General features: G+C 44.4%; 2 protein-coding genes across 2 annotated transcripts; one reads left to right on the forward strand and one right to left on the reverse strand.

The window, feature by feature from the left end:
* Positions 1–4614: 4614 nt before the first annotated feature.
* Positions 4615–68648, forward strand: ARK2C (arkadia (RNF111) C-terminal like ring finger ubiquitin ligase 2C). Its single transcript, XM_021538904.2, has 8 exons — positions 4615–4734; positions 52956–53265; positions 55237–55362; positions 59578–59707; positions 60741–60845; positions 61366–61461; positions 62647–62753; positions 63883–68648. Exons 1-8 carry the CDS (start codon positions 4674–4676, stop codon positions 63998–64000), a joined length of 1053 nt encoding a protein of 350 aa, XP_021394579.1. The 5' UTR covers positions 4615–4673; the 3' UTR covers positions 64001–68648.
* A 4688-nt stretch (positions 68649–73336) lies between these two features.
* On the reverse strand, positions 73337–238311 carry LOXHD1 (lipoxygenase homology PLAT domains 1). Its single transcript, XM_077790176.1, has 41 exons — positions 238162–238311; positions 207367–207481; positions 197542–197622; positions 196585–196769; positions 182168–182266; positions 180331–180479; positions 178013–178136; positions 176015–176265; positions 173999–174134; positions 169831–169991; positions 169429–169515; positions 165937–166072; positions 163954–164108; positions 160497–160657; positions 153515–153591; positions 152495–152691; positions 151974–152166; positions 150993–151153; positions 147995–148292; positions 147312–147466; positions 145806–145939; positions 144748–144896; positions 143529–143633; positions 142678–142806; positions 141775–141939; positions 137262–137443; positions 132797–132913; positions 128290–128452; positions 125466–125620; positions 123858–124067; positions 121693–121816; positions 118381–118589; positions 113553–113738; positions 110046–110173; positions 106035–106152; positions 97723–97900; positions 92221–92406; positions 80713–80883; positions 79392–79530; positions 76844–77005; positions 73337–73879 (listed from the first exon to the last, which is right to left on the reverse strand). The coding sequence occupies exons 1-41, from the start codon at positions 238190–238192 to the stop codon at positions 73399–73401; spliced, it is 6543 nt and encodes a 2180-aa protein (XP_077646302.1). The 5' UTR covers positions 238193–238311; the 3' UTR covers positions 73337–73398.
* Between the last annotated feature and the right edge of the window lie 7195 nt (positions 238312–245506).

Genomic DNA, 245506 nt, shown 5'->3' on the forward strand with positions numbered 1-245506 from the left:
AATAATTAATTTTTGGAAAAAATATTCAGACACAAACAGGGCATCACAGACTCATTGAATTGCTTTAGTTAGAAAAGCCCTCTAAGACCATCGAGTCCGACCATTCTCCCAGCACAGCCAAGTCCACCACTGACCCCTCTCCCCATGGGCCACATCCATGTGGCTTTTAAATCCCAACAGGAATAGGGGCTCCAACACTGCCCTCTGGACAGCCTGTTTTGATGCCTGACCACCTTTTTTTGTCAAAATCTTTTTTCCTAATATCCACTCTCTCCTCCCCTGGCCCAGCCTGAGGCCATTCCCTCTCCTCCTGTCCCTGTTCCCTGGGAGCAGAGCCCGACTCCCCCAGCTGTCCCCTCCTGGCAGGGGGATGTGCAGAGCCACAAGGTCCCCCTGAGCCTCCTTTTCTCCAGGCTGAGCCCCTTTCCAGCTCCCTCAGCCCCCCCCTGGGGCTCCAGCCCCTTCCCCAGCTCCGTTCCCTGCCCTGGACTCATGACACTCGTCCCCTTTGCCACCATAAATTGTGCTCCCTCATAAAATGAACTGGGGATGGCTCTGGATATCTGCTGGTTTCCTTTGAGTATTGTGAGCTCCCAAAAATCCTCATTTCAGGGAAAACAGAAAAACCACCTCCTGGGTCACATATCTGAAATGGGCCATGGCAAAATAATTGCAAAGTATTTTCTTTCTCTCCCTTTCTCTCCTCCCAAATGGCTGCGCTTTGGAGCTGGGGTTTTCACCCATCTTATTTTATCTCTTTCTTTATAAAACTGGAAAATTGAAATGCTGAAATATTACACTTAATCAAATGCATAATGATTTCCTCTAGATTGCCTCTCCACCTTTTTTTTTTTTTTTTTTTTTTTTTTAAGTAAAGAAACAAGTTAAGAAGCAGAAGAGAAAAAATTCCAGGGAGGCAGAAAATAAAGCAGCAAAATAACCCAAGATAAAATGCCAGTGTAAAAAAATCTCAAATAAAGCCCTCCCAGTTTCTGGGTCCCCACTTGGGTTTGGGCTGGTGTTGCTCCCAGGCATGGAACAATGATATTTGTTGTAGAGATTTCCCCTCCTTTTTTGCCCTTTCTCTATCCAATTTGCATTAAGGGTTTTCACCACCACTTTTCCCCGGAGGTTCTCCAGTGTTGTTCCCCCAAGCCCAGCAGGCTTTGTGCTTCCCCCACCTGAGACTTGAGACCCTCAGAGTCACAGCCCAAATCATTCTGGGGTTTCATAAAAAGGCCTCTGGGGAGTGTGAGATGTCCCTCTGGAGCAAACCACAGGCTTCAAAACTGCTGGAAAAAGCCTTTCACTGAGGGCTGTTCCACTGTCCTGCCTGAGACCAGCCAAAAAAAATCCCCAAAATTTGAAAAAACTGTCTCATAATTTTTTGAGCCAGTTGAGACCATCCTGACTTCCCAAAGGGTTTCACCCAGCTTGGTTTTGCAGAGGTGGTGAAAAATTCTGTATCAGGCTGAAATTACTGAGGGCTTTAGGGTGGGCAAAGGGTGGGGGGCAGATCTTGCAGATCTGGGAATTATGGTCACCCTCAGACCTACCCCAGCATGGTGCTGATGTGCCACGTGTGGCCCAGGGTTCCCAGCTGCTCTGTGCCACAATTTAATTTCTGGATATCCTCCTGGATAAGGGGAGAATCCTTCCCCATGGTACCAAGGGGTGAGACATCCCCCTGTGCCTGCAGCATCCCCAAAACACCCACCCACGGGGACACCTGTGGGTGTCCTTTTTAAGGAGCGCTTGGGGCAAAGGCAGGAGGATGCCCCAAACAGGGGGTGCTGGACCCCAAAAGGTGCTCTGGGGCTCGCCAGCAGGCACCCCGCAGGCAGGAGGGAACCAGGGGCTAATTTTAACAGCAACCTGTGCCTGCGGCATCTGCGGAGGATCGGGTGTCCCGGGAAGGGCGGGAATGTGTGTGCGGATGCAAAGGAACAGCCACGAGGGCTGAGCCCCGTGAAATGCCCGGGACAACTGCGGCGGGGCCGGGGCCGCCGGAGCAGCTGCCGGAGGCAGCTGGGGCTGCTGGGCGGCTGCAGCCCCGGCCCGGGGCCCGCAGCTGTCTCCGGGCGCCAGCGTGATTCATAAGCTCCCGGGACCCTTCCTGCAGCGTCAGGAAGCAGGGGAGGCACGGTGGGCATCCCTCCTTGCCTGATTCACGCGTGGGTTTGCCTGCGCTGCACCCTGCGGGCTTTTCATCGCTTAAAGAAGTGTCCCTTTGTCGGGCGTGTGTGACACCGCCAGCTCGACATCACACCTCGGTGCTGGGGGTGATTTCTTGCTGCTGACAGTGACGGGTGAGAAGTGGTTGTTTTTCCACACAAACGGGGCTCAGGAAGCATTTCATTATGACATAAACATGGAAAATTAGATTAGATTGTATGTAAGGAAGAAGTTTTTGATGGTGAGAGTGGGGAGGCCCTAGCACAGGTGTCCAGAGAAGCTGCGACTGCTCCTGGAAGTGTCCAAGACCAGGTTGGATGAGGCTTGGAGGAACCTGGGATAGTGGAAAGTGACCCTGCCCATGGTTTTAGATAAGCTTTGAGGTCCCTTCAAGCCCAAAGCATTCTAGGATTCTAGGGGAAAAAAAATGAAACAACACTTTTTGCTCTTTTCTTGGAAATACAGTGCTGTTGGGACATCATGTGCTGCCTGCCAGGGCTGTCTGAGCCCTGGGGCGAGCAAGGCTCACAGCAGCACAGTGCCGGGGCGGGGAAGACAAAGTCCAGCCTTCCGTGCCAGGAGCCCCCCACGAGCCAGTGCAGCCTCCTGAGGGCACCGAGGGGGTGAGGCAGGAGGGGAAACCCGAGCTGAGATGCAATGGGATGGGCACCGGGAGGCAGTGTGCACCTGGAACTTGTCCTGCTCCCGTTTGAGCGGAGCTCAGAGAAGCAGCTGTGAGAACGTGCCCAGAAGGGCCCTCTGGGGTGGAGGCTGGAGGTCTGGAGAAGGCTCGAGGGCGAGCTGGCAGCTCTCCTGCGGATCAAGTTAATCCTTCCCAGGCATATGCCCTGGGGCTGTGCAACAGGCAGGGAAGGGGTTACACAGATTCGGGTTACCAAACTCACGCTTTTATTCAGATCAGGAGGAAAAAAAAAACTACAAAAAAACCAAACCAACCCTTCCCTCCCCGCCCCCCGGGGCGCCCGCAAACAACAAACCCACAAACTCAACCCAACGACAGACCCAATGCCATAATCCAGGCGGACAAATCCATCGCATATCCGCATCCGGAGGCTGCCGGGCGCTTAAACCTGCCAGATGCACGGGATGGATAAGGCTAAACGGGGATTAAGGGAGCTCCCCACGGCTGGGCGGAGGCTGCAGTGGGCGGGGGGACGGGAGCGAAAGAAAAAAAAAAACAAACGAAAAAAACCCCACAGGCTGGGCAGGGTGGGAAAGCCATAGAAAAGTCGCTTTGCAGCGGGGTGAAATGATTCCCTGGCACTTTACCAGAAATCCCTCCTGCACAACATAATACACACAACCCTCCCTCTTGCAGAACGGGGGCTTCTGACTCCATTAAAACAGTTTTAAATCGAGATCAGCGTCTGTTTGGTTTTTTTTGCGGGAGATGAATCGCCCTTCCTTAGGCTGGGGGTGTTTGTTGCACCAGCAGGTGGGTGGCTCCGAGCTCCCAGAGGTTTCCAGGTGCTCTCCGCACCCCTTCGGGCTTGGCCAGAACCATTTGAGGTCAGGGATGCCCCGGCGGACAAATTCTGTCAGTAACTGGGGCGTCAACATAATAGGCCACTGTGTCACCCGTGGGGACGTGGGATGGGGACAGGGATGTACACGGGGATGGGGACTGAGATGGGGACAGGGGCAAGCCCTCAGTGGCCCTGCTTCTGGCTCAGGGGGCGAGTGCCAGGGCGAGGGATGTGCTCAGGGAGTGCTCCAGACTTGTGACCCGTGCTTGTGTGATGTGGGAGAGCACGGGGGCTGTGGCCGGGGGGACAGCAGGAGCGCGTGTGCCTGGTTGTGTGAGTGGGTGTGGGGGTGACCGTGTCCAGGTGTGGCGGTGTCCGTGTGTACTCTGAACATGTTTCTGCCATGTGTCTGTGCATGTGAGGGGTGTGTGCGTGTCTGTGCACACCTGTGCTGCTGCAAGAGCCACAGGGATGTTGCCCTGCCTGTGTGTGCATTTCTGCATGTGTGTGCACGTGTGTGAGGCTGACAGAGGTGTGCTTGTGTGGGAGCATGGATGGATGGATAGATGGATGGATGAGGGATGGCTGGAAGGATGGAGGATGGATGGATGGATGGATGGCTGGATGGCTGGAAGGATGGATGGATGGATGGATGGATGGGTGGGTGGATGGGTGGACGGACGGACGGACGGACGGAAGGAAGGACAGGCAGACACGCAAGTGGAAGGACGGCCGGCCGGCCGGAAGGACAGACAGACACACAGGTGGAAGGACGGACGGACCGACGGACCAGTCGGCGGATGCGCGCGCACGCGACCCCGCCACAGCGCGCGTGCGCGCCTCCCTCGAGCGCGCGCCGCCCCGCCCTCGGCGCCCATTGGCCGCCGGCGGGCGGGGGGCGTGTCCCGGCGGCGGCCCCCGCGCTGCCATTGGCCGCGCGCCCCTTTGTGTGCCGGCCGAGCGCGGCCGCCGCCAGTCGCCGGCGCGTCCGGGGGGCACAAAGGCCGCAGCATGGTCCTGGTGCACGTCGGATACCTGGTGCTGCCCGTCTTCGGCTCCGTGCGCAACAGAGGTACCGCTCCCGGCAACGCGGGTTCGCGTCCCGGGGCCGCTAGCGGCGGCGAGGGGGGGCGGCGCGTCCCGGGTCCCCGGCAGCAGGCGGGGGGTCTGCCCCTCAGCGTCCCCTCAGCCCGCCTCTCCCCGCCGGGCGGCATCCCCTTCCTGGGGATGCGCACACCGCGTTTTGGGAGCCCCCCGCCCGCCCGCACCTCCCGTCTCCGCTGCGGTAGATCTGTTTCCCCTTCCTCCCCCCCCCACCACTCCCGTTCTTTTACGGATTTCATTTTGTTTTTTTATTTACCCTCTCCCCCACCCCCACCCCTCACCGTAGCCACCAGGCCATCCCAGCGTAGCTGTAGCTGATAACAGCCATTTTTGTACCTTCATCCTGTGTAGTAGCTGAGTTACATTTGCACTGTAAATTCCTGTTAAGTGGATTCGTTTTGCTGTGATCGTCGTCGCAGAGTCTCTTTGGGGTGGGGTGGGGGCAGGCGCCCCCAAATTGCGGCCAAGCCCTCAATCGCGGGGCGGCTGAGGCTGGAGGGGACCACGCTGGGGTCCCACCTCCCTGCTGAAAACCTTCCGAAAACCATTAAATCTGTGGGGGGAAGCGCAGCGATTGGCCGCGGTTGCGAACATGGGATCGGGGAAGGGGATGTGCGTGGTCAGGCAGCGGCTGAGGTGCCGCTGGCGGGAGTGCAGCATCCCTGTCCCCGCGGTGACACCGCTGTCCCCGCGGGCATCGCCCCCAGCCCCCTCCTCCCCGCAGCCACAAGTGTCCCGTCCCGCCGGCGCACCCCAACCCGCCCAGCATCCTACCCCCACAAAAAAACACAAACAAACAAAAAACAAAACCAAAAAAAACCCAAACCCAAAAAACCGAAAAAAAACCCAAACCAGGGCTGCCGAAAGAGACGACTGGCAAAATGGTTTTCCATTAAACAGGGATAACATTTTTTTCTGCTGTGCTAAATTACTTCCTGTTCTTATTTTGTGGGTAATTTTTTCTGTACCGAATATCCTTTGGTTGTGTATCTCCACCTTTTTTCTTGTACTAAAACTAAAGCATGGTCTGTATTTTTTTACATTACCTAGTTTCTGATGTAAATCTCTCTGTAGAGACATACCCTGCTGAAATGTAATGTGCTGTAGCCTATACATCTGCTCAGTGTACGCTGCTTTTGTTCTGTTGCCCTTCCATAGCATGGTGGGCCTTGCCTTTTTGTATTGTGTGCATGATGGCATTGTTACACACGATTCCACTAATACTAATATACGATCTCTCAATAAAGAATCTAGTTTTCCTATATTAACCTAGTGTGCTTTTTCTATTGCTGTTTTCCCATTTATTGTCGTATCCTGCTGTTTAGATTTTTTTCCTTGCTTTCCCCTCATCATGAAGTTTGAGTGAGTGGATTTTTTCTCCCTCGTAGAACAGATATGGGGGGGCTTTTAAATACATTTCCCCCCCCGCCACTTTCTATCCCATATCTACCCTCAGCATTAGTCTGTGTGTACATACTTCCCAGCGCACAGTCCGTATTGCTGTTGTGCCGATGCAGAATTCTGGTTTTACTGCAGAACAGCCAAAAAAGAAAAAAGTGTACAAATCCAATCCCTCATTATGAATCAAAAAAAAAAAAAAATCTGATGAAGGGTCTGCTGCTTATTCATTCTAGTTACAACATTACACTTTCCTTTACCAGACTGATCCCTCTGTATGGATGGGGGGGGAAGAACTGTTTATTTTCCTAAACTCCTGCTTAACAAGAGATAAACCAACTTGTACTTAAAAAAAAAAAAAATCCCCCCTCTACTCTTTAAGCTGTATATTTTAAACATATACATCTCTGCGAGTGCCCTGCCCACCATCTGCCAGGCGAGAAGTTGCCCTGCCTGTGTCCCAGGGCGACTGGCATGCTATAAATATCTCCACTAGACCCCTGCAAGGCAGGGCTCGTAAAAACATCCCAGCTGCTAATGTTGTAACTACATTTTTCCTGCTCAAAGCCTCCAGGCCCACCATCTTCTGAATAAAAACTCGATTTGGTAAAATAAAAATAAAGGCAAACTCTATGGGGTTGGGAGAAGAAGTCATGGGGAGCCTTAAAATATTGGAAGCCTGGAGGAATGGATGAATTGTCGTCAGCAAGCAGTTTGCTGCGGCTGCAAAGCAATGACAATAGTAGTGGTCACCTCTCCTTGTGCCTGCAGCAGACCTCCTCTCCTAGGTCTGCAAAATGGTCCTGTAAAACCTCCCCATTTTGGCTTGGATGCCACGAGGAACTGAAGGAAGTCAGGGCTCCCAAAGCCAGGAGATGTGGCTGGGAGGGGAGGCGGGGGGAGCATCTTTTCTTTAATTACATTTCCACAGGAGCGAGGGGGAGACGCAGGATTGGTCTTTAATGAGAGGAAGACAAATTCAGCAGGTCTTGGGTTCCCACCCGCTAAAATTTCACGAGGAGCTGCTGGCAAGCAAAACAAAAGCCTTTGGCTCCTGCAGCCCGCCCTGCCTTTACCCCAGCATCCCTCCCAGAGATGCATCATTTCGCAAGGCTGTGCCTTTCCACCTCTCTCCTACCTCTATCCTGAGTTTGGTTGGTTTTCTCTATAAACATTTATTTATGATTTCCTTCTCCATATTTCCTTTTCCGTGTACCTCGGTGACTGTTTGGCCATCCTGTCCCCCTCTGTATGAGCACCGGTGGGGTGCCCCTCTGCTCCCCCCTGGATGTAGTGTATGCCGTGGCCCTTTGTTCTCGCTCCATCCTTGCCCCGGGCCAGCGCTGAGCTCCTCCGTGCCTGACACGTCCCCATACACGTCCCGAGGAGGGAGGCTGTGCTTCTCGCTTGCATGAAGGGAGACATGCATGCCTGTTGGGGCTGATCATTTTCCAATGTGATTTTTTTTTATTATTTTCTCCCTCCTCTCCCACCCTCCACCCTCTCCCTCCCCTCCCCCCCCTTTTTTTTTTTGTTTTGTTTTGTTTTGTTTCCTTTTTATTTTTAAATTCAACCCCTCTTCCCCCTACCAACTCCATGCCATGTGAGACAATGAGATTTGGGTTATGGTGTGGGGAGAAGAAAAAAAAAATCCCCCTCTCCTCTCCCCCACCCCAACCCCAACACGGATAAACCCATTCCCTTCGTGGACACCTGCCCACAGCTGCCCCTTTGTTGGGAGTGGGGATTCACTGCAGTGAGCGTAATACCCCCCCTCAGGTCTCACTCTGCAAATTAGCCCTGCTACAGAGCAGGGCTGCGTGGCCAATCCACTCCGAGGATGCCTTGGTAATCTAATAATGCATAAAACTGCTGGGTTAATGGCAAGTATTAAAGCAATTTATCATCCACATCATATTTTTGACCTGTCTTGTTAGAAACACATCCTTACAAGAGGAAGCATCCCCCCCTCCTCCACCTCCCAGCCTTATTAGTCAGTAACTACCAGTCTTTCATAACTGAAATCCATCAAACTCATCCACATTTTAATGACTTAATTCCTTTGACACTCTGGAAAAGCCATGTTTGAGTCCTGAAAAAAACACCCAGTACAAAGAAAATGATTTTTTGGGGCTGTTTTTTGTTGTTGTTGTTGTTTTTGTTTGTTTGTTTGTTTTCTTTATGTTTTTTGTTTTAGCATCATGGGCTGAGGAAATCCAGGGTGGGTCACATGGTGGTGGTGCTGCTGTGGGTGTGGAGGCACATGCAGTGATTTCTGTAAAGCCTAGACCTCTCTCCAGCACCAACTTGTATCCCTGGGCTCCCTTAAATAACTCCTTTCAGTAACAGGGAGAAGGATGATCCCAAACACGGACAAAATGGGCTCTGAGGTTCGTCTATATAAGGGCTGTGTAAAGGTCTCACACCCATCCGTGTTCGTTTAATGATGTCAAAGGGGAGCTGGGCTGATGGGTCTCTCACACGGGGTTTGGCGCAGCTTCCATTATTTTAAGAGAAGGAGAAACAAGTAGTGGTTACGTTTTGCTCATGCTGGGAATTATCAGCAAAGCCTAAAGAGAGCTGATCTGGATTTACCATGCTGAGTGTGGATCTGGCCCCATGGAAGTGTGTTATTTAAAAACTGGTGAGTTGGTGCGCGAGGGAGGCAGCAGCAGAAGCTGTGAAGCTTGGGGGTGGTCGAGGGGGTGTGTCTGCCACAAAATCCCAGAGCTGCTCTGGTGGAGGGAGGGGCACGGAGTGTTGAGGACACTGTGGGGACACAGCCCAGCTTTGCTCGGGGTGCCCTGGGCGGAGCGTGGGTGTCCTCGCAGAGCTGCCCTGAGTCCTCCTCCGTGACCTTTCTGGAAGGGCTTTCCTAGAGTAAGTCTTGAGTTTCATTTTTGTTGTTCCTTCAAACCCTGAGCAGCTCCTTGTTAGCTGAAAGGGGAGGATGGAGCATGGCTGGAGCAGGCACTGCCCCAAAAGCTGTCCGAGAAACATCCCCCAGATGCCTTAGGGAGCACATGGGACATCCAAGATTGGCTCATGCATCTCCCCTGACCAGAGGGACCATGGTGGCAACCTCTGTGGGTGTAGAGGTGGAAGGACAGGGGAATACAGCTCTTTTGGGGGTAGCAAGGACATGGGCATCCCCTCCCACCTCTTTACATGCTGGTTTAACCCCAAACCGTGCACTGGGGTGCCTCATGTCTAAGCTGGAAGATTCTTATCTCCAGAGGTGTTCAGAAGGGGACAGGCACTCGAGCAGGTCAGCAGAGAAAAGCCTTTCCCACCCTTAACCTGGGAGTGCTTGTTTTGGGAGGCTTTAAATTAATGACTAAGAAATCCAAGGAGATTTCCAAAAGGTCGTCTCCAACATTTAAGTGTCTTCAATATTTGTAACCCCTAGGAAGAGAGTTGGTTTGGCAATTGGAAGAGGTGTGATGGCATTGCCAAATGCTGTGACTCTCAGGCATCTCATGGAATTTGGGTGTTCCTGCATAACCCTGCAGCTCCTGGAGCTGGGTGATAGCATGAGCTATCTCTTAAGGGGTTTCACACAATGCAGAGCTTCAAGGTGCTGCTTATGGTAAACTTGGTCCTCAAAACTCAAAAGTTGGCACTCAGCAGGTATTTCAGCTGATGTGGGGGTTTGGGAAAAAAAAGGGGAAAGTAGACCTGCAGTGGGGGCAGGGCAGGGACCTGCAGGGAGACAGTGAGGGGGTAGGAAAACACCCAGTGGGGAAAATGGTAATTTTCTCTCTTTTTTTGGTTGATTTTGGGTAGATGGAGTGGGTTGGTCTGCAGTTGGGTTTGGCAAAGTGGTTTCCCAAGCAACTCTGCACAGGATCCCATGGGAGATCCACAAGTTAAATCCTTGTGTGGTCTTGTCTTATTCCTAAACCTTCTTAGTGAGAAAACTGTCTTTTGAGAAAGGTTAAATTCTCCCCCCAAAAAATAAAAAAAAAGAAAAAAAAAAAAAAAGAAAAAAAAAAAAGGCAATTACTCCTTAGCCTCTTGCAACAGGTCCTGGTGGTGGCAAGGACTGGGCTCCTGTACTGAAGAGAGCTCAGCAGCAGCCAGGATGGAGGGAAAGCAAACCCTACTCCATGTCTCCTCTCCACCTTTTCTTAACCCTTTCTGCTCCTCCTCTGCTCAGTTTTGCAGTCTCCCAGGACCTTTTCTCACACATTTTCCTGCCTGATGGTCCTTTGCATTTCCCAGCCCCAGCTGGATTGGGCTGGTTGGCCCATGCTGTCGTGGATCCCTCTTGGTAAGTGTCCTTAACCTCTGTTGTTTTCTCTCCCACTCTTTAAAGGCTACAAAATGTGCCTGCAGGAAAGTTGTGTGTGTGTGGCTTGTGGCTCTTTAATGAACATAACTCCTTCATTGACTTGAGGGACTACACCCAGTGGGGTCAGCAGCAAAGAAGTGCTGGAAGCAGCAAAGGTGCAGGTTGTGGGGAGAGAGTGAGGGGCAGCCCTGTGGGCTGGGAGCCTGTGAAGTGGGGGCAAACCTGTAGGGAAATGTTTAGGTGAGGATTTTGGTACTTGAGGGAAGGATCCAGGTGTCTATGTGTCTCTCACCGCATCCCTGTGGTCCCAGCTGCTCCCAGTGGCTGCCCTGTGTGGAGGTGACACCCCAAGGTATGGGTGACCCTGAACTCAGTCAGAGCCATTGGCTGGTGCTGGTTTTCCTCTTTTTTCCACCCTCTGGAAGGCTTGAGTGGTGCTGTGGAGCTGTTATCATGCGCCACCCCTCCATGTCCTTTTCCAAATGGTCCAAAGAGCAGGTGTGTCCCTAAACAAGAAGAGCACCAGGCATGGGCATCTTCTGGGACTTCTTTGAGCAGGACTGATGTAACTGGACAGCCTACTGAACTGTATGTCCAGCTCTGGAGATAAGAATGGCTGTGGAAACATTTTCTTGTCCTTTTTTCCAGACTGGAAGGGGTCTCTAAAAGGCATTCAGGAAAACCATCTCTGGGACATCTGTCTTGCTGCAGCTGCTCCCCACCCTGGGTTCCTCCAGTGAAGGAATGGATTGGGAAACATCCCTGTAGCAAATGTGCCCTCCCCAGCTGTGCTTCCTGTGTGTCTCTGAGATTCCTCATGCTCCTGGTGGCATCTGACTCTTCTTTCAATCTCGCTGCTAGATGGAGGCACTGATACTTCCCACAGGATCTTGGAATTTTTGGAGGCTGTGGGTGCATGAGGAGTCACCACTCATGACCACTTGCCCAGCTAGCTAGCTGGTTTCGATGCTGTCTCTGCTGAAAACGGGGCATCTACAGAAAGAAGCTTTCTTCTCTCTTCTTCTTTTTTTTTTTTTTTTTTTTTTTTTTTTTTTGTTTTGTTTTGTTTTGTTTTGTTTTATAATATCAGAGGAGGTGCCTGTGTTTGCCTGTGTGCTGTGGGACAATGCAGGACATTTGTCTGGTCAATTCAGGGATGACCATCACCAGCTGGTGGGAGCTGGTACTTAATTAGTCTCTCCTGAGAGCCCCAAACCTCAGTGAGGAGCAGCTGGAGTCTGAAAGGAGCTGTGGGTTCAATGGTGAAGCTGTCTGGACGTGGGGTTTGATTCCCATCTGGCAAGGTCTGAATTTGTTTGTATGTGCATAACCCCTGCCCCCCCCAAAAAAAAAACAAACCCAAAAACAAGTCCTCAGCTTTTAAAGGAGTTGCTTGGCATTTATAGTGGGGTGAATAAGATGAGAATCTAGTCTGAGGTGTGGTTTTATCTTAGAAGAGAGGGAAAAAAAATGTTGGCTGCAAACGAGCCACAGAGTAAAGGTATTTTATTTACAAGAGGGTTTGGTGGTGCAGTTATCTTTGCAAAGACTATTGGGGTGCACTAATCCCTGGTTTGGCATTTGCAGTTAAACTTGAGCAGGAGCTTTTTAAATCTCAGTCAGCGTCTGAAGGTAATGGGGGTGGTGATGCTTCAGGAGAAGTGTCCATCAAGCCTGGCAGCTTCCACAACCTCCAGGCAGAAAATACCACTTGTTTGCCTGTCAGGATAGGAGCTGTAAATCTCATGCAGATTACTACACTTCTTGTTGTGGTTTGCTAAATCCATAGGCTTGTAGCCTGGCCTTTAATATTAATATCTTTAATTTCATTTATAAATTCACTTATCAGCTTTCATTAGTCATCCTGTTAATGATCCCAGGCAAGAAATTTGTCATTTGACGTCAGAAAGCAGATTAAGGGACTTCTAAAGCCTTGGGAAATGGCTTCATGCTGCACCAGAATTATAGCAGTTGGCATACGAGGCTAATACTAGGTGTAATTTGCATCTGCTGCTCAGGGAATGAGTGATTATTTTATATATTTAGCAGAAAACAAGAGAATTTCTTAACCATGAATGGTGCTACATTTCCTGCAAACTGCAGTATTATGAATCACTGGGCTATAAACATCTTGTTTGCTGGTTTTGTGTTAGCACGGGGGGACCCTGACAGCTCTCCTCCTCCTTGGCAGGGTTTTCCTAATTGAAATTATGAGATTCCCTTGCATGCTAGGAGCTGGAAGGGACAGGGAGTGGATTAAGTTTTGCTTTGCCAAAACTGAGCACCTTTGGTCACTGAGCTCCCCTGATGGTAGGTGAGGGTGTTTTGGGAGGGTTTGGAGTTGGGTGTCTAAGGCATGAAAGTGCAAGGAAAGAGCCCTCACAATATTTGCCCAAAATGTCCAGAAAAGAGCAGGGTTGGACTGAAAACAGATGAGATGTAACAGCTCCAGGCACTGGTCCATTCAGGTTATTTGTGATATCCCACAAATCTTCTGGGGCTGAGATAAGGAATGAGGAGGCTTCCTGCACAGAGATAGTGTGACATTGGTGGCTTGGGGTTGTTACAAAGTTGTTGCTTTTTTTATGATGAATGCCTGGTTGCATGCAACCTTATACAAAAGGTCCTCTTCCCTGCTGGCCACCTGCAAAGCCCCTTGGCAGCCCCAAACGCTCTCCTGCTCCTCTGTGCAAGTCCTCCTTCGAGATCAAAAGGCTACAGGCAGATCTCCACAAGCCTGAATGGAGAAAATGTTATCCACTGTGCACCAAAAACATTTGTGGAACTGGTTTTGCTCAGCCCTCCTTGGTCTGAGTGAGAAACTCCTGTGCAGACTGCAGTGGGTGACCCTACCTGGACAGCAGCTGATCCATCACTCCCCTCCTCAGGAGGGCAGAGGGGGAGAAAATGAAATGGAAAAGAAGTTGTTAAGATAAAGTCAAGTAAAAGCAAAGGAAAACAGAAATGTTACACTCTATTTCCCATCACTAGGTTATGTCTGGCTACTTCCTGGGAAGTAGGGATTCATATTTGTAGCATATGGTCTCTGGGAGCTAACCAGGGTGTGACACAGCCCCAGGGCAGTGCCCGTCCCTGTGCTGGCACTGCTGGGGCACCTCCAGTGCTGGGGACAGCTCTGGGCGTCAGGCCAAGGGAGACACGGAGGGGCTGGAGCGTGTCCAGGGCAGGGAACGGAGCTGGGGAAGGGGCTGGAGCCCCAGGAGGGGCTGAGGGAGCTGGAAAGGGGCTCAGCCTGGAGAAAAGGAGGCTCAGGGGGGACCTTGTGGCTCTGCACATCCCCCTGCCAGGAGGGGACAGCTGGGGGAGTCGGGCTCTGCTCCCAGGGAACAGGGACAGGAGGAGAGGGAACAGCCTCCAGCTATGCCAGGGGAGGTTTAGATTGGATATTTGGGAATTAATGGGAAGGGTCATTAAGCTTAGGAACAGGCTGCCCAGGGCAGTGCTGAGTCTCCATCCTCAGAGTGTTTTAAAAGCCATGTGGATGTGGCAGCTGGAGTCACGGGGCAGTAGTGGCCTGGACAGTGCTGGGGAGTGTTTGGACATAATCTTAGAGGTATTTTCAGTCTAAATGATTTGCTGATTCTGTACTTTTCCCAAGTTTACCAAAGCAGCAGCAAAACCCATCTCTATCCTTAATCTGCTGCTCAGCTCTGCCTGACTCCCTCCTGAAGTATATTGACCAGTGGTGGCCACAATCTTGCCTCCAAGGTTTTTCCTTCAAATTGTGAGCTGAAAATTAGAATATGGCATGGATATTGGGCCCCAAGGCAAGGAATGTCCTGTACCCATAGCAGGGGAGTGCATGGTTGAGCAGTGGGTGGTAGGCCAGCATCTCAGCTGGTGGCAGTTCTATTGAACTGATTTGCCAGGGACTAGAAAACAAGAATATCTGGTTTTGATAATGATGATTATTTTCCAGTTCACTGGCTGAAAATTTATTTTCCTGGGTTTATATTGTCCTTGAGTTTTTCAACAAAATGAGAGGGTGGGGAGAGGCTTTTAAATGGCTCATTTGAAGGGAGATGAAATAGGCCACAACCCCAGAAGTGAAATGCTATCTTATGACAAAATATGAAACCACATCAACTGGATGGATGGAATATAACCAATTAATCATGATTTTTAAGTTGGGTTTTTCATACACAAATGTTTGACTTTGACATAATTTTTAAAATATCTTAGAGGTGGGTTAGGTGTTTTGGGAAGCCTGTAATGGTCAGGAATTGACTGCCTTTGTGTTCTTGTACTGTGAAACCTTCAAATTTATTTAATCAACAGAAAATGGTTTAATAATGCCTGAGATGAGTCTTGGAAAGGTGTGGGAGGTCACAAAATGAGGAAGGTCATGTCAGCCTCTGCCCTTCCCTCCTCTTCCCCACCTTCATTGGCATCAAGGATTTGTTTCCAGGCTCAGGAAGGGCCAGAGGTCATTTCTAAAATGACAATGAGAGTGGAAATCCTGACCAGGGTTTGCCACCACTGCTCTGCTCCTCACTGGTCTCACCCAGTTCAGTCACTGCTGCTCTGCTCTGGGCTGGAACAGCCTCACTTTGAGTGCTGAGGGGACTTTTGGGTGTCACAGCATAAGAAAAGACATTAAACTATTAGGGAGTATCCAAACAAAGCCATGGGGATGGTGATGGGCCTTGAGGTGAAGCTGTCTGAGGAGCAGCTGAGGGCACTGGGTCTGCTCAGCTGGAGAAGAGGAGACTGAGGGGAGACTTATTGTGGTCTTCAACATCCTTGTAAAGTGAAGCAGAGGGACAGGTACTGGTATTTATTCTTTGGTGACAGTGACAGGACACAGGGAATGGCTGGAGTTGTGTCAGGGGAGGTTTAGGCTGGATATCAGGGAAAGGTTCTTCACCCAGAGGGTGCTGGACACTGCCCAGACTCCCCAGGAAATGGTCACAGCCCTGAGGCTGCCAGAATTCCACGAAGGTTTGGACAGTGCTGCCAGGGATGCCCAGGGTGGGATTGCTAGGGTGTCTGTGCAGGGGCATGGACACCATATCCCTGTGAGTTCCCATCCCACTCAGGATATTCTGTGATTCTCCTCCAGCCTGCAGATGCAAACAGCACTTTCTCCATGGCTTTGTTTGCTCTGGGAAGGAAAAACTGTCTGACACATGTGATTACAAACTTGCCAGTGGATATCCTGTGTGTTTTGCCACAGGAGACCACAGAGGCACCTTAGAGGTCAGGATGTGTCATCTTGCCCTGGGTCATCTGCAGGGAGAGTCCTGCACTGCTAGGTCCAGATAGCTGTGGTGCTGTCCAGGTGCTCCTTCTGGATGGTGCAGGGGTGTCCTGGGAAAGCAAAATATTGCCAGGAGGTAGTTACAGGATTAGAAAAATAGGATGTGTGTCAGGGGGAATGATGGCATGTTCCCTTGGATAGAAAGCAGTTTCTCCTGAGAGGGTTTGGGATGCTGTTAGGGAAGCCAGGTATGTTTGCTTGTTGTTCTCTCTGTTCTTCTTGCAACAAGTGATTTTTAGTCCATTTAGCAAAATCAAGGACCAAAGCTCAATATCTAGGAAGCTCACAGCAGTTTTTGGGGTATGTTGCAGTGGTTCATTGTGGTTTAACCCCATTCAGCTCCTTACAGTCCCTCACTCAGTCCCCCACCAGTGAGATCAGGGAGAGAATCAGAATGGTAAAAGTTGGAAAACTTTTGAGAGGATCAAAATAAAGGCAGTTTTATAGGCACAGCAAAAAACATGCATATGAGGAAAGCAAAACCAAGGAATTAATTCAGTGCTTCCCATGGTCAGGCAGGTGTTCAGCCATCTCCAGAGAGCAGGGCCTCCTCCCACATAACAGTGGCTTGGGAATACAAACACCATTAGCCCAAACATCCCTTCCTTCCTTCTTCTTCCCCTCACTTTATATTATCTTTGCCACTGTGACCACACAAAATGCAGCAAAGGCCTTGGCTCTGTGCAAGCCCTGCTCAGCAATAACAAAAACATCTCTGTGATATTAACCCTGTGTTCAGCACAAACCCCAAACACAGCCCTGTACCAGCTACTGTGTAGGAAATCAACACTACCCCAGCCCAAACAAGCACACTCAAGCATCATGCAGACCTTGTGGTACCCCTGTCCTTATCCTGGGATTCCTTGTCCACAGCCCAGCATCTCTCACTGGAACTTTTCCTATTAGAAACTGAGCCATGAGGAGGGTCTTTTCCCCCTGGGCACTGTAAATCTCAGGCTCATCCTCTGTCTCTCTGAAGAGACTCAGCTTCTGCTTCTCTTCAGCAAATGTCTTCTGAGCCTGGTTGAGTGATGGATGAATAGTCTTAACATCAAGGAGTCATCTGAGCTGGAAGGGACCCATAAATCAAATGGGATCAATAAATCCACACCCTGGCTCTGCACAGACACCCCAACAATCCCATCCTGAGCATCTTTGGTAGCGTTGTCCAAACGTTTCTGGAGCTCTGCAGCCTCGGGGCCATGCCAATTCCCCGGGGAGCCTGGGCAGTGCCCAGCACCCTCTGGGGGAAGAGCCTTTCTGTGATAACCAAACTAGCCCTCCTCCTAGCCAGCACCACTCTTGGTATCACCTTCACTAGAATTCTCCACCTTTACCTATCTCATTTGCCACTACATCTTAGAATACTTGCTGTGCTTTCCCTTGTGGATGCAAGGGGTTTTTTGGAGCTGCTCTTTCCTCACATTCCTCCTCCAAGCACCAACATCACCCTCGTGGCTGGTGCTGGCTCTGGGACCCAAACCTGCTGAAAACACTTGAGATGCTTTAGCACTGGCCTGGTGTGTTTTGGTGTAGGGGAGGGTAAGGTACTGCTCTCTGTGTGTCCAGAGCTCCCTGGGAGCTCCATGTGGGCTGAAGGGAGGAGGAGGCTGAAGAACAAGCCCTGTCCTCTGGCCGCTGCCCTGGGGGATGTCTGTGATGGATGGTGTAATAAGTGGTGTTGGGAACTGAGATGGGAATGGAGATGGGCAGATGTCTCTCATAAATAGCTTTAAAGAGCAGCCGCGTTCATTATTTGGCCAGGAGAAAGGAACATCATGGTGTGGTGCCAAGTGGGCTCTTGGTGCACATCCCTCTTCCAGTTTCACTTCCAGAAAACACTGCTTTTGGTGGGGGTGGTGGTTTTGATAGATGCTCTGCAGAAAGTATCTCTGCTAAAGGGCTGCTGCTCTTTCACAGAACAGGGAGCACTGGTGCCTCTCCTCTCCCCCACCTCCTCTTTTTGCTGCAATGGCACAACTGGTCACAGCTTTCTGGCCCCATGATGGTAGTGGGGCAGCAGCAGGGGCCCCTTTCCAATGCCCTGCAATTTAAATGGGAAACAGGGATGGACATGCTCTGCAGAAACCCGACTGGCTGGCAGAATTCCCTGCAGGGGGAGGTGACATCCAGGCCAGCACAAGGGTCAAAGGATCAGAGGGGTGCCAGGGCCTGGCAGCAGGGTGGTGCAGGGCAGGATAGATGCACCAGGGCACCCAACAACAACCCCTGACTGGAGCTGCCACCACTGCAGAGGCCCTGGTGAGTCCTCTTTGAATGCAGCCTGTTGGAGGTAAGTTTAATGGAGCAGGTGGGTATGCAGGGTGGGCACCCTGCCCCCTGAGCCAAAGTGCTCCTCTCCAGTCCATGAATAGTCCCAGATCCTGCTTGCTATTGGGGTTTTTCACCCCCAAAAGAGAACAAGCCTTTTTCTAGTGGTGCCATGATATGCACACTTTGCATCACACCAGGGAGCTGGAGCTTTGTGAAAGCAAACAAATATAATGAGACTTCAAGATTAAAAGGAAAAGAAAGAAAAGAAAGAAAGGAAAGAAAGGAAGAAAAGAAAGAGAGATGAAAACCCAGAGCACAAGAGCATTGTGGAATGTGTAGTCTTTGTCAAGGTTCAGGCACCAAAAAGCCAGTGAAAAGTGATTTGTTGCTATCAACTCCCATGGTGAGTGATCTGCTCCCCACATCTGAGTTTGGGGTTGGGTGGGGTGCAGCCCATCAGCTGTAGGAGTTGCTTTTTCTGTCTGTTAGGGCACAGCACCTATCTGGGGGAGAAAGGTATCTCCCTGCAAAGAGCAGGGCTTAAAATTCCTGGGAAGTTTTCATCTGTGGGAGAGATTTTAGTTGATCTCTGTTGTGGAAGTGCTGGGTGATAGGGTGAGAGGGAGGATAACAGAGAGAGACTCAGAAAGTTCTTAGGGCAGCAGGTGATGGACCAGAAGGTCAAAGAAAAAACAGCAACAGATAAAAATCCCACACTGGTCTGGACTGCTTGATGAGACAGTTTGGTGATGGTCAGGAGAACAGTGGGTCTTCACCTCCAGGCTGGGGGTGGAGGAGGTTGTTGGCTGGTTCCTGCAATATTGAGAGGAAAGGAGATCTTTGTCCAGCCTGCTGAGCTGCTCTGCAGGGCTGGGCACCTTTCTGAATGAGCCACCCCTTGTCTTTGAGAAAATGGGGCATGCAGGGGTCCCAGAGGAAGTTTGCCATCCAGACAGCTTTTGTTGTTGCTGTAGAAGGTAGGGGTGATCCCACTGCAAAATCATAGAATAGTAGAATCCTTAAAGTTGGGAAAAATCCTCCAGGATCATGGAGTCCAACCATGCCCCCAGCACCGCTAAGGCCACCACTGACCCATGTCCCCAGGTGCCATACCCACATGGCTTTCAAACCCCTGCAGGAGTGGGGACTCCATCACTGCCCTTGGCATCCCATTCTAAAGTCTGACCTAAAAATTTCTTTCAATGAAGAGATATTTTCTTAATATCCAATTTAAACCTCTGCTGCCACAACCTGAAGCTGTTTGCTCCCATCCTGAACGTACAAAAAGGTCAGAAACTGTGATTTTGCCCACCAGCTTCCTGGCTATTCAGGGTTTGGGGACAGCCAGCAGACACCTCTTCAGGGTTTGATGTTTGCAGACCTGCCAAATGTTGGGCAGTTTTTGAACCAGACCAGACCTGCTACCTGGGGGCTCAGATTGATTTGCTTGGTCAAAATGCTTTGTCTGAATGGAGGAGAAGGGTTAGATGCTTTGTAGTCCATTGCTCTCAAAAGCACCAGAAAGATTTTAGAAATTCATTGTGTGGCTTATCTGAAATTCTAGAGGCACCAGCCTTTAATTAACATCACTGAGAGGTTCAGATACGAAATTTAATTCCTTTTTGTATATAACTGGGAGTTCTGACGTGTCAACAGGTTTTGTGTCTTGAACAGGTGTTACTTTTTTCCCCTTGGAGCTGGGTTTAGTCTGAAATACTGCTTTGTAATTTCTGCTTCTACTCTCCTTTACTTGATATCTGCCAGAACCCCCATCCAGTGGCTATTACATGGGTTAGTGTTATTTGTGCTCTATTATTTCCATCCAGGCATAAGTCTTCTCCTGAGTTCAGCAGTTAGCACTGGGAAAAAAAACCCCTTGTAATCTTTTTCTGCTCTTTCTAAAGGTCCAGTTACATTGCGAACTGACAGTATAAGTGGAAAATCTAGGATTATTTTCATCATGGGTTTTGATCTGTCCCAGCTGTCCTATAAGGAGCTGAGTAGGAAGAATATTTTCAGGAAGAATTTTTTTTATGCTGAGGCAGGAGGGGCGATACTGGTGCAGGCTTTCCAGAGGAGCTGTGGCTGCCTCTGGATCCCTGGAAGTGCCCAAGGCCAGGCTGGGCAGGGAAGGAGCTGGATGAGCTTTAAATGTCCCTTCCAAACCAAAGCCTTTTGGGATTCTATGACCCAAATCACTATGGGTGTGGTCCAAGACCAAATATCTGTGCCCAGCTCTTCCCAAAGTACTGGATGTGCTCCTAGTTACCCAAGCATCCGCATGTGGGTTCAGGTGGGTTTGTGCACAACATGCTGACCCCCGGCTGTGCAGATCCCCATCAGAATCTCTGGTCTTTCCTAAGGCTGAGCAAGAGCTGTGGATCTCCCACCTTAATTTTTCCACCTGTACAATGCACCAGTGACTGTCTCGCAGGCCACCGGCTGTAAAATTCAGGGAACAGGAAAAATGCAAATGATTCTGCTCCTTTGCATGTAAAATTCATGGGTAAATGTAAATGTGGGTGAGAAAAGCAGATTTCTGTTTCATACCCTCCTTTCTGTGGTCAGTCTTGAGGAAATGTGTTACAAGAGATGTCATAAGGATTGTATTTAGCCATAAAAACTTGATCAGATGTCTCTGCTTTCTTCAGGAAACAGATTTGGAAATTAAACAAAAAGCTGACAAAACTGAGACTTTTGAATGAAAAATGAAAACCTCAATTCTTTCCCAATGTCAAAGACACAACTAAATGTTATTTTTTAAACAATAGCTTTAAGATTATTTGGTTAAAATCCAAGGGGAGGCACTTTTCCAAGGTCACCCACTACAGCAGTGGGAAGAGAGACTCACGCTCCTTCTCCTTTAATGAAATCTGCTTGAAAATACTGATCTGGGGGGAAACCCATCTGCTGGCTTTCCCTGTACAACTTCCTCATCTGACTGCTATGATCAATAGGTTTTCTTTCCCTGACAGACTTGACAAAATTTTAGAGTCCAACAGCAACTCTTTTCCAATGCCACCTGATACAGGGCTGTGGGGATTTGTCAAAGTGAATCAGATCTGGAGCCACTGGGAGGGAATTAATATGAAATGCCTTGATGTTGGTTTTGCAGTCGCCTTAATAGGCATAACTGTGCTGTTAAACTGATCGGCCTCTGTTTAGCTGTTATTTGTATTTGAGTGGAATAAATGTTTTTCTTTAGGAAGGGTAAATTCTACAGAGTATAAGAGCTATTACAAACCTCCCAAATGCCTCAGCAATAACAATGTGACAACTCACAGCCTGAAACCCAGACTCCTCATGCTGTGGTAGTGCCTCAAAGCCCTGTTTTACCCCTTCCCCATGTCCTTTTCTTCACCCCTAGAGCATTTTCAAAGTATCTCTGAAACAATGGAGTTGCTCACACTCCTTCCACTCTCCCAGGTTGCTCCAAGGCCCATCCAGCCTGGCCTTGGACATTTCCAGGGATGGGGCAGACACAGCTTGTATGGGCACCCTGTGCCAGGGTCTCAGCACCCTCTGAGATGTGGATCTAGAGGAAGTTGCAGCCTGGACTACTCTGGTATAGACATGAGCTGGCTGCACCCTTGGGTTGGAGTTTGTTGTGCTAAAGGGTGTAGGAAAAAACATTTTCTGATAATTTTGTAGGTCTCCTTTGCCTGTACAAGCTGGAGCTGCATGTGTGTTTGGCCATGATCCTGTGCTGCAGTGGGTCAGGAAGGTGTCAGGATGGTGATGGGCAGGACACCTCTGTTGCTCGTGACTTCTCCAGTGCCGTGAGTCCAGCAACAGGGAGGCTCTTGTATCATTCTTGGATCCTCTGAGTCTTCTTTATGGCACACAGTGGCTTAAAAAGCCTTTAACCTTGCTCACAGAGTGAGTGCAGAATGCATACCTGGGGGAGAGGGCTCGAAGCTGAGGCAGAGCAACCCAGCTGAAATTCATTTCATGCGCTTGGGAATTTTTTTAGGGCTTTTTGTACAATTTTTTCTCCCTTTTCTCTTGGCTCTATCTTTCAAATTGCAGCTCATGAAGATTTGTCACAGGTCAGGAAGACTTAAGCCATGATTTTCAGAAGATGAATGGGATTTTAAAATCAATTTAGTGGTCCCCAGTGTCAGTGGGGTGCCAATCACCACAAGCTGGCACTGCCCAGTTCCTCTGCTGCTATCATTAGGAGGCAAGAGCAGCATTCATTACAGAGAGGCTGAGCCTGGCTGCCTGCTAATGGAATTGAGCTGCCTGACCTTAATGTGTGCCTGATATTTAATTTGAAATTTCTGCAGACACCAGCAGGCTGCAACAGAAACAATACAGGCCCAGCAATGCAAAGCCTTAGCACTGCGAAGACAGCAAAATAAATTAAATTTGGTAATTAATAAAAATCCTTGGGGCTTAGAGGTCACATGTGGAAGAGAAAAAAAAGTGTACTTTTCTTTACACTTGGCAGCTGGACAGGTTCCAGGCAGGATCTTGTGTACTGCAGGGAGGAGTGTGGTGCAGTTCATTTGTCTTGCACTGGTGGGAAATTTTGGGATGCTCCTGATCCCACTCAGATGGGCCCCTCATAATAAGAAAGGGATTGAGGGGCTGGAGCGTGTCCAGGGCAGGGAACGGAGCTGGGGAAGGGGCTGGAGCCCCAGGAGGGGCTGAGGGAGCTGGAAAGGGGCTCAGCCTGGAGAAAAGGAGGCTCAGGGGGACCTTGTGGCCCTGTACAACTCCCTACCAGGAGAGGACAGCCAGGGGGATCGGGCTCTGGAACAGGGACAGGAGGAGAGGGAACGGCCTCAGGCTGGGCCAGAGGAGGCTCAGGTTAGACATCAGGGAAAATTCCTCCCTGGAAAAGTTTGTCCAGCCCTGGCACAGCTGCCCAGGGCAATAGTGGAGTCCTGCTCCCTGGAGGGATTTAGAAACCACGTGGCATCTGGGGACTTGGGACTGTGGTGGTCTTGGCAGTGCTGGGGAATGGTTGGACTCAGTAACCTTAGAGGGCTTTTCCAACCATCACCATCCCCATCCTGGTGTATCTGCTTCATTGAGATGCACAGGGTCGGTCACCCCAAGGCCCTCACTGCTGAGGATCTCTCCTGATGCATCCATCACCTCATGGCACCCTTCCTGGCAGCAGTTTAGCTCCCTGTGGTCCCCATCTGGCCTCAGGGCTGTCACCTGCTGAAAATCCATGGTTGCCCAGAGTGGATGTGGTCACCCCTCATCCTTGGTGACAGGTTGCAGGCATTGCTCCGCAGGGCCTGCAGGCAGCAGGTACATTGGATGTGATGCACCAGGAACTGCTTTGGGATGCTTCCTTGGTGAGCTGGTCAACAGCTGGGAACATCTGTGCACTAGGTCACAAGCTAGGCTGGCTGGAGGATGTTTTCTTCTCCTTCTGTGGGATTTTCAAGACACACAAACCTCTCCCTTTTTCTCCGGGCTTTGGGCTTCACCTGGGACCTGCAAGTGCCAAAGACAATAGGTATGAGTAGATCTGCAGTGACCACAGCCAGGTTTGTTGTCTGTTCCCTTCTCTCCATGAGCCTCTCTTCCCCTGCCCCCTTGGAGCAGCAGGACAGGCAGGGTTCTCAGCATAAGGTCCTTGCCAGAACAAAATGAAGCTGAAGCATGAGCCATTCCAGCTGTTTGGCTCCTCAGTCTGGAGCAGATGAAGGTGTCTCTGTGGGGAAAGGAGGAAGGAAGCTCTGGGCTGGCACAGGGCCAGATAAAATATTCCTGGTATTCTATTTGGATGTTAGAGAGAAAATTCTTCTCTGATAGGGCTGCTCAGGGAAGAGGGGGAGTCACCATCCCTGAAATTGTCAAAAAAAATGTGTGGCTGTGGCACTTGGGGACATGGTTTAGTGGTGGGCTTGGCAGTGCTGGGGAAATGGTTGGACTCAATGATCTTAGGGGTCTTTTCCAACATAACCAATTCCGTGACTCTACAAAAGATCAGATTACTATTTCCTAAATGGCTCCAGAAATCTAGGGCCATGACACTGTAATAGGTCCTATGGGAAGGAAATGTCTCCATAAGAAGCAGGAGTGAGATACTTGGATAAAAGCTGAGCTATCTTATAGTCTGTAAATGTGTTGCCCACATGGGGCTGACCCAGTGCCCTCTAGATGCGTCTTCCCACTCGTGGAAGTGTGTGTCCATGGTTTTCAGGGCAAAAAATTGTGTGCTGCTGGGAAAAAAGAGTGCATGTAAGGCAAAAATAGGGTATCTAGGCTGCTACTGGTAGAAACTCAGCCCTGTTCATGTTTGGGTCACCTTACTAGCAGTGGTAACACATTTGGGAGCCCTCATGGGAGCCCTGGGAGAGTGATATCTGAAAATTGTGGGATCATAGAATGGTTTTGGAAGGGAACTTAAAGCTTATCTAGTTCCAGCTCGTGTCATGGGCAGTGACACCTTCCACCAAACCAGCTTACTCAAAACCTCATCCAACCTGGCCTTGGACATGAGGGGATGAACAGAAAATGCTCTGCAAGCCTGTGGGAGGCCTTGGCTGGTCAAAGGGGGAGAAGTGGCTTTGATCCTCAAAGCATCAGCTAGAGGGAATGGGAAGGGAACAACATGACAGCAGCCTGCCCTTGTACAGACATCATTCCATGGGATACATGCAGAGCGGGGAATCTGGCCCTGGATCCACTACCCACTGGTTCTGCTGGCCAGGAAAGCTCTGCCCTCTGCCCCATCCTGTCCCCTGTAAAACGGGGTGTAGTCACCAGCCTAGTTCTCACTGCTCTTTGCCACCCTCCCTCTGTGCCATTTAAGCAGAGAAACAGCTAATTTGCGTGTGCTGTGGTTTGCCATGGCACGAAAAGCCTGCTTGAAGGCCCTGCAGAGGAATCGAAATCAAACAAATTTCAGATGGTCTCGCAAATGAAGCCGAAAGGTCACAACAGCATCAAGCTGGAGGTTGTGTGTGGTGCTGCAAGCCTCTGCTAAATACCAGCCAAAGATTAGTCCATCCTCTCCAAAAGGCCAAGAGCTACACAGGCTCTGAGTTCCTCCTGCCACACATCCAGCTCACAGCATCTAAAAATGGCACACACCCCTGTGAAAGAGACACAACTTCAGGCACAGAAAATTCAAGGGATAGCATCAGGCTGCTGTGGTGTGTGAAACTGAATTTGGAAAATCCTTAGATTTCTTTTTTTTCCCTTCAAGCCAAAAGGGACTTGTAGATCATGTGGCTAGTGCTAATTAATCTGGCCGTGTGCCGAGCATTGTCATGGCAGTTTAATCAGCGGCTGTGAAACAGAGCGTTGTCCGTCTGCCAGCCTCCAGCCCCGGCTCCTGGGGACAGCAAGAGACATCTCTCTGCTAGGTACATCAATGCATCCTGCATTTGCTTGAAAATCTTTTGAAGGTCTTTTAGAGGCTTCACCTGACATCAAAGTTGTCAGTACAGGAGCTGTGCAAGCCAGGAATTTCATCCAGGAAAAGCAGTGTCAAAGCATCAGTTTAAATGGGGGTCAGGCGCTCATGGAAAGAGCTCAAGAGGGCTGCAGGCTTCTCCCCAAGGCCACCAACTTTCTCCAAATAGCATTGTTCTAATTAAATGACAAATCCCTTGGTTCTGTCATGGATGGATGGTCTCACTTCATTCATTCCCCCACCATGCAGTTTCTGATGCCTTATACTTGTAGTCTCCCACAAAACTCCAGAGAGCCAGGACCAGGAGTTTGAGGAGCAGCTGAACCTCACACCTATTAAACCCACTAAAAGCCCATATGAGGAACCCTGCTAATATGAAATAACCCGCTGGCATGAGAGGAATATCCTCTGATATGTGGGAGGTAGTGATTAGTCCTGAAAACTTGTAGATGGATGCATCAGTTGAATTAAAAAGTGCCTGGTGCCCAGGGTGCAGAAATGCCACAGCATCCTGCTTTCCTTCCCACAGTGTGACAGCTCATGGGCTCCAGTCATTGCCACTCTTTGTATTTATGGGGCACTTAACCAGCCCCTTAAACAACAATTTGTCGGGTTTTTTTCACCCTTTAACAAAAAACTTCTTATTTTGTTGTCTCTGTTAACAGTACTGCCTGCAGCCCTGAGAGTCAAATTCTTTCTAAATGTCAATTTCATTTCTCAACAGCAAGGCTGGCTTTGGAAAACAAGATAATGGTGGCAACCTGGTGCTGTTAATGGAGTATAGCAAGGGGGTTTGCTGGTCCAGCAGGGCAGAGGGCTGTGTAGCCCCCCTGTACCTGCTGTGCTTTCTGGTTATGCTGAATGTCAGCATATGGGTTTCCAAGGTAATAAAAACAACTTCCACGTGAGAGAGGAAAAATGTTTCTGTCTGAGCACGATCAGCTAAACCTCTGTCAGGAATGCTAAAAATCATAGTGGGAGGTCAGCTCAGGTCCTGGAAGGGCATGCAGTGGGAGGATGCAGTTCTTTGGAAGGAAATGGTAGAGGGAGATACACTCATCTGCCATTACATTTGCAACCCTGCCTCAAGGTGAGTTGAGATGACCTGCTTTGGCTTGCCTTCTGGTGAGAAGCATGTTTTTCTCCTAGCAGCTTCCCCTGCTCTCCAGTGCTCCCCATCCCACGAGGTGTCCATCGTGTCCAGCTGTGGGGTTGGTGCAGTGTGAGGATGTTGGACCCAGACCAGTTTCCCACCCCTGTGATGCTCAGTTTAGCTCTGCCTGATCTGATTTTATGGAGAGCAGACTGCTGGAAGGCATGTTTAGCTCAAAGGAGGGAGTAGACTTAGCTGACAGGGTCCCTTTCCTCCTCACCTGCTCATTCCTCATGAAACCAGGGGTTGCTGGTTTGTGTCTGGGTCTCCCTTGTCACCCATCTTGGTTTATTATGGATTTGTTGGTAGTTCCTGTGTCTTTAATGTGTGCATGAATAGGTCTTTTGGCTCTGCAACAGCTTTTCTGTTTGAGGTGGCTGGGTCTGCTTCCTCAGACTAGTCCAGTTACTTGATTTACTTTAATTTTAAAATAAAAAATTAAAAGGTATTCATTGATGGCAAGCACAGGGAGCACAGACCCACTGCTGTGTCTTTCCTGCAGAGAGACTGAAGCAGCTTGCATGGATTTGCAAAGACATTCCTGGCATGAGCCTGATGTTAAGCAAATGCTTCCCAACCATTGAGCTTGCCTGGTGTTTCCTCCAAAGACCCAGCTGTGGGATCTCAGTTATGTCTCATGTGAATGAAGGGTGGGCAGGCTGTGCTGTGGCTGGAGATAGCTTTGGATCATGGAATCACAGAATGGTTAGGGTTGGAAGGGAACTTAAAGCTCAGCCAGTTCTAACCCCCTGCCCTGGGCAGGGACACCTTCCACTATCCCAGGGTACTCCAAGCCCTGTCCAACCTGGCCTTGGACACTGCCAGGGATCCAGGGACAGCCACATCTTCTCTGGGCAGCCTGTGCCAGGGCCTGCCCACCCTCACAGCCAGCAATTCCTTGCTAATATCTACCCTACATCTACCTTTTTTCAGCTTAATCCATTACCCCGTGTCCTGTCCCTCCATCCCTTGTCCAAAATCCCTCTCCAGCACTCCTGGAGTCCCTTTAGGCTCTGGAAAAAAAGGGTTTCTAGTCTGCTGTAAGGATGCAGGGCTGCATTTTGTCCACCGAAAACTTCCCCCAAAAAATGCAGCAGTTCGATGCTTCTTCCTTGGGTCTGATTGCTGTGTCCTGTCAGAGTCATTTCACATGAGTGACCTCTACGTGCTTTGTAATGTGGCTTATGGCTGGTATTCCTGAGGACAGGTGGCCCAAAACGTACCTGTGTATTTGGGGGTTTTTCTTTTGACCCACCATCCGGTGAATCAGCTTGATCCTCTGTGAATCCGTACCATATGTGAGCCATCCTGCTCCTCTTGGAGACCATGTGTACACAGGGCTGACAGCAGGCTGGTCCTGATGGGACAAGGGGTGAGCTCTGCAGCAGGAGCTGCCTGTCTCGTTTCCAGTCACAAAATTCCCCGTGCCTCTCTTGGAGGCAAGACTTCACTGGATCTGGTGGGATCTGGGGAGGCTGAGCCACAGGATCAGTGCATGGGGATGCTCTGTCCATGCTGTTGGGTTGCAAGCTAGGCATTGAGATGGAGAATTTGGCAGGAAGCTGTTTGGGGAGAATCTTTCCAATTGTGCAATGTTGTCTTCAGCCCTCTGTTATTGGTAAAAATGTATCCAGCCGAATTAAAAATAAAAATAACAATTTTATTATAGTGATCAAATTCTATTTGAGCCAGCCACAAGGAAAAGGACAGTGCCAAGCCTGGGATCAGTGCTGGGTGGGACAGAGGTTTGACTGCTCCAGCAGAGGGTCCCCTATGCCACACACAACCCTCCCCATACAATTGGTTCTTATAGGGAATATTTTGCTTAAGGCTGGGATTCCAGTGATCAGCCTTTCCTTTCCATTCAAAGTCCCACCTATTCATAAAGCCTCTTTTTCTGTGGTGAGCTGAACAATCTGGTGTCAGGGAGGCAATGAATCCCCCTGATGCAGTTACAGGAATACTGCATTCACATGTATCACCCTGGAGGGCTCCAGTGATTCCAGTCTCAACTTGTTGCTGGGATGATCATTGGAGAGCTCCTGGATCACCTTGAGAAATGACCCATCTCCGGACAGGCTACATATGTTAACTTGTAAATGAGGTTTTATAGGGACCAGTTTCCACATAGTGAGACAACTCCCAGTGCCAACTTGTGCATTTTCTTAATAATATCAAATATTGCATACATTACTCTCCATTGGCGTGAATTATCTTTGTTACATATAACAATCCCACCCCTTCTACATTAACTCATTAATTCGCACCCAAGATTCTATATCTACTGTTTTCGTCCCTTATTCAACTACTTTAATCTTGGCTAAAAGAAAAGAACTTTAATTCCCTCTTAATTCCCATCACCCCATTCCTCACTTGGAGTTTCTTGGTAAAACCTGTAGGTATTTCCTTCTTCCTTTACTTGTCCTTTGATCTTGGCCAAGGCCTCTGCTGCTCTGCTGTGCGGGTTTTCCTCACCTAATTTCATTATTTTAGATACCTGATTTATTTTTCCAGTTGCACACTCCAGGTCTGGTGGCATGGCTGCTACCTGCATCCCTTGTACTAGTGAATGTATTAACCTTATGAAGCAAGGTATGAGGCAGGGCAGGAATATCACCCCAGCTACAGAGCATAAGATAAAGAATATTATTTTCTTCCACCATGCCCCATCAAACAGATGCTCTTACTAGGATGCCTGGAGTATGGAATTCCATTTTTGCACTGGGACATGTGCCACCCATTTAATTTCTATGGCTAAGTTCCTAAAAGTCTCTCCATAATTATTAATTTCTATACAACACTCTGATTCATTAAATTTCACGCCCCCCCCCCCTCTTTGGCTAACAAGTAATCTGGGGCTATACCCCCAGGTCCCATCGTGGGCCCATGTGGCAGGACCATAGTATTCTATTATCCTTTCTGCAGGCCATTCTTCTTCAGCCCAAGTCTGTCCTTTGCCAAAGAAAATTATTTTTTTCTTTAAACTCCTCATTTCCCAAATTAAAGTTTCATATAAGGGGGTCCCTAATGAGCTACACTCTAAGCGGGGCAGGGTAAAGAAGACAGACCTTATTAATCCTACCGTGCAGGATCCTTTCCAGCGTTGGGGCAGTTCACTGTAAACCTTCTTTCCACAAATCCAATATAAGCCATTAGGGGCTTTCCACCTAACCTTTATGCTCTTGGCTCTTCCCAGTATTTACTTAACTCACTCAGGGATCAGTGTGGGTCAGCTCCAGGGCTTTTGTTCCAGCAAAGTCCGATCTTATCACTCCATTCACACTAACTCATTTTCTCCTAGCTCCAGTACCCAGCCGGGTTCTCTGGTTGCCAGATCCTGCTTTTATTGGAAGAGTTTATTGTTAAAGTGGACACACACGGAGTATGTCTGACCACTTAAGTGTATTCCCTTCCCTCTCTGCTGAGACAAAAAGTTCCAATCACCCATTTGTCTTAAGGCCCATCCCTCAGGCCTCTGAGTAATTCTCGAGGTCTTAGCATCTTTCCATTTTAGCAATTGCTCTAGAAGTAGACCCTCATCTTTCTAAGGACACTTCTCAGCAGACTTGAGCCTTCTGCAGATCTAGCACTTGGATAGACCCAGTTCTATTGCGATTTCCTGCGTTAGGTCCACAAACAAGGTTTGATCTGATGTAGGCAAACCTAGTTGGTGTATTGTTTTTCCAGTTGATCATACTGCTCGTTTAAAGTTTTTAACCTTTCCTGTTTCATTCTTCTTTTTCTCATTTCTGCTTCTTGTCTTTTTACCTCTTGTGTCACCTGTTTTATTTTATTCTCTGGGTCTTCCCCTTCTTTATCCCTTGAAAAACAGAATGTCCTGTCATATTGCAAACAAACTCTGTCATCCTGGTCCTCTAAAAGGTCAAGGATGATTAGTTCATTCTTGAGGGGTATTTTGTTCTCATACTTTAAATTATTTCCAACCCAATATGTTTTACTTCCCCTCAGACACATCCCTAATTGATTGATATCATAACACAGTGGGTTTGCCTGCAAATAAGCTACAAACACTGACTCCTTTTTTCCTCCAATCCACACTGTGCGGTTGCACTTATCACATGCTGAGATGGATACTACTTCAGCATTCCTTCTATGTATCTTGTACACTGACTGCCTGTCTTTCGGGGTCACCCTTAGTAAATAATCCTTTGTTTCCTTCCCCAATTTGTATGCCCCCTTTTGAGTGCTATTCATGGGGCAATGCTTGTTTGTTTTACCCTTGCTACAGTCCCTTGGGGCTGGGAATATCGGACGCTCCGATTTCCCTTGTCCTATCCAGACAGTTTGCACACTTTGTCCGTACCCACTGCCAGGGCCCCACCCTTTGGGGTCAGGTGTATTATTGAGGCATGTTGCTAGACTCAGGTACATGAGGATTACTCCCACCACTAATATTTCTCTGCCTGTCCTGACGCCCACTGGGTTGCTACCAGCGGCGGGGTAAACCATCTTCTTGGCAGCAGGAATAGTCTTCCGTAGTTTCATGCCAGAACCAAGCTGCATACCTCCGTTTGAAAATGCCCCACTGGTATAGTTTAACAGGATCTGCGCTGCAGGGTACCTTGTTTAATTTCTGGCACTCAACAGTAATAATTTGAGCTTTTGCCCATAATTTTCCCCTCAGCCCGTCCTGATACAGACAAAACCAAATTACAGAGTCTAGTTCAATTATTCCCAGCCTTGTGGCGAGTCCCAGAAAACGGCTAGTCAGGCACTGTTCTTGTTCCAAACACGACCCAATCCTTTAGGCCAAACCCCCTTATACAGTGTGTAACCCAAACCTCGTTACAATATTCACAAATGAAATGCACAAATGGGCAACATTCACAATCTGGTACAGAGCACCTGATCAAGTCACTGTTGGTCATTTACTTGGCCAATGCAGGGTTAACTCCAGGTCTTAGGTTGGGGGGAGGTGATTTCCCATTCTGGTGTCCTTTCTCATAGCTCAAAGTTCTTTACTCATGATGCATTTGTCCACCTCTTTTCTGCAATCTGTATTGCTGTGTCTGTATTACTGTGTCTGTGGTCAAAAGGACAAGATGGGGGGGGCCCTCCCAATGAGGCAATAATGTGGCCTCCCTTGTCTTCAGGCTGTATTATATGTATGGAGAAACCTAGAGGGATATTCTGCATGATTATTCTCTGTTTCCACAGTTCCTGGAGATTCTTGCTTATGGCTATAAGGTAAGGCTGTATCTGCCTATTTTCTATTTTTGGGTGTCCTACAGGAATGCTATGTAGATAAGCCATCCTGTACAACATTTCAAAGGGTGAGAGCCCAGTCTTGGAATAGGGCATAGTCCAGATGTCTGACAGGGCCAAGGCGAGGCTTTTCACCCATGGCATTTTGGTTTTCAGAATCAATTTTGCTAATTGAGCTTTTAATGTTTGGTTCATTCTTTCAACCTGTCTGGAGCTCTGGGGGTGCCACAGGGTTTGGTATTCCCATCAAATTCCTAGAGTGCCAGCTAATTGTTTAATAACTTTTGAGGTAAAATGTGTTCCTTGATCTGAATCTATACAGCTCACTAACCCATATCTAGGTATAATTTCATCCAGTAGGAACCTCAATACTGTTTGGGCTGTAGCCCAGGAGCTTGGAAAAACTTCCACCCAATGAGTTAGTTTGTTACCATAACTAATAAAAATTCATATCTCCCCATTTTAGGTAGCTCTGTGAAATCCACCTGAATTCTTTCAAAAGACCAGTATGCCACTGGGCGACTTCCCAGTACTATCTGCTGGGTGTTTGCCTGATTTACTTTTTGGCAAATACCTGTTTTGCCAGTTTATAGATGCCTTTACACCCAAAGAATCTCAGGAATTGCTCTGCAAGTGCCTGGGTTCCCCAGTGTGTCTGTTGCTTCAACCTCCCCAGAATTTTTCTGGTGTAATCTTTGGACAATAATTCCCTCCCATCTGGTAATCTCCATTTACCTTCTTCCAGTTGACCTCCAAGTTTCTGGTAAACTTCAATCTCCCTTTGAGAAGGAAGGGAGGGGTATTCCTGGACTTCCCCTTCCTCAGTCTCTGGGGTACTTATCTTCAATAAAATAGCACTTTTATCCTCTTTGTCTGCTAAGTTGTTCCCTTGGGTCCTGAACTGCATTCTGGTTTGGTGCCCTTTTATGTGGATTATGGCAATTGCCTCTGGTCCTCTGATTGCCTTTAGAATTTGTCTGATTATCTCTTCATGCACCAGTCCTTTCTCCTGAGTGTTAAGCAATCCCCTCTATTCCCATATTTTCCCAAAAGCATGTACCACCCCAAATGCATATTTTGAATCGGTGAAGATTGTTCCCTTTTTCCCTTTTAGTTTCTGTAAAGCTTTGCATATTGCATATAAGTAACAAGCTTGTGCTGGCCAACCAGCATTTAGGGGTCCCGACTCCACCACCTCCCCTGTTCTTCCATCCACCACTGCATATTCTGACTTTCTTTTCCCATCCACAGCCCTTGCTGACCCATCTATAAACCACTTTTCTCCTTCCACGAGTTCTTCTTCCTCCAAATCGGGTCTTATTTTGGTTTATAATTCCACCACCTCAGCACAATTGTGAGAAGGAACCCTTTTAGCCTCCCCAAAAAAAAACTGAGCAGGATTTTGTGCCAAAGTTGTTCTTAATTCTAAATCATGGGAATGGATAGCCTCATACTTCAGGAGCCTAGCATCTGTCAGCCACTTATCTGCCTTCTGCTGTAGAATGCTCCTTACACTGTGGGGGGAGTGAACTATCAATGAGGCCCCAAAGGTTACTTTCTTGGCCTCTTATACTAATATTGCTACTGCCATGATTGCTTGTAAGCAAGTGAGCCAGCCCCGCTTAGAGGGTCCAGGAGTTTTGATACATATCCAACTGGTTTTTTGGTCCCTGCCCAGTCCTGAGTTAGGACTCTGTGGGCAGTGTGGTTACTGACACCCACAAATAACTGGAAATGTCTTTTTACATCTGGAAGGCTCAACATCAGAGCTGCCATAAGGGTCTCTTTTAGCTTCTTGAAACCCACCTCATCCTGGTTTGTCCACTTGAGCCTCTCTGTGGTAAGCTTTTCACAAAGAAAACTTAACTTCTCACTGTAACCCTCGACCCTTTGCCTGCAGTAGCCCAGGAGCCCCAGCATCTGTCTGACTTCTCTTTTTGTTTGTTGGGGGGGGGGGGGGGGGGGCAGGGATGCAGTGTAAGGTGATGATCTCTCCTACTTTGTCAGGATCAAATTTCTTCTTACCCTTTGTCAGCCAGTGTCCTAAGTATTTCACCTCAGGTTCTGTGAACTGTAATTTGGATTTTGAGACTTTCAACCCATTTTTTCCCAGAAAATTTAACAAGGCTATAGTACCAGTCCTTACATCATCTTCCTTGGGACCAGCTACTGGTAGGTCATCCACATATTGTAGCAATTTGGTCCCTTGTACTGGCACAAATTGACTCAATACTTTCTCAAGGGCCTGGCCAAAGAGATTTGGTGAATCTACAAAACCCTGAGGCAGGGAGATCCACCTTAGTTGCTATTTTCTCTTTGTCTCTGGGTCTTCCCACTGGAAAGCAAAGTAATCTCAACTCTTCTCAGCTTGAGGACAAGTCCAAAAGGCATCCTTTAAATCCATTACACTGTACCAGGTGTACTCCGGAGATATGTTATTTAATAAAGTATAGGGGTTTGAGGCCGTAGGAAACAGAGTTTTAGTTCTTTGATTTACAGCACTTAAATCCTGGACCAATCGGTAACTTCCATCTGATTTTTGTAGAGCCAGGATAGGTGTGTTGTGCCTTGACATACAAGGTTCCAACTAACATGCCTTTCTTTATTAAATCCTCTATTACCAGTTTCAACCCCCTTCTACCCTCCAAAGGGATGGAGAATTGTTTGATCTTTATGGGATCCTCTGGTCTCTCAATTTTGATATGTATTTGTTCTATATCCAACCTCTCTGCCTCCCCTGGAGTGTGCCAGACCCTGGGATCAATCTTTTTCTCATCCACAGTAGTTAGTTTATAAAGACTTATCATGGGCTGTGAGTCTTTTGCGATCAGGCTTATTCCCAGTGTCACCATCAAATTCCTCCCCAGCAAGTTGTAATCTGCTTCTTCTACTAGCAAGATATTTCCAAGACAAATTTTATTATCAGAGTCTATTTCTACATCCTTTAAAACTGGTACCTTAAAAGGTTCCCCTTTTGTCCCAATTGCCACCATTGAATCTTTACTTTTTGAGCACCCCAGGAGGCAGCTGCTGAACTGAATCTGCTCCTGAATCAACTAAGAAAACCAGTTCCTGTTTTTGAGGTCTGACTTTTAATTTTATCAAGGGCTCTCCAGGTGTTCTGGACCTCACATTATAGAGGCCCTGACACCTCTATTCCTCTTGAAAGATCATTTAATGTTTTTGCACTCCCTCTTGAAGTGCCCTCTCTGTTTGCAGTCAAAACACTCAGGAATACTTACCTGTTTGTTTTTCTTCTGTGAAGGTCCCGTCCTGGCTTTCCCTGGAGCCTCCAAGCTTGTGTTGATTTTCCAGTGGTTTTGAGTTGTTCCTGTTTCTGAGCTTCCCTAACTGTTGCCACCAGTACCCTTGCTTGTGTCTTTTGTTTTTCTTCATCCCTTCTCATGTATACCTTTTTTGCTTCCCTTAACAGCTCCTGCAGGCTTTTCTCTTGCCAATTCTCTATTTTTTCCAGTTTTTTCCATATGTCCTTCCATGACTTTGCAACAAATTGTGTTTCTAGCAAAATCCCCCCCACAGCAGAGCCTTTCCAACCATTCAGTGGGGGTCTGATCCCTCCCCTGGCATCCTCCCAGTGCTTTACTAGTATTTGGTCCCTTTGGCACCGCCTCCCAAATACCCTGTATTACTATATTCCTCAGTCCAATCATCTTTAGCCAATCCACCTCTGCCTTATCATTCCATGACGGTCTTTGTTCAGGCCATTTCTCAGCCCCACTCCCTCCCTGGGGGTTCCTGAATTCCCAGTCCTTTATAGCAGCCTGCCTTATCATATCCTGTTCTTCGGCATTAAACAGTGATCTTAATATAGCCGTGATGTCGTCATATGAATAAATGCTGTTTTCCAAAAATTTGTCCAACCTTTCCGCCACCCACAAAGGGTCATCCAATACTTTTCACATTGCCCTCTTAAAGGCTCTCACATCCCCTGTGTTGATAGGAACATTTACAAACACAATGACTCCTGGAGCAGTAAGTACTTCCCTTAAGGGGTAAAGGTTGGGTCTGTCCCTTTCATCGTCAATATCATCAGTGTTTTCCCTCCTTGTTTTAGGCTTCGTTCTCCTGGCAGGAGGAGATGTGGTTTCCCCAGTGGGAAGTGTGTAGCTGTGGGTGTCTATCTGCTGTGTGAGGGGAAGGGATTGGGAATGTACTGGTGTGTCTGGCACTGCTGGAGCTGAGGCTGTGTGTTAAGTGGTGGTGCCCATGTCCATGTGGGTTGAGATGGGGGAGCTGCTGGTGCAGGTGCAGGGGCTTGTGCTTGGGGAGGAGGGACCTGAAATGGTGATGGAAGATTTTCCAGAGGTTCCCAGGCTTTTTTTGGACTTACCTTACTGCTAGAAGTTTTGACTGGGAACAGCCTTACACTGGCATATTCCCACAGTCTAGCATAGTCCATTTCCTTGCTGTCCAGCCCACCTTCCTCATATAAAAAATCCAATATGGCTTGGCATGTTTTAGTCTCAAATGTACCAAATATGGGCCAGAACATGTGTTTCCCGATTTCTATGTCCCCCTATACCTCCACATAATAATGTATCATTTTTTCCTTGGATTTTCTCTGCCTGGTGGAGCAGCCCTCCCAATGGTTTAACATCCATCCTAAGGGGCTGTCCCTCGGGATTTCAGGCAACTCGCCCCTTCCCCGCTTCTCTGGTTTCACAGATTTCCCTTGGATTTTTTCCTGAACCTTGCTTTTCTTTTGTCCCATTTTTAAGGTCTCCTTACCGTGTCTCCCAGTTGATTCCCACAAGCAGTTCCAAAAACCAGTCGGCCGATTGCTGAGTGTGTGAACTGGTCAATTCCTGATGGAGTATTACCAACCTATTAGTCTTACAGTGAACTGATCTGTGGAGTTTTGGCTGGAAGAAATGAGCTCTCTTACCTTTTTCCCAGACTCCCAAGTCCTGGACTGGAGAGGTTTACCAGTTCTCGAGCATCCGAAAATGTACTTCCCCCTCCAGTCCTCCCATGATTGAACCCCTGAACTGCCCAAGTTGCAGGCTTTGTGTGTGATGTGAGTTAACCCGGTTTCATTCACCTCCCCAGTGACTGACCACTTCCCTCACAGGATAGTGGAACTGTGACCTTGGGGTCCACTGTCGCCCTGTGACAGCATCATGTCTCACACACACACTCAATCACATCCACTCAACCACACGATACTTACGGTTCCTTTCCCACGTGGATTTTTCATGCACATAGATTTTTATGAGTGAAAAAAATTGGTGCTGCAACTTCGGAGGTTCTGGCTCCAAATACCCCAGAAGTCTGGGCCCATTTTTATCCCTTCCTGATTGAGGCTTTCAGCTTTTTGTTTCAAAATCTGATTGTTTCCTTGGGGCTTCCCTGATCCTGTCTGGCCACTGAAATAAGCAGGGCACCACCGGGACCAAGGGCAGGGAGCCCTTTGATGTCCCAAGACAGATCACATCAGGCTCACCAAGATTGTTATTGGTAAAAATTGATCCAGCCAAATTAAAAATAAAAATAACAATTTTATTATAGTGATCAAATTCTATCTGAGCCAGCCACAAGGAAAAGGACAGTGCCAAGCCTGGGATCAGCGCTGGGTGCATCACAGGTGGACTGCCCTAGCAGAGGGTCCCCTATGCCACACACGACCCTCCCCATACAATTGGTTCTTATAGGGAATATTTTGCTTAAGGCTGGGATTTCAGTGATCAGCCTTTCCTTTCCATTCAAAGTCCCACCTATTCATAAAGCCTCTTTTTCTGTGGTGAGCTGAACAATCTGGTGTCAGGGAGGCAATGAATCCCCCTGATGCAGTTACAGGAATACTGCATTCACATGTATCACCCTGGAGGGCTCCAGTGATTCCAGTCTCAACTTGTTGCTGGGATGATCATTGGAGAGCTCCTGGATCACCTTGAGAAATGACCCATCTCCGGACAGGCTACATATGTTAACTTGTAAATGAGGTTTTATGGGGACCAGTTTCCACATAGTGAGACAACTCCCAGTGCCAACTTGTGCATTTTCTTAATAATATCAAATATTGCATACATTACTCTCTATTGGCGTGAATTATCTTTATTACACATAAAACCTCCTTCCCAGGAAAGGAGGATGTGGTTCTGAGGGGATAATGGGACCTGCATGCATAGAAATGGGTTATCCAGCTTGGAGAAGAAAAGGCTCTGGGGACACCTCATTGAAGCCTCTCAGTACCTAAAAGGGTGCTGATATTAAAGAGGGAGGACTTTTTACATGGGCAGATGCCTTTTTACAGGGCAAGGGGAAATGTTGTAAACTAAAAGAAGAGAGACTTACATTAAATATTAGGAAGAAATTCTTCCCTGTGAGAGTGGGGAGGCCCTGGCAAAAGTTTCCCAGAGCAGCTGTGGCTGTCCTTGTATCCCTGGCAGGTTGGTCAGGGCTTGGAGCAACCTGGGATAGTGGAAGGTGTCCATCGCAGTGGGGTTGGAACAAGATGTCACTTTAAATGTCCCTTCCAACCTAAACCATTCTGGGATTTCCATGAAATCTACAGAATCCTCCTTGGACTATGTTGCATGTCTCTGACCCGCTAGCAGCCCAGCTCCCCATAGCAGTACATTGTTCTCATTCCCTGAATCCCCTCTCTGCCTTCAGTGAAAAAAATCCCAGCCCCACAGATAACAAATCACTCGGCAGTGGCACCATCTGGACAGTAGCCCAGTGTCCCACTGGGGAACCTCCTCCAACTGGAGCTGACTGTATGAGCAAAATCACTATTTCTCTCTGCTCCAGCTGAGGTGGACTTTTGAAGGGCAGCCAAGTCCTCAGGCTGGGGTTTTGGGGTGTTTCCTTGGCTTTTGGCCACTGGGAAGTAGCTGGAGTAGGTAGAGCACAGTCTGAGTTTGGAGTAAACCCAAAGGTGCTGAAATCCTGGCGAGTTGCTGATGAAAACCAGCGCTCACCGAAGGACTGGTCAGAGAGTGCTGAGATGCAATAATTGCTGAACTCCAGAGAAATGTGAGGTCACAGAGGCACAGTTAAAACAGCAATGCATCCTCAAAATATTACTGTCATTGGTTATAGGGCTTGTGGAATTTTGCTATGTTTTAACTCTCACAGAACTTCAGGCTTAATGTGCCAAAAATAGAAGAATCCAAAACACCTCCAGAACACTGGGGCTGCAATGATGGCACTGCTATCAATCCTATTAAAAAGTGGATGAAAAAAAAGGCAAAAGATTTGAGACAAGGCATTATTGGCTGTCTGCATCTGAAAAAAAAAAAAGGCTGCCATTACTCAATATAATCTGCTTTTCCAAAATTATTGGAAGGTAGGAAAAAAAAATCCCACACATTTTTCTTTTCCCATTTTACACATTTAAGCCAAAATGAAAAATAGCTTGTGAGATTTAAGCTATTTATTACCAAATAAAGCTGCATTTCGGCCATGTGTTTCTGCACCAAGTTTTGGCACTGTGAGAGCACAAATGTTGAGAGTTATGAGCCCCTCAAAAGTGAGGTGGATGGTGGAAACATTGACTTAGTCCTAACTCTCTCAGGGAGGACAGATCCAAAGCTGATTGTAGGGAAATGAGATACTGCCTGTAACATGGAGCGGTATCTGCAGCATCCTATGGGGTTATGTGCAGCCCAGTGGGATGTTCTTGATGGAATAAATAGAAACCAATTTGTGACAGCACCTGAGGGAACAGCTGGAGCTGTGTCAGGGGAGGTTTAGGCTGGGCATCAGGGAAATGTTCTTCCCCCAGAGGTTGCTGGGCACTGCCCAGGCTCCCCAGGGCATGGGCACAGCCCCAAGGCTGCCAGAGCTCCAGGAGCATTTGGGCAGCACTGCCAGGGATGAAGAGGATGGGATTGTTGCAGGGTCTGTGCAGGGCAGAAGCTGGACTGATGATCCTTGTGGGTTCCTTCCAGCTCAGGGTGTTCTATGATTGTATGATGGAATAAGCAGGAACATGATTTCCTCTTCCCATTGTGTTGGAAAAGTGAATCCCTTGCATTCAGTCTCCTCTGGCTTCAAAGGGAGCAGAAAATACCACAGTGGGTGGATTTCCATGCCAGAAGGGACAGCTGTTGTCACCTTCTCCATCCCACATCCCAAAATTCATTCCTGTGCATGTGGGGGGATGTCCTTTAGGAAACCAGCCCTGGTGCTGAGGAAGGGGTTTTGGCTGTGGGCATGTGATGCCCCATGTTTTCAGGCTGTGCCTGCTGCAAGCCACACCTGGCCTCTGGGTTTTGTCAGGCTCATTGCCTGCCTGATGAGGATAAACCTCATCCTGCCCAACTCATGGGTGGCAGCATTTTAGGCTCTGCTGAACCATGGTTTTATCTTGGCTTGTTCTCTCGTGGAATCACAGGTCTTCTGCAGTGCCTCCCTCCACGGTGGACGCTTGGGCTCCTCTCCAAGCCTTCTTCCCAGCTTTGGCATCAATCTGATGTGCTTATTGCTCCCAAGGAATCCCACCTCCTGCTTTTTATATGGCAAACATTTGTGCCTTCAGATGCTGCTGGCAGCATCTGGGAGCTCGTGGTTTGCTGGTTACCAAAATTCCCCTTTCCCTCTGATAGCCTGACACCTGCAAATAGCAAATAGCACCTGTATGGATATTTGTATATGGGTGACTTTATATTTGGCTGTACCTTTTTTTTTTTTTTTTTTTTTCTGTTTGGTTAGTTTTCCTTTATATGTTTTTACAGCAGGACTTGGCAGCACTAACTCATGCCAGGACTTCATGCAGAAATGTAAAGTAAGAGCTATTTCCACATCAAGGAACTGATGTTTCCCTTGTACTTTAAACACAGATCTGTCTCTCCTGGAGTAACATGTACCTATAAAGTTCAGGATATTAAATTTAATAGGGAACAGGCTTCCAGGATCTTTGATTTTTAGCCACAGACTTCTTATTTATGGAGCATAAAATGGGAATTGCCAGGACACAGTGTGGCATGACTCACAGTAGCTGGGATTTTCCCAAACCTGAGTTCAAGATAGTTCAGTGTAAAGAGCAGCTGAGCTGCCCTGGTGTGTGCCAGCTCGCTGTCAGCATTCACTGCACCTCACACAGCTCCACGCCAGTCTTGGTCCTCGGCAGGGACCCTGAGCCCAGATGCTGCCCTGGTACTGGAGATGCAAGCAGGTGCCTCAAACCAGTGCATACTGATGGTCTGAACTCCAAAATCCTTTAGGCTGACTAAATGAAGAGGTCCAGAGGGGACAGGGAACTTGCAGGAGCTCCAAGGGTGCAATCATTTCCCCACTCTGAGGGCTCCACTTTGAATGTGGGGCTGAGCTCTTGCGCTCAGGATGGGGACTTAAGAGTGCTTTACAGGGAATATTTGCTAGCATTGTTCTCACCCTGCATCCAACACACCCACCTGCTGGAGCAGTCTGCTCTCTCTTAAGAGATAATCCTCATTCTTTGTACTTTAGCAGCTGTAAGATGCTCTTGTATTCTGTGTAATGTCACTTGAAAGAGGAACCAGCTGCTGAGCTTTTACTGCCTTCTGGGGTGAGCAGGGATATTTTGTGGTGTGGCTTCTGAACCATCTGTAAAAACTGAAAAGGGACTATACAATATACTGTCTTCCCTGAGTGTCAGGTACTGCATAAATTGCCCTCCTGGCACTCTGAGGGTTTCAAGCAGGCTGGTAAATCCTTTGCACCCTACCTGATATGGGATTACAGGATTTAAGATAAAGCCCAGAGGGTGACCTGCAACATGCCATCATCAACCAATCCCTTTGCAAGGGGATGTCCTATGTCCTGATTCCCTGCCAAAATGTTCTGGCTTAGGGGCTGATTTGCCAGAGAACAAGGAAAGAAGAAAGGCTGGTCTGCCAAACATCCCCCATCCAAACTGATGTGCTGTTCCTAGAAATGGTGAAACATTCCACCCATTTCCCAAACCTGCCCCCATCCTCACAAACCACTGCCACTCATTCTGCACTCTGTGGACATGATGTATGGGAATCTCCCACCCCTGGGCTTGAGATGCAGATAAATAAATCCTTCAGGAAAACCCAGCTGGTTATTACAGTCCCATTTAAAACAATGGGTGTGTGGGTGGGGAATTAATGCATGCAAAATAGAGGCGGATGGGGATTGATGCAGGATAACCCACCCAAAACAGCCTTCTCTGTGTTTTCAGGGTAAGTTTCAAAGTCTGTTCCAATCTGTTCCTAGATGGGAGATTTAAAGAAGGTCAGGCAAACAACGCCTTCGAAAAAAAGGCATCTTTACCCTCTTTGCTGATAGGGAGAAGAGGATGAAAAGCCTTCAAGGGGTTTCACTGGAAACCCCTTTGGGGGAATATTACATGTGTGGGAGAGGAAAGGGCCAAGACCATCACCACAGGTCCTCACCAAAAAGCTGCTGCAGAGGGAGGGAGTGTCAAGGCTGGCACAGGGTTGGGATGCTGTGGCTGCCAGGGCTGTGGATAATCCCTGGATCCTGAATGCCTGTGGGGCATGGCCACACCACAAGACTCTGCTCGTTCCTGAGCCCTTCCTGTGTGTGCTGGGCTGGTGCTTGGCACCTGCAGTAGTGAGACCAGGGACAATCACAAAACCTTTTGCTTAAACATGGATCAGAGTCAGCTGAGGGCATTGGCTCTTCCCATTGACTCCCTCTCCAGGATAAAGGTCCACATGGAGCTCAGACCCCTAGGTCTTGGCAGCATTTAGGTGAAGGTTTTTGGATGGGGCTGTCACAGAATTAAGAGGCTCCGTGAACAATGCAGTGCAACGCCCAAGACCCTGCCAGGCCCTTGCAATGTCTACCTGGATTTTTTTTTTTTTTCCCATGTTTTTGGCTTTTTCCCTGTTTCTGGATGTCCTGAATGTCATTACTGGAAGGAGGGAGCTGCTGCAAACCTCCCTGGCCAGTCATTAGGAGCAGTTAAGAGTGTTTTTAAGGCATGTGTTTAGCACTTCCAAATGCCTGGAGAGGGTTTTGGACACTGTGAAAGCAAGGAAACATTGGAAACACAAGTATTGAATTTCCTTTTCCAAACAACTGGCTGCAGCCTATCGCTGCCTATCAAAGTTGAAGGCACAAGTCAGCATGTTTTTACATTCCCAAGGGTAGAGATGGGGATTGCTCCAAGTGCTCCCCCATTGCAAAGAGAACCAAATAATAGGCTGCTGTCATGCCAGGATTTTTTTATTTCTTATTTTTAAATAGGGAATTAATTCCTTCCCCTGGTTAATTAAAACATTTCCAGGCTGGGGATTCATTCACATGGATGTATCACCTTGCTAGTAATATAAAACCACAAAAGTTGAGATTTATTGGCTCTCTTGACCAAAGGGCACCCAGACCCACTCACTCCACTTCCTTTTCAACATTTTAATTTTTTAATTTGAGATAACTGGCCAGACCCTGGAGAAGAGCCTTCGAGCCCAGATATCATCCCACTAAATGGGACTATTCAAACCTTTTTTTTTGCATTTTCCAGTATAGAACAGTGCAGAACAGGCTTGGGTTGCACAGAGGAGCTGGATGGAATGGTGGTGAGGGAGAAGGGGTGGCTGAGCACGTAGAGTTGGGCTGATGGGCAAAGCTTCAGGAGTTACCTTAAAGTTTAGGTACCAGCCAAAGCTTCTCTGCATTTGGAATTCCTGGAATTTTGCTTGGGTATAAGCCCTGCAGCCCAGAAAAGACTATAATACCTGCAGTGTGGTTCCTGCTTTTAGCATGGGAGTTGTGGTCAAGTGATTCCTGTCAGCTGTTCTTTCTCCAACACCTTCAGACAAAACAGAAAGGAGAAACATTATTTTAAAATCTATTCTCAGAGGGGCTTTTCAACATCACCAAAGCCACATTTCCTCCTGGGCTTGCTCCTGGCAGATGAACAGGGCTGAACCTAAACCCAGGAGAAACAGGGCAATCTGGGCAGAATGAACTGAGCTGGGTGAGAAACATCATGCCAGGCTGTTCGTACCACCCATCCCTCCAGACATGCCAGAGCCTGAGAGGGCAGGGATGAAACTGGAACCACTAAATCCCAGCAAATATTTTCTTTCAGCACAATTTGGCTTTTTTTTTTTTTTTTTTTTTTTAATGTGATGGTGCAAAAATCTCAAATACACCCTCAAATTCAACACTGAGAATAAGGTGATAATTAAAACACGGTGAGAAGTACAAAAGCAAAATGACAGCTTTAAGTGTAGCAATGCTGCTGAAGCTTTTCTCCTTCCTCCTTGAAAAATATTGCTGAATTCAACATGTTGCTGTGAAACATCATCTTCAACAAAACATTTTTTCCCCCTGAAACTAGTGGGAAAGAGTTGCAGGAAAAAACTCTCATGCAGTACTGTATAAACAGCTGTCTCCTTCCTGTGGCAGGTCCAGGCTGCCTGGCTGTATCCCATCCCTCATTCTTGCTGGTTCCCATCCCCAGCACTCAAGACCTCTTCAGTCTTGATGTAAATAGAGGTGGGGGGTTGGAACTAGATGATCTTTAAGTCCCTTCCAACCCTTAACTATCTATGATTTTCTGTAAATATGCTCATTAACACTGGTCACTGCCAATTGTAGATCACAAAATCACTGATTATCCTGAGTTGGAAGGGACCCACATGGATCATTGAGTCCAACCCTGAGCCCTGTGCTGAACAACCCTAAGAATCACACCATGTGTTGGCTTTTGATTTTGTTGAATGCTGAGCTTAGGCCCTGATAGAGGTCCCATCTCTTTTTTTTTTTTTTTTTTTTTTTTTTTTTTTTTTTTTTTTTCTTGGTGTATTAATGCTGCACATGGTTTCCTTGCATGGTGTTCAGGAAAGGAGATGCTGTGCTGTGCACTGTGTTAGGGACTCTGCAGCCACGCCAGCTCATGTCACTCAGCAATTAGTGGGAGGCTTCATTAGTGCGGGAGGATGTTGACTGGGGATTGTACAAGCAGGCAGGGGCACTGTGCAGGCTTTGAGATCTGTGTTTATGAGGATTTTTGGGAAGAGCTCAGCTGTGCTGTACCTGCACAGAGGCACAGTGCAAAGAGGGCTGTGACCACCAAAGAATTAATCAGCAGTGGGGAGGCCATCTGAGCCTCTTTCCCCTGAATTCCTTTGAAACACTTTTCCATCAGGTGTGAAAGACCTCTGAGTGGGAGATGATAAACCTCCAGAACCTCATGTTGCCACCCAGGACACAAATATGCTCCACCAGCCACTACAGAGCAGCCCTTGTTCCTGACTCGTCACTGGCACAGCATAACCTGAATAAGTAAATAAGGCGAATTTAAATAGTCTTTATCCATTTATTGCGTCTCCCAACCACAGATCTCGGGTCCCTTACCATCTCCCTGGCACTAGAGAATGAGACAGATTCCTTCCTGCCTGATAGATTTCACTTAAATTCTTTTCTCTTCCTTCATCCTCCCTGTCCCAGTCTCCTCACCCTGCTGTCCTGTAACAGCAGTGAGACAGCACAGGATCTCTCTCTGCCAGACCACTCAACCTTTATGCAGCTGAATACCATGAATTTGGTCTGGGGGGGTCACTTATTTCATGTTTTATTTTCCATGGCAGGGGGGGTTGTAATTAGGTGATCTTTAGGGTCCCTTCCAACCCAAGCCATTCAATTGTTCTGTGATTGTCACACCTCACTTCCTATTAGTAAGTGAATTTTCTCTCATTTCATAAGGGTATATTCATGAACAATTTGAAGGCATTAACACATGTCTGATGACATCAGGCAATTAGGAGCTTGTTTGTAGACGCAGTGTGAATCCCCCGTGGTGGCCTTCTCCATGTGCCACATGAAGCTGGAGCTGCTCCCATGATTTTGGCTTTTACCCACTGCATGCTGTCAGGACCAATGCAAACTTCCCACCACATTGCTGGCTCTGAGGGGAATTTTAATGCACATCCAGGGAAGCAAGCTGCAGGCTATTGGGCTGTTAAAAGCCTGGCAGGCTCTCCTGGTGCTCGGAGAGGCTCCTGTTGTGGGGGCTTGTCTGCCTCCCCAGGCAGGAGGAGGGGTCTCAGGGGGGTCTAATCAGGACAAAGTGGCTGAGACAACCAGACTCCATCCCCCAGCTTGGCCGATTACAACAGGCAGACCATCCTCAGCTGTAAAACCTGTCAGTGAATGAAGCCAGGGCTCTCCAGGAGCTGCCATCTCCCTCTGCCATGATGGGACCTTGGTGTGAACCAGCCCCAGCCTCCCTGACACCCCCAGCCCCCACATGTGGAGGCCTCGACAAGCAGTCCAGGCTGCCTTACCCAGAGGAGATATTCCCATGCTTTGCAGGCAGCTTAACAGCATGAGACAGATTTTGTTTTTCTGTCGAAGGTGGCTGGGCTTCCTGGGCTGCAGCTGTCTGCTTGAGACACCTATCCCACCACCAGCTCCAGGCCTGGTCTGGATCCTGTGTCCCTGACCAGTAGCCTGGTTGCATCAAGAGTGCTATTTCCTGAGGAAAAGAGGTGGAAATAAATAGTTCTTCTTTCTGGGCTTTTTCTTTTCGTAAAGCCTGTAGCATCCCCTGTCTCGCTGCAGGGATTACCCAGAGACTTTGCATCTGAGAGATGGGTCAGTGTTGAACAAGCACACAGATCCCTTGAGCATTTCTGGCTGAAATACTGCTGGGTGGATAAATATGCATGTGCCTAGATGTAGTCAAACCCTGACTGATGCTATAGGAGAATCCCTAGTGGCAGTAGCACATAGGAGCAGACCAGTATTTCTGTGATTCAATGTCACTTACCAACCTGACAAAATTTATAATTCTCAGGGTTCACCCGGGGGTGCAAAGGAAACAGGAGCACTTTTGTTAGTGAAAAAATGTCCATGCTGCTTTGGATTATGTATGGAAACAATAAATATAACTGTAGAGCAGAGGGAGAAAAGGAAAAAAAAATTAACAGCAGCCACGGAAGTGAAAAAGAGGTGGTGAGGAGGATGTGCTGAGTTTTCCTGAGGATTTTCACAGGCGTTCTGCTTGAGGCCTGCAAGAGTGAAGGGTGGAAATGGCATGGCAGCGAGCAGCCGAGCAGGTTCAGCTGTCCACAGGCCTGCATTGTCTTCCGGCTTTCTAAAAATGAATTTGTGCCTTCCTCAGACTGAGGCTGAAGGCTGTATTTCCAGGTTCCAGCTAAATGTTTTGGGAGCTTCGTAAGTTGTTGTTCAGCAGCCTTCCCCACGGGCTTGTGGAGGATTTTCTTCACAGTGCAGGTGGGGGATGTGGTTTAGCAGTGGGATTGGCAGTGCTGGGTTGGACTTGATCTGAGAGGGCTTTTCCAACCCAAATGATTCTATTATTGTATTCTATGGTGCTAAATGATTCTGTGAGGCTGCGGCATCAAGGAGGTGATTGTGCCTCTCTGCCACACTCAGGCGGGAGCTGCCTCCAGCTCTGGGGTCCCCAGCACAGGAAGGACAGCGACTTGTTGGAGCCAGTCCAGAGAAGGCCACCAAGATTATCAGAGGGATGGTCCACTTCTGCTATGAGTAGAGGCTGAGAGAATTGGGACTGTTCAGCCTGGAAATAAGAAGGCGTCAGAATGACCTCACTGTGACCTCATTCCCTTTCTGTACCTAAGGGAACCTACAGGAAAGACGGGGCAAGAGCCTGGTGTGACAGGACAAGAGAGAATGGTTTCAAATTGGAAAAAGTAGGTTTAGATTAGATATAAGGAAAAAATTATTTCCAGTGAGGGTGGTGAGGCCCTGGCACAGGTTGCAGAGAGAATCTGTGGGGGCCACATCCCTGGCAGTCTCCAAGGTCAGGTTGGACAGGGTTTGGAACAGCTTGGGATACTGGAAGATGTTGCTGTCCATGGCAGAGTATTAGAACAAGACAACCTTCAAAACTTCTTCCAGCCCAAACCATTCTATGATCGTGTGAGTGTGTGATTGCAGAACCGAGTATCTGTGGGGCATACTGCAGGCTGTAGAGGCCCAAGGCAGTGGGATGTCTCACAGACCAGCTCCATAGCAGGTTTTCAGCATCACAGTGTGAAGCTGCAGCTTCACAGCAGCAGAGGAGGGCCAGGCCAGCTGGAGCAGCCACAGAGCCACACAAATGTTCTGTCAGTGGCAGGAATCAGTACTGATTCTCCACCCGTCGATCCCTGGTGCTGAACTTGGCTTTAGGATGTGATCAAAGAAGCTGAGGGGGACTGGAAACAGCAACCAGCAGAGCATTATGCAAGACAGGGAAGTGTTGTGGGTGGTCACCCAAAGGCATCCCTGGCCATATGGTCCTATACCATCACAAAATGCCACAGGTTCTTTTGGGTCAGACTTGTCCCTAGTTATGCCAAAAAACCACCTAGGTGTCTTTCCCACGCCACAGATAGCCTGGCTTCCCCAAGACGTGATTAATTTCTCCATCAGATCCTCTCTTGGTCTCCATGTGTTATCACAAATTTTGAGGCTTGCAAAGCACCTTTTAGACCTGGATTAGGTAGATTCAGGCATTAGCTATCTCCATGGCTTAGCTGAGCATAAGGCAACAAGGGTTGTCCAAGCTGGGAGCTTAGGTTGGCATGTGAGCATCTAGGGGCCATTTTGAGGACATTCGGCCTCAACCTGTGAAAGGAAAACTACCCAAAACTGGAACAAATCACCTGCTTTGCTGACACAGATGCGATGCATCGCTCATCTCAGAGCTTCTGATCTGATGTTGCTCTGAGCTGTCATCATCTGCTACAGCAACAGCATTTAAATGAAAGGAAGTACCATCAGGACAACAAAATGGTTTTTGGCTGGTGGGCAGCCTGACAGTGATCCCAGGTAAATCAGTTGTTCATAGCTCCAGACAGGAGCAACTGGAATTACTCAAGGCAGCAGGAACACGCTGATGAGCCTCACACAGGGGGCTGGCCCTCTCATCCCAACCAGCAGGCTGGGCACAGCAAAAGGTGTTTCCAGGCTGGCCTTGGGTCAAAAGTCTCTCTAGGGCTGGTAAGGACTGCATTGCCTCTGTAGACTTCCCTGAAAATCTTCCCTGGAGATATGAAAAAGCCAGACAAAATCCTTAGCAACATGTTCTAGGGACCCTGCCTGTGCAGGAGGATTCGACTAGATGATCTCTAGTGGTCCGTCCAACCTTAATTCTGGGATTTTGTGATTGTTTCCTGGGCTGAAGAAGGCAAGTGTTTGGACACGAAGGGTAAGCCATAAAAACATACAAGATCTGGTTAATTTCTCTTCCTGCAAAATCAAAGTATCTCAGTGGAGGAGGAGAATCCTTCTATGGTGTCATGACCCGTACAGATGATGGCGAATAAGGATTGTGGAGGATGCAGTTAGTGGCTCTGGAGCATGATAGGTACACTTCACATCCTCATTGTCTTTGCTGTGGATACGTCCCCAAAGCTTGGCTAATGAAAATGTCAGCTCTGCCCTTGTAGTGGGGAATGGAAACAAAAGCTGGAACATGGTATCAGGACTTGGTTTTAGTCACGGATTAGTCTCTGCTGTGGCAGACATTGCTATCCAAGCAAAAAGCAGATTAAATCCATGAACTCAATTTTCTTGAAGTATCTTATGGGCAATGTTTATGCTTGCTGGCGTCAATGCAAATGTGATCTAGGACCACACTTGTGCCTTGGAACAGAGGGAGAAGACTTTGTGCTAGCAAAGTAATCAGCAACAGACCTTCTGGGTGTCCACAACTCCTTGAAAGCTGGGGGCAGCCATGTGGGGGTCAGGCTCTGTTCCCCAGGAACAAGGGACAGGATGAGAGGAAATGGCCTTGAGCTTTCCCAGAAGAGGTTTAAGTTGAATATTGGGAAAAGATTATTCACAGAAAGTGGTCTGGCTTTGGAAAAGGCAATCAGGGAAGTGGTGGAGTCCCCACTTCTGAAGGTGTTCAATAGTCTTGTGAATGTGACATCTGCGGTCAAGGTTGAACGTGATGACTCTGGGTTAATGAACTTGCTGATCTTAGAGAACTTTTCCAACCTTAACAATCCTGTGATTCTCTGACACTGCTAATGTGTGAACCTTTGTGGAATTCAAAGGGATGAGTGCCTGCTTTTGATGATGACTGTGGTGAGAACAAGGATGGACAAGGATGCCCAGCTCATGTTTGCAGGGCATTTGTAAATACAGTGTACTGTATTTACCTTATGTAGATGAGACCAAAATGTGGGGTGGGAAAGCAATCCACACCAGGGCCCTTTGCATCTAGATGCAATGAGCAGGAGAATATAAACAAAAATAACTAATTTAAAAGTGTAATGCTTTGTTTTGAGCTGTTACTTGTTTGCCAGGGCTTTCTGAGGCTCCCCAGTACCCTGCTTAGTGAGGACTGGCGCTTTGTTTTGCAGACTGGCTTGGTTATGCCAGCAGTGTAATTGGATAACTGCTAATAAGCATAGGATTGCTGAAGTATTCCCCAAAGTCTTTGCTTTGCTGTAAAAATCCTCATCAGCAATTGGATTAGTTGAAGAGAATGAACAATTACTACGTAGGGTAATGTGTTATGTTAAGACAAATTGATGGGTTTTATTTAATCATATGGTCTCAGTCACATCTTGATGATGTTATTCCTATAAAGAGAAATGCATCACTGCATCAGTAGGTACTAGCAAAAAAATACTGAAAAATGCTTTATTTAATTAATCAATTCCTAAAGATAAAGCTAATTGATGTACCAAAACAAAATAAGTTGGGCTTTTTCTTTCTGATATGTTAGCTCTGTGTATCTTCCTGCACACATATTACAGATAAAGTGTAGTATTTGCATGTTCTGGACCTTGGAAAAGTAAGACTGAGTTCCTCTCAAGGACTGTATTTGCATGAGAGGCAAAATCCAAATAAAAAACATGGCCAGCTGATCTGTCCACCTGCACTCTAGTTCATCATGGCTCTGGCATCAATGGCCCTCCACACATTTAACTGACTAAAGGGTTCCCATGACTCAGTAAAAGCTGGAAACCACTGGCTGAGGTTACACCAGGCATTGAGAGACAAGAGAGTCACAGGAGATGATAGACAGGCTTTCTCTGCTTTACTTATGTGCTAGAGAATGTGTCCCAGGAAATGTGGGGGAGTCTTCCTGAGTTTCACTGTCTGGTATCGCCCCAAGATATTTTTGTCTGGAATACAGCTGAACCTCAGTGTGGTGGCACAGGTTGGTGTGTGTGTGCAGAAGGTTTAGCACTTTCACCTGCTCTCACACCTTGTCTCCAGGCCCTGTGAAAGCCTGGGGGTGCACAGTGGTTCACCCGTGACCTGCTGCAGCAGTTCTCCACTGAGAGAGCACATGGCCATCAGAGGCTGAGCAATTCACCACGAGTTCCCTGGAAAGTATCAAGCACTCACAGCAGCCAAGAAGCTTCTCCTCACAGTTCCCTTCAGCAATGGCCAGGGAAGTGCATAATCCCCATTTCATTACTCAGTCTTTACCTCTTTGTGGTGAATTTGGGCCAGGCTGTCAACAACAAATACAACCTGCAGTGGAACAGGGTATATGAATGGCTCTTTGGCCTGGGTTTGCAGCTCTGTCATTGAGGAGCAGCAGGTCTGATCCCACCACCTCTAGTTTTAATTAATATTATGGTCGAATCATGCTGTTATCTGACAGCAGGGGAAATTATCACCTCAGGAAGCACTGCTGTGGGTGGCACATATTGTGTAACCTGCTGTCTCTCAGAGGGGCACTGTGGAGTATTAGTTTGCATTTAAGAGGTGCTGTGTGTAATTATGCACAGTTTTGCAAACCATCCATTTCTGATAGGCTCTCTCCTGTTTCTCCTGCCGGCATCTGGCTTGCTCAGGACACCCTGAGCTGCTGTGGTGGACTGGCCCTGCCTGCTAGGGAGATGTGAGCAGAAGGGATCTGGGTGAAGAAGGCATGATGTACATGCTTGTGCTTTGGGATGAAATAATGTCTCTTGGTGCTGTTCTGGGAATGTTTTGTACCATTCACAAAGATTAAAATAGAAAGAGGAAGATGTGTTGTTCAAAACACTGTAAAAAGGCAGATGTCCCATCCTGGGGCTGATCCTCAGCAAAGAGGCATCTCTAATAACCTCACTTGAGTCCCATCCTTAGTTTCTGAATTGACTCTTTCCCCAGTTAAAGAGCCAAAAGTTTTGTATGATGCCTGTAAATGATCCAGGAATGTAGGAATTAACACATCGGACTGGGACAAGGGCTCGTCCAAGCAAGGATCTTGAGCAAAGTGCAAGCCAATGCCAGATGTTTTGCAAAACGCCTCCACTATGGATATCTTTCACACCTCATTTCTTCCTCATTGCCATCAGCTTCATGACTGATCTCATAGCAGTCCATGTTGTGTTTCCAGCAGCTGTTCTCTCCCTGCAACAAATACACAGGGCCTTCATCCCTGCTCTCAGAGGTGGAAGTTGTCTCACTCATGTCCTGCAGTAAGTGTAAGGCAATTTTTTAGAGCAGAGATTATTTTCTTGCCTATGAGACAGTTTTAGAGAGGTTAAAGAAATTACTTGCAGGAAAAGTCTGCAATTCAGGGAAAACATTTAAAATTTCTGTGAGATAATATCCAAAACCCAAATATTTTAGATGACAGGTTTTGTTGTTTATTTCCTTTTCTAGAGTGTTTGAGTCTCCATCACAGAATGATTAGGGTTAGAAAGGACTTTTAAAGGTCATCTAGTTCCACCCCACTGCCATGGGCAGGGACATTTCTCACTAGACAAAGTTGCTCCAAACCTCATCTAACCTGGCCTTGAACACTTCCAAGGAGGGCGCATCCACATCTTTTTTAGGCAATCTGTGCCAGGGGCCTCACCATCCTCAGCACAAAAAATGTCTTCTTCCTATCTAGGCTGAATCTCCTCTCTTTTTGTTTAAAGCCATCACTCCCTTTTTTATCTCCAAAGGCTCTATTAAGACTTTTGTTTTTTTTTTCTGTTTGAGACAGGAAAGCCAAAACAAGCTCAAAGCAGTTTCCATCAGTATACACTTCAACTTGGAGTCAAAATAGGATTTTGAACCAAAATCCATGTTTTGGCTCCAATGTTTTCTTGGATAAGAAATACCATCAGTCAAAACCAGCACTTTTTCTTGTAATCAGCTTTTAACTTGCTCTCTTTTACTTGTATTTTTAACAAACCTTCTGCAAGTGGAGAGTAACAGCCATTTGCCCAACCCTTTTCTTGGGTGGGTGACCACGGCGCTGGTCTGCCCTGCCCGCTGCCGGCCCCCGTGACCACTGTGCTCTTCTCTTCCAGGTGCTCCCTTTCAAAGGTCTCAGCATCCCCATGCTACCTCCTGCCGGCATTTCCACCTGGGTCCCCAGCCTCAGCTCTCCGCCGACTTTGCCCTGCCTCACGCGGTGCAGCCACAGCCGGGGCTGGCTCCCCATATGGCCCCCACGCACCAGCACAGCGGCGCCCTGCACCAGCCCCTGGCGCCGGTGCCCGCCCTGCCCTTCCAGGACGTTGCTGGGCCCTCCTTCCTACCTCAGGCGCTACACCAGCAATACCTCCTCCAGCAGCAGCTCCTTGAGGCACAGCACCGCCGGCTCATGCCCCATCCCAGGTAAGGGGATCCTGCTCTTCCCAAAGGATGTGGAGAAGCCATGTCAACCTCACGTCACCTGTGGAACCACAGCCGTGCTGGCGGGGTTGGGTTTTCTTCTCAAGCTCACCTGTGTGCACTGAAAATGCATCCACCAGAAGGGAGGCTGCAGAGCAGGCTGCACCTGAAGGTGTGCCCTTCCTGTGGGGATCCCTACTGTGCTCATCGGGTGCATCCCATTATTGTCGCTCCTAGGAGAATCATGGTGGTGTTGCCAGGGACCTTTTCTGTGTCTGCACACATGAGATGCATCCTCATGTCTGCTGTTTCAAAACCATATGAGATGCTCTGCCCGCCTGCCTCATCAGGTTATACACATGGAGGTTGTGCTGCTCAGGGTTTGGCAGGCTTTCCATCTCTGTGAGGGAATGATGCCACTGACCTGCAGCACACTCTGTCAAAGAGAGCATCCTAAATCCACACTGAGCTGACAAACACAGAGAGAATTGCTGTAACTCAGCAGAGATGGAAATGGATGCCTGGCCTTGTCTTGATTGTATTTCTCGAGAGAGGAATGATTTTTCTTGGAAACATATGGAAGCTATTTGTGGGTTGTACCCATGGATCAAGAATCAGAGGATGAGACTTTGCAATAATGCTTCATTTGGAAAGAATGCTATGGATAGAAAATTCTTTCTTTCCATGTCCTTTCTGTCTGAAAATTGTGTGTTTGTCTCATCATTTTTTTGTTATGTATAAACTGGATTTTAGGTGGATTTAATGATTAGCTAATAATTGGGTAGCAAGTATGTTCTGGTCTGAGAAACTGATGATACAAGTGTTTATTTCTTAGTCATAAGCTGAATTCAAATAAAAGAACAGAGCACAATTATATGCAGAATCTGCTTTGGTTAATGCTGTCAGTGTTGTATTTGGAAGTGGGCTGTAGTGTGGAAGAAGGCAGGAACCTCTTGCACAGTCCCAGTGCTTGTCCCCGAAAGATGCAACGAAGCAGGATATCAGTGCCCTTACAGGTGTAGGGCAGGCATAATGGGATCCCAGTAATGGGAATATGGGTTATGTCTTTGAGAGTGAAGCCTCTGAACTGAGGCTGCATGAAAAGTTATTTACCTGTCAGTCCTCTTGCTCCATTTGCCCTAATTTTTTCCTGAGGATTTCCTTTGTAATGGTTCCACTGGCAAGTGGTAACTTGTCGGGAAGGAAAGGGTAGGAGCCTGTCTGCAATGCAAATCCTGCTTGTGTATCCACCTTGTCTCTTGCCAAATGTGGACACTGATCCAGCAGTACACGCTCTTCCCTTTAGTAGTTCAAATAAGCAATAATCATGAGACTCAAATCCCTAGAAAAACCTTACTGTATTTTCTGGCACTATCTTTTCCCTGCCTGAAATGGCAGCAGAGCAGAGGGAGAAGGAGCTGGAACCCCGCCTGGCCTGTCCATCATCCAAAGAAATGTTGGCAAAAGCCACTGAGAGTAAATTCTGCTTTCAGTCACTCGTGAGTAATCTGGTTATGAATGAGGTTCCCCAGGAGTTTATGGACTATATGGGAGACAAGACAACCTGCAGCTTCTTTATGATGATGGATCATGGCTGGAGCAGGGGCACATTTTACTTTGTGTGTTGCTTATGGGGCTGGCTGCAGCAAAAAAGGAAATAGTGCAAACTGCACAAAGCTGCTGAGAAGTTGTTTGGTTTCCCCTTCTTTTCTGCATGTTGCCAGCAAATATCATCTCCTGCAAACTGAGCATATGTGGGTGCCACAGGGCCTGAGAGTGGATTGCTACATGATGGCTCTGAGGGAACAACAGCCCTGGGTTCCTCTTCCCATTATCCCTCACACCTGCTTGGAGTGCTTAGCTTTGGACACTTGTCCACAAGCCCAGCCTTTGGAGTTTTCCCATTGGTTTTTGGCAGGAATTCCAGTGCCCACTCATGTCTGACCCTCCCTGTTGCTGCTGTCCTCCCCGCAGGCGGGCCCAAGAGCGCATGTCTGTCCAGCCTCACCGCCTACACCCCAGCTTCGACTTCAGCCACCAACTGCAGACTCCACAACCCATGGGTCCCCAGCCCAGGTATTTGGCAGAGGGCACAGACTGGTAAGTGATCCTCATTTCACTGCTGCATCCAGTAAGGTGTTTAAAAAGTGTTGTGTGAGTTTTGAGGAATGCCATCAGGGATCAGGGCTTTGAAGAAAGCTAATGAGTCAGCTCAATGGTTACAGTGTGGGGAGTGGGAATGGGAAACACCACCTCTGAAAAATCTGTGAGAATGTGAAAGCTTCCTATATAAATGGATCTTTGAATAATTTAGATTGGAAAAACCTTCTAAGAACATGGAGATCAAGCATTCCCCAGCACAGCCAAGGCTACCACTGGCCCATGTCCTCAAGTGCCACATCCACATAGCTTTTAAATCCCTCCAGTAGTGGGGATTCCAGCATTGCCCTAGGCAGCTGTGCCAGGGCTGGACAGCTCCTTGGGTGAAGAAGTTTTTCCTAATAGGTAATCTAAACTTCCCCTGTCAGAACTTTAGGCCATTCCCTCACCTCCTGTCCCTGTTCCCTGGGAGCAGATTCTGCTCCCCTCCATCTGTCCTCTCCTGTCAGGGAGTCATGCAGAGCCAACAGGTCCTCACTGAGCCTCCTTTTCTCCAGGCTGAGCCCCTTTCCCAGCTCCCTGAGTTGCTCTTCATCAGACTTGTGCTCCAGAGCCTTCCCCAGCTCCATTGCCCCCCTTTAGGCACACTCCATTGTTGTTCATAACTTTTCACCTACAGATTTAGAGTGAAGCCAAGCATTAATTCTCCCAAGTTGCTTTTTGTGTTGTAGGGCACAGAGAGTGTTTTTTTCCCTGTTGAACACTGTCTGCCTGAACTAGACCTTTTGCTGTCCTTCAGGCACTCAAAACCCAGTGGCTGTAATATTTTCTGTGGTCCAAATTAGGGAGCACCATACTAACCTGCCATGCAGGGTGGTATGAATGGAGATTTGTTCATCATTCTCCAACTGTAGTGTTCAATACTCTGGAAAAGCTTTGCAGGAAATTGTTTATTTTATTTTCAGAGTAGGTTGAGAGCCCTTGAACAGTTAATAAAGTGTGGTAACATGGTCAAAATTTGAGAAAATTAAAACATTCTTCTAAGTAGTTGCTTGTAAGTTGGGCAAAGTCCATTCTGTGCACTGAATGGAAAAAATAGCATGTGAACTTGTAATTAAAGACAATCGCAATGTATTTGCACAAGAGGACTGGAATAAAATGGCACAGGAAGCCTTAATGATGGAATTTCCTAACATCTGAGCACTCCACTCTACAAATGAAAAGTCCTTTTAACCCAGGGTTGTTGCTTTTTTCCCTCCTTCAGTGCATAATACACCATCTAAAATACAACCACATCCTTCTGCAATTTTCTTCTCAGGTGTTCCCATTATTGGCACTCCTGTGGGCTGAATGTGGTCAGGATGACATTTTTCAGATTGGTTTGCAAAGAGGTTCATGTACCATCTGGATAGAGCAATTCTTTCTGCCTCTTTTTCAGCTCAGAGTGCTTAATTATGATCATTAGAAGTATCTGATAAAGCATCACTAAGTGCCTTCCCCCTCCCTCCTTTTCTCCCCTCTGTTGCTCCATAGCCTTACAAAACCCAAGGAGTGGGGTTGACAGAAACCATACACCGTGAGCATATGTTTGGGTGACTCACTTTCTCTTGGGACACACGTACTATTTTGCCCAGTGACAAGTATAAAAACTCCCCTCTAATGTGTTCTCTCTGGATGAGCAGCAACAACAGTGTTTTCTTGGAGCCTGTCAGTGGTGGGCACTGCCACAGGGGGTGGAAGTGGGGATGGAAGAATGATCTGAGGCTGTCTCAGACAGCCAACTCCATCTGAAGTTTTCTGGTGAAGAATAAACAAACTCCCATTTGGTTCCTTAAATCATCTTCTGCACACACAAGTAGTGATGACCATCCTGGTGTCTTGCCTATCTGGTGTCTTATCCTTCACTCCTTGGTTGTTGGCAGCCCATTTATCACAAGCATCACAGCTCCTAGACCTCGCACCCGAGCATCAAGATGCTGCACACTAGTTCCTGTAGCATGGGCTAAAAAGTGGTGGTTAGTTCCATTCTCCTTTAGAAGTGTGCTCTGCTTCTTCAGCCCCAAACCCTGGGAAAACACTGCTCTGTGCTGTGCTCTTCTTTGGACACACCTGTAGACCCAAAGCATCACTTCAGGAACCTCAGCATCTGATTTTAAGTCTAGAGATGCACAAACAGTTCAGCAGTCCTGTTACTGCAATTACCTGTGCAATTTAATCATAACCATTCACCTTTGAGAAATGTTTTCAGTCCTTGGTCTCAAAGCACTCAGTGAATTACTCATCTATTTCATAGACAGGGAATATGGGAAGGCAGAGAGGAAGTGGATCAAGGTCATGCAACAAGAAGGTGGCAGGGCTGGGAATGGAGCTAAAGCCTCTTGATTTCCAATTGAGACCTCCATCAACCTGGGAAAAACCTTAAGCAATTGGGTAAATATACAAAATTGGGACACAGGAGCCAGAAAGTGCCAAGACTAGATTCTCACCCCGGTTGTATTCCTGCCAGTTGCCTGCTGTGTTTCATCCTCTGCCAGTTTTTGTCTGTCTAGCACATGGCTAAAACTGGGCCAGCAAAGGTAGTCCCTCTCCTCAACTTAGAATCATAGAATTACAGAATATCCTGAGTTGGAAGCGACCCATGAGGATCATTGCATCCAGCTTGATGCAGGTATTAAGGAGTTCTGGGCACTGGTGCTGCTGCCTGGTGCATAGGCTGTTCTGGATGAAAGATTTCTGCATCTACTGTCCCTTCAGGTCCCCATCTTCTGGTTGGTGAAATCAGTTTCACAGCTGCTGGAGGACACATCTGGGCTGCTCCTAAGAAGGTGTGGTATGCCCTGCTGCTGTCCGCTGTGAAGGGGAGGAGAAGCTGGAGGCTGAAATGGGAAGCCTTGTGCCCTAATTAGCTTTTCTTTGGGAAATGTGAAGACAGTTGTTATTAGAGCAATGAATTTTGCAATGATGATAAAATGAATGATGTTCAAAGCACTCGCCTGCCGAGTGACTCTTAGGCTAGAGAAAATGGAGATCAGCTAATTGGATTAGAGATGGACATGCTGCATAGGCCCTCTCCCATTCCCTCCACATGGGAATGGGAGTAAGTGTAAGTGGTGGGATTGTAGCTTGTCTCTGTGTTGGATTGAGCAGAGCTGTGATGTTTGATGGTGTCTTGGTTATGACAAGTTTCGGGGATTGATCTGGGTTAGTTTTGTGGAGGATAACAGTGCTCAGATTCACCAAGTTGAGCACCATCTCTGCTCACCTGGGCCAGGCTGTGTTCAGGCAAGCATGACCATCAGGGATGTCTTGCTCCATTTTGGCCCTCTAGTTTTGTTTCCCCCTTTCCTCCAGCAGAGGAATGTCCTTATCCAGACATTTCTAAAAACCTTAAAATATTTTTTCCACATATCACAGTTCTGCAGTTCATGGAATCATAGAATTCCAGAAAGGTTTGTGTTGGATGAGACCTCAAAGATCATCTTGTTCCATCCCCCTGCCATGGTTAGGGACACCATCCACAATCCCACGTTGCTCCAAGCCCAGTCCAGCCTGGCCTTGGACACTTCCAAGGATAGGGCAGCCACAGCTTCTCTGACCAACGTGTGCTGGGGCCTCACCACCCTCACACCTCAAAACCTCACCACCCCTGAGGCTGGATTCAGGCAAGGCATAGTGTCCTTTGACTCCCCAAGTCCTGCCATGATCTGGGCTGGGAGACCTCTAAGGAGAGCACAAGAACATCAAAAAAGCCCACAGAGAGTGCCCATCTAGCTTCTAAAAGCTACTGGAAGCTTCTAAAAGCTACCATTTTTGAGTCCCTTGAGTAATTAACTGTATTCCTGCAAAACATTCAAGGCAAATTCTAATAGTTTGGAGCACTGGCAGCACAGTAGTCTGACCAGGTGCGAGCCTGGATACCCTTTCAAGCCACCAAAATGCTCTTATTCTGAAATTAGCAGGGTGCATCTGCACAGTTCTTGACCCCAAATAACTCAAATGCTACCTGGCATAGAAACAACCCCTCACTCCTTCATGGTGGCCTGGTGGGTGATTCCTCAAACTGTAAGAAACTCCCTTCTAAGCCATAGCACCTCCCCAGGCTGAGGAGCAGCCCAGAGCTCAGCAGGGGGGTTGCCCTGTGAGCATGGTCTGGTGTTCTTCAGTCCATGAGCACAAGCAGGCACTCAGAGCCACATCTCCCTCTGCTGCCCACAGGGACCTCAGCGTCGACGCGGGGCTGACTCACGCCCAGTTCCAGGTCCGGCCGGTACCCCAGCCCTATCAGCATTACTTGGCTACACCTCGGATGCACCACTTCCCCAGAAGCACATCCTCAACCCAGGTGGTAAGTGAAATGCTTTTACTGAGAAATATTTTATGCATTGTCTGCCAGAAAGCAGTCAAAATAAAGGCTGCTATCTTTCTATCACCTGTCTTCTGCAAATCCCACTTATCTCTGGCCGTGGGAGGGAGCGTGTGAAAAGATAATGTTGCGTCACTGCACTGGATTAGAGAAAGAAAAGAAAAGAAAAGCTCAGCTGTTTTGGGAGAATTTGGTCCATTGCTTGCAGCATCATCAAGCTGGTCTGCAAAACATAGGCAGGATGTGAGAGACTCAGCAGTTAATATTAATATTATTATTAACCCTGGAAGGAATTGTGGTTTCCCAGGACTTTTATGTATGCAGAAGGATTGGCAGTGGGTGACTGCCTTCCCTAGTGTCAGCCCCAAAGACCATCCCTCCTCAAGTCGTTGCTCTCTACACCAGTTTTGATGCTACCTGTAAAGGTCTGGCATGACCTCTTGCACAGGTGGAGGTGGGATTGATGAGAAGACTGGCTGACTGAGATAATTTTCTACCTGTTCTCCTACCAGGGTGCTGTATTTGCAGCTAAGTCACACCAAGCACCGCTAATCCTTAAAACATCCCCAGAAATCCCATGAGGGTGTTTCACCCTTGTGCTGTGTCAGACCCTGACACCTGTGTACTAAAGCTACCCCTAAAAAAAAAAAAAAAAAAAAATCAAAGGTTGGATGAACAGAAATTCACCCATTTAAATGAAATAAAATGTCATTGTAATCTAATCCATGTTGGGATCTTAGAACCACAGTATTATGAATGATACAGGAATTATTATAACAGATTTTGGAAGGAAGTACATGTTTGGAAGGAGTGCATGTTCTTACATATCATTTATAGGAAATGTATTAGATAAAGACTCTTTTTTTTGTTGTTATCAAAAGGCTTAAATCGGTGAAAGTGTCAATCTACTCTTTCAATTTGAATTTTTAAAGCATTAGATTTACATCAGGGCACACAAGGGTTTTCTGTAGGAAAGTATACAAGTAGCTTTATTTTTCTCCCTCACTTTTTTCAGGTTGTTCATGAAATCAGAAATTACCCTTACCCTCAGCTTCAGCTGCTTGCTCTTCAGGGACTGAACCCAAGCAGGCACACATCCGCTGTGCGGGAGAGCTATGAAGTATGTATCGGGAGACTGGAATTATTAATTTTTAAAGTGCTGTGATTTTATGTAAGCTCTGTTATAAAATTGTAAGACTGTTTTTTGTGGTGTGGTGGTTGCAATGAGTCTTTAATCAATTTTAGCAATAACTGAGAAATGATGGGGTTAAATTTAGTTAAAGATGGTTTACTCCAAACTTCCTGGATCTGGCTTGGGTTGACTCTGGCTCCTTTCATTGGTGAGCAAAGTGCTCCAGATCTATGGGGCTTTGTTTCCCAGTCTGTCAGATGAAACTCAAATCCCATCCTCATTTGTGAAATACTGGATGTCCAGCTCTTTGCCTTGAGCTCTTAGTTATTATCCCAAGTGCCAGGGATCAGATCTATCATTACAGCATGGCTGATTTGGGTTTGATGTCCATTTCCACTGAGGAGAGGACAGGAGGGAGCCTCGGTTGCCAGCAGGTATGGTTGTGTGGTGGGACCTGGTGTCTTGGGAGCAGTGGGGATAACACTTTCCTGATGTTCCTGTGCCGCAGGAACTGCTGCAGCTGGAGGACAGGCTGGGCAGCGTGAGCCGGGGAGCCGTCCAGAACACCATCGAAAGATTCACTTTCCCCCACAAGTACAAGAAGGTGAGTGCCCCAAAACACAGCACGGCTGCCAGCCCCTCTCAGTTGGCCAGAGGCTGTGGGCACGGAGCAGGCAGAAGGAAGGACTTTGGTGGGTCACAATCCTCAGGGCTGGCAAACTGGCACCATCAACCAAACCATGCCGTGCGACGGGGGAGGAACATAAAACCCAGCAGGGGTGCTTTAATATCTTGCGGGGCTCCCGGGGTGCGGAAGCGGTGGCATAGCTCAGCTGCCTGTTTCTCACTTCTAGGCTAGGAAGCTGCGGGCCAAATTTTCAAAAGGGTCTCAACCTTCTCCCACCCAGCGGGTGCAATTTCCCCCCTGTCCGCACCTGGTAAGAAAGAAAGTGCACACCACCAAGGGGGCTTCGTGCATGCAAACCCGCCCCGTTCTGCATGCAAGTAGCACTGTCCTGCACCCGCTGTGAGGGTGGTGGCGGCTCTGTGGCCTGGGGAACCTTGCTCTCCCCTGGCTTCACAAGGGGTGTCTCCTCTGTTGGAGCTGACCTCCCACCCATGAGAAGATGGGCTCATTTTTGGGTTGTGCTGAGTAGAAATTGGGAAGAATGCTTGTCTGGGTAGTAATTTCTAGTGTTGGTCACTCCTGGCTGGAGGGTAAGGATGTTGTATTGTCCACGTTTGAAGTGAGGTAACTCCTGCTGCACTTGTCTCTCATCCTATCTCCAGTGAACCCAGGAAAAGGATATGAATAAGAACGGATGTGTGGGGAAAGAGAAGAAGGGAGAGCTGACAGGTTAAGCACTGCCCTCTGGTGCCGCATGGGACTGAGCCAGTGGCCAAGCTGTCATGGGGCACAGTGGTTGTTCTTCCTGGCAGTGGTGGCACCATGAGGTTTGGGGTCTCCCCAAGGAGAAGCCTCCAGCAAAGGAGATCATGGGGCCATCCCCACTACAGGGAAGTGGTCCAGGGCTGTATTAGGGCAGCAAAGGACAGGCTGCTCACTGCCAACAGCCTCACTGCCACCAGCGTCAGGAGGAGACATGCCAACCTGCAGCATGTTGGTGGCACACTCATCTCACTGGCTGTTTTGGCTGGGCTGGCTTCCCTGAGCTGGAGGATCTGGCTCATAGATGGAGATATCATTATTTTTCTTCCTGCAACTGCTCAGGCTTGGGAGAGCATTAGAAGGGCAAGGTCTAACCAAATGTTTTTAATTTTGCTGCAGAGAAGACCACAGGAAGGCAAAGCTGAGCAGGATGATGGCGAGGAGTCAGATACCGATGAGAAATGCACAATCTGTCTGTCCATGCTTGAAGACGGAGAGGATGTCAGGTGAGATCCTTCCATCTCCTCCTCTGCCTCTTGATGCCATCTGAGTTGTGTTTATTTGGTTTAATGTAGCTGTGCACTGACGGGGTTGTCTCTGTTCTTGTCCTGAGAAATTCACCTGGGCTGTTGAAGGGTCTAGGAACCCAAATGCTTTTGTAGATGGACACTGGTATGGCCTGTAGGCAGGAAGCGCTCTGCAGCAGCTTTTATAGCGCTTCCTGGGTTTGGATCATCTGCTTCCAGGCTGTGCCAGCTGGCCAGGTGCTGAAGTGTCAGAGAGGGGTAGGTTAGACTGATCTCTGACAACCATCTAGAGCTTGGGGTCATCAATACCTGTGCCTGACAGATGACCAAAGTGTGATAAAAAGCAGTGTTGGTGTGAAGTCCAGGAGAGTTGGGCTTGTGTCCAAGACATAGCTACTTTATTGTAGGATAAGTAGGATTACTCTGCCCACATGGTCACAGAGAACCATCCCCAGTCAACAGAGCTCCAGTTGTCTCTAACAGACATTTCAGGATGTTCACTGGGTCAAATCTCTGCTTGTGACAGAAGATGGGGATAAGAAATTGCAAGGGGTTGAACTATCATGGCTGAAGGGACTGCAGAAGATAAGTACCCACGTCTGCTTCTCATCCTTAAATTGCCAAGAAAAGCCCTGATCCTTTCTCTGTCAGTTCTTGTGGTTCAAGGTTCCCCTGTACTGCAGGGGTGATATGTGATGATGGCAGAGGTGATGTGAGTGAAATGTGTGTGACCAGCTTCCCTGGGGACACCCATGTAGGAATGGTGTGGGCCCACCTGACTGCTAATGTGACACAACCCCAAAGAGCTAAGAGGCTTTGGAGTATAACCTTGCTCCTGAAAGGTTAAAAATTAGCTGCCAGCAAAATTAATAAGTGGAACAACTCAATTCAGGATGGTGTGGGGGCTTCTAATAGGCCAAGGAGGATGCTAATTCCAGCCCACTGCCATGTGGAACTGGCATGGCTAGGAAAGGCTGCAGGACTTTGGTGGTAATAGTGTCACCACAGCATGTTTCCCATGTTCAAAGCAGCCCCAGATGCTGTTCTTCAGCTCTTCTTGGTCCCTTGGACCTCCTCCATCCTAACAGCGGTGTTTTTCTCTCTACAGGCGGTTGCCCTGTATGCATCTCTTTCACCAAGTGTGCGTGGACCAGTGGCTGGCCACCAGCAAGAAGTGCCCGATCTGCAGGGTGGACATTGAAACACAGCTCGGCTCAGACAGCTGAAAAGACTAGCTGGACACACCATTTTCCTTACCAGGTCGTATGGCCATAAAACCTTGCAGCAAAATTTTTTGCCTTCTGAGCCATTTGATTGAGAGGGGAAGTCTGCAGGCATGGTAGTGAGGAGAAGGAGGAGGTGATATAATATCTAGCAGTAGGAGTTATTGCACATATACGCAGGATACAGGCCCAGTGAAAGGGAGCTGGCATTCCCGGAGCTCAGAGACCCCGTGCTGCAGAAGATTTTAGTGTTGAATATGAAGGAACTAGTTGTGATAGTCCGGCCTGTCAATCCTGCTTTTCATGGGGATTGTATATATACCTCTCAAATATGTAGAAACATGTTAGGGGTCCTTTAGCTATTTCTATGGATGGCAGCTGGAGCATGTTAGCTTAAGAAATGTTGTGTTTGATGCCCTACTCATCTTGTGGTAGACATGTTGCTGTTACCTAATTTGCACCAAATACTTTTTCATAGATTCCTTATTTTGGTGCCTGATTAATACATTGCAGAGAGGGAATAAAGAGGTCAAACATCCCCATCTTTGGGGTGGGGGAAAGAGGAGAAAAAGCAAAATCCTGTTTACAGTCAGAAGGGTTTGTGCTCTTTGCCTCAGCCGCGTGTGCTTCTTTCCCTTGCATTTACAGTGTGTTGCAAATCTAGAGAAGCTTAATAAAAATAAAAATTGGGGATAAAATGAACGAAGCAATAGGGAAAAGCTTCGTTCCTGCTTGTCTGCTGGTGCTGGACACTTTCTGTAGCGGCACAGTATTTGAGTAGATGCTGTTTCTTTGCTTTCTGTATTTTAACAAAGTAGCTTGTCATATCAAAATCCAAGGAAGTTCTGTCTATATGATTGCAATTGTCCGTGATGCTTTCTTCTGTGAGCTGTGTGGATGGTTGGCTTTGCCAGCACTGCTCCAAAATGATGGTTACAGGAGTCAGTGCCTACCGCTGTTCTTTGGGGTTTAACAACACTGGAGAGGTGCTGAGAGGTGCAAAATGCTGACTCTCCTTCCATTGCCAAAGCATCTCTTGATAAGGTGACAGAAGAAAACTCGATGTTTGCAAGACACTGCTGAGACCATGAGCCCTTGGGCGCGGGAGGGAAAGGCAGGGTGGAGGTGGGGCTGCTGCTTTTGGGAACCCAGCTGCTGGGCCATGACCTGCCCCAAAGCATATGCACCCGCGCCCACATGGGCTTGTGCGCATGCTTCAGGGCGTATCCACACAGAGTAAGCAGTGGTTGTTAAAATGCAACTTAATCACATTAACACTCAAAACTGAATTAAGAGGTAATACCCAATGGAGTGAGCTGTTGTGATCCATGCTCCCCCTGAAAAAAAAAAGACCTCAGCATGCCAACCACAGGGACTGGGCGGAAGATCCTTGGGAAAACCAACATTCACAACCAAAACCTGTAGTTTTCCTTTTTTTTTCTTTTTTTTCCCCCTTTAAGGGAGACAGGAGCTGCAGAGAAGCAGCAGGGGAATTAGAAACATAATCTATTGAAAATGCTGGTGTAGTGGGAATAATTTCTGTCTCCTCTAAGCACATGTTTCTCTGGAGAGAAATGCTCTCCCAAGTAGATTCAGTCATAAACTATTATCTGAGAAACTGCAAGATTCTCATGAGCTGTAACTGGGAAACACCAACCTCAGAGGCACACAGAGATTTCCTTTTTTCCCCAGTGAGAGAGGAGAGAGGAGGGAAGCCCCACATGAGGGTGCAGGAGCCTCTCTCATTCTGTGCCAAAGCAGGTGGGAGGGAATGGAAGGGGAAAAATGGTGACATATAGGGAAGACATAAGGCAGAAGTTCTTGGCTGTGAGGGTGGGGAGGCCCTGGCACAGGCTGCCCAGAGAGCTCTGGAAGTGTTTGAGGCCAGGCAAGATGGCATCTGGAGTGACCTGGTCTAGCAGAAGGTGTCCCTGCCCATTGCAGGGGTTTGGAACAAGATGAGATTTAAGGTCCCTCCCAACCCAAGCCATTCCATGACTTTATGACACATTTGCCGCCCAGCACAAGTGACGGCTTCCTGGGAAATGTGGTGGTCCCAGCCCTGATGTCCATGGGTCAAGGAGTGACCCATGGATACCTATGGATCTTGCTCCACCAGCATTGAAACAGCATTACAAATAATACTAATAATACTAATACCATGACAAGCAAAGCAAGGCTTTGGTAGTAAAATCCTCTGCACAGGTTTGGTCTGCCCAGGTGTGGCCTGTATGGGAGAAGCAGGGAGAATAACAGGGGGACTGATACCCCCACTGGGTGGGGAGGGAATGAGGAACACTTCTGGACCATGTGTTTTCTTTTAAAGACTATGAGAAAGTGTTACTATTTGCCTAATAAACAAGCACAGTTAAAAAATAAAATTGATCAAACTGACAAAAAACAAAACCAACCAAACAAAAAACAAACAAACCTTTGATGAAGAAAAGCACCAAACTCCCATGGTCTCGTGTGAGTGACTGATCCCAAGGTGCGTGCGAATTTACAGTGTCTGGAGTTGTATCAGTGTGTCAGGTTCCTTTGCGTTTAAATAATTTGTACAAGTAGGTTGCAAGTTAGGATGAGTTTAAAAACAAGACAAAACAAACATCATCAACAACAAAAATCTAGAAACAAAACATCAATAGTTTACAGGGTTTTGTGAGTTTAAATGCCTTATATTTAACAATCATAATTTATGACTAACTTGTAGATATTGTGGGTTCTAATTTAATTATTTTTATAGTTGTTTTTTGCATTTTTAATTATAATTTATTTATTTAGAAATTACTACTAATTTTTTTTATTACTCCTATTACCTCATTTTTGCATTGTTTCTGGGAATGGAATGCTTTGCATGCATTGGTACTTAAAATAAAATTAAACAGGGGATGTGGGGGGTAATGCTTATCTTGTCAAAAACAAAAACAAAAAAAAAAGGAGAAAAAAATCAGGATGTGTGATTACAAACTGTATTACTGTGGTGCTGTTACCTTGGATACATTCCATAAAAATGCAAACCTTTGATTCTGTATGCTGTGACATAGTGGAAAACTGCAATATAGTGACTATGTTTAGCACATATATATGAATATTATTTGCACTCATAATCAAACTTTGGTGATCCTTTCACTTGTGTCCTTGCACATTGAAGGCAGTTAACAATGCTCTGCATAAACAAAAATGTTTTGGTTGTTTCTTAGTACTGCCCTGTCCCTGACTCCTCTGGTGCTGCTGCTGCTGCTGCTGCTGCTGCTGCTGCTGCTTGTGTGACCCCCACAGCAAGGGGCAATGCATGCCTTTAGTGCAAGACTCTGCAAATTTTGTCAAAAGCCCAGGAAGAAAGTCCAGGTGTGGTGGCTCTGTAATTTTTGGCATCTATTAGTGTTTGGTTTGTCTCTTTTCACCCTCTGTTTGTGCACCCCACTGGGGTGAAGGAGGCAATAAGGTGAGCCTGAGCTTGGAGGCAACAGAACTGAGGGATTCGATGCAGTTTTTAGGGTTGACTTCTTTACTCAGAGGCTAGGAAGGCCCTGGCACAGGTTTCCCAGAGAAGCCGTGGCTGTCCCTGGGTCCCTGGAAGTGTCCAAGGCCAGGCTGGACAGGGCTTGGAGCAACCTGGGATAGTGGAAGGTGTCCTGGCCATGGCAGGGCATGGAACGAGATGAGCTTTAGGATCCCTCCCAGACCAATGATTCTGTGATCCTGTGACACCACGTCTAGCTGAGAGTGGCTGGGATGGACATGGGGTCCATTTTTCCACTTCTTCCTTGTTGGCTTCATTCTTCCTGTACAGGAGGGAACCTCACTTTTAATCCAGTGTAGAGCTGGGACCAGCCCCAGAGCCCTCCTGCCCCAAGAAGGGGGTCAGCCCCAAAATGACATGGCCAAGAATCCCCATCATGCCATGGCTGCTCTCGCTCTTGCCCTTTCCCCAAAGGCTCCTGAGTATTACGAGTTCCAGCTTTGACAGAAGGTTAGAGAACCTTTGATAACATTTTAAGCACTAAGCCATAACCATGCTTGGTCAGTGCAGACATTTAGCTGTGTATAGTCAGAAGTGGGGTTTGATGCATGTGCTCAGCCAGTAGCCATCCTCCCCAAAAAAGGCTTTGGATGAAATTCTCAGTTGGGTTAGAAAGGCACAAAATCACAGTACCTTAAGTTTTTCTCTCTGTCCCTTCAGGGTGCTGCGCTGCTTTGTTGACTTTGCCTTACCCCAGGTTTTAAACCTGTCTGTGTTTTTTACCTTGCTGCTCTGTAACACTTCTCCCCTGTAGCCTGGAGCTGTGATTTTGAGCTGTGTGGGGACAGGGGGGTTGGTTGCCTTCCCCCCTAAAGTCACTGTAAGAGGGATAAGCCAAACAAGGAGCGAGTAAACAAAACCCCCTCTCCTTTAATGACCTGGGCAGGTGAAAGGATCACCCACATTTTTGTATTCCTACTGCTGTTCTGTTGTGCTGTGCAACATTTTGCTACATAGACTATTTTATAGAAGAAAGCTAGAAAAATATTTATTATTAATATTAAAGCAATAGTGCATTGAAGAAATGGAAAGACATTAGAAATTGTGTAAATGCTTAGATTCACTTTTGGTGGACTTTTTGTACTTTATTTATAACTAATAAAACAAAACAGCATTGCTAACTATAAACCTGTGCCACAAAGAAGCCACCTGGCAGGGCAATCCTTTGGTCTTTATTTACTGCTACATTTTTCCTTTCTTTAGGTTGGAATAAATTCTCCTTTTACTGTTTGTGTCTTTGATGTGCAGAACCACTGCTGGAGTATAAAATGCTCTGCCCATCTGGTCTGCAGAGGCTGCTAGTGGCTGAGCTCCATGGCAGAGGTGAGGTGAGGCTCTCCACACTGGGCACATTGCTGTGTGTGATACCTTGTGGCACCAGTTTTGTCATTAGGTACCAAAACTGCTTTCTAGAATTTCAGAAAATTGCCTATTAAAGAGAGATTTCTCCTCTAAACACATTACACAGTGCCTGTAAGGTATCTCTAGCAAGTCCTGCAGGAGTATTAATAGGTTCTCCCACCCTCCTGGTGGAGAAGGATTTCCTTCTGCCTGGGTCTCTAGTTTAATAACTAAGGAAGGGGAAACTGACTGGAAGAAAAAAAAACCCAAAACCTTAAATCTAAAACAGGTACATTTGAGGATATTTTCAGTCCTTTTTGCTACCCATTGGAGAATCCAGTGGGTATCCTGCAAAATCCATTCTGTAGATCTGCCCGTGCTTTTATTTTCTCCCATAACAAATTATGCCAGTCTCTGCTCCTGCCCACTCATGATTCAGCTGCTCCTCCTGAAAAAGCTGAGACCAGTGCCCAGCTTTGACTGTGTGATTAGACTAAATCAGCCTTGGAGAAAAGTGGCTGCTGATCACAGGGATTTGGTTCCTGTAGCTGAAGGGAATTGCTGGCTCCTCCAGCATCCATCAAAAGCTGCATAAGGGATGAACTGTGTTCACACCACACAAAGCTTTTGCTACAGGAAGCTTTTAGAACCTCAGAAAACAGGTTAAAAATGACCCACTGGGGAAAAATTTCAGTTTCTCGCTGAGATCCTGCTGATGTCCTTCAAAAGGGTGATGCCACTGAGAGAGGTGCTGCAGATGGCAGTTGGGTTTGTTTTGAGCTGGAGCAGCAAAGGAGCCTCCACAATCTGATAATAGCCCTGCTGAGCACAGTGCCTGCCTGGGGAGGGAGAGGGGCTCTGCCCATCATGGCACAGCAGCACAGAGTGAGATGCAACATCTTTATTCACTGCCAGCATCTGCTCTCACAGCAGCTGCCCAGGGTCAGGAAGCTGAGTCCTTATCCAGTGTTCTGTGGTGTCTAAATCGGCAGCTGGCCCACAGGTTGCAGCTTAGAGCTGTACAACTCCATTAATATTATTTTTTTCCGTTTTTAGACATAAGGAAGGGGCAAAGAAAATGATATTTTCTACATACAGAATAAAAGATACTTCACATCGCTCAGTCATTCCCCCTTCATGAACCTAGGGTTCACGTAGGTATATGATGCTGCCAAAAATGCTTAGCAATTTCAATTAGCAATCTCTATTTCATAGGGATTTGCAAATAATTCTCTGTGTCCTGCACTAAGAGGCAACTGGTCCTTCAGCATGAAACACTGCTAAGTAGCCCTTGTTTATGCTTGTTTTCACTTGCAGCACCCAAGTGACTTAGTAAACCTAAATTTAGTAAACACAGAACTTCATCAGAGTCCAAAAATGGCGGAGAGCGCAAATACGAGACAGCCAGGTTTTGGAGACTCACACTGATGTGAGCTATCAATCGTGTCCTTTGCTCTTGCTTCTTATTTACATTGTTGTTTTAGGATGAAGGATTGTGCATTAAAATGCCACTAGCTAGGAAATAAAGTGGGGAAAAAAAGAAGGTAGAGGTTGGTGGTGGGAGCAGGAGCTTTTATCTTCCCAACCAGCTTTGGGTTGCTTGGCTTCTACAGGAAAAGATTGACTAAGCCCTGCAAAAGGCACAGGACTAGGAAAATTTTGTCTTTTCTCCTCCCTAGATCTCCAGTTGGCCAAGAATGTGTTGAATCAAGCAGCTTAACGCAAATCAGCCCTTGGAAAAACCCCACTCTTGCCTTATTACTTCTGTAGCAGTTGTAGCAACAGAGGGATTCCCCAGAGCCAGGGTGGAGCTGAGCTTTGCAGTAAGGAGAGGTTTGTTTGAAGTCTTTAGTAGAAAAAGCAGAGTTCTTTTGTGCTTTGCCAAGGTTGCCTTCCTAGGAGGCAGTGAGGGCACTGACCCTCTATCAGCATACTCTCCTTGGGCCTTTTCAGGGCAGCTTTGCCTGGAGCTTTTGTGCTGAATACGCCTGTCCAGGGATGGCAAGTGGCCTTGATGACAACATGGGTACCTACAAACTCATCTCCCACCTACAGAGTAGTTTGGTCACCCTGAAGGTATTAATTCCTGCTTTAGCTGTGCCTCAACCCATGTTTCTAGCCACTTGACACCTGTGATTCCTCCCAGATGAGAGCACATTTCGCATTCAAGGTAAGGATTTATTTTTCCTCCTTGCCCCAGGAAGGGATGGTGTGTGGATCAGGAGCTACCTCACTGCTTCCTAGGGCAGGAATCATAGAAGAATAATGGAATCATAGAATCATCACAGGATCACAGAATGGTTTGGGCTGAAAGGGACCTCAAAGATTCTGTTCCCACCCCCTGCCATGGGCAGCGACAACTTCCACTATAACAGGTTGCTCCCAACCCATCCAACCTGGTCATGGAAGCAAGTACCAGGGCAGTGGGTTTGTTGAGGGGATAGCGGGGGTTAAACTGATCCTCTAAAACCAGCTTCTCCACCACCCTGTACCAAGTAGGGGATGACTGGAACCAGCTGGAAATGCTGGGACTGCAGCACTGTACAGGGATAAACTCCTATTTCCCAGCAGTACACATTTGATTGAAAAGGGGCCAAACCTCTTGACAGGAGAGGTTTTTTCTAACAGTGCTGGTTAAACTTGGGTGAGAGGGAATGCAGGGAGATGAAAAGCCTGACCCTTATTTTTCTCCAAATGCCTACTGGGGATCTGCAGTGACACTGCACAAGTACAGCAAACCCAGATGCACCAGACTCCACTCATGGGACCCCTTGGGTATCCAGGAGGTCTGAACTCTATCCCAGCAGGCTCCCAGGGATGCAATCAGACCCTAGCAATCTCCTCTGGGCCTCCAAAGGGTTGTTCTGCTCCTCCTATGAGTTCTCAGCTCCTTGCTAAGGGCCGGTCAGCACCAGTCTGCTATGAGGAGGGAGAACACAGCCAACGAAAGCTGCTATTATTATTCCTCTCAGTGAATAGCTGATCCCTGATGAAGTTGATTACTGGGCTCATTTAAGCAACTTTCTCTGCTCCAGAACCATCAGTTACCATAAAGGTTTCCAAAATGAATTAGCCTGGGCTATTGTTTGTGAACTGGCACAGACAGCCATGATATAAGGTCAAGTCTCTTTTGTGGTGCCTGCTGTGGGAAACAGAAATCCAGAACTTTTCTGGAAGGGCTTTAATGGGCTATCAGCTTTCAGATACCTCTGAGAAATCAACAACATTTCTAAGATTATTCTAACTCCTGTCTCAGCATTACCAGGCTTTGCTGGGCCTTCTTTGACCATGAGCAGTGTGGGACTAAGTAGCGGGACAGTCCTGCCCCTTGGCCTTGCACATCCAGGCAAGGTCCCAGCAGAAGCATCATCCTCAACCCATGAACTGGTGGGGTGGGTGGGCTTAGTGGGGTGAGCCCAGACTTGACCCCTTTGATCCCTACTCATGCAAAGTTCTTGTTTAAAACCAGCTTCTGGGAGAGGGAATGTCCTCTCCAGAGTGGGCCAGGAGGAAGGTTCTCATGGCTCAAACACACCCGTTTTTCCTCCTGAGGATGTGTCCTGCTGCTTTGCACCCTAGAGAGACAAGGCTCCAGAAGCAATGATTTATGAACAGATTTCCTTGTTGGCACTTGTAGAGATGTGAGGGCCTGGGAAGAGCTCATTGACAGGAGCACTGGCCCTTACTGCCTCCAGGAAATCCCTTCTCCACTACAAAAAAAGACAAAACAGCAATCTTTATTAAAGGAAAAAAAAGTTAAAATTATGCCAGTTGCTCTGAAATGCAGCTGGTATTCAGGCCATGTAGGGTATGATTATCCTGAGTCAGCTTTGAATATAGTTAGCACAGTTTCCTTGCTGTAGAATTGATTATCTGGAAGGTCTTTTGCACTGGCAGCTGTAATCATAGATCTTAGCTCTTGGCAGAGTTGTAGGAATTCAGCAGAGTCTGCCCTGGGGCGGAAAAAAGCTCACAGAATGGAAAACATCACCCAGATTCCACTGCTGGAGAGCTGGATGGGTGGATGCAGATGCTGTCCGAATTCCCCATAGAACATCTTACTGTGTCTGCTGTTTTTTGATGTGGTGCCCTCTGGAGATGTCCATATGTGTGTATGGATGTGCACTGGGATCTCCAAGCTCAATTTTCTTAAATAAAAATGTCTAAATTCTCTTAATCTCTATGCTCCTCTGTCAGTGGAGTAGGTCAATGGGTTTTCTCAGCCCTCTCAAGACATAGAGCTGAAAGCAGAAACATCTGAGGTGGTAAAGGACAGTTTATATCTCTTCTGGTTGTAGCTTTTAATCATAAGAAAGCAATAAATGTATTTATTTAATTCACAGTTTTATGTGCACTTAAAAAAAAAGCAGCAGCATTACTTTTACAAAATGTTAAACAAGGAGGAACATCTTCCTACTAAAAATCTCTCAATACAAAAGATAGTGTATTAAAAAGTAAAAGGCAATATAAAACAGTATAATGAGGAAAAAAGTATGCATACTGAAGGGACCAAAACCCTCCTGCAGCTGTGTCCTCCTCAGTACCTAGGAAAAAGGTCCCTACAGATTAACCCATCCCCTCGGTTTTCATCCAGCCACTTCCCACAGGGAAATACGGTGGTGACACCAGTGGCCGAATTGGTGATCTCCACCCGCTCCACCAGCCAGCCCGCAGCCAGGCCGCTGTTGTCGTGCTCAATCCGGACCTTTTTCAGCTCTCCCATGTCCAGCGTTTCCAGGTAAAACCTGTTGGTTTTGCCTCGCTCAAAGAGGTTCCTGAACTTCTGCTTCAGCGCACGCCTCCCTGAGTCCCCGTTCAGGCCGTAGATGGTGATGAACACATTGGCATCGGTGCCTGCACCCTTCTCGAAGCCTGTGACCACAATGGTCTCATATTTGACTGGCACCAAGCTCCGGGCTTTGCTGGCAAAGCTCTCTGTGACCTTGGCACACTCGAAGACTTTGTAGTCTCGCCGCTTGTATCGCAGAGGGATTTTCGTGTTGCACCTGAAGAAGTACCTGCCACGGGCAATGATGGGCAGGTTACTGGCATGGACAGCCACTTTGTGGGGCAAATGTGAGAGAACTGTAGAATTGTTTGTGTTGAAAAAGCCTTCTAAAGTCATTGAGTCAAACTGCTATCCCGCCCTAGCACTGCCCAGACCACCACTGCCCCATGTTCCCAAAGTGCCACATCCACATGGCTTTTAAACTCCTCCAGGGATGGTGACTCCACCACTGCCCTGGGCAGCTGTGCCAGGGCTGGACACCTCCTTGGATGAAGAAATTTTCTGTAATATGTAATCTAATCTTCCCCTGGCATGTTTTGAGACCATTCCCTCTCCTCCTGTCCCTGTTCCCTGGGAGCAGAGCCCGACTCCCCCAGCTGTCCCCTCCTGGCAGGGGGATGTGCAGAGCCACAAGGTCCCCCTGAGCCTCCTTTTCTCCAGGCTGAGCCCCTTTCCAGCTCCCTCAGCCCCTCCTGGGGCTCCAGCCCCTTCCCCAGCTCCGTTCCCTGCCCTGGACACGCTCCAGCCCCTCCGTGTCTCCCTTGGCCTGAGGCCCAGAGCTGTCCCCAGCACTGGAGGTGCCCCAGCAGTGCCAGCACAGAGGACAGGCCCTTTGGTACAAACATGGAGCCAGCAACTTAGAGAGTATGCATTCTACTAAATTTCCCAATATTAATGCTGTTTCAGCATTTCCCCCTCTATGTACCAGAACTTGAATATTTCTCCAGAAAGAGAGCCACGACAGAATTTGCAACTGGAAAAATCTGACCTCATCCCACACAGCTATAGACACACTGCACATGGGAAGGATCTGTGTGGCTCTTGTCACCTCTTCAACCTGTGCAATGGCATGACCAGTTTCCAGACCCACCAAGGCAAGACAAGCAGTCAGACCCAGAGCTAGAGCAGGAAAAAGGTGTAAAATAAGGAATGGGAAAGACGAAGGAGATTTAAATCTCCCCTTTCCTTTCTAGATCACCCATCTCATCCTTAGCAGGGAACAAAAAAAGTGGGAACACAGCAATGACAGGTACCAGATGCCAACTGCCCCTGTCTCTGCAGTGCTGTCTCTGGTGATGTGCGGGGAACACCAAGCACATCCATAAATTGCCTCGTTGCTGGCACTCAGCCAGGGTCTGGAGCACTCTGCTTTTAATGATGCATTTCGTTTCCAATGATGCAGATCAGTTCTAAATCAGCTTTCCCCCCTTCCCCCACCTTCACTGAACTGCAGCAGGTCCTCCTGAATGGAGTGTGGCTGGATTGCAGTGTGTGTGTGTGTGTGTAAAATAAACACCTGGAGGAAGGGTTACTGTGACTCCCCCTCTATGGTGTTTCTTAAGCACTTCCTGTATGTAAATATAACACCTATACTCTTGGCATTTTCTGCAGACAAAGTGAAGAACTTATTCCCTGGAAAGAGGCATTGTAGATGAGAAATTCCCAGGGGAACAAAATTTTAGGCTCAGGGGTAGAAAAACTGCATGAGAGTCTGATGGAGAGGATGCCCAGTGCTGCAGATTGATTTCCTCAGCTGCGTAATATCTCATGGTCTGGAAATAAAATGGTGCATGCCAATCTTCACAAGGGACAAAAAGAAAAAAAACCCAAAAAACCAAAACCTTTGTAGCCCTGGAATGTGCAAGGAAAATCTTTAAATACTATCTTTTTACATACTAAGAAAGGAAAAATCCCAGTATAATTCAAAACTATTGCTGCAACAATCTGGTAACTCTTTAAATTTGTTCTTTGGCTTCTCTGGGTAGGGTTTTTGATATTTGGGATGGGTAATACCTTAAGTGAGAACTTGTTTTTTTGGTGCAAGCTCTCCAGTTGCTTGTTTGCACAGAGAACACCACTGTAACGTGCTGCATCTACAGAGCTGGAGCCCTGCTCCAGTGCAAGGACAGACTGCAGGCTTTACCCGTACCTTCTGGCTACCCTCTTTAATTTAAAACAATCTTTAAAAAGTGGGATTTTATGAGAAAACCTTTGGCCCCTTCACAGCACACTGTCCCAGCAGTTTCAGCATGCTCCCAATGAGTTCAGTGCGCAGATCTGATTGCACAGCAGGACTTGGAGGGTTCCAGGCTTTTCCCCACCAGGAGAAAAAGAGTATGTTTTAGTATGCAATTGACTGAGTTTTCATTCAGCAAATATTATTAAGGCTCTTCAGCTGGCTGATTAATTTGCTAGGAGAGACTCTTAGCTTCTAAAAAAAACCCAAAAAAACACCACTTCAAGGATTTCTTCTTAAACACTCAATTGTCTCAGCTGGAACAAACTCCTTGTAGTTAAATTCTTTAGCAGCAATGGAAATATCATGGAGAAGAGAAGAAATCCACAATTAAAGTTGTGGATTATTTTACTGAAGTGCAATTTGTTCTGCAAATGGGTGATCTCCTCTGCTCCTGCACAGTCTTTGTGGAATCTGCTCCCCTTCCAAAGATGGGACTCAGATCAAAAATGTGCATGACCTGACCATGCTCAGGGCTCTTCAGGTATGGTTGAGCTGCATGATTGCAACCTTTCCAGTCATGTGCAGCCTTTTGGACCAGGCCAGAAGGATCTTTTATCCAAACTGGTCTGAATTAGAGACTTAGACTTTATCTTACTCTTGTTTCTGGGAAATTTTTCACAAGACTTACTTAAAAGACCAGTCTGTGCAGAGAATTCTACAATTGAATTGCAGCCACTCTGGCTATTTTCCATAAGGTGAGACATCAATTCATCCTGGCTGTGAGATTTACCCCAGCCAGCTTGTTTATAAAGTTACCTGCACATGCAAATACCCTCTGTAACAACTGGAAAATTGTGCAGGTAAGTCAGATAAGGACATCCTGGACCTGACACACCAAACTGCATAACATAAAACAAGACTTTCCGCACTTTAAGTCTGAAATGCTTCAGGAGGATGTGTGCAGATCTGCTCAGCTCCCCCAGGGCAGGTCCTTGCAGATGAGAAGGCACTTACTTGTTGCAAAGCTCCATCTCTGTCACGATAATCTCCTGGACATGCCAGAAGAAATCAGCTTTTGCAGATGACTTCTTCCCATCTTTTGGGCAGTGACCAACACAAATGGCTGCAATATCACCAACGTTCTTTGAAGAAAACTGGAATGTGTCAGTTGCTCCCCTACAGGAAACAGGGAGCAGTTTCAGCATCCCGGAGGCTGCCAGTGACTTGCTTCATATGGACATTAAGTAATTTGCACATGGCAATGGAAGATAGAAGATAAGCCTTCATTTACAGTAATTTGAGTTAACCTACAATCATTCAACACAAAGTATAATTTCCATATTTAAATTTAGTATTTTCTCTGATTAGGGGTGACACTTTAAATTGTTGCCACTAGGACTTTCTAGGATAAACTCGAACTCTTCCACATACAAAATCAAATTGCCTCATTATAGATAAAGCTAAAGAATGACTAATTTCCCCTCCAGCACTTATTCATTCATTCCTGACAGATACTGTATCTGCTACACATCTACCCACCATAGCTGTTTTAAATTTGCTAGTTGAGCTACCCTTCCTGAAGCTCAAATTTGAGATAGCTCAGAGGAACAATTAAATCACAGATTCTCAGAATGGTTTGGGTTGGAAAAGACCCTAAAGATTATCTAATTCCAAACTCCTGCCATGGACAGGCCTGATAGGTTTCTGTCAAAGTGTTGACTGGATCCCTGTTGTGTTCCCTGAGTATCTGTTGGATTTATTTCCTTGGACTGGCCCTTGGTCGTTCCAAGGACAGACTGTGCCTGATGAAAAGTGGTGTCTAACTCCTTCACAGGCACCATCAGCTCAAGAAGCTCCTCCTGATCTTTCATATTTCATGTGATATCTCAGACAGTCATACTGAATTCCACATAAGCCAGAATTTCACTTTCCTTTACCAGAAAAAATCCAAAGCAAGAGAACATCAGCAGTGCCTGTGACTTTGGCGAGGTCCCCATCTCCTAAGGGTATGCCGTGTCCTTAAACAAGCAGAAAACCCTGCTCACACCTGGAGCACTTTGGCTCCACGTGGGAGAAGGAGTAGGCCCCTGTCATGATTTGACACGGAAAAAGAATTTTTCCGGAAGGAAGAGGTCAATTTGGATATTGACCAATTGAAGGTGGACACGCCTCTGAGAACACAGAGGGGTTAAAAGCAGAATTCCCAGGAGAACTCGCTCTCTTTGGTTCCGCTCAGCGTGCAGTGCAGCCTCTCCCCTGCCCGGCCGTGGCTGGTGGGGAGGGGAAAAGCCATGTGGGCTTCGGAGGTAGGCCAGGGGTGGAGGGACTGGAACTGGGCCTGGCCCCTTGCAGATGGAAGAATGGAGAGATCTGGGATGTGTCCGTTTCCCCCCAGAGTCCCTCGCTCTCTCTCGAGAGAAAGAGACATCAGCAGTTCTGTCAGCAGTTCACCGCAGGGAAGGAGAGAAGCGGGGAGGGGGGGGCCACAAGGTGCCCAGCTGCATGTGGGAGCTGGAGAATCCAGGCAGAAAGCCAGCCAGGGAGTCGGGACTTTTAACCCTTCCTGAGAAATGAAAGCTTTGTGAAATTTTTCTCCTCCTCAGTTAGAAAAAAGAGGAAGAGAGACAGCTTGGACCCTGGGATGTTGGAAGGAGAAATTGTGAGATGGGAGGGCATGATGGAGTGGCTCTCTGGCTGGACTTTTTCTTGGTAGCCACAGACTGAACCAGTCTTCTCCTCCAAGAGAGACTGTATTTTAGGAGGAATGCTTTGCAAGGTTTTCATTTTAATATTTGTGTAGCTTTATTTCCTTTCTTTTTTCTTTTATAGTAGTAGCTTAATAAAGTTTTTTTCCTGTTATTAAGCTTGAGCCTGCTTTGCTGTGTTCTCAATTGCATTTCAATTGAGAGAATGCGTTTTCATGGGAGCACTGGCATTGTGCCAGTGTCAAACCATGACAGCCCCATGTTCCATGGATATGTCTCCAACAGGAGGCTGATTCCTGCCTTTCCTCACACAACAGTGATCTCACAGCCTTACCCCCCAGAGCTGTCTGCAAAGTCAAATCTGAGCAGCTCTGACAACATCTAGCCCCCAACTATTATTACTTTCTCTCTAATTCCCATTCCTAGCGAGATGTTGTAAAAGGAACTAAAACCACCTCCAGCCTCCTTCTGCTCCTCCCAGCTCAAAAACCACACAGCCTCCCTGGGGGCTTGCCAGGAGCCTCTTTGTGTGTACAGATACAAAAGGACACACACACACAAGTGCAACATCTACATTTCCTTTTGATAGATATTCTTAGATTTGTCAAAAGGAAATGTAGATATTATTGAAAATATTAAATATTTTCTTGCTGTCCTAAACCCTACTTTGTGGCTGTCCACCAGAAAGTTATTTGATAATCTTCCCTGTAATCCAAGTGGGAAGCCATCAAGCTTTTTGGAAGGGGAATAAGAAGCAGCATGGCAAAAATGCAGTGCCCTATGGCAAGAAGAGATGGCATTTGTGGAGGATACACAATGGGTGGGGTGTTCCTGTGGCCTACCATCCTGTTTACTACCTTTCAAATCTCCTTTTCTTGGAAGAGTTTTCCATGAGGAATTCCTTTGAGCGGCCCATCTTCCCTTCCAGGATGATCCAGATGTTTTCCTTTGTATCTGCATCCTCTCTGTCACTGGTTACTGTGACAATCTCATAGGCTTTAAAGCATAATTAACACACACATTAAACAGAAAAGGAGGAGCATATGGCCTGCAAGATCTCTTCATTTGGCTATCACTTTGCTTAAAAACCCTTTTCCTAAAATTTATCACAGCCCACAAGACAGCAAGAATTTGCAAAATAAGGGAGGAAACACACTGAAATCTGTGGGACTTTTGACTTCTAAACGGTTTGGGAGAGAATACATTAAAAATACAAGTCTTACTCAATTTGGTAGTAAGAATAGATGGAGTTATTCTTAGAATCATAGAATATTCTGTGTTGGAGGTTTGGAGGGACTCACAAGGATAACTGAGGTCCCTCTTGAACAAGCTGTGTCCAGCTCCATGCTGTGCTAAGCACTTCATCTAAAACACAGCCTGAATCCTCCATATTTATTTTCTTTTATTTTTCTTTCTTTCTTTTTTTTCTTTTTTTTATTTGTGCCACGGCTCCTAGCAGAGGGAGGGTGTCCATGTACCCTGCAGGATGTGCTCAGATGCTGTGGTGGTCTGTAAGTAGCCAAAATGGTCCTCACGAGGCTGATTTTTTTCAGGGGCAGAGCACAATCACAGTGAAGTAATGTGATTATTGTCTCCCCAGTATTCTCCTGAAGAAGAGCACTGGTGCAGTAGCTCTTGAGATGGATTCTGCATATTATCAGCGTGGTTAAGTAACTCTTGTTGGCTGAGTCACCCACCACATCAGATAGCAGTGTAATTACCTTGGCCCCAGTGGGATTACCCAGAGCAGACCCAGGGCCATGGGCTGTTAAACTCAGTTTATATGTTCAGCTGGGACACTTAAGCTCATACCCCAGAACCAGTTAAGGAGGAAGCTGGAGCAATGTTACTTACCAAGCTTTAAGGACTGAACTTATCTTCCACCTCAAAACCTCAAGTACTTTACCTCTAATGAGATCATATCCATGTGTTCTCATGGCTTACTGATGGACTGAACCTCTGCAGATGGGCCCCTCTTTGGTTTCAACCCAGAATGAGATCTTTTTCTTCCTCGCAAATCCCATTTCATTTCTTTCTTATTCTAGAACTGCACTATTGAACTGAAGTGTACATGACATAACCCCTAAAGCCTGCATGGGAGCCTCCAGCTTGCAGTAGATGTAGTCCTGTGACCTCTGAGGTCCCTCAGAAAGTGGCACAAGAGTGCCCCAAACTCACCAGTCCGTTCCTTCAGTTCCAGGATGTCATTATTGGCACAGGCCAGCTCCCTGATAAGCTGCCCATCGTCTTCACCTTTAGCCAGCCAGCGATCACACTGGAAGCGAAATGTCTTGTCCATGGCAGAGTCTATCACATCAATATATTCCAGGTGCCAGCCTGGGGCAATTCCTGGTAAAACAACAGAAATAAAAAAGGTCTGGATATTTGCACATAGGAGGGGAGGTACCTTTCCTTGGTAGTTCCACGTTGTTGCCATATATAATGGAATCAAGGAATGGTTCAGGTTGGAAGGTCAGCTCTCCTGCCATGGGCAGGGACACCTTCCACTATCCCAGGCTGTTCCAAGCGCTGTCCAGCCTGGCCTTGGACACTTCCAGCCATGGGACAGCCATAGCTTTTCTGGGCAATCTGTGCCAGAGCCTCCCCACCCTCATTGTAAACAATTTTTTCCTTTGTATATCTAATCTAAATTGACACTCTTCTAGTTTTAAACCACCCCCACTGCCCTGTTGCAGCAGGCCCTGCTAAAACATTTGCCCCCATCTTTTTTAAAAGCACTAAGGCAGGGGCTCTCTCCTCTTTGGATTTGAAGTCAGAATGTAAAGTACAACTTCCTCCATTGGCCCTGCAAGTCAGCATGTGCAAGGAAACTTCCCACCCTTGCCAAGGAATGAGGGCAAATTAATGAGTGCTGGGACTGGATGTGAAAACAGGACGGAGTAAAGTGATGAATGTTCCAGCATGGATGACCAAATCACTTTACATTTCCCTTGGGGCCTTCTAAGGAGCCACAGCACCTTTTTTAGCTTGCTACTTTGTTTGTTCAGTTTGGTTTTTTTTCTCATTGGAAAAGCAACTTGAAAACAAAGAAAACAGCATTTGAGAATGTTTTCCTAATTTGTTAAAATCACAGGAGCAGTCGTTGACCTCGGTAGGGACAGGAGGTTTCTGACAGTTTTGCTTTCAAGTCCTGCTCTTAGTCAGACAAAAAAAGGTTATGTTCATGATGAGACATATCTGCTCACTTATTATGTACATCCTGGAGAGATTAAACAGCTCTTGCTCTTCCAGGAATTCACTGCCTATTTCTTACATTTGCAAAAATTAATCCTCATTATCCTTGAATGGAAAATGATGGCACAATTTTGAGTTATGTCAACAAGTCACTCTTCTCCTGTGGACTGTGAGCCTCCACATCATGTGCTGGCAGTTCTTTACCAGCCTCACAGCCATCCTGTTTTGTAGTTTGGCTTCCTGAACTTTCTCCAAGTTAGGAAATTAAACTGTGCACTATGCAGCACAGACCTCAACCAACACCACCATTCTCCCCTTAAATTTCAGGGGCACAGAACTGCAAAGTCATTGTGCCTGGAAGGTTCATCTGTAGAACACCTTGCTTAGAGCAAACTCAGCTAAAGCAGGTTCTTCAGAGCCAGCTGTGGCCAGGTTTTTAATATCTCCAAGGATAAAGATTCCACAACCAATCTGTGTGGCCTGTGCCAGAGTCTGATTACCATACAGAGGAAAAAAAGCTTTCTTTTCTTATTTTAAATGTAATTTACTTTATTTCAGTTTGAGCCCGTTCATTCTTGTCCTGTCACTGGACACAGGTGAAAAGAGTTTGGTTCCATCTGGTTTAATTTTGCAGGTTGCCCAGAGAAGCTGTGGCTGCCCCTGGATCCCTGGAAATGCTCAAGGCCAGGCTAGATGGGGTTTGGAGCAACCTGAGTTAGTGGAAGGTGTCTCTGACCATGGCAGGGATTTGGAACTCAATTGTCTTTAAGGTCTCTTTCAACTGAAACCATTCTGTGAACCATTCTACAATTCTGTTAAGTATTCCAGGGCTCTTTAACTGGATTTAACTGTGATTTAACTGGAGCAACTTGCTCTTTGAGCTGTTTTGGAAATTTATTCTACACATGTTGGCAGTGTCAGCTGTTAATCTTTTGGTAGGATCTTTTCCATTTAAGTTCAATGAACATCTCTGCAGGATATTCAGGAGGCTGTTCTGCTTCCATCAAAACTTTAGTGACAACAGTACAGTGTGAAAGAAAGAAAACATGCTTTCCTTCTGCATTGAGAGATGTCAGTGCCTGCAGACCAGGATGGAATAAATTTTTGATCTCAGCCTGGCTGCCAACAGCAAACAAGATTATGGGGGCAGGATCAATGCTAAGCAGCAGTACCAGAAAGGGGTCTGTGAGAGATGCACATGCCCTCCTCTCTCTTCTCCAGCCTGGTGCCAGCAGCCACACTCACCAAGAAGCTACAACAAAATCTTGTTCTTTTATCAAAGGCAGAGATGGGACAGACCTGACTTTCCTGCAGATGTTGGAGCTGAGGACAAAGCCAGCTCCTCCCCACAATGATGCTTTTATCAGCTCTGGGCTATTTAAAGATCAAGTGCTGAGCTCTGTCAGGGATCAACACTGAAAAGCAAATGCCAACAGGGTGTCCCTTACAGCACTGGGATACATAAATCAAGGAGCTGGATAGATTGTCTTAAAAAAATGGTACACCTTCCCTAAAAATATCCTCCTGCCTGTTTTAAAGAAAAAACATTTCTCTTCTCTCTCACTAGAATTTGCCTTCTCTCATTTTCATTCCTGTTTGTTAGTGACTTTGATTATGAGACACATATTTGGATCTTCTATTCATTTCTAGGAGAATTAGCTCACCCGAGATGAAAGCTGTACTAGACATGTCCATAGCAGCATATCTCCCCATCCTGTGTCCATGTCCCATGGTGCCAGGAGTGGTGTCACATCAAGGGTTTCATTGCCACAGCATTAAACACCATTTAAAAGCTGATGTGGAAATGGAAGGGTTGGTTCAGGTCTGAAAAATGTATCCTGCTCTACTGGAAAAGTTGTTGTTTTTCTTTTGTTTCAGACTGGGAAAGTATTTATGAAATTCCTCTTTGCATTGGTATGGAAATGAAAATGAAAAGGCCAATGATGCACAGAGTCTAAATCTGAGACTTTCCCTCTACTGGGTTGGCTCTGTGTGCTGGGCATCACATTAGCAGAAGGAGAACAAATCATATTGGCAGAACTGCTTTCCAGGTAATGAAATCCTGGTTTCAGGCTGTTATCCCAGTTACCCCTTGTGTTCCTCTATGACTTTTGCAATGGGCTCAGAGACTCTACAGTACCTAAGCAATGACAGGAAAGGAAACTCCTACCCAAGAGTCACCAAATCCACAGCCCAAGCTGGTTTATAGAGCAGCATGAACAAAAGAAGAGGAGCAAGAAAGATGATGTGACTATAGGAGGGTGAAAGAACTTTCCCAAATCCTGACCACTGCTCACACAGCCTGGCTGCAAGCAGAAACCGAAGAATCTCTGTAGCAATGGCCCATCAGCCTTTCCTCTGTACACTGTCCCTGATTCTGATCCACTGTGAGAGCCAGAGCTCCATCACTCAGCTTTGGGTGATTGCAGAAAAAAACAGAGCAGACCTGCTTGTGTCCTGTTGGCACTTCAAGCAACAGTACCCAGAAAACAAGGGCTCAAGAAAACATCAGCTGCACAAATTCCTGCCCAGTACAAGCCAGAACCACTACATTTGCCTCCATTAATGCTTTGAAGCAGAAGGAAAGAAATAGCATATATCTGAGTAATTCCTGCCCAATTATTCATCCCTTGGTCTTTAAAATAATTTGGCAAGCACTGTGCCTTTGTGAAAAGTCCCCTACCACCAAAACAAGTGTTCAACATTTGTAACAAAAGGCATTTCACTCCAGGCCTCGTTTTGCTGCCATTGAAATCCTGAGCAACAAACCTGCCGTAATAAAACCCATGGCAGTGCCACATAGGCTCCTTAATGGTCTGCAGCTGGAAGTGACATTTTCAATAGCATGCAAAACATTTCAAATGTAATTAGAGGAAGAGAAGAGCTTTGGGGACAAAAGAATCACTTTGCTTGCTTGACTCTGTATAATTTAGTGTGATCTAGGGAAATGCATTCTGTTCCCCAAATGTCCTGATCCAAAAGAGCAGTTATTTATCTCATTTATTCTCTTTCATAAAAGGATCCAAGCTGGGCACTGGGGGATTCTGAGCAAGAACCACCTGAAAAGCCCTCACAGGATCTTCTTTCCTTTTCCCCAGGTGATGCTGGAAGTCTGTGCTTTCCTGATATTGGACAGGCTGGATTGTAAGCTCCTTGTCACCTGCTTCTGCAATGATTAGCACAATTGAGCCTGACTGTAGAAGCATAGATGGAACAGATAATGACATTACTGCTTCATTTAACTAAAACCCCAGCCTGCAGCACCAGAAGCTTCCTTTGCCTCTCTCAGGAACAACCATGACTTGGCTGTACTCACCCCTAGAATATTGGGAAACATGGGAAGATGAGAGAAAAATATGTGGTGAAACATGGGAAGATGGAGATAAAAATGGGGTGAAACAAGCGTGGTGGGTTCACTGCTCACCAGGCACCTGGTGCCTGACCTTGCTTTAGTGAATGTTAACTATTCCTGGCAAATAAAGAGCTGGTGGGATTAAATCTGCTGTCAGAACCACATACATGCTTGGATGCACACACATCTCTACTTTTTCCAGCCATATTCATTGACTATCTTCTCTACCCCTTAACTTTCTGTAGCATATCTCTTCTGGTTTGGTTTGGAAGCAGCTGCTATCTTATCAAGGATAATAGTAGTCATTACTGGTGCTTATGTTTCCACAGGAGTAAAAGATCTCTCTTGCTAGGAACATTGACTGCTCAAGGGCCAGAGAAGAATTGCTGCTGCCAAGCCATTCGCAACCACCAACCAGCACTCCTCAGCCCCTCAACTGCATCTTTTATTTATTTATTTTAATTTTTTTTCACGTTTTCTGAAACATGAAGTAACAACCACAGCACAGGCAGCTCATCAGCCTTGCATCCTCTGAAATCTTTTGTCCCCTGCCTGTTTAGGTGAGCATTCATCCATAAACCCCACCTCATGAAGCATCATCCAGAAAGTGGTGGGAGTTTTGACAGCGGCTTCAAAACACTAGAAATGGAGCGTTAATTGTGAGGTGTTAAAATCATAGCATGTAGCTGTGCACCAATACATATCAAAACACTCTAAGAAGGTGAATAATTTTTATCCCTAATCTACATAATTGAAAATGAGGTACAGGGATGTGATTTAGGCAAGGTCATTCAGCAAGCCAGTGGCAGAATAAAAATAGATCCATTTTGTATATCTCTTCTGAAGGATCATTTTAGCTCACACAACATTTCTCATCAGAGCAGACAGGCAATGCAAAAAACATCTCACAATCTTTGAGAAAGCAGATTAACACTTGGGATAGTTTTAGAAAGTAGGTGCCCTGCACCCCCTCTCCTTTGTTGTCTCTGCAACTTGTTCAGAATTCAGGATTTTACTCAGGTCAAAACCACCCATAAATTACCCTCAGACACACCCCACTCCTCCAGCCCTCACATCTACAGATGAACTACTCCTGTGCAAAAGCACTTAACAACTCAGACTGAAGATGAAACAGTTTCTCAGATTATATTCTTGTGATTGAAGGAAATTTTGTATTTTATAAAGGGATACTTGAAATAAAAGCTTTTAACAAGGATGCAGGATAATTTGTCCCCAAGAGGAGCAAGGGAAGCATATAGAAAAGAGAAGCTTTTAGAGAAATGATAATTCTAAGGCTACATCTATCCTTTTGGGCTCCTTCTGAAAGATTCTGCAATTCACAAGATTGGAAAGGAATGAATGCACAAGGTCAACACCAAAATCTTTGTGTTCTCTGTGGGTCTGCTGTTTTAATTCCTTACATCTTTTTTCCTGTTTCATGTCACTTCTGGACTGTGATACCTTGGCAGTATTTCTTGGTTAAGCCATAACACCTGTAGCACATCTTTCACAGAATAATGGAATGGTTTGGGATGGATGGGAGATTAAAACTTGTCCCATTCCATCCATTCCATGGGCAGGGACACTTTACACTGTCTAAGGCTGCTCCAAGCTCTGTCCAACCTGGCCTTTGATACTTCCATGGGTGAGGCAGACACAGTTCCTCTATGCCAGGGTCTCATAATCCTCACAGGGGTGAAATCCATATCTTTGTGACAACACTGTTGGCAAAAAAAAAACTGGCATTGAAAAGAGAGGAAGGTGCAAGGCATATGGGAGTGTTCTGTGGGTCAGTGCTGGGATCTCCTAAGGTGCTGAGGCCGGATTTTGACAATTTGGAGGACTAATCAGCTATGGCACAGTTGCTAACATGCTATAGGTCTGCAGATTCCACCTCCACTTGAGCTCAGTCTGAGTTGCAGACTTCTATGCATGCAGAAAGGTGCAGGAGTTTGCACTGTCTTCCTCTGTACTGAGCCACCAACAAAACAGAGAGTGTGATGGACTCTCCTCTCCTTGGGCAGTTTTACACATCTATTTCTCATCCTCTCACTTTTTCTTTAAAGCAGAAACTCTAACAAATCTGCCCTGAGGATCAGCAGGGTTTATGAGGCAACAGCCCAGAGCTGAGAGGGAAGGCTTAGAAAAGCCCTTCCCAGGCCTGATAACTGAGTAAATCCTTACAAAGGGCTAAAAAAGGATAGTACTTTAGTTTTTTTTTTTTTAAATAATTTATGGTCTACAAGTGCCCCAAAGGCTTGGAATCATGTCCATGAATTGCAGAAACAGACCTCTGGAATGGCTATGTGCTGTGAGTTCAAGGCCTGGGCAGTTGACTATCTGAGTCAAGACACTGCTCCTGGAAAAGGTAGTTCCTTTGGAGAAAGAAAAGGAAAACCAAGGGTATATAAACTGTTCGGACTTGAGTTCAAATAAAAAAGGAATAAGATACCTTCTCTTTTGGAAAAGCCACCCAAAAGGAGTCAGTGGGGCAGCTAGGCTATTTAAAACTCTGTTAGACAATGTCAGAGCAGTTGGTGAATTGAGAGAAAGGCTTTGCTAAGGCAAAAAGAAGTCTGGCTCCATAGCCTTGTTATTTACTTTTGTCTTTGCTTCTGCAACACAGAAAAGTCTGGTTTATCCATAATTAGACTCTTCATGGCTCCCCTTGGTTGATGGCAACTGAGATAATCAAGAATCTGAAATTAATTACTTTAGACAGACTGCTTATCACCTGGATTCAAATCTACTCAGGCAGATGAAGGAGCTAAGTCCAGATTTTTCATACTTCCTTGTTTCATGGAGAAAAAGGCAGCAGCAATCAAAAAACAAACAACAAACCCCAACAAAAAAAGACCAAAAAAAAAAAAAACCCACCACATAAAAAAGGAGGAAAACCAGCCTTTTCCTAGGTAAATAGGATACTGAGATACTGAGAAACTTTCAGTCATTCTTCCAGAATGGGGATTTAGTCCTTATAGCAGACTAAAAAAAAAAATTAAAAAAAAAATTGAGGCCTATATTTAGAAAGCCTGCATTTCTACAGACCTACAGATACTGACCTTGCATAAATGTAGAAGTAAATGAACTGAGATATGAGAAAATACATAGTGCCTATCTGAGATCAGGAGATGAGGAGTCTGGAAGTGATTAAATTTGCTCCGGGAGTCTAAATATATTAGGTTGAACATCAGTATCTCAAAGTAAACAGGGGCAAGATAAAAAGACATGGAGCAAAATTAAAACTAAATTTCATTCACATCACTTTGCTGTTACCAGAATCTCAGTGGTGAACTCTAAACATCTAAAAAAAGTCAGGAACAAGTTCTTTGAAATTGCAGTTGTGAAGTCTTTAAACTGCCTGTTTTCAAATGAGCAACAACTTCCTCCCTAATCATTTTTACTGAAGTTAAGAGAAATTAGATGGGGGCTTCATTCCTCCTTTATGTCTCACACAGAGATGTCACTCAGCAGTTTTTGTGGGGAAAATGGCATTTTAAAAGCATTAAAGTGGGACCATAAAACTGGTGTGCTTTTCCAGAGGATGAGAACATGGTCTTTGCAATTTAAAGACCTCCTGATAGGTTTGCCATGGCAATTACTGTCTCTTCAACTCTGAACACAGAGTTCAGTCAGATTTCAGTGAAAAGATGAACAAAAGTGGGATGAGAACTGGGAGTAAAGCCACTGCAGCAAGGCTGCACCAAGGGAGAAGGATGCTGAGCTGTGGTGCATGGCACAGTGAACACAATGGGCAAGGCATTTAAACATATTTTATCCTGAAATATAGGCAGGCAGTTGGTTTCTTGATATGACAAGGAAAAGGAAGCCTTTTGATGGTAGCATTTCCTCTAACTAACCCTGATGGGTCATCTAATGTGGTGTTGTCATTGGCCCCAAATATCAGAAGGACGTGGAGCTGCTGAGCCAGACCAGAGGAGGCCACGGAGCGGCTGCCAGGGCTGGAGCCCCTCTGCTCTGGAGCCAGCCTGGCAGAGCTGGAGCTGTTCACCTGCACAAGAGAAGGTTCCAGGGAGAGCCCAGAGCCCCTGCCAGGGCCTCAAGGGGCTCCAGGAGAGCTGCAGAGGGACTGGGGACAAGGCAGGGAGGGACAGGACACAGGGAATGGCTTCCACTGCCAGAGGGCAGGGACAGATGGGATATTGGGAAGGAATTGCTGGCTGGGAGGGTGGACAGGCCTTGGCACAGGGTGCCCAGAGCAGCTGTGGCTGCCCCTGGATCCCTGGAAGTGTCCAAGGCCAGGTTGGACAGGGCTTGGAGCAGCCTGTGATAGTGGAAGGTGTCCCTGCCCATGGCAGGGGGTGGAATGAAATGATCTTTAAGGTCTCTTCCATCCCAAGCCATTCTGTGATTCTGTGATTCTGTGATTCTGTGATTGAGACTGATAATTTAGAAGACCAGGAAACAAACACAAGTGTGCTTCATGCATTCAGGACTCGAGGAGCAATGGGGTAGGCCAGTGTGAGGCCAAGCTTTCCACAGGCCATTGGTAGAGAAGCATTTAGTCCAAAAAAGCCAGAAAAGAGGTAAAGAAAGAATCATCAACATCTGAAGCCTCAGAGTAGTGGTAAATACAAACACATCTTTATTTAATACCCAAAGTCCTTCATGCATCTGACAAAAAACATACTTGACTTCTGACCCTACTACTCATTTAAAAGAAATAGAGCCAGGAATTTCTAAGCAGTGCCACAGACAATTTATATAAATTATATATAGGGAACAGGCATATATTCAAAGGATAGCTCTATCCTGGATCTCAGCAGTAATAAATACTCTACCCACCCAACAAACTGTCATGCTGAGTCGTGTGAAGTTTAAGATAGAAGATGCCTTTCACATGACTAATGCGAGAACAATGTAGACAACATATGTTATGATTTAAATAACAGTTTTCCTTCTTTCTGTAGGGAAAAGCAAGAATATTTTTGCTGAACAAAACCTGAACATGGTGTTTGTCCTAGAGGGACTTAAATTAACCTTGCTGTCAGACAGGCCTGGTAAGGACTAGTATTTATAAATGGAAACCAGTGTTATGAGGAAATAAGGAAAGAGAATGTGAGGTTGCCATGTGTATTTATATACATATTTCAGTTTTAGACACCCAGCTTAGTATTTTAGCTGACTTGTGGTGGCTATCGGGGTACATGTTCTTAGCCCAGAGCAAATTTAAACTAATTGAGCCTATTTACTGCTTAGCCTAAGGCTAAACTCTGTTACCTCCCTTTGCCACCAGCCAGCTGCACACAGCCAGCAATTACCAACTTGTGTCAGCAGCATCATCAGTGGCACTGAGAAGCTGAACAGTGATCACTTGTGCAAGAAGGGAAAGGCAGAAAAACCCTTCTGGATTAACAGTATTTGCTTGTCACGCAGCAGGCAACTGACTTGTAGGACTCACTGGCACAGGATTTGTGGGTGCCAGTGTCTCCTGGAGGGCCTGGGCAAGAACTCAAATGAGAAAATTCACTGGAAATTATTTAATGGACAAAAATGATATCCAGTTCAAGAAATGTGCTGAACTATTCATCATGCAAAGTAAAGGGGGTTGTGAAAGGATTGCACATGCTTGTTCAGCCTGTCCTCTTCCTCAGGCACCTAGTGATGCTGCTGTTGGAAAGAGCTGCTGGGCTCTCAGACCCTCAATCTGATCCAGTTCCCACCTTCCTGCATCCCAGTCTGTCCATGTGCCTGAGCCCTAAGGACCAATTTCATCCTGTTAGCACAGTCAGTCACCAGGGATGCCACTTGAGGAAGAAGTTCTTTTAGCACACATTTTAGCTGGTGACAGGTTTGAAAGCAAATCTGCAAATCTATGTTGATTTCTTAGTGCTATCAGAAGGATGTCTGAACCACTCTTGGAACAACCAAAAACCTTGTTTATTGAGCTAAAACTCTCATTCAACAGCCCTTTCTATATCTGCAACTAAACTGCAGATCTAAGGAATTAGTGTTTTGGCAAAATAATCAGGTGAAAGCAGCTCCTTTACTGCATTCAGCACCAGCTATATAACATGATATTATAGAATTTAATCAACTAAATTGTGCTGTGTTATGGGAGTGATAAATATGAGCTCAGAGCTTGCAGTGTCTGGGAATAAACAATAATGTTAGGTGGATGTAACTCCTGTATTTCACTGCAGGCAGAGGCTACCATTAGATGTGTTTTTTCTCCCTCTCAAAGACTTTCCAATGGGAAAGTCTAATCCAGAGATAGTGTCTTTTATTACTAGAGCATGACATGCAGCCTTCCCCATCTGCCACAACTTGGAGTAGTTGTGAGGATGATGGCAAGGTCACATCAATAGTGGCACAAAACCTGTCCCAGCCATAAACCAGCTGCCTCAGTACAAACAGGTAATGACCAGGTAGTCCCTTTGCTATTCCTCCCCAGATTGTGATAATTATTGCTGCCAAACAGCTTCATTAATAGTGGCTCAGGTGTAAGCCTTTGTGAGCTATGGAGCTTCACCTTTGGGCTGCAAGCAAGGCCTGGCCACCAGTGAGCAAGTCATTGCTAATCCGATGTAATCTCTTTTTCTTGAAGGTGGGATGGGATGTCACTACAGCAATGTTAGTGACGTGCAGCAGGGAAGTGTCAGAACCTCTCTCAGCAGCACGCTGTGTGCTCACTGGCTGATGCAATGATCTTAATAAAGCCAGACACAGATCTTCATTTCTTTCTTCCAAGGCTCGCTGTGTTATGCCAGGCTGCATTTTCCTGCATGTCAGTGTCAGGCTGAGAGCAATAAATTGCTCTGGGAGTACCATGCTGGCCTGTGTGACAGGTATGGATGGAGTCAGTGTGTTGGGACAACAGCCTGGGTGGCTTTGCTCTGGGGGAGGCATCGCTGTTGCTGCAGAGGTGGCTGTAAGCACAGACTGAAGCTGGGGACCTGCTGGAGCAGATGTTGCACCAGAAGCCAGGGAGAGGATCACCTACATGAAGGGGGTGTGTCTAGACAGGGAAGCTAGGACACAGGATCTGGGTAAAATCCAGGTAACTTTCCCAGCCTGAAGCAGAGCTGGGAACTCTGCCTTCAGCCTATCTTGTGTCTGTGTGTTTGCTCAAGTGAAGACATCCCAAACTCTCCCACCACCCCTGTCACTGCCCTGACCTTTGTTGTCATGCCAGATGCGCACTTTGCAGAGGTCTCCCAGGCTCAGCATTTCAGAGAAGCTGAATTCATCCATCTGGTTCCTTTCAAACTTGTTAGACTTGTTGGACTCCTTCAGAGGCAGGGTGCCGCTGTCCCCATATTCACCAAACAGGATCAAGGACACGTTGGCATCAGTGCCTGCTCCTGGAAGGAGAGAGCAGATAAAAATGCCATGGGTTATCCTGCCACCTTGGGCTGACTCCCAACACCCAGCTGCATGGGGAGGCAGCAAAGGTAGGGTGGAAGAGGCTGCAGGGTGCTCATGTTTCTCTGGGCACTGCCATGACATTTCAGTGGATTTGTGCAGGATCCTGCAGGGAGGACAACCAGCTCTTCCAGTCTATCCCACAAATACAGCTGGATGCTTTGCCTTGGAACTTGAGGTGCAGTGACTGTGGTGATGGCAATGCTCATAGGAAGCAGAAATTTCAGTTCCTGATGGAGGGCTGTCCATCACAATGCTCTGCAGAGGATGTCAGGGTAGTTACTCCCATTATTCCAACGTTGCTTGGGAAGTAAAGTGACTTACCCAGCAGCAATCTACTAAGGAGTGTTAAATAACATACTTTATAACTTTTTTAGCCACAAAGTGGTGTCCTGGGCTTCCCACTGAAGCACAGTCCCTTTTCAACACTCAGTCATTCCCTCCTGCAGTCCCACAACCTTGTCCAAGGAATTGTGGCACTCAGGGTCCTTCTGCTGGGGTCTGTCTCCTCCTGCTCTCGCTGTGTTTGATGGTATAGAGATTTCAGAGTTACATACAGATCATCAACAAAGCCACTGCGGCATCTCATGGCTTACTTCACAACAGATCTTCCTTCTATATTGTTCTTTCTCAAAATATTGTCCATGCAGCAATTAATGGAAAAAGTGCCAGTTTCTCACACAACAGTTTTGCCCTTCCAAATTCCACATTCTTATTGTGTATATGCTAGGAAATTAAGAAACTTCCAAGATGATTTTTATTACCTGATATTGAGCATCATTTGTCCTCTACTCTCCATATTTTGCCAAAGAAAACAGTCACGTTGTTCTCCTGGCTTTTGGGGAGTTCAAGACCAAAGCTCTTGCAGTGACCTTACATTTTAGCGGCAAGTGTTACATTTTCACCTTGGACTATTTATACTTTGACCAAAATGATTGCATTTTAATTTTGACACTGCAATATAAAAGCAGATTTCACAGAGAGAAATAAGATTACACTTGGACAGTCATTGCTGTGTCAGAACGAAGGCACTTAAATTTTGGAAAAGGAGAACGAGACCATCAAGCTGAAATCTGCCTTACAAAGAAACTCGACATCTGCTGCCCTCATTTGGATAGCCCAGCTTTGGAAGTCTAACCTCCTGCCAGGCCCTTTCTTACAGAAGAGTATCACAAATCCACTTTGAGCCACAGAGACATTATTTCCCACAGCTCCATTCAAACACAATGCAGAGACAAAGTTAGGGGGACTGTAAACTTCTGGAGAAAGGTCCCACTTCCACAGGATTATTAATTGAATACAGAAATTAGGAAGAAATCACAACTGTTCTTATGGAAGGACTGGAAAACAAATTGGTAGAAGAAAAAGAGGAGAAAAAGGGTCACACAGAGGAAAAGCAAAGCAATATGCAAGAAGCTGCACCTGTTAAATTTGAACTAATTTTTAACAGTTCCCTGGAAAGGGTTTAAGTAGGAAGAGAAAGCATCAGGATCCATGCAGTTCATCTGGCAGTACTTTTTATGACCCCAAAACTTGCTGAGGTGAGGAACAAAGCAAACTGAAGTCCTTTTCCTTGCAAGGAGCAGGCTCCTAATTAATGCCAGGTCTCAAAAAGCACAGAACCAACTGTTTCTTAGCAAAACCATCCCTGCAGGAAGAAGCTTATGAAGGTCTCATGCTGTGACATTTCCCTCACAAGCAATTAGCAGGAGATGGGAAAGTAAAAAACAGAAATGCTAGATCAATATACATTTCACTTATTTGGGTCACTGATATTTTTTGTTGTTTTTGTTGTTGTTGTTGTTGCCAGTTCCAGGAAACTGTTAGGCACATTTAGGAACTGTAAAAACCTTGACAAATGAAGAGATGAAGGTACTGTGGTTGCACCAGCCTTAACTGGTGATGAGTGCAATAGCTCATGGATTGATTCTGGGATCTGCAGAACTGAGCTGAACTTCATCATCAACACCCTAAGCAATGACAGAGTGTTTCCTAGCAGATTTCCAGCTAAGGGTAGATTTGTGTGAGTGACTGACATGCTGAAGGCCAGAATTTCAACCCAGATGGACCTTGTGAAACTTGAGGACTTGGCAAGCAGAAATCCCATGGAATTCAGCAAGGTGAAATACAAACTCCTCTGTCTGGGTTGGAATAAACTTTTCACATGCTGAGAGGCTGAAGATGTCCCAAAGTTTACAGCAGTACCCTTCATATTCTGGTTGGATCTAAACTAGCAGGAAGTTTCCAGAGCTCAGTGCAAAACAACAGTTTGAATTCCTGTGTCAAGACACTGAGAAGAGCTCAGAGGGTGGCTACTAAGATGGCCAAGAGCTGGGACACACCACTGTGAGGAGAAGCCCTGAGAGGATCTGGGGCAGGAGCACAAGGGCCCCATGTGCAGCGACAAGGGGTCATGATGACAGGGCCGTGTACTGTCTCACATCATACCCCAAAAAGCCAAAGCCACAACTTGCTGGAGAGGTTCAGGCTGGGAATAAGGAAGAAAAAAGTATCTTAGGAATATGGTGCAGGTCTGGGTGCAGATGCCTGGGGAGGTGATGGCATCACTATTCCTGGTGTTGTCCGGTGTTTGGCTGGGCACTCTTAGCTGGCTTGACCTAGTTCTGGCAACACTCCTTTGATCAGGAAAATGAGTGAAATAACCTCTAAAGGACCCTTTAAACAGAACCTCTATGATTATATGATTCCTACTGAGCAGATGCTTCATTTTTAAACAAAATCTGGACTTGAGTCACAGCCTTCTGAGGCCAAAGAATGTTTTTCTTTTTACATTAAAAAGACCTATATAAGGCACTATGAGCTGATATCAACTGTCCTAAATTATGTAATTTGTAGGTTGGAACTGAGTTGACAACATCCTAATTAATCTTAAAACAGCAGAGATAAGAACCTTCTGCTTCATTAATGCTTGGAAAATGAGAAAGCAGTATTTATTTGCTCTCCATCTTTATTGAATTAACATGTATATGATGACTTCATAGAGAAAGTAAAAATTAACCAGCCAAAGGACATTTTTGTGCCTCAGAAAGAGCCTACAGGTGATCTGCCTCTATTGCATCTATGTCTATGGGTCCTGCCTTGAAGAAAATCAGATTGTGCCTGACATCTGAGATCAAGACCTTGGTTTTAACCAAAGATTACCCATCTGACTTGGGAGATGTATGCCCTAACAACCTCCTCTTACCTATGTGTAGTCTGAGAGTCATCTCAGGTACTGCTGGTGGTGGAAAAGGGGTGATTTTATCTTTGCAGGAGCAGAGCTGTTCCCTGTTGCAAACTCTGTAGGTTAAATTTTCACTGGAGCAGAGTGACTTTGTGAAAGACAAACTGTAATTTAAATAAAACCATGCTGTTGTTAAATATGTGTGTGGTGGAGGGGAGATAGCTTATGCTTTCTAGTTTGCTGCAGAATCTTCTTTGTGGGATTAATTTTCCCTAACTTTAGCCATCTAACCTAATTTAATCATGAAATCTGTCTGAATCTGATGAAGAAAAACTCAAGAGGCAGAGACCCTCAGGAGAGTTATCCAGACCACTGATGAAGATTTCTTTCCCAGATGAATTTACCAGAGACAATTTAGACTAGGAGGAACTAAAACCAGAAGCATAATTTTTCAGAGGGTAGCAAATAGATGAGATTATTTTGCTTGTTTTGGGGTATTTTTTTTTGTTTTTGTTTTTGTTTTTCTTTTGGTGACTCTTACAAGCTGGAAAGTTGAAAGCCATTGCAAAGAAAAACTTTATACCTAGGAATAAACACATTTGATTCCAGCCCTTGTGCAGTATTGCTGCTCCTTGATAATGTCAGTGTGTCAGGAGATGATATAACATGTTTAAACATCACCAAGGATAAAATGTCTTTCTTCCTGAACTGGTCCAACCAGGAGTAATTGTGGAATACATAATGATCAAAAGGGGGAGATGGTTCATGACTTGCACCTGCTTTAGATAAGCTGAATGAAGTTCAGCATTATGTCAGTGAGCTGTGTGATCTAATCACAAACAGACTCTCTGAAACCTCTCTGTAATCTGCTCTTTCCTACTGGCTGTCGCTGTTCATAATGAAATAAAATGTTTCTTCATTAATACCCATCATCCTTCATTCAATGGGAAGGGCAGATCTGTCTGCTGCTGCTGTCATTTTCTGGTCTCCTTTCATTTCTATTTCCATCACCTTTGTGAGTTAGGGCTGGTTTTCACAAAAAAGGTCACAGAAAGATCTACCATTATATTAGATGGATGGCCAGATACATAAACAAATCTTTCCCTCTCTCTCTCTCCTTTTTCTTTTGTATTTCACTACATGTTTTTCAGACAAGCAACCAGCAGAGCAGATCAATGAGAAGTGGTGAGGTGGCACAAAGATGCTCCGCCAGAGAAATTTTGATATTCTTAGATCAAACCTCAGAAGCTGCGTAAATTATGGCTGATAAAACCAGGAGGAAGGAAAAAAAAAACAAAAACAAACAAAACCAAAAAAAGTAACAAAGGAATAAAGAAAAGTTATTTAGAGTCAGCAGCTGGTTATGTGCACTGGTGTGACAGAATCTCACTTGAGGAAGACACCTTTGAAACAAGGTGTCTTCAAGACAACGTCTGGCTTGCCCCATCTTGGCATTATTCACTTTATATGTAGCAGAAGATTTCATCCAGCAGCCTGACAAAATTTCCCATGAAAAGAGGCAGTGATCCCAGGAAATTAAATTGAAACCCCATTTCTTGGCTCTCAAAGCTCTTTCTGTATACTCTGTTCCACCTCTTGTATCTGGTGTGCATTTAGAAATGTTTTTTTTCACAGCCTGAGATAAATGGTCTCAAACCACTTTGAAAAGGTGGGTGAATTATTGCTGTCTGCTTTAGGCAAGGCAGACTGTACTGACTGAAAACCTGAAGCACACCAGCTCTGACCCTACATGTATGGGCCTGACCAAAAAAGAAAAATATGGCTGCTGACCTCTGCATCTTGGTCTGGTAATAGTTTCTGTTAGGGTGTCTTCAGAGGAATCAAAGAGCAGTCACACCTGGGCCTGGTGTCTAAATATGTTATTCCCAGAGCTCAGATGACAATGAGTCTTTTAGACAGTGCTATGGTGAACAGCCAGCCAAAATAGTTGTATTCCAGTGAAACTATGTTTTTTCAAATGTAATTTCAAATTAAGCAGATGGAGTTTTATCCCATTGTTAAAAACAAACTTTATACTTGAAAACAAATAAAATATTCAGTGAGGACCAACCTCCAATGTCACTGGTTTTAACCTGAAGAGTGTATGTGGTGTCCTCCATCATCTGCTCGTCGTTTACAACAGCTGGCATCTCACACACCAGGCTTCCTGTGGCATTTTTCAGCTTGGATAGCCAATCCCCATAGGTAAATGTGGCCACTTCTTGGTTAGTAAGGTTCTTCAGGGTGATCTGTGAAGAGCCAAAACGGGGGGGGAAAATGTGCCATTTGAATGAGGGCAAATGTTAAACTTATAAAATACATGATATGGTAGGACATGGGGAGAGCTTGGCCATAGCTCCAAAGTCCACACTGTTCTCTTCTGGGATAAATGGAGTTCTCTCCTATGGACAATATTTGCTGTGGTGGTTTGTCCTGAGAAATGGTCTTTACAGTATTGTAGTGCCTTTTCAACCATGTGGCAAAGCAAAGGGAGAAATTTGCTCCTCTGACCTAAGTTATGGGCAAAGCTAATCTCTAAGAAGGTCAGACCTCTCCTGTGAGACAGCATGGAATTCACTCCAAAGACTTCCCTGGGAATAACAGAGTTATTAAAAACTTCACTACCCCTCCTCAGCATCTTTCTTTTGCCTGTCTTCTTTGCATGAACAAGCAGAATTCATTGTAGAGAGACACAAACCCAAACAAGTTAAAACAAGGCACAAGATAAAATTAGGCCAGAAAAACTTAATATTTCACACACTTCTCCCTTTGGGAAAAGGTGACAGAACAAACAGTATGCAACAGATATTAGTCACACTATCTAATGTGTTGTGGAAGCAGCTCAGATGCTGTGGTGATAAGAACAGAATGGGAATTAATTCAGAGCAGCTCAACAAGTTATTCCAACAAATGCTTAATAAAATACCCACCTTTATATCTCTTGTTGTGTGTGGGCTTAGTGGAGTATCAGTCAAGTGGGAGAAAAGCATTACACCTGCCTAGAGCAAAAACATAGCAGTAAGTTCTCACTAAAGTGGGGGAACTGAATGGAAGGCAGGAGACTGTGCTGTAAATTGCCATTTGTGTCACCATCCAACAGAAACAGAGGCTGCACCTGTGTGTAGCAGTGCATCAGAAAACACTGCCTCTGCAAAGGCCATGGAAACATGAGGCCAGATATGTCAGAGAAGTGTGGCATAGCATTAGGGAGCAGTGAGCCAGGAGTGGTGGGAAACGTCACATTAAAACAGGATGCCTGGATGTCGATAGCTCCACTCACTGCTCCAAGCACAGCTGCATGCCATGCAAAGAGTCCAGCTGAGCTGTGAAAATCTTCAAGGGCGTAGATTCCCCAGACACTCTGAGTCCTCATCCCAGGATGAACCACTCTCGTAGGGAAGATTTTATTCTTTGTATCTGATCAGGGTTTTCCTCAGTGCAACTCATGTCCATTGCCTCATGACTTTTTGCTGTCCACCTCTGGGAAGAGTGTGGATCAATGGTTTCTGTAACCTCCTGTCAAGCAGCAGAAGACTGTAACTAGATTCCCCCATCAGCCTTTGCTTGTCATGGCTTAAAAACTCTATTTTCTTCAGCCTTTCCTAGTGTGCCACTTGCTTCTTGTAGCCCCATGACCACCTCTGTACTCTTCCATTCCATGCTCATATATCAGCCTAAGGAAAAAAAACTCAGAAAAACTTATCTTGAGATAAAATATGCTCAAATTCTGCCTTCAAACTTCAGGTGTCCCAGTCCATGGCCTTCTATTGACCCCAGAAAAGCCTTGCTGGAGTCTTCAGCAATTCAAAAGAAGAATACTGCTCTAGGTTATAAAAAAGTTGTTTTAAAAAGGGCAGTAGCTACACTGAAGATGAGCAGTAAGCCATGCTTTTTGTGCATTGAATGGTTCTGTGGGTAGGACACTCATCTGGGGTTTTCAATCTGCCTGATGCTAAAGAGGGATCTATAACACAGCACCTTCACCCCCCCTGTCCCAGGAAGACAGGACATTTTTGGCTGTAGAAAATGTCCCACTTTTCTAAAAAGCTGCTTATTCATAGCCAGTGACACTATTACTTTGTGGTCAAAAAAACTGTTCTGTGAATCAAGAGATACTGAATCAGACCCTTGCTTTCAACCAAGAAGAAATCAGGTCTCCCCACAGCAGCTGGTGGCCTTTCTGCTGGGGCACAGAAGTGTCCTCTCTCAAGGATGTGTGAATGATGCCTGCATCCTCTTAGGAGTCCAGCCCTGAGAAGTTTTCTTTGCAAAACTGAACTGTGACTAATGTCGGGCTGACTGAAAATCTATTTTCCCTATTTATGAAAATCTGTGGTCTATTTTCCCCCCACCCCAGGGCATAAACTCCATGCTGGAAAAGATTAATCTAGCAGTACCTCTGCCCTGCTTGGAAATGACAGTGACACTATAAGTAGCACAATGTCCTGAGCAAAGTTTGCAGGGAACTGTCGGGAAGCAGTGGGGATAGCAGCAGATTAGAGTTGTCAGCTGGAGAGCATTCACAGACACAGAAGTCAGGCCTCTCACCAATACCCAGCCCATGCTGAGCACTCCAGATGCAGTTTGAGAAAAAATGTCTGGCTACTAAAGCTGCTGGAGCCAAATGCCAGCTTTTTCCATCCTCAGCCCCTCACCCAGGATGTGTGATTGCATCTGTGTGCATCTTACTGTAAGCAGTAAGGACAGAAACAGAGACCAGCCCTGGCATCTCATTCTCGGCTGTTGCTGTGGGAGGAGCATTTTATGAACGATTTTTGCCCAAGGGATGTCAGCTCAGAAATCCAACTCTATCCTGGGCTGATCCCCCAGCGTGGGCAGCAGGGCAGGGGGGATTCTGCCCCTCTGCCCCTGAGCTCAGCTGAGACCCCACCTGCAGAGCTGCCCCAGCCCTGGCTCCAACAGCACAAGGACGTGGAGCTGCTGGAGCCAGACCAGAGGAGGCCACGGAGCGGCTGCCAGGGCTGGAGCCCCTCTGCTCTGGAGCCAGCCTGGCAGAGCTGGGGCTGTTCACCTGCACAAGAGAAGGCTCCAGGGAGAGCTCAGAGCCCCTGCCAGAGCCTCAAGGGGCTCCAGGAGAGCTGCAGAGGAACTGGGGACAAGGCAGGGAGGGACAGGACACAGAGAATTACTTTAAATGGACAGAAGGCAGGGTTGGATGAGAAACTGGGGAGGAATTATTCTCTCTGAGGGTGCTGAGGCCCTGGCACAGGGTGCCCAGAGCAGCTGTGGCTGCCCCTGGATCCCTGGAAGTGTCCAAGGCCAGGCTGGATGGGGCTTGGAACACCCTCGGATAGTGGAAGGTGTCCCTGCCCATGGCAGGGGGTGGAATGAGATGAGCTTTAAATGTAATTTCCAACCCAAACTGTGATTCTGCAGTCACAACAAGGGACACAGAAGCAGCAGCAGTGGCAGGCTGACCTCTGGTCACAAATTGGGTACATTGCCTCTCACCCAGCATGGATCCCCTAGATGCTGGTCATCCAGCCCAAGCACATCATCTGGTCAGTGGTGGGACCTGGGCATCCCCAGGGAAGCCCCACATCCCACCTAACCCGGGGACAGGTAAGGAGCTTGTTGAGGCATCGCTCCCTCTCTCAGGTCTGCCTGTCTCATGACTACAGAGTGGGCATTCACAATTTGTTGGAAGGGGTGAACACTGAATGTAGCCTTTTTCAGTGACTAAAATAGCAGAACATTAATCCCATCCGGCAAGGAGATGTTTGTGGGTGTTCCACACACAGAGGATGATGCAGGATTTTGGTTTCAATCATGAGGGTCAAGCAAGTCATCTCAGCGAGCTGAGCTGAGACTGTATATAATTTCTGCCTGCTCCTCTCAGTAAAACTAGTTGCTTCTTGATAATGAGACGACTACTTTGGATTGCACCTAAGCTATTCTTTAGGATATGTCGAACTTGCTGTGGGCATCCAGTGTGCTTTTCAGCTCAAACTTCTTGCAAATTATGCAAGGAACTTAACTGGGCTGTAGAACACCAATAAGCCATTAAAAGAAAGTGGCAGAAGCTTGTATGCATAACACATTGATAATTTGCTTTGTAGCTGAGCAAATACAGTGGTTGACAGGAAAATTAAACCAACAATTTGAAATTAATTGCACAATGTCTCCTGCAATGGAAAGATCAGACATGCCCGATTATTTTATTTACCCCTACCCAGCCTTTTTCCAGATGTCATGTAATACATGCTTCACAGGGTCTCCCACTCTGCTGATATCAAAATACACAGCTCCTGGAATTCACCTTTAAAAGCTCAAACACAGGATTTCATTATTCTCTTGCATGTCATTATTCTTCACTTAAACCTAGGAACTTCTGACTGTAAAACAAAAAGATCTCTCTTTTGCAAAGAATAAAAGTCAGCTTCAGCTATATAATTCTCAATTCTCAATAATAACTCTCAAATTCTCTTAATCTCCTTTACACAAAGGAGAAAGGCCTGAATAAAGACCAAGTCCCACATGCAGGATTATTTGTGACGTTTGAATGCAATGCAATTAGTGCTTCATTAAGGCAGCTTCTTATCTGTCTGGCTTTGACAGCACAAAGTAACATTAAAATTCTAAGGAAAGCAACTCTGCAGAATTCAACAGTCTCATAATTCCTGCTATTTCACTGAGCTTTCATCCCTACTTGTTTCTAGCTTTGCAACTTCAAAGCTAAGATATTGGGCAGCAGGTGAAATCATCACAGGGACTGAGAAAGCAGCTATCCCAGGAAGAGGTTTCCAAAGAATGCATTTAGATAAATTTCCTAATTAGTGTGATTTTTTTTTAATGTTAAGGGTGGGGAGGCCCTGGCACAGGGTGCCCAGAGCAGCTGTGGCTGTTCCTGGATCCCTGGCAGTGTCCAAGGCCAGGCTGGATGGGTTTGGAACCACCTGGGCTAGTGGAAGGTGTCCCTGCCCATGGTAGGGGATTGGAATGGGATGAAGTTTGTTGTTCCCTCCAACACAAACCATTCTGTGAGTCTATGATTTTGTTCCCTGGTTTTTCAGAAACACAGAGCAGTGTCACAGCAGCTTGATGTGTAAGAACATGAGATTCAGCACTAGATCAGTGGAAAAGGTCCCTACTCTGTGTCCCTCCAGCAGTGGTGAGCATTGCTCAGCTTTAGAGAGCATTCACAATGCCTGCTTGGGCATAGTAATGATCAATAATGTTCATTTTGTTGCAAAACATCATTAATCAAATTTTGTTCCCTGTAGAGGTTTAGGAACTAGCATTTAAAACATATTGTTACTTGTGGTAGCAAATCTGAATTTTCAGCACCAGGTTCATTACTTTGCTGAGATTCTGAATGAAATTTTAGTATATTTTATGTAGACAGAAAAAAAAATATTACTACTTGCCTGCTAGTAAATTGAATATTTTGGCTGTGTACAGCATCATTGATAATTCATGCATTTTAATTTGTATTTATGCACTTCTATATCTGGTGAACAAAAAGCAGTATAAATTATGGCTAGCAATGGTTTACCAAAAGATCAAAGAAAATTAAAAGGATCATTTATTGTTAGTTTAATAGAAAAAGAAAACTGAGGATATCGTGTAGATAAATGGAGCAACAAATGGTTAATTACGGGGTTGATGGCTTAATCTAGCTTCTCATTTCACTGTGCTAGTTAGCACTAACTGTGAACCATCTGTCAGAGAGTTTAGCACTACCCCCACAAGTATTTCATTATGCAGTCTTAATATGCACTTTTGACAGAAATGGAAATGGGCTCCAATCAGTTTTCATGTCACACCAGGCTACGTAGGTTTTTAAGGCTGGAATACAAATCAGAGAACAAAAATCATTCCTCCCCTCTTCCAGAATGCTTCTGTAGGCCACCCTCTACCTGGGAATGCAAATGCTGTGTTTACCTTTCCAGGGAAGGTGGGAAAGAAAACCAATAAATAGAGTTATCTATGCAACACTGGAGTTAAAAAAATCCTCTGTGATCTGTTTATCTAAGAAAAATAGAAACTATTGGCATAATTGCCATATGCTTCTAAAAACCATAGAATTATTAAAGAATGGTTTGGGTTGGAAGCAACCTTAAGGACCTTCCAGTTCAACCTCCCGCCACAGGCAGAACACCTTCCACTATTCCAGGTTGTCCCAAGCTCCATACAGCCTGGCCTTGGACACTTCCAGAGATCCAGGGGCAGACACAGCTTCTCTGGGAAACCTGTGCCAGGGCTTCCCCACCTTGACAGCCACAAATTTCCTTCTAATGTCTAATCTAAATCTGTCGTCTTTTAGTGTAAAACCCTTGCCCCTTGTTCTGTCCCTATCTGCCCATGTAAAAAATTGCTGTTCCTCACTTTTACAAACCCTCTTTTAAGTCTGTTCTCAAGACCTGTTCTTGTTGCATGGCCCACCTGTGACTTCTGTAGAGCTGGAAGGTGGCTGCAAAACCTACTGGATAGTCCAAATGAGGACCTACTGGATAGGTCCTGCCCACTTCCCTGGGAAATCTTTGCTTTTGGTAGGACAGTCTAGCAGACGGAAGTTTGGAATGCCTGGATGGAGAAGGCAAAAGGAAGGTGGGGAGGCACAATTAAAGATGCACCCATCCCTTGCCTTTGTGCTGGTACTGATTCATGACTGCAAGACCTGGAATATCTCTGGATGAATAAACTTTATTTGATTTCATATTATATATGCTTTATAAAACTCAGGGGAAAGCATGTGAGAAATTACAAAGGGAGTTTGACCTAGACATCTGAATCAAATCAGACAACAGGCTGAGTTATTCCTTAGGCAGAGAGAGAAAAACTGTGCATCTGTGGCATCAATTATAAAGATATGTGCTGGAGGTCTAATTCTTAGAGAAACTGCAGAAGCATCATCATAAAATCATAGAATGTTAAGGGTTGGAAGGGACTTTAAAACTCATCTAGTCCCAGCCCCTGCCTTGGTCAGGGACACCTTCCACTATCCCAGGGTGCTCCAAGCCCCATGCAACCTGGCCTTGAGCAATTCTAGGGATAGGTCAGCCACAATCTCCCTGGGCACCCTGTGCCAGTATTATGCCACCCTTACAGTAAATAATTTACTTCTAATGTCCAGCCTGAATTCCTCCTCTCTCAGTTCCTCTCCTTGCCCAGCTGCTGAGAAAAAAATTAGAAGTGGAAATGTTAAAGTAAAAATGGTACAGCAGCACAGAAATTCTTCTGAAGGTAAGAGAAATCCATCACTTCACTGAAAACTGGTGGCTATGTAGGGTCAATATTTAGAAACACATTATCTATGTGAAAAAGACTGCTGTAAATTAGTCAAAAGAAGATAAAGGACCCAATTTTAAAAATCATACAGAGTTCCCTCTGACCATGGTTATGCTACTAGGTCTTAAACTGTTCTCATGAAAAGGTCAAGATACAGAAACTCAACAGGATGTCATCTCCAGGAAAAGTATGGTAAAGGAAAATGGCAGAGATGTGTTTCTCCATTAATGACATCTGATGGTCTGCAATCAGCACACCATTCCCCCTCTATCTTAGAAATATAACTATAGGGACTCACAACAAGCAGACTACTTTTGTCTGCCCAGAGGTGATCCTTACAAGTAGCTGATGGTTTGACAGCCAAGATAAAGGCAAGCACTCTTCTTTTGTGCAAGGTAGGACATCAGGGGAAAGTGCCATCAATTTGCATGCTCCATTCAAAATGCAAGATAGGAATGATGCCTTACTTATATGAACAAGAAAGGCAATAAATATGTGTGCTAGAGGAGAAGGAAAGAGGAGAGATGGGATGATCCAGCAGAGTGGATGGATTATTTGGGAATGTCCCACCCAGGTCAGGGTGTCTCTTTCTGGCAGACAAACATCCACCCTCCCAAGGATTCAGATTCCCACATGGCAGAGATCTGCAGGGCCTGAGGGTACAAGCCAGGGACCAGAAAATATTGCAGGTGCCCCTGGTGACAAACCAAGGCACATGCAGTGGAGAATGAGATCAACAGTGGACTCTGTGGTGAAACCATAGAACCCAACATTTATTTCCAACATTTATGTTGGAGAAGATGTCCAATATGATCACGTCCTCCCATTTATCCAACACCACAGTGATCATTGTAAAACCACAGTCCACAAATGTGGCACACCCACAAGCCTTTTGAACACTTCCAGACATGATGATTCCACCACAAAAAAAGCTCTAAAACTCAGCTTTTCCCTCTGCTCTCTTCTTTCTTGACTCAATTCCTGCAGAGAAAATCTGTGAGAAACCAAACAGGAAAAAAATGTATAAAATTAATGAAAACAAGTCCCTCAGTTCCTTTGTCCTCTTTGCCAGGGGCTGAGAGGCTCCAGGACATTCAGGTTGTGAGAGACCCATGATGCCAAGAGTGTTACCCTTTCCATGAACCAGTGCGGGCGTGTCCCCTTCCCGTCCGTCCGGATCCTCATCTTCCTGAGGGGTGCGATGTCAGCAATCTCCATAATGAAACTGTCCTCCTGGCCCCGCTCAAACCTGCAGGGATTGGAAGACCAAGGAGGTTTTCTTGCTGCTTTACAGCCTCTCCACATTTCCGTCCCATGCCACAGCCCTGTCCGTGCCAACAACCTCAAATCAAAAGTTTATGAGTGTTCTTTATCGGACTTGAGCTTTTCTGTGCTGCAATCACCAGCTACTGAGCTGTTGGCAAGACACCTCAGTGCAGATTTGACAGGGATTCCTCCTTCTCTGGAAAACACAGCCCACCTGGAGCTGCTCCAGGCAGCCTTTAGCATACATTACTGTTCTGTTTGTACCCAGAACAATAGCGGCTCACAGTCAGGCTTCTGAGCATCGCCTCCCTCCTGCAGCTGCCCACTTGTCTGTCCTTGGCCAGTTCCAGCTAGAAGGCAAAATAATTTTGCCTCATCTCCTTTCCCTGAGGTGCAGCACAAAACTTTGTGTTTTGTGGAGAGAGGCAGTTGCTGCAGCTCAGCTATATGCAGCACTGGGACTGAAGCCCAATGACCAAGTTTACTAAGCAGAGGCAAATTGTGTTAGAATGGAGACAAAGCCAACCTGATGAAATTGGGGGATTTGGATTTACAAACTGTCTCTGCCTCTGGTAAGAACCAGGGTGGGTTTGTGTAGCTTGCGTGAAAGACCTTCCCCAGTGTGTGGCTGCTGTGTACAGGCACAGGGATGTGCAGGAACTGCTCATCCATAGCAATCAGCAGGAAGCAGGAGAAGGGAAATACAGCTAACATGTGCTTCCCAAAGAAGATTACATTGGCTAGGACTGCACCTTCCCTCCTCCTGGCATCACTGGTGTTGGGAGGAAAGCTTTGCTTCAGTGCAAGTGCTGCCTCAGGCTCAGTATTACTCTGTTCTAAACATGTATATCTTCCTGTTTGCTCCCTCAAATTCCTGGGACCTGTGTGGTCCTGGAGTTGGAAATCTAATCCTTGCTAAGGAGAATGGCAGCCAGATCTGGGGGGCCTACCAAGCATATGGTGACCACTCTGCTGTTGAGGTTTCTCCTTCATGCATCTTCTCCTTGTGGGGGAATTACCTGAGCGTGCTGAGATTTGGGAACAGCCTTGCAAGATGTGGGCACTGCCACATCAGAAACAGTCCATAATGATGATATGTCATTCCTGGCAATGCACACAGCCTCCCATAACTGTGCAGTGCCAGAATGTGGAGAAAAAAAAACATTTTCTTTACCAACCTCTGTTCAGATTACCCCCTGCAGGATGAATGTAATTATACTCACTATCTGAGCATGCATAGCTGCAGATGTTAGTAATAGGGGTTGGCTTGAGCCTCTCAGTTTTCATCCAGGCATTGCTTCCTCTGCACTCCCAGAGGCATTTAGACAGGGCATTTTGATCCCAGTCCATTTCTAGTTATTAAGGGTTATGTTTGCTCTTTGAAAAAAATCCTTTTTCTTCTTATTTGTCTTTCTGTGGTACCGGATACTGAGGCAGCCTGTCTCACTGTGAGAAATAGAAGGTACTTTTTTCCCTGGACTGGATTGATTTCCACATCTATTTAAAAAAAGGTGTGACCCTCCCAGTCTGAATTATCCTGTGATCCTATGATCAGTTTTTATTGCAATCACTATTACCTACAAAGCTTTATAGAAATCTCTCACTCTGAGGCTTTCCAGGCTGAGAACTCTAAGCTAAAATGTCTGCTAGCAAAATAAAACATTCTTTTATCTTCAGCAAATGCCTTGTTTGAATTTTATAACACTGATACTCATCTGCTACTTCCAAAAGGGAAGTACTAGAGGGAAGTGACTGCCAAAGTGACAATCTGGGTTACACAGAAGCTCTTTGCTATCCCTAATTTATATGAAGATGAATGTAAACCTGGAAAAAAAATTGAGAAGGGAAGAAGTAGCCAGACAAGCTGACTGCTGCTATTCCCTTTTCAGGATACTGAACCATTTATCAACAGGATTTCATTAAGCTTTCTTACCCATGCCCGCCCTTATAAATATTTCCATTGCCCAGGGGTCTTGGCAATAAGTATAATGCAGTGAAAATTGCCTTAAATCTGTGGCAGGTTAGACAGCGGTTCTTCATAATACACTAAGCTTCTGTGAGTGAATTGGCACTGGATGGCCCAAATAAAAGATGAAGTGCCTTTTACCATTTGGTTGCAGCAGCTCTCACCCATCCCTGCTCTGCTGGTGCAATGGCTGGAGAGATTTCCATGTGGAAAAGAGCCAGGAAAACCTGTGCTGTTAACAGCTGGATGAAGACTGGTGGCAGTGGTGTGGAAACAGACAGGATGTGAATTTGGGGACATGAATGCCCTCTGCAGAGGGTGCTAATGAGATGACAAGAGCTCTGTACAGCTGGAGGTGTGATACAGAGCACCTCCAAGTAGCAGAGATGTGCCAGAAGAATAGCACAGCATCCTGGAGATATTAACATAAGAGTTGTGCCTTACACTTCATTTTCTTTACACAGCCCCAGTGATTTTTCAACACCTTTCACAGCTCCTCTACTGTCAGATGGTAACCCAAGCAACTAATAACACAGAGACGTTCCTATTCTTCTGTATTGCATTTTCATACCCTTATATCAGACATTGTCCATCCGAACCATGTATACAAATGAGATGTTTTTTAGATGCCACAAAGTTTAGGGGTATGGTTTGCCCCAGATGCAGCAAAACTACAGCCGTGCTCCTGAGGGGCTGGAGATTTCTTGATCCCCTATAGAGATTTTTAGTTGACAAACCCAGATGTGATATCTGGTTCATTTCTGACTCCAAACATCAGTGGTCCATTTTCCCGCCTACTAGGTCTGAGTGTTAGGATTAAATGAGTGGAAGACAGGCCAGTTTGGTCTTGCCCAGGGTCTTGTAAGAGGGGTGCCACTGGTGGCCACACTCACTGGTAACCCAGGGACATTGCGCAGCATGTTGGATACTCCTCTGTGATGGGGAGCAGCAAGCCCCAAGAGCTGCGTGTTTCTGCATGACTCAGCTGTGTTTCTCACAGATATTTTAGTCAGAAGCACCTCTGCTGCATTTTTTCCACAACAGACAAGGCTTGTGTTTGTTACTAACTAGACACATGAAGATCTCAATCTTAGCTATGTTTATCCAGACACCCATTCTGCTACAACAGCTTCAAGTAAAACATTCCCTGAGCAAACACTTCTGTGCAAGGTGCACCTTATCCTCAGTTATCCAGCACTCCCTTAGCAAACCAAGCTCAAACGGTGTGGCCAAAATCTCCCACCCTTCTGATGCTCTGTAGATGCCTTGCTGAATAATATCAGAGCTAGTCAATTAATTAAATTTAAGCATGATATCACTAAAAGATGGATCATTCTGGAGCATTCCAAAGCTTTCTGTACTAAGGAAGGTGCTAGGAAGGAACAAAAAAGCATGGGAACTGGATGAGTGGTGGCATGTGTGGGTTTTTTGGCTTATGGAAGTGCTGGCATCAGGCTGGGGTTATAGTGTTTGTTAGCTGTTTCTGCTGAAGAAAGCATGAGGTTCATCATTTTTAGTAAAATCAGGGCATTCAGTGCAGCATTCTCTACCACCACCCATCCATTTCCTAGTGCTCTCCTGGGCAATGTTCACAGTTCTTGGAGACAATAAGGACTTCATACCTCTGTTCAAGATGTTTATCTCTTAAGCTACTGAGGAACAGGTTAAACAAAGTTTTCATAAATGACAAAGGGTGTTTCCCCTAGCTCTACAGTGCTCTCTTTTCCTTTGCTTTGCTAAAAATCTGACAGAAATACTTACAAGGGGCCTGGGTCTGAATCTATAATGTGAATGGGAATAAATGTTTGTGTTTCAGTGGGAGCATGATCAAAGCTCTGAGTGCTTCTTGACTTGACACTAAAATCAGTCATCACTCCACTTCTAACCAACAAAAATGACAGCAACTGTACCTGTCTCCATTTTTTTCCAGCAGCATCTCCTCAGTGTTCCCATTGGATCCGAAGACAGTCATGAAAATATTGGCATCAGTACCACCACTTTCGATGTCTCCAGTCACAACCGTGACTTCATAGAGGATCTGGTGGAGGTTGGAAGCAATCAGAAGGCCTCATTTAAACAGCTGTCCTTAACCCACACTAAACAGGGCTGATGCCTCAGGTTTTAGCCTTTCTACTTTTCAGATTCTGTGCTGCTTTAGTGTGTAGTTCTAAGCTTCGTATTATGGGATGGTAAGCTCTCTTCACAGAGTAGGGAGACAAAACAATTCCTTCTCTAGCTGGGGAACCAAGGACAAATGATCCAAATCTCAGGCCCAAGTGCACAAACAATGGTGGACTGAAGAGAAAAAAACAAGGATGGGAATTCATGGGCTAAAGCTGTAATTGGACAATTAACTCCAATATGCAAATGGCCCAGAACTTATAAAAGTGTGAGACCCCATGACCAGCCGTCCATTTTGTGACCATTTTGGTTCATCTTGGGTGTAGCCCTGGATGGGCTCTTGTGCTGCCCAAGGTGTATCAATGGAGGCCTTTTAATAAAACCCTACTTAATTCTTTAACTCTGCCTAGTCTGTGTTCTAGATCAGCCTTCAGAGGGCATCAGGGCTTTCCTGGAGATGTGCTTCCTTGACAGAAAAGGTTACAACACATCTTCTTGGTTCACCATTGTTTTCAGAGGCAAAGTTAGGCATCAAAACTTACTACAGGACTTTCCATCTATGACATTTTCTAGATTTGCTCAGCCCAGAAAGAGACACATTTATTGTGACAATATCTGAATCGCTGGATGGATTGGGTTGAAAGGGATATTTAAAGTTTATCCCATTCTAGCTTTTGTCATGGGCAGGAACACCTTCCAGTATCCCAGACTCATCCAAGCCCTGCCCAACCTTGCCTGGGATACTTTCAGGGATCCAGGGACAGCCACAGCTTCTCTGGAAAACCTGTGCCTCATCGTTCTCATAGCCCTCAGTATAAAATATTTTTCTTAATTTTATCTAGTCCAAGTCAACCTTCTCTCAGTTTAAATGCATTATCCCTTGTCCTGTTGCAGCACCAATTATGAAGGTCTCATAAGCTGCTTCTTCACAGGAGTCACAAGCTTCACATCAATACCTGGGTCTCCAACACTCTGCTACCAGTGACTCTGACTGGTGACCTCCAGCCCTCCAGCTCTGTACTGCACCAAACTCTTGATAATTTTAAAAAAACTCTCCCGGAAGAACTATTGTTTCCTTTTCTTGGCTGCAAAATGTTTCCCCCAGAAATTTTGGGCAATGATTATTAACATGGGCAATGTTTATTAACATGGGCAATGTTTATTCCAATATTACTAATAGTTTGGAGATTTATACATCAGAACTCTCCTTGTGGTACAAAAATTCAGCTGCCCTGCTCTCCAAGGGAATGCTCGCTGCTGCATCAGCTGCAGAGTCCTCCTGGATCTTGTGTACTCTGAAGGCATGCCAGTCTGTGAAAAGATGTTTTTTATAGTTTTCACCTTGCTACCCTAATTTTGTTCTTTTCTCCTGACCTGGGAACAATAAGACTCTGAAGAAATATGTCAAAAATGTGTAAATCCCAGTGGCTGTCAGGGGTTTTAGGACCTCTAGACCACCTAGATGCTTTCAAGATCATGGTTGTGGTACCAAGGCTTCTTTAAGACATGGAAGAATATCAAGAAACAGCTCACAGAAACATACTTCAATTTGTGCACTGCTAGGCTAGCTTTGTTGTTTTATTGGCCTAATTTTTGTCTGCTACATAAATAAGCAGTGTAAAGGAATAACATTATATAAGAAATTATTTTTCACATTTGTTTGAACCTGAGTTACCTGTTGATTACATATTCATCCATGTATTTTAAATCTTAGCAATGCATCCTGTTTTTTTATAGGAAGGAGAAAAACTCTTTTACCAATGCATTGAAGGCTTCTAATGACTGTGGTGGACATTGAATAATTTCTACAACTATGGGAAAGCAAATACTCAATTTAAAGCAAAAAGAAGGAATATCAAGCCAAGAAGAAAATTAAGTTGAAATGGGTACATATGGCTGTATAAAAGCCAAGCAGGAAAAAAACCTAGAAAAGTATTAATCTTCCCAATTATACTAAACATATCAGTTGCCTTTGAACTCTAAAATGCCTGTAAGACTCAGTTTCTAACTACAGCTATTAACGAGAGAAGAGTCCCAAATTCCCTCAACTGGGAGACTGATCAGAAAGTCAAATGCTCACTTTTGGTTTTATGTCCCAGGCGTCTCCCCAGATTTCCTTCAAGTCTCCTGTCAAGTTTCTGGCCCAACATCACAGGGAAAAAATTGTCATTAGATGTGTCTATTTTTGGTGTGCTTATGCCAATAAATATTCAGGATTGTGCTTTTAAAGGAAGACTGAACACAAGTCTTCATTAAGATCCACTTCAATTTATAGGCAAGCCATCATCTCACCAATAGGGGCTTGGAAACCTCATTGAGGAGGTTCAACAACAGATGGCAGATTTTTATGAGATTGGTTTTAACGTTGATATTAAGTCTGAGGGAGGTTTTTATACCCTCATAGGTCAATTCCACCACTGAAATCTTCATTGATTTGGTGAATCCTTCACAAATGCTAAAAACGTTACCAGTTTTTTACATGTCTGGGGGACAAGTCTTGGGCATCAAGAGCAGCATAAAGAAAAAATAATGTACTCTGAAAGTGTAACCTGACTGTAAATAGAAGCACATCTATAGAGATTTTAAATTGCAACACAGGTATTTAAACACAGTGTCATTGTCACCTTCATCCAGACTGTTATTTCTGCTACAAATCTTGGATCCAAAATCAGCATAGGTCGGCTTTCCAATTTGTACTTGTTTGAAATATGGCATACCAGATATTACTTCAAAATTCATATATTTGTATGAAGAAAAGATAGAGTTTTATTCATCACTGATGCAACTTTAATTAGATACTCTCACCAAAGATCAGGCTTACAAATGTTTTAATGTTTCAACAACTTCCAGTAATTATGAAATTCCCTATCACCTATTAGAAAATTTGGTATGTAGCCACATCATGGAGAGATTAAAACATTATGATATTTCCACTATTCTTATCTAATGAGTTAGAAGTAATCCTTTACCTTGAAGCTGCTTCCACTCTGTGGGTACCAGGTGACTCAGTGGGTGACAAGAAGAGGACAGGCTGCTGAGCTGTGCCTGATCTGCTCTGCCTTCCCATCTATGCCACGGCTGCATCCAGCCAGCCTCATTAAATAGTGCTCTAAACAGTCATGATCCTAAACCATGCCTATAGATTTTGCTACTAAAGAAACATAGGAAAGGAAAAGAAAGTGAAGAGAAGGCTCAAGCCACTTGCAAAAGTCAAAATATGAGAGCTGCTGATGCATGAACTATGTCAGCAGAAGTCCCTGCAGCAGCTAAAGGCACAAATTGAGCCTGGTGCCTACCTTGATGCCAACATTAACACATTCTGCATCCAGGATGTTGAGGATTCGTGAAGTGAGTCCGTCACCTTTGTCTCTGGCCAGCCAGCACTTGCAGACAAAGTTGTACATGACGCCTTTGGTGGGTACGACAATGGTGAGCTCTTCCATCAGCCAACAGCTCTCAGGGGTAGCGCCATCATGCCCCACCTGTGAGGGCAAGAGAGAAAACATCTCCTGGGGAAAGGGGATTTCTCTGGAGGGGTGTGATTCACCTGGCAATGAAGGACTCAGAGTCTGTGTACACTGTCACAACAAAGCATTCCTCACAGCAATGGAGGGAACTCTGAAACAGTCCATTGCCATGGGCGAGGGAACTCAGGTCATCAACTGCTGTGCATGAGGGAAGGCCAGTCTCAAAAAAAAAAAGCAAGGTAGACTGGACTGACCTACATGGAAACATGTCCAATCTCTTGTCACTCTGCTCCTGCGCTGTTGATGTTTATATACTCGTTTTCACTTGGCAGCAGACACATTTCTCCACCTTTACAAGCTTTTCCACTTCTGTCACTACACTTGGAAGTGATTATTCAAAGCTTTATAGCCAAGAGGAAAGATGCTCAGCAAACACCCACATGTATTATTACAAGCACTTCCCTCACAAATCCACATATAAGTGAACTAAATGGATGAGGCTGTTTCACTGCTTCCCATCCCCTTAGACTGCAAAAGCTCTGTCTTTGTACAGGAGACAACAGATGGAGCTTACATCTGTAGCTGGTTGATTTTCAAGGACCACCTCCTCCTGCCTCAAGAATGATCTGTCCTGGAGACCAGGAAGTCACATAAGGGTGGCCACAAGCCTGCATGGATGAACAAGGAGCTCCTTAAGAAATTTAAGTGGAAAAAGGAATAGTAGAGGTGGCAGCAGGGGCAGAGGTCCTGCAGAAATAAAAAGACAGTGCACAAGTGTGCAGGAATGAGTTTATTATGAAAGCCAGAGCCCATCTGGAACTGAATCTGCCAAAAAACAGGGTTCCTGCAGGTATATCAGCAGCAAAACCATGTTGACAGTGTAAATTTCTCCAAGAATCTACATGTGTCCCTCTTAAAGAAGGTGGGGAATTCAAACTGGGGCAGACTTGGAAGCAAAATTATGTGTCCAGGTTGATGTACCAACCTTGGTCAGTCATTCCAATGAGCTACCTGTTCATGAAAGACCTACCTGCACTTCATTATTTTTAGACAAAATGTTGTTTCTGTTGTTTCGAGGAAAATGAGGTCTTTAGTCCAAAAACCTCACTGGTTTTCATTTTTAAATTATTAGGATATTTAGGGAGGCTCGGAAAGCATTTTTTAATAACAGATTCATCAAGGGTAATATATCTTAGTTATCCTTTTTTTTGTTTTTTTCCCCAAAAACAAGTGATATTTTCTGTTTGATGATCTCAGCCATCACTGCTATTAGGAGTATTATTGCTGTACTAATGTCTGTGCAGCTGCAGAAAATTAGAGCTAACCACTAGGGAAATTCAAGTCTACAATGGATGCATTAATCCTCTGATTCTTGGGGTGTGAGGTGAATGGGAATATAACACTTGCCTTCCCATTCCTTCTCTGCCAGCTGGGCTGAGCATCTCCAAGCCCAAAGTCAGAGTCTTTGTGCAGCTCTGCTGTGAGATGGCATGGATGAGGTAGTGGGGAAAGTTCAGGGCCATGCTTCTGCAGTGACAAAGCGCTGGAGGAAAAATCCTAATGATTTTCCTAATTATAAAATTGGCTGGTCTTTTGGGTTCATTGCACACCACACCTGCTCACATCATAGAATCATAGAACAGTTTGGTCAGGAAAGGGCTTTAAAGCCCATCTCATTCTAACCCTGCTGCCATGGGCAGGAACACCTTCCGCCTTCCCAGGCTGCTCCAAAGCCCCATCCAGCCTAGCCTTGGACACTTCCATGGATGGGATATCCACAGCTTCCCTGTGCAAAGTTTCTTTCCAAGACATTGCTAGCTGCCACATTTTCACAGCAAACTTTAACTTCTTTGATATCAATGACAGGCAGAAGGAAACAACCTGTGCATCCAGCTGCCTTTGAGAACCTGTGCACTAACAGGTTTCCAAGGACCTGAAGAGCAGTGTAAATTCTGGGACAAATCCAATCTGTGTCAACCAAGTCTTCCCTATGGCTGGACTTCAAGAGCAGAGCACCAGGATTTGACTTTCATTTCCAGGCAAATCTTTAGACAGACCATGCTAATAGAGTGAATAATGCCAAGCCATGGCCACACCAGCAGCATAGCCTGGATGTGCATATATCAATATCACAGCAAGTGTTTTGGTCTGAGATGTTTGAGCTAAGTTAGAATGAAAAAAATTCAAAGGCAGGCAGATCCTTACTTGGGTTGTTTGAAAACATTTATGATTTATTCCTCCTGTAGTTGAGGGACTGCACATCACTGAGACTGAGATTCACAATTTATACTCATGGTCACATAGAAACTGAGCACAGTGGCAGAGGAAAAAACTGAGAGAATATTTATGGAAAGAAGAGTCAGAGAATGCTAGAGAAACCTGAGCATCAGGTTCCTAGTCACTCAGGGACTGGAGTTGCATTTGCAACATTTGTGTGCCCTTGATCTTCCTCTGTGTTCATGATAGAGAAAGGCTCTTAACCAGAAGAGGTTTATGAAAATAAACCAATGCAGGACTCTCCTAGACATACCTGTGTCTCTCTGCATCAACAACAGCCTAGGAACAGAGATACTTTCATTCATTAGGAGAAGAAATATTCAAAATTACTTTGAAAACACAGTATAAAGTGTCTACATGGAATAACTTTTGTTATTTATTTTCATGTCAGAGTATCTATTAAAAGTCAACCAGTAGTAAATAATATATCTGTAGGCTTGTAAGACAGGAATAAATGGGCCCCTTTCAAATTACTTCATGTTCCACTGTTTCTGCTCTCAGTGGAGTGCATTTGTAGCAGGAGCATAATACCAACCTAGAAGTAGAATCACGCTGCAAATCTCGCCGCCCTGCTAAATGGTACAGTCTGCTGCCTGGGTTATGCAGAGGGCTCCTGGAAACTTAATCCTCATACTATGGTATTTTCACATGGTAACGTGCATTCAGAACTTTTCACCTTCTACACAAACAGACAAATGCCAAATTCAAGAATGAACTGTTCCTCACTTTTCCCAAGTAGATAACTAGCAATTTTCTGCAATGTCCCTGAACACTGCAATTTTCTAGAAGGAAAATGCAGGCTGATGCCATGGCAACCACAGCAGACTAGCACATCAATGTCATCGCTAGGACACGGGTCCAAAAGAAGGCACCTTCCAAGCTGAGGGCACTGCATGAAGGAAGGCAGAAGGCCAGGAGCAGGTGGCTCCTTCAGCTGCGGGCTGGGGAGTTACAAACCAGAAGGGAAAAGGGAGCCAGGGGTGAGGCAGCAGACTGGTGAGATCACTGAGTACAGAGGTGAAAGAGTGCAGAAGAACATCACCAGCCTGAAAGATATATGTTTTTTTCTTTTTCTAGTTCTTTACATTTTATTTGCAACCTTTTGTCTTTTTTCTCATTTGTATTCCTTTTCAAATTATTTTTTGCCTTGCTTCTGCCTATTTCAAAGTGTCTTCTCATACTTTCTTCTATTTTTTACCCATTCCCTAACCTATTCACTGTATCTTTTCCATCACCCCTTTATTTTCTTTCTTCAAGCTACTCTTCCTGTCTCTCTGACCCTGAGGGGTGATACTGTTATTTTCCTCCCTCTCTGTCCCACCTTGGCTGTTTCTATGTGTGCACAATCCAGAAGAGAAGGATTGATACCTAGCTTCACTATAAAAGTTTGACCTCAAGATGGGTTAGACAGAAAGTTCCAGTAATAACACATAATAATTGAGAGTGCATTAAGAAAATGACTTGATAAGAAACTCAAATCTGATACAGAGATTTCTCAAGATGTCAGAATGCATTGCTTGAGTGAAAGGTAGAGTGAGTGACATCTCTAAGCTGCAACAGCATGACATACAGATGCTAAAATTGTCTTATTAGTTAGGATTTCTCTTTCTTTCTTGTCTCTTTCAAATTACACAGGTACACATATCGACAGATAGGATTACTTCACAAAGGGATGTGGTAAAAACAAAATTAAATGGGCTTCAGAACTTGAGGGGCTGGAGCAAGATTTAAGGAGGTGGAACTGCCATATGAAACAAGAATGATGTACACAAACACTCTGGAATGTTCTTGTGAAGTTTAAGCCCAGTGATGGAAAGTCTATGCAAATTGTGTCTCCCTGAGCCATAACAGAAAAAATGGTTCCTGTACTGAAATCTATTTGTGCACATTACTTACAAATTATGATTAATTTTCTTCTATAAGTCTGCATCCTCCAAGCTGTGAAAACAATTTTCCTGTTTAGCTAGGAAATTATACAAGATGTGTTTCTCACAATTTATGAAACCCTACTGGAAGTAGTGAAAAACAACTAGGAAAAAGACCAATGAAGAATTGCATCCTGGGAAGCCTCACTAAATCTGGCAGTATCAGGGACTGAGTATGAAAAAGCAGTGCCAGGAATGGGACAAAACGGGGACATGTCATAATTTCTTTACAGTTCACAAATATCTTCCGCTTCATAAGGATCCTGGCTTTATGTGAAGTAAAGCATACTTATTTACAGGTCCAGACACATGCAAAATCTCATCAGCACAGTCCTGTTTACATTCCTTTTAGACCCAAGAGCCTTTCATGCACTGCTAAGAATAACAGAACCATGTGCCATATTTGGCCACACATTTCATACGCCTCCAGCACTTGTGCTGCGTTTACAACATACCTCCACTTTTTTAATCTCTCCAACATCTAGGCCCCAAACTGAAAATTTCTCCACAGAGCCATCTGCAAATTCATCCTTTCCTTCTGGGAGATCCAGCCACAGCCTCTCAGTCTGCACTGTCTGCGGGCCCATAATGATGATGAACACACGGCTGTCGGTGCTGGAGTCGTACTCTGTGCCGGTCGTGATGGTGATGTGGTACGGGATCACTGTGACCAAGAGAGGTTTATTCATCAGAAAACCCACACACATATGCACTTGTACGAGACTTGAGAAAACCAGGGGCTCATCCCATCAGATGGAGCAGCTGTGCATGACAAATAGGTTCACATCCCATTAAATTAATTTGGAGAAGTGAAAATGTCATGCTTTGTTGGGCTACAAGTGTGCTTTGGAGACTACTTTCCCACTGTGCACTTGGGACTGAATTCTGCAAGGGTTAATTTCCCCTGACAACCCTACTGGCTTCAAGGAGGTTATAAGCCAGATTTCTCCCTAATGCATGACAGAACAGCAAAAGGCTTGAATCCTTATTGACACCAAGAGACCTTCCTGAAGATGAGTACCTAAATCTTAAATAGCTATTAGGTCAAAGTGGTCTTACACTCCCCATTCAATAAAGACAAATAAACCTGTGCTGACTCCAAGGTAAGCCATCACCAACTGAATGTCCCAGAACAACCACAAATGCTCTCCTATGTGTCTCATTAAAGGATTGCTGTGATCTGAGGGGCAGCTCAGGGTTTCAGCATTCCTGTGCAAATTCAGACAGAAGATAACAATCCTTGTATTAAAGGTAAGTCACTCAATAATTCTATGCATTGCATAATCATTTTGGTTGGGGGAAAAGCCTTCAGGGCAAGGCTTGGTAAAAGAGGAGGTGGTTTTTCTGTGGTTTTCAGAAATTTCAGTTCAGCTGTTAAAAGGGAGGAAGTGCCAGACTGCTTTTCAAGGGCTTTCCAAAAGCTCATTTGGGTAAGCTGAGCAGGTGGTGCAGAATTGGTCGCTGAATTCTCATTTGATTTCTCAGAACATTTGTGCAGGGCTGTTCAAACAGTTCTGACAAGACACAGAGCTCTGAAACTTGCTTCATCACAGACTTGAAGCAGCCTGGCTTCATCATCACTTTTCTGATTAAAAATAAAAAAGTTTATAAGTTGACAAAAAAAAAAAAAAATTGGCTGGTTTTCAAATTACCCGAGATTGACATCTAATTTTGCTTTATGATGACTAACAACATTTTTGAGGTGGGATTTGTATTAGAAATTCACATCAGACTCAGAATACTTGTGCAACATCAGAGATGGCATGAATTCATGCTGATCAAATCTGTCCTTACCTCTGGACAGAACAGAACCTAAAAAGATTTGTTCAGCCCCAGTTTGAGGATTTTATGTACCAATACAAAATGAGATGATGGTTAGGCAAGATTTATTCTCCCATTTATAGTATAATTTACATTTCAGTGGGTATATCAGCACAATGGTGCATTTAGCAGGAAAAGGGTTTAGTGGTAGTCAAGGCAGGTTTTACAAGAATATATTGAGGTGTCATGTTTAGGACATCTCCTCCTTATCTAGGACACATATTTCCCTTTTTTCAAACACAGGAGAAAGCAAAACCTACAGCAGGTGGCCACAGCAGGACACCACAGGTCCTCCAGCCCATCTGCCCTTGTCCTTGAAAGCCAGCACAGGGTTCAGGCTGCTTGAGGCCAAATGTTCCCCTCTCAGGACTGTGGGTTTCCTCAGGGATCCATCCATGCCATCACCAGGACTGCCTTCCCCACTGGGAGAAGGTTCCCAGTTCAGATCTAAGCAGCATCCTAGCCAAGAGAACCTTTCCCTGAGCTCCATCTTCACATCCTCCACCTCAAAGACATTTACCAGTTTGATCTCAGCACAGTCAGGACCAGGCTGAGTGATAAAAGTCACTCCCTTTCCCAGCCAACTCCCAATACCACTTCCTGAGTGAACCAGCTGAGTTGGCTTTTTATCCCACGTAGAAGGTAGCTGCCTGGCTCACCCAGTCCATCTTATCTGACACTCCTTCAGGAAATCTGACATTCCTTCAGGAAGCAGTTTCCCTAATGAGGCCATGTCACTGAGCAGAGATAGTGGTGATGACAAGCTCCAGGACTCAGAGAAAAAAGACCACCCTGGCACAATGGGGGGGGATGAGAACTGCTCTCCTAGCTCTGCCAAAGAGTTCTCATGGGAAATTATGGTATTTTACCCATTATTTGTGAAACTATACAGAATGCCAACGTGGCAGATATTATCATTGTCACAGCACAGAAGCAATATCAGAAGAAGCATGGAAATCACTTATCTTTTTATTTGAACACAATGTGGGATTACAAAAGAAGGGCTGCCCCAAGACCCATGTGTTGCAGGCCAGGTTTAGCAATGTGCAGCATTAAATCAGCTTCCAAATGAAATGTAGGACATGCAACCCAGGTATCACACCTCAAGCTACTGGGCATCAAAGGAACTGCAAACCATCCCTGTGACCATTGCTGGACTCTGTGTGAGTCCCCCTGCAGAGCTATCTTAAACTCCTAAGGAAATTACATAATTTTCACTTCACTTACCATGGAAGTTTAAGATAAATTTAATCATTTTGCACTTGCTGTGCATTAAAAGCACACAGACAGACAGTAACTGTGATGCATCTGCTGCTCAGTTAGTCAATACAACACAGTATTGTAATCACACATCTAAAATCTTAATCTAAAGCTAAAAGGCCCCATTTAGTATACGAAAGAACTGTAGGTTTAATTTAGCTGGTAAGCCCAGAACACAGAGGTAGTCAAAAAAAGGGTCTGTCAATCACAAAATCATAGAAAAGCAAGGTTGGAAGGGTCCTTGAAGTTCATCTCATTCCAGCCCCACTGCCATGGGCAGGGACACCCTCCACTAGACCCACAAGACAGCTGCAGTGATGCACGCTACATGTAGTGAGAAAAAAGAAACCTAACAACTTCTAAAAATAATTCCATTTTAAATTCTAATTAAATAATATTTCATCTTTAATACCATATCAATTAAGTCAAACAAACAGTTTGGAAACACTGAATTTTCTGTGAACCTGTGCCACTGTTGAGGTCAGAAAGATGCAGGAAGAGCAGCAAACATGGAATCACAAGCCTTGATCCAGCTTTCCCCAGAGCAGTCACAGCACAAGGAAAGGAGAAATAATTTGTTTTTCTGCCTCTCCTTGCTCTGCAGAAGGATGAACACAGCCTCTTAAGCACTGGCAGCCAGGAATACATGGATGCATGCAACCAAACACTCAGGCACAACCACTCACGTGAGCCTTCCTCTGCCGCCTTGACCAAGCTGGATTTTTTGGGCTCCTTCAGGTTGGCATTGCTGTCCTGGCTGGACACACTGAGAGAGGAGCCATCCAGGCTGTTCCGCTCGCCGTCATAGCTCTGGGTGGGGGGTATGTTTGGGAGAGTAGTGAGGCTGAGTACTCATGGTGTCAGCTGTTCCCATGTGCCTCCAAGAACAACATGAGAAGAAATGCCTCTAGTCCCCCAGGTACCTTTTTGGTCAGCATAACTTGGATAAATGTGGCTTGTATTGTACTGGTGGTCTTTCATTTACTTCATTGGTAACCCTGGCAGGCCATTTTGAATGTGTGTTACATTAAAAAAAAATACAATAGACACAGGAATATTGTGAGCTGTGACCTTTTCTATGCTACCTGTCTGAAATTGTCTGAGATTGTTTGAAATTCAGATCAATGGAGCAGTGCCAGAGCTCATAGAATCATAGAAGGGACCTTAAAGGTCATCTTGTTCCAACCCCTCATGGGCAGGGACACCTTCCACTGTCCCAGGCTGGACAGTGACAGCCTGTCCTTGGACACTGCCAGGGATCCAGGGACAGCCACAGCTTCTCTGGGCACCCTGTGCCAGGGCCTCCCCACCCTCACAAGGAATAATTTTTTCCTAATATGAAACTAAACCTACTTTATTTCAATCTGAACACATACCCCTTGTATCCCATTACTCCAGGCCCTTTTAAATTTTCTCTCTCCATTTTTCTTGTCAGCTCTCTTCAGGTACTGGAAAGCCACAATTATTTCACCCCAGAGCTGCCTCTTCTCAGGCTGAACAATCCCAATTCTCTAAGCAGAGCTGCTTAGCCCTCTGATCACCTTGGTGCCTCCTCTGGTCTGGCTCCAGCAGCTCCACGTCCTTGTGCTGTTGGAGCCAGGGCTGGGGCAGCTCTGCAGGTGGGGTCTCAGCTGGGCACAGGGGCACAGGGGCAGAATCCCCCCTGCCCTGCTGCCCACGCTGGGGGATCAGCCCAGGGCAGGGGGGTTCAGGCTGGGGTGGGTCCAGCTCTCACCCACAGCATCCCCAGGTCCTTCTCCTAGGGCTGCTCCTTAGGTACAGGTCAAGTGTCACAAGAGGCAGGGTACTGCAAACCTGAGTGATGTGAAACACTGGTTGTGTTTGAAGAGTTACTGACAATGCATTTGGTGTCATTGTCCAACAAATGTGAGATTTTTGTCAAAAAATAAATGTGAGGCTAATTGACAGTGTGAGGCACACTGTCAAATAATTAAAAAAAAATGAGTGATTAGTTTTTCCTTGTTATGAATTGATATAAGCAGTGGGGTAAGCCTGTCCACAAGCACTGAAAGGGTTGTGTGCTGCAGTTTTATGAGGCAGCACATGGCAACACTCATCCATGGTGTAACTCCCCTTACATCCCCTCTGCTGCATTGAGGATGAGTCCAGGACAATTCCACTGATAATCATTTTAGTGGTAACTCTCACTTAAAGTGTCTCTGTACTTTGCAAAGTGGACTCCTTAAATAAAATGAACTTATAATCAGCTGGTTTTTTATATCTGTTTATTATGTATAGAGTAAGAGAAGTCTATTAATCTTATTTGCTAATTTTAATTAGAGCATGTACCTCGAATTCCAATTAGCTACACTAGGCTGATAAGCAGTAGAGAGTGTGCAAGTAGAAACGACACTTCACTAAAAAATGTTTGGTACTTTGAGTGGTAGTAAAGAGACCTGGCTTTTATGTCAGGCAGTGGTGGAATAGGGATCTAAAAAGAAATAAACACCCAGTCCATGTGATGATGAAGTCAAAAGACCCAATATTCTGGTTGGAGGACTTTGAATTGTGGGACCCACTACTAACCTGCTTTGTGGGCATAGCAAGAATATCAGCAGGAAAATGTTGTATATCAGCAAGGTAGTGAACTCTCATCTGAAGGGTTCCACTTATACTCCTTGATTTTTCTGCTGAAATCGCAAATTAAAGAGCTAGTAATAATGGGCTGAGAGTGGTCTTACTTTCAGCTCTCAACGGAAAATCAGAAATTCATTTTGGATAAGACAAAAGCCCTCTGAGTCCCTAATGAGCTGTCTTGGACTTCAACCAGATACTCAAGAATTCTATTTTTATCAGTAGCTGTGGAATCTGCTTTGAGCCATAGCTGTACCTGCTCATAAAGTGTCCGCTCTATCTTTTTGTCCTCTTTCTTTTTAGAGAGCCAGCGCTCACACAGGAAAACGAATGACTCCTCTGTTGTTTCATCCAGGATCTCCACTTTTTCCAGAAACCAGTCAGGACTGAACATACTATTGTCATGGCGAATCTTGATCTTGTATAAAATTCCAAGGTCCACAGCCTGTATTGTGAACATATCCTCCTGCAGGGTGTTCAAGAGCAGTGGATTCTATTAACAAACTCTCAACAGATAATCTACTAGAAAAAGGCAAAAAAGGAAGGCTACAGAACACATGTTTAAATTCCATATTGCTGGATGGCATTTAGCTAAAAGCTTTGCAGAAGTCTATAGAGGCATATCTGTAAGCTAAAACTGCTCTTCAGGGAAATGTTTTAAAGCCTGCTTCTGCTTAGGAGGGGAGCTGCAAGAAACACCACTTTTACAATCAGTTAGAATATTGAAATCTTGGGTGATTTTTAAGTATACTTCCCTTTCTAATCCAGTTAGATTTGTATGAACATCCTAGGTTGATTGTATGATGCCTTTATCCCCAGTTGTCTGCCCTATTTATGTTGAATAATAAGTTTTACACCTTTAAGGCTTGTTCCAAGAGTGAAGGGGGAGGAAGAAGCGCAGAGTTTGTTTTCAAGAACTGCACTCCCTCCTCCACATTCCTGCTGCTGGACTGTGTTGTCTGCTGATGGACAGACAGCGAGACAGAGCTCTCCTTTGCTCTTTAGTTAGTTTTAGCTAGCTGAGGCAAAGAAGTTCCCTGGACTGTGGTTTTTTTCCCTTTCCCTGGACCTGCTCTGGATGAACACCAGGAGAGCAGCAGCAGCAGCGCTGGTGGCCCAGCGGGCCGGGCCTGGGCCGTGGCATTTCCAGCGCCGGAGGGACGGATCAGAGACTGAGTGAGCCCAGCTGCAGCCCGGGGGGTTTCTGAGTTTGTCTCTCTCTTGGAGTGGCAAGAAGTTTTATTGTTTAATATTGTTTAAGTTTGCTTGTTTAATAAACAGGTTTGTTCCACTTTTCTCCAAGGAGGTATCTTTCCTGAACCGATTAGGGGGAAGGGCCAGTTGAATCTGCTTCCTAGAGGAACCCTTTGGGGGTTCTTTCCCAAATTTGCCCTAAACCAGGACAATGAACAATCCAGATAAATCAATCCTTGCCACCATTGTATCCAAGTGACACATGGGATGACCACAGAATATCGCTTTTGGTGTTACTTTCCCTGATACAGATGAAGATTAAGTCCCAACAATTTAACAAGTTTTATGGTGAATTCCAACATGTACATGCAAATCATTTGCACAGGGACTGTGGGAATCTGCAGCTCACAGCTCAAGCCAGTTTCCATGACCAAGCTCATAATTTGTCCATCAGTGACTTCATAGGAACATCTGCCTGTTTGCTGCAGTGCCTGTCAGTTGTAATACCCAGCTGACAATCCATACAAAGCATTTTAAGAGGTAATGAATGTGGTAAATGGAATCAATCAATTCATCCCTCATAGGAAAACTCAACCTATAAAGGCAGTCATTGACTTGACAGATTAAAGACTGAGAAACGGAAAGTGTCATTAACTCTTCACATTTGTACCTGTCCCCTTTCAAACTTGTTGAAGTTTGTTTCTGACTTGCTGAGTTTTCTCTCTCCCATGTCCCCCAGGTCTCCATAGATATTTAGGAAGACATTAGCATCTGTCCCAGCACCGTAGATATCCCCAGTGAACACGCTGATCTTGTACGTGTGAACTGCAGAAAGAAATAGAGATGATTTCTGGTCAGATGAAATAGGAAGATCCATCTTAAGTACTGAATTTACCTAAGAAAATGTTCCCCAAGTTTCCTGCTTGTGACTACTAGAGTTATTAAATCCCATATGATTTTCCTTTGAGGTTTCCAATCCAAAGACAGGAGAGTCCCTGGGCTGACATTTGCTGACTTTCCTTTTCTCCATCTAATCAATGCTTGTGTGTTGCTTTGATCACACAGCTCATGGTTAAAAATGCAAAGAATCATTATGGTCATTACTGGATGGGAATTGATAGAGGACAGGGAACTCAGCACCTTTTCATACAGAGGCTGGAGGGACATAGACCTGAGAAAAAGCCATTCACTGCTGTGAATCCTTAATACTCCATCTTCCATAAACAAAGACTGGGAATTCAGATGTGCAATTACTACAGGAGTTAATGGCACGTATCTCTACAGATTCCCCATACAGACAGAGAACAAGTTTCTGGGTCCTTTTGCTGAGAGTATTTAATTAAGGAAGGGTTGGAGCTGTGCTGTTTAAGTACCCTTTCTCTTTAGCTTGCTCAATGATGAGACAATAAAACCTCATCAAGCCCTTAGTAATGTGCTTTACTAAACCTGTTAAATACTCTTATTTTTATTTTGCTACTCTTCTCCCAATTATATGGGGAAAACAAACAGTTACTGAAAGCATCCTCTCCAGGAAAACACTGAGGATCTGCACAAGTCTCTGATTACCCTGGTACCATATGAGCCATGGAGAATGCCTTCCTGTAAATCCCAGGGCAATGCAAATGAGCAAGAGGCACGAAATTAGGATTCTGTGTACGTTAACAGTGTTGAAGAAAATTGCTATATTGTCTTTCGCTTCTTTCCCAGTAAGACAGATCCTATTCTGCTTTGTCATCCATAAAAGATTTCCATAGATTTCTCTTGAAATGGAGAAATGGGTCAGAGTCATCACCTGAGAACATCCACCAGGACTGTGTGCAGTGCTGGATTTTCTGGTTTGCTTCCTCACATATATCCTACAGAGTTACAGCTTCGTATTTCAGAGGCAGCTGCTACTTTAGTAATGAAGGAAGCAATGTATATTGTCTAATTAGTCAATGCATCCCTCCTTGGCCTTTGCTTGCTAGTTCTAGAGACCTCAAAGTATAAAACACAGTGTGATCCTCAGAATACCACAAGATGATTTTCCATCAGTGTCATTTACACTGTGTCACTGCCCAAGATGTATGAGGACTCACAGACATGCAGAAGATTTAATCCGTGTTCCAGATATTTCATATCTAAAGCAGAATTTCCCAAACTTATCCCTAGCTCCATGCCAGAAACTTTCAATAATCCAAAAATTCTATTCTGTAGATTGTAAAACTTGTTTTAAGGCTTTGCCTTCAGAAGGAAAAGTGAATCACCTAGGTTAATTAACAAATGGTAACTGATCTGAGGTAAAGCAACAGAAATTAACAAGTTAAGGAAAATGTCACGCAGGCACCTAGATGTCATAGAATAGTTGAATCATCAATTTCTTGTATTGGAAGAGACCTTTAAATGCCACCTTGTCCAACCCACCTGCCATGGGCACTGACACCTTCCACTGGAAAAGGTTTATCAGAGCCTCATCCAACCTGAGCTCAAATATTTCCAAGAATGGGTCATTCACCACTTCTCCAGGCCACACTTGCCACTGTTTTACCACTTAATTATGGATTTTAAAGTTGTCTTTGCCTCTGCAGGAAAAGAAATCTCCCATAAGCCACCAGGAAGGAGGACACGAGTCCTCCTTCCAGCAAGGCACCTCTTCCCTTGGCAGTGCAAAACAATCCACATTAATTCCACCCTGACACTGTTCTACAATAAATGCAAGTCAGGCTCTGAAAGAAAAGAAACAGTGAGAAAACTTATTTTCTCAGTTGAATCATCCTGTTGCCAGGTGCAAGAGCCAAGAATGAACATGGCAGCTGAATTTCTCTTGCTCTGCTCAAGATGAGGAAATTCATGACCTCTTTCAAGGACATAATGAGCTCTTGGTGAGAAAAGGAGATACTTTTTCTAGAGGAAAAAGCTGTACAAGCAGCTGGGCATATAGAGAAGCAATGACTTAGGGGTGAAATTTCTTTTTCATTTGCTTCAGCTACCAGCAATGCCAAACAATGAACATCATCACCACTCTATATGATAAACTCAGAACTGAATAAGAATTTTTTCTCCTCCTAGGAGGTACTTCAATGAGGTGAAGGTGGCTGCAATGACCTAGGTTTTAACAGTTATACATGTGTACCTGAAGGACAGCAGGCAAAACAACTTTGGGAGGAAAGAGGAGCATTAATTAGACTCATAAGATTGGAAAGGAAGGGGCAGAGTGCATAGGACAGGTGAAGCTGGGCAAATGAGTGAAGAGGTTAACACATCCTGGAAGACAAGATGTAAGAATTTTGTTAGGCATCAGAGGTGTGGAAGGGTGTCTGTGACAGGTTCTTAAAAGCCCCAGAGGAAAATAATGTTGTTTTTGCACAGAAGTGCTCCAAGTGTGAGAGAAACACAGAACAGGAAGGGAAAGAGAAGTGAACAGTTGTACCAGCATGGCACTGAACCATACATCCAAATGTCTTAATCCAAAAAATCAGACAAATCATCCCTACCTACTCCTAGGATTATATTACCTTCTAAAGGGTCTTCAACTTCTTCCTCTATCTGCTTGAGTGTCCCATCCTTCATGAGCTTTTCAGTAAAAATATCAGATGGCACCAGTTCTCTGACAGTCTCACCATCGTCTTCAGATTTTGCAAGCCATCTTTCACATGGAAATGTGACAGTTTCTGAGCCCTGGAGTAAACATGACAAGGAAATCTCTTCAAAACAACATGAACACATGCTAGCCTTTCCCCTTTGAAAACACTCTGACATGCAGGCAAGGATTTTCAACTCATGTAGGGGCAGACCTAAAATAGTACACAGAGATGTATTTCCTCCAGAAAGAGGATGTCTGAGGGCTCTCAGAAGCACTGAACATGCAGAAGTAAGCAGGATTCCCAATGGTTTTGTGAGAGTGGCTGTATGATCCAGCAGATCTCTGCCCTTCCCAGCATTAAAACTTGTAAATTCTTAATCAGCACTGAACCATTCCTGCTGAAGCTATGCTTTACTGAGACTCTGCAATTCCTCTTCAAACCTAATTGAGGTAGCATTTTCTTTGAAGCCAGTAGGGCTTTTTTTTCTTTTTTTTTTTTTTTTTTTTCTGAGCTCAATGCTTAATGATTTTGCCTACAATTCTGTGACTCAAGGGGTTCTAGGCAATTCCCATACAAGCAATACGAGGAGAAAAATAATGACTCAATTTTTGATCTTTTGTTTTGACTTCACTTTGGTGGAAACAAATACAATTTATATCATCAAACAGAAAAAAACAATAGAACATGTGTTTTGTTTTTTTCTGTTGATGATATAATTGTAATTTGTTTCCACCAAAGTGAAGTCAAACAAAAGATCAAATTGAGTCATTATTTTTTCTCCTCGTATTGCCTCCATGTATGTTAAATGCAGGGTTGCGAACCCATGGTCACAGATTGTAGGCAAATCATTAAGCATTGAGCTCAGAAAAAAAAAAAAAAAAAACAAAGGAAGTTAGTTTTAATCTCACAGTAAATAAATTCAGAAAGAAAAGGCCCTGTCTTTATTGACACTCATAATTTATCTCTTACCCTTTACAGGGGCTTCCTGCTCTTTCCAGCATACTGTGTGGCATCACTTTCATATATAACATACCAATGGGTGCTATGGGCAGGGACACCTTCCACTATCTCAGGGTGCTCCAAGCCCTGTCCAACCTGGCCATGGACACTCCCAGGGATCCAGCAGCAGCCACAGCTTCTCTGAGAAACCTGTGCCAGGGCCTCTCCACTCTCATAGTCACGAATTTCTTTCTAATATGTAATAGCCTACCCTCTGTCAATCTGAAGCCATTCCTTCTTGTCCTGTCCCTCCACCCCTTGTGCAAAGTCCCTCTCCAGCCCTCCTGTTAACACCCTTTATGAATAATTTCCACCTTAATTACTCTTCTGTGATTACTTATCAAGCCAATACAGGGCCCTTTCTTTGCTACTTTTGCTATTTAAATGTTAAATATTAATACATGGTAAGGGAAGGGAATAGATTTCACTGTAGAACTCTTGAACATTGTTGTGACTGTATATTACAGCCTGGAACTGCAGATCCTGCTCTCCCTGACACCACCACTGGGGAGGAATAGCCTGTGCACCCAAGAGCAGATGAGCACTCTGATCACAGCTAACCTGGAATGAACAGGTCACAGTGTCACTACCCAAAGATCCCAGGGAAGCTGGTCTGTAGGAGCAGAGCCCCTACAAGGGGCTTGTGTGACAGCATGTTTCGAGCCTGCAGCAGAATCACACTTGGAGTACACACAGTCCAAATCTTCTGCTGTTAATGAAACACCAATTCTCCTCCCCTCTGCTGCTCCCTGCAGCACTGCTGTTTAACCCCAGACAGAGATATTTAACTCCAGGAGGAGATTTGAGCTTGGCATACAAAATGGTGTCAAAGAAAACCGGCAGCACTTCAGGTGATTTCACATCTTTTACTTTCAAGTGTTATTTATGCTATACAAGCAGCATACAGCACCTAATAATTCCTGCTTCCTCATTTCTGCTCTGACTGTCTGACCACTTAACCTGTATTATCTCACTGTATGCCGAGCTGATGAACAGTGCTTATCTCCACACCTGCAGGCTGGGAAGAGAGGGCTTTCCAGAACGATGCTTCAGTGCTGAAACTCTCTCCTCCTGATATAGATCCCACTTCAGTTGCATTTCTCACTGAAGGTTTCAACAGCCCCTGAACATTTCACACTGCTGGCTGTATGGGCCATTGATGCAAACAACGTTTATCTGGTAACAAGGTATCGAGGGACTGGAGTGACAGCACAGTGGGGCATAATGTGCACTTACTGCAAGACTTAATTGTCTCATTACTGATAATCACCATGCCATTGCCACAGTTTTTATTGGGGTTTCCCTGTTAGTGATTGTATTTATATTTAAGTGATGTAAAGTGCACTGGTTTATATTACCAACAGTAAAATCCTCTTGCAGCCATGAACAGAATTTGTTAGAGTCTGAGTCTGGACCTAAGCTAGAAGCAGGGTATGATAATGTGTTAAAAGTCAGTGCTTTTCCCTTCTCCAAGTTGTAACAAATGAAATATAATTATCAAATATAATTGGCATGCCAAGGCAGTTTTTTCAGCACACAACAATCCTAGTTTCCTACCCAAGTGCTTTCAATTTAATCTGAAAAGTTACTGACCTCATTTTTCTTTTGCAGCTCTACAGATACATCTAGACACATCTTAGCAGTCTAATCAGGTAGCACAGCTTTTAGAAGCGCTGGCAGCATATTGCTATCCTGTGGCAGGTCATAATATCCTGCGGCTGATCAGCAGCATCGTACAGTGCTCTGCTTTCTTCTTTTTTTCCATGCCATAATCAAAAGATCAGCAGAATTGTGAATCTCTCCATTCCCAAGTCGTTCTGGGCTTTCCTCCCTTCCTCCACCCTCAGGTTCCTCCCCACCCACCCTTCAAAGCTGCTGCAGTGACTGAGGAGGGGGTGCAGCCCCCAGACCCTCTCTTAGCAAACTGAGGAGCACCCAAGACAGAGCTCTCATGGGCTTCCCAAAGTGCTCAGTTCAAGACCAGTGCAGAAAGAGGCAGCCCAGGAACCTCTTTTCCCTTGGTTTCCACACAGTTGGGCACCCTCCTCTTCATCTTCTCCAGCCTGTGGCCAATAACAATATCTCTGAAAACAATGTTTCATTAACCCAAGGAAGCTAGGCAAGGGTTAGGCCATACACGGAGAGTCTGCTAATGTTAGACTGGCAAAAAGATGATAATGAGGAGCAACCTGAGGGTACTGGCTTGTGAAGAAGCTCATTCAGGAGGATGGAAATGGGAGATCATCTCACTCTGCACAGCTCCTTGGCAGTAGGTCAGGTGGAGGTCGGGCTCTACTCCTGGGGAACAACGGACAGCAGGAGAGGAAACAGCCCCAGGGTGCACCAGGAAAGATTTAGACTGGATATTGGGAAAAAATTCTTCCCAGAAAGGATTGTCCAGCCCTGGCAGAGCTGCCCAGGGCAGTAGAGAAGTCCCCATTCCTGGAGGGATTTAAAAACTGTGTGGATGGGGCACTTGGGGACATGGGTCAGTGGTGGCCTTGGCTGTGCTGGGGGAATGGTTGGACTTGATGATCTTGCAGTTCTTCTTTAAATCTAAACAATCCCAGAAACAATTCTATGGTGAGGAGGGTTCTATGGGAAGAAGGAAGAAGACCTGTGTGTTGATTGTGTAGAAAAGTAGAAATGTAAATTTTGAAGGAGGAAGCAAGATGAGAAGTGGGTTCACCATGACTGAACAAGCTGGTTTTGATCTTGGTATCAGAAGTCACCTGAGGAGAGGTCAGACCTGAGGGGAGATAGAGGCTGACATCCCTTTGGAATAAGGGAAAGAGTCCAGGTCTCCAATGCAGCTACTGCTTTAATTCTGAACTGGCCCTGAAGAGGTGATTTTCTTTTGAACTTCCTCAGAGCCAGACTCATTCCTATTGCTATAGCCAGCATCTGAAAGCACGGCTGAGGGACACTTTCTTGACAGGATCAAGGTGACCAATTTGATTGTACTGTGTTAATCTTGTTCATATGAACAGCAAAAATTCCTACCATCTAGCTTGACTTTTTAATATGATTCAGGGAGTTGCACAGAGAGGCATTTTACATGCCTTAATTGTACTAGCTCCTTGCTTTTTCTTCCAGGATTATGAGACTGACAAAATTGTTTCTAATCCATGTTTGGCAACAATACTTTTTTATTTTAAAATAGTACACCCAGTTTCCACTCCCTTCCCTGTGATGCCTCAAAACAAAAGTACACAGGAACACACAAAGCTTTAAAAAAAAGTAATTATTGCAGAGCCTTATAATCAACATTTTAAGAACAAAACACAATAACACACATTTGCTGTCCCCAGATCCCCAGGCTCCAGCAACTTTAGCGCGCCAGCCATTTTTCACTGTTAATCACACTTTGTACATAGAAGATGCAATCTGAGAGATCGAAGTGGCGTCTCCTGGGGATGTGCTGGTATTCACAGCCTACCTTCCCATTTGGCAGCAGCCTCCGAATTGTCACACGGTCCAAGTGCCACCCTGAGTTCAGACCTCCGCCCTTATGTCCTATGCGAATCTTTTCAATAATGTCACCAACGTCCTCCAGCTATAGAAAAACAAAGAAACAAACACCAAAGTCAAACAAACAGAACACCAAAAAAAATTTAAAAAGGGGAAATATTATAGTGTGAACAAGTTGTGACCTTTGAGAAATCACTTCTCTACTTTATTTCATATTTTTTTCAGGCTGTTGAACTCCCAGGGGAGAAAATATTAGTACTGATGTCAATTGTAGAATCATAAAATGAAATCCTAGAATGGTTTTGGTTCAAAGGGACCACAAAGATCGGCCCATTCCACCCTCCTGCCATGGGCAGGGATGCCTTCCACTTGACCACTAGACCAGGGGGCTCCAAACCCTGTCCTTGGAACACTTCCAGGAATGCAGCAACCACAGCTTCTCTGGAAAACCTGTGCCAGGGCTTCATAACCCTCACAGGGCAGAATTCCTTCCCAATATCCCATCTAACCCTGCCCTCTGGCAGTTTAATATCATTGCCCCTTATTCTGTCACTATCTGCCTGTATAAAAAGTCCTTCACACTCTGTTTTGGAAGCCCACTTGAGGCCCTGGCAGGGGCTCTGAGCTCTCCCTGGAGCCTTCTCCTGTGCAGGTGAACAGCCCCAGCTCTGCCAGGCTGGCTCCAGAGCAGAGGGGCTCCAGCCCTGGCAGCCGCTCCGTGGCCTCCTCTGGAGTTACGCCCTAATTTGCATTTTGGCTGAAAGCTTTCCTGGACTTCTGCTCCAAAATGGAGAGAACCTTGCTCTGTACAAATTGCCCACTATATGAGAAAGGTCTGGTTGTACAGCAGGAGTCCTGCACTTCAGGCTTCTCTGCATGAGTGGGAATTAAGACAATTGTTTAAAAAATTTCCCTACACTTGGCACTGGTGAGGCATCATCTGAAGTGCTGTATCCAGTTCTGCATCCCTCAATTCAAGAAGGACATGGAGGGGCTGGAGCATGTCCAGGGCAGGGAATGGAGCTGGGGAAGGGGCTGGAGCCCCAGGAGCGGTTGAGGGATTTGAAAAGGGGCTCAGCCTGGAGAAAAGGAGGCTCAGGGGGACCTTGTGGCTCTGCACATCCTCCTGCCAGGAGGGGACAGCCGGCAGGTCAGGCTCTGCTCCCAGGGAACAGGGACAGGAGGAGGACACAGTCCTAGGCTGTGGGGAGCTTTAGTTTGGACATTAGGAAGAAATTAGTCACAGAAAGGATGATCAGACATTGAAATGAGCTGCCCAGGGAGGTGGTATAGCCACTGCCCGTGAAGGTATTCAAGGAGTGACTGGATGTGGTCCGCAGTGCTTTGGTCTTGTGGGGAGTGGTCACAGGCTCAACTCAATGAAGTCAGAAGTCTTTTCCAGCCTGATTCTGTGATTCTTTGAAACTGCAATGCAGCTGCATTTTAAATTGCTCTTTTAAAATCAATTTCATTTTTAAACACTTGTGTACACTCTCTTAATACTGAAAGAATAAAAGTACTATACAAGTGGCCTAGCATTTTATATTAACTCTCCTCTTCTGCCATAGAATCCCAATGCCATTCTGAGAAAGCCAACAGGATGACTGTCTTAAGAAGTTGCTACTGGGTTTTTATGCCTCACCTTATTAATTGAGTAATTTGTTACTAGTGCATTAGTTTTAATTCACTTTCCTTTCAAAGGCTTGAACAGGAAAAACTGAAATTTGCCCCAAAGTATTAGATTTTGGTTATTCTGGTGCAAACTTTTGTGGAGCTGGCCTTCAAACACCTAAGGCTGGCTTCAATCCTTTGCAAGTAGAACACTGAGTTGTCCTGTCCTTGGGGCTTTTGAGTCTTATTTTCTTCGAGAGAAAATGGAGCATATCCATTTGCATCACTGGAGACTACTCCCTTCTCTTCCCAGCCATACAGAAGCAACGAGTGCAATAGCTTTAGAAGGCTCTATATGTCAGTAGGTCTTCACTACCCAAGGAATCCACACTGAACAAACTGGGTTTGAGTCCATCAGCCCTGCTCCAACTTTAGACAGCATAAGATTCACCACAAAATAACTAAACAATCCAAACTAATTTCTAAAACTCACACACATGCACACAAGTATACATTAGGGAAAAAATATTTTTCCTCTTTTGTCCTGTCCAAATACTCATCTTTCAATGAGACTTTTAATCAATACGTAGCAATAAAATGATGCTTGAGCAGTCAAGATCCATGTTAAAGAAGAAGTGGGCTTTACCCTGCTCTAGGCATCTCCAGCAAATCATCACTTGGAAGCACAGCTAGGAGCAATCTCTAATATTTTGTGCCTCTTTTGAAAAATACAAAATGGTAGAGGGAGGTAAAACCACAAAGAGAACAGACAATTCCCAGTTTGTGTTTTCTGAAACCCCCCAGATTGTTTTCAGGGTCTGTTTCACTCCAAATTATGGCTCTGCAGAAGCAGGTGAAAGAAAAATATATTTTGCTTTGTTCCCATCTCCTGCAGAAAGAGGAACTGGTGAAGTGAGAATGAAATTTGGGGACAGGTTAATATGATGTTATAAATCAGCAGAACACACTGCATTTTCTTTCACTTAATCTAAGAAAGTAGTGATGTTTCAGATTTCACCAAAATTGAAATAAATCTTATGTAAGAAAGACTTAACCAGAACACTCAGTTTAAGATTTGTGGATTAATGCAACCTCTACTCTGAAAAATTGTGTGGATACTCCACAGAAATAAGTCTTATTCTTTGTTTTAAAGGAATCACACTGGGGATTTATTTTATGATTCATGACATATAACAACAATGTGGGATGCAAGTATTTTAAGAATTGGTTTAAAATTTCTCTTCAATTACAAAAAAAAAAAAAAAAAAAACAAAAAACAACAGACTCAAAACAGAGAGAAGCTGTAAGATCCTCTATGAAGTCAGTGGTGGTGTTGTAGCCAAGAAGGGAAGGGAAGGGAAGGGAAGGGAAGGGAAGGGAAGGGAAGGGAAGGGAAGGGAAGGGAAGGGAAGGGAAGGGAAGGGAAGGGAAGGGAAGGGAAGGGAAGGGAAGGGAAGGGAAGGGAAGGGAAGGGAAGGGAAGGGAAGGGAAGGGAAGGGAAGGGAAGGGAAGGGAAGGGAAGGGAAGGGAAGGGAAGGGAAGGGAAGGGAAGGGAAGGGAAGGGAAGGGAAGGGAAGGGAAGGGAAGGGAAGGGAAGGGAAGGGAGCAGCATCAACAGGATAATCCAGAGCAGGTCTGCCTATATTTTTTGCCTCTTAAAAGTTCTCAGCAATAGGAATATACTGTAAATAGGAATTGCTTAATACTCTGGATGCAAATGAGCTCACTATTTGATGTGCACTGGTTTACTGTTTGCATACAGTTGTGCAAACACTTCAGGAAGTACTTTGTAAGATCTTTCAAAAAGTTAGCATGGGTATTCAAAAATCACATTGTCTACAGCAAAGAAATGGTTTCTCTGTCTGAGGATACAGAAGAAAAATCACTATGCTTCTAAGTATTGCAAACTGCAAGAGAATCACAAAATCACGGAACACCCTGTAGCTGGAAGGGACCCTCAAGGATCAGAGTCCAGCTCCTGTCCCTGCACAGACACCCCAACAATCCCACCCTGGGCATCCCTGGCAGCGCTGTCCAAATGCTCCTGGAGTCCTGGCAGCCTTGAGAATATGCTAATTCCCTGGGGAGCCTGGGTAGTGCCCAGCACCCTCTGGGGGAAAAACCTTTCCCTGATATCCCACCTAAACCTTCCCTTCATGCTGTTTCTTCAAGTCCTGTCTGCCCATGAGAGTGCAGAGATCAGTGTCTGCCCCTCCTCTTCCAACTTCTGCCCCTCCACCACAATTCCAACTTCTGAGGAAGTTGGAATTGTGGTGGAGTCTCCATTCATTCTCCTCTTCTCCAGCTGAGCAGACACAGTGCTCCTCAGACAGCTTCACCCCAAGGCCCATCACCATCCTTGTGGCTTTCTTTGGATACTCCCTAATAGTTTAATGTCTTTCCTTATGCTGTGACACCCAAAAGTCCCCTCAGCACTCAAAGTGAGGCTGTTCCAGCCCAGAGCAGAGCAGCAGTGACTGAACTGGGTGAGAGCAGTGAGGAGCAGAGCAGTGGTGGCAAACCCTGGTCAGGATTTCCACTCTCATTGTCATTTTAGAAATGACCTCTGGCCCTTCCTGAGCCTGGAAACAAATCCTTGATGCCAATGAAGGTGGGGAAGAGGACGGAAGGGCAGAGGCTGACATGACCTTCCTCATTTTGTGACCTCCCACACCTTTCCAAGACTCATCTCAGGCATTATTAAAGCACCTTCTGTTGATTAAATAAATTTGAAGGTTTCATAATACAAGAATAGAGAGGACTGAGGGTGTCTATTCCTGACCATTGCATGCTCCCCAGTGCTCCCCATGCTTCAATCTTACCTCCACGATGAATTGATTCACTGAATTCCTTTCAAAATACATCCTTTGCTCTCTCTTGTTGAGGCACAGGGATTTTTGCTGAGTGCAAATCCCATCACTTCCATAGAGAACAATGAAGACATCTGCATCTGTACCAGCTCCAAAAATATCACTGGTGTACACTGTGATCTCGTAAGGAACAACTGGTTTAGGAAATGACAGAAAACAGAAATAAGCCAAAAGGAGTTAGGAGCCAGCATAGCAATGTAACTAACAAAAAAATTTGTGAAACAAAAAATGGGTTATAAATCTCAACAGTGAAAGAGGAGAGGGTAGCAATCACACACTTGTAGTCAGATCATCAAGTTGGTCAGTCCTATGGGAATCCAAGGGGAATTTCCTTTCATAAGGAAATTCCTTTTCTTTATAAAGTTCATAAAGACCTTGATATGTGTTGCTGTAATGAGTTTTTAGGTTAATCATATGACATTCAGTATACTTGCCATCCAAAGTTACTGAAATAACAGCTCAAGAGTTAAAGCAAAACATGAATTTGCAAATTTTTCAACATTTAGGAAGATGGATGAAGTTAAGACAACTGGAGGCAGTGAAAAATATTCAAGATAGTCTTATTGATAAAAAAGTCCTAATATTTCTTCACTAAACAGATTACAAAAATCCATCATAAGGAATTTAGTAATTTCTCTGTTCCATTTTTCACTTGGTACCACCTCCCCTGAAACACGGAGGCAAACAGGTTAAATTACAACCCAGACTCATGGTGAATGCAGAACAGTAATGTTCAAGACCATAAATACTCCCCTATTCTTTTCCTGTGGTTTCTCCAGAATGTCCCATGACCCCAAAATCTGATGCCTCCTTTTGTTCTATTCTACCTTCATGGCTTCTCAGTCCTGAGTCCTGCTGGAGCAGGACTCAGACTTGCTCAAGAATAAGGCTGACCTAGGAATGTGGGAACAGGGGTTCTGTTCCTGGCTCTGCTATGGATTTGCTGAAGATATGCTGTTTTCAAGGTGAGATTATGTTCAGCTCACATAGTAAGAAACATAGGTTTAGATGCCTGTTCATCAGACAACTGTGTGCATCTCCAGATGTAATCAATAAAGTCAGTACAGTCTAAAGAAACACTTTATCAAGGAATGAAGGCATTTTCTTGGGGAGTGATTAGCTGAATCACTACCCAAATCCAGCCTCTGAATGACCAAATTACAATGATGGCAATTCAGACACTCCATTGTCATGAGCATATGTGATGTCAGGTGTGCCATCTGGCAAACAGTATCCTGTCCCAAAGTCCTTTAAATCCTTTCTGAAATCAAACACCAGGTAAGACCTGGGCATCACTGAACAGCTCTGCAGAGACCTCTCCTGCCTCAGGAAGACACCTTCCCACAGTCCCACTACCCATAAGCACAGCCTTCAACATCACAATTCTGCCACTGCCATGATATGCTCCTGGCCATCCCTCTCTCATGCACTATCTTGTCAGCTGTTTGTCATTCTCACCCTACTACTCTGCCACATCTTCAGTAGTTTTTGATCATTACATTATAGCAGCTTGCACTGTGTTTCAGACACAGCATCCTTGTTAGGGTAGGAAAAAGGCTCCTAGCACCACCTCTATTACTGTTGGAGTAACTCTGATTACCCATATAAGAGACTAATAATTCATAAAAAGCTTAGGCTCTCTAAATACAGCTCTCAGGAGGCCACAGATAAAGAAGTTTTCTTCTACAGAAAGTCGGTCTGGAGATACTCAATATTCTTCCTGCCCAACCCAGTGAAATCTGCTCTGCTGTGCTGCAAGTAAACTAGAATAGTTTCTCTAGAATCTAAGAAGGTGGAGGGGGGGGGAGGTGGAGGGAAAATCCTGCATACCAAAAATCACACACTATGCATTATGAATTAAAAATTATCCTCTCTTGCTGAAGGCTGTAGCACTTGCTCTTGTTGCTTGAATATTAACATCAGCTTAGAACTGAATCAGCAAAGCAGCACCCTAACAAGGTCACCAACAGCACAACTTTCAGCTGTCAGATGCCCATTTCATTTATATGGCACTTTTAAAGCTGTATCCCCACAGGGATGATTTTAATTGGACTGTAGATGACATGTTTTCATAGTGAAACAATTCTGGCACGAGTCATCATAAAACAAATCAAGCCAGTTTAGTTACCTCTGGCAAACTGGAACTCACAGGTTAATTGCTAGGAAAGTGGAATGTCGTAAACAGCACAGTGGGGAGGGTTCAAATGGTGAAAAAGCCTAAGCTGACAGCAGGCCTGGTGCAAAACATTTGCCAGAGAGACCTGACTATTTCCAAAGGCTGGATGTGGACTGCTGACAGAAATCAGTATAACATGAACTATGTGCTAAAAGGCAGAGCATGCCAGAAGCTCCTACATCATTAAAAAATTCAGGAGTATTAATAAATGATATAGTCAACATCTGCATCAAAATATATATTGATTGGGATAACATGGAAAAAACAGACCAGAAGCATGTGTTGAGTCTCTGGGTTATATTCAGTCCTATAAAAGGTATCACTGCAACTAGTAATCAATTTATTTTTTCAGACACAGAAAGACATGGAATACGGCATTCAACTCTGGGATCCTCAGCTTAAAGGGGACATGGAGCTGCTAGAGACAGTCCAGAGGAGACCATGGAGATGCTCCAAGACCTTCTGCTCTGGAGCCAGCCTGGCAGAGCTGGGGCTGTTCACCTGCACAAGAGAAGGCTCCAGGGAGAGCTCAGAGCCCCTGCCAGGGCCTCAAGGGGCTCCAGGAGAGCTGCAGAGGGACTGGGGACAAGGCAGGGAGGGACAGGACACAGGGAATGGCGTCTACTGCCAGAGGGCAGGGACAGATGGGCTATTGGGAAGGAATTGCTGGCTGGGAGGGTGGGCAGGCCCTGGCACAGGGTGCCCAGAGCAGCTGTGGATGTCCCTGCCCTGGATCCCTGGCAGTGTCCAAGGCCAGGCTGGATGGGGCTTTGGACACCCTGGGATAGAGGGAGGTGCCCCTGCACATGGCAGGGGGTGGCACTGTATGAGGTTTAAGGTCCCTTTCAGTTCTTTCAGGAAAAGTGAATCTACTTTTCCTTCCATTGGACTGACAAAAGTGCAGAAGGGAGCAAAGAGAATCCTTTCTTTTGCCCTCCAAAGCTTGGATACAGAAGGTTAGATGTGAGAAATAAAAATACCTTAGTCAAAGAATGGGTGAAGCACAAAGACATGACAATGGCAAATCCTCAGAGAAGAAATTATTTCAGCTTACAGACTGCAGGGTACAGGGAGCTGAACGTGGGAGGGACCTTCAATATGAACCTCTGTCTTCAGAATAAAAAAGGAGGCAAAACAGCTGATGGCCTTCCATGTGGTTATTCTCACAACTACTTGCGAAGAAGGAAACTGAGGCAAATAAATAGAGTTTGGGCAGCTCTAAATTTCGATATCTAAATAAAGAACTGCAGGCAATAAGGCTTTTGATACCTTCAGTGTACACACTGGGGATGGGAGATGAGACAGCCTCAGTGTGAAATTTTTTAGCGCTTCTTATGAATGGCCAAGGAGGAAACTGTCAGAAAATCAACTCCCAGGTGTCAGACCTCATCCCTCATCATTGTGGCATCTAACCCAATGTAAGGAAAAGGCAGTTCTGACAGTGCCCTAACAGTGAGCAAAATTCATCAACCACTTGAAATGAAGCAGATCAGAGAGGGACAAGTCAAATACAGTGCCAGGGCCCTACTCTGCACACTGTCAAAGATCCTTAAGAAAGGGGAGCATGAGAAGGGAGAGAGTTAAAAAGTAAGCAAAATATTTCATTTATTTCAACAAAACCTTAGTATCTGATCCTCAGTATTCTGCAAACAGGAAAAGAAGTTTCTAGAATGAAAGACTTTTGAGTTGCCATAACAGACTTGAGCTAGTACTCAGAAGGAGCTGAGTAGGGGGAATGTTTACCCAAAACATTCATTTGGAGAGGAGTGAAGAGTAAGGAAAAATTGGAGGACACCAAAAGAGGCAGACTGGTACAACACTTCTAGAAAAACACCACACTGGAAACTCCGGGAGGAGGTCTTTTAGAAAGAGTGTGCAAAACCAAAGGCACTGGAAAATCTAAGACTTGGAAGTGAGTCCGGAGTGTCTGCTTTGGTACCAGAAATGGCAATATTGGAATGCAGCAAGATCAAAGGTAAACTGGAGACAAGAAAGACAGCTTGAAATGAGCAGAGGACTTGGAGGGGATGGGGAAATAGAAAGAAAAAGACAATCATCCACATCCACATGACTCCTAATGATTCTCTGATTTGGCAAATGCAGTAAATGTTAATCTAGAGCACTCAGTGGAACTTTCTTGTAGTAATTTGAATACTTGGCATGTGATCTACTTTTAAATTTCCCAAAGCCAGTTCAAGGGAGAGGTGAAACCTATAAAACTGCATGAGATAGTAAGATTTTATCTTCTGTAATGATGGGTGTATCCTGGGGAAATGGCATTCTGCTCACATGGGATGTACTCTATTGTCTGCAGTTCTGCAGGGAATATAATTCTCTCAACAGCTCCATCATCCTCCGATTTATCCAGCCAGCGGCCGCAAGGAAACTTGAGACACTGTCCCACGGATGGGGCATCAATCTCCACCCATTCCAGAAACCAGCCAGTTGAATTACCTGTGGTGGAAAGATAACAGTGAATAAGCCACAAAGCCTTTGCAGACAACAGCAAATGAATCATTTCATGCCAGACCTCTGAGAAAAATCTTTCTGTCTTTTGCCAAAGGTAATGTAGAATATATGGCGTAAAGAGCATTGGATGCAGTTCCCCAGGATTGAGGTAAAATGCTTCACATTTCTGTAAGTGTCAGGCTAAAGATGTGCACATGGAAATGCTAATTACTACATCATTTTCAATTGGCCTCTGTAATAATACAGAGCAGTTATCAACAAACTCCTCACTTAATGACCCATAGGGGAAGAGATCCATTCATAGCTCCACTGCCTCCCTTTTTTGTAGCAGATACACAGAATTCTGTCTAAAAATCAGCCAAGACTTGATGATCAAAACACCACCAAAAACTCAATGAAGAAGTGAAACAAGTCTATGGGTCACATGCAATAAAAACAAATATAGGGTTTGGTGGTACCTGTGAAATCTCGCTAAAGATGTGGCTGTAGAACCATAAGGACTCTTGCAGAGGGAGAGGATGCAAAGCAAGTTGGCACCACTGAGCTCCTAATGTCACATGGGAATGCAACCAGCAGCATAGATAGTAGCAGCAGCAGCCAAAGTGACAGCAAGGATCTGTCACCAAAAGCTAAATTACGTTTGAGGTACTGGAGGCAGATTATTTTATACAGCAACACACCCAATGCACTAGAAACACTGCATTACAGAGCAGATTATCTTACCTTTATTGTCATGGCCTATCTTGATTTTTTTCAAGTCTCCAATGTCCACAGACTCCACTGTAAACTCATCTACCTTCCCACGCTCAAATTTGTTCTTGTTAATCTTTGAGGCCTTTAGGCTGACTATCCCTGTTGTGGCGATGCAAAAGGACATTTTTCAGCATGTGAAACAAATCCTCTGGGAATGTCAACAGTGGAATGAGGGAAGTGGCTAAAATGCAAAAACTGGCTTTTCATCTCAAGATCTGAGCTTTGTCCCTCCCTCTGAGCCCAAGTTGGTATCAACACTCAAAATATACAGAATTCCTCCCTTGAATGATCCCCTGGCAGTGCAACAGGGAAGATGTTGTCATGCTATGCTTGCAGCTAAAGAAATCAGTGCTACCCATCAGTTCCCTGTCACTCTCACAGGCGTCCCAGCCACTGCACACATAGCTCAGCTGCTTCCAAGAGGATTTGCTCATCAGCTGATTAAATACTTCTGGGCCACTCAAAGAGGCAGAGGAGAGCTGGGTTTCAGGAGCATGCTGATTCATTGCTGAGGAAAGCAAATCATCCAGTGCATTCACTGCTCAATAATGTAGTCCCAGTCAACTGTGCTGTTTCTATAATTGAAATTAAAACCTTTAGACCAGCAGCTGGTACAAATCACCATCGCAAAGCTTGGCAATGATTTACAGCAGCTGGTGCCATGCTCCAAGTTACCATGATGTGTGCACCAACTGCGGGAACATGAAGTCGCACTAAAAAAAGTGAGAAATGGGTATTGGGGAAATTACAAGAAACCATGTCCTGTGTTTTCAGATGTCAAACAGGGAGTTGCTTTCCTTTTCCATCATTTGAAGTCATACCTGTATCATCTTTACTTCCATAGAGTATGATGAAAACGTTGGCATCTGTCCCAGCATTCTTCTTGTCCCCCGTTTTCACTTTCACTGTGTATGTTGTTGATTTAGCTGCCAGATAAAGTATCTTAATTTAAGAGTGTGACATCTGACCAGAGGTTAACTCTACTCTTCCTGGCATAAATGTGTGCTTGGTTTGAGTTTTGTTTTGACTGATCACAGCCATGATGCAATCTCTAAAGCCTATCCTATGCTCTGGTAGCTCCTGAGGTGAACTGGGTTATCTGGTTGCAGAATCTTCCACTGCTCCAGTCACTCAGCACATTGCTTGCATATCTACAGATAAGAAATGTGCTCAAACCTTCCCATTTGCTTCCTGGGAATCTCTAACCCTTCTGAAAGCTGCCTCTGACTGCAGCATTTCATTTTAAAAATCCACATACCGCCCCACCCCTTTATTTCATTGGCATCAAATAATACACGTGCATATAACACATACCAGAAAGTGTATACACTGACATATACCGTTCATTATCATAAGCACACCTTTCAGAACGACATCAGAAGGGATGTTTCTACTGCACTGTCATCTAGAAAGTGCAGTAAACTCATTAAAAAATCTCATGGAAAAGTCTAACATGGTCTTCACGGAGCTGCTATAACCTCAAGATTTCAAAAATGAATATTTACTCCCTAGTTAGACATATCTTTCCAAAAGAAACCGCTGAAAATGTCGGGCACTCAGCACCTGGGTCCCAGTAACCCGGAAGTGTGTCACTACTCCATGGCTACCATGCAAATTTATTTACAAGTGAGGCAAAATTATTTTGGAGGACAATAGACACAAGCAGCAAGATGGAAAGTTAAACTAATTTAAGTCCCTTCTCCTTCTCTGGGTGTGTTTTCTTTCTGCTCAGTTTCATGTTGGAACATTTAACCATTACTGTCCATGGTGTGAAATGAATGAGATTTATTCCTTATATATTAGCAACCAATATGCATTTCAGTGCAAGATGATTAAATCCACTAAAAATGAGGAACGTCCACTTCTCACAGTCTAACACACACTTGACACTTCATTCACAACTGAAAATTTCATTTTGGGGTAAAATTACTGCACAGTGAATAACTGCTACTGCTGACTGCTAATGCCCTCAACAGCACTAACAATCTGGTTCCTTTCCAACCCCACACTGCAAGAAATTCAAGGCCAGCATATACATACCTTTCTGCTCCAGACCCAAAGTTGCAGGAGACTGGCTATCATTTTCTGAATCTTTCTTTACAAATGCTTCATCCACTGGGACCAGCTCCCTGGCAATCTGACCATCATCTTCTTCGACTGCCAACCACCGCTGGCATGGAAAGTAATACCTACAAAATGACAGCAGCACCCGGCGCTTGCACAGGACTTCACAGGCTTTAATAACATAAACAAGCACAGATCAGAGGCTACTTGAAGAAAAAGAAACAAAAAAACCAACAAGATTACTCAAAGCTGATCAGTACATCTGTTTTCATTCTTGAGATCTGGTGTTGCGGGAGCTAAATTCAGAAATAGGTTAGGGAGCACATACTGCTAAGTACTGTTGGTGGGCTGCCAGCCCCACATGGTTGATTCATTTCAATTTCACTCCCAGAAAGAGCTCAGTAACTTCAAGAACTTCCACTCTCTCAGGCATTTTGTTTACGAAGACTGAACACATTTTATCCTTAAGAGTGGCCCCACCCATCAGAGCATTGTGCTACTTTTAAGCATGTGATTTCCATCAAGTTCCAGCTCAAAGGCAAGCCTGTATTTCAGTTTTTGAACAGCCCATTCTTTGCTCATCCAGCTGTCTGTGGAAATCATGAGAGTTTGCTCAGATCAGAATTTGCTTTTGGCCCAGATCTTTGCATTAAGTAGAAAGGGCAAATAAAACATGAGCTCAGAGACTTCCAAAGTGAGGGAAACGAAATGCTTGAGTGCAGCTTCTGCTCCAGGAGGGAGAGATGAACCCATCCCTGGAGAAAGAGAAAAAACCTGAGGCTGCCTTCCAAACACTGCTGGTTCCCAAATTACAGAGGTGCTGGGACAGCAACCCCCATACATCACGAGGGACCCACGCTCTGTATCATGGCACAGTGACCACAAGGCTCCCAAAGGATGGCCATTCCCTGCAAGCTGGTGAGGAGCTGCAACAATCCCCTCCTGCAACTTCTCTGCCTCCCCATGGCTCTGCAGGCTCCCGAGAACATGGCCCCTTTCCTGACCACGTGAAAAGGGCACAACAGGCTCCTCACGTGGTGCTCTCTTTGAGGTCAATAATCTCTACCCTCTCCAGGAACCAGCTGGGGCTAGCACCAGAGTTATCGTGGCGGATCCGCAGCTTCTTCAGCTCACCCAGGTCAATGGCTTTGATGGTGAACACGTCTACCTGCACAGGAGGCAAAAGGCAAATGGCTGTGTTTCCAAGAAAGAAGGAAAGGCAGTAAATGGCCAAGGGTAACCTTTTTCACCATTAAAACATAGTTATTTGTAAGTTCTCTTTGTACTCTTTGTGTGGGTGCAAAAATAACCACAGAGCTCTGAGATCTCCCATTAACACTCATGTTTGGATCCTACAAGGCAGTAACAGCCCTAGAGCTGCTCCCCTCTTCACTCCTTTCTTTACCTCATCCCAGTTTTAGCTTAAGTTTAAATCCTCTCTGCTAAATATCATTCCTTTCAGGCTTAGTATTTTCCCACAGATTGAATCTGGAACCAGACAAAAAACTTGTTGACTCCATGGAAATTCTCCTGCACACGTCTGTGTAGAATCTTAGAATATCCAGAGTTGGAAGTGATTCACAAGGATCACTGGGTCCAACTCCTGGCTCTGCACAAGACAGCCTCAAAATACAGCCCATATGCTTTATTTCAAATATTTCAGAATTTTTTCCTTTTGTCATTTACCACAACCAAGAGGATCATTTATTAACTGTGTTCGTGTGACAGGATGGTCTTTGTTATCACAACAATTTAAACATAATGCGATTAATATGTTGGTAGACTTTGGGTTTGTACTCCCAAGAGTAAGGAGCATTACATTTGCAGCTTGGCGCTCTTCCCACTGAATGAAGAACCATGTGCAGGTTGCAATTTCACCAGTGCCAAGCTCATAAATCATAGCTAACAACCTAACAACTTATTTAACAACCTGAGGGCTGAGGGCTTTTTTTTTTTTTTTTTGATTGTAAGTTTTCCACAGCTGCTTTTTGTTTCTATAATTTTTTTGTTCTTCAGAATTATTCCTTGAAAAACTCCTGGCTATAACAGTAGATTTTTGTTAATTGTTTATAAACTTTTTATAGCAAATACTCAACATACAAGAGATGATCTTTAATTGGATTGGATTATAACGTAATTACAGCACACTCTGTAATATTGCTTTTATTCCCTGGCTGGTTGAATAGAACATTTAGAATAGTTTTTGCATCTAAATATCTACATTCTTGAACTTCCCCAAAAATACTCTCCAATATTAATTTAAAGTTTGTAAGTTTTAAATGTTCCTGAAAGGAAGCATTATTACAAGAACACTTACACAAAGCAGACACAGAAAGTGGCTCCAACATAGAATTGGTATTCAGGTTATTATTCAAATTAATTTCCCCTGGAAAATGTTTTGAGGCATTTTGCTTTATATATTTCAGAAATAAAATACGTTTGAGAGAAGTGAGAAGAAATTGTATTGGATGGCCAGCATGTCAAGCAAGAGAACTCTGCCAGCCTCCGTCTCTCTTGAGTGAGCGGAGTTCATGCATTACCTGTCCTTTCTCAAACTTGTTGAGATTATTTGACCTTTTCAGCTGGCGCTCACCCGTGTCTCCTCTTTCCATGCCATAGATGCTCAGGAAGACATTAGCATCTGTCCCAGCCCCCCACACAGTCCCAGTGAGGACATGGACTTCATATGTATTTTCTGCAAGTAAAATTGCAAAGGCAGGTCAGAGGGACCCCAGAAATGGCCATATTTCATCAAATATGTGGCTCACCACAAAAAAGTGTAACCCCTGAAATGCCAGCACAGAAAGAGTTTGCTTGGAGTTTAGTGGCATCTATATTAAAACATGAGCAACTCTGTCTTCCTCCAGCCCCTCTCCTTGGCCATAATAACATTTACATCTTGCTAAACTCTCAGCCACAGTGGCATCTTCTGGGACTCTTGATCCAAGTGCCCCAGATGACCTTTGATGAATCCCATAGAAGTCCTTTAGGATATTCCAATTTCAGGCTGTCCCCTGTGTTCTCTGCCTTAGTTTACCAACCATCCTCTTCCTCCCTAGCTTGACCCACCACAGATCCAGTGCATGACTGGGGCAACGGGGTGGTTGTGGGGGATGCATGGTCCTGCCAAGTGTGGTTATCATCCTTCATGCAGAGGCTGGTTCCACACACACAGACACACACACACACACACACACACACACACATTCCCTGCGGTATTTACCCTCCAAGTCAGATTCTCCGTCAGGCACCAGCTCCACCACGAGCTCCTTATCCCCTTCGTCCTTAGCCAGCCAGCGGTGTGCCACAAACGTATAGACATCCATTCCTTCTTCCTCCTTGGTCTCCTCCTCTTCCTCCTCATCAGACTTCTTTTTCTTCTTCTTCTTTTTATCAGACCCCTCTGTTTTCGTAGCCAGGCGCTTCAGCGTGATGCTTTCCAGGAACCAGCCATCCCCAATGCCTGTCCCATCATGGCCTATCCGAATCTTATAAATCTTGCCAACATCTGCAGCCTCTCTCTGCCACCAATGCAAAGTCAGCACCCAGAGGGATAGAACACAATCTTAATTTCATAAAGCGCATTCTTAAAAATAAGAAGCACAGCCTCTATCACACAAAATATTTAAGCAAGGATAAGAAGAATTTCTTAATGCAAGTTTACATTTTCCTTCCTGCTTTACTATTTCATACTTTCCATTAGCAAATCTCATCTGAATGGATTAAGCTGAACATATTCAGAGTAGCCATGGTGAGGAAAGGAGCTAAATTCGTACTTACTGTGCTCCCTATTTCCTCATTTCTCTCCTTACCTGTATTGTCTCTATGTTGTCACTAAAGATGAATATACGATAATACCATACCAAGTTTTTACAGATTCTCAGTGCATGAGGCATTTTGAAAATTAATAATAAAATGCCTTTCATACTCAGCACAGGATATGAACGCAGCAAGAAGCAATAATGGTGTATTGAAAAGGCAGTTAACTCATATAACATGATCTCTGACACAGACCGTGGGTTTGGAGTGCCCTTCTCCCTCCTTCTCATCTGGAAAATTAGCGAAGTATTTTCTCACTATTCTGGCAAGCAGAGAGGATACAATCATTGGTGGTTACAGTGCTTCAGTGGCAGAAGGCTGATCAGTAAGAAGATCTACATTCCTCTAGTCAGTGCAGCAGATACAAAACCTTCTTGGTTTAGATTATCTGTTTGGATTACTACCTAATGAAGTTGGATAGAAGATTTTACTTCACACAATCCCTCAACAACCCGTGACTTGTTTCTGATGATTGCTTATGCTGTTATGTGGTGTTTCTGTTATAAAACTTGCAAACATTTGCTTCAGGCTGAAATCTGGCACTTGGCATGTTAGGTTTTAGTCTAGAAGCATTTTGTAGACTAAAACAAAATCAATTGCACACAAGATGCCTATCAGAAAAGTGAAATTGATCCTGCTGTCCTGACATAAAGAATATATCTTTCCTTACAGGGCTTTACCCTTAGATTAAATGTAATCATCCTGCATGACTTGTCCGTGACTGATGGCATTTCCTATTATCACATAGCTCACAGAATCTTATTTTTGCCTGGGTCTTTTTGTAAACATTCATATAGTGAAAGAGACAGACTATCTATTTAATAATCTCCAGAGCTTCTGCCTCATGTGCTTGTAAAAAAAAATCACAGAAGTAGGCATAATTTTCAAATATGGCAATAAATATCAGAGAGAGGATATAAGCAAAGCTATGTAAACAGAAATTGTACATATGGCTTTATTATAAATCTGATATTGTCTAATAGCTCTTACTCATAAATTTTATAAATCTTATTTCCTTTAAATCTGAGAAACTTAAAATTATAGAGAGTTTTTAAAAAGCAAACATTTATAAGGTACTAGTCATTTCAAATCCCCAAAAACTCATTAAAATAGATAAACATCAGTAACTCCATTCACTAAAGCAAGAAAATGAGGCAGGAGGAGGTGAACTGATCTCAAAAACACACAGTACAAAACTGGTGAAGCTGTGGATAAAGGCACTTCCATTTGGCCACTGACAGCAGGAAGGATATGCCAGTCTTGATGACTCATGGGAGCTTCAGCAATTGGCTCCAAGCTTAAATGTGCTGAGATAAAGCCACTTCTGTGGGACTGCAAATTCACAAGAAGACTTAGGCACTGTTGTGGCAAGTCTTGTGCTGTGAGCACATGTGACAGATGTGCCTTAAATCCTGCTTCCACCTGGACTCTTTGCCTCACTGTCCAGATGTTGGTCTCTCCTTCAGTACAGAAGGATGTAGCTCTGACAGAACAACCTGTCTTTGCTCTGATCCCACATCAGGGCAAGTGCTAAGTCCATTCCTGGCCCTAAAACCATGGTTTCTCTGGGCAGAAACCACAAGTTCACAAGGCAAAAGAGAACACTGGTCCCAAAGGGAGAGGATGCCTGATTACGTTGTGATCCACACTTGCTGGGCAGCCTCATTAGCCTAGGACATCTTGTTGGATTATCCAAGTCCTGGCTTACTGCTTAGAGCTATGTTGGAATTTCCTCACCCCTCTAAACACTCCCTTTGCTTCTGGGCTGCTCAGAAAAAGGTTTGGGTTCTGCAGTATAAATCTTGATTCTGACCATCCTGATACCTGGAGGACTGAGCTGTGCACATTGAGCACCAGGGCTGTGCAGTGCCTGCTGGAAGAGTGCTACAGGCACTGTGTCTATGGGGCATTCACACATTCTCAGGAATTACAGCTGCAAACCTCTGCGGCTGATATCTATACCCATAGTTAATAGTGTGTGGGACCACATGCAAACCTGGGATTCCTTATATTCTCATACAAAGGTGTTTTCTTTTTCCTCCAGAATTGGCAATAACATGTGGTCAGGTCCAAAGTTTAAAGTCTTTTGAGAACCTTTTAAAGTCTTTTGAGATCCTTTTGAAAGTAAATATAGACAAATACTGCTATTAGATCATAAATTCCAATGACACCTTTGTTAGTAGCCCCTGAGAAGATATAAGTCCCTCCACAAAACCCCATAAAGAAATAGAAAGCCTTCCAAAACTATGGATAGAGGACAGTAGATACTGCCAGACCTTCAATTTTCTTGAAAAGTCTTATTTTTTTTCCATATACTTGGGCCAGTTACTCTATTGATGTCTCAACTTTGGCTGATCATTTCTTTCCTCTCTTAGAAGTGGCAGTGATTGCCTTCATCATACCTTGAAGATATCTGTGGCTCCCCTTTCAAAGTTGTTGGATCTGTTTTCTAAGATGATCAATTCTGTTTTGCCAGTCTCACCATAAATCTGCATGAAGACTTTGGCGTTGGTGCCTGCGGCTCGCACGTCTCCAGTAACTACAGACACCTCATAGTTTATCACTGGTCCAAAAATAAAGCAATTAAATCAGCAACAAAACTCAGATAACAACATTCCTGGGGTCTCAGGTTCAAAATTAAATTACCTTGTCTTAACAAATGTCCCCACAGCCAACCATTTGCTCTTATCCAAACTAAATGTGAGATAATAGAACTCTTCACTGAGGACTAACCTAATGGTTTTCCTTTTACAAGTATTAGCCAGTGACAGAGGGTGCAAAACAGAGCCTTAAAAGGGAATTTTGTTTCAGTACTACCTATAGAGTGCTTGAATTATCTCACTACAGTGCCAGGGAGGGAGTTACAGAGAGCAGGGAAAAAACACAGCATTCTTTCTCAGGATCCAACAGCAAATTTTAACTGTATCCTTAAAAGAAAATGGATCTACTGATAAAAGTCAAGTGGCCAGTAGGGATTTGGCACTTATTTATCAAACAACTTCTCCTTTCCAGGAAGCAGGGTAATAAAGACAGGATGAGACATGTGCTGGTGCATAAAGAGAAAAAAGGGCTGGGGTAGATAAATGTAGAAAAATAAGAACTCACTGATATTACAGTAAAGAAGCACATTATCTTGTGCTGTGCTGTGCTACCCAGGATGTAAATTTTTCATATGGTCTCAGGAAATGGAGATGAAAATCTCTGTAATGTTTTTCCAACTCTTTCAGAGAACATTAGAAGAATATTTTAATTTTCTCACCAATATAAGCTCATAGGAATAGTGACTTTATGGTTTTGGTGTCTAAGACTGTGGTGACCTTGCCCTGAAGAAAGGGAGCAATACATATTTAGGCCTATCTTTAAAGCAGCACGTGGTCTCTTACATTTCTCAATAGGCAAAATCTCACTTGGGTAGACCTCCACCTCCACCCTGCCATCAGCCTCATCCTTGTCAAGCCATCGGTTGCAGGGGAACATGTACTGCCTTCCCTGGACTGGAACTGTGATTTGGACACTGGCCAGGAACCAGCCGGACCGCAGACCCACATTATCATGCCCAATCAGTATTCTGTTGATCTTTGGAAAAAGCAAACAAAAGTCCAGAGGGCAGGGAAAAACCCAACACAACAGAATTTGTTTAATGTAAAACAGTCTTCTTACCCTGACACAGTGTTCTTCCATCATGTTCATGTAAATAATTTATATATGTATTTAACTATAGACTTGAAACCCTCCTCATATGCCAGCATGCAGAATAGATTACTAGTATAAAATCTATGTAAAATGTGTCTCTTAATATCCAATGTGAATGTCAAAGGTTCTTTCATCACCTTCAATATGGAGTGCTATTTTGATCCTGAATGCACTTGCACAACATATAGAGCCACCTGTGATTGATTCTTACCTTTCCAATATCCATCATATCTAGAGTAAACTCATCCACTCGGCCACGTTCAAAATAATTGCCTAGATCATTATCAGAGACTAAGAGAAACTCTTTGCTGGAGTCTGCTTTTTCACCGTAGAGTTTGATGAAAACCTTGGAATCTGAGCTGGCACCAGGAATATCTCCTGTCTTCACACTGATGTGATAACTGACATCTGGAGAAAGATCGATGCACAAAACACAGACACGTGAGTGGCACTTCCAGTGCCCAGCCAGGCAATTGGCTTCAATCAACTTACAGAGGTGGAAGGCTCCAGATACAGACACAAAAAGGACTCTGCCCTCCATTCATGCATCCAGCATCTTAGGGCCATGCTGGAGAAGCTTTCACAACTTGGAGTTATTAATAAAAAAAATAAGAGATCTAATAGCTACACTAGTAAGCATAAAATATTCTGTATGCCTCCCTCTCACTGTTAGATGATTACCCAAGGCATAAAAATGGCCTTAGGCAAATGGGATTATTTCACCATTTTTATACTTAAAATTTAATTCAATAAATTTGACTTTTTTTTTTTTTTTTTTTTTTTTTAACAAAACAACCTGCACTGTGCAAGCACCATTTTCTAAAGAAAATTGTAGCATTGGAAGCCTGGCTCTCCAGAAAAGGCCAATATAATATTTTTGGTGATTTTCTTCAGAGAATGCTGTTATTTGACGGCATTTACTCTACTAACACAGGGGCAATTCAAGATCCTTCAGAGAAAGATATACAAGGAAGCAGTTCTCAAAAAAATCACAATTTAAAAATCAATGTTTCTTTCTACATACATAATGATGCGGTTATGTTCTTTTCCAATTCATAAACTAGAATTTAAAACTCAGAGGCATTTCTCTCAGCATGACCTACTGCAGCTTCTTGCATAAGAATGGCAAAAAATGCCCAGTAGGATTACTGGGAGTTAGTAAGAAGAATAAAGCAAATAAACACATCCATGTACAGCTCAAACCCAGACCTTTTTTCTAGGCTAAACTCACTTTTTAGCAATGGTGACTCTCCAGCAGGCACTAATTCTCGGACAATCTGACCATCGTCCTCATTTTTGTCAAGCCATCTGGTTTACAAACAGAAGTAAGTTATCTTTGAATAATTAGCACCTGTTAGAACTTTCAAATTCTATGCTGGCTTCACACATAGTCCATATCCACACTACAGTCAAAAAGATATTTTTAGAGGGCTCTGTATCTCTGTTATCTTAGCAGAGACTTAACCAGACCATAAGGCAGCCACATTTTAAAACTCCAGTCTTCCAAGTAGAGGGTACATGAGAGCTCTGCTCGCAGTAGATAAGCATCTGCTGTGATGTCCATCTGTCTGAAAAGAACAAACTCCACAACCACAAGTTATTCCTGTGAACAGGCAGTCTTAGTGTCTTGAAAGTATTGACTTTCATTGACCAGAAAGACTTGCAGCCTCTAATACTAAAGGGAGGGGAGGAATTATGTTATTCCCATTTTCAGGCTGGGTATGTGCAGGCAGCTGGCACCAGCAAAGAGGAAGGATTTGTAATGTTTCTCAACACTAAAGATCCAACTAGACTAATTGAGTAGAGGAGCTGGGCACCAAGCAAACTGTAGCATGATCTCAAAGAAACAAAATCTGAAAGGAAAATCATAGAATCAGAGAATGGTTCCAACTGCCTGCCATGGGCAGGGACCTTCCCCTACCCCAGGTTGCTCCAAGCCCCATCCAACCTGACTTTGAACACTTCCAGGGATGGGACAGCCACAGTTTCTCTGGGCAACCTGTGTCAGGGCCTTACCACCCTGATAGTAAAGAATTTCTTCTTAATATGTAATTTCTCTGCCCTCCTTCAGCTTAAGATAATTTCTGCCTTATAGTACCACTACATGCCTTTTCCAAAAGTTTCTTCTTCAGTCCCCCATCAAAAGTCGCCTCCCAAAAGAGAGGTGAGCTAACTGCTAGCCTGGTATCCTTCACAGCTGCTCCTTCAGCCTCAAAGTGAAGAATTTACAGCCTCAACCCCACCATTTGCCCTACAGCAACCATTGCATGACAGCAGCCAGGGCCCTGGCAGAGGTTTCTCACTTTCCCCTCCCCACCCAGGCTGCTGCAGCACTCAGTATATTTCTGTAAGCATCTGTTTAGGGTCAGGTTTCCCACGGTGGTGCTGTGAGACCAAGAGAAGTTCCCAGAATGCCCATTGTTCCCAGGTACACATCTATCTGCAGCAGTGCCTTTTGCAGCTAAAAATACTGTTTCAAACCAGCAGGGGCGAGAAAAGGACAAATGACCACTATCTGCCAGGTCATGCAGAGTATTTTAATGGCTCCAGAACCAGAAGGAGTGAAAACAAATCACCAGAAACTGTTTCTTTTTAAAGGTGGCCATGCTGGAGCACAGCTGCTTCTGCACAAACACCTGCAGCCCGTGAACATGTACCCTGTGAACTTCCCATGGTGTCACTGTGACACACACACTGTCCTTGGCTGACCCATGTGCCAAAAAGGAGGGGAGCTCACCTCCCATGGAGGTTTCCCTCTTTGACTTTGACAGTGAGTCAGCATGTATGAAAACCAGAAAACAACCCTAAGAACCAGGACTTGGGGGTATGAGCAGAGATCTGCTGAGAGCTGGATCAAACCTAAGGCACCTCGCTGATAAAAAGCCAGCACAGCTCAAAGTCACCACAAGTTAGATCAGATATTTTGGAAGACCAAGGATGGTATGTGTCCACTTCATCCATCTGAAGGAGTATTACATTTTCAATCTTCTCCCCTCTCCTCTAACACAGAGAAAATAAGTACAAAGAAACCATGCAAAAAAACAGCACCAGGAAAGAAATCCAAACATGAGCTAGAGCCAGCCAGTCCTGGGAGCACGAGCAGCAGTGTTCTCATGCAAAAGGGGTGCACAGGAGTCCCACCACACAGACACACATCTCCAGCCCCAGCTTCCCTCTAAGCTTTGGGAGGTTGTTGGGTATGCATTCTACCTGAATTCTTCGCTTTCTCTCAGTGAAGAGGGCGGCCTTGTGCAGGTGGGCTTAGACAGGGCTAAAAGCTTAGGTGATCAGCATGAACATGTGATGATCACACAAGCACCATGTAAGGGCATCTGATGTGTTGTTGTGCCTCAGGGGAGGCAAAGAGTTGTAGTGGAATAGAGTAGCAGAAAAATCTGTGGGGAAGACCATGAAACTGATGACAAGAATTGAGCAATACATGCAATAAGAACATGCTAGGACATCACATTTCCTTAAGAAAGGAAGCCTTTATTGATATTTTGGGGCTGGGGTGGGATGGGGTTATTTTACCTGTTAAAACTGGTCCTTAATACCTTTGTTTTATGTAGCTCTTGATGCTGGCTCAGGACTCACATCCTTGGACAGGTATCCAATGGCTAGGGTATCACATCATCCCAAAAGTCAAGAAGCTTTTGTGTACATGGATGTTAACTGGGGGGACCCACAAAATTCAAGCCACCACCTCAGGACCACTGAACTCAGCGTGGCCCTCAGGAAGGCAGAAGCTCACAAGGTAGATACACTTCTACTCTCCTTCTTCTGTTTCTTGTGCCCTGCAAGCTGCTGTTTCTGTTGCAAGTGTACACGCTGCTGTTTTCTGTCACCTTCGCCATTGCTGACACTTTAGGGGTATCTGGGATAAATCTGAGTGAATCTCCCCTGTGCTGAGGTGGCAGGATAAAAATACCTCCCATGAGAAGCAGATCTCTGTGTGCAGCACAGTAAATGCTAACTGCTTCAGCAGTGAGGACAGAGGAGAAAAGCAAATCAGAAAAGCAGAACGCACCCTGAGATAAAGAAATTCCCTCTACCAGTGTTGGTGGATACTGATAGCAAGGGCAGGAGCATATCTTGGATTGGAAGAGGAAGAGGGAAGTTACTGAAGGAGGGAGAAGTAGGTTTATCAGCAGAAGTGGCTTTAAAACTCCTTGTGCTGTTCCAGCCAAGAGAACAGCTAGGAGTGTCAGAAGCATTATTTTCTGGAGATTAGTGACAGAGGAAATATTTGGATGAGCAATGCCCTGCATCCCTTCCTTTCATTACATATGCACCAATATCCTAATTTCATTACAGTGTAATTCCAACAGCATATCACTGAGCAGCAGATTGAAACCAGGGATTTAGAGTTCTACCTCAAACACAAATGGATTGACATATCTGGCTGCAGAAAACAGAGTATTTCAGTGCAGTGCCATCATATCCCTAGTACAAAAGGCATGTAAAAATCTTTTATTTTATCATAGCTCTATATGAGTTCAGTGAGTGTAATTGACATGCCACTGTGGATTTTACAAGGGTGTAGCTGTGTCCTGTGTCAAATCCTTGGTTTTAAAGAGATTCTTTATGGCCAGTATAACTCAAAGAGAACAGAAATATTACGTGAAAGCCACTTCAGAATTTCTAGAGGATCAAAGATTCAGGTGATCACTGGAAAAAATACAATATGACATCATATATAGTATTTGAAACTCAGCTTGACTGCAATTAGAAGGATTGGCACATCCATTAGATTCAGAGGCACATATGTATTTGTGTGTGCCTTTAAATATAACCTATATACAAAAATGTGTAAAAAGAGATAGACATCTCAGTTTATTTTTAGGCAGGAAAAGGAGGTTTCTCTGGCTCCTCTGTATGATGAACATTTTTTGGCATTTGATTGAATAAATGTTCTTTTGCAGGAGTCTCCTAGTATATCATCCCATTTGTGGTCTGTTCTTCAGAGAATTAACAATGTTCCCTTATGCTTGTGCCAGAAACAAATTAGGATGGTGGGAGCCATATGCTTAGGAAAATAATTTAATGACATATCACTGAAGATTTCAGTGGAGTTGTAATGATTTATAGTATGCAAAATTCTGTCCTATCACGAACTCACAACTTTGATTGAAAATTCATTTCTGTCTGGGTTATTAATATTATTAAAAATAGGATGGTTTAGAGCATGTCAGCTAGTCCATTCCTGGACTTCCAGAGACCTTTGAGGAGAAAATGACACCAGAAAAAACTCAGTTCTGATCCTCAAAAAAGTTTGGCTTCATTTCTGGGGCAAAAGTTGAACTCCCTTAGTTTTGAGCTTTGCAGCATATTCATCATCACTGTACCTAAACCACACCAGGTATTACAAGGTATACACTGGTGATGCCACTGCATCATTCAGTATTCAGTTCCTAAAAGCATGGCTATTATAATGCCATGTGGTCATAAGGGAGGAATAGTATTGCATCCAAGTGATCTACTAGTAATTCTGCAAATAACACTTGGAGGAAGTAACCTGCATTTACTTCTTGCAAGCACTGATCAAATGACCACTTTAAAAATCACTGACTCTAAGCCAACTGTTTAAAGGGTTGAAAGCACAGGCCTGGGAGTTATTATTTCTTGATGCTCGTCCTGAATCTGACATAAACTCACAATTAATCCACTTAGCATCTCTTTATCTCTGCTGGCTCCCTGTACAACAAAAACAGTTCTTCTTACAGAGCTCTTGTGATTGCTAAGTGATAGATGATCCTATCTAGTCACAGAAAAGATTTCAAATTAAAAAGCAAAACATTGTACTGTATATAAATATGTAAATAAGAAGAATAGAGAGACTTCAACAAGTTCTATGCAATGAAGTTCTATAAGGGTATGTTAAGGATATCAGTTAGAAGGGAAGCTGGTTAGGCAGCTTTCTGATAGAGTGTCTGCTCCCCATGTGTCTTGCAGCCTGATTTGCACAGGGGTAAGAAGCCTGTGAAGCTTTTTGCACAAGTGAAATGTTTTCTGCTGGAAGGCATTTTGTCCCCCATTCAGCTGTCTCACAGGAGCAGCTGAATGTCACAAGGCCAGTGGAATAGCTTTCGGTATGAACCCAGCAGCAAAGGTGTTTTCTTCAGACCATGTAACCGTGCTGTGTAGAAGAGTGGAAGTTCATCAAGTCTTTGGGATAAAGACAGTGAGAGCAACATGTCTAAACAAACAACAAACAACAACAAGCAGAAAGAGAATCTTCTCTGGTGTAATCCTTGTATGGAGCCTCTAACTAACCTCACTTGCATTGCCTCTTCCTGGACAAATATTTTTTCAACCTCTTGCCCCTGAAGAAGTGGGTGGAGCAGGACACTCTGAGCTCCTGCCAAAGCAGTGAGGACATAAGCTGTCCTTGGTCTACAGGAGTGGAGAGCAACATCCAAACGCTGCAGGCCATGGAAGTGTCTATCCCTCACTTGGAGGATGCAGTGGGTGAGCACCTTTGCCCTCAGATCTCTCCAGACTCCATGACGACACCCGTACACTGCGATGGTGCCTCAGTCTCTCAGGAGACACGGGCACCAAAGGGAATGAGAGGGAGCAGCTGTCCCTGTGCTTGGTGGCGATCAGTCATGTCACCTTCTCAATCTGAGAGGAAAGAGATAATGCTGGCACAAGGACAGCAAATAAAGCCACAAGAGCAACTCTGATATCACTTGAGAAAAGAGACATTTAGAAAGATAAGAAGAGTGGAATTCCATCACTGGTGACCTGAAGCCTGAAGGTACACCATTAATGTTTTTGGGGATAAGGTCTTGGGTTTTTCTCTCTGTCCTTTCCTCTTCCCTGGCCTGAGGGGAATGCCCACTGGTGTTCCTCATCCACAGGTGAAAACTGAAGAGGAAGGGAGTCACTCCGAGCTGATGGAAGACACCCAGTTTAGCAGTCACATAAGGAGACAATTCAAAAAGGAATTGTCTAAAATGAGTCAGCTGTTGTGTGCAGTTAGACACAGAAATATCTCTGAGGAGCCTGAGCAAAACAGCCTGGACACTTCATGTCCAAGGAAAAACCTGTCTAGCTTGCCTGCTTAACTCAGTAAAACATATGGTTGTTAAATATGATCAAAAGGCGGTAATGTGTATGTGTCTTTTGTTCCCTGAGAAGGGAGAGAGTGGCTTACTTCTCACAACCAAGATGACATTGTGTCTGCTGCTCCATGCAGCTCCACAGTGAATTTGCTCTCTGATATGATGGGGCTTACTAATGGCAAGAGGCTGGGGCTGGCTCCTGTTTTGTACTTGGTTCCCCTCATTATATTGGAGTGCTTTCAAGAGACAGGGAACCAGCTTAGGGGCTTTACCTTTGTCTTCAATTTTAAAATTATTGTGTTTGAGTTTTACAATTCCACTTGTCCCTGGGAGATGATTTTTTAGAACAGGTACACGGTGTTGTTAAATGGAGCTCTCTGGATGTCCATCCTAAAGGGTGGACATCCTGAGAGGATAAGTGGGACTGCACTGGGGTTAATCTATAATGTTTTCACACAGTTCTCTCTAGTTTGTGCTGCAGTGGTGAGGCAGACCCCTGTTAGTGCCAGGACAGATCATGGATCTTGTTCCCCACAGGCAGCCTCAGTACAGCACATTCTTTCGGCCACTTGATTGTCGAGGGATGTGAAGACTACACTAATAACTTACCCACAGGGGCAAGGCACAGCCCTTTGCCCTAACACTGTCTCTGCAAGATGTGTGTTTCCCCTCATGCAAGGAGCTCTTGAGATGGCAGCATAATAATTTTGCATGCTCCCAACAGAAAAACAGCATCCCATTTCTCCCAGAAAGATGGGATGTGCATGTGAGCAACCAGAACCTCATTACATGCAGTAACACCAACAGATTACAGTGTGTTTCTGCAGCAGGCAATTGCAGCGACACTGGGTGTGGTAATGGAAGGTTGCATTTTGTCTTTTGGAAATTCTCTGCATTACTGAGCTAATTGCTGAGAAGTTCACAATCCAGATTGCTGGTCATTTGGTAAGGGGAGTTAACTGTATTCTAAACTTCCCAAAACACACTCTTTGCTTTCAGGATTAGCAAAAAATAAATGAACATATGAATAAATTAAAAGGATTAAGCTGTGCTCAGAAAATTCCAGTCATGGACCAACAGCTAGGCTCTTAAAAGTCTGGCAAATGTAGAGACAGAGACTTAATTTGCAAGCATTGTTTCTAGTACCTGTAGCAGGGGAATTCCACAGCCTCACTTTCTGGCTGTCCTTCTTCCCTCACTATCACTTTGGCAAGGTACCAGCCACTGCTTCCTCCTTTGCCATCATGCCCTATCCTCACCCTCCTCACCTGCTTCAGCGTTACTGCTTCAATGAAGAATTCGTCAGCCTTTGAGAAGGAGAATAAAAAAGGTAAGGCAAAATTTCTCCTTAAAATCAAATAAACAACTCAAGTTTATTATTGCAATCAAACATCCTCAGCATGTTGCAAGATAATTCTTCACAAGACGAAGGAGTAAGTAGGAATTTACCACAGCATAAAAAGCCTGAATATTTGTGCTAGATGTGTAAGGTTAGATTTGTAAATATATGATCCAACAGCATTTTAAATCTGTCATGTCATTGCATGCCCTCCACACTGTAAAAAAGAGAAGTAATTTGATTATTAAGAAATTCATACAGCGAGACAGGAAATCCAAGTTCAAACCCCTGCTGAGATATAAGCTTTCTGACAAGTAAGAAGCAGGTCACTTCAGAACAAATCTACAGAGATGTTTGGAGGTATAGCTCAAACTGTGTTAAAGTCAGACAACATTGACTGCCCAGCACAACTGAATCCCTTTTAATTTCCTGGCATGCCAATATGGGCAGAGCTGCACAAGGTTAATTCCAGCTGCCCCATGAGTTGTGTTTGGAGGGTGGTGTGAACCAAGCCCAGCAGATAAATACCCTCAATACTACACGAGAGACATAGATTTAATATCTTTTTTTCTTTCTTTTTTTTTTTTTTTTCCTGGAGATGGGCTCAAACAAGCAACCTACAGATTATCCCAAGGGATGGCCCCTCAAGAGCAGAGCTCTGTTACGCAGGAGCTGACTGGTACCAGCAATCCCTGATGAATGAGGGAAGAGAATTGCATTAAGAGAGCAAGTTGCTCCTCTGGGAACCAGGCCAGGCAAAAGTATCTGTAGCCCATGTACAGATGCACACACATGACACAAGCATGGTAAATCCTGGGTACAAACACACAGCATATCTGCAGCATATAGCGCAACAAGGAGACATGTCTGCTGTGGTGGCCATCTGGATGAGATGCCTTTCTTAGGTAAAAGATAGATAACCACTGTCTTTTGGTTGTTCTTCATGTCCCAAAAGCACTCATGATGGTATCACATATCCAGCTAGCTCCCAGGAAGCATGGTGGCAAGACAGTATTTATGCTGTCTGAAATACTGAAATTAATTAAAATTATAATAATTATGTTATCATTCAGGGCTCCAAAGTGACCTTCAGAATGAAGACAGCTAAGCATTTTGCCACTGCTTAAACTGTTAGTGGTGGGCTTACATATGTCAATGCTACTTGCACACTAAAAACTGCTGAATTGGGTATTTAAGGCATCAAAACCTCACTGACTCAGTCCAAGTCAATGTAATTTAATTCATCAGTCCTGATGCTTACCTTACTTATTAATGGCTGATATAAATTAATGAGTAAGTAACTAACTGGAACCACAACAGGGCAAACACTTAATTTAGAGGCATCTTTAAATCTTACTTTCTACACAGGTTGTTAGTTTGCATCTGCAGGCAAACTTTTTAAGCCAAATGGGTAATCAAGGTACTATTGGTTTAAGTGGCTGTAGATAAGAGACCGTACTGACTTAGCAACATTTCTTTTCAACAGGGTATCTGAGTTAATCAGTGTAGATATACTCATTCAGCCTCTTGAATATATGAGCTGTAAGTTTATCAGGATCAATTCTTAAACAACTTCCCATTCATTCACCAGCTTTCAGCTCCTCGTGCAGAACAGCAGTTTTCCACTTATAGGCTCCAGTTTGGTTTATGTCATCTGAATACTATTAATCACATCATTTGATTGCCAAAATTATTTTTCCCTTTTTATCCTCCTTCATGAAAGTTAGCCTACAACTTATTTTTGTGAAAAAAAAAAAAAAAATCATAGAATAATCACAGAACCCTTGAATGGTTTAGGTTGGAAGGGACCTTAAAGGGACCTGACATGGGCAGGGACACCTTCCACTAGACCAAGTGGATCCAAGTCTCATTCAACCTGGACTTGGACAAGGATGGAACATCCCATAAAATAACCATTATCTGTGTTTAAAATATTTGTATTCTCTGCAAACCAAGCATCTTTCTTTGGAACTGCAATGAAATAATCTTCAGCTCCAAAACACAACTCATTTTGCTACCACTTTGACAAATACAGGCTTCGTCAAATGACAAAATACCATCCTGTACTGTTTGGATATACCTTTTAAAACTAAAATATATATAATGTTAATACATTGGCAAAAAATAATATGTTTGCAAAGCCCATTTATGCAAATTTGTATATAATTTAGTAGCAGAATAGACTCTCACACTATATAATTGCCACATTTCCACAGACAGATCTTAAAAGCACAAGAAATACTTGATGAAAGTTCTTTTAAAGTTTAGAAGAACTCAGTGATTTCAGTGAAGAATTAGAAACTCTGGACACTCAAAGGCAAATTCAAAGTGCTAATGCATATTTCAGAAGCCTAAATTCAATGGTCTATTTTGAAAACGTGACCTCCTTTTATCTTAATTTTCTTTCCACTCTAAACTTTCAATCAAATAATGACATGAGAGAGGAAACCTGTGAAGTTCCGTGACCAGATTCTCAAAACCTCCTTCTGGAGATATTGATTACAATTTACCACTCTAAGTTGGACCCTAAAGATCCAAAATTGGATACACACTAAGTAGCTTGACCCTACAGATCAGATCAGCAAACTATTTGCTAGCTGATACTGCCAATGCTGCAAGGGCTTTAACTACTGTTTGACTTCTTCATTATCTCCAGCTTTCCAGGGAATAAGATCTGTCTTCATTTCACTCCATTTCCATCCCCCTGCATTCCGGACATTGACAGGCAAAAATATGGTGAAAATCAGTTTGAAAATAAGACATAAAATAGAGTGCTGCATGGCTGAGGGAGACTGGAGGAATTACAAAGGAAACATGTTAGGCTTTGGGTTATGACTTTCACATTAAATGAGATTTTTTTTTGTTCCTGTGCCACAGAGAGCCAAATTTTTGCTGTGTTAGATGGAAGGAAAAAGCCTCTCTTTTATTCTTCTAAGATTTCCTGGAAGCCTTCCCCTATCTGAAGATGCAATTTCAGCAGTCAGAACTTAGCTGGGGAGCAAATAAAGAGACTCTTTCATGGGCATACGTCAAGCAAGGGCACACTGTCCCTGACCCAAGCCTCCCTCCAGCTGTGACCTATTACAATGCTCTGTCGACAAGATTATTGTTGAGAAATTATTAATTTTTCCCCACTTCCCTAGCCCGAGCTGGCAAGGAAACCATGAGTCTACAAACATACATTAAAAAAAATAAATTAATTAATTTATAAAATCAGCACATGCTTTAAGAACCTTGTGTTGAGGCGCCGCTGTGCGAACTTACGTTGCCCTTTTCAAATTTATTGACCGTGTTGATGCAGTTGTAGAGGACACGCTCTCCCGTGTCCCCCTGGTCACCGATGAGGCAGACAAAGACGTTGGCATCCGTGCCGCTGCCACTCACTGTGCCCGTGCACACTGTCACGCGGTATTTGATCACTGGGGAGACACAAGTCACAGAAACAACCCCAGAAATGCTGTTAATCACCGTTCTTAAAATTTACCGTGTTTCTGACAGGCTTGTAATTAATTTTAGCTGTCCGTACTTCTTCCAATTGGTACTTCCACTGGAGTATTGACTTGCCTGCTTCCATGTCACCACTAGGGAAAGGGGGGGAGGGAGGGGGGGGAGAAAGCTAAAATACAAAGGTCTGAAGCATTGAGAGAACCCATGAAAATACTCCAAACAAGGACATAAAAATCCTGGCTCTATCAAGAAAAATGTCATGCAGTGGAGTGACCCTGTCCTGCTACATCCTTCCTGCCTTCCCAAGATGGCCCTGGGGTGGGAAACCTTACAATGTGAGTGGGGAAAATAACATTTCCAGCATCCAAGGCCCTGGCAGGCAGGCAAGAAGAGTTAGGAAGGGACAAGTACTCAGAGGCCTGAGGATTAGGCTGTTCATGTTGGATTTATGGGACAAGATAGGTCCAGCTGGCCCCATCCCCTTGGGATGGTTATAATCATAGAATCATAAAATCATCACATCATAAAGGCTGGAAAAGACCCCCGAGGATCATCCCTATAAGAGTCCAAGCTTTATGCAGGAGGCTGAATAATCTTGCTGCTTTTTACCTTCAGGGTCATCATATGTTTTTTCTGGGTGGATTTTGATCTGCTCTCTTTCTCCTCTGACCATACCCTCCTCTCTGCCCTCCCATCCCATTGGGTGAAGGATTTCCAGAAAGGAATATCACAACAAGAAGCCAGCCCACAGACCAACTTTTGAGAGAGAACCCATTTTCTCCAGCTTGGAGAAGGGACAAGAAGCAATGCTCCCATCCTCCCTCCAAAATCCTCCTGCAAACCCAACATGGACATGCTGCATCTCACCTCTGTTCAGCACAAATTCTCCATACAGGAAAATGTCTGAGTGAGGATTCAAGCTGCCCTCTCCACAGCTGATTAAAAATACATTTCAAAACTAGGTTTATTTACATTTTAATAACATCTGCAATTACAATTACTCTTCCTCTTCTGAGAAACTGCTCCACTGCATGCAGAGTACCAATGTCAGAACCAAAAATTTTAGAAAATGGGGGACTCAAGGTCTACAGAGTGTGGGTGCTTTGGTGGAAAGATGAAAAATTGCACTGGCTACCTTGAGATGTTCTGCTCTCCTAAATTCTCCCTCTAAGTAGATGTAATTCTTGTGACACAAGGTCAAGGCAGAAGTGGCCACTCCAGGAAGCCAGGGCAAAGTTCTGTAGCTTTCCTTAATTAAATTGCCAGATCAATTAAATGAGTAAATAGTTTGGATTGCTCATACATACTGAAAGATGCATATGCACACACCACTGTGCTGTGCAACTTACGATATATTTATACATACAGCTGCATGAATTTGCATATAACTAAGTAAAACTTTAAAGCCCAAAATATGATTGTCAAATTTTAGATTGCGTTTCAGCTAGGCTTGCTTTCCATGAATATTCCTCAAACCTTGTGTTTCACATTTTAAAGGAGACTGAGAAAAATGACAAGTTTAAAAAAACCCAAGCCCTGGAAACAATTGTGCTGTGGCCAGATCTCTTCCATTTCCCACTACAGAGAAATCTGCTCCTAAAAAAAAAAGTATTAATAAAAGGCTGGGATCTCTCAAACTTCATGCAGCTAATGATGCACACAGAAAATACTGCAGAGAGAAAATGCCAGAAAGAGAAGTTAATTGAATTGCATCAGTCTGCCAGTGCATCTCTCACACAAAGAGGGTTTCTTTCTATTCAGGTCCTAAGCAAGCCTCTGCACAGAGTGCGTGGCTCTCACCTGGCATGACTTCAGTCACCAGATGTCCCTCGGCAGGGAGCTCCCGCACAATCTCATTGTCCTCTTCATTTATATCTAGCCAACGGCCACAGTTGAATGAGTATTTTTCTTTTGTCAGCGTTTTCAGCAGAGTTACCTTCATTAAACCAAAACACCGCATGAGTTCAGAGGCTTAAAGGCAAAAAAAGCAACAAGATCCTGACAGGTTTTTTGCCAGGGAGGCAAAATTCAGTAGCAGCAGAAAAATAAAACACATTAATAATGAGACCGTCCAGCTTGTGCACTGTAGTGATGCAAAATCTGTCACAGCTGATGGCCCTTCATTCCTCCTTTCTCCAATCATTCCATGGCATTGAGGACTTTTTGAGGGATTCTGAGGCTCTGCAAATGGCTCATCATATGCCACTCTACAACCCTAAGGATCAAATCAGGGATCGGGCATGTGTTGTGGGCTCTTGCTGATGAGGATGAGAATCAATGCATCAAGGAAAAAAAAAAATTGCAGAAACCCTGAAAAAAGATCTGCAGTAGCTCCCAAAGGAGTAATGAACAAATAAGGTGGTTCTCTGAAGTGTGTAAACCAAGGGTGTGATGAAGGTCTGTAAAATCACAGGTGACAATGGAGAAGGCAAAGAGGGATCAGCTGTTCCCTCTTTTGCCTCAAGAAATACAGGACATCAAATGACACCTGTGGAACAAAGTTCTAAGCAAAAAACAAACAAACAAACAACAACAACAAAAAAAAAATAAAAACGAATAAAGAAAAAAAACCCAAAAAACATAACAAAACAAACAACCAAAAAAAAAAAACCAAACCAAACGAAACAAAACAAAACAAAAAAAGGACACAATCAGCCTATGAAGTCTTTGCCAAAAGCTATTAAGGTTGCTGAAAGCTTAAATGTTCAAGGGGAGGCTGGATACTTCAAACCAGTAATTGGAAAAATAAACCTGCTCAATGCTTTCTGTTTGCCAGATCAGTTTAGGAAATAAGCATCTAACTGGGAATAGCCAAACCTGAAAGAATGTTAGGAGGAAGTATCATAAATGCTTGTCTTTTTTCTTACACTTCTAAAACCATGACCTTATGTGACATAAGGATGTTGGGCTCGAGGGACTCTTGACCTGACCAGTGTGGCTGTTCTGGATTCCTGTGATAGAGAATGGAAGTCTCACCCAACATGAAGCAAACCAGGCATGAAATGTGAGAGGACTGGAACAAAGCATCATTCAGGTTTAATCTAATTTCCTAGATGCCATAATAGGTGCACAAGTGATGGGATTCAGGTGCCATGAGCCTGATCCATCCAGAAAACATCAGAATGCATGTATGGACAGACTTATTTTCATAAAGTCATAGAATCATAGGATAATTTAGGTTGAAAAAGGCCTAAAATGAGTCCAACCATTAGAACAGAAATTCATTTCATGCATCTTAGCTAGGTTTACTTAGACAGTTTGGCCAAAAGGGAATCCTAGATACTCTCTGTTACATCTTGTCCTTCCCAAACATAATTTTTCTGCAGGAAAATAAGATACCAGAGGGTAATATACAGCTGTGGAAGATACAAACATTCTTGCTCATCATCTGTGAACAAACTAATAGGGATGATTGTAGCAGCCCAAAGTCTGATCAGAAATTTTATTGTCATAAAAGACCCCAGCCAAACATCTTCTCCCATCATGTGGTGACAACAGCAGCACTTGATGCCATTCTACCCCTCGAGATGGGTGTTGGCAGTGGATGATTTTAAAGTTTCATAACAATGCAGGAGAGCAGGATCTGTCAAAGCACATTAGAGAAGCCCAAGAAAAAGCTCCAAGTGGTAAACTCTGATTTATCAAAACACTTATTTACAGATGCAAAGTAAAGTGTGTGTTTTTTTTAAGTGCAGAGAGTGCCATCCAAGCTGCTCAGGCAGACCAGGTGTAAAGCTTTGTCCTAGGTTGACTGTATGATGCCTTTATCCCCAGTTGTCTGCCCTGTTTATGTTGAACAATAAGTTCTACACCTTTAAGGCTTGTTCCAAGAGTGAAGGGGGAGGAAGAAGCGCAGAGTTTGTTTTCAAGAACTGCACTCCCTCCTCCACATTCCTGCTGCTGGACTGTGTTGTCTGCTGATGGACAGACAGCGAGACAGAGCTCTCCTTTGCTCTTTAGTTAGTTTTAGCTAGCTGAGGCAAAGAAGTTCCCTGGACTGTGGTTTTTTTCCCTCTCTCTGGACCTGCTCTGGACTGAACACCAGGAGAGCAGCAGCAGCAGCGCTGGTGGCCCAGCGGGCCGGGCCTGGGCCGTGGCATTTCCAGCGCCGGAGGGACGGATCAGAGACTGAGTGAGCCCAGCTGCAGCCCGGGGGGTTTCTGAGTTTGTCTCTCTTGGAGTGGCAAGAAGTTTTATTGTTTAATATTGTTTAAGTTTGCTTGTTTAATAAACAGGTTTGTTCCACTTTTCTCCAAGGAGGTATCCTTCCCGAACTGGTTGGGGAGAGGGGCCAATTGAATCTGCTTCCTAGAGGAACCCTTTGGGGGGGTTCTATCCCAAATTTGCCCTAAAACAGGACAAGCTTAGAGGTGGAATTTCTGTCCAGACAATCCAGGTCAGGGGTGACAGGACTGTAATCAATGCTGGTAGAGTAAAGGACATGTGAGTGAAGACCAAGCAGGACACCCTTGGCATATCCCAGGTAGCACAGGGCTGCACTCCTCTTCACAGTCTGCATTGCCTCCTCCAGCCTGCAGGAGTTCAGCCCCCATCACAGGGCTGTCAGCACTTCAGGGCAGAGCATGATACACTGTCCAATCTCTGCTGGAATCAGGTTTTTTGTTATGGGAATTGTAATTAAGCCACAGAAGGAGTGGGTTTGCCTTTCTATACAGTAGTGGTATCTAAGAATAGGACTACTGTCTAAGAATTGGATACCTTGTTCTTCTTCCTTGTTCTTCCTTTCTGAAGAACAGGGAAGAAACCCCTGATAGCAGTGAGATGAGTACAGTACACCAGTTGTCTGACATGGGAATAGTGGGAAAGTGGGATTTTCACCACCAATCTGGAATGTTGGGAGCTGCCTCTCCCTGTTGCTGTCATTTCCCACACACAAAATCACACAATTATTTGGCTTAGAAAAGCCCTCCAGGATCATGAAGTCCAACCATTTTCCCAGCACTTCCAAGGCCAATATTGACCCCTGTCCCCAGGTGCCACGTCCACATGACTTTTAAATCCCTTTAGGGATGGGGACTCCACCACTACCCTGCGCAGCTCTGCCAGGGCTGGACAACCCTTTCTGGAGGAATTTTCCCTAATACTCAATCTAATCCTTTTCTGGTGCAACTTTAGATGATTTTATCTTGTCCTCTAACAAGGCAGGCACCACAGAGCAATGCACGTCAAGCTCAGCTGCCAGCTGGGGAACACACTGACCCAGGACTAGCAATGCAGAGCTCTGCCACCAGCCTGGCTTTCCAGATCTACCTTCCCTTGCTGTCCCCTCACCTTATTCAGATGCCAGCCAGCAAAGGGGTTTCTTTTCTCGTGCCATATCCGAAGCTTATAAAAGTTGCCAAGATCAGGAAGCTCTATCTGTAAAGGGATAAAAAAGGTAAAACATCCATTTTTGTGAGTCAAAGCACACACACAAAGGGCACCTCTGAGCATCTTTTAAGAGCTAAATCAGAGAGAAGTCAAAAATACCAGCCCATTCCCTGTTTTGGGAAGACAAGTATACCCATAGACAAGTATATAATTTGCATCACCATCAATGGACTGACTTTACCTCAACTTTAGAAGGATCTAATGGAGTAAAAATCTCATACTGATGATTTTCTGCCCAGGATTGAAGATAAAACCCTGGAAAACAATACCAAGCCAAATCTACCATTTCCACAAGATTCATACCATGAATTTGTCAGTCTGTCCGGTTTCAAAGTTGTCTGAATTGTTGTCTAGCTTCATCTCATCTGACTTTCCTTTATCTCCATAAACCTGGAAGAAGATGGTGGCATCTGTTCCTGCATTTTTAATGTCACTTGTCCAGATCCACAGAGACCAAGGGTTTTCTAGAAAGAAAGGTTAAACATACTTGTTTTAAAAAGTAATTTTTATAGGGTGGCCCAGTGAAAAATATAATTATCATTTTTCCCTTGGTAGGTAGAGAGGGTAGGATGAAGAAAGACAAAGACTTTTCATCCTTTTCTGCACAAACATTATCAGCTGCTGCATGACATGCAGGAATGAGACTGGAAACATAATTCTGTGATTTCATGTAAAAGAAAATGAAAAAAACATAAACAACCTCTCTTCAGGTGAACCATATTCTCTCATTATACTAATAGGGTAATGCAGGGGTGTGAACCAACCCTCTAGTTTCAGTTCACTTGTCAAATACCTACAACTCAAACTTCAAAGACCATAAATTCAGGGGAATATTCATCTTTCCTTTTGTCAGTGAGAAGGAGTCTCCAGTTACTTGTGCACGGTGCAGTGCAGCTCCAGGTAACACCTAAGAACTTGTCTGGTCTGTGTCTGGAACAAGGAGGAATGGGATATGCTATCTGCCACCTCATCCTGAGATAATGAGTGTCTCAAGACTGGACAAATTATCCCAAAAATGCTTCCTGCAGAACAGGCTGTCTCAAAGCCCACTCAGGTATCCATCCCTAGTGAGGCTGCACCAAGTGAGACAAACACACTCAGACATACAATATCTTTATTCAGCATAAAGATATTTTCCAAAAGATTTTTAATTATTTAAATGCCTAAATTTGACACTACTTCAGTTAACTTCAGTTAACACTTTTTTTTTTATACTACATGGCATACCCTAAGATTGTGGCCAATCTGCAAGATTTTTATCTCAAGTCTTCATCCAACATTTTTAACCATAAGTCCAGTCCACCTGCAGCAGCTTTACATCTGTTTTCATACCAGAATATTTTTGCATACATAAGGGTGACATTATTTCCTCTAAAGAGCCCCTTATCTGCATACTTTATTGACCATAATGTGTGTCACTTCTGCAGGCCTTGCTGCCCCTACAGGAGAGGGAACAGCCTTCTTTCCTCACTCAGACATCAGCTGAATTATTAACAAATCCTAATGAGAGAATTGCTAACCCTATCAGTTAGCACCCGAGCCCACACTAGCACAGCTTGACCTTCAGAGCCTGGAATAGAATATAAAAATATGATGGCATGCATATAAATTAGATCTTTACTGGTCTACTCAGTGTTTGACTGTATAAAAAAGAGACAAGAGCTACTGAAAAAAAAAAAAAAAAAAAAAAAAAAAAAAAAAAAGAGGGGAAGAGGGATCTCTCAGAAAAAGTTTTGCCCCTCCTGACCACTCCTCTCTGAAAAGCACCAGAAAGTTTTAGATGAGCAGAAATGAAGCAAAATCTGTGGATGGCATGTGATGGAGAACCCTGTTCTCCCTGGGGAAGGCTGCAAGTGCAATTCAGACACCAAAGACTGCTCTCATCTGTCTGGTTTGGCCTCCCTGACCTCTTGCTGAGGGAAGAGAGGAGTGAAGCATGCAAGGAGAGGGAAATGGGTCCTTGTACCAGGATTAGCTGATAGAGGTCTGTCAAGGAGAAACCACACAGGGGAGATCTGGCTGAGCTAGGGCTGAGGCTGCTGGAGAAGGCCAGGCATTTCCCCAAATACCCATCATCATCATCCTCTCAGGGCTTGCTGGGAGCATACCCTGGGTTCTCATTCCTTCACACTGAGGTATCCAGGCGCTTTGGAAATCCTCAGAGCCGGTGCAAATATTCCCCAGGGCACAAACACCAGGAAGGACAGCACCTGGCACAACAGTTTCCAGGATATATTCAAGATAAGGAGAGGAGGGAATAAAAACCCAGAGAATAAATACAAGCTACATATGGAGCTGCAATCTGCTGCGGGAGCAGCCTTTGGATGCTGTGCTGGGAGACGTTTCACCATGGATACCCCAAATGAGGTTCAAGCCAGCTTTGATCATCTCTGCAGAAAGGGACAGTCCTGTGTGCACAGAGAGATAGGCAAGATGACATAATAGGTTTTTTCTAACTCAGAGTCTTACACTTCTATAATCTGGCAGCTAAAGGTCACAGATTTCTCAAGGCTAATGCTCACTGTCTATCTCCTGCAATGCAGTGGTGAGGGAATTAGCCTGTCAATAACAATCAGAGCTGATAATAGGGGGTTAAAGGTTGCAGATGCTTTAGGTAAATGGACCGAGTCGGAGGTGCAATGTGGTTACAACGCCGACTAACATTATTCAAACGAACTGCTGTTTAAGCAGAAGACCGCCCGAAGCACTCTAGGATTAAACCGTGTATCCTAATTAGAATATTCTGTTTACACATGGGCACACCGGCACGAGCCAGGCAGCAGCAATATTTTTTGGCTTGGTGCAGAACCAGGCTGGAGCTGGAGTGTGAGGGGATGGATGAACATGCCCACACAGCAAGGCACGGAGCAGCTCCTCCCAGCAAACGTGTGCCATTGCCTCCCTCTAGAGAAAAGGCTCTGCATCCCACACGCACCTGCCAGCTGGACAGGGCTAAGACCTGTTATATTTCTAGAGCCAGGAATAAAAATAGGTAAAGTCAACAAGGAAGAGTTTTGTTTGATTTCCCATTCTCCCTCCCCTCCCCCACCAAGGTCGGTCTCCTTGTATTTTTTGTTCCCATCTGTAGTAAGAAAGCTTTGTTTCTGTAGTCCTAAGCAATGTACCCTGGCTTGTCTGCAAAGATAAGATGATGTCTGAAGGAGCCTAAGCCCAATGGACCTTGAGGAAATGCATATCATTCTTCAAAATATTATAGGACTTTAGTTTTATACTCCCCTAAAGCAGTATTTTCAAAGCTGAAACCCATGCCCCACCATAAGAAGGATGTGGAGCTGCTGGAGCCCATCCAGAGGAGGCCACGGAACGGGTGCCAGGGCTGGAGCCCCTCTGCTCTGGAGCCAGCCTGGCAGAGCTGGGGCTGTTCACCTGCACAGGAGAAGGCTCCAGGGAGAGCTCAGAGCCCCTGCCAGGGCCTCAAGGGGCTCCAGGAGAGCTGCAGAGGGACTGGGGACAAGGCAGGGAGGGACAGGACACAGGGAATGGCTTCTACTGCCAGAGGGCAGGGACAGATGGGATATTGGGAAGGAATTGCTGGCTGGGAGGGTGAGGAGGCCCCTGGATCCCTGGCAGTGTCCAAGGCCAGGTTGGATGGTGTGGGAATCCAGGGCATCCCTCTGGCTGCCCTGGAAGGCCTGGGACACTGGCAGGGGGTCAGGAACCCCCCTGTACAGAGCTCCCAGAGACACTGTCTCTGATCTCTCTCCATGGAAAAGAGTTTTCAATATTACAGGATGAATTACAAGCTCAGAATGTTTGATATAAGTAATAATTAGTGTGGCATGGGTGCAAGTGTAGAATTTTAGGATTCTAGATAAGGGGTTCAAAGGAGGCAAGATGGAGGAAATTGGGTGTGTCTTGTCTTTTTCTTCTTCTTCATGTCTTCCATGTTTCACTGTAGTGTTGGCTTTTTTCTATTGGTTTAGGCTGGGGACACACTGTTCAACATAGATGATAGATATTGGCACGTTATTGTAAATACAGCACAGGTAGTTTCTGGTATATAATGTTTGTAACATCCCACTGAGGGGCACAGCCCCGCACGCTGCCCTGCAGGACAGACCTGAGACAGGGCAGCAGAACATGTTAGAGATAAGCAAGAATAAACAACCTTGAAAACCAGCACAGACGATTTTTAACTTCTTTGGCAGCGGGGCTGAAAGACAGAGACTTTCTACAATTTCGGAATCATTTAAATAGCACAGATTCAGGATAGGGCTTGGAGCAACCTGGGATAGTGGAAGGTGTCCCTGCCATGGTAGGGGGGTTGAAATTAGATTACCTTTAAATGTCCCTTCCAAACCCAAACCATTCTATGATCCAGTGACTGAATCCACTTGAACCTCTCCTTGACCCTGGCTATACCCATGTCACTCAGGTGACACTCAGAGGGATGTGGCTTGTGGGAGGAGGGGTGATGGCCACAGGAGGCTCCTGGACACTTGCACCTTACTTTTCAGCCTTTTCTGGCGCAGGGAAACCATTTCGTAGAGTTCCCGCTCTATGAGACCATCCCCTTCATCTTCATCCAGCCACTTCCCACATGGGAAAGTTTGCTCAATCCCAGTGAATGGGCAATAAACCACCACCTAGGAAAAGAGATTAGGACAGTGAGCTTGAACATTCTGCTACTGGCAGCCCACAGGGCCTTGGTACTGAAAACTTAAACAAACAGAGCAAAGACAGAATTGGAGATCTTGGTCCTGCTCTCAAAACCAGCTTTTCTGGATCAATCTGAATCAGACTGGTTGCACAAATCCTGGTTTGGAGTACAGCTACGACTCCTCTGTTCTGTTATTCCCATTTATACAGCAGTCACAATGGGTCAGCCAGGAAGAGGTGAAACACCAGGAGGGGAAGGGAATGGGAGCAGGCAAGGTGGCTGCAGCAGTCAGCATCATGTCAAGATGCTGACTAACAGGCCCTGCACCACACCAGCACAAGGCAGAGCTCTGCAGAAAGGACAGGCTACAAAAAACCTTCAAACATATCCATCCTAAGCTGATTTTGCTTGCCAGGAAAACTAAATTTCCTCGTAGCTTCAGGGTAGCCATCTGCCTTCCTCTCCACCCTCCTGATGACCTTGTAAATGACCTAGTGTTGTCACCAAAAGCTGGGAAATAAACTCTCCAACCAATTTGCTGGGTTGGAAAGACAAATTTACTTTCTTAACAATGCTGGATGCATGGGAATTTCACCTTAAATCATGAGCAGCAACCAAACAGACCACACATTAAACTAATACATATTTGTCACATTTCTATCACATATTCATTACACTTCCTGTATGCATGAATATATGTTTCTTATTTCCATGAAGTTACTTGGAGTAGGGGTCTTTTGGTCATTTTATTGATCATTTGGGAACATCCCATTCCTCAAAATTCCCTTGTGGTCCTGGATTTTCTGGTGAATCTTCTTTCCTGGAGAGTATCTCAAATATGTGTCCAGGTTGTGATGCACTTCTCTTTATCATTCTCTGCTCTGGCACTCCATCTCTGTTCTCAAAACTAAGATATCTACCAGAACATATTAATCACTGGTGGAAGCAAACAAGGAAGCATTAGCTGGCACAAAACGTATTAGTCACAGATGCAGGGAGTTAACACAAGGCCACATTAATCTCTGGCATGTGTACTAAGCACTGGATGGTACAAAATCAAACATTACTCACGGATATAGGGATCACACACTATGTGCTAAACTTAGAAGAATTTTCCAACATCTTCCCCCACTGCTGTGAAGAATTCTTCTCAAAGAAATATAAGTTGTTGTGTTACAACTTGTCGTATTTCACCACTGCCTCCCAGTACCAGCTGTGGTCAGCCAGTTTCTATTGGGTTTTGGTTTTTGTTTTGGTTTGGTTTTTTGTTTTGTTTTGTGGGGTTTTTTGGTCATTGTTTGGTTGGGGTTTTTGATTTTTTTTTGTTTGGGTTTTTTTTGTTTGTTTGGTTGGTTTTAGGTTTTTTTCTTGGGATTATTATTTCTGAACCTCCAGAGCAGCATCTAGAAACTTGAGGGCAGTCTGAGCATAGATGATAACTTCGAAATGCTCAGCACAATCCAAGGCTGCATTTCTGTCTGGCCCCTTGGGCAAACATCTGAAGGTGCTTTTGGAGCTGAGCAAACAATAATCTCTGTCTTTGTGACTGCAGAGGGGTAATCAACCAATTAGCGAGTGATTGACTTATGCATCTAACATGCCTTTGAGGCAATCAGCTTCTCTCATGTGTGATGTATAATATTGACTTGTTAAACCGGGGATATTGCCTTCCAAACAAAAGCAGACTTATTTATTTATTTTTAAACTGGTCTGGGTTGCCGGGGTCAGGTTATGAATAGGGAGCAGGTCTGACAGCTACCTGCAGACAAAACTCTTGGCTGTGTTGGCCCAGTGGCAGCACTCTGTGACCTCAGAGGTCCCTTCCAAACTGAATGTTGCCATCAGTTTATGATGATTAAGTCTCACCTTCTCACAAAACCAGCCAGAGCTGACACCACAATTATCATGCCCAATGGTGACTCTGCTGAGAGGGCTGAGAAGGGCAGCTATCTCCACGTTGAAGAGATCCGTCCTGGCACGCTCAAATTCACCTCCTTCCAAGAAAATCTTCCCACTGTTCTTTAAGCCTTTGGAGCCGTGGAGGATTACGTGGATCTTGGAGTTGGTGCCAGCTCCTCTGATATCCCCAGTCACTACAGCCACATTGTACACAATGCCTGGAGGAATCAGAAATTTGGTCAGGGAAAAAAGAAGCGAGGAAAAGAGTCAGAGAGTTATGGCTTTGATTTGATTCATGTTGGAGACTCTATTTATTTCCCACTGGTCTGTTTCAGCTTCTGACTTGCACACAGTGCAATGTTTAATTTGTTTTTGTCCCACACATAACTCTGCAAAGTACACATCTACCTTCAGACTGCCCAAGAGAAACAGGCAGGGGGGACAAAGTCCCTGTTCCATAGCCCAACAAAAAAAAAAAAAAAGAAAAAAAAACTTTTTTTATTCACTCTGTGGTGCTGATTAGGTAAAGAAAGGTAAAAAATTAATTGACAAGTTTGATTTTGAGTAACACCAAGCCCTGAATATGTCAGAGAGTGCTGAGAGGGTGGAGAAATGTTGCTTTCGACAGTGGTGGCAAAATCTGCAATATCACAAAATTCTGAAAACTTTGGGTTTATTTGTCTATTTGCCTATCATGCTGCGGAAGCCATCAGGACCTCCACAGTCACAGTGAGAACCCACAGATCTCAGCAAAACAAGGACTGGGAGAGGTATCAGCCCACCTGGAAGAAACAAAAGTATTTCTGAAAAGAAACCTATTTACATTAAAGTTTCCTTGGGGGATTTTTTCCTATCTCTAACTGTTGGTCTAAGAATGAAAACACTTCTTCCCACAAACCCTACCTCCCAGCAAAGCACATCTTAAACCTGTCTCATGGTATCAAAAACATACCTAAACACTATAAGACCATGTAGAAAATAGTTGAGACCTAAGCCAAGTTTTTTTATTAAATCAGACCAAAATTTCAATAGAGACCTGGGATGAAGCAAAAACATCACAACTCATTCTCTTACAAATAATCCTCTCTTTGAAATTTACATTAAAAAGTACTCAAGCATGCTTTACTGTTGGTGTATCTTCAACAAAACCCCAGAGAGCAGGAAAACAAAATACACGCCCATGACTGGTAAAAGACAAAGGAAGCTTTTTGGGATTGAATTACATTTCTTTCCATTTTTTTCCCCTTGATTTTGCCTAACAAGCATCCTGCAGTGAGGGATCTGCACCCAGACCACTTTCCTCACACACATGCAGGGGGAAATACTTCAGTAGATGCTGAAGACCATACAAGGAAGTAAAGAACAGTTGTTACATGCATCATCACAGTGTTTGCCTTCATGCTATTAAATAAATACAAGCAGAATGCTATCCAAATAATCTTTTTCCTTTTGACAAATTCTTTTATGGACTTAACATCCAGGTTTCTTTTAGCAGAGACATAAACTTTGGTTGTCTTTGCTTTAACCATGTTGGATAATAAAAAAAATGGATTTAGAGCTCAGCACTGTGTTTCTTGTTTAGTAAAAGGATGTTTAGCTCTCCAGACAAGAAACTGAACTACAATATTCACTACTTTGTGCTTTTGGAAATAACAAACACCTTCTTTGAGTGCTGGTGAGCAGTTTGCTGAAAGTACAAGCTGTATCTTTGATTTCATGCCCACCAGTCCCTTATCCAGGTGCACCAGGTGATAAACCAGGACATAGGTCCAGCACGGCTTCACAGGTGAGACACAAATGTGGGAAATGTGCTGGCAGTTCAGGAACCCTCACACAAAACAGCCTATCACCAGCAGAGGCTTACTGCAGGTCTCCCTAAGCATAAGGCATTCAATCTTCTAAAGAAAACATGGCTCATAGCCTTTATTTCCCATTTTCTACCAGGGATTCAGGCCATGGTATTACCTGTGGCTTCAGTGCCCCCAACTAGAATGTCCCTCTGTATTTTCCCATCATCTTCGTCTAAAGCAAACCAGCGTCCAACTGGGAATTGGTACACACATTTATTGCCAATGTCCTCAATGATCACCTAAGAGGAAAGAGACACCAAATTGGAAAATATCATGGGAAAAGCAAAGGTTTTACGCAACATGGTGGCAGAAGAGCAGAAGCTTTATATATACGCTCCTACTTGATATTTAACGTACTCAATACTCAAGCAGATCCCACTCCGCTCCCTACTGACAGAATTTCAGACAATCATTGAGTAAAACCCCAGTTTTTTTCTTTTCTTTCTTTTTTTTCCAGTGAACCCACTCTGCATCTCTTGCAGTGTACAAGACCAGATGTCTCTACTATCAAGACCAGTTGGCCTGGCCTGTCTTCCTTCTCTCCAGAGCCTGTTTGCTGGCTACTCTTCTCCATCAGCTGAATGACAGCTCTGTGTTCTGCTTCGGGAACAGGCTGTGTTCTCTCTTTCTCTGCTTTAGAACCTGTAATAAAATAATGCCTAGGCATTTCAGGGTAAATCCAGACCATCAGAAGAGCTTGTGCAACACAGTAATATCACTAGATCCCAGTCAGTTACTACAGGGTGGAACCATTGCAAAGGGACTGCTGTTATGACCCTGTGGCAAGAAACAGCTTCTTATTTGGAAGGATTTGGCTCTTGGACCACAGAGAGATGAAGCTATGCAAATATCATGAGGTTTAACAAGGCCAAGTGCAAGTGCCCAAGTGCCCAAGTACCCGTACCTGGGATGGGGCAATCCAAAGACAGGCTGGACAGAGAATGGATCAAGAGGAGCCCTGGGAGAAGGACCTGGGGGTGCTGTGGGTGAGAGCTGGACCCACCCCAGCCTGAACCCCCCTGCCCTGGGCTGATCCCCCAGCATGGGCAGCAGGGCAGGGGGGATTCTGCCCCTCTGCCCCTGAGCTCAGCTGAGACCCCACCTGCAGAGCTGCCCCAGCCCTGGCTCCAACAGCACAAGGACGTGGAGCTGCTGGAGCCAGTCCAGAGGAGGCCACGGAGTGGCTGCCAGGGCTGGAGCCCCTCTGCTCTGGAGCCAGCCTGGCAGAGCTGGGGCTGTTCACCTGCACAAGAGAAGGCTCCAGGGAGAGCTCAGAGCCCCTGCCAGGGCCTCAAGGGGCTCCAGGAGAGCTGCAGAGGGACTGGGGACAAGGCAGGGAGGGACAGGACACAGGGAATGGCTTCCACTGCCAGAGGGCAGGGACAGATGGGATATTGGGAAGGAATTGCTGGCTGGGAGGGTGGCTTATACTCAGAAATGGTTTTTCACCTCTAGATGTAAGAATCTCTGAGTATAAGCCACTCTAAAAACACAAAAAACATGAGAACAGGTTCAAGCAGGAGTGACAACACTAGAGTGTCCAAGTATTGAACCAAATTACACAAAAAGCATCTAAACCCAGTAGACAACAACTGAGTTATTTTAGCTTCCATCTGAATTTGCAAGGCCAAAGCTGCATTTTACTTAATTGTAAATATCCTGCAGGCTTGTGGCAGAATATAGGGTTGGTGTGTTGGCTGCAAGTAGTCACTACATCAGGTTTCGGGACTCGAGCAACCTTACCAAGCTCTTTAAAAATTATCTTATTACACCCATGATGTGAGAATGAGGTTCTGTGGTTTTTGCCCACCATTATTTATTACATTGAACACAACTTCTCTGTTTTTCATTTCTACATTTTTCATGAGCTGACAACGTTGTAACTTTTCCTGAATTGTGTGGTGGTGGTGAAGCATGTACTAGTATTTGCATTTGTATTACATTGAACTATCCTGTTATTGAGGATTTACAAATATGGGGTCAGGTCTTCTGTGGATTAAAGCCAGATATGTTAAACTACATTAGCAGAGGAAAGAAAATGAGTCCCCTTTTAAAATATTCCTTCAACCACTATACCTTCCTACCTGTAATACCTTCCTACCCCATAGCAGGAGATTAAAATGGGCAGAAAAGTGGAAGAATAGGGTCTTTGTGGCAAGCATACCTCTTTTCCTGAGCCAGTGATAAATCACTTAAATTTGGGCAAGCTATGAGTCTGCAAATTTTCACTGTGAACAGATCCAACAGATAACTCTTGGATTCTGGTATTTTTATGGTCATGGGTTAAGTCAAGAAAATGAAATTATTTGTGTCCTTATCAGTAACCTGTATCACCAGCAATTATCCTTAAAACTCTTGCTACCAGACCACTGAGAGGGTGAGATATTTTGAGCCCATGAGATGCTTATGTTTAATGTCTCAGGAATAACTAACCTTTGCAAGGAACCAGCCAGCAGAGCCACCCTTGTTATTATGCCCGATATTAATTTTTCTTAATTTTCCCAGATTCGGAGCATCGAGCGTGAACTTGTCTTCTGCTCCTTTTTCAAAGTTGTCTTTGTCATTGTCCAGTTTCCTCACACCTGAATGGGCAAAGAAAAGGTAAAAATAAAAACAAAACAAACAAACAAAAAAGCCCCACAACAAACCAACCAAACAAACAAAGAAAACCCAAAAAATGCTCCAAACAAGTAAGTAATAAATAATAACTCCAAGGAGGAAAGGGTTGCTGGTACATGCATGTTTGTAAGTGAAGAAATATTTAGGAATGTTAGAAAGTCACCACTGACTGAATCAAATATTCCCTATATATCAGCCCTTTGCACCCAGGATTCAAGGCAAAGGCAGAGGACTTTATATTCTAATAAAAAAGGTGCCTTTTCTCAAGCACACAAAAGACCAGGATTTCCACTCTAATGTCACAATTATTTGCAGCTCTCAGAGCTTTCAGAAATATATATCCAGATGGCTCTTAAATATATTTTTTTTTCATATCACCACATTTCCCTTTTATTTTTACTGTCTTTGAAAATCTCCAAACTGTTCAAGGAAGGCTTTGGTCACAAGCTGCAGATTCTGACATTTCAGGACACAGAACTCTATTCTGTATCTGAGAGGAAGGATTTATTTTCAAATTAGGACCCAGCCAGGGCTGTTGGCTTTTTCCTGATCTCACAGGGGTTTGCCTTTATGAAAAGTATTGAAGCTGTGCCCTCGTTTGCAGCCTGTGTGATGCTGTGTGTGGGATGAAACCCACCCAATGCAGAGAAAGAGGTCAGTGGGCAACTCATCCCTCTTACCTTAGAGAGGATGAGTCATTCTCTAGGGGTGTTATTTCTCTGTGTGGATACGACAGAATGCCTGGAGACCCAGCTAAGATTCAGACTCCCACTTTGGGATATCTTCAGTGAGATCAGATGGATCCCCCTGTAAAACTCTGGGGGATTAATCAATGATAAACCCTATCCACCAGGTTTTATAATCTGTTCAAGGACACCTGGCACACATCATATCATTTGAATTTGACAGGATATGTGCAGTGTAGAAGTAAGAGAATATTTGTTCCCTGGTTACAGGAATCTCCAGGAATCTCCACCCACTTCTCTTCATGACCCAGAGAACTTGGTTTGGGCACATCTTTTAATATTATTCAATTAATTTTTTAAAAAATTAAATTAAAATTTCCAGACCACTGTTGCATCACATTCTGTATATAAAAATAATTACAATTTTTTAAGCTATTCAAACACAACTAATATAAACCTCGATTAAATTATTTTTACAAGTGGCCAAGCAGGCTCAGCCACCACCTTTGCCACAGACAAGGGATGTCATTAACCATCCAGGTACCTGGAAAATGAGACACACAGTTCCCACTGCATTCCCTGTAAATCCACATTGGTGTTGGACCCTTCAGTGGGTTGGCACTTCCTCCACTGCTTTCTGCTGGTGGTTTATGCTGCATTTTCCCAGACTCTGCTTTTTTTTAACATCAGGTAACGTGAGTCATGCCCACACCCAGCCACATCTGCTGCATTGCAGATGCACCTTCCAGGGGCTGTGGATGAGAGGGCCCCCAGAGTTAATGGCACCATTTGTTGTGCCTTTCACTCAGCCAAATCATTCTGCATTTGCCAGATTGCCTCTGTGTGTGTGTGTGTGTGTGTATGTGCGCGTGTGTGTGTGTGTGTGTGTGCATGTGTGTGTTGTTCAGATCACAGGCCTGCAGAGCAGGAGAAAATATTTTAGGAAATTATTTGCATTTGAATACCTGTGTCTCCTTTCTCACCGAAGATATTAATGAAGACATCTGCATCTGTTCCACTGCCGCTGAGGTCACCAGTAAAAACCCGGACCACGTATTTGTTGACTGCAATGAGGGAGGCAGAAATCCCAATACATTAATAACTCAATGGTTTGATGCAAAACCCAACAATACAGACCAGCTCAGGCTGTGCTCATGCTATCTTGAAAGTGTGGTCTGAACTGTGGCTCTTGGTAAAATGACCCCCTTCTCCACAAGAGGAATAAAATCCATAGGCAGGATTCTGACACTGCATATTCATTGCCCAGGGCAGAAGGACAGATCACTTGGCTCCTGGCCTTGACACTGAAGAGTGAAATAGAAGAGAAAGTGAAAAATTTGATGTGGATACAAAGGCATTAATTTAACTCGGACCTATGAACCAGCTCTGCTTTTTCCAAATATTGATGAGTTACGGAATCAGCCCAAGCTCAGGCCTGACCCCAGTTCTATCCTAGAGCTATTTTGAAAGTTTAGTTTATACAAGGAAAGTAGTTTTGGGAAATAATATCATAGTAATAGAAAAAGGAATAATGGATTTAAACTAAAAAAGGAGAAATTTAGACCAAGTATATACAGTGGGGCAGTGGTGAGGGACTAGCACAGGTTGCTCAGAGTTGTTGACATCCCACCCCTGGGCATGTCCAAAGCCAGGCTGTACGGAGCTTTGAGCAACCTGGTTTAGTGGAAAGTGTCCCTGCTCATCGCAGGGAGTAGAACTGGATGGATCCGAAACCTTCTCTGATTCTCTGAAATGTCAGCCACACTGCATGAATCCAAAGATGTGAAGGTGTCCCCTCTTTCCTTAAAAAAAAAACAAAAAAAACAAACACACCAAAAAAACCCACAAAAAAACCAAGAACAACAAATAAATCCAGTCATCCAGTCTTTTTTATTTAATGAGGAAACAATAGTAGACCCAGGAGTATGGCACCAAACCCTTGAGGGTGAGGCACATCATGAACATCACACACATGTCAGTGAATTTGAGAAGAAAGTTATTCAAACAGATCAGGGTGGGACCCACTTGATTCCCAAGGACAGCAAAAGTGAGCTTAGTTTCTTCTGGAACCAATGAAAAAGTGCCCATGACATTCAGTGTGACTTTATTTGAGCCAAATATAAGAAAAATTTGAGCCAAATATGAACAACTTTCAAAATCTGCTACTGAAGTCACCTGACTACCTTGTTCCTCCAAGCAAACAGCCATGACAGACATCTCATGCTGTATCTCCTGTGAAAAATGAGTATTAGAGGCAGGCAGCAAGACACAAAACAGATGAAGATGAGTGCAAAATCTGGTACTGAACAGTACATTATATCATACAAGCCCTGAACAGAGTTGCTGTTACTGAACCCTGGGCAGCTGATACTGAGGGCTCTGTGCTATGTCACTTCTGTATTTCTGAGTTCTGGGCACACTGATTCTGTGAAAGGGTCAAATGCACAAATCTCCTCACGCACCAATCCTTGGCAAAAATAGAGCTCCTTTCACCACAGAATCATGAAATCATTAAGGCTGAAAAAGACCTCTAAGATCCTCAAGTCCAGCCATTAACTGTAATTCTTGGTTTGCAAATTTTTTTCCTTTTGGCAAGTGCCAAGTTAGAGAATAATCTTTCCTGAACTTCCCAGCCAGCTGCAGAAATGGGTTCTCTCAGGAGTCGCCGAATATCACCCAAACTGGGTTACCACTCGCAGAACAGATCTCCCACCTCCTCCACCATAATCAGTGCATATTAAAAGTTATTCCAAAAGACACCAGAGGGCCTGGTGTACATGCTCCCACAGAGGCAGAGGATGTGAGAGCAAATGTATGAGGAGAGGTTGTTGGACCGTCCCCTGAATTACAACGATGCTCTCAGCTCCCAGGGTGAGGAGTGCAAGGGCAGAACCCAAACAGAAGGGAAAATCACTTGTCACAGTTTAATGAATGTGCTGGGGAAAGGCTAAAAATCGAGCTGACATCCCTGGTGCCTCATCCCAAAACATGCCATGGCAAATAAAATAATAATGAAAAAACTGCAAAAAATACTAAATAACAAGAAAGAGAAGATCAGAGCTGGCCTCAGACAGGGGAGAAAATGCCTTAATGATTCTCTTTAACTCTTTAGCTTCAGTTCACAGAGCTCTAACAACCTGCTAGAGATACACCAACACCAAAAGTGTTCATTTGCATTAACAAAGTGTATGGATGGTGCAATTTACATCTCCTACTTGGCCACTAAGCTGCTCTAACTAAAACTGACCCATTGTACCTTGCAATCTTTAATTACAGACCATGTTTTCCAAGAAGCTTTGCTCCTTGCACCTCCTCTAGAACATTTAATCTGATGTCAGTGATTAATTTTCCATTCCACTTTTTGGGAGACAGAATAACCTGATAGGATACAGTATCCTCAAAAGGACAAGCTACAGTGGCTTAGCTTACATTCCCCTTTTAGGGGCTTTAAGCCTCTGAGATATAGACCAGAATGACATCTCAATGCATGCAGAGCATCAGGGAAGACATACAGAGAGCAAGTCCATGAAAAGCAAGTGAGCAAACACAGTTACAGGAAGAGCACCTTGCATGGCTACTGCAGAAACACATCTGGCCAGCAAGAAAAATGCTGGTGAAATTATTTGCCAGATCAAAAACCTTTAAAGGTTTCTCAGCATGGCTGTGTTCAATATGAGGTCCAGAATGACATCTTTTGACCTCCTACTTGGAACACCAAGGGCTCTGTACACATACAGGGCTGCTGTCAGTGTCAACCTGATGAGGAGCCCTGTGGCAGAGCTGACTCCTGAGCCCATGGATGGGCCATCACTTTGGACTGGTGGCAGTCACAGGGCACTGTGCTGTGAGGGTCTTATGTTGTCCCCTATAATATAATAATGGCTGTGGTGTGTGGCGGGTCCTGGCACAGCTCTATTCCATGCTGATGTGCTTCTGTAGGCAAAACTACTTCAAGAGCTTTAAAGGTCCTTGGCTTAGCTTGGAGCACATTCCTGCTTCACAAACTATGCCTAGCCTATGTTCATAAGCTCTTTTCTTTCATTTTTTCCTCCTTAATGACTCTGAAACTGGATGCTTAAACCTGTCCTCACATCTGACCCTTAGGTCTGCTTTCAGAAAAAATTCTGCTCCTCCATCTTCAGGAAGCAAAGCCTGAGCCATGCAGAATTTTTGCCAGCACTTTCTCCCTCTCTCAAGTAATTTGACATTCAGCTGCAGCAAGGAGAGGAGCTCTTCATGCTGCTCAGGGGTCCTTCTGTGCTTTGTACATCAGCACATCTTACAGAGTGACATGGTGGATGAGCAATTTAAATGGAAAGGAATGCTGCCTCTTAAAACAACAGTGAGGATTCAGCTGCTAAAAGCATGCAAGAGAAAGCTCTCACTGCAGCCAGGAAGAGATCTGCCATAAGTCAAGTACTCTTCATTTTGATCATGGGTGAATGTTGTTCCCTATTCTTTAAACCTATGGCAGAAGCATCTTTTAAAAAAAACCCACTTTGCTTTATTTTTCTTTAAATTCCAATGCATGGCTCTGACTTTATCTGTAAAACACAGATCAAGATGTTGCCTGGATATTTTTTTTCCTCCTGAATGCTTTTCCTAGCACTCAGAACATGCAAAATGTTAATGTAAAAGCTGTGCCTTCATCGAGCAGTGCACAGGCTCACTGCAGCACAGGCACAGGGAGGGGAGCTTTCCTAGGAGCAAAATTAGCAGCTTCAGAAGCACGTACTGCAAGATGCCAAGAGCAGAACAGCCAACAAAAAATCAGTAGGAAGAGCAGTAGCTATTTTTTCTTGTCTTTCTACTTTCACATTGCAATGCACAAGTGTAAATGCCCTGTGTGGTAACAGCATCTTCCTTTTCTTCACAATTGTGTGTCTGCATTTGAAGACATTGCCAGGATAACATCCCTGGGAGACAGTGGGGTGGCACTGATTTGACCCTACTGCATTAATTTAGCAGAGGAGTGGCAGTCAATCAGCCTGTCTGCTACTGATTAACTCAGCCTCAGATTTCAACAGACAAGAGGAAAGGTTAATTTTGCACTCTGTGCTGGAGTCAGGCTCTCTTCACTGAGAGTCAAGAGGTTTTTGTCTGTGAATTTGATGCACTCCCGACACATCCCGGGGGATGAAGGGTATGGGGCTGCTGATCTCCTAGCCTCCAGTATTCTCCATCCAGGCTGTTCCCACTGTCATCTCCATCCTGGGTGCAGCATTAGCCCCATAAACTGCCAAGAATCTTTTTGTCCAGACCCAAAACCCCTGGGTGCTTTTGTGCAGCCTCTGTCCTGCCTTCAGCCATGGAAAATGCACGGACATATCCCAGACAAATCCTGCCACCTGCAAGCTGCAGCTGACTGCCCAGCCATGTGATATTCATCTGTTAATGTCATTTATTTATCAATATGATATCATGGTCACTTGAAGCACCATAGGATGGAAATTCCTAAAGAAATTTTGTATCTACTATTATTTGGGGCATTTGATAGTGTGTTTGTGCACAATCTGCTGAAGGAGACTGAGATTTGGGCAGGAAAAGCAATTTGACTGTGTTTCATTACCTGGGGTTATCACCTCCTGCGGGGCACAGTGAATTCCCAGCTGTGCTTGCCTCCCATGTGCCTGACCTAGTGTGGAGCAGGGCAGCAGCATCCAATATCTGGGAAATGTCACAGCCTTTACAGGCAAAGCACATGGGGTTAAAAGCAAGGAACTGAGCCGTAGGCAGCGATAGATCCTTCTCATAAGGCAACTCTGAGCAATTATCCTTCTGTTTTCACAGTGCTCTCAAGAGCAGCAGTGTTTGAGATCCATCCTTTGCTGCTCAGCACTGAGTAGGCAGATTTGGAAAGGGGCTGGGGGAAAGGGATGTGGATAGGGGATGGCCACTGCTGCCATCTCTGAATTGCTGCTGAAAAAGGAATACTTTTGTGGTTAGTGTGAAAAGAATTGTTGCTAGAGGGAGAGGGAGGCACCTGGACCTGCAGACAAGGTACAATTGCAACTTGAGTCTGCCACAGCATTGCATGAGCTCAGGATGGTGGTTTAATCCCATATGCCTTGGTTCCTGCCTGCCAGATTGAGTCAGTCATTCCAGCCCACCAGGAACTGTCTGACAAAACCACTTCTTGATGGAAGGGACTGACTTGTCGAAGTGGAAGCTCCTTTATACCACTGCCGACAGCAAGTTCCTCAGTGACAGAGTTCTGGGTCAGATCATCCTTAAAATGTCAGTCAGTCTATGGCTGGGGCACAAAGCTGGGACCTGGCCTTCCAACACAGTTGATTCACAGCAAATATTTGAATTTAGTTCTTGTTTGTCCTGGCAGAGAGCTCATCCCACCAGGATAAAATAACCTCTTCCTACATTAGCTTCTGGTGACCTTCTGGTTGGAGATGTGCTGCTGGTGTTGTGTATCCAGCAACTGAGTCTCTACAAATGAAAGGAAAACTCACTCAGCCCATCCATTAAAGCTCTTTGTGACACAGTAGTAGGGACCCCAGAGACAGCTACATGCAGCAAAATATAATTATAGCCTAAAGCAACTCCTGTAAAAGCAGAGGGGTTCCTCTGAGCTCACCAGCAACCAGTCCTGTCTCAGAATTGGGTCCTGCTCTTGCATAATGCAATGGCACTCAGACAAAGAGGACTTCTTTTTTCTCCCATTCAGAAAAGTGTTGAATTCTAAAGGTTGGTTTAGACCTCAAAAATAATTAGTCTCTTTCAAGGGTGATTGGCAGCTACATTTTTTAATGAGCCGTGCCTTCAGAGGTGGGGAACAGCATTTCTAGCCAAGGGTTCAAACTGGAAATGCAGATTACAAGCACACCTGGAGCAGGAGGTGTTGGAGAAGGAGGCGTTTTGCATTTGGCAGAGCACTGAGCAACTTGGTCTAGTTGCAAATGTGACTGCTCATTGCAGGGGCTTGGAATAGCTGACCTTTAAAAGACCCTTCCAGCCCAAAGCATTCTCTGATTCCATTGCTTTTGTCTGTGAACATCTCTGCCAAAACACCGTGTTAGCAGAGGAGATATGCTGAGGAGTCTGCAAGGATTTGGGATTCCTGTCACTAGAGGCAGCATTAAAGATGCAAGGCTGCCTTGACCCTGGTTCAGCACTTCTTTAATCTCACAAGAACTCTCCAAAAGTGTGTTCTTGAGAGATATTATTGCTGTCGCTCAAGGAGGCCCAATGTGTGGGAAAAGGAAAGGATTCAAGGAGAATCTGGATGACGCTCTCAGATACAGGGTAGGATTCTTGGTGTTGTCCTGCAGGGGCAGGTTGCTGGGTCATGCAGGGCCAGAGTTCAGACTTGATGCTCCTTGGGGGTCTATGTGGCCTTGGGGTATTCTGTGACAGATTGTGCTGCTCTGTCGAATACTGCAGCACCCTCAGTCACTGTTCATGGCCCTCCCACGATGAACCCAGTCCCAGGCCACCCCCCCAGCCAGAAACCATGAGATTCAACTCCATTTTCTGCAGCTCTTACATGAAACCACTGCACTCAAACAGTTAATATATTAGGATTCAGCCTGGATCATCCCTCTGCAGGGCCTGTGAGAGGCAATCTACCACATGCAGGAGACTTTCCTTGTAGGATATGCTAAACTGATGTTCCTACTGTGACTTTAAAGTGATGATGACTTTTTGAAGTGAGCTTTAAACGACCTTGCTCAGGAGACAATAGTAGCTTAGTTGCAGAAGCATGGAGCTTAGCACATGGCAACCCACCTTGTGACAGCAGTGCAAAAATAGTTGTTCATCTAATTCTCCAAGATTTAACATTATTTTTCATTTGTTCAACCCCAGGGTGGGAGACCATTAAAAAAAAAAAAAAAAGGCAAATATTTCAAAAAATAAATATCTGTTTTCTGCTTTCACCAGATCTGCTATTATCAAAATTGAAGGAATAGTTGATAATATCCTCTTGGCTTAAACACTTTTGCTCAGAAATAGGAGTGAAATAATTTTACAGTATTGTCAAAAATCATACTGTTAACTCTGTACTTCAGTCTTGCTTTGCATAGATCAGAACTTTTAAAAAAAGTTACTTAATTTCAAAACTGAAAGCTGAATTAATTTCCATATATAGACATAATTAGTCAAAATTATCACATGTCTTCAAAAACATGCTGTACTCTCTGTTTTGTATTGGGTACACAGAGATCTATTTACCAGCCACACAATCTTGCCTCTCCAAAATCTTTTTTCTCTTTATAAATTACAAATCTCTTTTTCTGTCCCATTTCAGGGCTCACTGTATTTTTTGTGTTTTTCAAGTCACCAATGTTTCTTTTTATTTCTATGTTTCCATTTCTCATTCCTTTTACATGAGAAAAAATGAGAAAAAAAACACAGGGGAAAAAAAAAAAGTGTGGCAAGTAAAATGTCCAGAGCTGCCTCATCTTGGACACAGTGACAATAAGTCAGGTAAAGTTTGCAGGGAAAGTAAAGTCCTTGTTAGAACAAAAGAAATATTTTTGATCAAAAAGAAAATACATTTATGGATATTCAGTATGCCAGATAGCATGACAATTTTTTTCCCCATTATTATAAATGGGGTGGTAAAAGTTATTACTCCTTCTACAAACCCTGTTTATTGAATGCTTTGCCATACAGCAAGACCTCATCCTGAACACAGAGGGTACTTGCCACTACTCAGAAGCAAACAACTCATATGTATTTCACAAATACATTTATCTGCATTTTCCTGTGCTGATTATACACTTTCAGAGCAAATAAAGATGCATTTTGAAGAGAAGATAACACATATTAATATTTCATTTCCTCTTCCTCATCTTTGTGTCCTTAGAAATAATATTTTTTAATTTTTCCCATCACAAAAGTTACCAAAAGCATGAAATTGTGTGACCTCATTTTGAAACAAAATCCAGAGGAATCCAAGGGTCACTTAGGTTTTAAAAGCCCTCCAAGACGATTGAGTCAAACCATTTCCCCAGCATTGCCAAGGCCACCACTGACCCATGTCCCCATGGGTCACATCCCATTATTTTAAATCCCTCCAGGAATAAGGACTCATCCATGAGGGACCAATGTTGGTCTTCAAGCCCAACCTTTTATAAAATGACATTGCAAATCCAACAGGACATCATCAACTGGTGCCTCACATCCCAAATTCTGCTCCTTACCTGAGCTTCTAACATCATTGGGAAATATTGGCCACATTTTCAGTTCTGATCCAGCCCAGCCCTTAAGGACATGCACATCCCAGGATGGACGGAAGGATTTAGCTTCTGACTCAAAGTAAATAATGTGCACCAACACCTGCTGCTTCAGATGTTTCCTCAAGTCACAGCCAGGTCAGTGTTCATAAGCCTTCAAGTCAGCCAACAGCCAACATTAAATCTCTGGACAATGACCTGTGAAGCCTTAAGCCAAGAATCCTCCAAAGAGCAAAGGAGTAAACTCACATTTACAGCTCAAATACATGAGTTTTAGGTCATAGTGGATCTGAAAACCTCAGAGAATACCTATAGCAGGTTAATGCTTTGATAATAAATATTTTCAGAAGTTTTTAAAGGCAAGACATCCCTCTGTCTGCATGAGTACGCAGGGAAATTTCACCACTCTAATTTCACCTCTTTACTAGAATCCAAATCCCAGCTGCTCATTGTGACTTCACAACCATTACGCTTAGGGACATATCCATGGAAACTCTCAGATGCACCATGTATCATCCCCAGATCAGGCCAGAATTGACTCAAACAACTTTCCCAATCAAAACTGCTTCTTGTTTCAGCAAAGATGAAATGTTGTGTCTGACTGTAAAAGACCCACTCCTAGAAAAAGAACACCTATAGTTGATCTCCTCTTGTCATCCTTTTTTTAGAATATAATAGCAGTAATAATAAAGAATAGCAATAGGTGGCTAATTTTCAAGACATTTAAATATCAAAAAATTAAACACAATGCAACTGTGTTGGAACTCTTCCATCCTCAAGGCTGAAGTATGCCACACCAGTGTGCTCCTCATTTGCATTATTAATAGACCAAAAAAAGATTAAACTTTACCCAGAAATAGTAGAGATTGAAGTCTACTCTTCAATTTGGTGTCACACATGCAATTCTGTGCTACTGGGAATATTCAGCCTTGAAAGAGTTTGACGTGAATTGCTGTCCCAAGCACATTTATAACCCATCATGTCCAATCCTAAATAATTTCAGGGTGCTGCTGGCCAAAAAGCCAGATGAAAGCTAGTCCTTGGTTCTCAACCTCATTTGCAACAGGCAGGTTGCAAAAATTTAACCAAAATTTGACAGGTTAGTGTAAGACAGGATTGCACAGGAGACTGAATGGATTTTCAGCTCACTGTGGTCTTGAGCATGATTTTAAGAACCAAGTGAGTGAACATCCCCATTGCAAATGAATGATTCTGCTTTCTCAGAGTAAAGCATTGTTTGATTAGCGAGAAGTTTCAAGGGATATCAAGAACAGCCAATATCTATTTCCCTTGTTCTGAGCATAACTGGAGGTTATACTGCATAGAACCCAGAATAACTTCAAGCAGCTGAATAGCCTTAACTGCCTATGGTCAACCCCTTGAGAAAAGATGTTTATTGTTGGATAAAAAACTTGTCATCTAACCCAATCAAACCTCAGCATCTTCTATGAATCTGTACAAAACTTAGTCTTGCAGATATGTTTTGGTATTATGTCTTCAGAAACCCTGCAACCCACATGAAGACCAGCTCTCAGGGCTCCCTGCTTTCCAGCCAGGTGATAAAAAACTATATTCATAACACATAGGGATGGAGAAAGACACAACCTTGGTGTCCCACCTGCAGGGATGAAGACCATGAGGATAAGGCCGGCAAGGTCCAGGCAAGTGGGGGAGATGGGAATCTGAGTGGTACAAATGATTCCTGACCCCTCTGCAATTATCAAACAAGGGGCTGGGAAATTCAGTTACTGGCACAGCTATCCAGGGAGTCTCCATCCCTGAAGGGGTTCAAAAGCCACGTGGATGTGGCACTTGGGGACATGGATTAGTGTGGGCTGAGTAGTTCTGGGGAAATGGTCAGACTCTGTGATCCTGAGGGGCTTCTCCAACATAAAGGATCCTGTGATTCTATGAACTGACCCCTGAATTTCATGTCCTTTTACAACTCCATGGGGTCAGTAGGTCTCCCAGTGCAGCTGCAAGCTGTTATTAATGCATCACTTTGGCAGGACATCAGACACCCACAGAGTGATCCAAAACCGGCAATACCCAAAGAAAAACAAGCACCTGGCTCCAGTTTTGAGCCTGTCCCTTGCACTAAGGCTCAGCCACAGCCATACAATCCTAAGGCTTCATAAACTCAAGTGAAGCAGCACGAAGCTGAACAATAGCCCTCCCTTGTAATTAATACCTGTAGTGTAAATTAATCCAGGCTGCCAATAGAAGCTGCTGGGTAAATAAGAATCTGTGACACTATCCCAGTCAAAGGCCTATGGGCATACAATGCCATAGATGTGAATACAGGGGATAGAGGATCATTCAAACAGGAACACTTAAAGATGTAACCTGTTCTCCTTGAGAAATGCATGACATTCCACAACAAACCTGATAGGAGGTGTTTTATTCAGATAAGTAAATGCAATCACTCAGGTGTCTGCAACTGCCAAGTCAGACAACCACAGTAGTTCTATTTGGGTCATGACAAGTATCTACTTCTGGATTTTGAGTGTGTGTATCCATTTTTTCCACTCTATCTATCTATCTATCTATCTATCTATCTATCTATCTATCTGACTGATTTTTTGCCACACATTCTTTTCTGTATTTTTAAATTATTCCTCTTTTCTCCCCCCCCATCTTAAAATTAACCTTTCCAAAGCTCACAGTCTACAGGAAGTCTCTATCTGGACTGTGCTCCTCCCCAAGAAAGAGGATGAGTCTGCCCATAGTTTAGTCAGTTTTGGTATAAGCACCAACAGCCCATCTTCAAATAGGCTTCAGATGCCTTTTCAATGAATCAAAGATATGACAAAGAAAAGGAGTTTATGTTTTTCAAGCCCACATCCTTCCCACACAAAGCACAGAGAAGGTCCCAGTAGTGACCTCTAGTTCACTGAGGAAGAGGAAGGTAAATCCTCATGACAAAGACAGGAAAGTTCTCCAGGAGAAGATCAAAAGCTGAGGGTGCTGCAGGAGAAGGAACCTGGAGAAAACTTGTTTGATTCCCTCCAAAACAATCCTGACTGTGACAGCAAATGGAGTATGAAAGCAAAGCATGAAGCTAAGTTTGGCAACAATAGTGTCTGAATGGTTTATAAAGAAGAACTGAAGAAATAAATGGATTGAAGATGTGATTAAAGACGCATAACTAGAAATGAGAAGAATATGGCACTGAACTGCTAATGGGAACACAGACTTAGGAGGGAATTACTTATCTTTCCTTACATAAACTTATATAATTTTTCATTATCTAGGGGCCTAGAAAATATTAATACTCAAAGAGTAAACACCACTATTTAATCCATTGGAAAGAAAAACAAAATACCCTAAAACACAATCAAATTCAGGGCAAACTACTTGTATGTACAACAAAAATCATATCACAATCTCATTTCAGACCTTTAAGGATTCAGAGCGAGGCATATTAATTCAGATACATTTACATTTGCAGCTGACAGTTCACCACAGCAGTCTGGGGATGTTTATCTTTCATTAATTATGGTTCAAGGGGAACTGCAACCTGAGATAGCTGAGCTAACCCTCTCCTCTTACAGATTCAGACCTGCCACCTGGAAGTCATCCAACCCTTCACCCAGCCTCTGGCCTCAGCCCAGCTCCTGCCTGGGCACAGGCAGCTGCAGAGCCCAACCTGTGCTGCTCAGGCATGGGGGTTTATCTCTGATAAAGGCGGTGAGTGCTCATGCACTTCTGACAAAATCCTGCCTAAATCTCTTTTTTTCATGCTCGGGAGATGATCTTACTCATATTTATCCCAGGACAAGCACATGGAGAGCAATTAATCTGTATCCCAGAGCCACTTCTTCAGAAGAGCGAGCGCTCGGACTGGCTGTTCTGCTTGTGAAATGCAAAGTAGCTCCTGCAATTTCATTGGAGCTGCACTCTCCTGTACAGCTGAGGGTTTAGCCCACAAGTCTTTTCCTGATGTGAGACATGTGTTGAACAGGATGGAGGAAATCACACACGTTCCCTTGAATCATTTCTCCCAGGCAGCAGCAATAATAAATTTGGATAAGGTGTTGTGTCATTTAAAGATCTATTAAGATTGAATGGTTGACTTCTTCCTCAAGGGAACCTCTCCTTAATTGTACATTGCTTTGACTCATACACTACCTTCTCCAGAGCCCTTCTGCCCCTCAAGCATCCTTAGATTCTCTATTTCACAAATCAATTTGTTTAAAAAAGCAGCAAGATACTTCAGCACACACAGCCCCAGTAGTAACTGGGTAGGTTTTTGGCAGATAAAGTCTCCAGAAGTTATCTTATTCCCTTGTGGCAACCACCCTGGGGATGTCTGCATTTTAAAAATGCTCCAATATGCATTTCTTGTCAATGGATATTATTTGTGCATGCTAGCTTGCTGCATCTCCCCCTCAAATCCATGGGCATAGAACCCCTGTGGAGCCTGGCCAGCTGGGCAGTGGGACGAGGCGGGCAGAGGGAAGGAACTTCTCCTTGGATCCCAGGGGGTTTGGAGAAGCTCCCACGTGAGTCCAAAGACAAGCTGGTCCCACAAGCAAAGGAAAGAGGCGCTCTCCCTCAGGATTAGTTCCAAAGTTTAATGAGGGCCTGGGGAGATCCCAGGCCACATCTGGCTTCGAAGGACCTCCAGAGCAAGAGCGAGGGTCTCCCGGCCCGGAGCTGCCAGATACAGGGGGGCAGGGAAACCCGAGCAGGTAATGGGGAAAGGACATGGGAGTGGCTCTCAGGGGGCAAGACCTCAGAGTGACCACTGAGGAGGAGGTCAGGGAGGAGTCCCAGCCAGGGTCCAGTTACCTGGTGACCCTGGGGGAAGGATCTGGACAAAGGGGAAGGGTCACCAGGTGATGGACACATCACCTGGGAGGAGACAGGGGGTGGGTTGGGGTTTGATGGACATACAGGTACTGATGGGAAAGCTGGGATGAACCAAACAGGTACAAAGAGGGGATATGGAGGGACAAACCATATGGGGGGATATACAGTGCAAACACAACTCTACACTAGCTCACATGCAGTATCTTTTCATGGTTACATATTCAACATTCCAGCACTCTTTTAGAAGGCTGTATCTCAAAAGTGCAAAATTACTCAATGATTCTGGGTTAGTTTAGTGTATTCTTTCACTATTAACATGACCTCAATAAAAATAACAATACTTTGCCCTTCTAGAGCATCTATCAATGCTCACAACACTGCTTAAGTCTGGCAATAAATTGGTTTTACCGAATAATTGCTCTTAAAGTGGTAATGTCAGCAACGTTATTGCAAGAGGTCTACTAATTATTCTCAATTAGATTCAATCCTGGCAAAAGCACAAGTTTCCTCTTTTTAGCACTGAACCATACAGCTCTCTTTCCCCACAGACCTGTGGCTGATGGTCTTCACTTCCATGTCCAAAACTAAGCTCCCAGAAAGGAGCAGTGCCCTGGTGAGTCTATCAGGAACACACAACTCTGTTTCCTCATTAGCACTTGCAGATGGGGTGCTGACATCCCACCTGAGGCTGGTTTGCTGGCTCCTCTTTCACATCTTGGTCACTCACATTTCGTGCACCATACATGTGTGGCCGGCACTGGTACCAATTTGGGAGTGTCTGTTGTGCAAACTATCCTAGCCTCATTTCAACATCATTAGCTTAAAACCACACTGAAAAAACAGGCAACAGCTCACTGTGGGTATCATACACACATACAGCAAAACCAGCGTGGAGTTACAGCAAAATCAGCGCAGAATTACAGCAAAAAGGTTGGGTCCTCTGTGGAAATTTCCTGCAGGACATCACCAGAGACTGAAAACACTTCACTTTATGGACAGGACTGCAACCACAGTAGCCACAGGGTAGCACACAGGGGTACTAGCTACAACTTTCAGGGTAGGATGCCTCTCTTCAAGCAGGTACTCAAGTTAATTTAATGTTGTCACCACAGATCCCTCAGTACTCAATGAATGAGTGGAGCTTCTCCAACCAGTGATTTATCCCATCCTAGGACATCAGATCTAATGCTGGAAGAAGAAATTACCCTCTTGAGTAATCTTGCATCTTCCTATATCTCTCTCCACTGACTATAAAGAAAACTTAAATTAGCTTAGACTACACAATTACTTTTTATGTGATGACATCCTCTCAAAGCAACACTGTCCTTTCCTATGAGGCACCAGAAAGCCAAGTTGTTTTTTTTTTTTAACCTTACTTTTGGGCACATCCATGGGATTCAGGCTGCCAATGAGGTCTCTGACATACAGCCCATCCCCATCCTCCTTGCTTAGCCAGTTGTTACAGGGGAAGTAAAACCGGAGGTGAGGTCTGTTCATGTCGGTCACGATCACACGGTCGAGGAACCATCCCGCATTCAGTCCAGTGTTGTCATGCTCAATCCTAGAGGAAGAACAACCCTGTTTTAGTATTCTGGTTAAGACTGACTACTAGCACCATAATTTAGTGGAATATTATTTACTAGGCAAGGCTAGAGCAACTGTACACATAATTCCTGTTTATGGCTGTCTATCCAAGAGTTTCAAGGAACTTATGTGCTTTACAGGGTATATTAAAAATAATAACCTTCCATATGGGCAGAGATCACAGGTGATTCTGTGAATCTTTTATTTACAAGGAGATGCTCACAAACATACCTCCACCTCCACATTATTCAACATATGCATTCATTCACATTGCACTTCATATCTAAAACACAGATACCCAGTGCCCCTCCCGCTCTATTCTCCTCTTGCATTGTTTTAACCACCTCTTCCCAGCTTTCTTTGTACTACTTACTAATTTTAAATTTTTTATCAGTCAGTCAGACAGTGGTTAAATATAATAATTATCATTTTCATTATACTAAGTTAGAAAAAGGGGATGGCAAACCCCATTTACCTACATTGGGACATAAAAACAGTCCTAAACATCTTTCCCCATGATTGCATATGACAGAAGTACAATTCTTGATGGGGAGCATGGATACTTATAAGCAATACCTTAGGTGATTTCACACTTCACTTCAAATTTTCGGTAGTAAACAAGCTTTTACCACCCCTTAACTTCACCTTGATGGGAGCACGTTAAGAAATAATGAATAAAACATGGAAATACTTTAACCTCTACAGCCTGTCGTCCTATTAATACCTCACAGAGCAGGTTGTGCAGGTACCTTATTTTCTTTATTTGTCCGACATTATTGGTTTTCACTCGGAACACATCTGTTTTGCTCCTCTCAAAGGCCGTGCTGCTCCTGCAATGCACATGCATCAAAAGGAATGGTGAAAAACCAGCAGCCTTGACAGCAAGCCAGCGTATAAGGATAAAGAAGTGTCATTCCTAATGCTGGAAAGACCTACTTTTCAGTGCCCTCTCCCCCGTGACAGGTTTTGGATGCTCTAAGTACTGACATTAAGCAGACTTTTTTACTTATCAGACTCCAAAAGCTCTTCCAGAAGCTGAGGCAGAAGCTTTGGGGCAAATGCAATATGCTTTGTGTCACAGGGTCCCAGACCCAGACATGTCCTTTCCTGTCATCATAGCCTCCAGGCGTCAAACAGACCTGCTCCTGGTGGTGGAGCAAAGGGCTCCAGCAAGATTCCTGTGTGGCCACAGATCTGCCCAGGACTCAGCCAGAGATAAAAGCATCTAACCACATCCAACTTTCCAGGCCCATCTCCCATTACTTTTTTTTAAACAACTGCTGAAACTTTGGTCCTACAATTTGCATCTTATTCCAAGTAAAACAATTGAAGGCAGGAAGTAGTTTCACTTTTTTGGGGGAAGTGTTAAATGTGCAGTTTGTATTTCACAGGTGCAAGTGCAAAATATAAAGTCTATTGGCCCAGGTCAGGGGATGTAGAAGTTAAGTCCCAGTTCTGCCTCCAGCCTGTAGTGTGATCCTTGGCAAGCAGCTCTGTCCTTTTCTGAGCTTGTATTTTCTACAAAAGCACTATAAATAACATCCAGGCAAAGCTCTGAAGATACAGCCTCTCCCACCTGCCCTCCCTGATGGGCCCCCATTTTCTCTGGGCTGGTAAGCATGGCTACGGATGATTAAACACAGCAAAATCCTAAAGTTGTGTTAAAATGAACAAGAAACCATAGCACTCGAGCAATGCAAAGCCATGGTGAAGTGGTTTGCACATAGAAATTTAATTAATATTAATAATCCCAGCAAGGGGGTTTGGCTTTGCTTGCTGCTCTTCACTCTGCAGGTTGCTGAAGGACCTGCATGTGCCTTGCTTACAGGTCATTTTGTGTTCTGCTAAACCCACGCCCAGCCTTCCTCCTCCTCCTCCTCATCCATTCTGCTGTTTCATACCCCATGCCAGGAGCAACACCAGTGTATGAAAAGGCAATTGCACCCAGATCGCCTCGCCCAGCCTGGCTGCTGGAGTGAAAACAGCCAGCGAGTGCAAGGCAATTAGTCTGTCAGGCTTGAATGAGCATCGTAATGACAGCAGCTTCTCCCCGCATTGGCTCGGAGATCGATGCAGTGCTGCAGACTGCTACGGAGATGGCATGAAAGTATTAAGTGAGAATAATCAGCCCAAAGCTCTCAGTGCACCAGTCCCTCTGGCTGCTGGTTTGTGGCAGTCCCGCCACCGTGCTGGGCTCTCTTATTTGCTGGGTGGATGCTGGGGAGCAAACCTCCTTCTGCAGGGCATCCAAAAGTGCCCACTGAGCAGATGCTTAGTGCATCCCAAAACAGCTTGGGGAAGCACTGGAAAATGTGACACAGCCCAGAAGTCAAACCCCTGAGAAGTCTTGCTGTTGAAAGGTAGGAAGAGTTTTGACAAGTCTCTTCCCTTGAGCTGGATCTGCAGCATCAACAGCAGCGGAAAAGAAAAATCCAGCCCTTATTTCTAGCACTGCCAATTGCATGGGGAGGGAGGGAGTGAGGGAATATCCCACAGTGAATGGCTACACTGAAATGTGGGCTAAAAAATGGAAAGAGTGAAAGAAAAGGAGAAATTACAGCTGGGCTATGTCAGAGTCTGGTCCAGGCTAGGACTAGGATGAGACAGTCACAGCCAGATTACCATAAGGAACTTGTTACACCAAACAATGAGGCACACTGGCTTGCACAGCCCTGGTGACAAATAAAGCAGGAAAAATATGACTTGGAAATTATGGCTAAATTTGCAATGTTCAGGCTTGACTGGGTTCAAACCCAGGGAGTTTAGACCATAAGCTTAGTCTAAGGATCTTTTGAATTTCACTATAGCCCTATCATTAATCTGAAATAACAGGCCAGGGCAACTCCAGAAATATGTTTTGGTTGGGTTTGTTATTTGACATATTTGATTTGCTCTAGCAGCTCTATTTTTCCCATATTCTGTTGCAACATTTTTCCCAATTACTTTGTAAGAAACATCCAAGGAGATTCATCAAAGACTAATATGTGAAATTCTTATTTTTTTTTTTTTTTTTTAATCTGAAGCTGTTTTCAGATTTTTTCAGCTGAGTAATTGCCTGCAGGCTGCACTGCTTGTGGCACTGCAAATGTACAATCATTCAGAACACTTTGTTCCCTGGTTGGGTTTGTGGTGCTACTAAAAGTCAGCAAGAGTTGGTACATATTTGAGTGTGGCATTTTTAAATCCCTGCATTCATCTCCTCTGCATGGGCACAGACAATGGGGCCAGGTGCCATGAGGGTTTTGCCACTTCTTGATAACCAGAAAGCCTTTATAATGCAGTTTTGTTTGCAAAAGTACATAAAATAAGCATTTGTACAAGTAAATATTTTTTTTTAATGAAGGTGAATTAAAAAGAGTTGACCCACCACCTAAATAGAAGTCACATTTGGAATGGAAATCGTTTTCCCTTTTGATCAGCTAACAGCAGCCTTTTCACAGGTGATTTCTTAGGAACAGACAGAAAACCTAGATACTGATCACAGCAGAGGCATAAAAATAATGACCTTCAGCAGTGATGGAATAACATAAACCAATTTAGCTTTGAATCCCTGCTTAATCATTTAAACTGCATTTCCATTCAGTGTTTTACCTGAAAATGCCTTGTACACACAGAACTGCCAGCAGAAGCGCCATGGATTAAGGGCTGCACAGAAGCACAAAGTGTTATTCTGTGTGTCAGTTCAAACAAAATTTTTAAAATGCTCCATTAAACCATTAGAAAGAGTCAGTTCTTGGCTGCATCTCCCTGAAATGCTGTCCACAGGTCTGCCTGTTCCTGCCATGGATGTTTAGCAGCAGCTGGAGGAGGTGAGTATCGGGGATGATTTTGGAAGGTTGTTGAGCCCAAACCGTCTTAAAGCCTGCCACTCTCTAGGAAAATATAAATGCTACTTGGTTCACCTGCTAGGTCAGGGGAGTTTCTCATGCACTATGGGTGGGCAGTGTAGAATGTCACAGAATGACAGAATCATTTGGGTAGGAAAAGCCCTCCAAGGACTTTGAGTCCAACCATGCCCACAGCCCAGCCAAGGCCACCACTAACCCATGTCCCCAAGTGCCACATCCATGTGGCTTTTAAATCCCTACAGGCATGGGGACTCCATCACCACCCTGGGGAGCCTGTTCTGTGGTTTGGCAGCTCTTTCAGTTGAGAAAATTTCCCTAATATTCAGTCAAAACCTCCCCTGGCCCAGCCTGACGCCGTTCCCTCTCCTCCTGTCCCTGTTCCCTGGGAGCAGAGCCCAACCTGCTGGCTGTCCCCTCCTGGCAGGGGGATGTGCAGAGCCACAAGGTCCCCCTGAGCCTCCTTTTCTCCAGGCTGAGCCCCTTTCCAGCTCCCTCAGCCCCTCCTGGGGCTCCAGCCCCTTCCCCAGCTCCGTTCCCTGCCCTGGACACGCTCCAGCCCCTCCGTGTCTCCCTTGGCCTGAGGTGCCAGAGCTGCAGCCAGAATTTAACGTGTGTCAGAGCTGAATTGAGAGGGACAGGAAGGAAAGTTTTTCCCAAAACCACACAATGAATCCTGCTCCCTTCCCCATATTTTTGCAATAGCTAAAGTGCTCTCTCTCCACATCCTGTTTCTATGTAGGATTTCCCTTCCACCCTTTGGCCAGTATCATCTGTAAGAGTGCCATGAAAAGATGTCAGGGATGAGCACTGGTCTGTCCCTGTTGTTTAACTGGCTTGAAAGTACAGATAACTTCTCTTATCCTCAGTTTGTTCTAATACACATTATAGGCTGTGTGAACCTGTGTTATCAGGCCTCTGGCTAAGATGGCATCTTGCTAGCAGATGCAAAAGGAAAAATTCTGACAATGTGTTAGCCTCATCCCTCTGTCCCTCCCAACACATCCACAATCGATCACTCCTAGAGAGAGGACATTGTCATGTACAAACTAACTACAAAAAATCCCCCATATTTCAAACCATAGCAGCTCTTAGCACAGAGTTCTAATAGCAGCATCATTAGCCTCCTCCTTGGAGCAACAAATACTCCACAGAGATTAGTCTGCAAATATTTAGCCAAGTCTGCTGTCATGAAGCTGACAACATCAGTCAGCTGGTGGCTGGGAATACCACGTGAGGCAGCATACATCCAAAACCACTCCAAAAGAAACCAGCAGAAAAGCACAGCCATTGTCAATGTTTGTACTAAGGATATTATCAACCAGGAGAATGAATCCTGCTTCAAGAGGCACTGAAAAATTGGTGAAAAAACAGCCCCACTTGCGAGGGTTTAATTGGATGAGATTAACTGCTCAGGGTTGTAGCAGAGTGATGACACCCGGGAGCCAAACACCAGACCAAAACCATGGGAGTCTGAATTTACCCCAAAACTTTACAAAGTGAAGGTGCACTGACTCTGCCTTATCCATAAGCATTCCAGATACAGATTCAGACAGCCTTAATTACAGACATTAAGTGCTCCTTCACTTTGTACTCCATGGAGCAGCATCATTTTAATATCAGATATTTTCATCTTTGGTGGTGTGATTTGCATAAACAAAACAAAGTAGTGGTGTTTAATTTAGATAATCTTAGCTATGCTTTATCATGAAATCATTGAATCATAGAATGTCCTGGTTTGGAATGGACCTTAAAGATGATTTCTTTCCAGCCTCACTGCTGTGGGTGGGGGTGCCTCTGTTCAATCTCAGTTTGGCAATTATTTTCTAGAGAAACTGTATGCAAAGCAAACAGTGCCACCAAGAACAGTGAAAAGTTTTCTCAGTATTTTCCAGTATAAAATTACATGTTTAATTACATCCACTTTGCCAGACTGAGATAAATTTTAGTCTGTTGAAAATTTTCATCCCCTTCCCATGGAGAAATATTTTTAAATTGTTGATGACAATGAGCTCAGGCATTTTTAAGATTGACATTAATGAGTTGGGATAGGGGCAGGACTTTGAGCAAGACAGAATGTTGAGTTCATTCCAGGAATACACCTTACTCTTATCCCAAGGGGAAAACTGGCCAGGTTTTACAGTTTGAAAATTGCAGCTGACACTTGATCAGCAGGGACCTGGGTCTAACAGCTGAATTCCCTTAATAAAAGTCTGGCTATTCTAAGCAAAATCATGTTTTTCTCTCTAAGGCTTGACCTTCCTTGTAGTTGTACCACGAGCTGCTGTGTTCATAACTGCTGTTGGATTATAATTTATACATACACCAATTATACCCTCTTATATTTAGGTTGATCAACACCTTGGTCTAAGCACTCTCTCAGGTACTTTATTGCTGAAATACTAGACACAGGCTGGCTAATAAGACTGAGAAAGACAGAGGAAAAAAAATCCTATTTAGTTTCTTTCTCAGAAGTGAATATGGGCTCCAAAATTGCTGTTACTTAATGCTGTCCCAGACCATTAAGTCTTCAAAGAGCACTGAAAGTGCTACAGAATTGTACAGACATAAATCAGGGTAGATTTAGATACATAAACAACTGTAAAATGGGAAACAGCATGTGCCATTAAAGGAAAAGGGTCACAGCTCCCCTCTGAAGCAGCACTTTCACAATAAGGTGAGAATCCTTCCCCCTCTGCACTTGGTGTTTGTTCTCTTCCTAACCTGAACAGCTCTTTCTGCCCCAGCTACCTAACCCTTCCTAACTCATTATATTAACTGCTCAGAGTAAATAAGCTCTCTTTCCTGTATTTTTTTATTTATTTATTTATTCTAGAGAGGTTAAATAACAAAATCAGATCTACTTCCACTGGGCTTGGCTTAACTGTACTAGAGCTACAAACATTACCATCATCTGAAGATTATCCAGTACATAATCTACAATACAAAGCTGGTTTAAGGGGCAGGGAAAACTCTGTATAGTCACCCAAGATCAGGTAGAAGTGATTGTCAATTTATTGTCTTCAGCATCAGAAATTTTTTTTTGATCCTCTGTGTTGTCATAAAATTCAGTAGAAGGCCAGCAGTCACCAATTATTTCACCTTTCTTCCACATTGCCATAGCTGTTAAATCTTCTCTTAACTCTTTCTTCCTTGTTTTCTTTTGCCTCAAGGAAAAAACCTCTCTGTGATATTATTTGCAGTTGTCTCCAACTGGACCAAGTAAGCTTAACACTGAAAAATTGCACTAGCAAAAAAACCATAGATTTGGACTAAAAACTGTGAATGAGCTGGCAGTGGCTCTCCCAGCTGAGTGTTGCACTATTTCTCCAGCCTCAACCTGGTGGGAAGCACATGAACATGGAGAAGTAAAATACTGTGGAGGATCAGCAGTGGAGATAAAATACTGTGGAGGATCAGACTCTTTGCTCAGAGTGGGATCACAGAGGAACAATTCACGCCTGTGGGAAAAGTTTTGACAACTGTCAAAATGCCACCAAGTAAAACCTTGGTGTTTACTCATGTGCCTGTGATGAAGCCAGTGGAAAGAAACTCATTTCTGGTAGTGCTTTTAGCTTCTGGCTGAGCTGTACCTGATGCAGGGTGGTGGATGGGGAACTGAAGAGTTGCATAAACTGGGTTTTGAAGTGAGATTTTGCCAAGAGCTTCTGGGCCCAAGCAGCACTTTGCCAGTACCAGTGATACAGCCCCCCACAAGCAGGCAGACAGTGACTGCAAGGGAGGTGTCATTCCAGCCATGCCCAGGCACCCAACACTACTTGTCTGAACCTTCTTTCCAAAATAAATCACATAATCACCAGATTTTTGTGTTGGAAGGGACCTTAGGGACCTTAAAGTCCATCTCATTCCACCCCCTGCCATGGCAGGGACACCTTTCAGTACACCAGGTTGCTCCAAAGCCCATCCAGCTTGGCCTGGAGTATCCCTCCCAGGGATGGGACAGCTTCTCTGGGCAACCTATACCGGGCCTCAGCATCCTCATAGCCAAGAATTTCCTTCTAATATCCACCTAACCCTGCCCTCTGATATTTTTAAGCAGTTTTCCCCTTGTCTCAACACAGCATGTCCTTTCTTGCAGCCCCACTCTGGGACTCAGCTCTTGGCTCAGATTTTTACTGCTGTTACTTCCAGAACCGATGTTCCTCCTGACCAGTCATGACAAAGATTTGTGTCTTTCACAGTTACCGTATTGCCGGCCAATGTTAAAAATACACAACATTTCATCAGCTTGCCATGTCTCCCCCTTAACAGCCCATGACAAAAAGACCTGAACAGTCATGTCTTTCACTACCAGCACACAGTCAGGAAAGAAACAGGAAAAACCCATTCTAACCAGAAGCCGAAGTGGTAGCATCATCTTTAGGCAATGCATGATATTTTAGCTGTCTGTCATACATGGGGAAATGTAAACACCTATAAAATGTCATGCATTTGCAGTCATAAGTGAACTCGTTTAAACATTTAGTTGAAAGATGCATGAGATTCCATCCTTTTGCCATATTCACAAAGCTGCATAACAAGTTTGGGGAGGGAGGGGGGCAAACTGACTATTTCATGGTTTTCTTATAATTAGGAGGCAAGACTATCAATTAAGGAGGTCTGAAGGCACTCCTACACCCAGACTAGATGTTTTTCTCGCCATTCCTTGATGGAACACTGTAAAGCACCAGACTTTGCTTAGAGACACAGAAATTTTGCTGATGTTTGGGAAACCCCCAGTGGAAAGCTGTAGTTGCAGTTCTAGTGGTCACCTCCTATGGGACCAGTTTCAAGAGCCCTGAACTGCAGAAGGTAGGCGTCCCGAGCCTTTCATGCTGGCTTTCCACACCTCAGCCATCTGTTCACTGCAGCAACAGGGACCAAGCCAAAAAGGCTAACTCAGGTCCAAACAAGCTCAGAGTGCTGCTGCTGCAACCTAAAATAACTCTGTGCATCCTTTCTTTTTCCCTTTCACAAAATGAAAGTGGTGAGAGCAGGAGGAAAGAGGAGGCATTAACCCAAGTGCCAGCAAAGACCACCCACACAACCAGCAGCACATTTAATACCACAGCTGATGGACATATTTTGACTTCTCTGAAGGGCATAGAATTTATTTATTAATATTTTATGGTAATATTTGGGTTCTTCCCATAGCTTCGAGTAGATGAGTGCTTTCCGAATGAAATTGCTATTTATGTAAATGCTGACCACAAGACAAATCCCTGGAAAGCAGATATTTCTTTGATGGTTTTGTCCAATACTACAGGGCAGGTCTGGAGGCTAGAAGCCCTTTCCCCCAGCAGAGCTGCTGCTGCTGCTTCCAGCTCTGTCACTGATCTGCAATTCCCTCTTAGGTCCTTGCCTCATTTTCCTTCTCTGTCACATCAAAGAAAATGGCATTCCACTTTGTCAGTTTGTTAGGATGTCTGGATGAAAATCACACAACAAAACCAAAGCATTTCATATAGATATATAAAATACAATCAGGACTGGTGTTTCTAGAAATTCTGGGATAATAGAATTCCTTTGCCTAGCTCTGGTTTCTGAATTTGAAATATGGCAAACAGGGCTGAAATTTCATGTATTTTCTTTACCATTCCCATATCATTTTCTTTACAGACTCTCATGTTTGAGTTGTTTCACTGGGAAGAGAAGTTCTTTTGAGGGTAAAATTTAAAATAGCTGCAGGTACCTCTTGTCGGTGCTGTAGAAATGGAGAAAATGTGAGGTTACCGTGTGACATTAGCACAGGATTAATAATTCTGAAACACATTTCCAAGAAAACCAAAACAGTAAGAACACCAAAAAAACAGACACACACAGCCTCTCCTAGACTTTCTGGAGAAGGAATTTCTGCTTTATCTTAGTGCAATTGCCTGACTAAGGGAAAGTTAGTACATTGCAGAGCTGGTGCTTTGTCAAAAGTCATCTTGATTTCATAGGAAATGAGCACCTGCTGATCCTGATGTTCACTTTGTAAATTAAACAAAAAAAAAAAAAGCTATTTAGAGAGTCAAAAGCATCTTAATAGGCTCTTAAATTATAAAATAGGGCTCCCACTAAGTTCAGCGTGCTGATAAGGAATGAGAAGATGCATCCATAGAATGGTGTTGACATCAGCTGGAGGAAAATAGAACAGGGCCACCAGAATGATGTGCAACTGCAGTGGTGTGTAGCATACAGCAGATAGGATGAAAGCAGCTTAAATTAGGAGCCAGCTTAAATTTTTCATTCTTCCATTTCTGCTTGCCTCAGGTTTCCTATGGCTGGTAGTAGGTGGTCATCTATCAACATTACTTTAAACCCACTGAGTTACTCTTTAGAATCATTTGAGGACACCTCTGTCTGTACCTGACTAGCATGGAGACCTCAGTGGGATCTTAGCATGGGAATACAGCCCATCATGCCCACTTCTACAAGCAATGAATGTTCTCAGCTCCTAATTTGGGAGCTCCAAAATTAAGCTCTAAGAAAAGCAAGTATCTCCACACCTTGCAAATATGAGCATTATATAATGTGGATTTCCACCTACAGAAGGGAATGCAGGTTTGCAACGGATTGGATATAAAATACGCAATGCCAAAAATTCAGATTTCCCTGGTGATCTTAAAATACTATATAGATTTATTCCTTCCACATCCATCAGCATGATATTATGTTTCATCAAAATGCTTTAACAGTCCCTGAAGAGCAGGCCTCAAAGATACAGATTTCCTTTCAGACACTTACTTGCTGGTGAGATGAGTCTTGGGAGTGATCCCATGCTCTCCAAAGAGAGTGACAAAGACGTTGGCATCGGTTCCTGCTCCCCGGACATCTCCTGTCACTGTCACCACCTCATAAACTGTGGAAAGAGAAAAGAAACATCAGGACAACAGGAGAGAGCCTTGACCCTTTATGGATTCAAGTCATCTTGGAGCTGATAAACGCACCCTAGAGATGCATCTATGCACCCACTGCCCAAAAGACCCATCTCTTGGACAGGACATATTGAACCTAGCTGTTGAAAATCATCACATCAAACAAGACTGCTGGAGACACTTTACACGGGCAGAGAGGGACTGGGTTAGGATGGACTTTGCTACAAATAATGCACTTGTCTGTGAACATGCTGCCTCTTCTACCATAATGCATGAGCATGTGTTACATAGAGCAGATGAATTTATGTGAAGTGTTAAAGCTGTTGAGCCACGTTTCATTTGTGCACATGTCAATGCAATGCATGTTTTCCTGTTTGCTCTGGTAAGATATTTGTATGGAAGCTGGGACATCACTACAGCCAGGAATTTTGCATTTTGGTTGTTGCAGAGATTTTACCAAAGACAAAATGGTAAATTGTGAGGAGAATCACAGAATGTCCTCAATTGGAAGAGACCTCGAAAGCCCAAAAAAAACTCGCTCAACAGGACATGAATCTTTTCAGTCTCTCACAGGACCCACAAGGATTTAGTCCAACTCCTGGTCCTGCACAGACACACCAACAATCCCACCCTGAGCATCCTTGGGAGCATTATCCAAACACTCCTGGAGCTCTGGCAGCCTTGGGACAGTGTCCATTCCCTGGGAAGCCTGGGCAGTGCCTAGCACCCTCTGGGGAAGACCATTTCCCTGAGATCCAAATTAATCCCCCTGACAATAGGTAGGAAAACACCTAAATTAGAGTCTCGAAGATCTATCAATTTATCTTTCCAAGTAGTAGACAGAGTGACAACTGTATTTACACACACATATATCTTCTTGGGAGACACACAAGTTAAAAAGTGCTTTTCACTCAAGAGGCATGATAAGATCCAATGGCCAAAAGGCAGAGTTAGACAGATTCAAATAACAATAATTCTGTAGTCAGACATACATTTCTTAGGATGATGAGTGATGTTAGAACAAGACTTGAGGCTTGAAAACAGGTTACTTTACTGAAGGACATATCTTAGTTGGCTTGACAGAGAAGGAACTGGAAGAAATTACAAAACATTGCCTGTGGCCAAACTATGCACCCTGATGGCTCTTTTTGGCTTCAGACAACATGGTGTTCACGATCTAGTGATAGCATCTCAAACTCAGACCTATCAGCTAAGGGAGAGGCTATGCTTTCATCATTTCATCATGCACAAACTGACTGCTAACTATGGGATTTCTCACAACTAATGCTGTAAAAATGTCCCTCTTTGCGGGTGCATCAAAGCAGTTACATATTTTATTAGTGTCCGTCTCTCCCTCACTACATCACTAATCTATTCTATCCATGTATCTATTAGTCTATTCTATTATATTCTGTATTTACTCAAAAACATAAAAAATATATTTTAACTCTGCTCTGAGCATCACATGTTTTTCCACAATAACACTCTTCCCTCAAAACATAATCAAAAAGAAATTTAATCACCATTTCAACCAAAAGAGCTAAATGCAGGAACCTCATGTAAAACTGATTAAAAACTATTCTTTATTTCCATAAGCTCTATTGCATTGAGAAAAAAAAATAGTGCAATATTTTCCTAATCTCAACTTCCCATGAATATAAATAGGACAGAAAAGGGAACATTATTGTCATAAGTACAGGAAGTTGTGATCTGTGCTTGGCAACATTTTAAGCATCCCTTGGCTTGGTGTATTTCATTTACAGCTTCAAAGGAAGAGGAGATTTTTCTAAAAAAACAAAAACAAAACAAAAACAAAAACCCAAACAAACAAAAAATCAAACAAACAAAAAAAAAATACAAACAGAAAATAAAAAAAAAAAAAAAAAAAAAAAACACCAAAGAGGAAGAATATGGGATCAACAGTTTGCACATGAGTAATATGTATAAGCAGTGTTTTCATTTCACCATCCTCCTGTTAGCATTCCCACATGCCAGCGGGAGATGTTTGGCATGGCGGGGAGAGCCAGAAAAGGTGCGTGCATTAGCCATTAGCAGGAGGGAGATTTGTAACCTGCGCTGTCCCGGTGAGTCACCGCCCGTCACTCCGCCGCTTTCGGCCGCAGCGGCTCCGCTTCCGAGACAGCCGGCTCACCTTAGAATATTGCTGTGCTCATCCACAGCAGCCTTTTATGCCTGATCATCTCAAAGAGCTTTATGACTTATCTGTGCCGTGGAAGTATTTATCACTGTCAGAGCTTCCTACAGGCACTGCCAAAGTGGCAGCTACGGCTCAGCATCCCTCTGCAAGCTTCTGCCGCTGGACACGGCACTTTGTGCCTGGTCTAGTTGACAACATCGTGTTTGCTCAAAGGTTGGACTCAATGATCTTGGAGATCTTTTCCAACCTTGATTCCATGATTCCAAGCTTTTCTAGGGAAAGGGACTTTTAGGCATTGTGTCCTCTCTCCCCACAGAGCCTAAGCAGAACTTGCCCCTGTTCTGGTTTTCAGGGATGAGGTCAAGTAATGTTCAACTTTGTCTGGCATGCAGGCATTTTTCATGTGAAAAGAGAAAAAAAGCCACCACAACAATCTGTAATTTCCCAGACACCTTTCAAAAGATCCAACAGTTTTTCTAGTGAGTTTTTTTACTGCTAGAGAGCTGCTAGGACTTACAGATTATATGTCCATATAACAGAGTTTGCCATATTAAACCTGCCATCAAATGAAACATATTCTTGAGCTAGTCTGCTGCACCTGAGCAGGTATTGGCATCACCTCATCTATACAACCAATTTTAATTTCCTTGCTGAAATTGTAGAAAATTATCTACTCCCACTTTTCAGTCCCTAGTTAGTGAGGTGATGAGATACAGGGACATTGTCTAAGATAAAACCCACCACAAAGCCACAATCCCCCCTTGCCCCCATTAAAAATCAATCCCTCATCTGATTTCTGCAATGGGAGTCTCACAGTTGCAAACCAATGACAGCCCAAGTAGATGTTCACAAGCCCAAAATCAGCCTCCATACACTGCAGTGGGCAGGCAGCACATGGATGAGTAGTTTTTACCAGGACAGATGTGCTGAGCCCTGCTTGATTAGTTCATGCCATTGCCAGGCATACACTGTAGTTAACATATTTTAATTAACTTTGCAGTGAGGGTCTGGGTTGATGACATCAGCACATCAAATGCATTTGGCACATGTCACAGTGCATTTCTGGAAGGGAGAAGGAGCCCTACCATCTCTTTTCCAGACTTACAGCTGGACGGCCAGCTGTGCAAATACATGCTGTCCCAGATTTCCAGTGATGCTGTAGATGCAGGGTCCATAATTTCCTTTTCTGGAAGAAAATTAAAGTTTAATGCTAATATTGATGCCAGCTCATTCTGCAAAAGGCAGGAGAAAAATGGAGATTATTTAGCCACTTCCTTCAAAGGTGTGGAAGTTCAGCAGTACAGATTCAAGATTGTTTCTTTTCTTTGCATTTTTTTCAACAATTTTTTATCAGCCCCTGACAGCTTTCATATTTGCTCTGCAGTCTGAGGGCCCAGAAGGCATTTAAAGGTTACTGAGCTGGGGTGACGATAAATATTTTGTACCCCATCCCCTTTGCTGGGAGCAGCACCCATGATATTTTTCAAAAAGAACTGTGTAGGTTAGTAACATTTCATAACCACCCTCAAGTTTGCTCCTGAATAATTGGATATTGTGGCTTTGAGAAAACATGTCCAGTGCTAGCAAATTCCAAGCATAAACATCTAGTGTTTTGTGATTTAGGATGATAAATCTGAATTAACTAAAAAGCTTGAAATCGGATATCTGTGGAAATTATCTAACCAAAGCTGGCATCTAGGTTAGAAGGATCAAATTTACTACTTCCGTGCTCCAGTTTTGAAAGAGAATATTAGGAAAACACAGGAATTTAAATCTTAGGTGTCCCTCTAAGTTTCAACTATCTTCCAACCAAGTTCCTTATTTCCTTTTTGGATGGCCTCATGGTATTTCTAATCTTCCCATTTTGAGTTCCTGTTTTTCACACTCTCCATCACTCAAAAATATCCAAATTTTTATGGAGGGTCCACCCCCATTATTATTTTCTGGATCATGGGCACTAATGCTCACCAAGGACTTTCCTACTTGGTGCCTCTTCAGAGCTTTGCAATAAATTTTGGCTTCTGCAATGTTAAAAACCAACTCCTTTTACATGTTCCTGCTCTTTTAATATACTGAGATATGCTTTTGCAGAGGCTTCTTGGCCTCTCTGTGTATGACTTTGCACCCATGATGCCCCTGCTTCCTTCTTGGTCAAACATAAGGTGTAAACATGACATTTCCATATCTCCAAATACTTCATCCACATCCCTTCAGACATGGACAGGATTTCCAAAGATCTTCACCCAGGTGGTCAGTTCATGAAGGCAGCATTCAGATGCTGCTGTGGGGCTTGGAGCAACCTGCTCCACTGGAGAGTTTCCCTGCCCATGGCAGAGGCTTGGAATTAAATATTCTTAAAGGTCCCTTCCAAGCCAAATTCCTCTGTGATGTGTGGTACTCCTTAATGCTTTTCCTAGCAACATTGGCTGAGTTTATGAAGTTTATGAAGTATATGGCAGCCCTTGAGTAGAGGAGCCCCAGAGAGAGACAACCAATGCAAGAGAGAGGGGACTGGACCCCAGTTTGATCATCATGCTGCTCACAGGAAGACACCTACTATCAAGGCGCTTTTAGGTGGCAAACAACCCTGCCCCAAGGTCAAAGTGAGTCTATTCTGAGTGCTCAGATCATGGCCAAGTTACAGAAACCCAAAGCGTTAGTATGGAAATGACTGACTTTCAGCCCAGTCTCCAAATCTTGCTTTTCTCCCAATAGGCCAGGCAGAGTCAATACAAAGCTTTAATACACTTACTGATACAGACTCTTTTGTTCCAAATATTATCTCAATCAAGTGGAATTTAGTTCACTTATCTCCTCTGGTAGATATTGAATCCCCAGCTGACTCCACTGCTCAGCTATCCAGCACAAAGGCTTCAGAAGCTGGTGGAAGTTCCAGCAAGCTAAACAGGACTGATTTGCTATGAACTGCAAACCCATTACTGCTTTTCTCAGGCAAATACAAGCTCAATAAAGGAAATTACAGACAATACTTTCTTTGTTGAAAATAAGCATTCATAAATGGTCATTTCAAGCGCAGGATACAGATGGCATAAAATCAGTTTTGAGTTACATTGCATCTCTGCTGGAAACACTCACACCCTGTTTCTTGCTTTGCAGAAGGAGATGATAAATAAGAAGTGGGTTAATATAAATCCATCCATTCAATGATTCAAACACTTGCTTCAAAATTACTCCTAAAATTACTGTAAAAGTATAAACTCTGACAAGTGCAGACTGGGACACTTAAACCAAGAGCATGGAAACTTCCCTTAGCTACCCAAGAAAGGAATATTTCCAGGACAGAAGAGTGCTTTGGCTGATAAATTCAGTTTTGTCTGACTCCAACAACATGGACTGCTCAACATCAATTATGGCCGTGACTGCAGGTCCTGTCAGGTCACATTCTCATAAGGTGAATATGGATAACTGAGTTGGTGCCTAATTTCTGTCTAGCAAGACTGTCCCTTGGTAAAAAAATCAAGGTTGTGCCACAAGAATGATTAAGTAGGTGAAATAAGACAGAAAAGATAATGAGGAGTTTGGGGAAGGAAGAGAGAAAGCAAAACCCACAGGTTTCTGAAGGGATATGTCAGAGAATGGACCATGTTGTTCCCAGTGATGCAGAACAGTGAACAAGAGGAGCAGGGAGAAACTGATGCTCAGGAAATTCCATGTGAACATGAGGAAGAACTTCTTCACTGTGCAGTGACCAAGGACTGAAACAGAGACCAGAGATGGTGTGGAGTCTCCCTCACCTGGGATATTCCAGAGCAATCTGGACAAAATCCTGTAGCCTGTGCTCTGGGATGACCCTGCTGGAGCAAGGAGATGGAACCAGAGGACCCACTGTGGTACTTTCCAGCCTGAACCATTCTGTGATTAATCTTAAATATAAGCCTAAATCAACACCAACTGCTTTGAAGCTGTGGCTCTCAGAGCTACCTTCAGATGCTTCTGTTAAGCAGGATGCATTTACCTCAGCAGCACTAATGGCTGTTTGCACTTTGCTGCACCTCCAGCTGGGAATTCACTGATTATTCTCAATATTCACTTCATGTTGATTCATGCTAAGCACCAATCACTCTGACTTCTCCTGAAACACTTCGGAGTGTGTTTGACTTGGAGCACCTGAAGAGTACCTTGACATTTATGCAAAATACTTGGAAGTTTTTAAGGGTCTGTGCTGTTATAGGTTATGTTTGACAAAACAATGCTCTGTGCATGTGAGCATATCAGATAAATACTTATGATGGTTACAGTTTAATCAGGAACATCCTTTACCCACCACAAAGACGAGCCTTTAAAATCGCAGCTTGTTTGTTTTCAGTGAGCCACAATTTGTGCAATAATCTCTTGTCATACACAAAATGAGTCAAAATCTCCTCTCATTCACTCTGAGGCAAATCCTGACTAACTCCATTGACTTGAGCACAATGGCTTTGGATTTGTACCTCAGAACTGTGAGCAGATTTGGGCCTCACACTCTATGAGAGATTGCCTGCTCTTTATATGCTTCATGGAAAGAAGCTTTTGGGTCTGGCATGGATGCCAAATTAATTATTCAAAGCAAAAGATAGAGACTTTTTTTTCACAAATATTTGAACTGGTTGCACACTGTTACACATTTTGCTATTCAAAGTTTATACAAGGAATTGCAGAGTTAATAGCATCTCACATTTTGAGAATTTGTCACAGACATGAATTAGGGAGGCTTTCTCCTAAGCAAACTTAGTGCAGGTACACACAAGTATCATTATCTTGAGCTCTGAAATATCATTTATCTCTTACAATATAAATCCAAAGCTGAACACTGTCCTGCCTGTTCCCACAGTCAGTGTAGTCATGATTTGGAGTGTGTTTTACTTCATCAGCTATTGTAAAAATTAACATTTCATTCTTATGCACTGTAGGAAACCAAACTTGATTCACATGGTGTCCAGCTAGCACTTAAAGAGTATTTTTGCCTGAGCACTACCAGGAAAAGCCATCTTAGTTCTTTGCTGGAACAGTAAAGTAGAATTAGTTTAGCAATCAACATCTTTTTTATTCAAGCTTAAATTGTGTTGGAGGAAAATACAGTGTTTCAGTGGAGAGAGACGCTCACAACAGAAACCTGTTCCATTTCTTTCATTGTCTCTTGGAGGCAAGAAGGACCTGCCAGGACATGGGGTGCCTCTGAGTCACCACTATTGACAAGAACATTAGAAATCTCTATCCAATGGGAGGTGTACAGCACAGCCTGGGCAAAATATAAAATTGATTTTATCTGCAGCACTGAACAAAGCCTGTGGTAGAGCAACGTGTCTGCAGAATTCAGCTGGAAGCAATTCCCTACTGTCTGTCATGTCTGTGATTAGAGGGATGGAGTACCTCTCCTATGAGGAAAGGCTGAAGGTATTGGGAGAGTTCATCCTGGAGAAGAGAAGGGTCTGGGGTGACTTTCTAGTAGCCTTCAATTACCTGAAGGCAGTTTATAAAAAATCTGGGGAGAGACATTGGACAAGAGCCTGGATTTACAGGACACAAGGAAAGGCATCCCACTGCCAGAGGGGCAGATGGGATATTGGGAAGGAATTACAGGCTGGGAGGGTGGGGAGGCCCTGGCACAGGATGCCCAGAGAAGCTGTGGCTGTCCCTGGATCACTGGAAGTGTCCAAGGTCAGGCTGGGTGGGGCTAGGAGCACTCTGGGATAGTGGAAGGTGTCCCCGTCCCAGCAGGGAGTGACATTGGATGAGCTTAAAGATCCCTTCCAGTCCAATCCATTCTGTGCCTTTATGTTCCATGTCATCAGACTCTAACAAGATCCCACACTCTTCTTGTCACCTAGGCAGAGAAACACCAACATCAAGGAGAGACCCTCTTCATGCTGCCAGCCCTGACCCCAATACCCAGGTAGGAGGAAGAGCAATTTCACCAAAAGATTGTTTTATTGCCCTCTCCTGCCCAGTGTTCCTGGCCTGGAGGCAATGTAGAAGTTTGATGTTGGATGTTCCCTGACATGAGCAAGGCAAGACATTTCTCACAGGTTTTTTTCTGGGGACGACTGAGCTGTTTTCACAGAGAAAAATACACCCACATCAACAGTGTTTCAAAACCGCTTGGCCTGAGGCACAGAATCCAGCAGGAATATGTTCAGGAGGAAACAGCTGGCAAAGCCATCAGCAGGTGGGGCCTGGATGACACTGTGAGCAAGGACAGCTGGCCCACAGCATGAACACTGGCTGCAAGCCTGAGGGGACACTGCACACTTGGCAGCTCTGGGGTGAGGAACCAGCACATTTGGCTCCTGGGAGCTGATTTCTAGCTGTGTTTCATGTTAATGCTTGGCCTAAGCAGGGAAGGGTTCCTGATGAAGCTTGTGATAAATACAAGTTATCTTACTGACATTTACATCAGCATTGTTAGATGTTGCTATGAGTTAGGTTGGGTGAGGTTTGGAGCAAATTAATCCAGTGGTACTGGAATTATGTAACATCCAAGGTCCCTTCCAACCCAAATCATTCTAGGTCTCTGTGACTCTGAATAAATAACAGCTCCCCAGTTTAAATAGTCATGGCACAAAGTCTCTACTATTCAAATAGCACCATAAAAAGAAATATAAAAAAAAATTGCTATAGCCTTTCCAACTCCTACCTCTGCCTTCTTTACAAATATGTCTTAATTAACACAGTTCACAGAGAAATTCTGATTGAGATACTACTACAATACAGATGTCTATGAAATGTAGACCTCCAAACTGATGCTGAAAAATACAACATTCCTGAACATCAGGTGACAAAGTGCCAAAAAGACCTAGTTTTCAACAACCACATTCAGTTACAACAACAATACACAACTGTCCAGCCTGTCTTGCAGTGAACATAAATCAATATACAAAAGCCACAATTATTAATTTTCAGTCTTTCTTTAAGTGTTGCCATTCAGGTATTTGTGTCATCGTGTTGCAAGGAAGAAAATCCCCTCTGACAATGCCTGGAGAAATAGCTGCAGCCTGAAGGCACTGATAATAAATAAATATTTCTTGGAGCACCAGTAGTCAGCCAAGAGGAGGCCTTAACCAGACAAAAACATGTTGTGAATCTAGAAGCTACATCCTGATTGCAACTTCGACAGCTAAAACAAACCCGCAGTAAACACATCCGCACAGTCATCAGAGGCCCTTGACACCAAATCCACCATGAGCCTCTGCTTTCCTAGGGCTTAGATGGATAAGCCACCTCACCTGAGGCTGTAGGATTGTCCTAGGCTGGAATAAAATACTGGTTTGCCCTGGCCCCCTCTCTGTGCTTAGCCACTTGTAGCTCAGTATTATTTTTTGCCCAGACTTTCCATCCTGATGGATATAATTCTGCTGTTTTAATGAAACAGTATTCAGATATTAGTCCAATACCCAGGGACAGGATGATAAACAGCTTCATAGAAGGCCTAGAAGATGTATATTTAATAAAGTGTAAATGGGAACAAAACTAATGATCCTTAAAATATCAATGCAGTCCTGAAACCTGGAATTTGATGTACCAGTAGAGGAACTGATGTACCTGTGAGCAAAAGCATCTCCTCAGTTTTCTTTCTGCAACCAGAGAATGAAAAACTACTCAGGCAAAGCTTAGATGTTTCAAAGACATAGGAATCTCGACTCTTAGGGGAGGAAAGACAAAAGGGGAGAAGAATACAATGGAAGAGGGAAAGGTAAAAACCTCCAAATATTCTTGAATTATTCTAATGTGATCAAGTTCTAGTCCTGCATCCTCTAAAGGTCACCTTCCTCAGAAAGGGCTCATTGGATGCTACAGAAAACTGAATCCAGACTGATGGGATACCTGTGTTGGGGAGAACACATCCAGGACTGAACATACTGAGCTGGATTTAACATCTATTCTCAGTGCAAACTCTTTCAGCTCCTCTCTGGGAGCTCTCAGGTATTTTCTATTCAAGTCCAAACTCAAACACTCAATCTAAAAGGTACCCACAGGCAATCAAGGGTATAAAACTGAGTTTTATAAAACTGAATTCACCACTCCATTCAGAGCTGATTGTTTTGGGTATGAGGAGAGCAGCAGTGCTGGGAAGCTGCAGCTCCTGCTTGCGGGTGTGGGTTTGACATCAGCTGTGCCGTGCCTTTGGCAGCTTGGCACCCACAGCTGTTCCTGGATGCTGTTTTTGGGGCTGCCAGCTGGACTGAGCCATCCCAAATGGATCATGTGTGCCTAACAAGAATGAATTCTGCATATGCTTAAGGTCCTGCCCTGGCAGAGGGAGAGGTGGGGGAGCACAAGTGCTTGCTCCCCTCAGCTCTGTGCCTGCACTTGGCCAAACACACATCTGCAAAGGAAAGGTGACATCTACAGACCTCCAGATACCAGCAAGAACTTGCTCCAAAAAGGTTTATTTGCATTCATCTGCTTTATGACACTGATTTTCCACACCAGTGACTAGTGATATCCCTGTTGCAAGTCGATGGCTCATTATGGACTATGAAGAGCTACTGTGATTCCTTTCAAAGCTCCTCTCCCAGCATTTTAATCACTCACTTCCAATTTGTAAGACCCAGTTTCAGCATGACACCTCCAGGCAACTTCAGTTCTCCAGTGGGGGTACACAAGTGTGTAGCAGGGGTGTCTAACAGACAGGCACAAATACTTTTTAGCACCTACAAAAAAGTTATTATCAAGTGCTCCTGAAACTAATCAACACTTCAGTATCACTACTAACTTAGTATTGGCTTGTTCAGTCATACAATAGTGAACTTCTGTAATAGTTCATAGTATCATAGAATGGCCTGGGTAGGAAAGGACCTTAAAGACAGCCGAGTCCCAAGTCCCTGACATGGGCAGGGACATTTTCCCCTAGACCAGGTTGCTCCAAACCCTATCCAAGCTGCCCTTGTACACTTTCAGGGATGGGAGATCTTGTGCTTCACCCCCTCCACAGTGAACAATTTCCCCCGAACATCTAACTCTAAACTTTCCCTCTCTCAGTATGAAGTCATTCTCCATTATCATCTCACTCCAGGCTCTTGTAAATAGTCCCTTTCCAGCTCTCTTGAAGGCTCTGGAAGACCAAATTAAGTAGTTCCAAAGCCTTCTCTATTCCAGGCATGTATGCACATCTAACAAAAACTTAAAATTATCTAAACTTTTCCAAAAACTTATTTTCTGTGGTCATTTCCAGTTGTGATAGGTGCTGGGATGCAAGCAGATGAGATCCATAACTCCAGAGAGTTCAGAACCACCTTCTCTCAGTAGCACAGTTCGCATCTCCCAACAGATCACAAGACATAAAATTGCCACTGGCACAAAGCCCTCCTTAGAATGTTTTATGCCCAAAACCCAAGCTCATTTTAGTGCCCAGGAGTAAAAATAATATCTGTTTTCCAAAGAGGAGTCTTTGTTAATTCTGACTTGGAATATTAATCAAAGCCTCACTTGAGGAAGATCAGTGGGTACAGAGTGCACACAAGGTGATTCTGCAACTGATGATTGTCTACAAAGCCACCACTGCAGTTCTGTACAGAGCCCAGGGACAGAGCTGGCCACAACACAATACTTGCTCTCCTCCACTGCTGCTAAACTGCATTAAACAGAGCTTAGCAATGAACTCAGCATGTCCTGTGTAACCCTTTGCAGCAGTCACTGAAGGAACATGATCACAGCCACAGTGTGATAAATATAACGCAATAAATCCAATGGCACACATCAAAGGAAGTGATGAGCAGCTTCCATATCTATTTACAAATCAACAGGGGCTGCATCCCCCTTCCATCACCATTGGAGGCAACATGTTAACAAAAACATGCATTTTTAAAATAGCTTTCTTCATGTTATGATTTTCACACTGCTAAGATCACTTAAAGTCCAGCTTGACCCATTTTGCAAGAAGGACAAAGCAGCAGAGAATCACAGAGCTCCTCACATCAGAAAAGCCTTCTAAAATCATTGAGTCAAACAATCCCCTGACACTGCCAAGCCCACCAGCAGCCAATGTCCCCAAGTGCCATATCCACATGGTTTTTTTGAATGCTTCAAGACATGGCAGTTCCACCACTTACTGATAGTATGCATAATAATATCCATAATATCTGTATCTGAAATTTGGTAGGGAAAATTAAAAGGAAGAATGAAAAGAAAAATAGAGAATTTTACCACATTAGAAAGGGAAGCTTGAAGCTCTCCTGAGACATCAGCATATTGCTGTGACATGGGACAGGAAGGAGCTTTCCACCATCTGTCACGCCCCGTGCATATCTGGGCCTGGACTCATCAAAGTAGCAGCTACTGATTCAGCCAGAGGGAAGACACATTTATTGGCATGAAAGCACGTTTGGAAAGAGAAACATTTTCTTTCTTCCTACCAACACAGAGATATCCATACCTTTGGCCGGAGTCACCCAGAAAACAGATACATTTGTTTCCCTCCTTCAAAATTCTGTGGCCACAAAATTGAATGGGAGGATAAATAATCATGCCAGTCTCACTCTTCCCTATCACAGACAAGATCTGAGATATGAAGAGAAATGTTTGGAAAAAAAAAAAAAAAAAAGAGGTAAATTCCTCTAAAGAGCTTGTCTCTGAAAGAGACCTTAACCTCAGGCATCTGTCAACTGTAGAAGCTTTAATGATGGTTCGGGCAACCCAGGAGCTGTGTTAACACTCTCTGGATAACTACTGCTCTTTAAAGCCATTGATTCCTCTGATTAAATGTTTTTTACGTAATGGGCCATTTGCACTGTTATTGGCAGCTCAAGACCATAGAATGATTTGAGTTGGAAGGGACAATAAAGCTCATCCAGTTCCACCCCTGCCATGGGCAGGCATAGCTTCCACTATCCCAGGGTGCTCCAAGCCCTGTCCAGCCTGGCCTTGGACACTGCCAGGGATCCAGGGGCAGCCACAGCTGCTCTGGAAAACAAGTGTCAGGGCCTCACCACACTGACAGGGAATAATTTCTGCCTTACATTCAGTCAAACCTACCCTAAGTTTAAAGCCATTCTCCCTCATCATGTGACTACAGCCCTTGGTAAAAAACCTCTCTACATCATTCTTTTAAGTCCCCTGTAAACATTGAAAAGGTCTCCTTGTAGCTTTCCTTACTTTACTGTAGAAATAACTTTGCAAACACTTATTAATAAATAACCAATATCATTAACACCATGATCCCCATACACAGGAATGGACAGCAGCTGCTATTTAGTTAAAAATGCCTGCTATCTCTGCTTTAATTTTCTCAGATACAGCATCACTCAGTCACTTGATATATTTTGTTGTTCTGTCCCCAGGATCTGGATTTGTCTTGTTCTTCAATCATCGATTGAACTTGATGGGGGGATCCCTTCTTTTGTTTGCTAATACAATAAGATAAAAAGGACCTCAGATGACAGAGACAGCATTAACTTCCTGCTTATAAAACATTTATAACATCTCTCTTTTCTTTTTTACAGCAAAAGGAATCACAGCTTGTGGACTGAAATATGTCTTTACTGAATATTTGCCAGCACCAAAGGCAGCTGACATCCCCAAAGTTTCTGGGAGGCTTTTGCAGAGGTCACACAATTCTCCAGAGCCTGACCAACAGCAGCCATTTCACTCAATGGTCCTTTGGGAGAAAAGAGGCAGCAGCCTCCAAAAAAGTCACACAAATTCAAATTTATTCAAAATAAATTTGCCTTTTTAAATTCAAATTAGTAAGAACAGCAGTATGATGCACAGCAAAGGGAATAGCTGAAACCCTGTCCAACCCGACCTTGGATATTTCCAGGGATAGGGCAGCCACAGCTTCTTTGGGCAACCTGTGCCAGGGCCTCACCTGCTCTCAGAGCCAAGAATTTCTTCCCAATATCTAATATCAGAAGACCATGAAGAAATTATTACAAATGTTTGCTGTAGCTTCTGTCTTTCAAAAGTGCAAATTATTATTGCTCAACCATATAAAAAAATGTAGTACGAGGTGGAACAGCCTCCCTACCCCTCAGGGGACATCACAAATGGAGCAGGTTTTGTGCATGGCCTAAATACAGCATATCTGTGAGGGACTCATTTCTCTGCACCAGAAGAACGGAACAATTTTTTGCCTCCTCTTCTCAGAGGTATGGAACAATTTTTCTTGTCCCAGCCATTTGGCACCACAACAGAAACCCCCAGATGTAGTTAACCAAGGGCCACACACCAGCAGTGTGGAGTGCTTTACTACTCCTCAGGCACACCCAGTTCTCCCAGTTGCCACACAAAACACGCTATGACTCTCGTTAACTGATGGGAAAACAACAGTGATGAGAGGTGAAGTGTCTTGTCCCAGGCACACCTGGATCCAGTTGCTGGTTGCTGGTACCAGCCCTCAGCATCCATGACCTCTTTGCTGCTCACCTCCCTGACAAGGAGATAACCTTGCTGTGTTTGGGAATGTCCTCCTACCTGTCAAGGCTTTTTCTTTTAATCATGGAGCTACACCATGTCCTCTCCTGAAACTGAGTCACCTGAAGCCTTAAGTCACAGAATCACAGAACATTTTAGGCTGGAAAAGCCCTCCAAGACTATCGAGTCTAACCATACCCTAGCACTGCCAATGCCACTGCTGACCCATGTCCACAAGTGACATATTCATATGGCTTTTAAATCCTTCCATGGATTGGAGATTGCAGCACTGCCCTTGGCACTCTATGCCAGGGATTCATAAGCCTTTCCATGAAGAAATTTTTACTAATGTCCAATCCAAACCTTCTCTGATGCACCTTTGGACACAGCTCACCATGCATTGAACCAAAGTACAGTCTGCTTGTGAAACAAGTGGACAGTTCATTGTAACAACACAGTGCTAAAGTTTAGAGTCTAATATTGATATTTCCCCACCGATTTGGATACTTTAAAACAGACAGAGGTCTTGTGTGACAGACCTCCTGCTTCTACATCAATCCTAATTGTTCCACCCCTCTGGTTGCTGAAATACCCAGCATGTTCCTGCTGCTTCTGCTTGATCGGGACCATGCACCTCTGCCATGGATCCTGCTTACACAGGGGGAGCCTGCTGATTGCAGCTTCTGCACAGACCCACAATGCAAATATTAATTAGGAGAATGTAATTACAGCAGTACCACACACACGGCAAAGCAGCTTTGTAAACAGAAAAGTTCACATGGACACAATCTGTCAGTGACACCTCAAACAGTTAACATACTTATTTAACAAAAATATGACCCACATAGGAGTAACCAGTGCCTGCACCCCAGCAAAGGCATTTGCAGGGCCAACAGTGACTACTCAAGAGGGGAGATGGGGAAAGATGGAGCTGACCTTTTTTTTTGTTGTATTCATCTTCTGTGGCATTGGAGGAGTCTGAATGATAGTCTCGAAGCTCCTTTTCATACATCTCCAAAAAATTCTCATCTATCTTTCCTTTCTTGGACTTGTCACCCTTCTTCTTTTTCTTGTCTTTGCTTTTTTTGCCTTTTTTCTTCTTTTTCTTTTTGCGCTCATAGTCATCTTCCTCCTCACTGCTATACTCTCTTCTTTTGGTTTTTTTCTTTTTCTTTTTCTTCACTTCCCCATCAATCTCTGAATCCTCAGACTTTGATTTCTTTTTGCTTTTTTTCTCCTGGCTTTTATCTTCTCCATCTTCCTCAGCTACCTCTTCCACTGCCTCCTCTTCTTCTTCCTCCTCCTCTTCTGTTTTGTTCTTTTCAGTCTTTTCTTTCATGTCATTGTTTTTCACCCCAACCCTTTTAACAGTGCTCTGGGATTGCCTTAATCTTCTGCCACCCTTCCAGCTGTCAAAGTCCTTCAGTTCTCCTCTCCCTGCCTGAGTCTGGGCTGCCCTTGTTCCACAATGTCCTTCCTCCCCACTGGTTCAACGCAGATCTGTCCCAGAGACCCTTCCTAAGCCCCCTCTCTTTCTGCCTCTTCCTGCCTTCCTTCACCTCCCTGACTGAGGCCCTTTCCTTTCTCTTCTGCCTCTCCTTGTCTTTGGGGTTTCTCACCTTTTCCTTACTATTATTTATTCATTGGTGTGTGCTGAGAACTTTCTCCTCTTTTATCAGAGCTGTCTCAGCCTCTTCTTAGGGTCAGCTGACAATCTGGGTCTAGGGTATCAGGATGTGCCAATCAAGGTTGTAACTCCCTGGAAAATTGGTCAGATGAGGTCACATGGTCAAGTTGCTTCTTGTCCTTCATATGCCAGCCCAGGGAAGGGAAAACAAAGACATTTCTCCTCCTCATGGCATGTAGCAGCTTCAGAAACCTCATGAAAAATTACTTAGTGGTGCCCAGTCATGTGGTTATAAGACAGATGGGCAGGTGAAAAAGGAGACCCACCAAGCAACCATATCTCACTAGACTGTATTTCCCCTCCATTATTCATTGTGTCAGGATCACCTTACTGATAACAGTGGTCTCAACTTTACATGGACTTTTTTTCCTTTTGACCATCCAGGCCAGTGACCAGAAAAGACAAACATTCCCAGAACCCCTCCCTGGAGATGTCATGGCAGCAACAATTTACTCCTACGACCAGTTCCTCCAGCCTGTTACTGTGCTGTACCTACCACCAGAACCTCCAAATACTGAGAATGAATAAAGACAACAGTCAGAAGAAGCCACTCAGTGTGCTGTATACTAGGGGCCCAGATAATTGTCTGTGTTGGCCAACCAAATGGAAGAAAAACTTAGATTAATAACTCAGTACAAGCACAAATATGCCCATCTAACTGCTTCCAGGGTCAAATATTGAGGGCAGATACGAGAGGGACAGGGAAAATAAATGATGTAACAGCACAGCACTGCAGCATAAACTGTGCCCAACACCCCACTTATGCCTTCGGTTCCAGCAGGCTCTCATGGCAGGTAAAGGAAGGACAAACACCATGAGATTGGATCAATCTCATCTGCAGTCAGGAGCTATGATTTAAATTCTGACAGAATGAGAACAGAAAAGAAGAAAAATAATATCTTATTTTTTTCTTCAAAGGTGCTGTTATGGGCTTTATCACAGAAAATTAAGCTTAATAAAAAAGCTGTGGTTTAGAAAAAACATACAGAATTTCTCCAGTGGAGATGGAGTGTACATAAAGCAAGCAGGGCAGCCTGCCTTTAAATCCCAGTAATGGAAGAGCTGGATTTACGGCAGGGCTGTAGGATGATGATGCAGAACCTCCTGCACCACCTACTCTCTTTGTGGGATAACTCAGTCCTCAGCTTCCACAAGTGATAAATTAAATGTGATATGCTTGATGGTGTGCTGCTCAGGTTAATGATATACTATCAGTAAGTCAGAGGTTTCATCCATGATGGGTCTTTCATGTACATAATTTAAAACTTTTAAACTTTCATGTACATCATGAAGCTGGGGGTTTGCGTGACCCAGCTTGAAGGAGAGGACGGCAGGAAGGTTGGGTTATCAGGAGCACAAGGAACAGATGTTTTGATGGCAGGATGTGCAGCCCACACAGGGTGGCAGTGTCACTGCCCTGGGAAGAAGTGGGTGGAGAGCACCAGGCCTAGAGGCTGCACGGTTGGTGTAGGTCTGTTCCCCACTCCTTAGCAGTTCTTTGGCATCAGTCTCCAACAATTTAAAGTGGATAATATTTTAGAGAGCACTGTCTTTTTAATGGTCTCTGTTTCCTGAGTGAAATTCTTTCTGTTAAGGGTCATAAAGTGGATTATTCAGGGAGAGCTTCCAAGTAGGTTAAAGCACAGGTTCAGGATGACACATGAGAATGACTTTTCCAGGCTCCTAAAACCATAAAGAAAATGAAATAATCATTGTTGTCCCTTATAATACAGCTTCAACTTGCCAAACTCCCAGGATATCATCACCACAGGAGCTGCATTGTGCCTGAAATACCCTGATTATTCCCAGGTCCTTATTTTCTGGGAAGCAGCAGAAAGCCAGATAGTGTATCTCCGCATGTCACTTCTGAGAGCAGGCATGGAACAATTATCTCAGCAGGCACCAAGGGCACACTGCTCCAAAGGCACCATCCAGGCACGTGGATGGTGCCATACCAAGGATCCCAGGGATCCTGCAGAGATATTTGATGATGCAGCACATTTTTCCAGACAGGTGCTTTGCAGCTCAGTGTATTCCTAGCTGTTACCTTTCCCTTCTCTGGGACAGCCACCAGCACACAGCAGAAATTGCAGGCATAAATATTTCAGCTGAAATTTGGGAGATGGATTTACATTTTGGATGTGGAAAAGCCAGCCTTCTCTAGCAAGAAGAAATATTAAAAAATTAACACTACAGAATAAAAACACGCCTTCAGAAAAATAAAAAAACACATGTAATCCCTGAGAAAAGCAAGGCTCATATCTTTGTTATGTTTTCAGTAGGTAAACACTTCATCTCGTTGAGTCCCTGGGAGATGCTGCTCCGAACAACACCAGCTCTATGCAGCAAAATGTTGACAGTAGAGTGTCACAGAAGGGTTTGTAAGGGACATTTAAACCTCATCCGATCCCACCCCCTGCCATGGGCAGGGACACCTTCCACTATCCCAGGTTGCTCCAAGCCCTGTCCAACCTGGCCTTGGATAACTGCCAGGGATAGGGCAGCCACAGCTGCTCTGGGCACCCTGTGCCAGTGTTAAACCAATCTCACCAATAAGGATACTACCTGCCTTTGACAGCAGAGCTGTTGAAGTAGGAGAAATGCCTTTTTCTTCTCCTGCGCTGGGAGATTCAGATTTAGGATGCTCTTGGCACCTCTGGGAGGAATCTCAGGCTGGTGCAGCCCCAGAGAGGGACAAAGCCCAACTGCTTTGCAGAAATATTGTAATTAATGCCTCATGAAGGATGATCTGAGGCACTAAAAGCACCCTAGAGTACCCGGACAGTTGTCCCAGGGAGAACCATCTCTCTGAGATAACTCCAGCCTCACACCTCATTTTGTCCTGGTGCAGAGCAGGACTTTAGGTGAAAGCCAGAGATAAATCCCCTCTATCAAACAGGCTAAAGTGATGGGGGAGAAGAGACCCTTACCATGTCTTGATCCAACTTTGCTCCACACTTTCCTTTGTCTGTCATTTCATTTTAATTAAAAAGAAATGTGCCAAGAATGCTCCATCTCGCCTTTGTACTTTTTGTGAATAACAGCTGGGAGAAGAACAATAGGATTTACTGGTGCATAATGATCTACCAGAAAAGCAAGCAAGCTATCAGTGAGAACCATTAGTTACAACTGTCAAAAATATTTATATGGGTTTATATTTAAACTCCACATTCAGCAAGAGATTCTCCCAAATCCTCCTCCGCAAAAGGATACAGGCCAGAACCCAGCACAGCATCATGCTCCAGGAAGACTTTTTGAATTATAACATATTTGGTGGAGAAAAAGAGGTCAAAATTTGTCTTTCTGAGGTCCTGACTCACCTGTGAATATTTTTTTCCTAAGGTGTGGAAACCTGTCCAGTTCTAAACCTGGAATTACCCCATATTAAGTAATTATATGATTAATAACAAAAATTGCTACCTAAATATTAAATAATGCATCAACACACCCTTTCTTTAGCTCATTCTCTTCTCTATTACTCCTGTCTTGCACTGATTACAATAAAATCCAGATGACAGTACCCATGTGCCATGCAACACAGCTGACACATCCCAAAGAAACCGTAGCAACATTTGTTCCACCCTCCTTCCCAAGGCAGATGCAGGGAAGCCTCCCATTTCAGAAGTTATTTTTCAATACATGCTGCTCTACAGTTTTGTGTAGGAAAGATTGTTTTCTCATTTTTCTTACACAGTCTGGGGTGGGGGGGTGGAATTTAAATAAATAGGTAAAATTGATAGATAGATAGATAGATAGATAGATAGATAGATAGATAGATAGATAGATAGATAGATAGAGTCAGTGTTGGCATGTATGGCCAATGTTTTAAGTGCTTCCTTTATGACCAACACAGCCCATGGAGATGAAGGCAAAGAAAGCAGCTGCATGGGGCAGACAGCAAAACTTAGGTCAACTACAGGCAAAGCACTTTCCCAGATATTTTATGAACCAGCTGTTTCAATTTGCTTCCCCTGTGGGTCCCATGGGAGATTCAGGTTGAGGTATAATGTGAATAAAAAAGGCAACTTTGACCTCCAGTTACAAGAGCTTTGGGTAAGTTTGAAGCACTTGATTCTCTGCCAGGGCATCTGAAACACCAGGCACACAGCTTCAGATTTCTTTTTTTTATTTTCTGTGAATATTCTTGGTATTAAAGCAGGCTCTAACCCCATCTCTGCATAGTTTCTTGAAAGTACTCCCTGCAGCCCAGCAAACCAAATACTTATTATATATATACTCTCAGAGTCCGCCTCCTTTGGAAAACGAATTTGTTTGCCACCATAAAAATAAATACCAAAGGATTCCTTTAGTTGAGACATTTCATTTCTCTGCCACACCCATGAGTGATGCAGGAGGTTGCCCCAGGCTGGGCAGAGGAGATGCTATGGGAGCTGCTGGCCAGTGTTGAAGCACAGTCATGGCAGATTTAATCAAACCTCCCAGCGCCTACCCTCAGCTTGGCTTTTTCTTTGACCCCACGTGGCTACTTGCTACCTTTCCCTTTTGTTGTTGTTGTTGTCGTCGTTGTTGTTGTTTTTTTTACTCAAATAAAGAAATACGCTTGGGAATCTGGTCTGTGGGATGCAGGGGTACAGAGAGAGGCAGTTTGGGGATGCTGGGGTACAGAGACCATCTCAGGCAGGCTGGAAAGGTTTTAGTACGTCCGTGGATTTTGGTGTGAGCTCGCTGCTTCCAAGCACATGGGCATATCGGCCTCTGCTGGTAGAACGGGATTTAGCTAAGAGAAATATTTTCTGGCAAAACGCAGCAAGGTGTTAAGCGTCCCACAGAGAGCAGCAGCAGTCCCCGGCCCTCGGGTACCGCAAGCATCCATCCGCAGGGAAATGCTGAAATGCAGGGAGTCCTCAAAAACTTCAAGCCAGCAACTACCACAGCCACCTCCAGCTCAGGATTAGGGAAACTGCTTCACTCAAAATTGTAAGAAAAAGCCTTGAAAACAGCAATAAGGCATGAAGGCTCTTAACAGATTTTGCGCAGGGAAAAAAGCCGTGTACATATATGTGTGCCATATCGTTCAAGAACAGGTGATTGAAGTTAGGATCTTAAATCCACTTCACCATAGGTGTTTGTTTGACTTCTCCACAGCACAGAACTGTCTCCCACCACCTGAACAAACAGACATCACAACATAGACCCCACTGGTACCTTGGGCAGCCCCTGGATCTCCCCTACACTCCCACAGAGCCACACAGGCAATAAATGTTACCTGTCCAGCTCCAGGTGCCAGAGCAGCTGCAGGAGCACAGAGCTCAATGTAGCCTCCACAAATTGAACCAGGATAGGTTTAGACTGGATTTAGATTGGGTATTAGAAAGAAATTCCTTACTGTGGCTGCCCCATCCCTGGAAGCGTCCCAGGCCAGGTTGGCCACGTCTTGGAGCAACCTGGGATAGTGGCAGGTGTCTCTGACTTCCAGTTGAATGGGATCAGCTTTAAGGTCCCTCCCAACCCAAATTATTCCATTTATGATTTTATGATTTCCCACAGGTCTTCCCTCTGATGAGACTTCCAATAGAAACAAGGAGTATGATGCCCTCATCTGCTTTTCCCTGGACCTGCTGTGCCTTCAGTTTGAAGGCTTCTTTCAGAAATGCAGGATCTGCTCATGTTGCCCACAGCTGGCAAGTTATACATGCAGTAATACACTAATTTTTATTCACAATCTTAAATTATTTTAGAAGACACAAGTCTGGAAAAAAGCATTTTAATGCAGTTAGTGTGAACCTGAACCCTCAAAAGAGCAAGTCTGATGAAAGAGATGTTGTTTGGTTGTTTTTTGTTTTTTTTTTAAATAAGAAGATCAGGAATTTCATGTGTACACAGGTAAAACTCCAGTGCATGAGGGAAAAAAGTATCAGCTAAACAGCTTAAAGGACATTATTTAAACCAGCTGTGCAGGCAGCTCTAGCTAAAGCATTAGCTACAATTACTGGTATTGCACCTGGCTTCCTACTGAAGAGAGTTTTTCCTTAAAGACTGACAGATCCACTCAGGCTGAGTCCAAGAGAATAGGAGACTGAGCCCCAAGATGGCAATTCATCTTTTCCTTCTGATGATAATATAGGTTATCCCAGCCACCGAACATGGGAAGAGTTATTCTGAGCACCTTCTGTACCAAGTACTTGAGCATCCCACCCGTGAGTCTCCACTGTTTTGCACAGGGTTATTTTAAGTTTCCCCCAGGGGGGATAAACCTACCTCCTTGCCTGCTAAAACTTTCTGATGTGGCTATTCTGCCAGAAGACTACACAATCCAGTGTTTCCTGAGAAGACCATGACTCACATCAGCTTTAAGTGTTTAAAAGGACACTGATCTTTCCCAGCAAAAAAAAAAAAAAACCACAGGTCTCAATGAGAGGCAGCAGCAGAAGTGGCAGGGATGCCAGGAGCAAAACAGCTATCTCCAGGCACTGCAGCAGGGGTAAACAAACCCAAGAGCTCTGTTTTGTGAGGTATTGACCACGGTGAGATTTTAAGCATGACTTGGACCACTGACATCACTGGGACTAATCAATGCTGAAGCATCATGTGACTGGGAGCAGGTCAAGCAATCCCGAGGATTCTGCTTCTCTCCCAGGGACGTGCAGCATGTCCCTGCTGCCTGCACTTGGGGGGTTGCTCCTCGCGGCAGAGCCATATCCATCTATATGTAGGATTGCCACTTCCACTGGGGAAAGGAGATTTGAAGTGAAAATAGGAGAGAGGGTCTCAGGTTCACACTTTCCTGGCAAATTCCTAGCAATGGACTAGGCTGCATTTCCACCTATCTTCTCACTGTGTCATGATCAGCACATCTTTGCTACACTGATCTACCACCTGCAGAGTTAATCATTCTTTTCATTAACCTGCATGCTCTTGGGACTAGATCTTCCAGAAAAAAAAAACCAAAAAAAAAAACCCCCACACACAAAAAAAGCCCACTATAAAACAACTTATGAGCCAAAGGGCATGTTTAGAAAGCACCCATGTGGGCAAGTCTCCTGCAAATTGACTGACCTGCTCCCACCTGAGCAGTCTGCTCACAGGCAGGCCAGGAAAGAGATTCTCCCTTGGATTAAGAATAAATACACCTCCTCCTTTGAAAAGCATATTAATTAATGGCATTCATTAGGGAGATAGCCAGGAAACCAGATAATTTAATTTCTCAAGTACACAATGTCAGGAAAGATAATGGGCCCAAAGCCAGCACTGCCAACAAGGTGAAACCTCTTTCATTTATTATCTGAGAGGTGGGGAAGTCAAGCATGAACGTCAGAGTGCCAATAGAGAAACCAGATACACTAAGCAAGTACTAAATTATCCAAATGAGTCTATTATATCTATTGCTGTCATGCACTGCCTGAGGGAGATGGGAAAGCTCTCCCAGCAGAGCAGGGATGCCACAGGCCAGTGCTCACCTGCACGTGAGAAGCTTTGTTGAGCTGGGGACCACACAGATAGACAAAAGTTATAGAGGAGAAAAAGAAAAACCTTCCAGGCAGCAGTTTGCTACTGGAAATCACGACCATGCCCTTACACAAATAGGGCATCCAGCTCTGTGGACCCTCAGCATGGGAATGACATGAACTTACTGAAGCATGTGAACATGACAGAGGAAGCCCCAAAAATGCCCCAAGGGCTGGAGCACCTCTGTTCTGGAAACATAAAGCTGAGGGTGATCCTGCTGGGAGAAGAGAAAGCTCCAGAAGAGCTCTTGTTTTCTTCAAGCATCCCATAGAACTTAAAGACAAACCAACACAACAGAAAGTAGCACAGCCCAAAAGCTTTTCCACTCATTGAAAAGGGTGAAAAGGGCTTGAGCTGGGTGGAGACAGTGGATTTATGACAGCCACTTGCCCAAGTTGATTTAACAAATCTGGGTCAGAAATAAGAGCAAATGTGTCCCATCTCCCCCCTGCTTCCTTGGCGCAAGGGTCGACCTTCTTCACTTGGGCTGTCATAGCCTTTCCTTTCCAGGGACCAAGCAGCAGTCAGGGAAGCAAGACTACCTCAAAGCAGGCAAGTTCATGGTAGCTCCCCTTCCTTATCCATCCCTAAAGAAATGCAAATGTATTTTTTCTGTACTCTAAATGATAAGCCACCTCAGTACATTAATTTCTCTACCATCCTTATAGTGCACCACTAAGTTCTTCTAATTCATAAAAAGGACTGTACTCCAACAGTCTATCTGATCTGGGGAACGTATTCTTTCCTTTAGGACAGGTTTGAAATTACTTTTGGATGTATCTAAACCCTTTAAGATTGGAATTCAAGTAATTTCACTGAAACCATGTTTGATTTCTCTATCCAGAAAGAAAAACCCTATCCTGCACATATCTCCAAGGGAAAGTGTTCCTGTTCTCTGAAACGGCATTAAGATTTAATACAAACAACACAGTAATTTAACCTTTTAAAATTCAATAATGTCTCCTCTGATTTGACACACAGTGAAGCTGATTGCAGAATTACTATTAACTATAAAAATTTGGCTGCAAGCTTCCTGACAAATTCAAAATTACATCCAAATCACACAACATAATTTATTATGATGTAAGCTGTTATACATTAAATTAAAACCAAAGCTTGCAGATGTTTCTACAGCTCTATTTACTTAAAAGTTACACAACTAAAGAACACCATTTAATTTTTTTTTTTTAATTTTTGACCTTTTCACAGTCTTCTGAATCTAAGTACACTGAATATTTAATGCAAACATGGAATCATAGAGTCATTAATTTTGGAAAAGTCTCCAAGATCATTGAGTACAGCCATTAAACAGTGTGATCCCAATGAGAATTTAGTGCTGCCAAGAGAAGCCATGGTCACTGTTGGTATTTGACAGCAGAAGTGCTTTCAAAGTTCAGACCCATAACTGATGTAATGGCAGTAAATATGCAAATCCTGATGAGTGTCCTCCAGATTCAATAGAGTTAAACTTTGAAGAGATGTCATAGAATCCTGGAACAGTTTGGGTTGGGAAGCACCTTAAAGCTCATCCAACTTTTGTGGGGAAGAACACATTTCACTATCCCAGGTTGCTCCAAGCCCTGTCCAACCTGGCCCTGGACATTGTCAGGGATCCAGGGGCAGCCACAGCTTTTGTGGACAAACCTCTCCGATTCCTCTATCAGATCCATGTGTTGGAGACCAGAGGAGCAGCAATGATTAAGGCCTGTGGTCCCCAGCGTGCTGTTGAATCCACAGAAATTTGCAGAAAACTTCCCAATCCTGCAAGTCATCCTTGCGCTGCTCACTTAAAGAGAAAGATCTAATTCAATAACCCCAGAAGGCTCAAACACTCAGCTCTTCAGATGCTGCCAAATTATCTCTGAAACTGTTATATTGATTTCCTATCCCATGTGCCCACAGCCTCCTCAAAACTTGCCAAAATATTCCTCAGCCTCCCTGGCTGCCCGACCCTTCTCTCCCATGTGATGGAGCAGCTGCATGGACAGAAACTTCCTGGCAGCAATGCCCAGACATATCTGTGGTCCACACCTTAAATACTTTCCATGCTGCAAATGTTGTTTTAGATTTTAAGATGGTCATTAACAGCATAGCCCCAGCCAGAGAAGCCACTCTTCCAGGATAATAGAGGGAAAATTGCCTTTATTTGTAATTTCATGGTTAGTCTGCAGTGGCATTAGTGCTCCCAGCTGGGACTGGGTCCCTGCTCTGCTGAACAGTGCAGAAACCACACTGAGAAGTAAAGTCCTCACCCCAAAGGATCTGTGTTAGTCAAGAGGGACACAAGACTAATAGGAAGAGGGCAGGAGCAAGGCCACCAGGTCAGCACAGCAGAGCTGGGGACACCTCCTGACACCATCACATGTCCCACATCAGCAATCATTGAGTCAGCAGCAGCAGCATGCACTAGAACCCCAAAGATTTGGGTGTTGAGCAAAATGCACCAGCCATCGATGAACCACAGCTGCAAAGCTTATACATTAGGCATCAGAAGATGGAGAGCTGAGAACAGGGGCAGAGGTGCTTGGGCTTTATTTCCTTTCAAAATAAAACTTATAAAATGTAAAAATAAGAAAACAACAACAATAAAAACCACACACACATACAAACCCTGAACAGGCAAACAAAAAACCCCAATAAAGTTTTGCAATCCTCTGCAAACATTGTGTTCTCTTAGTTTTCACCTTTTCTAACACTAATAATTCCCAGAAAGCTTAAAACAAGGCAGAATTTCCAGGAACTGATGTTAGGAAGGAAACAAAAAACCACTTCTGCACTTCTTTTACAGACTGGAAATGCTATGAATCCTACAAGCCCAATCCAAACTCCAATATGATTTCAAGTGGTACCTGTGAGTCTGCTTAAACACAGAGAGGCTGAATGGGTTTATTTCTCTTTTAATTCACACCAAATCTCTGAGTCATCCTGGTAGCATTGTCTATCTTTCATCATACCATCCTCAGCCACCCAATGCTCCTTATCTTAAAGAGCAGCATGCAGACTACTCTAAAGAGGTACTGAAAGCCAACTTCTGGCCAAACTTTCTTCTTTCTGATATTTGTTCACCTCTTTTCTTCTATCAGCAGAAATTTATCACCTTTTTTTTTTTTTTTTTTTTTTCCTAAGAGAATTAGTTTAAAAGATTTCTGCCAAAGGGGATTAGAGATGTTGTTACAAGCTGCTAAGAAACAAGAGTGCAAGTGTATGCACGTGTTTCTGGGAAAGGATAAAAGTAGAATAACTGCAGCTGAACTTGCTCAGATAACAGTAAAAAAACACAAAACTTTCTATTAAGCTGACATAAAATATAGAAAAGCTGTCAGAGTTACAAGGATCTGGACCTAACCCAAGAAACAGCAATACTGCTTCTCTGTCCATGCCATGGATTTACTCTCAGGCTGTCAGACTTGATCTAGTTATTTCCAGCAGGACTCACTGTTTCCTACACTTTATCTGAATATGGCTGTAAGTAGCTGTGCACATGCAAATAAAGCGCCCTAAATGCACAACACCAGCTCCCTCCCTAGGTACCCTTAGCTCCTTTCCCCAGCTCCCTCTGTTATTTTTCCATAGGTGACTCCAGCACAGCTGCACAATGCTCTCCCTCCTGTGATAGTGGGTAAGAAGCAAACCCTCAGGTCACAAAATCTCAGGATGGTTTGGGTGGGAACATGGGCCATGGTCAGGGACACCTTCCACTATCCCAGGTTGCTCCAAACCCTGTCCAACCTGACTTTGGACATTCCCAGGGGTGGGGCAGCTTCTTTGGGCAACCTGTGTCAGTGTTTCAACACTTCAAGACAAAACCTGCCTGACCTCCTGCAAAACCACCAATAAATTCTGTTACAGCCCAGGTGAAGGGCAAACCAAGTTTAACACCTACTCACACTTCCCATGGTAAACAGCTGTATTTTAGTCTGCTGATCATCCTGAGATTGGTGAGACTGGATGGCAACGCTGATACCGTAGGTGAATGTTGGGGTTTTAGAAACAAGGCTTCCAATACTGGAGAATTCAGCACAATTACAATAAAGGTTTACCACCTCCCCAGCAATTATCTCCTGGATTCAGCTTCCAACAACATCTTTTGCATTGGCATGTGCCCAATTGAAGCCAGACTTGTTTTGGGTGCCCAGGCAGGCACTGGCACAGAGACTACACTGATGTAAACCCAGATGTTTGATTTTGCTGTTTTCAGGGATATTTCCAAGCCTTTCACCATTATTGTTTGAACACTTATTTCCACAGGTACAGCTCCCACCACAGTAGGAGTTGGTGGTTAACTTGCTTTCACACTTTTAGACATGCTTTTTATGTCACTGCATGTACTGACAGATCAGCAGAGAGATTTTCTTTTTCATTTTGTAAAATGTAGACCAAGATCCGAAACCAGCTAACTCAAACCCCAATGCACCAGAAGGTTTTCACTCCTGAGAAGGATTTGCACCAGCCCTGGAATACCTTACCCACTAAAGCACAAATGCAGAAATCACAGAATCATTCAAGCTGGAAAAGCCCCGCACAATCATCGAGTTCAACCATTCCCCCAGCATTGCCAAGCCCACCACTGACCCATGTCCACAGGTGCCATAGCCACACTTTGGATCCCTTCAAGGATGAGGACTCCACCACTACCCTGGACCATCAATTCCAATACTTAACAACCCTTTCTGTGAACAATTTTTTCATAATATCCAATCTAAACCCCCCCTGGTGCAACTCGAGGCCATTCCCTCTCCTCCTGTCAGGGAGTTGTGGGGAGTGACAAGTGACCCCTCAATCTCTTTTCCCCCAGAGCAAGCTCCTCCCCATTCCTCTGTGTTGTAGCACCAGGCACAGAGCCACCATGAAGCAAACAGGTGATGATTTTTTTTTCCCCACTCCATTAGTTTTCAAATTAGACTTCTGAAATTGCTGTTTCAAGACCAACCCTCAATATCCATCTAAAGTGATCATTGTGATTCTACACAGCTGAACTCCAAAACTAGGAGGAGGATGACAGCCACTTCCCTTTGCTAAGGGAAAAGGACATCATGGCAGGAGCAGGGAGAGCTGGTATAATGTGCAAATATATATGCATACACAGACAGTAAACAAGTATCTGAAGCACTAGGACAAATAGAAAAGAGAAAAGTAATCCAGCCCAGCTAATAATGTCTTTGCAGTAGGACACAGCACATGAAGGACAGACATGAAATATCAAAGCAGACACACAATATAAAGCAGATGAAATAACCTGACACAGAGAAAACCAAAAACCAACAACCAAAAAACCAAAACCAAACAGAAAACCCCAAACAAAACAAACTAATGCCCATATATAAAAGGCACCTTTACAAGAGGACATGTAGAGAAAAATGTTTTTACTGTCTATCTAAAACCTAGGAGACACTTGAGAGCTAATTCCCATTCAGATCTTTGTAGGGAAAGCACTCATGAAATTTCTTTTTATTCCCTTCACAAATAAATTGCGCAAGACCAAATTTCCCAACTCTTACTGTCTTACCTTGAGACGTATTTTGTGCTATTTTCACCAGGGCTAAATAAATGCACCTAAATAAGTTTTTTAGAAAATTTCCTCAGACTTCCTTGGACAAAGGCCAACAGTGCTGACCAGTGTCACTAGAAAAGCAGCCTGTGCAGTCCGCAGGGGCTCTGGACAGAGCTAAGGACAAACCTCCCCATCCTTATCCCTTATCACAACAGGGAACAGTCTCCAAGATTTTTAAAACCCACCTGAAAAATCCCTGCCACAGAGATCAGTAATTAGGACCATGCCTCACTGGGCATCCTCCATTCCCTTCTTGGGTTCAGTCCAGCAGCACACCCAAGACAGGCTTAAAATTAAGCCTCAGACTCTAGGGTCCAAACCAGGGATTTGTGGTGATATTAAAGCTGCTCAAAGAACAGGGAAGTGCTCCAAGTTTCACCCATACATGATCTCCAACACATAAAAGAGAAATCATGTATATATTTGAAAGACCATAATTTCTTTCATGTGATGCTACAAAGCAGAATAATTAAAATATATCATTAATAAAGAGTCTGTAAAAGTGTAACTGCTCTTGGTCTTTTGATAGTATTTACTTTCACACTGCTGCATTTGCAAATAAAAAGAAATAAAGCAGGAAACTCCCCTGACCATTTACCATTTTGCCAGCAAGATTTTCAATACAGCTCAAACCTCATTGCCAGGGTCAGAACATAGAATGGTTTGGGTGGGAAAAGACTTTTAAAGATCATCTGGTCAACAATATCCACCCCCTACCCCAAATCTTCAAGTCTGCATTATTTAATTTAATAATATTAATAAACCTCCTGTCTCATGCTGCAGCAGTCTAACCTATGTCTCCCAACCATACAGATTTGGAGAAGCTTATTATAATCTTAAGCTACCAAGTAATCATTTAAGTTTTTAGTTCCTCATTATTAACTTATGCAAATTCAGCTCCTTTGAGAGTGAAGCTGTGGCAGGGAGTGAACAGAGCACTCCACTGCTCTTAACCCAAATTTATGCATGCTTTTACATTTTACAGGCATCTTCCACCTATGCTAAAAAACAGCTGCACATTTCTGATGTCACCTGTCTTCTCCTGCAGGGTATAACATAAAAATTATATAAGTTTTGAGACTTTGAAAAAAAAAAACAAAAAAAACAAAACAAAACCAACAAAACAAACAACAAAGGGTGCCAGTGTAGCTTCTTACCTGTCTACAAAATATCAGTATTAGGCTCAAAGTAAACAAAAGCTATAATGGCAGTTTGCTGCATCCCTTCAGCCTGAAGGCTTTTTCTCTGCATATTTTTACCTCTCTCTCCTTATAGAGATAAAAGACTCTGAAATTATTTTTTTTCTCTGTGATTACAGCAGGAAAAACAAAATCACATTATAGCTCTGATTATAACTGAATATTGTTTCATCTAATTTTCTGGAGGGAAAGGGGTCTGTGTACTTACAGATTTGGGGGTAATAAAGACAGAAAAGTGAAGACCACTACCCTACCAGCAGACTGTAGCCTCTTCTCCAACCACATGGTGCCCACTCTTGTTCTGAAACTGGTGAGCCAGTTCCCTCCTTCAGGTCCTGGGTGCAGATTCCTAAATGAAGCCACCTGAGAGAGGAAAAAGTTCTTCCTGAGGTGTCAGGTGCCTTCAGCAGAGGAGTTCCACCAGGAAGAGAGTCAGGGTATTTACATGCCAAAGTCAGCTAGAGCCCTGACTGAGTTAATGAGGGCTTTAAAAACATATGAAGCCATCAAGGATCAATTGACCTCTGAGAGATGGTAAGGAGAGGATAACAAATTATTATTAGTAGTAGTAGTAGTTATTATTGTTGTTGTTTTATGTTTATGAAGATAATAATGTGAAGAAGAATAACTGTCCACTAATTCAGCCATTGCAGGTTTACCCAAGAGCTCCTTTCTCCCATTTAATTCACTTTGACTTTCTCCATACAATACAGAGTAGATCCATTTTATCCTCTTGTACAAAGGTGGAGAAAACCTGCAGTTTCTAATTTTCAACATCAAAGAAGAGTCAAATCCCCTTCTCAAGGCACAGACTGGGTTTGTCTGATGGAGTCTATCCTATTTAATTAAGGATATTCAGTCATTAAGATAAATGGACCTTACAATATTTTTGTGCTTTTCAGCATGCAGGCCTCAGCACAAATTCCCTCCCTCTTTCCCAAGCATTTTCTACTTGGGAATAGGAGCAAAGGATGACTGGGAAGAGCTGTACATGATGGCCAGCTTGTACACTTGACCAAAGGGCAGGTCACTGCTGCTTTGTATTAGGAAGAAAATCAGGTCAGTGCAGGAATTCTTAGGAAAAATTGATGAAGAAACCCGGCGTTGAGGACACCATCTGCTGCTCTTCCTCAGGTCACAACTCACCAGCTGCACTTCCTATTGTAAAACAAATAGTTTTCACTGCAATTAAGACATGCATATTTACAGAGCCGCTCTTGTGAAGATCTGGCTACAAAGAAAAGGATATATCACTTGGTCTCTCTGAAAGAGCAACCTTTAAGGTTTAATATTGGATTTTGAAGGCATTAAACTTATCAGCCCTGTCACAGGGGATGTTAGGTGGGGTCTCAAGGTTCTCAAACCTTAGCTGAGGTGGCACTGCCAGCCCACAAGGCAACAAGGACCAGTCACAGGTGTTCACCCTGCAGCACACCATCCCTCAGAGAAATAACTGAATTTAGACACCATTTCAGTTTACCTGCCCCAGTTCTCTGTGCCTGTGTTTAGGTGAGCACATACTGAAGTAGTCTTTGCTTTATTGGCTTTTGTACATTCAAAAGGACAAACCTTGAAATAATGGAGCTAGTTAGTGAATTCAACTGCTTCAGGGAGCTAAGGGAACAAAGGATTGGAGACTTGTTGTGTCAGAAGTTCAAAGCTTATTATTTCCAACATAAATAGTATTTTAAGGAGGTGATGAAAGAGACATACTGAAAGAGTCAGTCCGAGTCAGACTTTGGAGCTAATAAATAACAAGCTATATTGCAACAGGAATTTTGTTAACTGAGAGAACTAACACAAATTCTTTCTCTAATTACTGAGTACTTTTTCAAGGAATGAAAATGTACCAGCTCTCATATATTTGCAAATCTCTTATGGAATAAATTGTGAAATCGAAAATTACTTAATCAGATGAAAAAGGTGTGGGCTGATTCAAGTGTTGGGCAGGGGAAAAGAGTCAAGGAGGTTTGCTGAAAGGTGAATAAATGAGCCAGCTTATCAAATGGAAATCCAGCATGTGTGAAAGATGTTGACTTAATTAAAAAAAAATAGGAATAATCAATATGAAGGAAAAGGTCTTTTCATTCCTTTAGATGCAAATATGCTCCAAGCATATGGAGCAGCTCCAAGCATATGAGACCAGTGCCAGCTTGCCCACCTGATCCTTCTCATCCTGGATTTCCTATCTGGCAGCTGTCCATTGAATTGGGTTGGGTTTTGCTTTTTTAGGTGTTTTTCATATCAGTCTCATTGATTATGATAACAAAAGGAAAAACTGCCACTCAGGCACTGCATTAACATCCATATTAAATAATAAAATTTGTGCTTGTGAAATTTTGATAATTTTTCATGTGGTTTATTTGGCGTGCCTTTGATCTGGCAGCAGTTACATCTCCTGGATATATATTTAACACCAGAGAAAACTCCTCAAAAAGACAGAAAAGCATAAAAACACATGGACTACCCTTAGTCAAACCAGGCAGAGGTATTGGTGGGATGAAGAGGATGTTCCATCACAGAAGGAGTGAGGCCGTTTTCAACTTGAACTGTGGAATTCAGCAAAGAGCAGAGCAACTGTGCCTCATTAACACAAAACCCAGCTCAGCTGAGTGGCTTGGGGACAATTTCTGAGATATTTTGCTGTTAGAGGCAGACTCTCTGCATGGTTGTGAGGGAATGACCACAAGGAGCCATCCTGCACAGCCAGGAGAGGTGGCCCACACCACACTGATGGGCACACAAGTACTGTGAGAGGGTTCTGGCATCCCAAACTGTCTCACACAGCCAGAACCTGGGGCGTTTGGAGCAGCTTTGATCCCACAGGAGGATCAGCAAGCCATAATCAGACAATCAGATGGTGAGAGAGGCAATTGCCCCTGGGTGCCTTAGGGCTCTACGGTTAGCATAGGTGGTGATGTGGAACAGTTAAGGATGTGTCCTTGAAGGTAAAGGCAGGGACAGCATGTTCAGAGCAAGGAAAGAAATGAGTAGGTGGTGAGCAGGAACATTACCCCCTCAAATATGAACAGGGCAACTTATGAGCTATGTCTGGGATTGTCCCTGCATGACATTTTCCTGGGCTGTTCTTTGCATGGCAGAGCTGACTACATTGATATTTTGAGCTAGATTTTAAGCCAACAAAGCCTTCACACTCCCCTCAGTCCATTCTAGTCTGTAATTTCATGTTGATTTCATGTTGAAAAAAATCAGAATAATCTGAAATATTTTCTGCAGGGTCTTTTTTATATATATTTTGATTTCTGGACTGTAGTTTGCAAAGATATTAACCAACTCTAGTTAGAATTTGAAGACTAATGTTGTCCCACTCAGTGTTGATCTGATCATCTTTGATGCGCTTGTCTTGATCTGTTTTTCATTAAAGCCCTTCTCCTGAAAAAAATACCCAAGAAACACTTAAGACATATCTCTGTGTGATAAATAAAACAGCAACATTAATAGTTAATAGTTAAGTGCTTAATAACTGTCTATAAAGATATGGCAATAAAGTAAATTAATACTTCAAGGTCCTGATTTGTATCTCACTTACATTGGTGTTCCAGCACTAAAACTATTGGTTTCTCCTGGGTCATTTACAGACAAATAGTGGAGGTTAGCCTGACCTTGCATTGCTCCAATAAATACATCACAGCAACAACAGATCTGGAGTCAGAAGGAGTGTGCAACAGTAGCATAGTGTAAATAATACATGGATATTAGAAAAGCAATTGCATCCCAATATCAGAGCCCATATCATGAGCACAAACCGCTCTGCAACACAAGCTGGCTCTGTGGGGATGAAGGCCCTTCCTAAATTACAGCCTTACAGATCAGCTGGATGTTCGCTCTCTCTGGAGTTACACATATCAGCTCCAAGCTTAGGGTCAGCCCAATTTATTTTTTTTTTTTTTTTAAAGCAAATCTCTTCAAGGACATGAGTTCATCTTTCAGAGAGAGCTGTACCCAACTTTGGCCCTGGAAAGGTGTGGGATGACATCTCCATTTATCTCTGGTGCCTCCAGGCTGGTGCAGAGGAGGGAAGACAAAGGCATGATGGTGATCAGGAAAACTGCCATCACACTGATGCCTTTTGTAGGGAACAAAACCAACTCCTGGCCTAAACTGTTAAATCTGGGGCGTGTTTCTACTAAATAGAGCCTTGGCAAGGAGCTGACACGTTGACTCTACGCTGGACATGCCTGAACTTAGCAGAGACTCATTTGCACTAAGAATTGTTGCTTTCAGTTTGGAGGAGGCATGGGCTGAACTTCTCTGAGTCTCTGGTTTTCCATACATAAAAGGAGAATGTGAACAGCACGCACTTGTGCTCATTAGTGCTCCTCAGGCTGTTGGAAATCAATGGACAAAGGGACAAGTTCTCACTCCTGAATTTGCCAGGGTCTTTTCGCACTGGGGTTGTGCCTCAAGTGTTCAACAAGAAAGGTCTTAACAGCAGTGTTAGAAATAGCTGGCTGAACTCTCTACTTGGCAGAAAGTTCATTTTTCACTCCAAACTGATGAAAGGTGACACTATGAGATGAGCCAGATTTGGTTTTCTTGTGCAGAGTATGATTAGACCTAAAAAGAGAGAGTCAAGGTTAACAGCTCAACCAGACTCATCCAAGTTTGTTTGATTTATGGATGGATTACGATGAGTTGTCCTTCATAGCAAGCTCCTTTAAATAGGAGCTATCATGCTATAAAATTATGTGACAAAACCCAATATTTTTAAATAAAAATAGTCTTGCTTAGGATATGGAGACAGAGCCAAACTATTTTAATGTCATATTTGATTGCTCAGTGAGTGCATCTTGTTTGCTTTTTCCTGCTGGTTGTGCATGTAGAATTAAAAATCAAAAAGCTAATAGATGAAAAAGTTGTTAACATAAAGGTTAATTAATCCTCAGAAATCAAATCTTTTGCTCTTGCAGCTACAAAGTTTTCTAATCATAAAAATGCATTTTTCAAGCAACAGCTTAGCAATACTTAGCAAAACTTTGCACTAGGAGTGGCCAAAAATACTCAACAGAGGATATGGAAATGATCTGTGCATAAAGACACACAGCTGGTGCAGTAAAGACCCTGCTGAGGACAGTCAGCATCTGGTGAGCTGGTTGAAAACTCACCCAAAACATTTAATGATAAGAGTTTATAAAAATGCAAATATGTGCCACTTTCTTCAGAGAACCACAGAGTTGCAATTGTATGTGTCTTATCAGCCTCTTCTCTGTGACAAAATTTAGCATCTGCCTGGCAAAATGTCTGCAAATCTATTTGGGTTTAATATTTGGAGTAAATAGTGCCTACTGACGTGATTTCTTACAGAACACTTGTGTAAGTGCACTGTCAGTGTCTGTAAGTCTCACCTTTCCACCTTCCATCTCTGACACTGAATTTCAACCAAGGCAGAGAGCAAGACTTAAACTGCCAGAGGGCAAAGTTAGGTGGGATATTGGGAAGAAATTCTTCGCTATGAGGATGGGGAGGCTCTGGCACAGGTTTCCCAAAGCAGCTGTGGCTGTTCCATTCTTGAAAGTATCCAAGGCCATGTGGGACAGGGCTTGGAGCAACCTGGGGTGTGGAAGGTGTTCCTGCCTATGGCACGAGGTGGGACGGGATGGACTTTAAGCCCCTTCCAATCCAACCTATCCTATGATTCCATGATATTTACCACCATATATAGCAGTAGCTCATGTACTGCTGCCACAGCCAGTCCTGAAGCAAGGGGAGGGCCTCAAGGACTTTCTGGAAAATGGAAAATCCAGGGATACCCCTCTTTTCCAAACACCTGCCATGCTGTGTACAACTCACTGTAAAATGTTGCAAGGCAAGAAAGACCAAAGAGCCATGAAACTGTAAGTGCTAAGGAGAAAAAGAAATACATTAAAAAATGCATCTTCTCCTAAGGGTCGGACAAGTATGATTCTGGGGCTAATCTGAGAGTGGTGCAGAGTGATGTGCAGAGCCTCTGTCCAGTCCTCCTGTGTCCCTACTGCTTCTGGGAAGAAAAGGAAGCAGAAAGATTCCCTCAGACCATAAATTGAGATTGCTGCGACCAAAGTTTTTCTGGAGTAATGAACTCTGGCAGAAACACATCCATATCATGTTGTAGAGAATGCAAACAAGATTTCCCAGAAAAAGACAAGAGGAGCAGTGAGACTTACCCCACTGAAATAGGGGAAAAGAGCTGGTGAACATAGCAACCTGCACTAAAATATTTAGATGTTTAGATTGGGTACTATGAAGAAATGTTTCATGCCAAGGGTTGTAAAGCATCAGTACAGAGCATCCAGGGAAATGATGGAGGCACCATGCCTGGAAATAGTCTAAAAATGTGTGTGTGTGACAGCTGAGGATGTGGTTCATGGTCAACGTGGTGGTGGTGCTGGGTTGATGGAAGGAATTGGTGATATTAAAGGTCTTTTCTGACAGTAATTCCATGATCCTATATTCAAGAGGTTGTGACTGCACACCCAAATCTCATCAGGAGAGAGGGGCACGTACATGTCCAACAATCTGGACTCAGTAGTTCTGCACAAGCAACTGACTGTCCATTAAGGACAAAGAGAAATATCTGAAGGTGGTTAATTCGCATTCTCACCACCATCCAAAGAGCCTATCCAGTTTCGACATAAGGAGAAATTGAAATTAATCACTATTACAAATCCTTCCCCAGTGTTGCCATGTGAAGGAAAAATTGTGAGAGATTTATTAAAGATGTGACTGGGGAGACAGATCTGAAACAAAAAACCCCCAAAACCTATTCTGAGTACACAGTACTTTATGAAACACCTAGATAGGAAGTCAAAAATTTAATTAATATTTTCAGAGGGAAAAAACACATATCCCATATTTATCATCCTGCACCACATGCTCATGGAAACCTCCAAAGAGCAGGGCATTAGGGACTCAGTATTTCATTTTATCACCTGCTGATGTCTGTGTTGAGCAGTAAAAATGGCAAATTATTTGCAAAATTATCAGGCTCCCTCAGTGCCTCAGCACTTCTCAAGGGAAGTAACGTGCTTAGAAATACAGATGTCACCAAGATTAACTTCCAAGGCCCGAAAGGCATTTGCCTGTCTGACCTGAGTGCAAACCATGGCTTTGCTAAGTGCCACTCAGCAAAAAAAAAATGCTCACATGAAGCTCCAGACAGCAGCTCAGACACTTCAATGGCATTTCACTCACTTCGTCCGGGGAAATGGTGAACTTCACTCTCCAACATCTGGCACTCAGCCCAGCAAGGCAGAAGGACTTCTAAAACTGACAGTGTGGCTGTTTGTATGGCTAACAAAATCTATTCCTTGCAAAAATAAATAAAAAATGCCCCATGAAGGGAAAGCAGTGGATTTTAGCCCTTATTATTTCTATGCAATAAAACCCAGAGAAAGCTGGATTTTGTGGATGAATTTCATCACACTCTCTCAGGCCTGGCAGAACACCTTGTATCTTGTATCTGGAAGGCCCTTAATTAATCAGCATGTCTGGGGAGGGAGGGTCTCAAAAGGCAGAGTAAATCCCCGGAATTCAGTGGAATTCCAAGACCCTCTTGTCCTGTTCCTGCAGGACCAGCTACCCCAACAGCAAGGACCTCCA

This window comes from Lonchura striata, chromosome Z (genome assembly GCF_046129695.1).
Source record: "Lonchura striata isolate bLonStr1 chromosome Z, bLonStr1.mat, whole genome shotgun sequence".
NCBI lineage: Eukaryota > Metazoa > Chordata > Aves > Passeriformes > Estrildidae > Lonchura > Lonchura striata.

Coding starts and splice junctions, on each gene's coding strand:
- LOXHD1 (XM_077790176.1), bottom strand. CDS start 238,192: ATGTGGTTGGAGAAGAGGCTACAGTCTGCTG. Junction 178,137..180,330: donor CTGGCTGGTTCCTTGCAAAG/GTTAGTTATTCC, acceptor CTTTCCTCTTAG/GTGATCATTGAGGACATTGG. Junction 121,817..123,857: donor AGCGGACACTTTATGAGCAG/GTACAGCTATGG, acceptor CCCCCCACCCAG/AGCTATGACGGCGAGCGGAA.
- ARK2C (XM_021538904.2), top strand. CDS start 4,674: ATGGTCCTGGTGCACGTCGGATACCTGGTGCTGCCCGTCTTCGGCTCC. Junction 53,266..55,236: donor CGGCTCATGCCCCATCCCAG/GTAAGGGGATCC, acceptor TCCTCCCCGCAG/GCGGGCCCAAGAGCGCATGT. Junction 55,363..59,577: donor TTGGCAGAGGGCACAGACTG/GTAAGTGATCCT, acceptor TGCTGCCCACAG/GGACCTCAGCGTCGACGCGG.